At 43.4% G+C, this 253048-nt stretch overlaps 4 protein-coding genes across 7 annotated transcripts in view; 3 read left to right on the forward strand and 1 right to left on the reverse strand.

Annotated features, from left to right (window-relative positions):
- SLC25A30 (solute carrier family 25 member 30) overlaps window positions 1-5491 on the forward strand; it is a 24976-nt gene extending 19485 nt beyond the window's left edge. For all 3 annotated transcript variants that reach the window (XM_080798391.1, XM_080798389.1, XM_080798390.1), the window contains 3 exons: window positions 132-270; window positions 1863-1943; window positions 2855-5491. In XM_080798391.1, coding sequence (XP_080654517.1) covers window positions 132-270; window positions 1863-1943; window positions 2855-2896 — 262 coding nt within the window. In that variant the 3' untranslated portion in view covers window positions 2897-5491. The remainder of the gene's footprint in view (window positions 1-131; window positions 271-1862; window positions 1944-2854) is intronic.
- An 18537-nt stretch (window positions 5492-24028) lies between these two features.
- COG3 (component of oligomeric golgi complex 3) lies at window positions 24029-97495 on the forward strand. Its single transcript, XM_080798181.1, has 23 exons — window positions 24029-24297; window positions 35777-35923; window positions 37646-37707; window positions 38717-38882; window positions 39755-39829; window positions 41094-41186; window positions 41907-42032; window positions 43743-43823; window positions 54022-54065; window positions 54512-54638; window positions 55250-55341; window positions 56432-56571; window positions 58031-58191; window positions 66893-66998; window positions 71074-71198; window positions 74633-74722; window positions 77783-77903; window positions 80705-80793; window positions 80903-81037; window positions 86111-86186; window positions 91008-91135; window positions 92185-92283; window positions 95532-97495. Exons 1-23 carry the CDS (start codon window positions 24124-24126, stop codon window positions 95559-95561), a joined length of 2487 nt encoding a protein of 828 aa, XP_080654307.1. The 5' UTR covers window positions 24029-24123; the 3' UTR covers window positions 95562-97495.
- A 4197-nt stretch (window positions 97496-101692) lies between these two features.
- On the reverse strand, window positions 101693-148410 carry ERICH6B (glutamate rich 6B; the record flags this gene model as incomplete). The annotated part of the gene is made up of 12 exons (XM_080799384.1): window positions 101693-101908; window positions 104395-104620; window positions 106160-106312; window positions 106475-106560; window positions 113880-114058; window positions 118873-118934; window positions 121506-121642; window positions 125236-125324; window positions 128955-128993; window positions 135432-135610; window positions 146654-146738; window positions 148080-148410. 12 exons carry the CDS (start codon window positions 148408-148410, stop codon window positions 101693-101695), a joined length of 1782 nt encoding a protein of 593 aa, XP_080655510.1.
- Window positions 148411-199048: 50638 nt separating this feature from the next.
- On the forward strand, window positions 199049-211449 carry CBY2 (chibby family member 2; the record flags this gene model as incomplete). Of its 2 annotated transcripts, XM_080797877.1 has the most annotated exons (3): window positions 199049-199123; window positions 199424-199504; window positions 210232-211449. In XM_080797877.1, the coding sequence occupies 3 exons, from the start codon at window positions 199049-199051 to the stop codon at window positions 211447-211449; spliced, it is 1374 nt and encodes a 457-aa protein (XP_080654003.1). The 2 variants fall into 2 exon arrangements, with proteins under 2 accessions (XP_080654003.1, XP_080654004.1); XM_080797878.1 differs by lacking the exon at window positions 199424-199504.
- Between the last annotated feature and the right edge of the window lie 41599 nt (window positions 211450-253048).

Raw genomic sequence — 253048 nt, forward strand, 5'->3', positions numbered from 1 at the left:
GGGGACCTTGCCTCTTGTTACATGTCACTTTGGCGTTGTTGGGGAGGAGGCTGTTTCATGCTTCTGCTAGTGATGGTTGCAGCTCAGTGGTGGTGAACTGTTTGTTTTTCCATTGGTATCTTTTTTCACAGCTCAAGTTTCACCTGTGGTTTGGCCGGGGCCCTGGCCTCCAACCCCGTGGATGTTGTGAGAACACGTATGATGAATCAGAGAGTCCTTCGGGATGGCACGTGCTCTGGCTACACAGGTACCCTGGACTGCTTGTTACAGGTGAGAGTGGCTGTGCCCCTGGGCAGGGTCATGTGGTCCTTGCATGGCTTATTAGCTTCCTTGCTCCCCTCTGAAGAGTTTTCTTATCACCATGAAAAAAACAAGGGTTAGAGCAAGACAAACCTGTGGGTTGGTCACTTGTGACTGTCTGACTTTGGTGGAGGTTCAGACTCTACCTCAGTTTCCTCATAAGTGAAATGGGACAATAATAGCACATGTGTCATAAAGTTCTTGTAAAAAATCATTGAGATGATGCCTACAAAACAGGACAGTGCCTGGATTCATGCGTAGTAAGCCTTGTTAGTATAATTAATAATAATAAGGGACACTTATGAAATAAGCTAATCTATTTTACTTACTCTTCACTATTCTAGTGGTTTGTTTCGGTCATCGGAACTGCCCCCCAAATGTGTGTGTGAATATAGACCTACATATTCACACACACACATATTTGTATACATATGTTTAACTGAAGAAGTGACTAAATTTTGAGGGTGTTATAACTAACATGAATGACGCTCCAAAGCCCTGAGATGGTGCCCAGTTTTGGCCACACTGGGGCTGATTTTACAATACATTTTACAAATACAAAATACAGAATCTTTATTTTTTTTTTAAAGGTGTTTTTGAATTTTTTTTAGATTATTTATTTATTTATTTGACAGACAGAGATTACAAGTAGGCAGAGAGGCAGAGAGAGAGAGGAGGAAGCAGGCTCCCCGCTGAGCAGAGAGCCCGATGCGGGGCTCGATCCCAGGACCCTGGGATCATGACCCAAGCCAAAGGCAGAGGCTTTAACCGACTGAGCCACCCAGGCGCCCCTCGATGAATCTTTAGAAATGAAAGTTCATTTCCTTTGTACCGCTGCTCTGCTGTAAAGGGAGAGAAAATAGTCAGATTTTCTGCCATCACAGTAGAACTTTGTCTCCTTCCAAAGTGTATCTCCCTCCTCTCGAGTCCTGCTGGAATGAATATCCTGCATTCAGACATCTCTCAAAAGAACACGTCGCTCTTACTGTACTTCTCAGTGTGAACAGTGGGCCCTCCTGTTCACGAGGGGATGCAGGTTCGCAGCTGTCTCCCAACTAGATTGCCAGCAGCCCAGCGTCCGGGTCTGCTTTGCTGTTCCTTTTTTCTGGCGTGACTCAGGCACAGCCTAGGCTTCCAAGTGCTGCTGCAGCGGAGCAGAGATGCATGTCTTTATCCACCTAGAGATGTGAAGTAGCGATGCTCTGAATTAGGTCTTTACTGCCATCGTTTTGCTTCTTTCTTTCCCACTTGCTCGTGAGCCCCCGTGGCCAGGAGGCAGGAGACTGCAGCTGGGCCTCAGTCTCACTTCTTCCTCCTCCAGCTGCTCTCTGCCTGCTGGGGCGTGGGCGAGTTTGACACGGAGCCTTCGTCTTCTCCGACGCAGAGGCCTTTAAAGAACAAAAAGGGGCAGAGGGCAATGAGGTTTTAAACAGTCTTTTCGAACAGGATTTTATTTTTAAGAAAAATAGATCATTCGGTCTGGCTGCTAATGAATTACTAACACATTTGACCTAATTGGAAAGTTGGAAGTTAACTTGTTTTTCTCTCCCTCCTTGTAACAGACATGGAAGAATGAAGGGTTTTTTGCTCTGTATAAAGGATTTTGGCCAAATTGGTTGAGACTTGGTCCTTGGAATATCATTGTATCCTTTTCTGTCACAGTACATCTGAAGAAAGATGTAGCTCGAAAAAGATTGTATAAACTGTCATGTTATTCATGATAATTTAGAAGTGGCTTCTTTTGAGTTGCTCTGATTCTGAGAGATAATGATTCAGTTTTTATCTCAGCAGGTATAAAATCTCTGGGCTGGGCTATATGAATCTTGATTTAGTGCTGGTATTATTGAAAGGGAATGACATCAATACAAATTTCTATTCAGACTCTGTTTTAGAAACTGAGAATACTTACGAGTACAAGGAGAGTCAGGGATTGATTTGATATCCCAGGCCACCCTGGGGAAGGATGTGGTTTGGCAGCGGTGTTCTAGAATGCTTATTTTAGAGAATGCCTGAGGATAAACAGGAATTAGCTCCTGAGTTATTGGGCCGATTAGCACTGTTTCCGGTATGCCAAGTGGGAGGCAGGTTCATTAGACAGAGAAGGGCAGAATTACAGAGAAGGGAATGTGGTTTTCACCATCCCGTTTCTCTTTATCTGTGCCTCCCCCTGCTGAAGGCCTGCCTCACTGTGACCCTTGAGGAGAGCTTCCCAGGGCTTGCTGTCTCTGTTCCACACAGAATTTACTGTCCTGGAAAGTCTGCCCACCTCAGCGGTTGCCAGAACTAGCCAGGGGGGATGTCATCTACAAAGGGGTGCTGGTGCTAAGGGATTTGGATATCTCCGCTGTGGTAGTTCTGTTCCACGCTGACCTTGGGGAGGCCAGTGGGAAGATCTTATGGGATGGATAAGGATGGAGTCCCTCATGTTCAATCCTGCCCATGGCACATGGTCTGCCCAGGTGTATCTGTTAAAGGTGCTGTCTGTGAGCCTGTTTTTAGGGGTCCAGGTTGTTAAGATGGCATCTTCTCTGTCAGCCTTAACCAGTAACTGCAGTTCTTTGTGACCTATGAGCAGTTGAAGAAATTAGACTTGTGACAAGTCAAGGCTGCATGAGACAGCGCTCTGAAAACACTCCCTTCCGAAACAATAAAGCTTCCTGCGTGTCATGCTGCTTCTCACTGCTTGGTTCACCACAAATTCTGAAGCGTGAGCAACAGTTGAAGATGGGGTTAGTTCAGATTGCTGTGTGTTGGCAGTGGACGCCGCGCATCGACTGTTTCATGCTGGAAACTAACATCCAAACACGAGTCCTTACCATGCAAGTGCCCTTTGACATCAAAGACCGCATGTGGAACATACGTTTCTTGCTAAAGAGAACTTGCGAAAAGATCTGGAACTGTGTGTCATTTTCTTCAGGGAAGAGCTGAGAATTCCAGGCTGCTCTAGAGAAGCTCATCAGAACCATGGAATAGAGCCTCCAAGAGTGTGGTGTTATTCCTGAACTGGGGACTGTCGCTTCTCGTCAGCTGAAGAAACGTCACACGTGGAGACCTGGCCCTTTCAACTCCAGGTGGAAACAGTGCAGGAAACAGAGCCCTGGAACATTGCCCTGCTTTATAATTTCCTATTTTGGCAGGATCCTTCACTTACAATAAGTGATTTTCAGCCTTTGAAGGCTTGACCTTTGTGAGGAATTGTTACGAAGTATTAATCTCTAAATCCATGACGGTGGGATGCGTTGGCTTTTGAACATGGCAGGGTCCACGTTGATGGAACATCTTTGAGGCAGCTGGGGTTCAGTCTTAGGTAATGTTAGCAGTTTGCTCCGATTTTTAGCAAAGTTTATTATTTCTGAAAAATGGGGACAATAACCTATATTGATATGGAGGGTCAAATGAAGACAAGAGTAGCTTCTAGTTGCTTGCCTGGTGGGTAGGCGATGGACCTCAGCCCTGCTGTCGTCCCGCCAGAATCCCGGCATCAACAGGCTGGTGTAAAGAATAGAGAGTGGTTTCATGATGGGACGCTCACTGGAATCCCTAGCAAAGCTCCTCGCCAAGGCCTTGTGAAAAGAGAGAACACGGTCTAAGTTACAGTTTTATTATGTTTTCCATAGCAAGATGTTGCGAGGGAATCAGAGTTGATTTTTCCGGATTTCTCAGTTTTTACTTTAGTTCAGGTTATCTATTAAGGTATGTCCTGTCTCGGACTTCCTGTTCAGTTTGGTTGGAAAACACTTGCTTGAAAATTTAGAAACTATCTTTTTAGTGCTGCACCTGTTTTCCAGTTTGTGAAAAAAATATACAGTATCTTCCTTTCTTCCCCTAAGACAACAAAAATCATTCTCCCTCTTCTTTCTCACCATCATCTTGTTCTTTTTAAACTACAAAGTGACTCTGAGAACCCGAAGAACTTTACACTTCTAGAAGACAGCCCAGGGAAGGAGACATATTTACTTGGGTACCTTCAGTTCTACCGTTCGAGAACATGACACACTGACGGGGGCTCTGGGATGGACCCTCCTAAAGTATTTGCAGGGCAGGTTCTCAGTTTGTTCCTGCCCTGGGTCACCACCTTCCTTGTACCCAGCATTGAAGGCGTGTAGGTCTCTCTTGGGGATGGGACCGTTTTCTGCCAATCACTTTCACGTTGCCTTCTCTATTAACGTTTACTTTGAAAAAGATTTCGTGAGGCAGAATTGTTATTTCCAAACTTGAGACAAAGTCATTAAGAAGAGAAGAAGTGGTGGAGTGGCGTACAGGTGTTAATTGGTTAAACACTTGGTTGAAAGTCCAGATCCCCTCACCCACTCTAGACGTGACTGCAGAGCACGTGCACTGGGGCCCGGCTCCTGGTACTGAACCATTATCTTTAGACAGAGATTTTTTTTCTTCTTACCAAAACATTCCATTGACCTGGTCAGGGCTTTCTCAGAAAGGCTTTCACTTTTGGGTTCCTCTAGTTCAAAGGATTACTTTTTTAAGAACCCCCCCTTTTTTTTAAATGAAGAAAACATTGTATTTTTAAAGTGTACACTAAATTTCTAAAATAGTAGAAGCAAGTTCATTTTGAAGACCTAAGAGTCAACGTCATGCAGTGTTGATTGTATCAATTTATTCAAATTATGTACATGTTCATACCAGGATGAAAAGAAACGGAAACCTCACTATAAAAGTTGAGCACATTTTTTAAGACAAAAATGAAGTATTTCTCCAGGGTAGATTTATAAAACACGTTATATAGAACAGGATCTTCACCTGTTCTGGTTTTTCTGCTTCCTGAAGGAGTTCATGCAATTGTTAAGCTTCTAACCAAGAGAGAACGTAAGGACTTGGAGACTCAGTGCCCTTATTTTCAGGGGTGTGACTACAAGTCCCCCAGACACCTTGGATATTGCTTAAATGTGGCAAAAGGATTTTTAGCTTTTATAACTAAAATGAAGATCATGGATTTTTTTTTGTCTGCTCGTGGATTTGTATAATCATCGATGCTGAATGTTGCCGATCTGTGATATAAAAATGGCTCCTGTTCTCCATATTTATTCATGAGCTAGAAATAGTATGTATTATGTAAAGACTATACATTTTTCATAAGCCTTTATATCTCAAGCTCTTTATTTAAGCATTGTTGGAATATGTGGCATAAGCTTTGTTTCATTGTTTAATAAACTGGAATAATACATAACAATCCAAATGATTTGTGTTTATTTTGGATAAATAGAAACCTTTAAACAAAGACAAGCTCCAAAGAGTCCAGAAGGTTGGAGTAGGAATAAATGGCACTTGTGAAAGTGGCTACAGACATTTCTCCTCATGGAGAAGTTGTTGGGGTCATTTTTTTTTTTTTTAATTTTTAAATAATCTCTGCACCCAATGTGGGGCTTGAACTTACAACGTGAGATCAAGAGTTTCACGCTCTATCACGTGAGCCAGCCAGGTACCCCAGGATCACCCTCTTTATTGCCTGAGCATCTGTGTGACCTCTGATTATATGAAATCCTCTGTAGCCCAGCAGAGGCCAGTGACTTTGATTCACGGGCTGGCTGGGTAAGGTCCCCTGGAGATGCGGAACACCAGGGTGATGGCATGGGTGCCTTGTGCCTTCAGGTTCCCTCAGTCCTCCCAGCGTTTGGCGTTGGCTAGAGACGGGCTGGAATGTTTGATTAACTGTGGATCAGGCAAAGGCACCTGTGTTTGGCTTCTAAGCCAAATATTCTTGGGGCACCTGGCTGGCTCAGTTGGTGGAGCATGTGACTCTTGATCTCAGGGTCGTGAGTTCAGGCCCCACACTGGGCGTAAAGCTTACTTAAACAAAAATAAAAATTAAAAAATAAAAAGAAACCTCTATAAGATTATAAAAAACATAACATGTATTTTTTTTCTAGGTGCCTGTCTCATTAACATTTGAATTAAAGATGGTGGTTTATTGAAAAAAAATAGAGCCGGGAAAAATGGGCACTTTCTTAGTTCTCTTACCTGAAAGATTAAATGACACACACAATTGACTTCATATGAAGGTTAGCGAGAACCACTGGCTGCTAGTGTTTCTCAAAGGCCTGTGGACAGTAGAACCATCATGTGCATTATGGTACCTGTTAAGACATATTTGGCTTTTAGGGGCACCTGGGTGGCTCAGTGGGTTAAAGCCCCTGCCTTCGGCTCAGGTCAGGATCCCAGGGTCCTGAGATCGAGCCCCACATAGGGCTCTCTGCTCAACAGGGAGCCTGCTTCCTCCTCTCTCTCTCTCTCTGCCTGCCTCTCTGCCTACTTGTAATCTCTGTCTGTCAAATAAGTAAATAAAAATCTTTAAAAAAAGTCATATTTGGCTTTTAATCCAAGCTATTTATTTCTAAACTGGAAACTGGGAAAATAAGACACTAAATTTTTGGTAGCGTATAACTAGATCCATTCTGAAGCAAAACAGGAATACAAGACAAGGACAGTGTGTATAAATAGGTTTCTTGAAAGCTTGATGCAAATAATAGAATGAAGAGCAGAAAACCTGGAAACTTCTATGTTTGTATATCCTCTACTTAAATAATAATCCATACAATAGCTTACTGCATTGCTCTTGAGAAGAATGAATTAGATCTGAGCTGGTTGAATTGGAAAGATATCCATGGTACATTATTAAGTAGGAAAAACTTAAAGGTGCAGGCTCCTGTGTATACCATGAACTCACTTAGGGAGAAAGCAAACTTAGGTTTGTAGGGAATGGATTTAAAGGGTATGTATTAGAGATCTCCAGAGAAACAGAACCAATGTGTGTATATATACATGATTTATTTTAAGAGATAGGCTCATGCAACTGTGGGGGATTGCCAAGTCTGAAAGGAGGACAGGCCAGCAGACTGTGGTGATTGCACCATTTTAGTGGCATTTTAGCACAGTCAAGCAGACTGTGGTGATTGTACCATTTTAATGTTCCTACCAGTAGTGCTCAAGGGTTCTAATTTCTCCACATCCTGGCTAACACTTGTTATTTTTTGTGTTTTTGAGAGCAGCCATCCTACTGCGTATGAGGTGATATCTTGTTGTGGTTGTGATGTGTATTTCTCGGCTGATTAGTGACATTGAATATCATGGCTTGATGGCCATTTGCATATCCTCTTTGGAGAAATGTTTATTCAGGTTCTTTATTTTTGAATTATGTTGTTTTTTTGTTGTTGTGTTTTAGGAATTCTTTATATATTCTGAATATTGTTCTCTTACCAGATACATGATTTGTAGATATTTTCTCCCAATCTGTGAGTTGCCTTTTTGCTTTATTGCCAGTGTCTTTTGATACACAAAATTTTTTAATTTTCATGAAATCTAATTTGGCTATTTTTATTGTTACCTGTGCCTTTGCTGTTCTAAGAAATCATTTCTGAATCCAATGTGGTAAAGCTTTTGTACTGTTTCTTTTTTTTTTTTTAATTTTTTGTTTGTTTGTTTATTTATTTGACAGAGATCACAAGTAGGTAGAGAGGCAGGCGGGGGTGGGGTGGGGGGGGAAGCAGGCTCCCCACTGACCCTGAGATCATGACCTGAGCCAAAGGCAGAGGCTTTAACCCACTGAGTCACCCAGGTGCCCCTGTACTTTTTCTTTTAAGAGTCTTATTGTTTTAGTCTTTATTGTGTTAGATTTAGGCCGGTGGTTCATTTTGAATTAATTTTAAAATTTTTATTATTATTATTCTTGTTAAAAGATTTTATTAATTTATTGGACAGAGAGAGAGACAGCAAGAGAGGGAACACAAGCAGGGGGAGTCAGAGAGGGAGAAGCAGGCTTCCCGCAGAGTAGGGAGCCCGACACCAGGTTCAATCCTAAGGTCCTGGGATCATGACCTGAGCCAAAGGCAGTTGCTTAACCAACTGAGCCACCCAGGTGCCCCTTAAATTTTATTTTGAAGCAATCTGTACGCCCAGTGTGGAGCTCAGACTCAACCCTGAGATCAAGAGTCAAATGTTCCAGCAACTAAGCCAGGCTGGTGCCCCATTTTCTAATCTCAATTTCATTGATCTCTGCTGGAGTCTTTATTATTTCCTTCATTTTGCTAGCTTTGAGTTTAGTTCTTTCTTCTTTTTCTAGTTCTCTAAGTTATAAAGTTAGGTTGTGGATCTGAGATTTTTCTTGTTTTTGAATGTGTTTATAGCTATAAATTTCTCCTTTTGCACTGTTTTCACTGCATCCCATATGTTTTGGCAAATTGTATTTTCACTTTCATTTATCTCTAAGTCCTTCCCTTCCCCCGTCCTCCCTTCCTTTCTACTTTTCTCCCTTCCTCCATCCCTTCTACCTTCCTTCCGTCCTTTTGAGAGAAAGAGAGTGAACGTGTGCATGAGCAGAGGGAGAGGAGCAAAAGAGAGGGGCAGAGGGAGAGAGAGAAGCCGAAGCAGGCTCCCTCTCAGCATGGAGCTTGATCCCGTGACCCTGAGATCATGACCTGAGCCGAAATCATGAGTCAGTTGCTTAACCAACTGAACCCTCATTTGTCTCTAAGTATTTCCACTTTCCTTTCTGATTTCTTTGATCCATTGGTTGATTAAAAGTGTGTTGTTTAATTTCTATAATTTTGGGGAATTTTTCTGTTTTCCTTTCTTTCTTTCTTTTTTTAAAAAGATTTTATGTAGTCTCTACACTCAACCTGGGGATTGAATTTGCAACTCTAACGTCAAGAGTTACATGCTCCACTGACTAAAGCAGCCAGGCACCCCTTGTTATTTGTTTCTAATTTTATCCTACTGTGGCCATTTATTTTTTTTTTGATCTATTGAGACTTAATTTGTGACCTAACATGGTTTTCCTAGAAAATGTTTCATGTGCACCTAAATAGAATGTGTGTTCTGTTGTTGGTTAGAGTGTTCTGTATATGCCCGTTAGATCTAGTGCTTTATTGTGTTACGTCCTTTATTTCCTTATTTATCGTCTGTTTAGTTGTTTTATCTATTATTGTGAGTGAGGTATTGAAATCTCCAACTATTACTGGAGAACTGTCTCTTTCTCCCTTCAGTTCTGTCAGTTTTTGCTTCAGAAATTTTGATGGTTTGTCATTAGGTGTGTAAATGTTTATAATTGTTACATATCGTCTCACTAAATTGAACCTTATATTAATATTCAATGTTCTTCTTTCTCTCTTGTAAGCTCTTCTGATGTAAGTCTATTTTGTCTGAGGTAGTACAGCCATTCTTGCTCTCTCGGTTACTATTCCTACGGAATGTCTTCTTCCTTTTATTTTCAGCTTGTTTGGTCTTTGGATCTCAATGAATCTCTTATATATAGCATATATTTGGATCTTGGCTGTGTGGGTTTTTTTTTTTTTTAAAGATTTTATTTATTTATTTGACAGAGCAAGGGGAGCAGCAGGCAGAGGCAGAGGGAGAAGCAGGCTCCCTGCTGACCAGGGAGCCTGATGCAGGACTCAATCCCAGAACCCTGGGATCATGACCTAAGCCAAAGGCAGATAGATGCTTAACTGCCTGAGCCACGCAGGTGCCCTTGATCTTGTGTTTTCAATCCATTCTTCCAATCTTTGTCTTTTTTTTTCCCCTCAAAGATTTATTTATTTATTTATTTGAAAGAGAGAGAATGAGAGAGAGAGCACGAGAAGGGGAGTTTTGGAAGGAGAAGCAGACTCCCCACCAAGCAGGGAGCCCAATTTGAGACTCAATCCTGGAACTCCAGGATCATGACCTGAGCCACAGGCAGTCGCTTAACCAACTGAGCCACCCAGGCGTCCCTCTTCCAATCTTTGTCTTTTGAGTGGAGAGTTTAATCCATTTACATTTAAAGCAATTATTAATAAGGAAGGACTTCTGTCATTATGTTGTTTTCTGTATGCTGTATAATTTTTTGTCTCTCATTTCTCACATGACTGTCTTATGTTTACTTGACTTTTTGCAGTGATATGTTCAAATTCTTTTCTTGTTTCCTTTTCTGTATATTCTATAGAAATTTTCTTTGTGGTTACCATGGGGATTATATTTAACATTCTAAAATTACAACACTTTAATTTGAATTTGTACCAGCTTAAATTCAATAATGTACAAAAACTCTGCTTCTTTACAGCTCTGTCCTCAGCCTTTTGGTTGTTTATGTCACAAATTTCTTTATACATTGTGTGGCTAAAACAAACTAAAGTTTTTTTTTTTAATCTTTTTTTAAAAAGATTTTATTTATGTGTCAGAGAGAGAGAGCACACAAGCAAGGGGAGTAGCAGGCAGAGGGAGAAGCAGACTCCCCACTGAGTGAGGAGCCCGGTGCAGGACTCAATCTCAGGACCCTGAGATCATGAGCTGAGCCAAAGGCAGATGCTTAACTGACTGAGCCATCCAGGTGTCCCAGTAATTGCCATTAAAAAAAAAAAAAAAAAGATTTGTTTATTTACTTGAGGCAGAAGGAGAATGAGTGGGGAGAGAGGCAGAGGGAGGGGGAGAAAGAATCCCAAGTAGATCCCCAGCTGAGTGTGGAGCCCCATATGGGGCTTGATCTAACCACCCTGAGATTATGACCTGAACTGATACCAAAAGTCAGTCGCTCAACCAACTGAGCCACCCAGGCGCCCCTGGAAACCTGATTTAAAGACATTTCTTCAAATACAGCGTGACACAAGGAAATGGAAAAGATCTGGGGGACCAATGAAGACTAAACACCTGGGCTGTGGTTGGGGATTCAAGACCTCCAGGCCTGGTGGTACAGAGGTGCTGTTGGAAGTCTGAGTGGTCGGAAGATTTTCTTCCCCAGTTCTTTTCCAGCAACGCTCCTGACTGGGGCCAACACACGGCAGCTGTTCACTTCTAGCTGGTGCCTGTGTGTGGCTCAAAACTATCCATAAGCAGACCTAGGTCTTTCCTTCCTCTGGCCATAGGGAAATCCCAGTGATGCTGCAGGTGTGGCTTGAGGGCAAGGAAGCCGTGCAGCAGAAGCCCGTGCCGCGGGAGTCTGAGCCACCTCCTCACGCCTCCAGCAAGTGCCCGTGCTCGATCCTATGGAAACCACGGCGCCCCCATGTACCGCGTTCCACTGCCAGGTGCCCCTCTCCTCCTGTCCATTTTACTTCAAGCTCAGTGAAACCTCAAGCCCTGTGGAATTTAACCTAGTATGTCTTCCAGGCATCCACCTTTCTCCACAGACTCTCCCGCATTCAGGCCTTCTAGACAACTGAAACAGTCTTTGCTGCGCCCCACCTCCCGACTGGCCTCCTGCCACTGCATGTGTCCTTCTGTCCCGGACCTTTCCACATGGCCCATCTGGCAATTCCTCCCTGCTCATTCTCTTCAGCATAGAGGCCAGACTCCTTATCAGGACATCCAGGGTTTCATAGATTTGTCTCTATGTACTCCTTGGACTTCATCTCTTGTTACTTTTCTAAACTCAACTCCACTTTCCAGCCATACTGGACAATTTGTGACTTCCTGAAAGTGTTCTATACTCTCGCTTCTGGGCGTGAGCACGTGATGTTTCCTTTGTCTTGAAAGGGTTTCTCCTCTATTTGCCCCCATTGCTCTTCTGATACCAATTCATTCAAAATGCATTTACTGAGCATCTACTGTATGCCAAACACAGTGCTTAGATGTTCTTTCCTGCAGGAAATAAACCTACCTTCCAAGAATGTATTAGATCCTTTTCATCAGTGCCTTATATAATATCATCTCATGTTTACTCCAATGATATATTGGAATAATATATATGATCTATACAATCATATATTGTATTGTACTTCCTGGTACTTCTCTGTTTCTCTCACTAGATTGTAAGGTCCTTGAAGGCAGGGAATGTTCTTAAGTATTGACTACTCAGACTCGCTAGCACAAAACCTGACACATAGTAGGTACACACTAAATGTTTAATAAGTGGTTGAGTTCATGAATGAATTGGTTATGGTTTGAGATCCCTAACACTGTAACACACACCTATAACACACACACACACACACACACACCCCACACACACATATATAGGAGTAAATAATATATGCACAGTGACATTATATACACATTTAACAATATTAAAAAACAGAAAATACAAGTAGAATGGAAGCAATTTAAAATGACTGTCTAGGGGCACCTGGGTGGTTCAGCGGGTTAAGCCTCTGCCTTCGGCCCAGGTCATGATCTCAGGGTCCTGAGATTGAGCCCCGCATCGGGCTCTCTGCTTGGCAGGAAGCCTGCTTCCTCCTCTCTCTCTGTCTGCCTCTCTGCCTACTTGTGATCTCTCTCTCTGTGTCAAATAAATAAATAAATAATCTTTAAAAAAAAATGACTGTCTAATAGACCATTAAACAGGTTTACTGTAGTTCTAACTTAAATTGCTTCCAAATGTTTGTTGGTATCCCATGATGAACATCTTTGTATATAAAGTTTTTTTTTTTAATACTTAAGATTACCAGTTGTTTAAAAAGCCCAGAAGAGGGACATCTGAGTGTCTCAGTCAGTTGGGTAGCCGCCTTTGGCTCAGGTCATGATCTTGGGGTCCTGGGATTGAGTCCCACATCAGGCTCCCTGCTCAGTGGGGAATCTGCTTCTCCCTCCGCCTGCTGCTCCCCTACTTTTGCTCTCTATGACAAATAAATACATAAAATCTTTTTTTTTCAAGATTTTATTTATTTGACAGAGAGAGATCACAAGTAGGCAGAGCAGCGGGCAGAGAGAGAGAGGGAGAAGCAGGCACCCTGCCGAGCAGAGAGCCCGATGTGGGGCTCGATCCCAGGACCCTGAGATCATGACCTGAGCCGAAGGCAGACGCTTAACTGACTGTGCCACCCAGGTGCCCCAATAAATACATAAAATCTTAAAAAAAAAACCCAGAAGAAGTAATTTTAAAGAATTTAGAGACCACTGACAGATGTTTCCAAAGATGTTTTATCAATGTTTATTCTCCTCACCAGCATGTGATGATGATTTTATTGCACTTGTTTTAATTTTATGAATAGTCAAGTTGCAGCTCACAGGTTTTTGAGGTTGAAATATTGGAAGGCAATTATGTGTGTCTTCAAATATGACTTGACTCTAAATATTGATTCTAAATTCTAAGCTGGGGGACCATTTGTCTGGTCCAGGACAGCAATTCTTCTCTTAGCATGAAATAAAGTCTTAGCTATGTTTAGATAAATTGTCAAAGTTTAAGGTGATTTATACAGTTCACTGATGTGTAAAAGAAATTGATAAAGTGAGACAACAAGGAAATAACTTTCAAAAGCAAGCAGATCGTCAAACACTTGATAAAACTACAAATACCATCCCAGGAGAAGTGGTTCTAATAGGCTGAATGGTTATACATGAAGAAATTAAGCAATTCCAAATTAACGTGCTCTGAAAATTCAAGACAGAGTTGCAGGTGTGCATAAGAATATTTTCTTTTTAAATTATTCCATTTTGCAACTTTATGGTAAGTGAAGACGGCAAATGGAGCATGATCCGAGAAGCCTTCTGTTTTATCTTACCTCCTCTACGATGCCATGATTTAGTGTTTTGGGACTTGAACTACTCCTGCCTTATTATAGATAGAACAGAACACACCAAAGCTTCAAGCCCTTTCCTCCTGGAGGCGTTTCTTTGAATTTGTAACAGTCACCCTTAAGATCCATCCTTGCTAGAATGTCCTGTTACAGAAAAGGACTAACTGGTTCCAATGTATGTCCCCGTATCACTCACTTTCATACTGTTAGTGTAGAGCGGAGAGAGAAGGCCTTTTCGGGCATCCCAGTTCTAGTGATAGTTCTGCCCTCTGCTGATCATTAGCTTAAGTAGGTCACAAACCTGCCTGGGGTTCAGTTCTTCATTCATTCACTGGGGATGGATTATATCCACCAACCCTTTCCTAGAGTTAAAGTGGGAAGCAGATGGGAGATACTTTGTAACTATAACATGGGCTAGTTTTGCAATGTTGCTTTATGAGCAGGGTCCTGAAGTGTTCGGATCTTAGTAATTGAGTGGGGTTGACCAAGGTGAATTTTTGCAGTATCCACTTTAAGAAGGTTTTTGGATTCCTATGGTCCTATCTCTTCTGCTTTCCCACCCTTCCCTGACCTGGAACAACCCTGCTGCTTGTCCCTTACACATTTTTCCATCAGCAGTGCGCCATCCTAAGATTCTAATGGATGGAAAGTCTTAAGAAGCAAAGGCATGGTTCTGGAATGTGGAGTTTCAGATTCTTGTAGCAGGTGGCAGGGACTGTCTATGCCTGTGGGACAGCAGGACATGGTGCAGCATTTCTCAAACTAGAGTCTGTGAACAAAGTTTTAAAATGTGTTTTTTTTTCATATATTTAGACAAGTATATACATATTCTGGATCACCAGCATGACTATCTTACAGCTTAGTGTTGCCGCATGATTTCAGCCTGCACCCTCCTTGTTTGTATATATAGATTATTATAGTTAAGCTACTAAAAAACGGGGCACCTAGGTGGCTCCATGTGTTAAGCAGCTGCCTTCAGTTCAGGTCATGATTTCAGGGTCCTGGGATTGAGCCCCATGTTGGGGGGCTCTGCTCAGTGGGGAGTCTACTACTCCCTCTCCCTCGATGTGCACTCTCTCTTTCTCTCTCAAATAAATAAATAAAATCTTAAAAAAAAAAGGCTACTAAAAAAGAACAGGGATTGATTTTGTATGCACATGGTAGATAGAAGCCAGTTAATGGCAATATGGATATTAGGGATCTAGCCTGACTGAAGGCTTCTTGGTGATGCAAATGGCAGGGGAATGGAGCATGCTGCTGGCATGACATAAGCATGGGAACCCCAAAACAGCTGTGTGGCAGCAGTCCACACCATCTTCATGTTGCCAGTGGCAATTCTGTTTCCCAGCAAGACAATAGCCTCCCTCTCATTAGTGTTGTTACATGGACTGTTACCAGTTTTATACTTTTATTGGCATGAGACTGGTAAGTCTATTTTGATGTAAACACACAAAGTTCATGTCAGGTTTTCTTCTTGTGAATACTTAAGAAACATCCTACAACTCTTTTTTTTTAAAGACTTTTTTTTTTACGATTTTATTTATTTATTTATAGACAGAGATCACAAGTAGGCAGAGAGGCAGGCGCGGGGGTGGGGAAGCAGGCGCCCCGCTGAGCAGAGAGCCCGATATGGGGCTCGATCCCAGGACCCTGGGATCATGACCTGAGCCGAAGGCAGAGGCTTTAACCCACTGAGCCACCCAGGCGCCCCCATCCTACAACTCTTTACATCAACCTTGGGAATCTAATTTTCTTTAAAGGGCTTTGCACATTACTTGGAGAAGCTCTGAGGTAGTATGAGACCATTAGCCACACAAGTCAGGTTATCTGAGTTCTAGCTGGCCTTTGACATTAATCACCTGGAGGACTTTGGGCTCATCATCTCACCTCTGTACACCTCAGTCTGCTCCTCTGTGGAACAGAGGGTTTGATGATATCTTTAGACTCTCTTCCAGCTCTAGCTTCTATTCTTTAAGAAGTCAAAGCCCTCATTTGGGAACACAGCCAAGTACTGGCTGGTGCTATTTGTACTCTGAGAATGAAGGCTGAAGTCGCTGTGCATTTAGCCAGAAATTGCGAAGACCACCAGGAGGCTGCTTCGGGCTGCCCTGACCCCTTGGAGGAAGGAAGGCCTCCATCAGTGTTGCCGACTCGGTTGCAAGGCACTCACCTTGGATCACCCTGGTGTATGATGATGACTCCTTATGGGGAGGGGTGGTCGTCAAAATCAGGGCTTCCCTGTCTGGAGCCCTACCCTGCTTGAGAACCAGGTTGAAATAGACCTCTCCTCCCTCCCCACTTTTGCTTTTGGGACTGCATCAGATCTCCCTGGGGTGTGACACAGAAGAATGCCTGGAAAGCAGCTGAGGAATTTATCCTTGGAATGTGCACAGTGCATTTCTGGAAGATGCTCACAGGCAGAGGTACAGCTGTGCCCCTGTCCTGGAGGCTTTGGAGGGTCAGCCTGGAGAATTCCAGAGGGATTAAAATCTAAACAACTAGACAGTTTCTCCTCCCTCCTCTCCTCCCTCTCCTCTTTCTTCTTCCTTTGCCTCTCCCCTCCCTTCTTCAACAGCTGAATCTTACTAAGCACCTCCCATGTTTGATTCTAAGGCTTTCATATATATCTATATATCTATGTCTATATATCTATCTCCATATCCTAATTTCCTAAATTCCTGAGATTACACACACACACACACACACACACACACACACACACACATATATATATATATATATATTTTAAAATTTATTTAGTGCACATTTTCAGAGGTTCAATTTGCCCATATTCGTGTGTAGAAGAGATCCAGGGTTCACCTTTGGGTGGTGGGGCTATGAAGCATGGTGTGAGCACAGAGGCAAGGACAGGCAAAAGCTGGCGAACACCCCGAACTGCAGACCCTGGGGTAGAGCTGGCAGCTCTGAATGATAACGCTCAAGCAGCAATCGGGATAAAGAGACCCGAGGCCTGGGTTCTCTAGCAGGGAGCTGAGCGGTGGCTGCCTCGAATCTGCCAAGAATGGACAGGAGTGTCCCCAAGCAGCCCATTACTGATGGGCAAGGGCTGTCTCGGCGCTCCTCACCCGGAGTTGGCAGGGTTTCCCTGGACCGGAGTCGCAGCCCCGGTCCGGGGAGAGCGCGGGCTCTTTCCCGCGGCTGTCTCCAGTGGAAGGTCGGGCGGGCCGGGGCGCACAAGCCCGGGCGCCCGCGGATCAGCAGCCGCCACCTGGGGGCGCCCCTGAGCGCAACGGCCGCCGTCTCTGCCCGAGCCGCTAACCCCAAGCACGCGGAATTGGGGCCCAGGAGCGGGCGAGGGAAGGGAAGCCGGGACCCAGCACCGCAGACACAGTTGTTCTGCGCCCGAGGGCCACAGCTGTTCTTTAGCAAGCTCACATCCTGGTAAGGAAGTCAAAATAAATACGTAAAAAATTTAGAAAATGTTTTTCTCCTCCTTCCCGTTTAGGGTTGTCAGTTGTTTACAACAAAATGCCAGCCACACGTAATGAAATCTGCAGAAGAAAATGTAAAAATACAGCCTAGAGATGAGGCTGGTCGCGTATCTGCCTGTTATAACATGCTGCAATCATGAAAGTCCTTTCATTCGAAAAAGAACACATATGTTTCTTGCTTTTCTTGTTGTTCTGTTTGTATTCACACACAAAAAATTCACATACCAGGCTGTTTTTAAAACTGAGAGCTCCAAGTCCAATCTCCATCCGTAGAAGGCCTTCACAGATCACCAGGACCTCCCCTCTCCGCCGTCCCTGCCAATAAGGAACAAGGAGGGGACCTGCTTTGGTGTGTGTTGGGGGAGGAGGGCCCCCCATTTCAGACCTTGGACCAGGGCTCATTTGTCTGAGATTTCCCACGGGTGCATGTTAACAGCTTTTACAGATTTTATACCTGTAACCGCTCAGGGTCCTGGCAGTGGAAATGCAAGCTGAGTACTGTGTCCGGGATTAGGAGGAGCAGAGGCCACTGGAGATGGGTTTCCAGCACTGGGTCAGTCCCTCGAAGGCCTAACGTGCCTCCACTTCCCCAGCTGTCGCTGAATTCCCAGGCTGCTGTGATGTCTATGCCAACGTTCTTCATGTCAGAGGGCAGCCGTAGATCTCTTTTCCTCCACCCTTTTCTGAAAGGCTCCTCAAACCACTGAAAAATACATATTTTAATAACCATCAAGTGAACCCTTTCAGTTTCCTTATGATAGTTTTGCAATAATGGTTGCTCACAGGTTGTAGAACATTAGGGATGAACAAGCCCCCAGAACACAAATGAGGTATCCTGAAAAGAGGCCCCAGCAGAGTGGAAAACATGCATTGCCTCGTGCCGTCGATTCAGGTCAGAACAGTTGCTCCCAGCCGGCCAGCTGCAGGTGACTCCTTGTGCTCCCTGTCCCAGAGAAGGCCCCCCTCCTCATGAGCTCGGTGACGGGAGGCACAGGGAGTGGTTGTGTGATTTGGGTGGGTATGAAGAATTGACTCGATGGAGTATTGCTGTGAACAAGTACATGTTGTTTTAGGAAACGAAGATACGGACTCAGAGCTAGTTAGCAGCAGAGCTCAAACTACAATTCACTTTTTCTCATCCCCAGTGTATGTTTATTCTTTAACAATTCTTTTTTTTTTAAAGATTTTATTTATTTATTTGACAGATAGAGATCACAAGTAGGCAGAGAGGCAGGCAGAGGAGGGGGGTGAAGCTGACTCCCTGCTTGAGCAGGGAACCCCATGTGGGGCTCGATCCCAGGACCCTGGGATCCTGACCTGAGCTGAAGGCAGAGGCTTTAACCCACTGAGCCACCGAGACGCCCCTAATAATTCTTTTTCAAAAACAATCTTAAAGGGGCACCTGGTGGCTCAGTGGGTTAAGTGTTTGCCTTTGGCTCAGGTCATGATCTCAGGGTCCTATCGAGACCCTCATTGGGCTTTCTGCTGGGTGGGGAGTCTGCTTCTCCCTCTGTGGTCTCTCTCAAATAAAAAAATATATAAAATCTTAAGAAAAAAATCTTAGAATAATGAAGCCCTGTCCTATACCCTTCTATCTGCTCTGCCAATCCAACTCATAGGGGATAGCTACTACTATACACACACACACACACACACACACATATATATCTACTATATATATATAACATATATAGCTACCATATATATATATATATATATAAAACAAGTTGCTATACTTATCTTTTCAGACCTTTTTTTTCTTCTGTGTTCATGTGTGATTTTTAAACTAAATGTGGGATTATATTTATATTGTTTCGCAGCTTGCTTTCTTGCTTGCTTGGTTTCTTCCTTTTTTAGAGAGGGAGAGAGGAAGTGGATGGGGAGGGGCAGAGGGAGAGAGAGAATCTTAAGTAGGTTCTATGCCCAGGGTAGAGCCCGACTTGGGGCTCGATCTCAGAACCCTGAGATCACAGCCTGAGCTGACATCCAGAGTTGGATGTTTAATCGACTGAGCCACCCAGGTGCTCCGGAAGCTTGGTTCTTCATTCAATAATATATGATGAATCTTCTTCCATGTCATTTCTTACAGATCTGCTTCATTGCCCCTCGCCCCAGTTTTATCGAGGTATAATGAATGCGTCGCATGTGCAAACGTAAACTATTTAACTGCGCAGTTTGACCCGTTCTGACCCATGTGTACAGTTGTGAGACCACGACCACAACAGAGATGGGACATTTAATAGACACAAGATAACATTTGATAAAACCAGGACATTTCCATCACTTTCAGAAGCTTCCTTGTGCCCCTAGGTAATCCATAGGGTTGCACAGAAGCAGAATTGATAAAACATTTCATTCTTTTCAATGGTTACCAAATTCGGCCCCATGTGGTAGATTCAAAATGCTGCCTGTTCTTTGCAACTCCTTCCACTGGGAAGTGGAGTCATTTGCCTCCTAGATCTGGCCTGCCCGTTGAGACTCTCCTGACAGAGTGCAGCGGAAGTGACCCATGACTTTGAAGGGGAGGTCAGAAGCCTCTGGGAACAGTCTCTCCAAGCCTCGAGCCGCTGTAAGTCCAGATACTCTTCATGCTGGAGAAGGCCCATGGAGAGACCCGTGAGGGTGCAGAGACGTGCAGACCCCCGGAGGTCCAGGCTGTAGCCATTCGAGTCACCCCAGCTATGGTTCCAGATGTGGTGGACAGACATGTGTCTTCTCTGCTGTGCCCTATAGACTTTTCTGATGCGTGGAATTATGAAAGAGAACAAAATGGTGGGCTTTTTTACGCCACAAATTTTTGGTTTGGTCGGCTAGGTAGCAGTAGATAACAGGAGCAAGACCTCTTTTATTGAAAAATATTTAGGTTGTGTCCATTTTCTCTCCATGTCTGCTTGGAGGTTCTCCGCCTTTGCTCCCCCCTCCCACCCCCACTCTTGGGCACCCGCACTCACTCTCTCTCTTTCTCTCAAATAAATAAATTTTTAAAAAGAGAGAGAGAGATCTCTCTTCTCTCTCCCCATTTCTTCAGCTTTGATAGGAGTTGGCAAATTTCCCTCTAGACAGAGCGTATAAAAGTGGCCTTTTCCCTTCACGCCCCCAAATGTCGTTGACAACTTTCTTCACCATCTCGTGTGAAGTAAATGAGAGTAACTGCCATGCTGCCTTACTCATAGGATTTTGATCAAGAGATAAAAAGTGAAATCTGAAAAACACAAAATGTCATCTGTTGTGATATGGGACCTTGATCATTTGGGTATGAAGCGCCTCTGACCTCATCTTTGTCACTTTCCCAAGATAGCCTATGCAATCAATCCTGTCTTATTTCCTCTTGCACACCAACGCCCACACATGCACGCAGTATGAACACATATGTGTATCTTATATGTATATATGTGCAGGTTTTTGCAATATGAGCTTTCATTATATCAGTTTGAATGATTTTATGGGAAAGGGTAGCAATTCTTGACTCAAATACATTGTAAATGTATTTACAATACATTTACATACATTTACAATACAAATACATTATAGCAGAGAATTAAAACTAATTGTATTTGTCATGGCCTCTAGAGCTTCTGGGAATAAGTTAATCACCAGCTGAAAACAGGAGATGACTTGTAATACTAAGTATCAAAGCGGATTCATTTTAGGAAATTTGTACTTTTTTTTGGGGGGGGGAACAAGACAATACTTGTCCATACAGAAAAGAGCATTATCGTCTGAAGCAGAAGAATTAGTATACAGTACACCACATTTCTAGTATATCTAGAACAACCTAGAGCAACCCCTGCCTTGTTTGCAGGTGTATATTTCTATGCCAGTGCTCCACAAGATTAAAACACCCCATGCAAACTGCTGTTACTCTGTTTCCTTGTTCTTATCTCCCTCCCATCCTTGCAGGGCCAGCTGGTGACTGCTGGATCTCCCAAGCACTTCTTCCTTAGCTCTCTCAGTTCTTGGATTCGAGAATAGACCAGGCATTATTGTGTTGCCTATCCTCTCCCCTGATTTGATCTCACAGCAGCTGGTTAAACATTCAGCCTTGACCCAAATCTTTGCCATGGGTACCATGACCCACATTGCATCCCTTTATGTCAGCTTGAAGCCTTGGAAATTTCACGGGTGAAATTAGAAACTGGCAGCCACACTTGGAAGGTAATGGAGAGACCAAAGAAGGTAGCAGGCCACTCCAAGACAGAGGCCTTCAGTGGGTTTAGTCATATATTCAGTCCAGATGTTCTCAACAACATATTATTCTCTCAAGGCTGTGTCCTTGAAAATAGCCCCCTCCACCCCGCACCGTGGGAGCAGTGGGCAAAAGTTACATTCTAAGGACAGGGGAAGAGGTAAGGAGGCTTGATGGTCCCAAGTCCAGCTCTCAGATCAACTGACGGAATTGTCTTCTCGATGACCTCCTCCAACACTTTAGCATCACGAATCACTAGTTACTAAAAATATGTTAAGGAATGAAACATAATATTTAGAAGAAAGAGTGATCACAGATTTAGGAGAATCTGCAATAGAAACACATTTGGGAAGGAAAATGCTTATATTTGGATAAATATAAAAGGATGATGTTTGGTGAGGAATTGACATCACAAAACTCAACAGCATTAATTTTATTTCTGAGATTTTTAGAACTAGAGACCAGTCTGGCAAGAAGAGAAAGTGTTTTAAGTATTTGGTGTGTGTAGGTACTTTGACGAATAAATCCACATGTCTCTATGGAACTACAAGAAGACTTTCTTTCTTTTTTTTTTTTTAAGATTTAATTTATTTGACATAGAGAGAGATCACAAGTAGGCAGAGAGGCAGGCAGATGGGGCAGGGGGAGCAGGCTCCCTGCTGAGCAGAGAGCCTGATGTACGGCTCGATCCCAGGACCCTGAGATCATGACCTGAGCCGAGGGCAGAGGCTTAACCCACTGAGCCACCCAGGTGCCCCTACAAGAAGACTTTCTTTAGAAAATAGCTGTGGAGTGGTTTGATGGGGAAACAATGCTCTGAGGCTGGGTTGAATGATTAAAAAAAAAGATACGAAAAGAAAAAAACCCATAATTAGTAATCCCAACCACCTACATTTAGGTAGATAAATGTTTTCTATAGCATGAGAGTGTTAACTCTTGACTTTGACGTAATTTTAGACTTCAGAAAAGTTGCAAAAGTAATACAGAGTTCAGGTGTGCCCTTTGTTCAGCTTCCTCCACTTTATCATCTTACAAAATCATGGACAATAATCAAAATGGAGATTAACATTGGTACAATAGTGTAGTCTAAACTGCAGGCCTTATTCAAATATCTATATTTTATTCTATAGTTTTCCCTTTTTGTGTTCCAGGATCTAATCCTGATTCCTATACTGTATCTAGCTGTAACAGTTCTGTGGTTTTTCCTTGTCTTTTATGATCTTAACACTTTTGAAGAATACTGGTCAGTTGCTTTATAGGATGTCCCTCAATTTGAGTTTGTCTGATGTTTCCTTATAATTAGAATGTAGTTTTGCATTTTTGGCAGGAATACCTGCAGTATCACCAGAGAAGTGATACTGTGTCCTTCTCGACTTATCATGTTGGGAGTTTCATGATGATGACATTGACCTCTGTGGCTTGGTTAAGGTGATACTTGCCAGGTTTCTCCACTGTAAAGTTAATATCCGCCTCCCTCATTGCTATTAATAAATACCTTGGGGAGATCATTTGATTCAATGTGACTTTTTCTCCTCAAACTTTCACCCACTAATTTTAGAATCCATTCTTAGATTTTGTCCGTCAATTATTACTATTTTCCTCACTCTATTTATTTATTTTTTTAAATTTAATTTTATTTTTCAGTGCTCATTCTATATTTATTGATTGGAATTCCTCTGTAGAATTATCCCTTCTCCCCCATTTACTTACTCAATCATTTATTTATATCAGTATGGACTCACAGATATTTATTTATCCTATAAGTTATAGTTATAGAATCTTATTTTACAAATTACCCAATATAATTGTTTTTAATTATTTGTCAAAACTATATGATTAAAAAAACTACAACATGCTTTAAAAGAAGAGTATTTAAAATTTTTTTTTATGTATTTTAGAGAGAGAGAGTGCATGGGAGCAGGGGGGAGGGGTAGAGAGAGAGAGATAGAGAAGCCCAAACCGACTCCTGGGTGAGCATGGAGCCCCACCCCTGGACCCTGAGATCACGACCCCAGCCGAATTCAAGGGTCTGCCGCTTGCCGGGGCTTAACGGACTGAGCCACCCAGGCGCCCCTGGACAGAATAGGACCTTAATTACGTGTCTATGCCATGAATTAATCCAGTTCTTCAATGTTGGACATTTGTTTCCAGTTATTTAATACTATTAAGGATTTTTGATATTCAGTAATCTTTGAAATTTTATGTTTTCATAACTTGGTTTTCTAACAGCAGATTTATGGGACGGTGGAAAAGTTTATACTGGTGGTTGTGATCTAGGCGGTGGAAACTGTCAACATGTCTACACGGAAGTCACACGGTCCACGCACTCCACGCAGACTATTCAGCTGTGAGCGGAGGCAGGAGATCCTGGAGCTCAGGAGGACCTCTGCCGGCATGGTCGGGTAGCTCAATTGTCAATAATCTGAAGAACACGTAAAAATAAAGTTATAGAAGTTGAGAAAGAGGCTTCCGGTAGGGGCATTTCTATTTCCGTCAGGGCCTGTAGTCTTCGCCCTCTTCTTTCTATATCCCAACCGGAAATATTTGTACTCCGTTTAGAGCCACGTCTATCTTGGCCTCGGTCCCGCCCACACACACTGTGGAAGCATTTCCGGGGTCAGGTTATTACGCTCCGCCCCGCCGCCGGTGCCTCGCTGGAAGCCCTGGCTCCCCCGGAAGTGGCCCGGGCTTCTCTGTCGGGTTCCCCACCGCCCCGGTGCTGCTGAGGCCCACAGGGGCGGCGGCAATGGCAGAGGCGGCGCTCCTGGTGCAGTCTGAGGCGGCGGCAGAGCGGGACGCTCGGGAAAAGCTGGCTCTGTGGGATCGGCGACCCGACACGACGGCGCCGCTGACCGAGAGGCAGATGGACTCGGTGTTGGAGCTGAAGGCGGCGGCAGAGAACCTGCCCGTTCCGTTCGAGGTGAGGTGACCTGCTGGAACGGGGCTGGGGCGGCCAGGAGGCGGGGCTGGGATGCTTCTCGGGCGCGCCTGCGGACCGCGGCCTTGCAGACTCCTGCACGGTGTCTTTCCTCGCTCCTCCCCAGCCACGGTGACGGCTCGGGTGGGAGAGGCCCCCTCACCTTCCGGGGCTGTCAGGCCTTGCACTGCCGGCGACCGCCGACTCTATTCTCGCGCGGGGACGGCTGCGGGGGCGTCCAGTGGCTGGTGTTGGCTCGCACCCAGCACTCCGGGACGGTTGGCTCGGAGCCTTGCCCTGAGCGTTTTGCCCCCGGTGTCCCTGCTATCAGCTGAGACCCATTCCTGCTGCCCACCATCTCCCAGGAGAGGGCACCGAACCCGAAGAGCTTTGCTTCAGGACAACCTTCTTCCTACTGGTATTCGTTTACCACCGTGATGAATAACCCAGCTTCCTTTTTCCACGGGAGCACTTGGAGAGACAAAACTTGATCCCGAGTGACGGTTTCATCCATCGCACATTGAGCAATAAGTTCTCCAAGTGCAGGTTATGGGAGATCGGTTTATCTGACCTGTAACAAAGCCATAAAAACGAATTTTCTTTGAAAGCTGGGTCAGTACATTATTAGGTAACGCTGGTTTTCGGTGTTAGTGTCATCGTTTTTAATCTTCATTAAAATATTATGTATATTACCGCTTGTGTGATTCAGTTCAAGTAGTTGTAATACCAAGAAGTACATCTTATGAATTGTCAGATGCTTGACAGACACAGACTTTTTTCTGGTTTCGAGGGCGAGGTTTGGGATTATCATTTTATTAATAATGATGGTTATTTTTTTTTTATGTTGGAAGCACTCCTTGTACACGATTTGGAATTGTGTCCAAAGGCAGATTGTTTTTTAGAGACTTAAAGTTTTTCTTTTTTACCCTCAAATATTAGAGGTTGGGAACTTGGATTTAAAGTTCACTTTCACTGTTATGTGCTGCACGATAAAGTACAGGTGTTCTTTCTTGTATTCCTCTGTCCACCTGTAGGATGCTGTGCTGAAATAAAGGAGGAAACAGGTGGAAATTTCTTTGGCTTGGCTATCAAAGTCTTTTATGCTTTGGATAATAGAAGTTGTTTGCTCTATAAATGTTCCAGTCCGTTTATAATTGATTTGGCTTGTTACAGAAGCAGGATGCTTGGACATCGCCTCACCTGTGGGGAACACAGTCCATAAGAATAGTAACCCAATTTGTTTTTATTATCTTAGCTTATAAACTGTTACTATTGAGCATGAAGGAAGGGGGTTTGGAGGAGGTAAATGGAATCTTTCATTTTCACCTTTTTTTTTTTCATATTTATGCAGTATAATGCCCACATTCTCCTTATGCAGTTGTTTAATATATATTATGTGCCTTCTCTGGGCTAGGAATTGAGGCTAGAAGGGTAGGAAGATCAAGATCCTTAGTCTCATGTAGCTGACGTAATTGTGATCATGAACTTGTAAAAAAGAATAAGGTAAGTTCAGACAGTGATCCATGATACAAGGAAAATAAAACAAGATAGTGTGACACAAAGGGATGAGATATGCTCTGGACAAGGAAGGAAGCCTAAGAAAGAGTCTAAGGTGAGAACTCATGGTGGAAAACAAGATGCCAGCCTTGCAAAGACTAGAGAAATAACCTTCCAGGTGGAGGAAGAAACAATGCAAAGTCATGGGTAGGAGATGAGCTTGAGAAGTCCAGGGGTTCAGTTAAGGTTTTCTTGTACACAAAGCATAGATACCGGATTCCTACGAGAATGAAATGACCTTTATTTACCTGTCTGGGATCCTTCAGAGGGATCTTTGTTTTGCAGCTCTCTACAGTCTTCATTTACCTTTACTAAGTATACGTCTGGTAGGAACATTGGAATTGAATTCTTTATCTGTTACCAGTCTTAACACTGGTGCTGAAAAAGAGTGCCTCCATTTTTATTTCATCTAGTGTTTCTGTAAAGGATTTTCTGTAGTGTTTCACAATTTTCATAAGATTAATTACTTCCTGAACAACTGGAACTAAGCAGGTTAGTTGAACAGCAAAAGACCAGCTAACACTTCAGTAAATATCATAAAGCTGTTAACTTCTTTAGAAAATAGCTCTTTTATGAAGGGGAACTGGTCTTATCTTGGAAAGAAGTTTATCTTTTTTTTTTTTTTTTTTTGGTGTTAGATAAAAGAGTTTGCAGTAGAATATTAGGTAGACTGGTTTCTTGTAGCCAGGGCAAATTTTTTAGTAGTGAGGGCCTTTTTCTTTTTGCTGAACTTAGTAGTTCTTGATAAATGCTACAATAATTGATCCTGAAATGTACCTGAAATGTACTCCAACAGTGTTTTCCTAAAGGCTGTGTGTTCTTATACATTTAACCTGTTTTTTTCTTTATAAAATGGGGATCATAATAGTACCTTACTTGTCTGATGGGGAATTGTGAGAATTCAGTGAAATCATGTATGTAAACTGCACACAGCAAGTGTCCTGGTAGTATTATATTGTATGCTTTTGTCCCCCAAATGATTAATAACTTGAGAGAATAGATTAGAATCTTATGATCCTGAGCTGGTACAGGTGTCATTCAGACCAAAGGTAAAAAAAGAAGAGGTTAAGTGCCTTGAGGAAGGTTCTGGGATTCCATCTATACCTCTTCAGTGATTTGCTCCAAAGAGAGAAAGTAACATCAGGGTTTGTTTAGGGAATGAAGTGTTTAGATTATGAAAGTGATATTGTCTAACCCAGAACTGTGCAAGAAGTAAAGTTTGGGAAAGAAAGGTGTATTTATTTATTTATTTTTCCTGGACCTGCTTAGCTGGTCAGGTAAGGTTGATAGTTTATTGTAATTATTATTTAAGATGTTAATGTACCATTTACTTAAACTATAAGGTAACTCTCCAGGACTGCCAATTAGGAACCTAGATCTGTGTTCTTCTCTCTCTGGTGGTAAATGTCGGTTCTCTCCAGCAGCCAATACAGTGTGAGGGAGCCAGAGGACTCAGGAGTGATTGAGAGCCAGTTTGTTTGTTTGTTTGTTTGTTTATTTATTTTTAAAGTAATTTCTACACCCAGTGTAGGACTCGAACTCACAGCTCCCAGATGCAGCGTAGCATGCCCTACTGACTGAGCCAGCCAGGAGCCAGGAGAGCCAGGAGTGAATGGGAGGTCAGAACAGGAACGTTTGTGACTACCACACCTCTTCTTGATTTTCCTTTCTGTTCCAGGTGCTTTGAGAAGAGAAGACAGCTGAGCAAATGTACCTAATGGGGGCATTTTCTCACACTCTTTAAAAAGCAACTTGTTTTGTTTCTATTAAAGATTACTTCTTAGAAATGGTCAGTGTGGCTTCTCTCTTGCTTGGTTTGAGAGAAATTGGTTTTGTGTTGGTGAGAACAAAGAAACAGGACAGGAAGCCTCCTTCTGCTTCTGGTATTTAAAAGTTCTTTTGCAGGGCACCTGGGTAGCTCAGTTGGCTCCGGTCATGATGTCAAGGTCCTAGGATTGAGCCCCACATGGGGCTCCCTGCTCAGCTGGGAGCCTGCTTCTCCCTCTCCCTCTGCCTGCCACTCCCTCTGCTTGTGCTCTGTCGAATAAATAAATAAAATCTTTAAAAATAAAAGTCCTTATGCGTGAAAAGTAGTTAGTATTTGTACATAAAGTAATCACATAGAATGCTTTTTCATGTATTTAAATTATCATGTTTACTCACAGCATCTAGACTATAGACTATATCTGGAATATCTGCATTACCTTCTCAAGTATCTAGAGTTTTTCATATGATTTTGTTTCTGGAGTAAATTAGAAGATAATTTTTTTTTTTAGATTTTATTTATTTTTTTGACACAGAGAGAGAGATCACAAGTAGTCAGACAGCGGGCAGAGAGAGAGGGGGGAAGCAGACTCCCCGCTGAACAGAGAGCCCGATGCGGGGCTCGATCCCAGGACCCTGAGATCATGACCTGAGGCGATGGCAGAGGCTTAACCCACTGAGCCACCCAGGCACCCCTAGAGGATAAATATTTTTTGATTCAAGATGACAGAGTGACCACATTTGTATGACACCTTTGGTCCTTTTGACATGACAGTAATATTTGTGGCACCCCAAGAAGAAAGACATTATCAATGAACTTGTAGTTCTGGTAAATTTATGGAAGTCAGGAAGTATGTACTACCATTTAAAAAATCTAAAGATTTAATTACAGAACAAAGTATAAATATTATTAATTTTGAAGAGCTAAAAAAGAGATGATATAAATGACAGGATTTGAGATTAAACGTAGAGGAAAATATTAGGGATACTCATTTCTTCATTTTACTTAGTGGGGACCTCAGATTGTTGAATTGAGTGAAGTCTGCTGTAAATCTGTTTAGAGTTATGGGGTAACCATCAAAAATACTGAACATGGTTAAATTGGCTAAAAGTGGAGGTTGAGGGAAGGATCTTACTTTTCTATTGTAATTCTTTTGATGATTTTTATTTATGTATTTATTTATTTATTTTTAAAGATTTTATTTATTTGACAGACATAGCGAGAGAGGGAAGACAAGCAGGGGAAGTGGGAGAAGGAGAAGCAGGCTTCCTGCTGAGTAGGGAGCCAGATGTGGGACTCCATCCCAGGAATCTGGGATCATGACCTGAGCTGAAGGCAGATGCCTAATGACTGAGCCACCCAGGCACCCTCTTTTGATGATTTAGAATAAAATTATGTTTTTGTGTTTTGAATAGTTTCTGTAAGGGAAGATTGATTAAAACTTGTAAATTATCTCTTTCATTCCTTCTTAAGTTCTTCATTCTGCCCTCAAATTCCTTAGCAGAATTTCTCGATTATAAACACTGGTATTACCTGAGAGAAGAACAACTGGAAGGGCAGAGGAGAAGAAGACTTGATTTTTACTTAAATAATCATTCTGTACCCCTGGACTTCTAAAATAATCGGCCTGTTACAGTTTAGTGACAGTTATGAATTTAAAGTGAGAGAGTGAAATCCATACTCTGTTGAGAAACAGTTGAAAATGATGCCTATTAATTGGCAAAGGCAAAGTGTGTATAGCATACTATTATTCAGGTTGCAAAGGTACACTTACCTTGCGTGTACATAGGCTATTGTAGGAGGGAGTCATGAGAAAATCATATCTAATAGCTTCTGAAGAAGGAACTGGATGGTTGGAGGGTGGGTCCACAGGAAGGGGACTTTCACTGAATGTCCTTTAAATTTTGTACCATGTGAATTTATTATCTTTTCAAGTTACTACGTTTAAAAGGACTGCTATGGATATTATAAATGATTCTGGAACAAGTGGAATTTTACTTTTCATTTGCAATTTGTGATATATTGTCAGGTGGTGTCAAAATTATGTGGTTTAAGACCTCATAAACTCTGATAAGAGAATATGATTACATTTTCATTTTGCAAAACCATGTATCGTGTGTTTTCTGGTATCACAGCCAGAATTTTGACATTGATTTCTATGATTTTTAAAGATACATTTAAGATCTTTTTCTCAAAGGGATTGAATTAAAGATGGATATAGGTCTGAGTGGTATTGAAGGACTGAATTTTGCTAGGTCCTCTATGGATTTTCAATATTTCAAATGATTGCCCTAGTGTTTACAACATTTCTTTAATTGGTCACAGTCTACTTTTAAATACTATACTACTTCATGTGCGAATAAGAACCTCATATTAGTATGCTCCCAATTCTTCCTTTTTCTCTTTTGTGCTGTTGTTATGTATTTTACTTTTACATATGTTTTAAACCCATGATACATTGATACTATGTTTGCTTTTGACCTTTATCTTTCTGAGTGATTAAACATTTTAAAAATTGTCATATTTATCTTTGTTTTACCCACTTCTGGAGAGCTTTAGTTTTTTGTTGTTTATTTGATTTTGTTTTTTTTTTTTTAAGATTGAGGTTCTCATCTGGTATTTATGTTCTATCTGCTTTTGGAGAACTGCCTTTAACATTTCTCGTAGTACAGGTCTGCTGGAAATGCATTTTCTTAGCTTTGTTTAAACAGTCTCTATTTCCCTTTCATTTAAAAAAGATATTCTAGATAAAGAACTCTGGATTGAAAGTTTTTTCCTTTTATCACTTAAAAGATTTGCATAATTTCTGATGAGAAGTCTGCTGTAATTCTTATCTTCATTCTTCTGCATGTGAAGTCTTTTCTCCTTGGTCTGCCAAGATTTTCTTTTTAATTTTGTTTTTCAGGAATCTGAATTTCATGTGTCTAGATGTGCGTTTGTGTGTGTGTGTATTCCGTTTGGAATTCTCTGAGTTTAGAACTGAAGTTTGGTGTCTTACTATTTTTGGACAATTCTCAACTAAAAATTTTTTTCTACCCTATTCGCTCTCCTTTTGGGATTCAAATTATGCATATACTAGATAATTTGATGTCATCCCACTGTTCTTGGATAGTGTGTTCAGTTTGTATTTTCTCACTCTGTTTTCCCTCGGGGTGTTTACTGTTTGGTGACTGTATTGACTGTCTTTAATTTCACTGATTCTTTAGCTGTGTGGAGTGCACTGATGAATCCACTGCAGCAGCCCTCTGTCCAGCTTTCTTTTACCTTAGCCTAGTATCCCTGTGTTTTTTAGTATGTTTTTCAAATCTGAGCCCGATCCACATCTCCCTCGGAGCCCTTTTCCCTTTTAGGTATTGTATGTTTGAATTTTTTTTAAAGATTTTATTTATTTGTCAGAGGAAAGAGAGAGAGCACACGAGGGAGCAGCAGACTCTGCACAGATCAGGGAGCCTGATGTGGGACTTGATCCTAGGATTCTGGGATCACGACCAAAGCCGAAGGCAGACGCTTAACCCACTGAGCCACCCAGGCGTCCCATATTTTTGAATTTTGTCACAGTCTGTTTATTTAGAGCTAAGTTTTACTCCTAATGAGATATAATTTTATAAAAATAGCATATGGACTGTTCTGTTCCCAAGAAGCACTCCAGATTCTGATGTATAGATTTATGCTTGATACACCTAGTGTTGTCTCTGGTGGGTCACCTCCCCCTCTCCAAGGAGGCTCTTTGTTGTTGGTAATTGGGCTGGTTCCACAGAGCAGGAGCAGTGTGAATGCACAGCTTCTCTGCCTCCAGACTCAAAACTGGAATTGAAATGAAGCAAAGGCCCTTTACCCTTGGTGGCAGCACACAGTTGCTGGTGACGCTTCAGATTCAAGGTAGATTCTCACTGGGTTTGAGAATCTTAGTGCTTACTGTGTCCTTTTGTACTGAGGTATTATGTCACCATTCAAGAAGTTTCCATGAGTTAGTGATGCTCTTAATAAGATGTATTTACATATACCCACGACCTCCTGGCTCTTGAGTTAGACTCAGTTGTGAGGAGAAGGCAGATCAAGGACCTTCCTGAGCAGTTTTTTTGTTTGTTTGTTTTGATTTGTTTTTTTTTGGCCAGCAGCTTCCCAGGAGTTTAAGAAGCCTGTTTTCCCACACCTGTGTTTTCTTTTTTTCACAATGGCTTCGTGATAGAGATATAAGGATTCTTTTTCTTTTTTTTTTTTTTTTAAGATTTAAAAAAAACATTTTTATTTATTATTAACATATAATGTATTATTAGCCCCAGGGGTACAGGTCTGTGAATTGCCAGGTTTACACACTTCACAGCACTCACCATAGCACACACCCTCCCCAATGTCCATAACCCAACCACCCTCTCCCTGCCTTCCTCCCCCCAGCAACCCTCAGTTTATTTTGTGAGATTAAGAGTCTCTTATGGTTTGTCTCCCTCCCAATCCCATCTTGTTTCATTTTTTCCTTCCCTACCCACCAAACCCCCCACGTTGCCTCTCAAATTCTTCGTATCAGGGAGATCATATGGTAATTGTCTTTCTCTGATTGACTTATTTCGCTCAGCACAATACCCTCTAGTTCCATCCACGCTGTGGCAAGATTTCATTTCTTTTGATGGCTGCATAGTATTCCAGTGTATATATATACCACATTTTCTTTATTCACTCATCTGTTGATGGACATCTCGGTTCTTTCCATAGTTTGGCTATTGTGGACATTGCTGCTATAAACATTCAGGTGCACGTGCCCCTTCAAATCACTACATTTGTATCTTTAGGATAAATACCCAGTAGTGTGATTGCTGGGTTGTAGGGTAGCTCTATTTTCAACTTTTTGAGGAACCTCCATGCTGTTTTCCAGAGTGGCTGCACCAGCTTGCATTCCCACCAGCAGTGCAGGAGGGTTCCCCTTTCTCCGCATCCTCGCCAGCATCTGTCATTTCCTGGCTTGTTAATTTTAGCCATTCTGACTGGTGTGAGGTGGTATCTCATTGTGGTTTTGATTTGTATTTCCCTGATGCCGAGTGATGTGGAGCACTTTTTCATGTGTCTGTTGGCCATCTGGATGTCTTCTTTGCAGAAATGTCTGTCCATGTCCTCTGCCCATTTCTTGATTGGATTATTTGTTCTTTGGGTGTTGAGTTTGATAAGTTCTTTATAGATTTTGGATACTAGCCCTTTATCTGATATGTCGTTTGCAAATATCTTCTCCCATTCTGTCCGTTGTCTTTTGGTTTTGTTGTCTGTTTCCTTTTGCTATGCAAAAGCTTTTGATCTTGATGAAGTCCCAGTAGTTCATATTTGCCCCTGCTTCTCTTGCGTTTGGCAATGTTCCTCGGAAGAAGTTGCTGCGGCTGAGGTCGAGGTGGCTGCCTGTGTTCTCCTCAAGGATTTTGATGGATTCCTTTCTCACATTGAGGTCCTTCATCCATTTGGAGTCTATTTTTGTGTGTGGTATAAGGAAATGGTCCAATTTCATTTTTCTGCATGTGGCTGTCCAATTTTCCCAACACCATTTGTTGAAGAGACTGTCTTTTCTCCATTGGACATTCTTTCCTGCTTTGTTGAAGATTAGTTGACCGTAGAGTTGAAGGTTTATTTCTGGGCTCTCTATTCTGTTCCATTGATCTCTGTGTCTGTTTTTGTGCCAGTACCATACTGTCTTGATGATGACAGCTTTGTAATAGAGCTTGAAGTCTGGAATTGTGATGCCAACAACTTTGGCTTTCTTTTTCAACATTCCTTTGGCTATTTGAGGTATTTCCTGGTTGCATATAAATTTTAGGATTATTTGTTCCATTTCTTTGAAAAAAATGGATGGTATTTTGATAGGGATTGCGTTAAACGTGTAGATTGGTTTAAGTAGCATAGACATTTTCACAATATTTGTTCTTCCAGTCCATGAACATGGAACATTTTTCCATTTCTTTGTATCTTCCTGAATTTCTTTGATGAGTACTTTATGGTTTTCTGAGTACAGATTCTTTGCCTCTTTGGTTAGGTTTATTCTTAGGTATTTTATGGTTTGGGGTGCAGTTGTAAATGGGATTGACTCCTTAATTTCTCTTTCTTCTGTCTTGTTGGTGTTTAGAAATGCAACTGATTTCTGTGCATTGATTTTATATCCTAATACTTTACTGAATTCCTGTACAAGTTCTAGCAGATTTGGAGCGGAGTCTTTTGGGTTTTCCACATAAAGTATCATCTCATCTGCAAAGAGTGAGAGTTTGACTTCTTCTTTGCCGATTTGGATGTCTTTAATTTCTTATTGTTGTCTCATTTCTGAGGCTAGGACTTCTAATACTATGTTAAATAGCAATGGTGATAATGGACATCCCTGCGTGTTCCTGACCTTAGTGGAAAAGCTCTTAGTTTTTCTCCATTGAGAATGATATTTGCTGTGGGTTTTTCATAGATGGCTTTGATGATATTGAGGTATGTACCCTCTATCCCTACACTTTGAAGAGTTTTGATCAAGAAAAGATGCTGTACTTTGTCAAATGCTTTTTCAGCATCAATTAAGAGTATCATATGGTTTTTATTCTTTTTTTAATTAATGTATTGTATCACATTGATTGATTTGTGGATGTTGAACCAACCTTGCAGCCCAGGAATAAATCCCACCTGGTTGTGGTGAATAATCCTTTTAATGTGCTGTTGGATCCTATTGGCTAGTATTTTGGTAGGAATTTTCACATCTGTGTTCATCAAGGATATTGGTCTGTAACTCTCTTTTTTGATGGGGTCTTTGTCTGGTTTTGGGATCAAGGTAGTGCTGGCCTCATAAAATGAGTGTGGAAGCTTTCCTTCCATTTCTATTTCTTGGAACAGTTTCAGGAGAATAGGAATTAATTCTTCTTTAAATGTTTGATAGAATTCCCCTGGGAAGCCATCTGTTTTTTTTTAAAGATTTTATTTGAGAGAGAGAGCATGAGCCAGGGGAAGTGGCGTGGGGGAGGGAGAAGCAGACTCACCACTGAGCCAGGAGCCCCATGTGGGGCTTAATCTCATGATCCTGAGATCATGACCTCAGCCAGAGGCAGACACTTAACTGAGCCACCCAGGTGCCCCGATACTGTAATTTTTATTTTATAGAAAAGAAATTGAGGATTAGAAGCATTAAGTAATTTGCCCATGGTCTCACAGCTTATACAGGATCAGGACAAACCAGGTGTCCTGCTGTAAGATGCTTTACTATACTGGAAGGTATCACTCAACTTGAACTCAGGTACAAAAAAGCCTATTTTTAAAGGGTTGTTTTTCTAAATTAGTGATGGTGCATTGTGCATCTAGCTTTTTTTTTTTTTTAAGCTTTGAAGATCAAAATCCTATCTTCAGATGAAAGTTTTATATCTAGAAAAACAGATGGGGACAATTTCCTAAAGCCCTGGGTCAAGGTTTTATACAGGTGGGCCTTAAATGTTACTCCCTAAGGACTAAAAACTGGAACTGAAATGAAACAGGCCAGTTTACTTTAACTTGCATCCACACTCCATTTATTAGAGGCCTAATAATAGTATGTCTGTGTGACTATAGGAGAACTAGAAACTGCTGTAGGTCTGAGGGCGTCAAAGTGAGGCCTTCTAGGTGGGGCTCTCCTGAAACTGATGGGGAACTCTGAGATTCTTTCTACTCAGTTGAAATTTCAAAATAGTCACTAAGAAGGTGTGTGTTAAGTGTGCCGTGGGTGGACATGGCAGAAGGAGATAACTGATAATTGATAATTTTGACAGTTAATTCTTGGGCATGATTTATTTTCTATTGGTGGATTAATCAGGCCAAGTTCTTTTGTTAGATCTGGGAAAGGCAAGCTACTTTCAACAACACACAGGTTTTTGCCTTTGGTGCCAGTTTACAAGATGTTCAAGTAAGAAAATGTGTATTGGTTGGCATAGATTAATGGCCAATTTTAGAAAGGTAACTCAAAAGTCATACTTTACTAGTGGTGTGATACCAGTATCACGTTTTTACTTTGAGACTAGCATTTACTAGAAAGAGCCTAGTTGTATTATTATATGGCATTTATTAACCTTAAATGATTTAACAGAAAACATTCCTTTCTCTTTCAAAACAGTGAGATGGAATAACTTGAGTTTAGAGAATTTTCAAGTTATTTAAATATTTTGGGGGCTCTTTTTTTTTTTTTTGAAGCTTCCGGTCGAAGATTTGTGTAGCATAACATCCCAGTCGCTGCCCATTGCACAGACTTTGGTAGTACCTGAATCTACAGAAGACATTCTCTCCAAGGGTTTTACTTCCTTAGAAATGGAAGAAGAAAGAATTGAAACTGCGCAGCAGGTGAATGGCAGTGTTGTTTCTAAGGACGTTTGATTATTCTGAATATCTCAAGACAGGGCTAATAAAAATGTCCTAATTAGAAGTTCTGAACATTTGAAACTGTAGTTAACATCAGATCTTTCTAGAACAATCTTGATTTGTTGTTAACTGTGGCTGTTTTGTAAGTGTTTTAAATTAACCTTTTGCCCAATTATACTTGAAATACAGATAAAGATATGATATTCCAAGTTTGGATGTTGATAGCTAGTCATTAGGGTTTTAATATTTCATGCACTTTTGACTTCCCCTAGTGTATGTTTATGTTAATGCCCCCACAACATGCGTGTGTGCATGCGTGCGTGCGCGCACATACTCCCACATGTGCAAACATACCCTCTGCTTGTTGCTGTGTAATTTCTGTTTTTAAGAACTTAAGTATTCTCTTTAGATGAATCCTTATAGTTACTTTTTAGTAATTTACATATGTAATCTTCCCTTGATTTTTATTTATTCCTAATTTTAAACCTAAATGTATAGCAGTTTCTTCTGCTACTGCCTCTGGCTCTTCTTCCACCTTGTAAAAATCAGAGCCTAGTCATTTACCAAGTAAAACAAAAAGGAAGCCTGCTGAATTGCATATGTAGTAAGTAAATCAAGAGGCAGTGCTGCACAGTGAAAAAGAGCTCCACCTCTTAAGTTGGGCCAACCTGGATCTGAAAGTCTCCTCCATGACTTACTTACCATCTTTGTGAGTTTAGCCAAATTACTTATATTTTAGGCTTTTAGTTTTCTAATCTGTAAAACAAGGATGATTATATACCCATCTCATGGGATTTTTCTGAAAATTAAGTAAGATAATGAATACAGTGTATGGCAGGCACACAATGTTCAATAAATGATAGCTAAGGTACTTGACAAGCCTTATATCTTGAGAGCATAAAGCATACCCTTGACTTCAAATCCCACTTGAGAATTATAGAAGATAATCTTGTACCGTGTCAATGAACTTATTTGGGCTGTTTAAAAAAAAAGTCATCTGGGCTAAATTTGTACTTATGTCTCTCTCTTTAAAATAAAAAACTAGTTTATTGAGTTATAATTTATACCCAATAAAAAGTACTTGTTTTAAGTATATCACTTGATGAGTTTTGACAAGTGTAACTACCACTATGATTGAGATATAAAACATTTTCATCATCCTTCATGTTTCCTTAAGGTCAGTCTTCTCCACCTTTTTTTAATAATAGATATTTTTCATGACATAAATGGTAGGGCCAGAACTCAAACCCAGGTTTAGCTGTTACAAAAATCCATGTTCTTAAGCTACTCTATTATATTATTTCAGTTTATATTTTTATGTTTCTTATTAGAAAACATTAATATTAACATTTACCCCCAAACCCTAAGTTACCTACTCAAATTGAGCAAAGTAGCAAATAGGCATTAGCCTCTTAGGAAGGAATATATATTTTTTTACATATTGTATCTTTAATACTCCTCCTTGTTTGACTCTGGATATGGATATGGCCAGTGTTTTTAATATCCTTTGCTTTTCCTAGCATGTAGATAATGACTATGGAATTAAATTGTTATCTTCTGGTTAAAAGTAGTTATTAATATCTGAGCCCCAAACAATAAGACTTAGATAGTGTCTACCCTTTTGACTTGCTGTTTAACATATATCCACTTTGCATTTTGTCTGTTTTAGTTTTGTTGATAATGTAATACTCTTTATTTTTCCAGTTTTTCTCATGGTTTGCAAAGCTACAGACTCAGATGGATCAGGATGAAGGAACTAAATACAGGTATGTGGTTCTTTAGTTTGTTGGCTAACCTGATTTTTAAATCACAGTCATCTGCAGCATTTCATAATCTGTGTCTTCAAACAAAATTAAGGCACAAACAAAATTCCAACAGCAATATTTTCTTTAAAAAGAGCTAGAGAGAAATTTTGTGATTTTAAAAAAATAGTTATAATTAATAGGTGGAGAGGTACAGACATTAGTTTTTAGATAACCCTAGAAAGATTTGGGTTCAAGTGGGAATTTTACAGGCACTATAAGAGATATTTGTTGCTTTCTTTAGAAGTAGAGACCCAAGAGGTTTTAGAAATGCTCACCTAGACTGTATATAACCATGTTGTTCTGTTTGTGTGTATTGATAGCATGGAAGAAATGATGGTGCATAGTTTCTAGCTGATTTGGGGACTGTGGGTTGAATAACTGCATTTATTTAACATTTATTAAGTGACTGTTATTGCTAGGCAACATGTTAGGCTCTTTGATACATGATTCCACTTAATCTTTATAGCAGCTGTGTGAAGAAAGGTATTATTTTTCCCACTTTACAAATGTGCAAACTGAGGCCTAACTTGCCTAATGTCATAGAGACTTGGGCAGAGCTGGGACTTGTACTCAGGTCTTTGAATTCCAAGTCCAAAATTCTTTCCATGGCATCACACCATCATGGGATTTTTGGCATAAGTGACCTGAGGGATTGACCTGCTCCATACCTTGGGATGGCCCTAGTGTCCTAGTTTTTGAAAGTTGAGCCATTGATTTGTTACCTTATATGTGAAAAGCCAGCTTGTGGCTTCAAGGCTGATTCCTTTTGTTGCTTATAGTTGCAATGATTTCCCTCTAAATTATTGAAAAAGGTGTTAACATAGTTTTTGCATATAATAAGCTTTAGTGAGTGGTCAGACTTCTTTCCTGAAATTCAAGCATTTGGGGAAAAATGAGACTTTGTTTTTTATTGACTCTGCTTATTGGGGGAAAATATTATTGCCAATCCCCTTTTGGTTCTGTTTTCTAGACAGATGAGGGATTACTTGTCTGGGTTTCAGGAGCAGTGTGATGCTATATTGAATGATGTAAACAGTGCTCTTCAGCATCTGGAATCATTGCAGAAACAGTATCTCTTTGTGTCCAATAAGACAGGAACCCTCCATGAAGCCTGTGAACAGCTCCTAAAAGAACAGGTAATTTGGAGTATGGGAGAGGATTAGTGGTTATATTTAATATTTTATTTTTAAGTAGATGAATAGAATTTAATTGTAATTTCTTTAATTTCTCTAAGTATATATTGAACTGTGCTGTATGAGGCCTTGTGCTAAATAAGCATGCAAATTGTTACATTGTCAGACTGTTTTGTATTTTAAATAAGCTTTCACGAGGGAACGGGGCAAAGCAAGCTTTCCTATGTTTTTGAGTTGTTATATCAGCACAATTTCAGAGTGAAGAGGGTACATTAGTTTGCTCTGTGTACTCTTTACTAATGACATTTTTCAAACAAGCACAGTGATTGTAGTAATGGTGGGGTTTATGAAAAGATGAACTGATCTAGATTGCAGTTATATTTATGATTTCAAGATAGAACATTTAGGGGCACCTGGATGGCTCAGTGGGTTAAGCCTCTGCCTTCGGCTCAGGTCATGATCCCAGGGTCCTGGAGTCAAGCCCTGCATCGGGCTCTCTGCTCAATGGGGAGCCTGCTTCCCCCCCCCCCGTCTCTCTGCCTGCCTCTGCCTACTTGTGATCTCTCTCTGTCAAATAAATAAATAAAATCTTAAAAAAAAAAAGAACATTGAAGCTATTTTATCTATGTTTTCTCTATGTCTGTTGTGTGTTTTTTTAAAAGGCATTTAATGTTTTATAAAAGATCATATGTAAGTTGCTGTATTAATCATTGCTTATTAGTCCATAATTGCAGAAATCTTTGAGCATTAGTCTGAAATCTTATGTCAAACATAAACCTATCTGTCTGGTATAAATCTATTCAATGTAATTTTGAGACTGGAGCATTGACTCTTATGTTCTTACACTGATTTTTTTCTCTTTTAAAAAATGCAAGTCGGAACTTGTTGATCTGGCTGAAAACATTCAACAAAAGCTTTCCTATTTTAATGAATTGGAAACTATTAACACAGTAAGCATGGTTTTTTACTTTTTGTAAAGCTAATGACCTTATTTTATATTTCCCTTTCTGAATATAATCTTTAGATTTGTAAATTAGACTGAGTGATACTTGAACTTGATAGTTTGCTTGCTGATAGGTATTCCTATTTGTACCTGATGGAGATATCATTACCAGTTCAGATTTTTTCAAATATGATTTAAGTAGTAGTTCTTAAATTATATTATTATTATTAAACTCTCTTTGTCAGTTACCACTCATAGTGTCTTGTTTGTAAGCTGTGAAGATTGTAAGAAGGAATATTAAATTTTAAATCTTGCTGTGGTTGTGCTATTATTAGTAATCTGAAATATTTTTTAAATTAATCTCATGTTTAGTTTGAAGTATAATCCTTATAATAATGCATGCTTGTATCCCAAAGTAATAGTCTCAGTAAAAACTGCTGTGTAAATTATATTCCTATGTCTTTCTGGCTCATAAATTAATCATACTTACTACATATAAGTTATTAAAATCATTAAATTAATCATAATTATTGTGGTTTACTACAAAGATAAAAGCTAGGAGCTAGTTAACAATGGACTATAAGGAAATTGTTCATTGCCAAGCTATCAAGATAAGAAATAATTGACTTTTTTTTTTTTACATTTTAACATAAATTATTTACATTTTTGTATAATTATATTAAAGATATATGTTATGTAGTTTTACATATTCTAATGTGTAATTTTATATATTAAGTATATATATAACATTTATGTTATATATTACTCATATTTGTACTTACATTATTACTTGTATATATTTTTATATGTGTTTACTTATATTTTACTTATATATGTTTTACTTTTGTAATATGACTGCTAAACATGGTATAACTGCTAGTTAATCCTTTAACCTTGAGAAAATCACCAGTGTTTGAAAGTACAAAATTTGTGTATGTTACAAAGTACTAGAAAATGGGAAATCTAGGTAGTTGATGTGTTATTTTAGTATAATGTTGTACAATGGGGTAATATATAAATATAAATACTTGTTAATTTATGAAGAGCCCTCTTAAAGCTAATTAGGAATAAACAATTAAATCAGTATTTTTTTTGGTCCTTTCATTATTAATTCACATGGCCTATATTTGAGGATATTTTGGTGATTCTTAAAATGTAAAGATACTAGTATGACTGTGTTATAGCCTAATGAATATGCTAATTCTAATACACAATTTTCAACTTTTGCCGGTATATTTTTTGTGAATTAAGTTTTTTTTCTTTCCTTAAAGAAATTGAATTCTCCTACGTTGTCTGTTAATAGTGAAGGATTTATACCTATGCTGGCCAAGTTAGATGATTGTATAACATATATCTCATCACATGTAAGTTATGGGATTTCTGTATGTTTTTAAGAAATCTTAACATCCCTATTATATCATTTCTTATGCTATAAAGTAATTATTTCTTCTGAAGGGAAAAATATATCTGTAATATACTTGCAGAAAGACTGTAGTAAATTCTTAGACATTGTCAGTAGTGATGTAAAAAAAGTACTTTAGTTGCTGAGGCAATCCCTGGAGTAGAAAGAGATCCTGGCTGATGCTGTTCTATCCCACCTAAAAATACAAGTGATTTTCAGGCTGTTGACTTCCTATTGTTTTAGATACTTCTTTGACAAACAAAAAGTGTTACTTGGGAGGAGATAAAGGAACAGGCCCTTTGACTTAATCAGCCTCTTTCTGTGCCCCAAGGATTTATAGCTGTTTAGGTTTCCCCCACTATATGAAAGTAGAATGTTCCTATGAAACCTTATGTAAGCCAAAGTGGCATAAAGTGAAGAAGCAGTTACCATTTCAGAAAAGTGAAAATCCTCTGTGGATTTCTTTTGGATAGTGAAAACAGGTACTATTGTAGGTCTTTTGTAAAAGCCATATGGCTTAAAGTAAACTTTTGGTTGGGCGGGTATGAGGGAAGGGGCAGTCTATATTTGTCTTTGCCGAGCTTGCAATCTGTATAAGACCATATAAAGGACAGGTTTGTTTTCATTGTTTACTTTGCCTGTGTTTATTTCCTCTTTGTAAATCTTTCCCTTTCCTTTACAGCCAAATTTTAAAGATTATCCTGTATATTTGCTGAAGTTTAAGCAATGTCTTTCTAAAGCTTTGCACCTTATGAAGACATACACTGTGAACACACTACAAAACCTCACAAATCAGTTATTAAAAAGGGTGAGTTAACTGGTGAAGTGTTTTTTTCTCTTCTTTTTCTTTTTTAATTCATTTATCTTTCATAATCTATGTGTGAGATTAGTACTCAGTACTCTAAAAACATTTTTTTACCTTTTGTTAAATAATAGTATCTGTCAGTTTTATTTATAATAGAAAAAATGGCTGTATTATATCTGTCCATCAGAATCTTATTTTCAAAGAATATTTAATAGTGTGAGAAGTACTCAGTACTGTATGGTAAATAATAAGATTTAAACTATTTGTCACTTAAAACATTTTCTTATCTAATTCATAAAAATATTGGTAGGAAATACACCAAAATGATAAAAAGCGGTTCTGTCTTAGAGGTGGGATTACATATGATGGAGACTTTGAATTTTTTTCTTTATGTATGATAGCTAATTTTCTGTGTTTAGCAAATATATTTTTATTGAGTGACTTCTCAAGGCTTGGCATTGTACTGGGAACCGTATAGTAGCGAGAGGGAGCCAGCGAGGTCCCTGTGTTCATGGAGCTTATATTCAGGAGAAGTAATCAGTGAAGAAGGAAACAAACAAATGAGTCAATTACAGATGGAAGGAGCAAGCTAGGTGAAAATAGAACGGAGTGTTATGTTAGAAAATTAAGAGTAAAGGGGCGTGCAGGTGGCTTGGTGGGTTAAGCCACGCCTTTGGCTCAGGTCATGATCTCAGGGTCCTGGGATCGAGCCCTACATCGGGCTCTCTGCTCAGCGGGGAGCCTGCTCCCCCCACCCCGTCTGCCTACCTCTCTGCCTACTTGTGATCTCTCTCTCTGTCAAATAAATAAAATCTTAAAAAAAAAAAAAGAATTAAGAGTAGAGCTGGCTAAGATGGTCATTAAACACATTTCTTTCATAAGAAAATAAAAACAAAGTTTATGCGTTCTATTTTTTAAGCTCACTTTCTAAAGAACATGGAATCTTTTCTTGAACTTTCAGTTCAAAGCCACTGATTTTGGGGTTGCAGTTTATAGTTCACATTGCTCTTAGCTGGTATGAAGGCCAGACTCTATAATTTTTCTATTTTGTAAAATTTTTAAAAAGTTTAGGAAATTAATACCTAATCAGTACTAGTACCTACTGTGTACTAGTAGCTAGTACTTTACTATTGAGCTGCATAAAACCTTTATGAATACACACACACACACACACTTAAAGATTTTATTTATTTATTTGACAGAGCACAGCAGGGGGAGTGGGAGAGGTAGAAGCAGGCTCCTCACTGAGCTGGGAGCCTGATGCAGGGCTCAATCCCAGGACCCTGGGATTATGACCTGAGCCGAAGGTAGACACTTAACCACCTGAGCCACCCAGTTGCCCTTTATGAGTATATATTATCACCATTTAATGGATGCACTGAATCTCAGAGAGGTCCAGTAATTTGACCAATATCCTACTGTCAGTAAGTAACTGAGCATGAGTCTGAATTCAAGTCTGTTTACTACCAAAAATCATGTAACATCGGGTAAATTTTAATGATAAAGAGGAAGGAGGTGACAGCTCCACATAAGTATTTCTCATTTGTAGCAATAATACTAATATGTAATTTCTCTTTGAGATTTTTCTCTCTAAGCTTTTGGTTGGTATATAGGCCAAGCAGTAGCTGTTTGAAATGTTTGGTATCACATTTTCTGAATAATTATTTGTTTGCTAATTATCTTCCTTCCTTCCCCTCCCCCATGTCTCTTTAGGATCCTGCATCCATACCTAGTGCAGACAATGCCTTCACATTATTTTATGTGAAATTTCGAGCTGCTGCTCCCAAAGTCAGAGTAAGTCTATTGACATAAATAGGATATTGCTATGAAGTTTATTTAGCCAGTCCTTTTGAAGTTCTACTGTATGTTAGACCCTTTGCTTATACCAGGAAATGAACACTAATGAAAAGTAGGCATTGCCCTTCTATAGTGTGATGTCTTAAGGGCACGGAGCAGGAAACACCTAACTCTTCTATGATGCTCAGGGAAGGAGTCTAGATGGATGTGATATTTGAGCTTAAAAAGCTCAGATTTAAAAAAAACAAAAACAAAAACAAAAACTCAGATTTATAGAGGGCTTGATAAGGGTGTTTTATACAGAGAGAACAACGTGTATAGGGACAGTTGTAGACATGTATTTTGAGAGAATTTGTAACTTGTTATGATCAAAACACAGGACATTAATAGCATCCAGTTGGGAAAAAAGACAGGAAAGACTGTAGGCATCATTTCACAAGGGGTATCACATGTCATGCTAATTCAGGAAAAGTGGACAACTAGTGAAGTATTTTATTGTATTTATTTATTTATTTTAAAGATTTATTTATTTAGAGTGAGCAGTCTGGGGGGGAGGGGCAGAGGGTGAGAGACTGTCCATCAGATTCCCTGCTGAGTGTGGAGCTTGATGTGGGGCTCAAATAAGTGAAGTTTTTTAAACAGAATGATTTGGTCACATTTACCATTTCTTTTGATTTAACGATGCGCTATGAAGAGTGGATTATGGTGAAAAGAGTTTTGAGACAGGGAGACCTGATGAACAAGGAAGATTTTTCAGTAGTCCATGGGAAATAGGGGTTGATCAGGCTTTGGTAGTGTGTTCTTGAGGTGGGGAACATGTGCCTTAGCACAGTGCCTGGTACATAAAGGAATACACTAAATATTTATCTTGATTGAGTGATTGGAAATGGAGGGTGCAGAAAGTAGGTATATGTGTTAATATTTATGCATTTAAGATATCCAAGATACAGTTGACTGGAGCTGGCACATTTATCTTTTTTCTACTCATTGTGAAGATACTAGCAAGAGTAGTCTACTTTTGCTGCCTCTGACTCTCTTGCTATTTCTCTCGAGAGTCAGTTGAAGGATTTTTTTTCTTTAATTTAGATTTTAGTTAGTTAACATATAGTGCAGTGTTGGTTTCTGGAGTAAAATTCAGTGATTCATCACTTACATACAACACAGTGCTCATCACAAGTGCCCTTTTTAATATCCATCACCTGCCTAGCTCTTTCTCCATCCACCTCCCTCCCCATCAACTGTCTATTTGTTCTCTATCATTAAGAGTCTGTTTCCCTCTCTCTTTTCTTTTCCCCCTTCCCATATATGCATCTGTTTTCTTTCTTCTATTCCACATATGAGTGAGATTATACAGTATTTGTCTTTCTCTGACTGACTTCGCTTGGCATTATTTCACTCTAGCTCCAATCATGTCATTGTAAATAGCAAGATTTCATTTCTTTTTATGGCTGAGTAGTACTCCATTGTATGTATATACCACATCTTCTTTATCCATTCATCAATCGGTGGACATTTGGGCTCTTTCCATAGTTTGGCTATCGTTGATAATGCTGCTCTAAACATCAGGGTGCATGTATCTCTTTGAATCTGTATTTTTGTATCCTTTGGGTAAATACCCAATAGTGCAATTGCTGAAACGGGGTAGTTCTGTTTTTAATTTTTTGAGGAACCTCCATACTATTCTCCAAGTGGCTGTACCAGTTTGCATTCCCACCAACAGTGTAAGAGGGTTCCTCTTTCTCTACATCTTTGTGTCTATTAGCCATCTGGGTGTCTTCTTTGGAAAAGTGTCTGTTCATGTCTTCTGCCCATTTCTTATCTGGTTTATTGGTTTTTTTGTGTGTGTTGAGTTTGATAAATTCTTTATAGATTTTGGAACTAACCCTTTGTCAGATACGTGGTTTGCAAATGTCTTCTCCCATTCCGTAGGCTGCCTTTTAGTTTTGTTGATTGTTTCCTTCACTGTGCAGAAGCTTTTTAATTTTTTTTTTTAAGATTTTATTTTATATTTATTTGACAGAGAGAGAGTCGGCGAGAGAGGGAACACAGGCAGGGAATACAGGAGAGGGAGAAGCAGGCTCCCCACTGAGCAAGGAGCCAGATGTGGGGCTTGATCCCAGAACCCTGGGATCATGACCTGAGCCGAAACCAGACGCTTGACAACTGAGCCACCTAGGTGCCCCCAGAAGCTTTTTATCTTAATGAAGTCCTATTAATTCATTTTTGCTTTTTTACCCCTTGCCTCCAGAGATGTATCTAGTAGGAAGTTGCTGTGGCCGAGGTCAGGGAGGATTCTTCTGCCTGTGTTCTTCTCTAGGATTTTGATGGTTTCCTGTCTCACATTTAGGTCTTTCATCCATTTTGAATTTATTTTTTTGTGTGATATAAGAAAGTGGTCCGTTTTCATTTTTCTGCATGTTGCTGTCCAGTTTTCCTAGCACCAATTGTTGTAGAGACTGTCTTTTATCCAATGGGTATTCGTTCCTGCTTTTTTGAAGATTAGTTGACCATAATAGTTAGGGATCCAGTTCTGGGTTCTCTATTCTGTTCCATTGATCTATGTGTCTGTTTTTGTGCTGGTCCCATACTGTCTTGGTGACTACAGCTTTGTAATATAGCTTGAAATCCAGAATTGGATGCTTCCAGCTTTGTTTTTCAGAATTGCTTTGGCCGTTTGGGGTCTTTTGTGATTTCATACAAATTTTAGGATTGTTTGTTCTAGCTCTGTGAAAAATGTTGTTGGAATTTTGATAGGGATTGCATTAAATGTGTAGATTCCTTTGGGTAGTAAAGATATTTTAGCAATGTTTTTTTTCTAATCCATGAGAATGGAATGCTTTTCCATTTTTTGGTGTCCTCTTCAGTGTCTTTTGTAAGTGTTCTATAGTTTTCAAAGTACAGATCTTTTACCTCTTTATTTAGGTTTATTCCTAGTTATCTTACTGTTTATGATACAGTTGCAAGTTGGATTGATTCCTTGATTTCTTTTTCTGCTGTTTCATTATTGATGTATAGAAATGCAACAGATTTCTGCACACTGATTTTACATCCTGCAGCTTTGCTGAATTCATGTATACCTAGCAATTTTTTGGCAGTCTTTCGGGTTTTCTACATAGGGTATCATGTCTGCAGATAGTGAAAGTTTGACTTCTTACTTACTGATTTGGATGCCTTTTATTTCTTTTGTTGTCTGATTGCTGAGACTAAGACTTCCTTTACTATGGAAAATAGTAATGGTGAGCGTGGGCATCGTTGTCTTGTTCCTGATTATAGGGGGAAAGGCTCTCAGTTTTTCCCCATTGAGGATGATATTAGCCGTGGGTCTTTCATATGCGGTCTTTATGATGTTGAGGTATGTTCCATCTATCCCTGCTTTGTTGAGTTTTTTATCAGGAAAGGATGCTATATTTTGTCAAATCTTTTCCAGGATCATACGGTTCTTATCCTTTGTTTCATTACTGTGGTGTATCACAATGATTCATTTGTGAATATTGAACCACTGCTGGAGCCCAGGAATAAATCCCACTTAATCGTGGTGAATAGTTCTTTTAATGTACTGTTGAATTTGATTTGCTAGTATGTATTGAAATTTTTTACATCTGTGTTCATCAGGGATATTGGGATCATCAGGGATATTCTCCTTTTTAGTTGGGTATTTGTCTGGTTTAATATCACACTAATGCTGGCTTTGTAGAATGAGTTTGGAACTTTTCTTCCACTTCTATTTTTTGGAACAGTTTGAGAAGAATAGGTAGATACTAGCTCTTCTTCACATGCCTGGTAGGATTCCCCTGGGAAGCCATTTGGCCCAGGACTTTTGTTCGTTGGGAGATTTTTGATTACAGATTAAATTTCTTTGCTGGTTATGGGGTCTGTTCTAATTTTCTACTTCTTCCTATTTCAGTTTACTAGTTTGTAAGTTTCCAGGAATTTACCCATTTCTTCCTGGTTGCCCAGGAAGATACTTTTTCATAGTATTCTCTTATTCTTTGTATTTCTGTGGTGTTGGTTGTGATCTCTTTTCTTTCATTCATGATTTTATCTATTTGGTTTATTTCTGTCTCTCTCTTCTTTCTTTCTTTTTTTTCTTTTTTCTTTTTTTTTTTGATAAGTCTGGCTAGGGATTTATCAGTTTTCTTAATTAGGAACCAGCTCTTAATTTCATTCATCCATTCTACTGTTTTGTTTGTTTGTTTGTTTCTATTGAATTATTTCTGCTCCAGTCTTCTTATTACCCTTCTTCTGCTGGCTTTAGGCTTTATTTGCTGTTCCTTTTCTAGCTCCTTTGGGTGTAAGATTAGGTTGTGTATTTGAGACTTCTCTTGCTTCTTGAGATAGGCTTGTATTGCATTGTACTTCCCTCTTAGGACTGCCTTTGCTGCTTCCCAAAGGTTTTGGACTGTCATGTTTTCATTTTCATTTGCTTCTATGTACTTTTTTACTTCTTCTTTAATTTTCTGGGTAACGCATTCATTCTTTAGTAGGATGTTCTTTAACCTCCATGTATTTGAGGTCTTTCTAAATTTTTCCTTGTGGTTGACTTCATGTTTCATAGCTTTGTGGTCTGAAAATATGCATGGTATAATCTCGATCTTTTTGTACTTGTTGAGGACTGATTTCTGACTGAGTATGTGATCTGTTCTGGAGAATGTTCCATGTGTACTTGACAAGAATGTGTACTCTGCTGCTTTAGGATGAAATGTTCTAAAACTGTCTGTTAAGTCCATCTGTCCATCGTGTCATTCAAAGCCTTTATTTCCTTGTTGATTTTCTGCTTAGATGATTAGTCCAATTCTGTAAGTGGGGTGTTAAGTTCCCTACTGTTATTGTATTATTATCAAAGAGTTTCTTTATATTTATCATTAATTGATTCATATATTTGGGTGCTCCCAAGTTGGGGGCATAAATATTTACAGTTGGTAGATCTTCTCTATGGATAGACCTCTTAATTATGATATAACACCCTTCTTCATCTCTCATCATAGTTTTTATTGTAAAATCTAGTTTGTTTGATACAAGTATGGCTACTCTGGCTTTCTTTTGATGTCCATTAGCATGATAGAAGGTTCTCCATCCCCCTACTTTCAAACTGCAGGTGTCTTTAGGTCTAAAATGAGTCTCTTGGAGACAGCATATAGATAGGTCTTGGTTATTTTTTTTTTTTACCCATTCTGATACCCTGTGTCTTTTGATTGGAGCATTTAGTCCACTTACATTCAGAGTGATCATTTTTTATTTTTTATTTATTTTTAAAGATTTTATTTATTTGAGAGAGAGAGAATAACTGGTAGGGAGGGGCATAGGGAGAGAGAGCAAGAGAGAGAGGCAGACTTCTTGCTAAGCAGGAAGCCTGACACGGGGCTTGATCCTAGGACCTGGAGATCGTGACCCAAGCCAAAGGCAAACACTCAACTGACTGAGCCACCCAGGTGCCCCTAAATTCACAGTTATTATTGAAAGATATGAATTTAATGCCACTGTGTTACTTGTAGAGTTGGTGTTTCTGGTGATGTTCTCTGGTCCTTTATAGAGTTTGTTGCTTTTGGTCTTCCTTTCCTCCACTCAAAGAGTCCCCCTTAAACTTTTTTGCAGGGCTGGTTTATTGGTTATGAACTCCTTTAGTTTTTGTTTGCCTGGGACACTCTTTATGTCTCCTATTGTGAATGACAGCCTTGTTGGATAAAGAATTCTTGGCTGCATATTTTTCCCATTTCAGCACATTGAATATTTTCTGCGACTCTTCTGGTCTGCTAAGTTTCTGTGGACAGATCTGCTATGAACTTGAGCTGTCCTCCCTTGTAGGTTAAGGACTTTTTTCCTGTTGCTGCTTTCAGGATTCTTTCCTTGTCTGTATATTTTGTGAATTTGACTATAATATACCTTGGCAATGGCCAGCTTTTGTTGAATTTAATGGGAGTTTTCTGTGCTGCTTAGATTTTGATGTCTGTGTCCTTCCCCAGATTAGGGAAGTTTTCAGCTATAATTTGTTTGAATAAACATCCTCCTCTTTTTTTTCCCGCTTTGTCTTCTGGGACTCCTAGGATATGAATGTTAATATGTTTTAATAAGTTGCTGAATTTCCTAAGTCTGCCTTTCTTTCCCTCTTCTTTTCAGCTTCATTATTTTTCATAATTTTATCTTCTCTGTCACTGGGTCACTCCTCTGATTCGTCCATCCTTGTTTTTATGGCTTCCATTTGGGTTTGCATCTTTTAATTTTAATTTTGATCTGACTAGATTTTAGTTCTTTTATTTCTGCAGGAAGGGATTCTCTGGCATCTTCTATGCTTTTTTCGAGGGCAGCTGTATTCTTATAATCGTAGTTTTAAATTATAGTTCAAACATCTTACTTATATCTGTGTTGATTAAATCCCTGGCCTTGAGTTCTAATTCCTATTCTTTCTTTTGGGATGGATTTCTCCATCTTGTCATTTTGTCCAGAAAAGAAAAGAAGAAAGAAAAAAAAACCCAAACAAAGGAAAAAAAAACAAACTAGATCCTGTGTGTGTTTTGGTCTGTAAAAGAATCTATGTCCCAAAATATTTTCACTTTCTTTATTTTCTTAAACAAAAAATTAGAAATATACGTGTAAATAAAAATTAAAAAATTTATAATAAAAGATAAGGACTTGAAAAAGAAAATAAATGAAAAATAAATAAATAAAGAATAAAAGTGAAAAAAGAAGCTAGATTCTATTTCCGCAAGAGCTGAAGCTTTGCAGTCCTCTATGATCAGTAGACTTGGGGAATGAGTTTGTGCTTGTCGTCTGGGGGTGGTGGGCCGGGGCCTCCTGCCCTGCTTCTCAAGTGGACTTGTTTCAAAGGAAATGTGCTTCCAGCGTGCAGGAGGGTTGGTGTATGCCGCTCCAGTCTCCTCTAGGTGTGCTGTTTTGCTCCCTGAAGGCACTGACGGAAAGGATGAATACAGTCGTGCCTGGGTCTTGGCTGAAAGTTTGTGCTCTTATTCTTCAGTGAGCCCTCACAGAAGAGCAGTCAGTCACCACTGTTTGTGTGTGGTTTCCCTCTGAACCCTGTGTTCACCATACCTGTGTCTGAGCTTTTTTATCTCGGGGGTGCGACTTAGTTTCAAAACTCCAAAATTTTAGGAACTCTCGTGGTGTAGACCTGTGCTGTTCCTCCTGGGGAGGGTCTTGCCCTGCTTTTGTCATTTGCTGGCAGGTCCCGGGAAAGTAGTCACATGACTCGCAGTTGTTCACAGTTTATGGCAAAACAGAGTGGAGAGCTGATACCAAGACCCACTGCTCTTGCTCCTATTCCTGGAAACAGTGGCGTCACTCCTTCTTCTTGTGACCCAGGCGATCTTCAGACCAAGATGTCACTGCTGGGATTCTGCCCACTTTGCCACCTGAGCACTTTGAAGACAGGCACGTCCCCCATGGTAGAGGACTTCTAAAAGTTCAGATTTCGTGCTGTGCTGCTTCTAATACTTTGCAGTAGGCTCGGTAAACAGGCTCCCTCCTCCTTACTAATAGCTATATCTCTCCCAAGTCAACTCTCTGCACCTCCTGCCTTTCAAGAGGAGGTTGCTTTTCTTCTTGTAGATTTGCAGTGTTTGTTCTTTCAGACCTCCAGTTGATTTCTTGGGTGTTCAGAATGACTTGATGACTATTAAGCTGTGTTTGAGGGTTGAGACAAGCTTAAGGTCTCCCTACTCCTCTGACATCTTAACTCCTCCCTCAGTTTTTTGTTTTTTGAAATAAGAGACACTTGGTCTTATTTATAGAAGATACAGGAGAGTAGTGGTTCATTGATGGTATAAGGTTTAGCTTGTGCCTGATTGGTGCTTTTGCTTAGTAGTCAAATATCAGTGGTAAAAATTTGATTAGAAAAGAAGTGGTATAGATAAGTGTGATATAGCTCAGTGTGGTAGGTGAATATAAAGTTATTATATAATTACCAGTGGCTTTCCTACATGCCATTTACCAGTGGTAGTCAATGAATACATGCAATGGAGTCCTATTTGTATTAGTGACAGCATGAAATACTTACCTAGAAATAACTCTATTGGAAATACAAGGATGAAGAAAATGACAAAACTAGACAGAAAATTATAAGAGATTGAATAAATGATAAGCTTCTCTTGTTCCTGATCAAGGAGACTTAATTTTTTTTTAAAAGGTTTTATTTGTTTATTTGTCAGAGCAAGCGAAAGCAGGCACAAGCAGGGGGAACCGTAGGCAGAGGGAGAAGCAGGCTCCCTACTGATCAAGGAGCCCAATGCGGGGCTCAATCCCAGGACCCTGGGATCATGACCTGAGCTGAAGGCAGAGGCTTAGCTGACTGGACCACCCAGGCATCCCGAGACTTAATTTTTTAAATGTCAGTACCTCCTATTATAATTCATCATCAAATATAATCTTAACAGAAATTCCAGTGGAATTTCTTTTTGGATGATGCTAAAGTTTATCTGGTATACTAAATAAGCAAAACTAATTATACAAGTAAATTTGAAAAATACATTGATACTGATTCAAGAATTCATTGGTGGATTATTGGGGTGAGAAATTCTACAACTTGATGTAAAAAGAAATCAGTCTTAAAGAGGAAGGGTTAGAGTTTTCTACATAGTATTGAGAAGATTTGCTGAGTATTTGGGGGGAAAAAATAAACTCTATAAACTTTATAACATTACCAAAATACATTCTAAGTGAACTAAAGAGTTAAATGTAAAAACAGGCAGAAAAAAAAAAAAAACTAGCAGAAATTACTGGGAAAAAATTACAGAGTAAAAGATTCAGGATATAAAAATTACATTTTCTGAATTTTAGACAGCCAAAGAAAAGCAGAAAGTAGGATGTTTGCAACAGATAAGTGAGAAGGTTAGTATTTTTTAATATACTAAGAGTACTTCTAACTTGGTAAAAAGGATGAATATCTGATATATAAAGACCAGATTATGCAAAGAAAATGCAAATGGTTCATTAAATATGAGTGCATCTGTAGCCTCAGTGGAGAATACGTGCAGTTTAAGGTTAGATGCCTTTTTTTTTTTTTTTTTTTTGGTCAAGACAATGGCAGATTAAGTTGTAGCAGTCAGTCCTTTTGAGGTTTTGGTGAGGGAGACAATACTACTGAGAGGGAGGTAAATCAATTCTTTTTTCAAAAAACATTTTAGGAAAGTGGAGCAAAAGCCCCTATAAGTATTTATCTCTTGTTGGGGATCCCCAGCTGGGAAGTAGGTACTGTTATTATACCTGCTTTATGTGGTAGGAAGTGGAAACTCAGAGAAGTGAGCCCACTCTCCTGGGCTCAGACAGCTCCTGGGGAGCTGACACCCAGACCCTCTAGTTTCACTCCAGGCCCAGAGCTCCTAACCACTGGACTTTTCTTCTCAGGAAACAATCTAGATGTCTAACACAATATTTGACTTATGGTACATTTGCCCAAGGGTATATTATGTAGCCATTTAAAATAATGTTTTAAATAATAATAATAATAATTCATCAAGTGTTTACTAGGTGCCAGGTACTGTGCTAAGGCTTTCCATATGTTTTCATCTGATGTTGAGTAGGATGATGTTTTGGAATGTAATTTTTTTTTTTTTCTTAAATGTATTTGACAGACAGAGATCACAAGTAGGCAGAGACGCAGGTAGAGAGAGAGGGGGGGAAGTAGGCTCCCCGCTGAGCAGGAGAGCCCGATGCGGCGCTCGATCCCAGGACCCTGAGATCATGACCTGAGCTGAAGGCAGAGTCTTAACCCACTGAGCCACCCAGGTGCCCCTGGAATGTAATTTTTTGAAAGCAGATAATCATGTTGAATGTATAATTCCAGGTTTTGTTTGTTTTTTTTTTTTAATATAGTAACTATAGTGTGTATACAAAAAACTGAAAGAATATTCTAAAATATTAGTTGTAAGGTTATTTTATGGTATTATAGGTGACTTTTTTAAAAAAAAAGATTTTATTTATTTATTTGACAGAGATCACAAGTAGGCAGAGAGGCAGGCAGAGAGAGGAGGAAGCAGGCTCCCCGGTGAGCGGAGAGCCCGATGCGGGGCTCGATCCCAGGACCCTGGGATCATGAGCTGAGCTGAAAGCAGAGGCTTTAACCCACTGAGCCACCCAGGTGCCCCTGTATTTACAGGTTTTCTAACATTAGCATGTATTAATTAAAATTAGGAAGTGATTAAAAGTATAACTAAAACATATATTTTAATATACTTTTATTTTGCAGACTCTTATCGAACAAATAGAACAGCGATCTGAAAAAATACCTGAGTGAGTACCTAGAAGTTCTTCAAACTACCTTCTTCTTGATGTGGTCCTGATATTTTCTGAGCAATTACCTTTCATACTATGCAGGCTTTTTCTTGTAGCACATAACTTATTTTGGGGAAAGGTTGTAGACCTGACTTTGAGTTTGCAAGGCATCTTTTTTTCCCATAGCAGTATTTTCTTTTAATTTCAAAGTTGTAAGATCTTTCTGTACTCTTGGGAGATAAATCTTTCTTTAAAAGAATAAAAATTACAGCTTTTGAACCACACTTCATTATGGTTTGCTTTTTCTTTTCATAGATAAATATTTCCAGTATTTAATGTGGGCAAATGAGAGGTGACCTTATTGCTTTAGAAGTTTTGAAATCTTTTCTGGAATTTAAGATTAGATTTAATTTCCATACCTGAAATCAGAAATTTATACTCTCATTTCATTTGCTTTTCATCAGATACCAACAACTGCTAAATGACATCCATCAGTGTTACCTTGACCAGCGGGAGCTCCTTTTGGGCCCTAGCATCACTTGTACTGTAACAGAGTTAACAAGCCAGAATAACAGAGATCATTGTGCCTTGGTAAGCTTCAGCTAGTTTTGATTGATGTTAAACCTTCTTCTAAAATATTTTGGTCTTTGAAGCTTTTTGGATAGATAGCTTTTTGGGTAGATCAGTTTGGATCCCATATCAACAAGCTTTTAGAGAATTTTTCTTTCAGTTATGAGGAATCCAATAATTAGCATTCAGCTTATCAAAATATTCTCATTTTGATCTTGTTTTTGAAGAATGAAGATTCACGAACAAGTATTACTCCTTGAAAGATGAAGTTTCACAGTTTGTGGATTTATACTGATTTAATTTAGCTTTTGCTGAAGAAGTGCTTTTTTTGTTTAGCAATTTTAATTCATACTATAGAAAAATACATAAAATTGTTTTATTAAATACCCCCTCTTCAACTAGAAGAGTATTTTCACTGTCAAAAGTTTAGAAAATAAAAGAAGAAAATAAAAATGAGCCATATTCACATTTTGCCGTAAACAATTGTAAACCAAGCAATTTCTGTTTTTCAGGGGGTTGTTTTATGAATATATGTGCATAATTTCAGTGCAAATAGAGTATTTGTTTTATTCATAAATGCTGGAATCATTGTGTGTCTTTAACTATAGGTAATGTGTGTTTATTTCCTGCAGATTCGCAGTGGCTGTGCCTTTATGGTCCATGTATGCCAGGATGAGCACCAACTTTACAATGAATTTTTCACAAAGCCAACATCAAAATTAGAGTAGGTGGTACACAAACTCTTGTTTTTAAGATTTAGTATGCTAATGATCATTGTGGCTTATTATATTATAGGAGTATTTTAAAATTAACTGCAAAGTGTTTTAATTTTTATGAGTGTGTGAACAGAATATTATTGGATGGAACAGTGATTATTTTAAAATAAATGTGCAATTTAAAGGCCAACATGCTTTTATATTATTTATAATATATCTATGGAGACAATGTGGTATGATAGTAAGAAGCCTATATTGGAAACTAAGTCTTGGCAATGTATATCCCTTTATCTCCACCTAGTATTATAATTCCTTATAGTTAAAAAATTGTGGTTCTAATTAGTGAAAGACACTTAAAAATACAGACGCTATTTAATACCTTTTCCTTATTTTTCTCAAAGTGTCTTTTCAGCTCCTGTGTTAGTCACTTTTGATTTCTTCATGTTGGTGATTTTGACTCTTAGAAAGATTCCAAGATTATAACTTTTATAATGAAGAAGAGTCAAATGTATCTTATAGTTTTGATTAGGTTGATCACTTTTGATGAAATGCTATGTATAGAAGAGTATTATGGACAGTATGAAGAATATAGACGACTTAAGTCTTTCTTTTCAAATGTTTAAAATTGTCAAAAATACTTGTATGTCCAAGTACTTTGAGTTTTATCTAAGTCCAAGTATTAAAGAATTTTCAGTTCATCTTTCCTAGGGACAGTGTTACATTTGATTCACAAATGATGTAGAAGATAAAAGGATAATTATATCAACCAAAATATTTATTATTATGTTTTAAAGGACATATATAAATTATGGCTGAAATAAGTAAAGTTGTAATAAATTGACATAAATTGATATTTGGCCACGGCAGCTGCTTTGGAGTGGCTGCTGAAGACTGCTTATGGATTTTGCGCTTTTAAAGCAAAAAAAAATCTACAGTATTATTTTCACCCTCTGATTTCTCATTAAATAGTGTTCCCATGCATGGTTTTCCAGTAGATTTTTATTTTTATTGGCTAGAAGAAATCAGTGATGCCTTTTAAACCATTAGAAAAATCCTGAAGATTACTACTTATAACCATGTTTTATTCTTTCATTTTAGTGAACTTTTGGAGAAACTGTGTGTGTCGTTGTATGATGTCTTCAGGCCATTGATCATTCATGTTATTCACTTAGAAACTCTGTCAGAACTTTGTGGGATTCTTAAAAATGAGGTGCTTGAAGATCATGTACAGAACAATGGTAAACAATAATTAGAAATGATAATTTCAAAAGTTTTAAAAATTATATCTGTGGCTCAATGAATTTTAAAACCCTCTATTCTTTATCCCATTCACCTATATAAATTTATTATTTTTATAGCCTGGTTTGATGCCTTTTAAAATCAGGATACACCTTATTTTTTGACTAAAGGTTCAAATTAAATGGGAAAAGAATTTTAAGATCTGGGCAAAATTGGTAATAAAATTATAGTTCACTTTTCTTTCTGGCATCTGTCAGAGAGAATTGTCAGTTTTGAGCTAGACTTTTCTAATACATTCTTTTTTTTTTTTTTAAGATTTTATTTATTTATTTGACAGATAGAGATCACAAGTAGGCAGAGAGGCAGGCAGAGAGAGAAGGGGAAGCAGGCTCCCTGCTGAGCAGAGAGCCCGATGCGGGGCTCGATCCCAGGACCCTGGGATCATGACCTGAGCCGAAGGCAGAGGCTTTAACCCACTGAGCCACCCAGGTGCCCCTCTAATACATTCTTACCAAAATACCTGAAGTCATTGACTATATTGCATACTCTTAATTTAAAAACAAGAATTATTTTAGTGTACATATATAATTATGACTTATCTTTTTTGAAATTACAAATGAATTCTCTGGAAAACTCTAACCATCTGATACATTCTTTAATATTGATTCGATTGTCATAGAAAACATGACTTAAGTAACTTTAAAAAAACCCTTCAAGTAATTATTTTACTGGCAGAAATTATTGTTCTCACTGTGACTTTCCTTAGGAGACACTAGGTTTGTTATGCTTCCAGAGTTTCTTATTCTGCTGCATTTAGTTCATTCTAAGATGTGTATTTTCTTACATATTAATGCCTCTGAATTAAATTAATTTGAATATTTATGTTATATCGTGTCTCCAACTCCCCAGCCCTTGAAAGGCTGTTACGGAATTAATGGTTTGTTTTAACATTGATGGCATCTTAGGAATGCAGACATTCTATATGAACTCATACTTTGTCTTAATTTTTTACTCATATTTCCTCATGGAAACCTTAATAAGTCATTTAATATTTGTGGGACTCAATTTATTTGTAAAATTGGAATGATAACCCAATGAATAATCTGCCCTAGCTGTCTCTCAGGATTGGTCTGAAGTTGAATGAGATAACTTTTAACAAGCACGAAACACTTTAAAATTCAGACTTTATTATTCATGTTAATAATAAAAATAATATCACAGAGTGTCAGAAAAAAGGTATAAGGGCATATTTATTTCCCAATTTTAAATTTGAGGAAATTGAAAGACATTTATTAAGTTTTTCTGAGGTCATTGAGTCATACTGAAATAGAATGCAACCACAGTCCCAGAGGCAAAAATGCTTCCTACTACTGCTGGACACTTGAGTAATATTTTTGCTTGTTTAAAGAAAATACTTTCCTAAATATAAAGGAATGGATGATTATACTTTTTTATCAGCTGAACAACTGGGAGCATTTGCAGCTGGAGTAAAGCAGATGTTAGAAGACGTACAAGAGCGCCTTGTCTACAGAACCCACATCTACATTCAGACAGACATCACGGGGTACAAACCTGCTCCTGGAGATCTGGCATATCCTGATAAGTTGGTGATGATGGAGGTAGGGTTCTCTTCTTTGATCTTGATTTCTCCCATACACCTTTTGGATGTTTGGTACTAGTAAAAATAGGATTTTTCTTTTTAATTCTCATTCAAGATATAAAATCAAGATAAACTTGCCATAAAGTCACAGGAAATAAAATTTTAAAAAATTGAACAACATAATCTGTTAGGTTCTTTTTCCTTCAAGTTGTATTTTGTAATTCATTTCCCTCCCTTTTGTAGGAAATATGTGTTCTCAGGTTTTGTTTTGTTTTTTTTTTAAGATTTATTTATTACTTTAGAGAGAGAGTGTGCTTGTCATGAGCATGGGGCAAAAGGGCAGAGGGAGAGGGAAAGGGAGAATCTCAGGCGGACTGCCTCCTGATCATGGAGCACGACATCAGGCTTAATCCCACCACCCTGAGGTCACAACCCGAGCTGAAATCCAGAGATGGACACTTAACTGACTGAGCCACCCAGGTGTCCTGTGTTCTTAGTTTTTAAATTGAATTTGTGCTCCCTGTGATTTCTCTTTTTTAAAATAAATCGCACAGAAGAGGGTCTTGATAACATAGGAGCCACCATAGTTGATTGTCATAGAACCATGTGTCATGCTGTCTCATAAAAACCCTGTGGGCCATCTCCTCAAAATTCTGCAGTACTGATGTCCAATTTATGGTTTGAAGAGCTAGAGTTACCTCACTGACCATTTAGCTCACTGATTCAGTTACATATGAATATTTTCTTTTAGTGCTGGACAGAGTTTAAATAATGCTGAGGGTATTAGTACTAAACCAGAATTAGAACCTAGAACCTTTTTTTCTTTTTAAGTAGGCTCCATGCCCAGTGTGGAGCTCAACATGGGGCTTGAATCAAGATCAAGATGGGCTCACATGAAGGGTCAGACACTTAACCACCTAGTTACCCAGGCACCCTAGAACCTAGAACTTTTTTAATGGAAGTTTCAAATATAAGCGAAAGGGAGAGGGAACTATATAATGACTCTTGCATATTATTATGCCAGCTTCCTCATGGCCAATCTTACTTCACTTAGAGCTCCATTACTCCCTTCCACACCATTAATTATTTTGGAGCAAATTCTAAACATTTCATCAGTAAATACTTTAGCATTTACTTTAGTATCAAAAGGTAAGGCACATTTTATTTTTTGCAGTGAAGTCTTTTTCTAGTTTTATTGAGAAATAATTGACATATATCAGTAAGCTTAAGGCATAGAGCATGATGATTTGATTTACATACATTATAAAATGATTACCACAATAGCTTTAGTTAACACCCATCATCTTATATAGATAACAATCCAAAGAAAGGAAATTTCTCTTTGTGACAAGCTCTTAGGATCTACCTCTGAACAACTTTCCTCTCTGTATACAGTGTTTATTGTTAACTATAGTCATCGTGTATATTACATTCCTAGTGTTTATCTTGTAACTGGAAGTTTGTTGTTTTTTTTTGTTTTGTTTTGTTTTTTAGATTCACATATAAGTGAACTCATACAGTATTTGTCTTTCTCTGACTTATGTCTTTAGCATAATGTCTTTAGGGTCTGTCCATGTTTTTGGACGTGGTAGGATTTCCTTGTTTTTTTTTATGGCCAAATAATATTCCACTGTCTGTATACACCACAACTTCTTTATCCATTCATTCATTGGTGGACACTTAGGTTGTTTTCATGTCTTAGCTATTGTGAGTAATGCTGCAGTGAACGTAAGGGTGCAGATACCCTTTGAGTTAGTGTTTTCATTTCCTTTGGATATATTCCCAGAAGTGGAATTGCTGGATCATATGGTAGTTCTATTTTTAATTTTTTGAAGATCCTCCATTCTGTTTTCCAGAGTGGCTGCATCAATTTACAGTTTTGCCAATAGAGCACAAGGTTTCTTTTTTCTCCACATCCTTGCCAACACTTGTTACCTTTTTTTAAAAAAATATTTTATTTGTCAGAGAGAGTACTTGCATGCATGAGTGGAGGAGAGGTAGAGGGAGAAGCAGGCTTCCTACTGAGCAGGGAGCCTGATGTGGGACTCGATCCTAGGACCCTGGGATCATAACCTGAGCTAAAGGCAGACGCTTAACTGGCTGAGCCACCCAGATGTCCTAACACTTGTTACCTCTTGTCTTTTTGACAATAGCCATTCTAATAGGTGTGAGATGGTATCTCATTATGTGCATTTCCCTGATGATTATTGATGTTGAGCATTTTCATTACCTGTTGGCCATTTGTATATCCTCTTTGGAAAAAATGTTGATTCAGGTCCTTCATCCATTTTAAATTGGGTTAGTTTTTATGCTGTTGAGTTGTATGAGTTCTTTATACCTTTTGTATATGAATTCCTTATCACATACATGGCTTGCAGATATTTTTTCCCATTCCATAAGTCATGTTTTCACTTTGTTGATGGTTTCTTTTGCTGTGCAGAAGCTTTGTAGTTTGATGGTAGTCCTACTTTCTTATTTTGGTGAGGGCACTTTTCATTTTAACACAACCATGATACAGTTATCACATTTAAAAACATTATTATGGTTACTTAATATCACTGAATATTCAATTAAGTCTGGAATTTTTTCAGATTTACTAGTTGTTAGTGTTTTGTCCCACTTACTTTCTTTATGTTTTATTGCTGAACCATTTGAAAGTAAATTATAGATATTGTGATACTTCACTTCTGAATGATTTAGTTCTTACTCTCGTAAGAATAAAACATTCTTCACATAATCACATGCCATTTTTTACATATATAAAAATTAATATTAATTCAACGTGTTATTTATATGTAGTACATATTCAGATTTTTCCACTTGTCCTTCAGCTATCTATAAAACAGGATCAGAAAGTTAAAAAGGGGGATCCAGTCAAGGTTACTGTTTCTCCCCACTAGTTTTTTTTTGTTTGTTTGTTTTTTGTTTTTATCACCTGGCTTTTTTGAAGAGACCAAGCCAGTTTTATTGTAGAATATGCCACATTCTGGATTTGTCTGATTATTTTTCTCACATTTAGATTCAGATTAAAGTTTTTTCTTTTTTCTTTTCTTTTCTTTCTTTCTTTTTTTTTTTGGCAAGAATACTACACAGCTGATGTGTACTTACCTCATCACATCAAAGGCACGTAATGTCAGGATGTTCCACAATTGGTTAAGGTAGTAATTGCTAATTTTCTTCATTATAAAAGTATATTCCCTTCATTGTAATTAGTGAGTACTGATGAAATGATACTTTGGGAGTATGTGAGTTCCCCACCATCTTTTTACCCAGTGGTTATTACAACCATTAATGATCTGTGCCTGAACCAGTTATTATGTTGGGAGTAGCAAATTTCATACCTATCATTTTCATATCTGCCTTTTTTTCTGCATTCATTAGTCGGCATTCTGCTGTAAAGAATTAATTTCTCCTTCTTCCTCCCTTTTGCCTATCTCTGACCTTAGTAGACTAGTAGAATTTTTTTTTTTAAGATTTTATTTATTTATTTGACAGACAGATCACAAGTAGGCAGAGAGGCAGGCAGAGAGAGAAGGGAGGAAGCAGGCTCCCCGCCGAGCAGAGAGCCCGATGCGGGACTCGATCCCAGGACCCCGGGATCATGACCTGAGCCGAAGGCAGCGGCTTTAACCTACTGAGCCACCCAGGCGCCCCGACTAGTGGAATTTTTAAAAAAGTCATTATAATCTGTTGGCATTGCTCTTTTTGAAGCTCAGAATTGTCCCAGATTTGACTAGTGGAAGATGGCTTCTTTGTCCTTTAGATGGCTTCTTTGTCATTTTGACATGTCCCTGCAATCTTTGAGGACTTCTTTCTTTTTTCTTAAATAGTTTTGTTGAGTTATAGTTTACAAACCCCATAATTCACCCATTTAGAGTTTATAATTTAGTGGTTTTTAATATATTCATGGATAGGTTCAGTCATCACCACAGTCGGTTATAGACCATTTTCACCATCTCAGAAAGCAACCCTGTACCTTTAGCTGTCACTCTCTGATCCCAGTCTGAGGGGTCAGAGAACTTATAGAGTTCTGTGAACTCTATAAATGTGTCTATATATATGTCTATATAATATATATGTATGTATGTATGTATATGTCTATAAAATATATATGTGTCTATAAATTGCCCGGTTTTAAACATTTCATATGAATAGAATTATATAACATACAGTTTTTTGTGATGTCTTTCACTTAGCATGTTTTCACAGTTCATCCAAGTTATAGCATGTGTTAGACTTCTTTCCTTTTTATGCTGGATAATATGCCATGGTATGGATATATCACATCTTGTTTATTCATTCTTCTGCTGATGGATACTTGGGTTGCTTCCACCTGTTGGGTGTTATAAAATATAATGCTACAAACATTCATGTACGCACGTGTTTTCATTTCTCTTGTGTATATGCCTAGGAGTGGAATTTTTGCACTGTATAATAACTCTATGTTTAATCATTTGAGGAACGGCCAGATTGTTTCCCAAAGTGGCTGTACCCGTTTACATTCTAACCAGCAGCATATGAGGGTTCTGATTTCTCCACCTACTTGCCAACTCTTGTTAATATTTGACTTTTTGACTTCAGGCATCTGGTGGGTATGGAGTGGTGTCTTGTTGTGGTTTTAATGTGCACATTGTCCTTGCATCATTTGTTATCCCAGCATTCTGTCCAGTTGTCCCAGCATCATTTATTGAAAGGCTATTCTTTCCTGCTGGATGGTCTTGGCACCCTTGTTGAAGTCAGTTGCTAATAAATTTTTGGGTTTCCTCCCTCCCTCCCTCCCTTCCTTCCTTCCTTTCTTCTTTCCTTCCATCCTGTTGATTTATTTGAGAGAGAGAGAACACTAGTGGGGGGAGGAGCCGAGGGAGAGAGAACATCCTTAAGCAGACTCCCTGCTGAGCACAGACCCTCACTCAGGGTTTGATCCCAGGACCCTGAGATCATGACCTGAGCTGAAATCAAGAGTCATATGCTCAACTGACTGAGCCAGCCAGGCACCCCTGGGTTTGTTTCTGAACCCTCAGTTTTATTACATTGATCTTTATGTCTCTTTTTATGTCAATATCAGACTGATTTGATTGTTTTGTAATAAATTTTACAATCAGGAAGTATGAATTCTAATTTCTTCTTTTTTAAGATTGTTTTGTCTATTCTTGGTCCCTTGCAAGTCTATATGAATTTTAGAATCAGCTTGTCACTTTCTACAAAGAAGTCAGCTGGGATTTGTTAGGGATTATATTATATCTCTTGATCAGTTTGGGGATCATTGCCATCTTAACAAATGTTAACTCTTCCAGTTCAAGAACATGGGATATTTTGAAATTACTTAGATCTTTTTCAGTTTCTTTCAGTGATATATTGTAGTTTCCAGAGGATAAATTTTATACTTTCTAAAGTTCTTCCTAAGTATTTTATTCTTTTTGAAGCTAATGTAAATGGAACTATTTTCTTAATTCTGTTTTTTGATTGTTCATTGCAAGTGTATAGAAATATTTTTGATTTTTATATATTGATCTTGTATCCTGTTACCTTGTTGGGCTAGCTTATTCTAATAGATTTTAGTGGATTCCTTAGGATTTTCTATATGCGCAACTGTATATGTATGTATGTATATAAGATCATGTTGTTTGCAAATAGAGATAGTTTTACTTCTTGATTTCCAATCTTTATGCCTTTTATGTGTCTCTCTTGCCTAATTGCTTAGCTAGAACCTCCAATACAGTGTTGAACAGAAATGATGAGACCATATATCCTGTTTTATTCTGATATTAAGGGGAAAGCTTCTAGCCTTTCCTATTTACTATGGTGTTAACTGTGAGTTATTCATACAATGCCCTTTATCAGGTTGAAGAGGTTCCCATCTATTCCTGGTTTGTTGAGTGCTTTTATCATTAAACAGTGTTGGTTTTTATTAGATGCTTTGTTTGCATCTATTGGGAAGATCTAGTGAAATTTTGATTCTAGTGAATTTGAAAATATCCCCTGAAATGATTTTGCTAAGTCATTACATGTTTCTAATGTATTTTCAAAAATGTAGTCTAATTTTTGCAAGGTTTGCAAATTAGGCTTCCTGCAGGAATGCTGACTTAAATTTATTTGTCTATGAAAAATAGGTTTAAAGTCCATTTCTTCATAAGTGTATCCTATATTCATCAACATACCTTTGATACCAAGTGGGAATCGCTTTTGTTAAGTTATAAATGTGGCTCAGATATTACCCAGTTTCTGTTTAGACTGCTTCTCCTGGATGTCACACATCCTGATTTTCTTTTCTTTTTTTTTTTTTTTACTAGATTTTATTTTTTGGAACAGTTTTAGATTTACAGAAAAATTGAGAAGGTCTTACAGAGAGTTCCTTTGTACACCACATCCAGTTTTCTCTGTTATTTAACATCTTATATTATTGTGGTGCAATTGTGGTGGTGAATGAGTATTTAATGATACATTGCTGTTGACTAGAGGCCATAGTTTATTCACATTTCCTTAGTTTTTATGTAATGTCTTTTTCTGTTCCAGGATCCCATTATCCATTTGTAGTTACTACCTTGCATTTTTTTTTTCTTCCATATCTTCTTAGGCTCTTCTTGGCTCTGAGAGTTTCTCAGACTTTCCTTGCTTTTGCTGATTTTAATTTAACATTTTTGAGGAGAATTTGTTAAGTATTTTATAGGGTGCCTCCCTATTGGGATTTGTCTGATGCTTTTCACATGGTTAGACTGGTATTACATGTTTTTTGGAAGGAAACCCAAAAGTACCATATTTATCACATCATACCCAGGGTAGATACTATCAATATGACTTACACTGACATAGATCACTTAGTTGAGGTGGCATTGTTAAGTTTCTTCATTGAAAAGTTGCTCTTTTTCCCCAAGCTATGCTACTTGCTTGAGACAAAGTATTTACATACATTATTTGGAATTTTTCTGCAAGGCAGATATTTTTCCTTCTATATATGTATGTATGTATGTATTTATTCACTTATTGATATCAGTATGAACTCATGGATATTTATTTCATATTTATGGCTATTGTCCACTGTTTAGTGAGCACTTCCTTATCTCTTGGGTTTGTAAGACATTTTAGGCTCATTTTGTCTATTTCCTGTCTTAGCCCTAGAATCAGCCATTTCTCCAAGGAGTCCTGGCTTCTTTTATTGGAGAATGGTATTAGAAAACAAGGTCTAGGTGCTAGGTGTGCTCATAGCTATAGAGTGTTCTTGATTTTGGTCCTCTTAGCTGACAGCAAAGAAATATGTCTATGTATAACCTATTCCTGTTGCTACACCTCCTCACCAGCATTTTAACTTAACCTAACTTATTTTAGTGCCTGGACTGATAAACATGTAATAGGTGTGTTTGTTTTAAAGCTAACAGGCTTGAAATACACCAGGCTGTGTAATTTACTGCCCTTATCCAAGAATGTTTTTCTCAACTTTCGTCCCTTCTTCTGACTTCTATTTAAATTTATATTTTGGGTAGTTATATTAATTATTTGTATAGTACTTTTAAAAAAATAATATGTAAAATCAACCTTGCAGGAATCAGGTATATGGTAGGTAGGGCATATAGTTTGGGGGCTGTTTGTTTATTGCCCTGCTTTCATTATTCTGCAGGCTTATAGTAGGAATGTTGCTAATAATTCCAGGAAACAGATAGATAATCCATTTGCAGGAGTTACCTTGGATTTGAAGGCCACAAAGTGAGTATGATGAAGACGAGATCTATTTCTCAGTCCAGTCTAGGGAATTGTGTTCTCCTTCTTTCTTCCTTTTATTTCTTTGTTTTCTTTATGAATATTGGTTTTATATTAGGTAGAATGCCTGTTTTAATAGTTCTGATAAGATGTTAGGTGATGAAGTTTACTGAAGTCGCTCTCCTAGTATAATTTAGTGATATATTTAGTATGTTTATTTAGTCATCACATAGCCAGTGTCCTGATGCCTTCTTGTGTGGACCTTTTGGTTTAAGGATACCACTTTCAGTAAATATGCTTGCTTTGCTTTTCTTTTGATGAGGGGCACAGGGGCATCAGGTGATCCTGCTGTGACGTCTGTGTGCCGTTTAGGGGTTGGCTATACTTTCTGGTTTCTGCATGCAGAGTTAGGACTGGCCCAAGTGATACGGAGACTGTCTCCCAAACAGTTCTCTGGGCCATTCCTTTTGGCAGTAATTACATGTTTGTTAGTCCTTCATTTTTATTTCTACCTTTATAAAACTATAAATGTAAATTAGTGAGATCTTCATCACTAACTTAGTAGTTAGTGACCTGTGTATATTTGATGTTATTCTTTAGACAGTGAAGAAGGCTTTCAAAAATAGCTTACTGTAGCTATTCTCAGATAAAGAGAAAAGCAGTTGTTTAGATTGGCTGGTTACTTGATAAAAGCATTTCTGATACTCCGAATGTATCCTGTCCAATCTTAAATTTTGTTTCTAAATAGAAGTTGAAAATTAGCTTCCTAGAGGAGCCTTGTGTATTATATGAACCTACAGCAGATACCTGGTAATGGTTCTGAAATTAGTGGTTCACAAAAGACTATGGATGTGTTTATGGGAGTAGGGGCGCTCCATACTAATTTAACTTTTTCATTTCCATGGGTTGTTTTGGTCCATTTATTTATTAACTAGTTTTTTTTTTTAACTTCATGGAAAGAATATGTGTATATTACAAACGCAGCTGAAAACTACACTTTAATCTTTCTTCTGATTTCTTTATAATAGCAAATTGCACAGAGTTTAAAAGATGAACAGAAGAAGGTACCTTCAGAAGCTTCGTTTTCAGATGTTCGGTTAGAGGAAACGGAGTCTAATAATCTAAGAAAATCTGGTATGTTATGATGTTTAATTCCAACTTTATTCATTCATTTAAACTTCTATCGAGGACTTGTCGTGTTCTGAGCATGAGAAAAAACCTTGTGCATTTGAAGAGCCCAAACTTGGGTGGGGGTAGATTGATAAGCCACAGATTTAACTGTGTGGCCCTGTCCTAAAGGTATGGACAGTGCACTCTTGGACCATGGTAGAAGGGCATCAGAATTATGAAGGGAGGTGAGCTTTGAGTGCAGGAAGGTGGGTTCAGTGAGAGATGTGGTGTCTGAAGCTATACTGTTTATAAAGGTAGGAATGAGTGAGTCAGGTGAAGTAAGGTCGTTTAAGATAGAATTGCATGGAGGAGGGCAGGCAGGAATGGAAGACCATGGTTGCTTTGGGGAAGTCAAGTGGTTTGGTATGTTTGGGCATAGGTTATTTGGAGGGAGGAACAGATAAAGCCGGCCGGATAGGTGATAGTCTCAGAGACTTTGAACTTCTTACTAATACAGTGTATTGGAATAATTGTACTACCAGATTTGCATTTTGTAAATATATGGAGTGCCTGCAACTAGGGTAAGATACCGATAAAAATATTTGGGCTGGCTTGGACTAGGGTACATGTTATGCAAGGAGTGAAATTGTCCAAGAAGCATCCTGGATATTGATGAGTTATGTAGACAAAAAGCTAGATGGGAAACAGGGTATCCCCTCCCCTCTCCTTCTAGCTGTAAGGGAGACACTGAAGCTCAGGTTTTCGGGGAGCTGGGATTGGTTGGGAGTTGGGGTAGTGAGAATGGGAGGCTTTAAGTAGCCCCAGTTGTCCCTAAATCCCCATGCTTAGGGCATCTCCAGGTATTGTGTGTTACTTTATGAACAGTTGATACCTCAAACCCAGACTGCCAAGCAAACTGGGTATTCCTTGTCTGGCAAAGCCAATTTTATCACATTTGCTTCATAGGAAGATAGAGCCATAGGGGGTTAAAATTTCCTCCTTTGAAATAGAACCTGTGCCATGTCTTTGTATACCTTTTGTTTCTAGTATATAACTTGGTCCTAATAAATCTCTTCAAGAGTTAGTGGAGAGGGCCGCCTGGGTGGCTCAGTGGGTTGAGGCCACTGCCTTCGGCTCGGGTCATGATCCCGGCGTCCTGGGATCCAGCCCCGCATCGGGCTCTCTGCTCAGCGGGGAGCCTGCTTCCTCCCTTCTTTCTCCGCCTGCCTCTCTGCCTACTTGTGATCTGTCTGTCAAATAAATAAATAAAATCTTTAAAAAAAAAAAAAAGAGTTAGTGGAGAGACTAGAGTACTTTTCTGTCTTACTGACCCTGGTCTTACATTTTCCCTTTGCCCAGTAAAGTCTATTCTTTCACCCTTGCTTGGCCTTAAAATAAATAAGGTATTGTTGGCAGAACTGTAGAGCCTAGTTTTAGGAGATTGTTCTGTTTTCCATTTGAAAGATAAAGGTTTGAGCCAGGGCACTGACAGGGTATGGAGAAAAGTGAATAGATGAGGCATCTGGTGAAAAGCTTGAATCAGTAGAATTTGATGACACACTAGATGTGGGGGCTGAGACAGACTTAACAGCATCCACATGGAACAACTGAGAAGATCTATGTATATCGATCTAGAGCTATGCTGTTCAATATGGTGACCACCTGCCATTGAACTTGTGAAATGTGGCTATCTGAATATGCTGTTAGCATATAAAATACAAATCAAATTTCAAAGACTTAATATGAAATAAAGAATGAAAAAACCTTATTAGTAATTTCTGTCTTGATTACATGTTCAAATGGTGATATTTTAGATATATTGGGTTAAGTACATTAAAATTCATTCCACTTGTTTCTTCTTACTTTTTTTAATGGGGCATTTTAATGTGTTACACTTATGGCTCACATTGTATTTCTTTTGGACAGTACTGTTCTAGAGCTATAAAGTGGACTGATTTAGAGATAAAGATTGTAGAGTAATTGATGCTTTGGGCTTGTGTAGGGTCACCCCAGGACAGAGTACAGTGACAATAGCAGAAATATGGGGGAAAGAACCTCAGCAGATGCTGACATGAAAGAACAATGGAGGTGGAGGAGAGTCAACTTCATATAAAGTAGACATTTTAGTTTAAAGTGAGGCCTTATAGAAGAGCTTTTAAAATTACACAAATATCACATGCTTTTGAAAAGCAAAAAAATAAGCTTACAGAATTATAAAGTGAAAGCACTAACCTGCAATGTTCTCTTCTTTCTTTTTCCCCATAAATCTGTACCATAAACTCTAGGCCTCCTTCTAAGCAGAGGCCGTTCTGGCTTTTTTTTTTTTTTTTTTTTTAAGAATTTTGCTTTGCTTGGCTATCCTTTTATTGTTTTAAGTATTGGCTATTACTTTTTTTTTTTTTTAAAGATTTTATTTATTCATTAAAGAGAGAGAGAGAGATCACAAGTAGGCAGAGAGGCAGGCAGAGAGGTGGGGGGAAGCAGGCTCCCACTGAGCAGAGAGCCTGATGCAGGGCTAGATCCCAGGACCCTGAGATCATGACCTGAGCCGAAGGCAGAGGCTTAGCCCACTAACCCACCCAGGTGCCCCTGTGGAAAAAAGTTTCAAATATAAAGAAAAGTAGAAAGAATGATATGATGAACAGTGAACACCACTACCCACCATATGGATTCAAGACTTAACATTTTATCACATTATATATACATATATTCTTTTGCTAATCATTTTATTTTTATTTTTTTTTAATTTATTTATTAATTAAGTAATCTCTACACCCAATGTGCGGCTCGAACTCACAACCCCAAGATTAAGAGCCACATGTTCCTCTGGTTGAGCCAGCCAGGTGCCCCAATCTTCTGCTAATCATTTTAAAGTAAATTATTGACATCATTGCCAGTTTACTCTTGAGTATTTCATCATCTCTCCAAAATATAAGGACATCTCCTATATAACCCTAAAACCTATTGCACTAAAACATTTAATAGAGTTTCCTAATGTCCTTTAATACCCAGTTCATATTTCATTATCCCCTCTTGTTCCAAAGTATTATCTTAGCTCTGCTGTTGTGGCTTATTTGAACTCTCGTCCATTGAGCTGAAATGATTGTGCTTCCCTCACAGAGATGTCTTTGCTCAACCAAGCTCCTCACTTGCTCCTCCTCACCCTCACCAGAGTGTCTGCCCTGTCTTGGAGAGAGGAGGGACAATTGTCTTCACTTGGGAATTGGATAGACTAAGTAGGCCTATAAGTAATACAGCTAAGAGCATGGAAGGCAGACAGTTAAGCAAACCAGCTTTGATTAATTTTCCTGTTTAGCATAGCTTTATTTTCTTGTCATTTCCTTACCTCCATTGGCTTCCACTAGCTTCCACACGACTACTTACAGATCTACCTCCTTTTTGTATAAGGCGTATATACTATTTATTCATTCCAGAAAGATTGTTTTGTTTTAAAGATTTTATCTATTTATTTATTTATGATTTTATTTATTTGAGAGAGAGGGAGTGAACGAGCAGTGGGGAGGGGCAGAGAGAGAGAGCAGGAGAAGCAGACTCCCCTCTGAGCAGCCTGATATGGGGCTCTATCCCAAGACCTGGAGATCATGACCTGAGCTGAAGGCATATCCTTAACCAACTGAGTGACCCAGGCACCCCAGATTTTATTTATCTGAGAGAGAGAGAGAGACCATGAAGGGGGAGGCAGAGGGAGAGGCGGGAGCAGACTCCCTGCTGAGCAGGGAGCCTGATGCAGGGCTTGATCCCAGGACCCTGGGACCACTGTCTGAGCCACCTAGGTGCTCCCATTCCATAGACATTATTGATCACAGTTTTGGAATAGTTTTTGAATTAAGTATATATATATGAGGGTGGGATGTATGTATGTATTTATGTGTAGTCTCACTAATTGTGTTGAATATCAGCTGTCACAATTCCTGTGGGTTCCTGTGGCATTATTGATTAAAGGTGAAAATACTTGGGAAAAAAATGGATGCCTCTAGCTACTGATAACTAAAAGAACAAAATGGTTTATGTTTACCATGCAAATAAGACAAAGCTCCAGGTATGTGAAATGTGTCTTTTTTTCCATTTGGGTTTTTAGGTTCAACAGAATCCCTCAATCCTAGACCACAGACCACAATTTCTCCAGCAGATCTTCATGGAATGTGGTATCCTACAGTTCGAAGAACTCTTGTGTGTCTCTCCAAATTGTACAGATGTATAGATGTACGTGTATCAATTCTTATATCTTTACTGTAAATTGCTTGCTCTTTCATGTGACATTTTTAAATTTTAAGTTTATTTTAAGATCTTGGTGTAGTATTTTGTTTGGTATTTAATTAGAATCCTATGATTTTTAGATACAGAGGTAAGTTTAAGATCAGTCTAATTTAGGGATTTTTTTTTTTAAGATTTTATTTATTTATTTACTAGAGAGAGTGAAAGCATGAGCAGAGGGGAGGGACAGAGGGAGAAGGAGATGCTGATTCTCTGCTGAGCCGGGAGCCCAATATGGGACTCTTGATCTCAGGACCCTGGGATCATGACCCAAGCCAAAGGCAGCTGCTTAATTGACTGAGCCACTCAAATGCCCTTAATGTAGGGATTCTTAACCTGTGCGTTCTGTAGACCCTTAGAATTCACTAGTGGCCTTTGGGGAGTCTATGAATACCTTGAAATTTTGAGTAAAATTGTGTTTGTATGTTTATATTTGTGTCTTTCTAAGAAGGATTATAGCTTTTATTGCATTTACTATGACCACATAAAAGTTTAAGAACTACTGGTTAATTCATCTGTTTTAGTTTATAGGTAAGGAAAAAGACATGCAGAAAGGTTAAGTGATAATGTCCAGTGTCACATGGCTATAGTACACATTTAGTATAAATTTATTATTAAATGCATTTACTTTAGTTTTTTTAACTTTAGTTTGTTTTTTTTTTTTTAAAGGTTATTTATTTTAGAGAGAGGGTGCATGTATGGGATTGACGGGAGGGCCAGAGGGAGTGGGAGAGGAAGAGAATCTTAAGCAGACTCCCTGCTAAGCCCGACATGGGGCTTGATCTCACAACCCTGAGATCATGACTTAAGGCAAACCTGAGGACATTTAATTGACTGAGCCACCTGGGCACCCCATTAATTTAGTTTTGTACTCCATTTTAATCAACATTTTTTAAAAAGATTTATTTATTTGAGAGTAGAATTGCGGGGCGGGGAGGCAGGGAGAAGGGCAGAGGGAGAGAGAGAATCTCAAGCAGACTCCACACTGAGCACAGAGCTCATCATGGGGCTCTTTCCATCTCACAACCCTGAAATCATGACCTGAGCTGAAATCAAGAGTCAAATACTTAACTGACTGAGCCATCCAGGTGCCCCTAAGTCACTCAGAAACCATGGACTAATTTTAGTTATTGCTGAAATTGTAGTACCTTTTTTTTGGAAGCACGACCTTAATCATAATGCATTGATTTTAGGTCAGAGTTATTGTAAGCATTCAAGAATGTTTAATGATATGATTATCAATCTTGAAAGATTATAGTTGTCTATACTTACTATTAGGAGTTTGCTGCTGATATAGTTTATAAGATTAAATTTAAAAAAAATTTTATTTAAGTAATCTCTACACCCGACATGGGGCTTGAACTTACAACTCCAAGATCAAGAGTGCTCCTCCAACAGAGCCAGCCAGGCGCCCCTGAAATTCAGTGAATGTAATTTAAAATTTGATACAACTTAGATAGCATATAAAATGTGACAAAATAACAACAGCAATGTAATTATCCTGAAGCTGTTGTTTAAGAACAGAGAGCAAAGTGGGTATGTGTATGTTCCCCAGCCCCCTCACCGCCCCCCCCCGCAAGAGATGTTCTGTATCTCAGAGGCTTAGGGGCTGAACAAGGTGGCACAGTTTCATTGGTTCAGTAGAGTGCACAGTACTTTGTGTATCTATTTTAAGCTACATAGTTATTGGAGTTTGTACTTGGAGAGATTTTGAAATTTAACCAGAAAATACCTTTTGGCCTATTCTGGGACTTTCAGGATGCAGCCAGATCACCTGTACAGTTAGATGTCTCAGCCTTTTTGCCCAGCTAATGAGCTGTCTTCTAGAGGGAAGTTTGGACTTTGGAATCTCCTCTTTCCCAGTTTCCCTAGCAGGTGTACTGAATGACAGTATGAGGCTAGGATTAGGAAGCTCCCTAGAGTAGAGCCAGGATCACAGGGGGACACATGGGGGCATATTCCACACAGAACCCATTGTCATCACAGACCCTAGTGAAGCCTTTTCGGTGCTTAAGAGGGATTTGAGCCAAACAGTAGGGTAGACCTGAGGACGCAACTCTACCTGTTTTTATTTTATCTTCTGGGACTGCCTGTTTTTTTTTTTTCTTAACCTAGCTATGTCTGAATCTTATTCCTCTCTCTTTAACCATCTAAGGCGAGGAAAGCCAAGTCTATTGAAAAACGCATTAAGACTGAGCGGGGGAAGAGTGGGTCTTAGTTGAGGCTGCTGATCTTTGGTCTTCCTCAGGCAGGAGCGGTGACCTAGCAAGAGGCATCCCTAATCTTTTCTTACTACAGAAGCTGCATAGGAGACAACTGAGAGGGAAGCAGTACAAAAGGAGAACAGCATCAAGTAGAGATCAGGACCCAGGATTGTGGCCGCATAACAAATTTTTTTTTTTAAGATTTTTTACTTATTTATTCAACAGACAGAGATCATAAGCAGGCAGAGAGGCAGGCAGAGAGAGAGAGGGGAAGGGAAGCAGGCTCCCCGCTGAGCAGAGAGCCCGATGCGGGGCTTGATCCCAGGACCCTGAGATCATGACCTGAGCCAAAGGCAGAGGCTTTAACCCACTGAGCCACCCAGGCGCCCCCATAATAAATGTTTTGCTCACATTCCTCCATGTTAATTCCATCTCAGGTGGAATGGAGGCAGGGAGGGAAGCAAGGGACCGGCAGGTGACCCTGCCCAGACCGACACGCCACACTTCTGACAAGATATAGAAATGACAGAATTAAGAATCATACTTCACATGCTGTTTATAACCCAATTATTTTGTTTTTACCTAATTATATTTTACAAAAATTTTAACACTTCCTTCGGCATTCCTATATTTCATGCACAGTATCCTGTAATTTGGATTTACTAGTATTTTATTGCTTGACTCCCCCATCACTGAACATTTATTTGCTTTTTTTTTTTTTTGCTGTTTTAAATAATGTAGTAAGAGCCATGTGCATGAATTTTATAATGCAATACTGATTATTTGGGATACATTTTTAGAAGTGGGTTTACTGAGGCTTTGTCTTAAAGTTGGTGGGGTCAGACCCACATCTGCCTTGTCCACCCACCACTGGGCATCCAGCATTTAGCACAGAGCCTAGCCTGAAATAGATGGTAACGAAATATTGTTGAAAGGTCACGGGAGAGTTTTGAGAGATGCAAATTACTGTTGATGCAAATTACAGAACTATCTGTTGGTCTAGACGGGTTGCATGGGAATAGGAAACTCTAGGAGGAATATTTGCCAGTAATATAAGTCCATCCAGTGGATGAGGGCAAGCAAGCATTCATTGTTGAATTGCTTATACTCCATTTATATAATTTCTCTGTTCCTGTGTTGTGAAGCACTTCAGGTAATGTTTTTGTTTTATTTCACCAGAGGGCAGTGTTCCAAGGATTATCACAGGAAGCCTTGTCTGCCTGCATTCAGTCGTTACTTGGAGCATCAGAGTCTATCAGCAAAAACAAGGTTTGATGAAGTGTTAGGTGAAATCTTGTTACCTATAATAATATTGTGGAATATAGCATTTATTTGTAGACACAGAAATTTAAAGCCATTTTGGTGGTAGGATTTGTTCAATATGATTTAATTGAGGCCCTTTAAGAGAATCTAAAACAGTTGACCCTTGAACAAGACAGGGGCTCAGATCCTTTCCCCCACAGTTTGAAATCCTTATAGAACTTTTGATTCCTTGAATACTGAACTACTAATAGCCTGCTGTTGACTGAAAGCCTTACTGATAACATAAATAGTCAGTTAACACCTATTTTGTCTGTTATGTGTATTATGTACTATACTCTTACAATAAATAAGCTAGAGAAAAGAAAATGTTATTAAGAAAATCACAGGGAAGAGAAAATACATTTATAGTACGATGCTATAAAAAATTACCATATAAGTGGACCAGTGTAGTTCAAACCATGTTGTTGAAGGCTCAATTGTATTTTATTACAGTGCTAAATAAAGACCACACTGTATGAAGGAGTGCCAGCTTTGCTGAAAAGTACTGAAAATGCCACTTTGGTTCTAAATCCTATAGAGTAAAGGTCTCTTACTATAGCCTTAGCAGCTGGGAAGGTAGTAGACTCCTGTTTCCCTGAAAGACCAAAACAGTGTTTATAAGGGAACATAGCAATTTATAATCATCCCTTCAGTGATGGTTTTAAATAGTTGCATGGCCTCACTTGGAGGAAATCAGCCAAGTCAATTTAGAAGACAGGCAACTGTGGCCCATGGGTTGCATGACTAGAAGTAGTTGCCATGACTTCATGACTTACAGTTTTTAATCAAGAAGCGATCTGGGGCTGAAGGCTGCTCCCGGGAGGCCCTGAGAATTTTTTAATAGCATCGTCAAAAATGTTGCTTCATTTAACTGTCCATTAAAATGCCTGTCGCCTAAAGGGACTAAGTTGTGGGGGCTGTTTCCAGGAAAACTTATTTTTGCTTGTTTGGAGTATTCAAACTTGTGAACCTTTCTGGACTTCCAGATTTATAAACTTGATTTCTTACTTCAAGGCTTTAGATAAATTAGGGTAAGACAAAAGAAAGCAAAAAAAAAAAAGTGACGAAAAAAACTTCCCTCAAACGAATTTGGGTTTCATCTCTAGGAGAGCTGTACCCCTGATTGTGACTGCTGCATTCTCCCAGTCATGGAACAGAAGGTTGCAATGACATTTTTAGATGTTGGAAAGAAGATGGAAAGTTAGCTGTAGACAGACAGATTTAATTTTTAAAAAGTATTTCTAAGCCTGAGCTCTCACATTTCTTATAATACATGAAATCAGGAAACATGTCTAATGTTAGGCAAATGGTTAAGTAAATTCATACTTCATAGAGTAGACTATTACACAGGCATTAATTTTTTTAATGAAGCAGTGACATTTAACTTAAATATGTTAAGGCAAAAAAAAAAAGATACAAACCAGATATACATTATGACTTTATGTAATGAAAACACTCAATAAAACATTAACATTGAAAGCTTTTGGGTGAATATGGATGATTTTCCCTTCTTTTCTCTACACTCTTCTTTATTTTCCAGTTTTCTAGAATGAGCATGTAGTTCTTAGATGATAAGATGGAAAAGAAATGACCTAATTTAAAAATAAGTTTATATGCTTATGTCTTCATACACCACCTCCTTTTTTTAAAGGGAGGAGTGAAGGGCTTTTTGATTATTTCATCCTTACCCTATGAGGCTATCCTGTTTTATGTAACTCTGCTTCCTGCATATTAGAAGGGGTTTAAGTTTGTGTGGGGAAGCCCTCGATTTGGCAAGCATCAGCTCATTTATTTTTGTTGCTGAGTTTGTGTACTTTTGCCTTTCAAGAAAAAAGTGATTAATGAAAATGACCACTTAATGTCTTAGCTTCTTAAGGCAGGAAGTTGTTGCCATACTTAATTGAACACCAAATATGTTTGCTGGATTATAGCAGCTCTAGTACAGTGAATCTATATTATACTGTTTTTTCCCCTTGGAGTTGTTAGTTTTTTAAAAAATAGAGCAAGTATTCAAAATGTGTAGTGCTTCCTACTTATTTAATGCTCTGTGTTTCAGAGTGCAAAGTGAGTTTCCATCAAATAAATCATACTTGCATATTGATTATGTGTTTATTTAGAAGGAGGGAGGAGAGAGAGAGACACTAGAGAGGAGTTAGTTTGTTTAATAACATTACCCTTTAAAATTGTTGCTGTTTACTGAAGGACAATTTTATTCTTTTCCCAATACAGTATGATGTTACTAGAAATATTTTCAAAGTAAGATTCTGTCTTGATTAAGCAGCAAGAATGAGCAGATGCAGCCTTGCTCTTGTTAATATACAGACTTTTTTTGGAAGTGAAAGTTACAGTTATTCACTGTTTTAGGATTGGGTCAGAGCTTTGAGAACTAAACTTAAATCATAAGACTCTTCTAGATGGGTCCTGCCAGGGCAGTTGCAAGTGTCGTGACTCAGGGTATAGACAGTCAGTGCTCTGTTGGTGGCAGGATGATCCAAAATGGTAACCCCAAATCATTTTTGGATTTGGAAGCTCTTTTTGTATAAATATGAATATTTCTGATATTCTGGATATTGAAACCACTTTGGCCAAATAGAGCCATGGTACTTGAAGAGAAACTGGAAAACCAGGAGAGGTCAGAGTTGTGCTTATGCTTTGACCTTTTCTTTATTTCCTGCTCTGTGCCAAGATTAGGTCACTTTATCTCTTCTGTTTCTAAATCAAGTTAAAATAGATTTGATTTCTTTTTCTAAATGTGTTACTTTATAACCTTTAATCTGATTTACTTTCTTGGACTGACGAAGTATGAGTGGGTGACAATGTTAGTAAGAGTTTGCAGCAAGATTTTTCCAGATAATTCTAACATGGGTAACGTGGGGAGAGTTCATTGCACCACAAAAGGAGTATGGTACATACAGTTAGGTTAAGGGCCATACACCTCGGTAGATTAATGTTGATTAATAACACTGTATGTTTTACATGTTTTTATTTAATCTTTGATAATACCCATTTTTCTGTCTTATAATTTAGACTCAGATTGATGGACAACTTTTCTTAATTAAGCATCTTTTGATTCTTCGTGAACAAATTGCTCCATTTCATACTGAATTCACCATTAAGGAAATTTCCCTGGACCTCAAGAAAACTAGAGGTACTTCATTGTCCTGGCTGACACAGTTGGGTGTGTTTGACCTGTCCAAATGTGTCAGCAAAGGTTATAGGTTTATTTTATGTTCATCTGCAATTTTTTTTGCATGCTGTGCTTGCTAAGCATGTTACTTGTTCATACTGAGCTGAGCTTTCAACGTCCTAATTACATCTAACTTGCTGTATTTTCTTTATGAAGGGAACTGTTTCTGAGCATTTCAATTTGTAATATAGCATTACTTCTCTTAGACTGTGCCACATATTACCATAACCAGTTAAAAAATGAAAAATCACTGTAACAGCTACTTACAGTGTCAGCCAATTGGGGTGATTTTAAACATTGAGTAGAGTTTGTCAGTTCATGAAAATTCAGGAAGCCAGCTGGGTAAAATGGTAAAATCGGAGTACTTAGATATCTAAGAGTGAAAGATTTGGGTTCTGTTCCTGGCCTATCATTTCCTGGCTCTTGTGTGATCTTGGGTGGGTGTTTTAGTTTTCCTATCCCAGGTGAAATGAGCAGAATCAACATGTGACGATAACTTCTCAATAACCAGGTTATTGAGATCATTAAGCATGAAAATGTATGTTGAAGAGCTTTGTGAGCATTAGGTGCTCAAGTAAGCCTAATGGATATTATTAAATCAGCTGGTTGTTAAGTAATCATGTGGCTAGGATCTTTGAGTTCTTAATAGACACTGAATCATATCCGTCCTAATGATTTGCCTCTGACTGAATTAATAGATGATTTCTAAAATATCTTTCTAAGATGTTGATTGTAAGCAGTTAAGGATACACCATGAATATCCCTAGTTTCCCTTACTTACTTACAAATTTATCTAAACTTTATCTTTTCTTAACCATTTCTGAGGGAATTAAGCTCTAACGCCTTAAGCCATTGTTTATATAATGGAACTTCTCTCTTAGGTATTGGGGGAATTGAGAAAATAGTCACTCAAATTATTTCCTGTACTCTGGTTCAGAGGAACTCCAAATACGGTATTTCCAAGGGTAGCTGGTTATTAGTTCCCTAGTGACTGTGTTTATAAAATAGTGGGCTTGACTTAACTCACCTGAGAACCATCATGAATCATATTAGAACAGTTTACTCTTTCTTTTCCTAATGCTCTCTCCTTTCTGCCATGGAGAATACCTTTTGGTTCTGTTGGAATTTGAATAGTAAACCTGCATGTTACTCATATTTTGTGATTTAAAAAAAAAAAGATTTTGTTTTATTTTAGAGGGTGGGGGGGGGAGCAGAGTGGGAGTGAGAGGGATAAGGAGACTCCTTGCTGAGTGTGGAGCCTGAGAATGAGGGGCTAGGTTTGATCTCAGGACCCAGAGATCATGACCTGAGCTGAAACCAAGAGTCAGATGCTCAGCTGAGTGTGCCTCCCAGGCGCCCTGTGATTTTTTTTTAAACAGCAGCCACATATCCTGGTTTTTGCATTTATAAAAATGCATATTTTTTTAAAGATTTTATTTATTTATTTGACAGACAGAGATCACAAGTAGGCAGAGAGGCAGGCAGAGAGAGAGGAGGAAGCAGACTCCCTGCTGAGCAGAGAGCCCGATGCGGGGCTCGATCCCAGGACCCTGGGATCATGACCTGAGCTGAAAGCAGAGGCTTTAACCCACTGAACCACCCAGGTGCCCCCGCATATTTTTTTTTAGAGCTTATTCTTATCAGAGGCTTCCATTCCCCAACCAGTCTAGTTGATTTCCTTCTGTCCTTTTGGTGTGAGGTGTGGGAGTAGTGCCCTAACCTTGAAGAGTGCCAGGGGGCTGATAGTCCTTAACTTTATTTACGTGATGGGACAAAGTAAGGCTGATCTACTTTCTTCCATTTTTTTCTAATTCACAATTTGTTGCTGCTTACTTAATTCTCATATAGATCCATCAAAGTGTGAGAAAATGAAATGCCCTAAAATTTTGGCAAATACTGGTTTAAAGTCTGTTTTCCCTAAAACATCATAAAGCCTATATAATCCTACCGTATGCTGTCGCAGACAGTCTTTTAGGTTATCTTGTAGAAAAGACAGCAGAAACAAAGCTTTACTCTCAGTACTGAGTCTGATAGGTCTTTTACAGTAAGATCAGGGTCAAGGTAGTTAAGTACTGTTGTGGTGTGTACTTGTAAAAAGCAGGGTTGGAAGCATTTCATACTTGGCTTCTGCGGTGTGGCAAAGCAAAGAAATGTTCTTTTGTGACTATCACTTAAGAATACTTGCTCTCTTTACTTTTAAACCTCTAACCTCTCATAACTAACATTATATCTTAATTGCATTTGAACATCAATGAGACCTCAGTTAGTACTTTGTGTGGATTCTAGTTAGTCTGGAGGTTAAGGGGTAAATACGTCCTTTTGGTGTTTTCTTTCTGGCTGACACAGTAGTTTATTCATTCTGCTTCCAATGAATAAGTTTCTGTGCCAGCCAGGGACTCAACAAACGAAGCTGGGTAAGTATATGGATGTTTTCCGGAAAATCTATTTAGCAGCATAAAAATAAGGCAGTGAAATTTTCAGGTATCAGTTACCATTTATCTTTTTTTTTTCTGTAAGTGGATAATTGAGATTAATAGTCATTTCTCAAGTATGACTTCTAGAAAATAATTATGTGTGGGTACTACAGCGATGGTTGGCACTAATCCCACCCTCTTCCATTCATGGAGGTGAGTTGGTAGAAATGAAACTGCTTTTGCTTTTGTGGTAACAGATAACTAGTGTACGTTAACACACTGAAACGGTAACTCGTCTTTTCTTTTAAAACTGTACCTGTTCACTGGATGAGTAATTTTGTTTCACAGATGCAGCATTTAAAATCCTGAACCCTATGACTGTTCCAAGATTTTTTAGGCTGAATAGCAACAATGCCTTGATAGAGTTCTTGTTGGAGGTGAGAAGGAGTCTGTTTCATTGGTGGTGGGAGATAAACGGCATTCTTTACATGTCTGGTAATTTCTAGGCACATAAAAACAGGAGGAAATTGTCATCTTCTTTTTAAGGGTACTCCTGAGATAAGAGAACATTATCTTGACTCTAAAAAAGATGTAGACCGTCATCTGAAATCGGCCTGTGAGCAGTTTATTCAGCAGCAGACCAAGCTGTTTGTAGAGCAGCTGGAGGAGTTCCTGACAAAGGTATAGACCTTGGTGCATATTTGGTAAAGTAATTTTGAATTTTTCCTTAGATTTCCTTTTGAACGAACCTCTTGTGAAAACTCTGGCAGGAGACAGTAAATAGTAAGCCTAAATCTTAATGATTCCATCTAGGAAATCACTGTGTTTCCTATAATGGAAGCTTTTTGATTTGGACTTTTAGATATGCGTGCACAGTTTTCAGTTTTTAAGAGAAAAAGTACAGATATTGTCTCCTTGCTAAAATCCATCCAACTGGCTAATGCCAGCTATGCAAAAATGAGATCATGGCTATTTTGACTTTTCCGTTTCAACCTAATCTTTTTTTTTTTTTTTTTTTTTAATGCTTAAGTACCATTACTAAGGATTTTACTTCATAAAAATGTTTAAAAAGTCTTGAAATTAAAAAAAAAATCCTTGAAATTAGCTTTCATTTATTTAGCCTCTACTGTCTGTCCAGAATTAGAGTACATTATAAAAAGAGTAAAAATATGACAGCCCTTTCTCTCAAATTTACTTACCTAAGTCCTAACTGAGGAGACAAGCTATATCTCTGAAATGACCAGGAGACAGCTAAGCAGATTATCTGTTAGTAATTTTTTGCTGGGGCCATCGATGCTGGTATGCCTGAAGCCTGTGATATTTGTTCAAAAGATAAAAGGTACTTGTTTCTGAAAATAGTAATAAATGCCCCAAAAAGCGGATATAGAAATGTTAAAGCAGTCAAACTACTCTTTTGTTTATCATTGGCATATAGTACTTGTTTACTGGGTTGTATTTGGAGTGTGTGTGTTTTTTTCCTCTGCCACATCAATTTAAAAGGGGGAAGTGGTAGAAAGGTTTCTACTGGGTTTTGATTTTAAAAAATGGTGCAACTATTGATACTTTGTAATTTACAGATAAGACCATTACAGTTTTTACTGAAATTTTCCTTATGGGAAGCCAGTCTGTAGATTGTAGTATGTATTTTTGGGAGAGCATCCACATTAGTACTGGTAGGAAATATTGTAGATGAGTATTCTGCAATAGCAGAGCTGCAGAATGAATCTTCTGACATAAGCAAGTTGATTATAATGAAATCTAGGATTAAAGGCTTTTTCTGGAAAAGCACAGTCTTTGTAAAAGTCAAGAGAATGAAAATTCACTGATGTAGCTATCTAAATTGATGATAGTGTTAGTTTGGTAAATCTGGTATAACTCTGTAATTGTGCATTTTGGAAGGCTCTGGACACTATGAGCATTAGAGATACATGTAGGAAACATGTATTCCAAGTCTGAATTATATAGTGGTTTTCCATGGAATGCTACACATCTGCACCGGAGACTCCTGTATACCCAGTCATGCATCTCTCTTTCTACACTCCTCCTTGAGGGATCGGAGAGGGAAAGGCCCTGCCTCTTGACGTCATTGAGAAGTCAGTCCTGTCCTCCCTGCTTAGTCTGTGTAGTCTTTGCTCAGGTCATTCACTGGTGCCTCGTTTTCTTTTTCCAACCTTGGTCCCTAAGTGCTCTCCAGAGTCTGTTCAAAATATTTAGTAGATAGTACAGCTTAGAGGACTGAGCATCCCTTTTACATTATCTTACTCCAAATTCAGTCCCTTCCCCCATCCCGTTGGAGTGGAGTGAGTCAGAGACAAAGACGCATGCATGCACAGGGCATACAGCATAAGCACTAGAGTTCACACAGATACATGTGATCGTTTAAGACATTGCTTGTTAGACTTTGTGGACCAGACATTTTTCACTTTTTATCTGGTGGATGTTACTAGTATTCTGAATAGCAGACACAGAATAAATGATTTTAAAACTTTAAAATTATTTTCTTTAAAGGTAAATCTGCAAGTGCAGAATCTTGTGCCTCTTTTATTATCATTGGCGTCTTATAAGGCAGCCCGTGATTGTACCTTGATAAATGATTGCAAGAGAAGCAGCATCCATAGGTGCAGAAAGGGAACAGTATTTCATCTTCAATTTGGACGTATGCTTGTAGGTCTCAGTATTTTACCATTTGGATGTAAGCCTCATCAACAAATGTTCTCAGCTGAGAACAGTTTGGGCTGATTTTTAGAATACATGTGGGTTTGCATAATAAAACAAACTGTGTGAGTTTAGAGAACATTCTTAGGCTCTTTGAAGACTTGTTTTTGAACATAAAGATTCGGGGTGTGATTCTAGTCCTTTTTTTACTTGCTGTGAATTGGTCTTTTTGGTTATGTAGCTCCTTCCTTGACTCTCCTTGTTGAGATGCTTTGTTTTCATTAATTCTCATTACATCTCTGGCACCTAGAGTAAGTAAAACATCTTCATTTCACAGAATGAGAAACTGAAGTTATCCAGAGTGACCCAATATACATAAGACAATCATTTCTACAAACTTAATCTGACTAGTATAAACATCTTCCCTAATATTTTGGTACAACTAATGAAGTTTCTTAAGAAAAAGAAATAAATTCTAAAAGAACATATCCTATTTCCTGCTCCTTGAAAAATAATCTTTTCTCTAAGTATTTGGTGGCCCTAGGGAGTATAATACTGTTCTAAGTGTTGGGGGTAGAAATTCATATGAAAATAATTTGGGTCAAATATCTTCTGTTAAACACAAAAACTGTTGATACTTTCTTTTTCTTTCCTTTCTTTTTTTCCCCAAAGTTTTTATTTATTTATTTGACAGAGAGAGCGGCACAAACTGGGGGTGGGGGGAGAGGGGGGAGAGGGAGAAGCAGACTCCCCGCCGAGCAAGAAGGCCGAGTTAGGACTTGATCCCAGGACCCTGGGATCATGACCTGAGCCAAAGGCAGACACTTAATTCACTGAGTCACCCAGACACACCAAAAAACTGTTGATACTTTTTGTTGTCTTAGAATTTCATTATACTGAATATTGCATGAAACGAACCCTCAAGTAGGGGTTGGACTGGTCATGGGTGTGGTAGAAAGAGCATAGAGTTTTGACTCTAGAAAGCTGAGCTCTAGCCCCCCTTTGTCACCTCCTGAGTAAAATGGTAGCAAGGTAGATTCTCCAAGCCCTGCTTTTCTAATCTCTTCAGCAGAGATAGCTACTATATCCCTCTTCCCAACTTAAGGTTATTATAAGGACCAAAAGAAGATCATATATGTAATAGTACTTTAAATGCTGCAGAAATGTTACAGGAAAATATGACAAATTTGAAGTGCAGGTTTTGCTTCAGCAAAAATTCTAAATAAACGCATTTTAAAGGAAGTACATTTCAAGTTCATAACTAAGCTCAAAGTGTTTCCCCCTAGTGGGACCCGTTTATGCTGAAAAACTCAAGACTTGTATTTAGCAATATTCATTTTTTCCCCAAGCAATTTATTGAAGTATTTCGACTTTATTTGGGGGGAGGGGGTGGTGGGACAGAGGGGAGAGAGGATCTCAAGCAGTCTCAGTGCTTAGTCTCACAACCCTGACATGACATGAGCCGAAAACCAAGAGTCAGACATTTAACCATCTGAGCCACTCAGGTGCCCTACAGGTTTATTCTTAATATTCCCTCTGAAGTGTCATTAATTCCTCAGCAACACTGCAAATGTAAATTTTTTTCTTGATTGTAGTGCATGTAATAGAATTTGACCTATAAATTTAATTTTTGTTCTCAAGGACTTAATAACCTAATGGGAAATCAAGATAGAAAATATGTAAACATTATGAAGTGTAAAGCAGTGTCATCATGAGACTATGGGTCTATGAAAAAGTTAGGGCTAGTTGGGGAAAACTTTTCAAGAAAATACTCCCTGCAGTTTGACTTAAAGGTAAGTATGTTACCTAGATAGTAAATAGAGATGGATATATTGTTTGTCTTTGTCCTTAATATAAAAATAATTAATCCAGTCTTAACAGACAGCATATATATCATTATGAACTTGGTTAAATTCTGGAACAATCAGTGGAATAATAGGCAGCCATTACTAATAAAACATAACTGTTGGACACAGAAATATGTCCAGAATTTAGAGTTAGGTGGGGAAAAAAGATGTCAGAGCACTATGTTCCTGTTTTGTAAATGTAGACACGTTAGGATGTTTATTTATGTTGGAGAAGATTTCGGATAATACATACTAAACGAACATGTTTTTCTTTTAGCATTGTCTTATCTATAATATGTATGATTTGTTTTTTGAAAGCTGCGTCTCACAATAAAAAAGTAAAGATATCAAGAGGGATAGATAGTAGTAAAGGGGTGATTTTATACACATGTGCAGCATGAGCAAAGGCCTGTGAGCTTACTTAACATTGTATTCTGTCTGTGCCTGTCTTCTGCCTAAATATTTTTCTGGCCTTCTTTAATCGAAAGTGTTGGTTCTCAGATTTTTCTAATGAGACTCTCTGGTGAGGCCAACGTCACAGCCTGCACCTTTGACACCTAACAATCCATTTAAAAAAATGTTTTATGTGGTTTCTGTCCTTCATCTTCCCCAATTACACCTTAGTTACCAATTACCCCACCATGGTTTTCCATCTTGAGAACATCTTAAGAGCAGACTTGTCTAAGCAGCCAAATGTACATTTTTTCATTTGCTGCTCTGTAATGATGGCTGAGGAATAAAAGGGGCATGAACAAAGGGTGGGCATCCGAGTCTGCCTGTAGCACTGGTTGGTCTGCCTCTAGCACTTTGATGCTATTTGAAAATCTTGTTTTCGTAACATTCTCTCTGCCTGAGACAGAATAAAGAAAAGGAATCTCTAGGTATGTAAAGGAGATTTTGTCCTGCTGGGGTGACATTTTCCTAACAGCATACAATAATAATTAAATGTTGACGTAACAGTTCACTTGAAAAGGGACCTGTTTTGTCCTCAGTTTTGTCTTCCTTCTCTAAAATGTTTCAGGCAGAATACCTCAGGACATCGGTGGTGTTTTTTTGCAAGACAGCAGATGCCTTGAAATCACAAAAGTTTTCTAAAATATGTTATTAGTTGGAAGGATTATGAGTTATGACGCAGTTTTTTAGGATTACTCATTTGACTATCATTATGTTTTAATACGTCCAGATGGTGTTGTATGTCCTCGGAGAGCTGTGAAATGAAAAGAAACGTTTTTCTTTTTGTCTTGTCTCACAGGTTTCAGCATTAAAGACGATGGCCAGTCAGGGAGGACCCAAGTATAGGCTTTCACAGCAGCCTTGGGCACAGCCAGGTACTCACGTTTTACTCCTGGGGATTTCTTTTTTTAGCTGTTGATTAATTTGCATTTATATAGTCTCTGACAGCTAGGAGTTGGTTTCCTACTTCTGCTGTGGTTTGTGTTGATGCTAGGTGCAGTTTGGAGCTGACAGGTCTTAATGGGCCAGCACTACTTGCATTTCAAAAAGCATTTTTCAAGGAAAGAAGAATTAAAAAGAAAAAATACACACAGAGTTAAAAATAAAATGTGGCTTAGATGGAAACCCTTTGTTCTGTACATCTGCTTTTTGTTGTATTAGAGCTTTGATGAAAGTACTATGTTTGATAGTCTGAAATTAGGGAGGGAATGCTACTGTTCTCAAGTATTGAATGAAGGATGTTGGTCATTACTTTGTTTCACATTTTATGCAAGTTATATCCTCTGTTAACATCTTTAGAGTGTTAAAAAAAAATTACAAAAATTGTGGTGTCATTGGGGAGTTGGCAGACAGTATCCTTGTCTGATTGGCGGATGTGCTTGAGATGCTCCTAGTTTTACTCTTTCCTAAATGTAAATTTTTCTGTGCCAAAGGGTTTTTTTCTTCTATTTATTTATTTATTTATTTGACAGACAGAGATCACAAGCAGGCAGAGAGGCAGGCAGAGAAAGAGGAAGGGAAGCAGGCTCCCTGCTGAGCAGAGAGCCTGATGCGGGGCTCTGTCCCAGGACCCCGGGATCATGACCTGGGATCATGACCTGAGCCGAAAGCAGAGGCTTTAACCCACTGAGCCACCCAGGCGCCCCTTCTTTTTTTTAATCTTTAGCATTAGACCTCAGACATTTAGAATCAGAACTTTGTGGGTTACTTTTGGTTCATTTTGTGGCATTTTAAGTTGCTGTTAAGCCAGAATAAATCATTTTAGAGCATTAATATTTCTGGCTGGTCCCTGGCCTACATCAGGATAGAGATCTTTTGAAACCAGAAAGGGCAAAATGGTAAAAGAATTCGTGTTTTAATTATGGATAAGCTGTATTAAGTTGGTAGGGCACCTTTTTGCTGAAAGGGAGAGAGATCCAAATTCAGGTTTAGCATCCATAAGAAATCGACTGCCTACAGGCACCCAATCTAGTACTAGTTTTTGTTCTTGTTTTTTTTTTTTTTTTTTTTTTTTTAAAGATTGTATTTATTTATTTGAGAGTGAGAGAGAGAATGAGAGAGAGACACCATGAGAGGGGAGAGGTCAGAGGGAAAAGCAGACTCCCCGCCGAGCAGGGAGCCTGATGTGGGACTTGATTCTGGGATTCCAGGTTCATGACCTGAGCCAAAGGCTCTTGCTTAACCAACTGAGCCACCCAGGTACCTCTAGTGTTAGGATTTTAATATGATTGGTTTTCCTTATTGACAGAATGATATGTTTGTCAGGTACTTATTTCTTTTGGGGAAAAGAATTGAGGCCATTCTAAAAATTTTTGGTTATTCTTAATAATGGCTCAGGGTAATTTGAAGTTGAGCTAGAACTGAGAAGCTAAAAGAGTAGCTGTGCATCTCGGAGGAGGATTTGTAAATGTACTGAATTATCAGTTGTATTTGAATGGAAGAGAGGATTTTATTTCAACAATTTGTCATAAGAACTTTGATGATGTCAATATGGGTTTGCTCTATTGCATATGAACTTTGTCACTGCTTTAGGTCTTTTGTTTACCTGTGATGGAGACAGTAACTGTTTTATTGTTTACAAGGGTTACTAAACCTTTGTATCATGTGAGATTGAAATATCATCTTACCAAACTGAGATCATACTTGATACAGTAGTACATTCTGTCAGAAGAAAGAAAACCAGTTTACTTTATTGATAACACTGGAAGTTCTTTTTAAAATGGATTTTATTTATTTTTAGAGAAAGAGTGCAAAAGCATGCGGGTAGGGAGGGGTGGTGGGGAGGGAGGGAGAGAGAGAATCTTGAGCAGGCTCCTCACAGAGCCAGACTGGCCTTGACCTCATGGCTCTGAGCCACCCAGGTGCCTCCACCCTGGAAACGCTAATCATAGTTGGCTGTGGTAGTAGCCGCTGTTCTGACCTCTCACAGTCAGGAGCACACTTGTCACTCCATAACGCAGCACAATTCTAGAAGGAATTCTGACCACCTTTGGATTAATTGGGACTTTGGCTCAAGGTTTCAGTCTTTGATAGAACTTATGTAGAAATAGGAGCTGACTTTATTTTGAATGTTTATGTAAATGAAACTCTTGGGTGCAATAAATCTTTCTTAAAATAGGTAGAAACCAACAAACGGGCCTAGGTGTACTTAATACAGCTAAGCCCAGGGGCTTGATGCATTATTAATGTATTTTTCTTTCCTCTTTGGAAAGATTCCCTTTCACTCAAAACAGGGGCTGTCATTTTCTCAAGTGGGATCCGAGTGGAGCTCCCAGTGTTAGGTGTATTGTGCTCTCCAGCATTACAAGTGCAGTCAAGCAGGAGTGGATGAGAGGAAGCTGACGACAGGACAGATTGCAGCAGGGCTTGCTGCTTTGTCATTAACCCCTTCCCTGTCTTTCTAAGGGAGGAGGGCTTGGCAGAGAGCAGTGGCACTCCAGTTCACTCCATTCTTGTATCTTCTGTCCCGTGTAGCCGCGATTAGCTGTGGAGTTGCTTTTTCTTTATCTCTAGGACAAGACGCCCACACTGCAATGTCAGGGATGTTTGGGCCTTTGGGTGGGAGCATCAGGAACAACCTAGGGTCTTGTCTAGGGCCCTAGAAACCCAAGGTGACTGGTTCATGCAGTCTTGATCAGGTTCCTGGGGGATCATTTCATGATAAACTCAGAGGAGATTGAGTTGTAAGTTAGGGTGCTGATTTGTTAATTTACTCTGAGAAATGTATCTTCATTAAGAGCCCTCAGAGGGCTGTGTTTGCTAGGCTTCACACCCACCATTTGGTGATCAAGGCCTCTGGAAACTGACTTAGGGATTCTTGAAGTGTGTTAGTGAGGATGGAACGAGAGCCCATGGAATTAAGTGCCCTAAAGGAGCTTTCATCTATTTTATGAAAAATAAACAATTCCTGGATTGTTTGTTCTTTCTTGAGAGCCTTGGTATTTTCTTACCCTGCTGTACCACAACCCTTCTTAATTAAAAAAAAAAAAAAAAGTTTTTACTATAGTATAAAATTTGGGCTATGAAAAATTACAAAATTAAAAGTAATTCTATTTTCCATCGCCAAACCAGCCCTCTCAAAGGTAGCCACTATTAATAGTGTCTTTTCCCGAATTGTTATATATGTACTGGCATATCTGGACTTTAAAAATTTTGTACAAATAAGATTAGACCATATTCCTTGTTGTCTTTTTTTTTTTTTTTTAAGATTTTATTTATTTATTTGACAGAGAGAGATCCCAAGTAGGCAGAGAGGCAGGCAGAGTGAGAGGGGGGAAGCAGGCTCGCCGCCGAGCAGAGAGCCGGATGTGGGGCTCGATCCCAGGACCCTGGGATCACGACCTGAGCTGAAGGCAGAGGCTTTATTTAACCCACTGAGCCACCCAGGTGCCCCTGTTGTCGTTTTTTTAAACTTGGTGTCTTGGAGCCCTTTCTGTACTGGCATATCTGGCTCTCTGCATTCTCTTTAATGCTGCATGGCATGCATCACTCTAGCATAATTTCTTTAATAATTCTGTTAACGTTAAAGTATTTTTAGTTTTTTCCCCACATTATTTAATAGATGACCCTTTTTACCTATATCTTGGTATTTGTAAGTATATCTATAAGGTAAATTTCTAGCAGCGGCAGTGTTAAGTGATAGAATATATGTGTAGTTTCAGTTTTGCTAAACGTTGCCCAGTTTATACTCCAAGCAGCAGTGAGTGAGAAGGCCTGTTTCTGCACACCCTTACCAAACGCGGGTACTCACAGTCTTAGTGATTTTTACCAATCTGAAAATACCTCAGTTGTTTTAATATACATTTCTTTAATTATGAGTGAAGTTGAAGGTCTTTGTAATTATGAATCAGTCTTTTTCTTCATAGCTTTCTAGGTAGTTTCCTTTTTTAAATGACCTCATAATGATAACTACTCTTCTTTTCCATTTGTACTTCTTTTCAGACACTACACTTAGTTACAGTTTTCTGGAATTCTGTCCCCTTTCTGATAATACAGTGTAAGATTGTAACAGATGGGGGCACCTGGGTGGCTCAGTCAGTTAGTTGAGTGTGTGATCTTGGTTTTGGCCCAGGTCATGATCTCAGGGTCCTGGGATAGAGCCCTATGTTAGGCTCCACACTTAGCAGAGTCTCCTTGTCCCTCTCCCTCTCCTCCTCCCCTTACTCATGTGCAAGTGTGCGTGCTAGGTCTCTCAAATAAATAAATAAAATCTGGGAAAAAAAAAAAAAAGAATGTAACAGATGGATTTTTAGTTACCATTTATGTGTGGATGTTTCCAGAATCATCCCACAAGACAAGAGAACATCTCTTGCTGTGAGTCAGTTCTGTAAATGAATAAGCTCATTCATAATGAAGTGATTCTTACTAGTGTCTCTCTGCAAATAATTTTTTATTTTATCTTAACTATCTCTGAATTCCAAAGGCTCCATAGTATAGCCCCTATGAATGTCCTGAAGGGTGTTGGAGGAGTCCTTTTCCTGCCTTACCCGTGGGGAGTAGAGTTTTGTATGTAGAAGATAATGAATGTTTATAGGGCTTGTGATTAAACTTGGTAAACAGGAAAAATGAAAGAAATTTTTGGGAGAAATTGAGTCCTTTCTTCTGCCGATTTTCTCTCCCTTTATTCCCCTCTTAATGAAAATGGAAGTGTTTCTTCTCTTTTTCTTTGTAACACTAATGAGGTTAATTCTTTCCAGCAAAGGTCAGTGACCTTGTAGCAAATGCCTACAAGACAATAAAAACGAAGCTGCCTCTGACTTTGAGAAGTATGTCATTGTACCTATCCAATAAAGACACAGAGTTCATCTTGTTTAAACCTGTGAGGGTGAGTATTGTGGTATTTTACTTGAATGTTGTCCAGTCTCTTCAAGTTTTCTTTTCTTGCCTTGTCTACCATTTTCCTCTTCCTGTAGACATTTAAAAGTGTTAGTATACTCTTCTAGTAAAGTTGATTAATAATCACTATAATTCCTGAGAGGCTTACAAAGCCAGCACTGGCCTGATCATATCTACCCCAGCCTTTGTCTTAAGTTCTTTATGTTGTTACCTTTGGCGACAAGGTAATTTTGACCTTAAAGTACAAATTAGTAAATAAATAAGTCATCAGACCCTAACATTGAATGTGGCCCAATACTTGAGAAAGCAGCATTTCAGGAATTATGCTTCATTTTACTGGTGAGTAGTGGAAATAAATGGCTTGCAGTGGCTGCCAAGGGAGTAAATGTCAGAGCAAATTTAGTGCTCATAACTTCCAGCTCTGTGTTGAGCTCACATCTTTACCGAAGGCATTGGTTGGTTTTTAAAGTAGTGTCTGGGAACTTTATTATCTTTTGTGTAAGAAATTGCTGCTGAAGGCTCTTATTATTCTCTGGGGGGCCAGGGCTTACTAGAGTTTAGCTTTTCCAGGAAGTATTATCTGATAAGGCTTAGTTGGGTTGTGCTAGCATGTGCATTATTAAGTGTGAATTATATGTCTTTGGTAATCCAATGAAAGATACATTTCCTCCACTTGTTTGGCAAATACCATTAAGATACAACATTCTTAGAGAGAGAGAGAGAGAGGCAAACCAAGAAACAGACTCTTAACTATAGAGAATAAACTGATGATTACCAGAGGGGAGGTGGTAGGTGGGGAGATGGATGAAATTGGTGATGGGGTTTAAAGAGGGCACTTGTGGTGAGCACCCACTAATGTATGAAAGTGCTAAATTACCATATTGTACACCTGAAACTAATATAACACTGTATGTTAACTAACTGGAATTTAAATGAAAACTTAAAAAAAGATTTAACAATCTTAGTGCTTTATGTTTAAGATGACCACATATGTTTCTAGTAACTCATTTAATGGGATTGCCTCTTCTTCTTTCTAAGAATAATGTTCAGCAAGTGTTCCAGAAGTTCCATGTTTTGTTAAAGGAAGAGTTTAGCCCTGAAGATGTCCACATCATTGCTTGTCCTTCTATGGAACAGGTAATCCATCACCTGAAGATCCTTGTTACTTTTTATTCTTGGTTATTTGGTTATTTTACTTGAGTAGGTAATGTCTTTGTGTAACCATGTTTTTAATTTTAATTTTAAAATTGTACCTTATTTTATTCTGATGAGCAAGAATTCAGACTTTGAATTGCTCTCTCAAATTTTTAGTGATGACTTTATAAATTTTGATTGCTTTTTTTAAATCCTTTCTGATACTGAAAATTGCTGTGTTTAACATGAGTGAACTATTTGTGAAAAGTTCAAATAATGGTGTTTAGGATGCTGAATAATTTTATTTACAGTATGCATGATAGGAGGCCCACATTTCACATGAAAAAAAAGTAACTTCAGGGATTTGATGTTAGAAGTGTTTCTGTTTTCTCTCTTCTTCCTAAATTTGAAAAACTGAATATAGAGCTTAGTCTGTATTTATCATTCAGTATAGCCAGCAAGTTTTTTTGAGCATGTATTATGTATTAGGAGTAGGCTGGTGCTATGGAGGCTATTTTATTTCCGGTTTTAAGTTTGGTATAGCTTAGGAGTTTTATGTATGTCAGGACTAGAGGGTGTGGGAGAGAGTAGTAAGGTATGGGAGCCTGAGCAGAGTGGGTGGAGAGTTGGGGAAGGGACTAGAGGCAGTGAGGGTGAGTCTTTGAGGGTTTTACCACTTTGGGAGAGGAAAGGTGTAACTGGAAGGGAAATGGAGTCTTTTTTTAATTGATGTAGAACTCATATGCCATAAAATTTCATTGGTTTTTAGTATATTCACTAAGTTGTGCAACATCACCACTATTTAATTCCAGAACATTTTCTTGCCCCACTCAAAGAAACCTCATACTCTTTAGCAGGTTCCCCATTCCTCCATCTTCTATAATTTTCTTTTTGTCTCTATGGATTTGTTCACTGTGGACATTTCATTAAATGGAATCATATAATACATGGCCTTTTATGACTGGCTTCTTTCTCTTATCAGACTGTTTTTAAGGCTCTTCCATATTGTAGCATGTATCAGAATTTTATTCTTTTTTATGGCTTTATATATTCCTTTGTACGGATAGATGGTTCATACTTTAAAAAGATGTGTTTGTGGTTCCAGGATCGTAGTTAAAATACTTTATTTATTTATTTATTACAGAGAGGGGTAGCGAGAGGGGGAACACAAGCACAGGGGAGCTGGAGAGGGAGAAACAGGCTCCTCGCTGAGCAGCGAGCCCAGTATGGGATTTGATCCCAGGATGCTGGGATCATGACTTGAGCCCAAGGTAGACGCTTAACAACCGAGCCACCCAGATGCCCCTAAAATGCTTTTTTAAAGAGTCACTTGAAGTCATTGTATTCTCTGTGATTATACCACTAACTTGATATATAGTTAGGTTTGTTTCAGTGTTTAGAGATTTTTTCCCCACCATTTTGATTTAGTTTTTTTTTTATATAAAGTATTAACATGCTTCCCAAGTCAGCATTCTAGAACAAGACAGAATTGGAGGTGTTTTGCTCTCCTTTCGGACCCCTCCAGCCTTTTCCTTCCTTTGTTATATAAATAACTATTACTTTTATTTGTTATTGGATTATCTTTCTTTTTTTTTCTTTTAAAGATAGGAGAAAATACATGTTTTTTTTATTCATTAGGAGGATCCAGAGAGAGGGAAAAATTATGCTGGAAAATGTTCTTGAGTAGCAAAGGGGGGATGGAATCTCAAGGACAGTCGGAAGGAGGATGGAGCCTTTGTTAGGTGCACATGTTCAGCTGCAAAAGGAAAGAAGGCCCAGTGTTTGGGCACATGTGTGGGGAGGCGGTGAACACGATAGGCTAATAGAAGCTCTTATCTGATTGCTTCATGTCTGTGAGTGAAACAGGAAGAGGTCATCAGAAAAACAGGGGGGGGTACTAAAGATTTGGGGAGCAAGGCTCAGTTGAGTTCAGTGGTTATGAATCCAAGAGAGGCCAGTCAGCATGGTTATCTGTTTTCTCCAGTTATATATAGTCAGTTGCAGGAGTGTAGACGTTGGGTAGCCAGGCAGGGCTTCCCAAGAACATGCAGAGTTCCTGGGCCCTGCTGGACTCCTGCCAGCAAGATACATGTTTTATGTATGTGTGTGTGTTTGTAACTTAAAAGTTTGACAGTAATCGGTCACATTGCGTATAACTCAGATTGCTCTGCTCTGCCTCTCTTCTGTTCACTTGATGAGTCAGTACCTTGTTCTCATGACGCACCAGTGGGTTGCAGCCTGTAGCTTGAAAACCAGTGACAGAGCCCGTCATTCTGTGCAGCTTGGTGTTTGTTTTGTCATGATTAGATTGAGGTTTTGTATTTTGGGCAGGAAAAACACGGAGGTGATGGTGTGTCCCTCTCATTGGGGATACAATTTTATAGAAGAGATGAGGGGGCGATTATTTTGATTACCAAAATAGTTTGTGCTGTGTCAAAGGGTTCCCTGCCAGGTTCATTTGGCTGCACGTCTTCTAGGGTTTGGGTTCCACATTGGCCATGGGCAGACTGCAGTTCCCCTGCTCTCTGCCAGGTGGGTTTCTCTGCTTCTCCTGGGGGCTGGCTCCATGTCCCGCCCTCCTTCACAAGTGAGCGGGGTGCTCTAGGGCTCAGAGTTTGCGTTTGTGCTGAAATTCACTCTTCACGCCTGTTTTTATGCATCTAAAATGAACATTCAAGGAATTCAGCTTACACACGATTCTTCCCACAACACACACTGCACAGAAGAAGGTGAAATTGATAATTGAGATCTATTTCTATCCCTTCTCAGGGTTGGTATGTAGTTTTTTTTTTTTTTCTCCTGTCGTTTTCATTGGATTCTAAATAAGTTGAGGGCGTCAGTTCAGTGATAGAGTGTGGCATCCTCCCCGCTCCACAGACCACCACAAAGCCCACTGCCCAGTGGCCATGTGGTGACTCAGACCAGCATTGCGGGTCCAGCTGTGTTCATTTGGCTTCTTAAAAAATCTTAGACTTTGGGACACCTGGATGGCTCATTAGGTTGGGCCACTGCCTTTGGCTCAGGTCATGATCCTGGAGTCCTGGGATCGAGTCCCATATCGGGCTTCCCCTGCTTTGTGGGGAGCCTGCTTTTCCCTCCCCTCTCCTACTCCCCCTGCTTGTGCTCTCTCTCTCTGTCAAATAAATAAATAAAATCTTAAAAAAAAAAATCTTAGACTTTTTCTGTTCTTCTGTGTTTGAGGATTGGTATTCCACGGTAGAACTAACATAGCCCTTCACTTTGCTTTTCAGCTGAACCTCCTACTGTCCGTTTCTAAATAACCAGGCTGGCCGGGCTGTGCACGTCAGCGTCTGTGCAATCGGAGTGGGCTGGGAGGTCCGGCAGCCTGCAGGACGCCAAGGAACCGTATGTGGGAGTGTCCTCGAGAGCCACCCTGGCGTGCTGCTCGGTGCTGACTGCAGAATGAAATACAAGCAAAGTGTTTGGAAGATTGGTGTTTCCCTTTTAAAAACATCAAAATGCCAAAGATTAATCTAGGAGTGTGAGAACTGCCTTCTTGAAAAGGTCACAAGAAATGTGAATTTTTTAGAGGTAGCTATGGTGGGCATACAGGGAGATGGTTCTTAGCAAAAGATGTGCAATGAAACTAGGTTACAAGAAGTAGTGCAAAGAAGAGCTTTACACAGAAGCGCTGTTAATTAGAAAGCTTCTACGAGTATGGTTTGTTAAAGTGCGAAACACTGCAACACTTTGAGCCACAGAGATTCCACGGGGGCTATTTTTTACTTCTAGAAATCTTACTCCTACACTCTATTTAATGTAATGTTTCTCCTAGCACTTTGAAGTTTCGTTTGGAGTAGATTGGGTGCATCTGAGAACACATTCTGCTTTCCTGGGAATATGGAGTGTTCTCTTTCTATGTGTTTGATGATGTGAGGTAGTTTCAAGATGCAAGGACCCCGTGTTAAGGTTCCAGCCTCTGTACTCCCTGAATTGCTTAGGTGCAGAATGTTCAAACGCAGGGCCTAGAGCCTCCTCATAATAGATACATGCGATATGTTTAATGAGCATCTTCATGGTACAATAGTCTGTGTTTGTGAGTGGGAAGCACCAACTAGGTTGTTTTAAATCTGGCACGTAAGAGAGAGGAGGCAGCCTGCTGAATCGTGTATCTCACGCATGAAGGCGAGGGTTACCAGCTTTCTGTACACTGCCTTTGGTATTAATAGTTCTTTCAACAGTGAACACTTCCATGTCCCATGTATTCGTTCATTGGCTGTGCTATGTACCAGCGTCATGGGGGTGCAGCCCTGTCACGGCAGGATACATTTTACCAGCAAAGGTGAGGAGGTTGAAGATGGCCCACCCCTTAAAATCTACTGTATTATTCAGGGATCATCAGATAAATTATGCACATCTATGAGTTTTCCTACAAACAACTATTTCCTGAGCGGATTGGTTTCGCCTCACATAAGCTGCTTTTTTGGTTCAGAAGGAATTTTCAGTTACTCAAACACTATCCAGAGATGGAACACTGGAGACGGTTCTGGAATGTAGCCAGCAGACCTCCTTCTACAGGACTTGTCCCGTTGCAGCAGACTCTTGTAATGTGTAGATAGGTTACATATCCTGATGTCTGTCATTTTAAACAGGTCACTTGTTTTTCAACTCCATTTAAATTGGTGATGAATGTGGCTTGAGAGAGCTTGATAGTCTATTTTGGGAAGGTAGAAGGGAAAGAGGGTCCATATTCATTCTTTGACATGAAATGAATGAATCAGGAAGATTGTATTTACTTCCACTTACTATTTTAAATACATGTTTAATGAAATAAACTGTAAAATATCCTGTTTTCTGTATTATATGTACATTTGATTTTTTTAATAGCCTTTCCAAAGAAATGAGGGCATGATTATTGTACAGTACTGTGACTGATTTAATTTGATGTACAGAGCAGGCTGCATTCTTAAGGATAAAAATATTTGATGGCACTCATTCTTGTGTTTTGAATCTTTTCTTTCTGAAACACTCAAACATCTTACAAAGTGCTGAGTAGGTGATAGTGATCCAACTTGTTGGCTAAATGAATATTTGTTTAAATCTGTACAGTTTCAGGTGTTTACGTATACAAAACATGTACATACTTTCAAATAATTAATTTAAAATGCTTTATATTATTTGGCTAGAAATTGCAGTTTTTAATAAATGTGAATTTTTTAAAAAATAAAGATTTTTGCTTCCTACTTTGTCCTCACATGTCTGTTGTATGGATTCTTTTTATAAAAATAACTTTTTAATTGAAATTTTTATTGAGCTAGCTTGTGATTCACATGCGGTTGTCTAAGATGTAATACAGGGAGACTCTGTGTACCTTTCCCTGGATTTCTCCCAGTGGTAACATCTTGTGAAAGTAGAACAGGTTATCACAAGCAGGAGATGGACAAAAGTACACCCCACCAGTCTGTTCACATTTCCCCTGTTTTACCTGTACCATGTGGATTTTTTTTTTTTTTTTGGTAAGATAATTATTGTGGGGAGACTTTTTGAAGCCTCTTAATGCTTCATTAGTTGAAAGTTAATTTTTTCTTTGTTTGCAAAAACTGCCAATTTCCTGTGTACCTTCAGCACACAGTCGTGTTGAAATTAAATATTATGTAAGTAGCAATAAAAATGAGTTTGTATTTTCCCCCTGGTTTAACAATCCCATATCTTTAAATTCTCTTCCGCAATTTATTACCTTACAAGAAAGAATAGTCAACCTTCGTTTTTAAAAAGGGGCCATTTGTACTGGAAACCGTGGTGTGTTGGTGAGAGAATGGTGCTTCTCAGAAAGGAGAGGAGGAACTTCATTGTTTCCTCTCCGGAGCACTTTTCTCCAGGTGGTGGCTCGTCTCCCCACTTGTCCACCTTATCTGATGGCAGGTGAGTCTCCTTGGCTCCTCCCTGCTCATCCTCCCGGCGGGTCTGGGTGCGTGAGCGCATGCACCAGGTGACGTCACAGTCTCACGTGGGCAGGAAAGGGCTTTATCCGAAGGAAATGGGGTGCTGGCCGGGGACATACCAGAGGCTCCAGGAGCAGAGGGATAAGGGCAGAAAATGCCACTGATGTAGCTATTCCCTTCAATGCGGAAGGAGTGGGTGTGGACTCCGTTGCTGTGGTCCTGGACTGAGCGTCCCCACAACCGCGTTCATCTCGGGCAGGCTCGGAAGACAGTCTCTGTGCCAGGTACCGATTTATGGCCTCTCGGCTCCAAATCCACCTTTTTGGGCCCTCCTTGGACACTCTGGAGCTGGGCCCTGAGAATATCCCTCCTCCCCCAGCAGGTGCAAGGTTAGGCTTTGTGGGGTGCTGGAGGTACACTGCAAGGCACAGGGGAAGGGGCCTCCTGTTGCCCGCCGGTCTGTTTTTCCTTCTACGTGGTCGCCGTGGCAGCGTGGGGGGTTCTGGGGGTTTCTCGCTCTATAGTGAGTTCTCCTGGTATCCGAGTGAAAGCTGGCAGCTCCCTAGCACTTCAGTGAAGTCCCCCCACCCCCCAAGCCAGTGGGCTGTGCTTCCATCCCTAGCTTTGGTGCTGGTGGGGGCTCTTCGAGGTTCTTCGTTCCCTCCTGAGCATGCCCAGCATGCGCCTTCACCCCCATGCTTCATTCCACAACCCCTTCCCTCTCACACAGGGTCCTTGCTGTGCTGGGCTCCTCCCCAAAGCCACAGTTGCATTGTTTTGCTGTTGCTTGCTTCGCTGATCCTCAGTCTGTAACCCGCCCCTCCCCATGCCGGGGGGCGGGCAACCTGTTCCTTTCTCTTCAGACCTTGAGCACATGGTGGAAGCTCAGTGTGTATTTGTTGCATGGCTTATTAGTTTACTGAATTTGTTAGTAATTTTGTGGGCACTGCACGAGGCCCCATGTGCCTTGGGGCAGTCACTGATTGTTACTCTTCAGGGGACCCTTGTGTGTAACTGAAGAGGTTGGTATTCATCAACAGCCCAGCCAAGTCACTGAAGAGAGAATGGAGGTCAGGCAGGATTTGTCCGCTCAGGTAGGTGAGGGTCTGGCAAGGGCCCAGGGTGTGAGGCAGAGAGTGTTATAGGTTGAATTAGGCGCCCCAGTCTCCGCCCCACATTCCTGTGTTGGAGTCCTAACCCCCAGTGCCTAGAAATGTGACCTGGTTTGGAAATAGGCTGTTGGAGATGCAGTTAGTCCAGATGAGGCCATACCGGCATAGATCAGCTCCCATCCAATGTGACTGGTGTCCATATAGAAACGGGGACTGTGACTCAGAGACACACACCCACAGAGAAGGCCGGGTGAGGCCTGGAGTGTGTTATCTCAAGCCCAGGACCCAGAAGTCGGTCGGGGCTGGAACACACACTCCCCTCGGGCCTTTGGAGGGAAGCCCTTGATCTCGGCCTTCCAGGCTCCAGAAGTGTGGACAGTAAGTTTCTGCGGTGGACGGCACCCAGTGCCGGTTTCAGGGGGGAGGGGTCCTCGATCTCTGCAGTTCCTGGCCATCTATTTGGTTGGCGACTTTACTTCTTTACCAGTCTGTGAGGTGATTCACCTTCCCTCATGAGGACAGTCCCTGAGTCCAATCTCTGGTGACCGTGGCACCGAGCCACGGTTCCCAGAGGACCAGGAACCCGTGCTGCTAGGTGAGATTTCTGGTCTTTTGAAAGATTGGCCAATGGGGCGGGACTGACTGGGCAGAACACCGCGGTGAGGCCACCTGTTCACAAGCTCTGCGTGAGTAGCAGGATGATTGCGGGTTGGTGGGGAGAGGACAAGCAGGGACGGAGGGGAGTTGGTTGATGATGGTGGGAACCCACTCGGGAAGCAGGTGGGGCAGTGTCTTCTCCACGCCACTGCCTCTGACCCCTGGCGTGTGGCTCTGTGAGGTGAGCTCCAGGACTGCCCCGCTATTCCAGGTGAGGGAACGGGGGCTCCCCTGCTCTGGGGGGGGACTTGCTTGTTGCTGAAACCCACTCAGAAGCTTCTGCCTCTCGTGGGGGTAAGGAAAAGGGCTTCTGTGCGCTCAGCATGAGTGTGGAGCCCACAGGGCGCACTGAAGCTCTGCCGTGGGCTTGTGAGGATGGGCTGCTGCGGTGGTCATCTGTCATTTATGGCTCATGGCCTTGCCCCACAGTGACTGTTGTTCTAGCTGAGGACAGCAAGGTGTGGCAAACAGTGGGGGTGACTGTGGACGCCCACCCACCCCCACTCCCTGCCTTCATCTCCAGGGCTCCCCCAGCTGCTGGGTTGTCATGGTTCGGGGTCATGATGACTTCCAGTGAGGGTTGGTCGCAGGCAGTGTGAGATCAGCAAGAGGGCAGGGCCACGAAGGTGGGACTCTGGTGTCATTGTTGCAGCAAGTAATGGCCAGCTGCCAGGCTGGGCTGGCCGGGAGGAAGGGGTTTCCTATCCCATCTCAGTTTAGGCTGCAGTGGAGGTCATCCCGGGAAGTTGCCATGCCCCGGGGTATATAAAAGGCACACTGGAGGGGGCTGCCCAGCTCCTGAGTCCTCCTTTTCTAGAAACTCCTGCCCCTCCCTGTGCATAGGCATCAAGACATAGCTCCACCCTCCTTACCATGTGGGGCTGCACCAAGAGTAGCCTCCTGATTAAGCCAGGCCAATCAGACACCTCTGGTGTCCTTTGAGACATGGGGAGGCAAAGCCACATGAAGTGAGGGGCATAGACCACATGTCTTCAGGACATGAAGAATGTCACAGAGATGGGAACAGAAGTCATCTAGCTTCTGGGGACTTGCCATGCTCTGATCCTTTTCTGAGACCCACTGCACCTTCTGTCCATATGACTCATTTCCCTTTTTGCTTTACCTACTTTAATTAGTGACTGTTACCAGAAGTGTCCCAGCTAGTGGAGGGGGTTTGAGTGTGAGTGCTTCCGGGCTCCCGATGGGCTCCTGGGTTAGGGGACCTGCAGCAGTCTGGCGTTGGGTCACTGTCTGGGTCTCCCTGTGTCTTGGCAGGCATGGGAGATGGGTGTTTGTGATGATGTTAGGGTTAGTGAGAACTTCCCGGGTATCTAGACCCACTTTGCTGGCAAGGAAACTGAGGCATAAAGCGACTTGCCCCAGGTCACACAGCCAACGACGAGCAGAGGTATGCTTTGAGACCGTCTCCGTACTGAGTCAGCCCACGTACACAGGAAGGCTACAGAAGGCCAGCATTCAGGTGACCAGTGAGGGCACATGGGACAGGGGTCGACGGGTATTGCCTACTGAAACAACTTGCTCCTCGTGCTGTTGGGTGAGGGTTTTTCTGTGCCCAGCTACAGATTCTTTTTTCAAACCAAGGAGCTGTGGTAAGTCCCAAATGACAAAACAACTCTCAAGGGACATCCACAGGGCTCTGGGGTTTTCCTCGCTCCTGGTAACTTTCCCGAGACAGTCCTCGGTGGCAGGAGAAGGCCCAGGCACGACGTGGTGACCGCCCTATTCTGGGAGGTGAGAGTTCTCCTTCGGTTCCACGTTGTCGATTGGCAAGATCCTGGCATTATCGATGAAGTTTTCCAAATCAGGGATGGTCAGGAAATTCAGGATCCTACTCATTTTCCCCAGGAGGACCTGCATCTTCCGAGCTGTTGAAATAATTTCTACCTCCAGGATGGCCTTCTGCTTCATTTCACTCAGCGCCTCCGGGGTTACGCACTGTGGGAATCCACAGAGAGCTCGGTGAGGATGAATGCTGCCCACTGTGCTTTCCACCCCAGGATTAAGCCCCTTGGACCAGGACCGAGTTTTCTCTGGAGATTCGCTCCAGGGCGAATTTGTGCTCCCAGCCTTGCCACTGGCAACATGTCCCTTTTTTGGCCCAGGCCTGTGACCACACAGCCACAGGGACGCAGGCTGAGACTACACTCAAGCCTGACCCCAATCCAATGGGTTACCAGCTCTGGGGCCCTCGTGCATCCTGCCTGGATGTCTTCCTTGGGCTGTCTAGCTCCTCCCCATGGATTCCCACCATGGAAGCAGGGTAGGGGAGACAAGCTCTACTGCAGGCGGGAAACTGTCCACAGTGTCTCCCTGTCAGTCCCACTTCTGGCTCCGGCTCTCCTGGAGCAGGTCTGGTTTTGCTGGGAGACGAGGCACTGCCCCACGGAAGCCAGCTCTAGGCCAGCTTCTGCCTTGGTTTGTAGCCTACAGAGGCTGAGCAAAGGGTCTCCTGGAGGGGGAAATAAAGGAGCATAGCAGTATGTTCTTTTTCTGTGAGGTGTCCAGCTTATGAAATGTTCTCACACTAGTACCTTGTTTAAGCCTTACAACAATGTGGTGTCCCTTTTGCAGGCAATAACGGACACAGAAAGTACATGAGGCCTGCCTGGTGTCTCATGGCAAGTGGAGGGGCTAGTATGTTCTTCCTAGGGTGCCCTGGCTGCTGGCCTCGGTGGACCTGCTGACTAGTCACATGTGTGCTGATTTGCTTCATTTGCCCCCGACCCCCTGCCCCTGCACTGGCCCAGCTACTGGGGCTGCCAGGCCTTCTGGGTTTTCTGCCTGCACCAGCCCTCACCTGCCCTTCCTGGGCACTGGCTCCCTTTCCTGGCCCCCTCCGTCAGTGGGACCCTACTGTCATCCAAAGTCCAGGGGCCCAGGTCCTCATACCCTCTCCACCCCAGCTGCTCCCTTAGCTCATCACCATGGTGCAGGGGGAGGCTAGTGGATCACTGGGGATGGTGCTGTGTACGTACATTCCTCCTCTCTACTGGGTTGGCTGCTCTGGGGGATCCGGGGTAGATAAGGAGGTTGGGATGCGGTTACTTGGGATATAAAATGGCAGGCCTTGCTGGGCCAGGGGACCAGCTGTCCAGATCTGTTTGGAACTTTCCCAGTTTGAGCACTCAGAGTCATATGTCCAGGAAAACACCTCAGTCCTGGGCAGGCTAAACCTTCCACGTTCCCTACTTTCCTTCCCAGAATTTCATATGGCTTAATTTTGGCAGAGTCTGCTGTTTGGTTCTTCCCTCCATCAACCCACTTCTCCATCTGCTCACCTCCCAGGAAACGTGTCTGTCTGTCTGTCTCCCAGACAGGCCATCCTACTTGCAGAGATCTTGAATACTTCTCTGGTGGGTCTGTAAACAGAGCCTTCCATGAACGGGAAAGGGGAGCCAGAGCAGGAGCAGGGTCTTGTGTGGGTCTCAGAGGGGGGCCAAGGACACCCTATTCCTCTCCTGAACTCTGGAGAGGGAAGGGTCTCAGAAGCCCACCTTCTTTCCCACTCACAGTCAGAAATCCAGGGTGCAGACTCCCCATTTGTAGGGGGTTGAACTGTGGCCTCCAAAAGATATGTCTGATTCCCAATATCTAGGACTTGTGACGGTCACTGTATTTGGAGAGAGGGTTTTAGCTGATATAATTAAGTGAGCAATCTCAGGATGAGGTCATCCTGGACTTAGGGTGGGCCCTGAATCTGCTGTCTTGTGTCCTTACAAGAGAAGGGAGAGGGAGATTGGATACAGAGAAGAAGGCTGCGTGAAGGTAGAAGGTTGGAGGGATGCCACCCCAAGCCAGGGAACACCCAGGGCCCCCAGAAGCTGGGAGAGGCAAGGAAGGATTCTCCCCCGAGCTCTTTGGAGGGAATGTGGCCTTCCTGACACCTGGATTTCAGACTTCTAGCCTCCAGAGCTGTGAGATCTGAAGTTTCTGTTTTACGCCAACCAGTTTGTGGTCATTTGTCATGGCAGCCGTAGGACGTGAACACACCTTTGCTACTTTCTTGCCTGGCCCAGGCTGAGCCCCCTGAACCTCTAGGTGCTCCTTTGCTCGGAGATGAGTGATTTGGGGGAGAAGAGGACACCAAGGGCAGGCGTGGGAACACAGATTTCCCCATGGTTTCTGTCCCTGCCAACTGACAAGGCTGATGTGTCAGGTGAGAAGATGGATGTTGACATCTTCGCTTTATTGTCTGGGTTGCGTCTGGGCTCTTTGAGGCTGTCTGGTTCCTCAGCTGGGAATCTCTGGGTGCCGGGAGTCTCGAGGGGCTCGGAAGGTAAATGAACACCTCTGTCAAGCATCAGGTCAACAAAGGTGGCCAGGTTTCTCTCTGGGTTGCGGTGATGTAGAACATGGCCCAGAGAGAGGCCCGTGGCATAGCCCAGTGGGCACCTGCCTGGCGGAGGGAGTTGAGACCTTACCTTGTACTTGGTGCCCAGGTTTAAGCAGATTTGCTTCTTTTGGTGGCTGAAGCAGAAGATGATCTTATCCTGGCTCCTTATTTGTACCTTGATGTACTGGTTGATTTTCAAGGAGATGGACTGGAAAGGGGGCGCATGGACGTGGAGGCTCAGGTCCCACCAGTTCCAGGCCTTCTGGTGTTTGCCTTTGGGGAAGTAGTAGCCCAGGGTTTGGCTCAGGCTCACCCTAGACCGAGAAGGGATCAGGCAATGCTTTTTAAAAAGATTTACTTATTTACTTATTCATTTGAGAGAGAGAGCACAAGCAGGGGGAGGGCAGACTCCCCGCTGAGCAGGGAGCCCAATGCGGGGACTTGATCCCAGGATCCTGGGATCATGACCTGAGCCCAAGATGATTAACTGACAGAGCCACCCAGGAGCCCCCTTTGCCCGTAACTTTATGTATAACTTTGGGTAAGTCACTTATATTCTCTTAGTTTCTTTGTCAAGAAAATAAAAGTAGTTCCCAGATTTCCCTAAGGTCTCTTCTGGCCCTAAAAGGAAGTGTCATTATGGAGAAGAGGCCCTATAGAATGTAGCCAGACTATTTGAAATAATTGGCTGAGTTTCTTGCCCACTGGCCACCTGGTACTTCTTGCACCTTTCAGACATCAGTTTCTATACAAAAGGCCCTCAGAACTTTGTTCTGAGAACAAAGTTGTCAATTAGGAAATAGCATTTTAAAAACTCAAAGAAAAAAAAAAGAAAAATTAAAGAAAAAAGCAAAAAACACACAAAATTTAAAAACTCAAAGAATATTTAAGAAACTGTTCTTAAGGGGTGCCTGGGTGGCACAGCTGGTTAAGTGTCTGACTCTTGGATCCAGCTCAGGTCATGATTTCAGGGTTGTGGGATCAAGCCCTACAGCTTTAGACTCTTTTTTCCTCTGTCTTGCCCAGCCCTTCCTGCTGCTCTCAAAAAAATAAATCTTAAAAAAAGAAAGAAAGAAAGAAAGAAAGAATATAGTCTTAAAAACCAAGACTGGCAGAGTAAAAACATTTTTGGGGGATTAAAAGCCAAAGTCTGATTTTGACTACCAAGAAGAAAGGAAGTAGAAAGTTGATATAAGATGGTAGGCCTTTCCTACTCCATGACCACTTAGCGGGGAAGGGAAGAGGGAAATCCTGAAAAAAAACAAAAACCAAAAAATGGAGTACTTGTCCCCAAAAAGATGGAGAAAGGTTCTGAAGTTTGATTTGGTAAGATAAAGTTTCCCACCGTGGCCAGAAATGGGAACTTAAGAACTAAGTTCGAGTGATCATGAAATACTTAGAAGTTTTTTTTTGGGCATGATACATGTGTCTCCAAAGCCCTCACCACACCGTCCTCTCTGAGGCACCTGGGACAGAGGGGCCCTGGGTCCTTCTAAGATAATTCTCACTGGGCTCGACTCTCAGGAAGTGTAGAGGACACGAAACCAAGAGAAGTAGTCACTGTGAGTCTCTGATGGCTATTTTACCCTTGGGGAAGCTATGGCGACAAGCACAGAGTGCCTTCCCGCAGGTCAGGGACCTGTCTTGCTGCCACCATGATACCCATCTCACCGTTTGCAACATGTGTGGGTCAGAGAAACAAATTCACGAGCGAATGAGGGAGAGAGAGGGAGAGTGAGACCGAGACCTAAGCCGGTGAGGGAGGACGGCTATGTGGACTGGGAATCAACCCTTAACCACACTCACTGCCTCTCTGTGGGGAGGTGTGTTTGGGACTCCTGACCCAAACTTACCAGATTTCTCTGTTTTCATCATAGAAGGTGGCATGGCCAGAGTTGTCGATAAGGGCCTGGACACACCTTTCTTCACTGTCTTCCAGAATGATGTATGTTAACTCCCTCTGTTTTGTACTGAGAATGAGCAGAGCCAGCTTTCCTGATGGATAGCTGCAAGACAGTTAAGGCACACGCAGCCCCTTGTGGTCCCCTGGGAAAGGCAGAGCCCTGCGGAGGACGTGGGCCTCAGGAAGATCACGCCCCAGCCCTGACCCACACATTTCTCAGGTGCCATGTGTGTCAATGTGAGTGGCCCTGGGCTTCGGTGGATACTGTATCTGGCCTGATCCATCAGGAAAGAGGATTTGGAAGACCGCCTCACTGGGGTAGCGGGTTAATTTTACATCATGGTGAGGCACCTGGGAAGAAGAGATGAGCTTATTATAAAAAGTGCGCAGGGGTTGATTGTCCCCAATTCAGAGTCTGGTGTTGTCACTAGAGTGCTCGGGATTGGTTTGCTCTCCGAATGCCCACGTTGCCACTCCACCATCACTACCCAACCCATCACTACCGCCCCCTTGCTGAGGATTCTGGGTAGGAAACCTCTCAGGGCCTCCTTGGTTTACTCATCTGTGTGACCAGGAGCCAGAGAGGGACCACTTTGTATGTTTGTACGTGCGCGTGCAGATTTTACTGTCATTTCAATTCTCTAATGGTTATTGGTTGTTTTTCTTTCTTTTTTCTTTAAGAGACTTTATTTATCTGAGAGGGAGAGATAACACAAACTGGGGGGAGAGGCGGGGAGAGGAGCAGAGGGACAAGCAGACTCCCTGTTGACAGGGACACGAGACTTGATTCCAGGACTCTGAGATCATACCTGAGCCAAAGTCCAGACACTTAACCAATTGAGCCACCCAGGGGCCCTGGTTATTGGTTGTTTTAGTTTTCTAGGGCTGCTGTAACAAAATAAACCAAGGATGCATTTTGAAACTACAGAAATTTATTTTCTTACAGAGGTGGAGGCCAGAAGTCTGAAATCAAGGTATCTGCAGGGTTAGCTCTTTCTGGAGGCTCCAGGAAGAATTTCTTCTGTGCCTCTCTCCTGGGTTGTGATGACGACCTGCAATTCTTGTTCTGTGGCCTGTCTGTGCATGGCAGCAATGTCCACCTCCATCACCATGTGCCATCCTCCCTGGGCCTCTGTGTCTTCACATGGCCATCTTCTTGAAAGAACACCCATCACAATGGATTAGGGGCCCGCCTTGCTTCAGCATGACCTCCTCTTAACCACATCCTTAAAGACTAATTTTCCAAAGGAGGTTCTGTTCTGAGGCACCGGGGCTTAGGACTTAAATATATCTCTTTAGGAGGATGCAATTCAACCCATAACACTGGCATTATTCAGGGTTTTTAAAGTTTCTTCTTGATTCAGTTTTAGTGAATTATATTTTTCTAGGACATTGTTCACTTTATTTATTTATTATTTATTATTTTTTATTTTTTTAAAGATTTTACCTATTTATTTGACACAGAGAGAGAGATCACAAGTAGGCAGAGAGGCAGGCAGAGAGAGAGGGGGAAGCAGGCTCCCCGCCTGGCAGAGAGCCCGATGTGGGGCTCGAACCCAGGATCCTGAGATCATGAATTGAGCTGAAGGCAGAGGCTCAAACCACCGAGCCACCCAGGCACCCCTAGGACATTGTTCAATTTAGGTAAATTTTGAGATTTATTGTCCTAAAACTATTGTCATATGGTAATTAAAAAAAAAAAAACCCTCTACTATCTCCGTAGTTAAGACTTTGTCTTCATTCTTTTTATCATGACTATCTTCTCTCTCTCTCTCTCTTTTTTTTCCTGGATAAACCTCACCTGAAGATTTGCCTATTTTACTAGTATTTTCAGAGAGCTTGCTTTTGGTTTGTTTATTCTATTTGTTTCCCATTGTATCAATTTTTAGTCTTAATGTTATCATTTATATACTTGTACCTTCTGTAGTTTTTTATATTATTCTATTTTATAATTCCTTGAATTGAATATTGAGCTCATTGGTTTTCATCTTTCTTCTCGATCCTCCTACTCTTTTTTTTTTTTTTAAAGATTTTATTTCTTTCTTTGACAGAGAGAAATCACAAGTAGGCAGAGAGGCAGGCAAGAGAGAGAGAGAGAGAGAGGAGGAAGCAGGCTCCCTGCTGCGCAGAGAGCCCGATGCGGGACTCGATTCTAGGACCCTGGGATCATGACCTGAGCTGAAGGCAGAGGCTTACCCCACTGAGCCATCCAGGCGCCCAATCCTTCTTAATATATATTTTTATTATGTTTTGTTAGTCACCGTACAGTACATTATTAGTTTTTGATGTAGTGTTCCACGATTCAAGAGCACGTATTACATGGAACACCCAGTGGTTCATGCAATATATGCTCTCCTTAATACCCATCACCAGGCTTCATCAAGATCAAAAGCTTCTGCACAGCAAAGGAAACAGTCAACAAAACAAGAGACAACCCACAGATTGGGAGAAGATATTCACAAATGACACTACAGATAAAGGGCTAGTATCCAAGATCTATGAAGAACTTCTCAAACTCAGCACCCAAAAAACAAGTCAAAAAACGGGCAGAAGATATGAAAAGACACTTCTCCAAAGAAGACATACAAATGGCTAACAGACACATGAAAAAATGTTCAACATCATTAGCCATCAGGGAAATTTGAATCAATACTCCTTCTTAATATCAGCATTAAAAGTTATAGCACTGCTCTCAACATACCATTTTAGCTATTTCCCACGCAAATAGAAATGTTTACCTTTCATTCCATTCTAAATATTTCTGAATTTCCAGTGTGATCTCTTCTTTGACACACAATTTATTTGCAAGTGGGTTTTTAAATTTGCAAATGCATGGTGTGCATTTGGGTGATGTTATTATGACTAATTAAAACTCACTGGGGTGGGCGCCTGGGTGGCTTAGTCGCTAGGCATCTGCCTTCAGCTCAGGTCATAATCCCAGAGTCCTGGGATCAAGTCCCACATCAGGCTCCCCGCTCAGTGGGAGGCCTGCTTCTCCCTCTCCCATTCCTCCTGCTTATGTTCCCTCTCTCGCTGTGTCTGTCAAAAAAGTGAGATCTTTAAAAAACAAAACAAAACAAAAAACCCCACTGGGGTAAGAGGACATAGTCTATGTGATATCAGCTGTTGAGCATCTGCTGAGGCTTGTTTTGTGGCCCAGTATGTCCTCAGTTATTGGAGCTGTTTCACATGTGGCTATTTCCTTGTGAAGGACACATGTCCTTGTCTTGTGTTTCTATGTGGGCACGAACACCCAAGCCCCTGGATTATTCGGATGCGCTCTTCTCCTGCCTCTCACCTTCCGCTCCCAGCACACCGCGCCACCTCAACACCCCTGCTCACACGCTCACTCCTCCCATGTCTCAGTTTCTCTCTCCTGGTGTTGACTCTGCCTCTTGCTTTCTTACACACTCTGCTCTGTATTTCTGACACTTTTTATGTGTCATCTATATTTCCCAGGTGTTTGCAGTAGGAAAGCTTTTTGGGTCATCTAGTGTCCCACATTGCTCTAAATGGGTCAGTGGTTCTCTAGCTATTATTTTTAACTGTTGAAGCTGCTTTGTTCAAGAAAGCTTACAGCAGAATGCCCAGATCTGAGATGATCAAAGACAAAGCTGCAGCTCTCTGAAAAGCTTCGGGCATGCCTTGGAATGCCATAATCTGGGCATCCGGGTGAGAACCACTTGAGGTGACAAAGGTCTGCAATCCGACTCCATCCCTACACCCTGCACTGTGCTGACCACTTTCTTCCACAACACAAGGACCCTACTAGGTAGACATGATCATTGGCTCCCCTGAAGATAAGAGTGGATGACATACACAAAGCTGTCCAGTGAGGGGAGAGCTAGAGGCCCACGACTTGCACCTTGCCTACAGGCTCGTCCATGGAACGCGCTGTCTCCAACCATTCAGCTCCCGGCTACTTCCCACATTCAGTCTACACATCACTGCCCCTTTCTTTTTAACCTAAAAAAGTGCATTTTAAAGACACCCAGGAGGGGACCTGGGTGGCTCAGTGGGTTAAAGCCTCTGCCTTCAGCTCAGGTCATGATTCCAGGGTCTTGGGTTCGAGCCCCGCATCGGGCTCTCTGCTCGGCAGGGAGTCTGCTTCCTCCTCTCTCTGTGCCTGCCTCTCTGCCTACTTGGGATCTCTGTCTGTCAAATAAATAAATAAAATCTTAAAAAAAAAAAAAAAAGACACCCAGGGTTGGTTTGTTCCTGATGGCCCGGAAGGAGCTTCTAGTTGTTGCTCATGGGAGAGGATATTTGTATTTTAGGTCTTATTTTCACACACCCCCTGAAAGCCTGACTTCTTCGAGATGCTGTCTGCCTGTCAAATTCAATTGTCGTGGAATGATGTTTTCCTGCAAGGAAAACTGCACGGGCAAGGCAAAATCTCTGACCTGGAGGTGGACTTGTCACATTTTCTCTCACTGGGAATTATGTAATGTATAAGTGGCTTCTCCAAAAGCTGATGCCTCATCACCATTTGCGTGGGGACAGAGTCTGAGACTCTGTCTAGTCTTACCTAGTCTTACCTACCTAAGAGAGGAGGGATTACATCTCTGGCCCTTCCATCATTTCTGCTAGAGTGCAAACTCCCTCTGAGGCCGGGCCCTGTGCTGTGAGAGATGTCTGTCTGGCCCTGAGCTCTCCCTGCCGGCTGGGTGGCTGCTGGCTCCTGGGCCGGCCAGGCTGCTCTCTGCTGGAAGGCCAGCACACACTTAGAAACAGGGCTGCCTGGAATTTAGTGCCCATTTGTAGAAACAAAAAACCACCCAATGTCCCACTCCTCCTGGGCCTTTTGGTCAGCCCGAAGTGTGTGGTGGGTTAGGAAGGAACCCCAGCTTACGAGGTCTTGGTGAGAACCTTCCCTTGGCTATAGGGAAGGTATTTAAGATTGGTCTGGGGACAGACGCGCCGCAGGAGCAAAAGCTCTGAGGCAGGCCAGGCCAGGGATTATGGGAACCCTGGAGTCCACCAGCCCAGCTGGAGTAAGAAACCAAATAAGGTTTTACTGATATATTGGAGGTGGGGAAGCTGAAGGCCTCCGAGGGCTTCCCACACCCTCACCATTCCATGTCTGGTACAACCGAGAGAGTCCCCTGGCTTTCCCTTTATTTCTCCGACTGCAGGAGTTCTGGCTGGTCCACTGAATTCCCTTCTTCGTGCGGGCCCTAGAGATGAAGCGATATCGAACTTTCCATTCCTTTCTGGAGTGTAAAAGACTCATACCTTGGTTGAGAGTGTTGGTTTCCGGTTCTGTCCTACTTTTGCCACAGGGTGAGGCCTCGTCCCTTTAGATGTTTGGTTATTTTTCTGCTTAGTGCAGACAGTTTTCATTTTCCTCTGGACACACAACAGAAATCCATTTCCCAGCTCTCTTGCATCTAGGTGGCATCATGTGACTTTTTTTTGGTTGATAGAATTTAAGCCTAGACCATGGCTTCACTTCCTGTCCATGCAGTGGGACACAAAGGACTCCAAGATGGCAGAGACCCGTAATGAAAGAGCCCAGATCCCCAGGAGCCAGCCTCAAGGAGAGCCACTCCAGAGAGCCAAGAGACTCAAATCAGATGTGACATGAGCAAGAAACATACATCTGGTTATTAAGCCCCTTAGCTTTGGGAACTGTTTCAGAAGGAGGCTCTGTGTCTGTGTGGCAGTCATTTTTAAGATTTTTTGGGTCTCACTAGTAGAGATGGCAATATCATACTTATCCCATAAAATTGTTGGGAAAAGCTCAGCTTACGTGACACGGAGAAGTGCTTTATTACTTGCACGGTGTTACACAAATGTGGGGTTCCATGAGGCTTCTTGTGTTCTCCAGTTTAATAAATAGTGATGTAGCATTTACTCAGCTGCCCAAGCCAGAAGTCTTAGATTTGTCCTTTCATCTTTTTCTCTCACATGTATTCAGGGTAACAGGAAACCTTTTTGATTCTTCCTTCAAAAAATATCCCAAATCAGACTGCTTTCCACCACCTCTCCTGCCCTCGTCCTAGTTGAGATGTCCATCATCTTTTACCTCGATGCCCTGGCTCTCAGCTGAACTTCTCGCCTCCATTCTTGCCTCATTAAATCTATTCTCCGTACATAGCCAGAAACATTCTTCTAGCGCATTAATCAGATGATGTTCCTCCCTTGCTCCAGATCCTCGTGACTTCGTCTCATCCTTAGGATAAAATCTGAAGTCTTCCTATGACCCACGAGGCTCTACCTGACCAGGGCAACTCAGCTCATTCCCTATCCTTCTCTCACTTGCCCACAGCTGTCCTTGAGCTCTTTGCTCCGGCCCTCATTTCATATGTGCCTAGACTCAAAGGGCACTTCCGCACCTGCCCTGTGGGTATGAAAGCAACTCACACCCTCCCGGGCCAATAACTTGCGAGCCCCTCGTGCTGCCTTATCCATGGTTCCTAAAAATACCTGACGTGGCACTCAACAGTTTGTTACACGTTGGCTGTCTCCTCACCTGGAACATAAATTCCATGGGCACAGGGGATTTTTTTGTTTGCCCTTGTATCTCCAGCCCCTAGATGAGGCCCTGGGGCATAGTCGGTTCTTACTTGATGTGTTCAGAAGGCATAGAGCCCATCACACCTTCCTCATTCCCACTTCAGTGACTCTTTTTTGAGCTTCAGACCTGGTTGTTCGCTCACTCTGAATGACTCTCCTTTGAGAGGTTTTTACTTATGGATAGTATCCAAATACTATAACAAACATTTTTTAAATGTACCATGTGTTTTTTTAAGTAGGCGTTATTTTTTAGAGTAGATGGCAGCAAAATTGAGCAGACACTACAGGGATTTCCATACCTCCTTTGTCCCTACACCCATGCACAGCCTCCCCCACATTCTACACCCTGCACCACAGTGTCCATTACACTCAAGGAGCCTACACTGGCACATCATTATTGCCCAGAGTCCATAGGTTACATTAAGGTCCCCTCTTGGTGTTACATATCTTATGGGTTTGGAAAATATATAATGGCATGTGTCCACCATTACTGTATCATAGAGACTATTTTCACTGCCCTAAAAATTCTCCATGCTCAACCTATTCATTCCTCCTTTACATTGTTTCTGTAATTTTGTCTTATAGTTGGAGTGACTCTATAGTAGTCATATAGTAGTGACTCTATAGTAGTGACTCTATAGTAGTCATATAGTGACTCATATAGTAGGAACCCTACAGTATGTAGACTTTTCAGATTAGCCTCCTTGACTTAGTGATATGAAGGTAATCTCCTCCATGTCTTTCTATGGCTTGATAGTTCATTTCCTTTTAGCACTGGGTAATATTCTATTGGATGTACCAGTTTATTTACCCATTTACTATGTGATTGATTTTTGATACAGATTTTTAATTTATTACGGGATGGAATTTATGTATTATAATATATATTTCCCTTATTCTCCTCCCAATCCCATCCAGTTGCCTAAGTCAGGCCCTGCAGGGAGAGGAGTCTCAATGAACCCAAGCGAAAGCCCCAGTTAATCTGCCCATAACCCACACACTCAAGTGTGCCTCTCTATGTGGAGCACAGTTTTCTTGTTTGATTTCACATTGCATGTTAGTTCTGATGGCTCCCTGATGGTGTGTGTGTATGTCTCATCTGAGCAAAAACCCCACACAAAGCGAAAACCCCAAGGCACTACCCTACCTACCTCAATCTTGCTCTGTACCCATTCTGTATCTATTTCTAATTTCTTCTTAGGAGGAACAACACGACGGGGTTTTTTGACTTCTGTCACAGACTCCTGGACTTCTGGTGGCTGATTCCATAATTGAAATGTGAAAGTAGAAATATCTGGGCCTGCTGCAGCAGTTCTGGGGTTGAGTAAGTCTGAGAGAGAAGAGAAAGAAAGTTTAGCCCAATCTTTCTCAGGGCACCAAAGAGAGGGCGAGGGTTTAAGATATTGACCCTATCCGCCCAAGTAACGAAGGCTGCCCGGTAAGTAGAAAGAGTAAACCTTTGGAGAGAAAGGTAGGCGTTGAATTTCCAGCTTTCTCATTTTCTGCATTCATTCATTCAACATATTTATCAAGACCTACCGTGTGCCAATCCAGGGCTAGCTTCCAGACACCGTGCTGAAGACCAACCAGGCCAGACTTGGGGATGCTGGGGGTGATATGCCAATCCCATGCCACTAACCGGACTGGCTGCTAAACTGTTCATTTAAAAAATAGGTGAAAGTGGGGCATCATTAAAAAAAAAAAAAAGGAAACATACTCTAAACATGCTATTTTACTTTAAAACCTAAATGTGTATTAGCTCGCCATTTTGAAATGAGGGAAGGTCTTTCCTTTGTGGGTGGATCTGATGATGGGCTCTGTGGTCATTTTTGCTCAAAGCACGTTCATAATTTATTATCTATAATTTTCAGTTTTGGTAGTTTCTAAATAGTCTGAATGCAGAATCATGGACTTTAAAAAGTTCTTTCTATTCTTCAATCTTTTTTTTGTTGTTAAATCTTCATGCTTAGACATTTCCGAACTTTTTTTTTTTTTAAAGATTTTATCTATTTATTTTGACAGAGAGAGATCACAAGTAGGCAGAGAGGCAGGCAGAGAGAGAGGGGGAAGCAGGCTCCCTGCTGAGCAGAGAGCCCGATGTGGGGCTTGATCCCGGGACCCTGAGATCATGACCTGAGCCACCAGGCACCCCTTTTTTTCAATCTTTAATGTATGTTTTGTCCACATCTAATTTAAAGCAGGTTTTTAAAAAAGCTATTTTCCTATTGAGTTTTTTTTAAGCATTCAGCTTTTTTTTCACAGCATAAAGTTTCCTTTTATCATCATTTCTGTCCATTTTGATAACCATTGAAGTTTGGAACTAAATGAGGAGGGCAACTGAGGAACAACCCCGCGCCCAGTGACTGTCCACAGGCATCAGACAAACAGCCAGAACCGAGGGGCCAGAGCGGCCCGGTTCCCTTGGCAGCTAACTGGGCCAGGGGGAGTGGGGGGGGGGTGTCAGTTAAGAGAGCTTCCTTGTCCCACCACTGGGTTCAGCACTGTTGGAGGAGGTCAGTGGGAGCCCGTGATCACCGGTTGACCTCTGACCCAGAGCCAGGCAATCAGAAGCTCCTCACCTGCTCCCCATCCTTGGAATGCGCCTTCTGCCCACTGGCCCTTCCCACAGCCGGAGCCATTTTCAAGGACGCTGCCTTGAGAGAGCCGCGTGGAGTTGAGACCTGGGACTGAACCCAGTGCAGGCCTCTAGGTCAACTTGCAAGATCCTGGTGGGCGGGTGTGGACATCTACTTGTGTCTCGGCTGCCCGAGATGAGCCTCAGAATTAAGTTCTCTTCCTTATTGGGACGGCCACCGACCAGTCTGGAGAGGGCTTTCTTGAGTCTCTCCTTGGCCTCCAGTTTCTAATTTCACCCGGAGCCCTGCCAAGGTGTCCCCCAGAGGCCAGGAGAGCTCCCAGGAGGGGACCCAAGGAGGCCTGGAGGCTGAGGATACAGCCAGGGAAGTAAGCTTCTGACAGGTGAGGGGAATTCACAGTATAAGCACAGTGCCATGGAAGGCCACAGTGGGACAGTTAAAGGTGACCGGCGACTCCAGGGAGTCAGGCAGGGCATTCCCTTGATCACTCATTTAGTAAAGATCTGTGTACCTGGGGCCCAGAACTGTCCTCGGTATCTTGGATTGCTGTAGTCCCTGCTTTCCATTCTAGTAGAGGAGGTTGATGCTAAACAAGTGAGCGGATATAGCTTAACATGCCAAATGGCTGGGAGCGCTTTGAAGAAAAGTCAGGCGGGGTGAGAAGGGTGGAAAATGTGTGTGTGTGTGTGTGTGTGTGTGTGTGTGTGTGTGTGTGTATGCACGCATGTAGGTGTATGTGCATTGGCTTATAAAGGGTAGCCATGGAAATGATTTCTGAGAAGATGACAGTTAAGCAGAGACCTGAATAAAGTGAGGGAGCAAGGCACAGGGATATTGGAGCCAAGAGTGCTCTAGACAGAGGAACAGCAAGTACAAAGGCCCTGTGGCAGGGGATGCCTGGCCAATTCCATGAAGAACAAAAAAACCAATGTGTCTGGATAGGAAGAACGCAGGGCTTTCTAAGCCATATGAGGAAGGTGGGCATTTTCCTGGAGGCAATGGAGGGCCAATGAGGAGTTTTAAAAAGATTATTCAGAAAACAGTGCAAAGGAAGGACTGAGAGAGGAGAAGAAGGGAGTCAGGGAGACTAGGGAGAGCTCCTTCCCGGGAGAGGTGAAGGTTCTTGAGGTAGAGTCAGTGAGAATGGGGAGGGGTGGCTGGGGTATGGGAGGAGAATCTAGAACCATGGCACGTCTGAGGAACTAAAGCGGCCGCCAAGTAGAGCTCAGAGAGGCAGAAACAGAGGTGGCAGGGCAGGGTCATTTGGAGACCTGTGTAGGAAGTTTGGAAGCAGGTCTTAGTCTCCCTGTGAGGGGCACCTTCCTGCTCTAGTACCTGCTTACAAATGATGATGATTTGTCAGAGGGGAAAAGCAACGTGAGCCCAGCCATGGTTCCTGAGTGTCCATTAGAAATGAATAGAAAACATTTCAGAAAAAGGTGAAGATAAAAGAAGACATTTATATGTTCTTTTTGTTTCCCTGTCAGAATGCTAAAATCATGGACACTCTGGTCTGAGCTGTACTCTAGCTCTGCCATGATGAGGGTGAGGCTTTAGACCACCCTTCTGAGCCTCGCTTTCCTTAAAATAGGATGATGCTGTCTATAGAGACCTATGGAGTTACTGTGAATATTGCCTGCTGGGCGCCGGCTGCCCAGGGATCATCCATAGATCTGTGGCCTTCACACAGGGAGTTTTGAATTTTGACAGTTCATGATTCAGGCTGTGTAGTACTCTCCCACCTCTTTTCCCAGACGAGATGGTTCTGAACAGGAAAGGGTACATAATTTGAGAGGCTCCATGCAAAATGAAAACGCAGGGGTCCTTGTTCTAAAATTATTAAGAATTTCAAGACAGTGACAGCAGCAGACATTAAACCAAGCACAGGGCCTCTCTAAGTATGGGGCCGCAAGGGACTGATCACAGGTCCCACACCCATGCGCCCAGCCTGGGCTCAGAAATCGGTGTGTGCAGAGACTTGAGGCTGTGTGCCTAGAATGGGAATGGTCTGCCTACCAGAAGTAAATGAGTTTGTATCTCAAAGAGGCTGGGAGGTTTCTTTGGGACTGGTTACAACAAGAGCACGAAGGGGTTGCCTTTTATCTGTTTGAAATGTTGCTCTTTTTTTTTTGTCTAAAAAGCTCAAACCTTCTAGGCTTCAGCTGTCCAGAGGAGCAGGGAGTGGGCAGGAGTGGTGGTGAGGCACTATGGGAATCCGGCTGTATCAAATCTCATTTGCTAGTTGGAAGTCCTACCCTGGCCATGTGACAGTGGAGTATCCTGGTAGGCCTTAATTTCCCATAGGAACAAACAAACAAAATCATGCATGCCTACACCATCAAACAAAACACTTATTGAGTGCCTACTGTGTGCTTTGCTTGAAGGTGCCAAGGGATGAAAGACACAGGTGTCTACAGCCCAGAGGGAACAGAACTATGAGCAGTAGACAAGTATAGCATTGGAAGTGGAAGAGATTTTTGTTGTGTTTTGGCAGCTGAGCATCTGAACCCCCCTCCTTGTTTTGGGGGCACCCCACTGTGTGAGTCTTGGTGAAAGGCAGGGCCTTCTTACTATGGAAATTGAAGGTAGCCATTCTTCTCCTTGCCTCCTAACCCCAATGAGGACACGAGAGCTAGGCTTAGAAGGCCCCCACTTTTTCTTCTCCAGACACACTGGCCTTTTGTTGTTCATTGAACATGCCAAGGGGATGAGCCCCAGGTTTGGCCTGAGAGGTCTTGGGCAGAATGTGGCTTGTGCCCACCCAATGGCTGGATGATCTCAGGTTAAGTCTCCTCCTCGCCTCCCTGAGCCTTAGCTGCTTTATTCTGCTTCACGTGGTTAGGAAGATTCGTTCGAATCATATGGAATATGTGAGAGAACCTAGTCTACAGCAGTTACTCCTGAAGAGTGAGGTCAGGGGCATAAATTGGTGTTGGGGGACGGGAACACGGTCTTGGGAAGGAATCTGAGGCCCAGCGAGAAACTGGTTAGGACTGGTTAGCTATGTCTGTCATGCATATTCTTGCCATTTCTATATTAGTTGTGTCTAGTCATCTGAAAGGTAAGTGCTGGCTTTGAGCTTCTGAATGAAGTAGGCTCACAGCTTAGGCTCTTGGCCCAAGTTTCCACAATGAGACTTAAAGACATTGGCAACCTCCATGATTGGCAAATCTTAACAGCTGGACGTAGATGCGTTCAGTATCTGATCTAGGTAGCCCCTCAAATCTAGGTTAAATCCTTTCCTATGGGGCTGCATAGGCTTCTCTTCCCACTTTAGCACTTAACCCTTGCATATGTGAATGCCCTTCCTTTATCTATCCTCATCCATGCCCCCAACCCACCCCAAAAAGGATAAGCTAGCCCCAGACTGTGTCCATCTTGCTTGATGTTTTATCCCTGGCAGCTAGGACCTTACAAACCCAGTAGGTGCTCAAGCTAGGCAAGGAGCATTTCTGCCTCCTTTAGGATACATGGCAGAAGGTGAGAGGCAGCCAGATGCCCACAGGAGAGCTGATCACAGGATGGAAAATGGGAGAGTGGTCCTTACTTTCACGTTTCTTCATAATCCAGAGGATCGTTGTTCTGTATTTTTCAAAATTTTTCTTCAACCTAAAAGGAATGTGAATTACCTTTAAAAGCTGGGACTGTCGGGCTCTCTGCTCAGCAGGGAGCCTGCTTCCCTTCCTCTCTCTCTGCCTGCCTCTCTGCCTACTTGTGATCTCTGTCCGTCAAATGAATACATAAAATCTTAAAAAAAAAAAAAAGCTGGGACTAAACTCACGTGTACATGTCATGCTATGCATTGTAGACAGTGCTAGAGCCTCCCAGGTGTTTCTCATCGTTGAAAAATCGGGCCCATGGCTCTGCTTTCAGACTCTGTTTTTCTTCCAGTCGGGACTCAGGAATAAAGGGACAGCACATGGTATAGACTCAGTGCTTGCCTCCTGGACTCTAAGCTGACCCCCAAACCATTCAAAATGAATTTAACAAGGGTCCTCAGGAGCTGGGACAGGGCTGGGAAGTCCAAATGCAAGGCTGGCTCTATAAGTTAAGTTTGTGTAGTCTGATCTTTCAATGGCTTGTGCATATCCCAGGGAAGGTTATATTTGCAAATAGAGGGGAGGAACAGCACTGCACAGTCACTCGAGACCCCTTTACATGGAGTGGAAACATTTCTTTTTTTTTTTTTTTTTTTTTAGAGAGAGAGCGAGCGAGCACAGGCAGACAGAGTGGTAGGCAGAGGGAGAAGCAGGCTCCCCGCCGAGCAAGGAGCCCGATGTGGGACTCGATCCCAGGACGCTGAGATCATGACCTGAGCCGAAGGCAGCTGCTTAACCAACTGAGCCACCCAGGCGTCCCGGAGTGGAAACATTTCTAATGATCTTATTCAAAATGACTTTTCATGAAAGCCACACTGAGGTACAGCTCTTCAGGGTGATCAAGCCCTTACCCACCTCGCACGTCCATATACAAAGCAAGTCATCTTGGGACTACAATGGCTGGGGCTGTTTTCCTTCTAAATAAGGGTAGTCTCCAGGATGCTTCCTGGTTCTCAGATCACAGCTCCTTTGAAAGGGAATGTGTTGGAAGGAGTGAACTTCCCAGGCTTAACTGGATTTGAGAAAGAAGAAGACTTTTGACCGGACAGATTGTAAGTTCTCAGTTTGGATTCCTCGAGGGGAGAGAAATAATTTAACCCCAAGTAACTCCAGGAAGCAAATGCCTTTTGCTGGGAAGGGCTGAGCTGTTTTCCCTGGCAGGGAGCAGGTTTCCTGTCTGTACTTTGGAAGCAACGGTGGAACCCGAGAACGAGCTCTTCATGGCCCACTTTTATCGAACATTCTTTGTTTTATCTATGAGCACTTTGAGTGGAATTAAAGCAGTTATCTAGCCCGCCATCCTCTGTGAAAGAATAAGGACGGAACTGGGGGTGGGGTGAAGCCTGACCTACAGGCTGAGAGCACGAGGCCAAAGGTATGCAAGAGTAAACTCCAGTGAGGGGACCCAGCCAGAGGCACCCAAGGCCCTCCGGGAGATGTTGCTCCCTTGGCTCCTCGCCCACCTTTCCAAGCTGGTGGAATTCTTGCCAGCTAGCTCCTCAACAGCGGAGACTCTGAGATACACGCTGCTCTATCGATCAGCACCCAGTAGATCGGCACATAGTAGGTGCTCAGGAAATACGTGTTGAGTGCAGTCAGATTAGAATGAACCTTGGTTATGGACTTCAAAGGGATGGAACGGGTGGGGGAAATGTCACATAGGAGGCAGGATAACTTACATGGAGGTTACTTTGCATTTGTTTTTGTAGCTGTGTAAGGATCTGAAAGCTTGGATGGTCCTTGTGTTTTGCTTCCTAGAGAAGCCTCGGGGTCTCTGCCTCCAGGAGTCTACTGAACCCAAAGCAGAAGTTTTGGTCTTTGTGAAAGCTTCAGCTCCTCAAGGAGGTTATATGGGGCACCCTGTGTCCCTACAGCCTGTTACTTGGTACCATTGCCAGAGTCTGCAATAGATGTACAGGAGGCCTGAACATTCTTCTTGCTTTCTAAGGTTTCTGATAGTTGAATAAATGAAAATTCAGGTTTCCACACATCACAGACTGGAAGTACAAACAGAGTTTGGGAGCATTTTGTGACCTGGGACCGTGAAAACTAGGAAGACTTGGTGCCAGGAAGTGTGGAGTAACCTTATTTTTCCCCACTCCAGTTGGAGATTCTGGCCATGACTCCCAGGTCGGTGCAGCTCATGGCTTTTCCCACTCCAGGGAGCACGGAAGAACATTGGCTAACCTACGATGCAGATGCCTAGGATCTTGATCCTGCATTGTCCCCTCTCTTCCAAGGCCAGGTCTCTGAGCCTTGCTCGCTAGACTTCTGTATAAACTCATAGGCAGACTCCAAGACTTTTCTTACCCTGGATTTCCATCCCCTGTCACGGCCAGCCTTTGATACTATCCTGAACCTTCCACACTTGTAAATTTCCTTGTTCTTGGCTTTTGGCAGCGAGATCATTCTCTTCCCCTGCCTGCTGAGCTTGCCCTGGCTCTTGCGCCTGCTCTTTGACTCAGGGGACCCGCCTGGCCCTGCTCTTTTCTCTATGCTGGCCCAGTTTAGACTTTCCCTGCTGCTGCTGCCAGCCTGCCTAAACCCACTGACCCATAGCTTGATCCCTCCTGTCACTTACAGAATTCCCAGTTTCCTTCTGGTTTCACTCTCCAGAAGTCCGGTCAGGGGGACGTCAATATCCTCTTCCTGTTCTTTGCGAGCCGCCATTTCTTTGAGCATGGTCCTAAACACTGCCTGATAGGAGGTGCTGTGACGCTACAAAAGGCACAGAATGAAAGACCCAGAAAAGGGGAATTAACGACTTACTGGTGAAGCCCTTTTCCGACTCCCAAAGGTGCCATGTGAGATTTCAACGTGCTACTAGAAAAACGCGAACAGTGGGAACAGTAGGGTGGCTGGTAAGATTTGTTTTAAAGAATATTTCCGTTATCCTCTGACTCCTCACTCCCCAATTCACTCAAGGTTGGTTGGTTTGTTTTTTAACAACAGCATGCCAAGAAATCTTTTCAGAGCATAAAACTACCCTTTATCCGAATGTGGAGATGGTTATAGAGCATAAAAACACCTCCACGATTTAACAGTGTAACAGGCTTTCTGAGTTGCAGGAAAGGCCTGGCAGGAACGGTTGCTTCCCTGTGAAGGGTGGCAGTCTCAGGAAGGCGGGGTAGTATCTAGCACGTTATAGAAGTGGACAATTCTGTATTTAGAGAGTCTTCCAAAGCAATGACGTTGCCAGCTGCCTTTTGATTTTGTAAATTGGAGCATTCTATCCCAAGTCTGTGAAGCTAACGACCATAATTGACCCGTAGGTGGGTCCTCACCGGAGTTTCTTTTCTGGATCCCTTTGGACAGAGGGGAAATCCAGCTTGCTGTCGAAGAAAACCAGGGTGCTTTCATGTTGCCCTGCTCGCCTACAGGCGGAGGCTTTATGGTGGTTGGTTAACACTTGATCATGTATAGCAGACCATTAACTTACCAGCCTCCGGTCGGAAGCGGAAGGCAGACAGAGCCAAGGTTGCGTGTGGGCTGGGACAAAGATAAGAAAGTAGCCTGTGGCTGACCAGATTTTCTAGGTTTGGGGAAAAGCCGAGGTGCCTCCGGTCTGGCTTGCCCAATTCCCAGCCTCTGTGTGCGCCTCTCCCATCGCTGGTGTTAATTAAATTAGCAGGCTATTTATTCCACGGAGGTGGCTCAAATGCGGCAGGGCCTAGGTGAGCAAACCAAAATCTTAGCCTACAGACGCCTCAATGTTATGAATCAAAACCTCAGGACAACCAATTCCAAGCAGCCAATTAGGTCTTAAGCGATGGCCAATCAAAAACGTCGTCGCTCCACTTCTGCCTCTTCTTGATAAACACTTCTCCCCCCCAGCGCCTACCAGTGGAGCACTCCTAACCACTTCCAGTCTGGGGATGCACAGTTCTGATCAAGATATGCTCAATAAAAATGTTTTATATGCCTCAGTTTATCTTTTAACACTGGAGTCAGTGCTTCAGAGCAGGGCGAGGTTAAGGCCCAGGGTGCCAGTATGTCTGCCTCTAAACTCCTCATGGTTGACAACTCAGCCCGTGGGATGGAAAGACTCTCTGTTTGCCTAGACCTGCGACCTCTCACCATCTCCTTCGGATTCAAAGTTTGAAAATATGATGAGAAAACATGATGCCCACCATGATCCAGCAGGCAACAGACCCATTGGATGGGCCTCGTTGAAGTTCTCGTCCCATGTAGGCGGTGCCACCCCACTCAGTTTAGCCAGCACACATGGCATCTTAGAGGTTTGCCCCATTTGCGTCCCCGGCCTGTAAAATAGAACTGTCCTCCTCATCATGGTAGGTGTATCGAGTACCCCAGTGATGAGTTCTCCAGGCCCAGAGACTCCTCCAGGGGGAATCTCTGGTTCTTACAACAAAAAGCATTTGCACAACAAGGTTTGTGAGACATGGGCATGTCATAGAACTAAAACAAACATGTATAGTGAACTAAAAGGTGTTGAACTGTCAGAATAACCCAAGTATAGGTTGATAGCCTCTATCCAACTAGAAGGGCTTCAGCTCCCTCTCTTTAGTTTGTACCTCCGTGGTTTCTGGTATTCCTCCAAAAGGGGCCTCAAAAGGCCACACAAACAGGTCGTTGAGCAGCAGGGACCACGCGGCATTTATTCCGATCTTTCTGTCCTGCTCTGGGCCCACCTGTCCACATCTGCCACCTATGATGTTTCTTAAAGTACTGCTTTCCAAGCTGGACAGCTGCCTATTATAAGAACGCCAGCATCTGGGCAGGGGGCTGTGTAGCCCAGTGGTCACTGAGCCCTCCCAGGGCACCGTGTACAAGCACACAGGCCATGTCTCCCCTCTGCCTGGGACTGCAGCTCCGGCCGCCACAGCGAACCTCTGCTGACAGGCATGCTGACAGGTTCTGAATAATTTAAATTTCTAATTAAAACAATTCCTTGAGATTTCAGCTCTTGCTGAACAATATTTCGAAAATGCCTGAGCTTACTTTCCTATCTTAGTAAATCCAGTGAGGTGAACTTGAGTTCCAGAAATTGTTTTTTCTCCCTTTAATGTGGTTTTCCAGTATTTGAAAAGCAATTCTTACTAATATGATGCATACAGAAGCAGCTTGGACAAGAAATTTAGGGCTAAATACAAACTGAGACCAGAAATTTTCCTAATTAAAAAAAAAACCCAAATACCTACCTTTTCTTTTCTTTTTTTTTTAACCTTTTCTATTATAAATTTAGAAAAATAGATCTTCTCAATTTTGAGTTCCAGGGACACAAGATTTTACTCTTGTGATTGTAGTTAATACCGGGAATCCCGAGAAAGTTTCTTAGCCGTAATGGAAAGGATGCATACTAATGTTTCCGTCTGCATCAACATGCATTGTAAGTCTTAGAAGTAAGTTGATACAGGAAGTTAGAGCCACCAGGCTGTACCAGCAGATAAAATATTCATGCAGGAAAGACAGTGTAGCATGCTGTAGACATAAGGCTTATTTAAATTATTATGACTTCCCATCTCCTGTCTGGTTATGGGCTCCAGCTGGGGAAAGGACGTCCCTTGACGCTCGGGGATGGTTCTGCACCCCTCTGCAGCTGATAGCGGCAGGTGACAGATCTGGGGTGGGTCATCTGCTGCTAGTTACCGTGGTGTCCACTTGGGTGGCAGCGGCTGTTGTCTCCAGCATCTGTCTTGCCAGGCTGCCCCATTCCTGGCTCTTTGGTCAGAGATAGCAGGTGTTCCTTGGGGCTTTTGTTGTCTGTGCTTGTTGGGGTTTCCGAGTTGCTGTCTTTCAGCACTTCATTGCCAGGGAGAGATGAAGCAGAACGAAAACCCAGGGAACTCACTGCCATGTCATCCCTTGGGTCCTGCAGTTCCTAGCCAGTCCGACTTCTGTTCACCTTCCAGAAGCTTCTTCTGTTTGTTTTATAGGTAATGTCTAGGGTTTTAAGCTGTGCTAAGTGGGAAAAGTACATCTACTCCCTCTTTCTGGAATTGAACTTCATTTTTACTGAGGGTTTCTACAAAGACGAATTTGCCTTGATAGCTAGATAAATTAAATGTTTTGTTTTGTGCTTTGCCACATTCAGATGTGATCTGGAGTGTGTTTCTGTTATCAGTGGGGCTCTGGAAGTAGGGCTGTGGAATGCTCCATTTGGTTTTCCTCTGACCCACTTTGATGTAATATGTGTCATTTAAACTTACTTTTGTTTTAAGAAAAGCTCTCTTGGGCTGTGCTAACAACGGAGAGAAGCTAGGAATCCCTGCGCTCTTGGGGCAGCTCCCGGCGGGGCTCAGGCCACCCTGCCCCATTTGGAGGATGGTGGTCTTGAGTTTTTGACTTACCTTCTCACCTGGGCCCTCAGCTTCCAATGAGTCAACGGGCTCATTTAATAAATCGTTCAAAAAGTTCTCTTGAGTAACAAAATCCAAGACTTCCGATTTTGGAAGGCATAGCAGAAAGAAAGGCATTTGGAAAAAGAATCACAACAAGAAACAGACAAAAACAAAACCAAAAGGTAACAGAGTTATGGCATTTATCCTTGCCTGTTTAAATAAAAATGCATGCATCATTGTTAAGACTTGAAGTAAATTGGCCAAATAACCCAAAATTTAATGGGGGGAGAGGTGTTAGTAAAATAGGAACAAAAGGGTCAGTTTCTGTGGCTGACTTTAGAAAGTGTGTGTTCCTGATGGACGGCAAAGGTTCACCTGAGGAAGTAACATTTGAGTGGGCCCCGAATGAAGGAAAGCAATGAGCAAGGAGGCAGATAGCTGGGAAAGAATATTTCTGGTAGGGGGCTAGGAGGTGCAAAGTCCCAGTGGTGACAGTGGGTGGGAGTGTGGTTGACGTAATTGACAAACTGTAAGAGGCAGAGTATTCCTGGAGAGGAGGGAGTGTGGAGGGTAGCAGGAGTGGAAATGGGATGAGGTATAGGGCCATCTGTTGTGTGGCGAAATCCCACCTTATACCTGCAGAGGACCCTGCAGACTATGGGAAGGATTTTAGTTTTATTATGGAAGAGGTCTATTCTGAGTGTGATTTTCTCTTGGAAATCCTGAGAAATTTTCCCATCTCTTGCCAGTTTTGTAAAAAATTGCCCATTTCTACACTCGCATATGGGTTCATAATTGTGAATTAAAGCATATCTCATATTCTCAACCCAGTGAGCTCATAAAGAGCCCTCCAGAGAGTAAATGCCTTTGTTCTCAAGGTCAGCTACAGCTTGCTGTCTCTGGGCCAGGAGAGGGGCTTAGAGCCTCCAGTGTTGATGGGGTGCAAATTGAATCAAGGAATTGGTAATTACAACTTGGACCCCATCTCCTGCTCCTGGGAAGGTGTGGCTCCTGAGGCGGGAGCTCGAGGACTGGCTCTCATGCGGTAATGGGGTCCCTGGGGAAATTTCAGCTTTAGGATGACAGCAGCCCCTTCAAGCTGGCCTGTCCAGAGAGCCCTGAAAATCCACCAGGCTGGTGCAGGGCGGATGTATTCTGTCTGATTTTGTGTGTCCATGACACCTTTGGAGGCGGAGAAGAGACATTCTTCAGGATCCCTCTACACGTGAACTTTGCATTTGTCCGCAGTTTTGGTTCAGTAATAAAAACTCTGTTGGGATAGAGAACGCCACTTGGCTGGATCTGCATGCAGCCCCCCTACCCCAGCTTTGGTATGTCTCTGACAGACACCTGACACGTCTGTGATAGACCCTGTGCGGGGAGAACACTTCTGGCGATTCCTTCTGTTAGTTCTCGTGCGCACTCTGGGGTCCTCCGAGCTGGCCAGGCGCCGGGGCCCTTTCAGCTAGATTCCAAGAACACCCTGCGTCCCCAGACTGCCTGCCCTGGAAACAGCGGAGAAGAGTTTGGAAAAGACATCCGGGAAAACCTGACAAGAATCCATGGGAATTCCAGTGAGCTCTGAGGAGGAAGGAGGGGAGGAGAGGGGGAGAAACTGGGAGAACGGGTCTGGATAGGCTGAGGGGCAGCACCTCCCATGTGAGATTTTTTCGAGTAGTGCCTGTCCTCGATTGGGAGCAAGAGTCTGGCTCTGGATCTAGTAGCTCAGCAGACCCCCATCATTTGTGATTGCCTGTTTTAATAGGCTTTATTGAATAATACATAGTTAATTGGAGGGAACCCAGACTAGGTGTTTTTCAACGGAAGAAGGTGGCCCGGCAGTCCTGGATACTGAAGAGCACCGTTGAGAAGTGTTCGATTCAACATCATAATTAACCTTATTAACATCAGTGGGCACTGTCTACGTGTCAAGACAAGCACAGTAAATATGCAGTAATTGTCATAACTGGGGCTGAACAAAAAGGAAAAGCTTTCTGCCTAATTAATTTTTCCTTGGTGATTTCTCTCAACCTCTCCTGTTGTTCTAGTGAGATCGTTATCTTCCCATGAAGTGACTCTACAGGCAGGGAAAGTGACAGGCCCTTGAGTGGTGTCCCCCAGCCCCTTGGCACTCTGGGCCCCTCGTCTGTGTCATGGGAACAGTCAGGCTCGTCTTCAGGGTGGCGCGCCAGAGCACTACCGTAGGTGAACGCCAGGCGTCCCCCATTCCCTCATGTATGGTGCATCATCTCTGCATCTGATCAAGAACAAATCTTAAATTTTTCTCCATCCAATCAGTGCCTCTCTACTAACGGTTCTTCCTGGCAGAACCGTAGTTCCCGAATTTGGGAGAGGTGTTTGAGCGGTGTGTGTCAGCCCTGTGGGACCCATAAGGAAAGGGCGGGGAGAGGGAGTATTGGACTGGCCTCGGGGCCAGCTCTGAAGAACGAGCAAGCCAGCGCCATTGACAAATAAGCACACAGAGGCGACTGTCCCGTTTCACCTTCTCCACCTTTCCTGTAGTAAATTCCTTTTTAGCCTCCACAGGTGGGCAGAGGGCTTGGCTGGTCTGGTGCTTGTTACGGGCACAGATCTATTAAGCTGTTCTCAAATCTTACTACTCAAAGTGTGGTTCATGGTTCAGCAACAGTAGCAGCTGCTGCTGGGAGCTTGTGGGAAATACAGACCTACTGAGTTAGAATCTGCATTTCAACAAGATCCCCAGGTGGTCATTCTTTTTTTTTTTTTTTTTTTTTTTTAAGATTTTATTTATTTGTTTGAGAGAGAGAGCACAAGCAGAGCGAGCTGCAGGCAGGGGGAGAAGCAGAGAGCCCATTGCGGGATTCGATCCCAGGACCTTTGGCTCATGACCTGAGCCAAAGGCAGATGCTTAACCCACTGAGCTACCCAGGTGTCCCCCTAGGTGATCATTCTATACATTAAAGTTTGAGCAGCATGGCTCTAAACTCTCCCTGGGAATGGGATAAGATGAAGAAAATTCTCTTGATCAGTTCCCATCTGGAGGTGGTGGGCACTGGGTGGGATGCATTATCTAGAATCTGAGAGCTCATTTGTTAAGCCACCTGTGTGTGTGAGACTTGATTCTCCCCTCGGCTCCCACCATGCTGAAAGACAAGAGATTATAGTCCCTAAGTTGTCTTCTAATAAGATGGGCCTGGTTTATTGTGGTGCTATATTGGTTTATGAAATGATAGGTGTAAGATGGGATTTTGCCACCATAAGGATTCTCTCTTTTCTTTTCATAGGATTCAGTTAGGCCCTCCTTAATAAAGAATTAAAAGTCTCTAAAGTGCTAGTTGTAGGGGTGCCAATTTATTCCCTTCCAAGGTGCCATTGGATAAGTCTGTTTGGAGGGGCCCTTGCATCCCAGTCAAGCCCTGTTGCCTAGACCTTAGGTAGCCCAGACTCTCTTCAAATGTGGGGCTCCCTAGACCAGAGATCTTGAATATAGAGATGGATTTCTGCCCCAGGTCATTCCGTCTTGCTCCAGAGACCCTCTCTCTTTCTTATTCTATCCCTCTTCTTCAGGAAAGGACAGCGAAGCTAATCCAAGTTCAGAGGCTATGTGTCCAGCATGTCCCTAATTCCTCTCTAGGACTCCGTGCAAGCTGGACCAGCAAGAGACCCACCCACCTGGGGCACTATCCCCAGCCCAGGACACTCTGCAGGGAACAGGGATCTTTGGATATATTATGTTGGGTGCTTACCATTTTCTTCCCTGTGAGACACGTCAGGGATAACATGCACTGAAAAATAATAAGAGCAATTATTAATAGGATATGGTATGGTGAAATTATGGGGGCTTTTAAGAGTTTATTTATTTATTTGTCAGAGAGAAAGAGCAGAAGTGGCTGGGGCGGAGGGCGGGGCGAGGGGCAGAGGGAGAGGGAGACACAGGTTCCCTGCTGAGCAGGGAGCTCGATGTGGGACTCAATCCCAGGACCCTGGGGTTCATGACCGGAGCAGAAGGCAGACGCTCAACTGACTGAGCCACCCAGGCGCCCCTTATCTCAACCTTTTGGTGCCCAAGGGAACCAATTTAAAAAGGATGTCCTAAATAGTGGGGAGACAAGGTGGAGATCATGTGCTTTGGGATAAGTAGCTTCCATAATCTTCAGCAGTCTGAGGCTTGTTGCTTAACACTCAACAAATATTGATTTCCCTCCCTTTGTTCATATTTCATCTTGCGCATTAGAATTTAAGTTCTGAGTACAACATAGGACTCTGTATGTTCTGCTCTGCTCACTACAAGCATGGCTACCCTCTGTCAGAGGGTGTGATGGTTTTGTCCATCTTATGTCCTGCCCTGTATGCAGTAGGTGTACAATAAAAGTAAGTATACCTTGGAATAAACTGAGTATGGGTAACCTATTATCTTTCCTTCTATGATTCCAGTGGTGAATACTTCCTCCTTCTTCAAAATTCAATTTTAATTCACATTTGAAAGCCCTTTGACCCTTTGGCTCAGTTTCTTCCCTGAGCCCTAAGCCCTGCGTGAAGCCCTGGAAATAATACCTTAACCACAGGCCTTAGTTAAGATGGCTTTAATCTAAAATGGTCAAAAGGAGGTCTCTCTCTGGCTGGGAGCAGGCTGATTCTGTTTTGCTTACCTTCTCGTGGTTAGATCGGCAAATTTCACAAGTCATTTAAAATCATCATCAAATTATAAAATGTAAATACCTTCTGAACTGGACTTTAAAGAGGGGAACGTGGTTATTGGCATTTCTTGTCCAGTTTTCGTTTTTGGTTTTACAGGTGCTGTTAGAAGACAAAAGAAGGCGACCACTTAGCGATTTTAACCTCCCCCTTTCCAGGGGGTTCATAGCAGACATTTTGGACCTGAGCGTCTTCCTTGGTGCCCAAGGCTGATCAACAGAGGCGAGGAGCGCCTCGGAGGTCACCGAGGCCAAGTACTGGGTGGGTCCTCTGGCTCTCCTCTTTAGTTTTGTTAACTTACTGGAATTTTGTAGTCCCTGTTCCTTTCTGCACCTCCCCCCACCTCCCCTGTTCCTAAATGCATGTGTGCACACACCTTAGGGACACCAGTCTTTAGAGCAGAGAGTGGCAGACCAGTGGTGAAAAAGCAGAGGCAAATCATGCCATCCTTTCCTGGGGGTGGCAGGATTTGAGCCTGGCCTGAGGTGCCCGGATGAGAATTTTCCAGCACATGAGCTGTGTCATGGCTTGCTGGTTCCTCAGCTGGGGCTGAGCCCCATGCAGACAAGGAGCTCTCTGGCTTTTAAGAAGACTTATCCCAGGGACGCCTGGGTGGCTCAGTTGGTTAAGTGGCTGCCTTTGGCTCAGGTCATGATCCCAGCGTCCTGGGATCGAGTCCCACATCGGGCTCCTGACTCGCCAGGGAGTCTGCTTCTCCCTCTGCCTTTGCCTGCCACTCCGTCTGCTTGGGCTCACTCTTGCTCCTCTCTCTCTCTCTGACAAATAAATAAAATCTTTAAAAAAAAATTACTTAAAAAAAAAAAAAAAAGAAGACGACTCATCCCACTGTGGCAGTAGGAACCATTTCATTTTCTTAACATAGTTCCCTGAAGGTGGTGGTCCTAGTCTAACCGTTCAGGGCACAACGCGGAAAGTCAGGTCTCATTTTCATGTGGCAGATCGTCAGCTAGGTGAAGGCCGTCCTGCCCCGGAGCCATGGGTCTTCCAGGCTTATCATAGCCCCCCCCCCCCTCCAACTTCAACAGTGCCTGACATAGTCTTCAGGTCCGCCTCCTGCCACTCTCTCCCCTGAGCCCGCTCCCAACTCTCTGGAGCGCAGCAGCCCCCACACGGACAGGTGTCCTGGGGCAGGCCCTCCAGTGTAGGCTAAAGCATGGATAGAACCTGTGAATTGTATCTGCTTATGTTAACTTTTCTGGCACTCAGCTCAGTGATGCCACTGAGCTGTTGAACTTGTAAATGGGTAAAGTATCTACAACAAACAAGGCTTCCCCACCCTGTTCTTTTCTATCCTATTATTTTTGTGAGCCCAAGAACAGGATCTAATAGAGGTTGGCCTTGTCTTGTATATAGCTAGTTCCTGTTCAGTGTTTCCGCCTGTCAAGATCTTTTGGGATCTGATGACATTATTCCCATCAACCAACAGCTTCAGGTCATCTGCAAATATAAATACTCCTCCTACATCTGTGTCCAGGTCTTTGATAAAATGTGCTGGACAGAGCCCTGGGTCTCCCCACTGGAAACGGGGTTGACTCTGATCTTTCAGCAGCGTCTCTGGGTGGTTATTCAACAGTTATCCTTCTAGCATCTTCCACAAGCATCCACCTAATATTTCCCTATCTTGTCCACAGCAACATCAGGAAGGCTTTGAAAATGAAACCCATTGTGGAATTTGGGTCTACTGGGTTATCACTATTCCCTTATCTACGAACTTTGTCCAAAAAAGTGACCTAAAGCCAGCATGACTTGATTTATTCTTATTGATCTTACACTGGTTTCTTGTGGTCCTTCTGCTCTCAGTATCTGCCCCGAATTGGCCCCAGACTAATTTCCCAATTCCCCAGAAACCATAAACGTGGTTAAGCTGCTCTCGCTCTCTGGATACTCTGGTGGGTATTTTAACTAAGGCAGGAAACAGCAGTTAACCATTCCCTTCTATCTTCTCACCAGTCTTTGGTTTTGGCTATTTCTTGCCTAATTCAGTTGCAGCCATTTTAGTCTGGAGATTATTTTCCTTCACAGTAAAGTCAAAATTAAATAGCAACCAAAGAACCTGACTTTCTCTGAATCATTCCTCTGCACTTTAAGATTTTATTTATTTATTTAGAGAACGTGCACGAGCAGGGGGAGGGGCAGAAGGAGAGGGAGGCAGAGAATCCCGAGCTGACTCCTGGCTGAGCACGGACCCTGCCTTGGGACCCCATCTCACAGCCCTGAGATCACGACCTGAGCCAAAATCAAGAGTCAGATGCTTAACAGACTGAGCCACCCAGGCGCCCCTCTCCTGGCACTTTTCTTAAGGTTTGAACCACTGTCCTACCTTTATCACAGGTAACTTTATCATTTTTTTCTTAACCTCTGTGTGTGATCTTTTAAAATCCAAGTCCGTGGCAGGAAACTGCACGAACGTCAGTTTGCACTGTTGGGAGTCCTCCAACACTCTCCGCCATCTGGCCAGGTGACTGGAAGCAAACTGTGCCCCCGACAGCACTTCCTCCCTCTGTCTATCCTCACCAGATTTCTAGACATGTAGTGTCTCTTCGTGGGTGTATTTCTATACGCAGCCCTCTTCCCAACCAGACTTGGGAGTAGGATACGCCCTCTCATCCCCATGCCTGATCTCGAATCCGATGAGGGTTCAACAACAATTTCGGAAGTATTTAATAAATATTTATAGGCGCTTCTATGTGCCCGGCACTGAGTCTTGAGGATTTTTACAGCCATGGGTAGAATGCTCTGTGTTAGAACTTCTGTAGTTCTTTATGACCCTGCTCTGTGCCTGGATAGGTAGACCCCTGAGGCCATAAATAGTCTTTCTGGTTTTCCTTCGGAACACTTCTTATGTAGGTCACGAGGCATTTCTGGTGCCTTTAGCATTTCTTCCGTATCAGAGCTGCCACTCTGTGTAGTAATAGATTTCAAGGATTTATCTGGGTGTTTTTCCTCCAGGTTCAATTCAAGGTCTTATTGGTTGAGGAGGACCCTGCCATGTAAAATGCTGTTTCCGGTCCCCTGGGGTTGAACAATCCCATAATTAACAAATGCTTTAAAAATAAGGCACCTAGGACCCATGAAATTCATCCTACACTCGAGGTCCTCTGGTTCTCCGATGTTCCTGTGCCTAGGAGTCCTCTGGGGATGGTATTAAGCATGTAGGCAGGAGCCCTGGTAAGGCTGGAAACCTGCATCCTTACAGGCAATGAGGGTGCACGGCAATATCTATGCCTGCTCTCATCTCTGCTATTCTCACGGGCCCTTAACCCCCCACAGCCAGCGTCTTGGATTGCTTTTGCCTTGATTGTCTGTGTTTCTCCACCAAGTGGATGGGTTGCTTCTGCCCTGGGCTGAAAGCAGATTCCTTTTCGCATCTGTCCTGCTGGGAAATCTTCAGGGTTTGGTACTCCAGCTGCAGAAGGACTGGCTTTCCTCCATCCCCACCCCCCTTCATATCGCTTTCCCCACGTCACCTTCCTCTCTCGCCTCTGGATGTGGTTTTGAGACCTTCTACTTTCCCGGAGCTCCACCCTTCCTGGGTTTTTCTCTTACAGCTCTTTAACACTCAGAAGTATCTTTGTCATCTGTTTGCCCCATTCTGTTACCCAGACACAATCATGTATATGTCAGAGGCAAGGTTTGCCCGACTATTACCAATGCCCTCCAAAGGACAGACTGCAAACCAAAGGCAGAAAGGGAAAGAAAAACCTCCATGAATTTTAGAGAATTGCTTGTTTTTCCTTGTGTTTCAATCTCTTCTCTACCCACCATCCCCTCACATAACTGCAGGACCCTGGGGTGTGACGGTAGCCCAGAGGCTCTGACAGAGCACACCCTCGGTCCAGGCCACCCCTGTCGCGATATTTGATCAGTAGGCATTTTCTTCAGGTGGCTAGACTTTTACTAAGCACTAACATGTGTTGGCTCCAAGGAACTCAGGCCTAGAAAGACACTTAGCTGCAAAACACGCCCCTCCAGACCAAATATGCAGAGTGCTTAAAACCCCAGTGAGCTGCAGACATGACCTGCTTTGGAAATTAAGCTTAGGGACCAAAAGGATCGTGAACAAACAGGTCAAATAAAACTGACCGCTGGAGGCTGCCTCTCTGGAGGTGGGCCCACAGTGGGATAAATGGGCTCCGGGGCCCCCCATTCCCTCACTCCAGCCTTCTTCTCTCTATCCCTTCCCCTCCCACATCCTTTCAAGCTTAGCACCAGCACTTTACAGGCTATTACCCGCTAAATGACTTTTAGAATCCTGCTTATGAATATTTAGATAAATGCTCGGATTTTTCCCAGCTGTCATGCTTATTGACTTTGAAATGGTTCCAGTTCTCAGGGCCCCACCGGAATGCACATGCTGACAAAAGTCCCACACGAACTGATTTCGCCTGTTAAGTCCTTCTCCTGGGCTGCCCATGCAGCTGAGCTCCGGGCTTGTGCGGGCCTGCCCTCTGCCTTTGCACCCTCCCTCATTGGGTTTCTGGCACCTAATTCCATGGAACCACATTCCAGCTACAAAATAGAGCAGGCACGGGTGTGGGCAGGGAAGTGAATTGGGGGGGGGGGATCTAATTTACTGCTGCCATGACTACAGCTGTGAAATGAATCCGTGTACCCGTGATGGATCAATCTTACGAAGGCAGGATTTAAATTATTAATAATGGTAAGCAATGCTGCTCCGTCTTGCATCCCAGGATCTGAGGGTGAGGGGACTTTGGGCTTAATTGGGTAGAGGATTAAGATTCTCAATGCAATCTTGCCACACTCTCTCTTGAGTGCCTCCCAGTTGTGGCTCCAAAAGTTCAAGCTACAGATGGTTTTGGCCCGTTCAGAATTGGGGCCAGCTTTGACTGCCTGCTGAGACACAGTCCCGCTTGCCATCATTCACGTGACCATCTGGATATAGCCCATCACCCCAAGGAACCCGTCTGTAATCTGGGAAGGTAATGGCCTGTGTCCCTGAGGGAAATGGGGCCCATGTTCCCATAGAGCAGGAACGAGAAGACTAATGAAAAGAGAAGGAAAGACTGGAAAAGGTATTTGTTTCAGCCCTTTGCTGATGTTTCCCTGAGGGGGGCTCTGGGGTGGAGGAAGGGGGAAGCAGGGCTAGGAGAGGAGCTTAACTTCTTTTTTTTTTTTTTTTTTTAAAGATTATTTATTTTTTTATTTGACAGAGAGAGAAATCACAAGTAGGCAGAGAGGCAAGCAGATAGGAAGGGAGAAGCAGGCTCCCTGCTGAGCAGAGAGCCCGATGTGGGGCTCGATCCCAGGACCCTGGGATCATGACCCGAGCCGAAGGCAGAGGCTTAACCCACTGAGCCACCCAGGTGCCCCAGGAGCTTAACTTCTTACCTAAAATACCACTTCGAATGGCACAGGAAGTCGTTGTATAGCATTAGCATGAGAGGCAATAGACACGCTGTGATATTTCACACCCATGGATGCATTCCCCCCGCTCCAGCCCCGTCGTGTGATGGCCCGCAGGGTGTAGTTCCCCATCCCCCACTTACTCGCATAGATCCATTCTGTCTGCGTGCTCTGGTCTTGCCAGGCCAGAAGTTCTCTGTCTTGCTGCATGTACGAGGTAGAAGGCCTTATGTCATCGTACGGAATCTCATGGGGAAGTTCAGAGATGGAAGGTGGGACAGAGAAGAGCATGGTCTCCTCGTAAGGGCTGGTTGCTGAGCTCCTGTCAGAGGTGAGCACATGGGTAGCTCAGCTTCCAGGCAGGGACCAGGTTAGGCACTGGGGTGATGGGCTGTGGGGACGGTGGGGTGGCTACTCTCCAGCTCCTGAAGACTCTGCCTGCCCCCGATGGTGGATATAACAGGTGAGAAGGGACCAGCAAGTCAGTGATGGTGAATAGGCCCCTGTGCCACTTCGGGCAGGAGAACCCCACATTGCCAACTGCCACTTCGTTTACTGAAAAAGGCTCTCTGGATGCCTTCAAAGGCCCAGGCTTCCATAACTGACAGTCTAATGTTCTGGAACATTCTCCATCCTTTGTGGTACACGACCCTGCCCATCCCAGTGGGCCTTCCTACCTTACCGCTGTCTCAGGTAGAGTGGGAAAAATACCAGAGTAGATGCTACAGCAGCTTAAAATCAAGCACGAGGTCTTTCCCCTCTAGTCTGCCCACTACAAATACCACCATTATTGAGAAAGGTTTCCACAGGGCCCCATGACAGAGCATTGGCTCTGAGGCAGACACCCTGCCATCTGGTAGCTTAAGATCCAAAGGGACGACCCCAACACACAGACCCGAACTGTGTTCTTCTTCAGGAATTTCTGGCTTTTAGCTGGGGGCAAAAACCTGTCATTCAAAGGGATGAGAGCAGTCTTTGGGGTGTTTCAGCCCTGAAGTCCTCTCATGTAAACTGGCTGAAATGGCAGAGACAAGGGTAAGGGAAAATGCCCACCATATAAATGGGCCCTGACTATGTTTGGTAGAAAAAACACAGACTTTGGTGTCAAGTGACACCAGCTGAAATCATGGCTCCTGCACTGTAGAGGAGTAACTTTGGGTAACTGTTGAACGTTTCTGCACCTTTTTGATAATCCTATCTCCCTTACAGGTCCCTGCCAGGGAGGACAAAGTGAGAGCGGGCAAGTGCATTCTTAGCTGCTGCTGTTCTTACTGGTGAGGGGAGCAGTGCAGTGGTCCTTCAGAGATGGGCCTGTTCCCTGCATGGGTCAGTGTCCCCGCATGCCCAGAGGGACAGGGAGCGGGTGAGGGGTTGCAGTCTGAAGCTGAAGGCAAAGAGATTGAGGAAGAGAAGAAGTGGCTGCTCGCTCTCCCTGGGAGGCTCAGCATCTATGGGACTTACAGGTATTTCTTGTGCCACTTCCAAGGGACACATGGGAAGGCCTGGGTCTGTGCCAATGTGTGGCAAGGGCATGGCAGCTGTGTTCTCAGGATGTACCATGGAAAAGGGGTAATGGGGCCAAGTGGGTAAGATGGCAGATCCTAGATCAGGGAATCATAGGGATCAAGAACTAGTAGACACAGGTATGCTCTTTGGACAACTTCAACTCTTGCCCTCTTCCAGGCCTCAAGGTCAGATCAGGAGACTCTCCTGAGCTCTGTCCTTTTAAGGGGATAATGCAAGTTCTACCTCATTTACCAGGTACTCTCTGGGCCCCAAAGAGGTCATGCAAGTCTCCATGAAAGGACTTTGAGAAGTTAGAGCTGCCAAACACACTGAGAGATCACATTTAAGGTAATGGTGGGCCTATCTGGTCATTGCCATCTTCATGCACATTTACTCAGCATCCTCCCTGCCATACCTGCCCTGGGCTGGGACATGGCGGGGTTTTCTGGGGGCACCTATGAAAACAGGACTGGGGTTCTGGTCTACCTGGGCCAGGTGCCAACTCCCTGCCCCATCTGCAATGGAAGGGTGTGGGATCCTGGGGAGATTGGATGGTTCCAGGCCTGCTTCTTCAGCTGTTTCGTAGAGGGGAAGGGGTCTGGTGTGTGCCGGGGGACCTTCGTGCATGTGTGTGAGAGTGGGAGAGGGAGCCTTCCTGTTTATAAGGGACCCATGAAACGTTTGGCCTGAACCTGTTCCCTTTTCCCGCTCCCTGCCTAACAAACAAATAGGAGTGTACACTTCTTGCCTAAAGTGGTTTGTAGGTTCAGTCTCTCAGCAACCTGGTGTAAGGAAAATCCAGGGCCTCTCTGATCCCCATGAACTCCTCCGTGACAGGAAAGCCACTCAGCTGGAATGTGGATAAAGGATTGGATGGGGGCCTATGTTTGGAATGAAGCCGACCCGGAATCACGACTCCTATTCTCTGCCTGCTAAGTTTCCATGTGGTGGCTTGCGGGGAGCAGGAGTGGGACTAACAGTGACCCATAGCACATCCTGAACCCCTGCTCTCAGGGAGCCCCATGAGCTAATACTCATCGAGTCCCCACCACAGCCTCATGAGGCTGAAACTCTTCCTGTCCCCGTTTCACCAATGAAGAACCCGGGGCACAGAGAGTGTGTGTGGCTTCCCAAGGGCATGCCGCTGGCTGAGATTCAAACCTGAGGCGTCTGGCTCCCGAGCCCCTGTTCTCAGTCACGGACATTCCTGCGCTCACGGCCGTGTTGCTTCCTGTGCTATGGGTGTCCGTGACTGAGGTGAAGGGGCCTCCAGGGAGCCATTGCCTCTTATGTGTTGGCTCAGTGGGGGCAATGCCATCTGATCCATGTTGCTGAGCCCCCAGGAGTGTGAAGCATGGAGCTCAGGGGCCAGTGGAGAGCAGCAATGGGGGGTGGCCTCACCGGGCGGAGGGGTGGCCCTCAAGTAGTAGCCTGTCATTTGCCTATGCAGCAGAGCAGGGATCTCATCCCAGCTTCTCACCATAACCAAACTGGCCTTGTGCTTTCTTCGTATCCAGGGCCAACCTCACCAGTGGATACAAATGCTCCACAGTCACTCTCGGGGGAGGGACTGTAGGGGATGAGACACAAGGATGAGGTCTGTGAGTTGGAAGTCTGGGGTACCCCTCACCTTGGTTTCTACAGAGCTGAGCGCATAGGAGGCACTGACTCATTTATTCCATAGGTTTGTTAGTGACTGTCTTGCATGCGCCAAACCCTGTATGAGTGCTCACTGAAGGGTGACTGAGACCTTGGGAACATGCCTGAGTAAGGAAGATGGCAAATCTTGTTTGGGCATTCATCCCTCTGTTCACCGCGAGCATGGCCACAAGCCCCTTGCTCTCTTTCCCTGGTTGAGACCTTCTCTGCAGACTCAGATAGTTCTTATTCTTTCGTCTCTGTAGTTCTGGGTGCCCCAGAGTTGGGTCTTGGGACCTGTCCCTCACCCTGTGAGTAGCTGAGTGGCGGAGAGGACAATGGCAGGAGGTCCTTTCTGTGTGACTCCTGGAGATACTCCAACCTGAATCCCTCCTTCCTCAGAGAGCCTGAACCCTATACCTCCACACCACCCATCCCCCTATTCCCGTCCTGGGACTGCAAAGGCTCCTGCAGCATCATCCTCAAGCATGGATTTCCACCTGATTTGTCCAAAAAGGAAACCATTACCTTGAGATAAGATGAGGCAGGGTTTGATACGAAGAAGTAATCTTGAATTCTATTGGAAAAAGAACAGAAAGACAATATTGGGGAAAAAAAGAAGATCTCTTTTTTTTTTCCTATTTAAAAATGTGTTGTTAAGTATGTGATACTGGAGTTGGGGTAGAGAGGCCCCAGTTTATAGAATTCCTCTATTTTTATTATTCTCTCTTAATGGTTTCCCTTAGAAATTACAAGGTTAAGTCTTATAAAGTCAATGAGAACTCAAGAAGGTAATTTTCATAAAATCATGGATTTTGGAAATTCAAGTTTGCTTTGTTAATCTTTGGGTTATCACAGAAGCCTTGCTGTGTCATGAGATGAAGGATATCTGTACAGAAGAGGTAACAGGGGTTCAGAGGATCTAAATATTTTAAAATGAGTTTTAATTTCAAAAACTCTGTTTGTGTCATTTAATCATCTATTTGCCTTGAATGATACATCAAGAATTTAATGTACACTTGGGAGAGAATAAGACATCAATTCTAATAACAGAGCCCAGCCCAGTGGAAGTAGCCAAGAAATGAGAACCAGAAATTGAAATTTGGAACTTAAACGTTCAACACTTATACTTATCCACAGTTTACCCATGACACAGAATATTATTGAGGAATATTACTTGGCTTTTAAAATGATATCTACAAAGGTTAACCAATATGGGCAAATATTGAAGTTACAATTCTGTTATAAAGGTAAAATACAGAAGATGGTGGAGGAGTAGGAGACCTAAATTTCTTCTGGTCCCAGGAGTTCAGCTAGATAGTTAACCAAACCATTCTGAACACCTACGAACTCAATAGGAGATCAAAGAAAAGAATAGCAGCCATTCTATGAACAAAAGTGACCACTCTCTGGAAGGTAGGATGCACGGAGATGTGAATCTGAGGTGATATACCAGAAGATAGACTACAGGGGGTAGAGACTCCATGAGCCAGCTCCTGGCAATGGCTAGAGCAGTGGAGCACAAAATCAGAACTTTTAGAAGTCTTCTCCATGGAGGGACATTGCTCCAGGGCTAAGTGGAGGGTGGAACCCTTGCTGGGACAGTGTGGTCTCAGGACCCTCGGAGTCACACACACACACAAAAAAAACCAAAAAAAACCTCTGCCTGAGTACAGCAGAGCTGCCACGTTTTGGAGCGGGGAAGCTGGCTGCAGAGACGGAGCTGAGGAGTGGGCTCTCAGCTCAGGGTTACCATAAACTGTGATCTGAGGCACAGTCAGCCACTGCTCTTTGATCCGGGACCCCACAACTGGCAACTCTGGGGAGACACCCTTCCTCTTTCACCAGAAGGAGTGGTGCAGGAGCATGCGGCAGGAATCTACTGGGTTTGGAGACTCCAAACCAGGCCATGCGTCAGAGATAGAAATGCTTGGTCACAGGCTGGGTGAGCTGGGAGTGTGGCTGGAGACGAGGGAGACAGGAGTGATTGACTGCTTTTCTCTGAGGGCATGTTGAGGTGTGGGGCCCTGAGCTCTTGGCTCATATGGGCCAGAGATTGGGAGGCCACCATCTTCATTCCTGTCCTCCAAAGCTCTATGGAAAGCATTCAGGGAACAAAAGCTTCTGAGAGCAAACTGAGTAGATTACTTAGCCTGGCCCTTGGCAAGGGTGGTGCAATTCCGCCTCAGGCAAAGGCGTTTGAGAATCACAGGAAGAGGCCCCTCCCTGCAGAAGATCAGCAAGGACATCCAGCCAAGACCAAGTTCACTGATCAATGAGAACTGCGGAATTCCAGAGCTAGAGGAATACAGTACATAGAATTCTTGCTTTTTCCCCATGATTCTTTAGTTTTTCAAAGTTAAATTTTTGAATTGTCTTTATGTTTTTCTATTTTTTTGAGGTTTTCCTCTTTCCTATTTTAACCAATATCGTATCTTATCAATACCTTTTAAAATCTTTTTAATTTTCATTTTTATAGTCATATTCTATCCCTTCATTGTATTTAACCTTATGTTTTGTATATCTGTAAGTTTTTCTTTCTTTAAAATTTTGGGATACAGTTTCTTCTAACAGACCAAAATATACCTAAGTCTAGCATATGGCTCTGTTCTAGTCTCCTGCCTGGTCACATTCTGTTTTTGTAGTTGTTGTTGTTTGTTTATTTGCCATTTCTTCTAACAGATCAAAATACACCCAAAATCTAGTGTGTGGCTCTGTCCTATTCATCAGCTTGATCATACTCTTTTTTTCCCCCTTTCTTTTCCCTCGGTTTCAAGTCTCTTCTGATTGGTTTAGTGTATTTTTTCTGGGGTTGTTGTTACCCTTTTAACATTTTGTTCTCTCATTCCTCTATTCTTCTCTGACAAAATGACAAAATGGAAAAACTCACCTCAAAAAAAGAACAAGAAGCAGTACCGACTGCCAGGAACCTAGTCAATATGGACATTAGTAAGATGTCAGAACTAGAGTTCAGAATGACGATTATAAAGATAAGAGCTGGGCTTGAAAAAAGCATAGAAGACACTAGAGAATCCCTTTCTGGAGAAGTAAAATCTAACCAAGTCGACATCAGAAAGGCTATTAATAAGGTGCAATAAAAAATGGGAGGCTCTAAATGCTAGGATAAATGAGGCAGAAGAGAGAATTAGTGATATAGAAGACCAAATGATGGAGAATAAAGAAGCTGAGCAAAAGATAAACAACTACTGGATCATGAGGGGAGAATTTGAGAGATAAGTGATACTATAAGATGATACAATGTTAGAATAATTGAGATCCCAGAAGAAGAAGAAAGAGAGGGGGGCAGAACGTATAATGGGGCAAATTATAGTAGAGAACTTCCTTAATTTGGGGAAGGAAACAGGCATCAAAATCCAGGAGGCACAGAGAAACCCCCTCAAAATCAATAAAAATAGGTCCACACCCTGTCATCTAATAGTAAAACTTACAAGTCTCAAAGACAAAGAGAAAATCCTGAAAGCAGCTCAGGACAAGAGGTCTGTAACACAATGGTAGAAGTGTTAGATTGACAGCAGACTTGTCCACAGAGACCTGGCCAGCCAGAAAGGACTGGCATGATATATTCAACACTAACTGTGAAAAATATGCAGCCAAGAATACTATATCCAGCTAGGCTGTCATTGAAAATAGAAGGAGAGATAAAAAGTTTCCAGGACAAACAAAAACTAAAAGAATTTCCAAACACCAAACCAGCCCTACAGGAAATATTGAAAGGGGTCCTCTAAGCAAAGAGAGAGACTAAAAGTAACATAGACCAGAAAGGAACAGAGACAATATACACTAATAGTCACCTTATAGGCAATATAATGGCACTAAATTCATATCTTTTAATAGTTACCCTGAATGTAAATGAGCTAATACTCCAATCAAAAGACACAGGGTAACAGATTCGATAAAAAACAAGAACCATTGATATGTTGTCTGCAAGAGACTCATTTTAGACCCAAAGACACCTCCAGATTTAAAGTAAGGGGGTGGAAGACCATTTACCATGCTAATGGACATCAAAAGAAAGCTGGGCTGGCAATCTTTATATCAGATAAATTAGATTTTAAGCCGGTCTACAATAAGAGATGAGGAAGGACACTATATCATACTTAAAGGATCTGTCCAACAAGAAGATATAACAATTTTAAATGTTTATGCCCCTAACATGGGAGCAGCCAATTATATAAACCAATAAATAACAAAATCAAAGAAACACATAGACAATAATACAATAATAGTAGGGGACTTTAACACCCACCTCATTGAAATGGACAGATCATCTAAGCAAAAGATCAGCAAGGAAATAGGGCTTTAAATGACACACAGGACCAGATGGACATCACAGATATATTCAGAACATTCCATCCCAAAACAACAGAATACACATTCTTCTCTAGTGCATGTGGAACATTCTGCAGAATAGATCATATCCTGGGTCACAGATCAGGTCTCAACCAGTACCAAAAGACTGGGATCATTTCCTACATATTTTCAGACCACAGTACTTTGAAACTAGGACTCAACCACAAGAGGAAAGTTGGAAAGAGCTCAAATACATGGAGGCTAAAGAACATCCTACTAAAGAATGAATGGTCAACCAGGAAATTAAAGAAGAATTTAAAAAATTCATGGAAACAAATGAAAATGAAAACACAACTGTTCAAAATCTTTGGTATGCAGCAAAGGCAGTCCTGAGAGGAAAGTATATAGCAATACAAGCCTTTCTCAAATAACAAGAAGGGTCTCAAATATACAACCTAACCTTATATCTAAAGGAGCTGGAGAAAGAACAGCAAAGAAAGCCTAAACCCAGCAGGAGAAGAGAAATGATAAAATTCGAAGCAGAAATCAATGAAATAGAAACCAAAAGAACAGTAGAACAGATCAATGAAACTAGGCGATGGTTCTTTGAAAGAATTAACAAGATTGATAAACCCCTGGCCAGACTTATCAAAAAGAACAGAGAAAGGACCCTAATTAATAAAATCATGAGTGAAAGAGGAGAGATCACAACCAACACCAAAGAAATACAATTTAAGAACATACTATGAGCAACTATACACCAGCAATTTGGCAGTCTGGAAGAAATGGATGCATTCCTAGAGACCTATAAACTACCAAAACTGAACCAGGAAGAAATAGAAAACCTGAACAGACCCATAACCAGTAAGGAGATTGAAGCAGTCATCAAAAAAATCTCCCAACAAACAAGAGCCCAGGGCCAGACAGCTTCCCAGGGGAATTCTACCAAACATTTAAAGAAGAATTAATACCTATTCTCCTGAAACTGTTCCAAAAAAATAGAAGTGGAAGGAAAACTTCCAAACTCATTTTATGAGGCCAGCATTACCTTGATCCCCAAACCAGAGACTCCAGCAAAAAGGAGAATTACAGACCAATAACCCTGATGAACATGGATGCAAAAATTCTCACAAAAAAAAAAAAAAATTCTCACCAAAATACTAGCCAATAGGATCCAATAGCACATTGAAAGGATTATTCACCACAACCAAGTGGGATTTATTCTTGGGCTGCAAGGTTGGTTCAACACCCAAAAATCAATTGATATGATATAATACATTAATAAAAGAAAGAACAAGAACCATATGATACTCTCAATAATGCTGAAAAAACATTTGAGAAAGTACAGCATCCCTTTTTGATCAAAACTCTTCACAGTGTAGGGATAGAGAGTACATACCTCAAAATCATCAAAGGCATCTATGAAAAACCCACAGCGAATATCATTCTCAATGGGGAAAATTGAGAGCCTTTCTCCTAAGGTCAGGAACTCTCCTTAGGCAGGGCTGCCCACTATCACCACTGCTATTCAACATAGTACTAGAAGTCCTAGCTTCAGCAATCAGACAACAAAAAGAAATAAAAGGCATCTGAATCGGCAAAGAAGTAGTCAAACTTTCTCTTTGTAGATGATATGATATGATACTTTATGTGGAAAAGCCAAAAGACTCCACTCCAAAACTGCTAGAACTCATACAGGAATTCAATAAAGTGTCAGGATATAAAATAAATATTTTATATTTATATTTACTTATATTAAATAAATTTATATTGAATAATTAAATAATATTAAATATTAAATATTATATTAAATAAGTATTTATAAAATAAATTAAAAAACCAACAACAAGACAGAAGAAAGAGAAATTAAGGAGTCAATCCCATTTACAATCCACCCAAAACTATAAAATACCTCAGAATAAATCTAACCAAAGAGGCAAAGAATCTGTACTCAGAAAACTATAAAATACTCATGAACGAAATTGAAGAAGACACAAAGAAATGGAAAAATGTTCCATGCCTATGGATTGAAAGAACAAATAATGTGAAAATGTATATGTTACCTAGAGCAATCTACACATTTAATGCAATCCCTATCCAAATACCATCAACTTTTTCCAAAGAAATGGAAAAAATAATCCTAAAATTTATATGGAACCAGAAAAGACCCCAAATAGCCAGAAGAATGTTGAAAAAGAAAACCAAAGTTGGCAGCATCATAACTCTAGACTTCAGGCTCTATTACAAAGCCGTAATCCTCAAGACAGTATGCTACTGGCACAAAAACAGACACATAGATTAATGGAATAGAAGAGAGAACCCAGAAATGGACCCTCAACTCTATGGTCAACTAATCTTCAACAAAGCAGGAAAGAATCTCCAATGATAAAAACAGTCTCTTCAACAAATGGTGTTGGGAAAACTGGACAGCCACATGCAGAAGAATGAAACTGGATCATTTCCTTATACTATACACAAAAATAGACTCAAAATGGATAAAAGACCTCAGTGTAAGACAGGAATTCATCAAAATCCTTGAGGAGAACACAGGCAGCAACCTCTTCAACCTCAACTTCTTCCTAGAAACATCGCCAGAGGCAAGGGAAACAAGGGCAAAAATGAACTATTGGGACTTCATCAAGATCAAAAGTTTTGCACAACAAAGGAAACAGTCAACAAAACCAGAAGACAATAGACAGAATGGAAGAAGATATTTCCAAATGACATATCAGATAAAGGGCTAGTATCCAAAAATCTATAAAGAACTTCTCAAACTCAACACCCAAAGAACAAATAATCCAATCAAGAATTGGGCAGAAGACATGAACAGACATTTCCCTGATAGTTAAGAAAACCATGCGGGGCGGGGGGGTGGGGGTGGGGGGTTGGTTAAGTGACTTGCCCAAGATCGTGCCCTAAGAAGTGGGAGAGAATTGACCCTCAAACTCAGGTAGGTAAGCTCCTGAGAGGGGAAGGAAAGAGTGTTCTTTGTGATATAATCACATCTACCTCCAAACAGACAAATACATGGCATTCCCGCTCCTCAGTCCCCATCTGATCCTGTGGCAGGCATCACTAGTTGCTCATGGCTCTCTTTCTTGCTGAGCCGAAATTGGCCCTCACAATCTTCCTTGACATAGTGCTCCCCCACTAGTCTCTATCAATTAATCCATCAACCCAAGCAATGAAAGCCCATTTTGTCATTTCTAGGGCCCATTTCCAATTAGTTTCTAAAAGATGTTTCTAAAAATAAGTGCAGGTGCATGCATGCATGTGTGCATGTGTGCCTGACTTTATGAAATGAATGAAATTGAACTTGACTCCGTTGGCATGTCCTGAGCATTTGCTAGGGGTCAGGAAGGCACTCCTGTGTGCAGGGCTCAACAAATTTCTATCTTAAAGGTATTGGCAAAATGTTCCACATTAAGAAATCTTGATGTAAATTCTTTTAAAAAGTTCTGAATCCTGTTGTAGACCCCTTCTTAATTTAATGCTTAATTTAATGTTTTGTGAAGTGTGGCTTGGTACCCTGAGTTTTCACACACCCAGACATTCTTCTGTGTGCCTTTAAGGGCATTTTAGCATTCCTCTACAGTTTTCTCAGTGCCTTTCCAAATTTTGCTAGCAGGGCATTTATTTTCAAAGCTTTTGCTTTATACACAGTTCCATTCACTTGACAGCATTGTATTTGTCCCACTGTCGTGGGTAATATATTTACAAAGGCCCAGTGCATTCAGGGGACATGTTAAGAATGCTTGATTCATACTGTGCAAAAGAAATGGCCCGAATGCTATTTTTCAGAATTAGAATTACACTTGGTATTTCAACAGCAGGGATACTAGGATTCTGAGAGGGAGCTTTATGGCAGAGGCACATACCAAAGAGAGTTTCCCAGCAGTAGAGGCATTACCTCTCCAGTGCCCCAGCGAAACTTCCACAAGGGTAGGAAGAACCTGGACTGATGCATCTGGTTTGAGGAAGAGGGGCGTAAATGCCTGTGTCGAGTGCGAAGAACAGCCAGCTCTCAGGATGTAAGCGGTATGTAATCAGACTGGGATTTAAAAATTCAAGCTGCCTGAGGGGCTTGTAGGTGGTAACGGAATCAGATCCAGAAAAATAATGTTGTCCCATTACTAGGTCAATGTCGTGATGATGCAGATAACCGGCATTTTTAACTTTCTGAACCAAGTTGGATATGGGCCTGCAGTCGTGACAGCAAGGGAAGACACCGCACGGACCTCAGAGAACATGAGAATCGGCCACCTCTAACGACGGCACAAGGAGGCCATAGTCAAATAATAAAACCCAACTTCAGGAAAAGGTGGCAATCGCAGGAATGGTATTGGAAAAATGTCAGCCCTAGGGTGAGAGAAATCACTCCAAATACTCACAGCCAGGGTAAGACGAGGCCTGCCAGGGGCCCGGTGGGCACTGGGAGAAGCACACTAGTGTCTCTTGACCTAGCAACAGATTGCGGGATGGATTCTGGGAAATAATTAGAGGTCACTGATGAAATTGAGCCCTAAGGATGTTTAGCAAAGTGCTGTTTGAAAAAGTAACAAAAACCACATCAGAAACAATGAATGATTAATAATAATCAGGAATTGATTAACAATATTAGGGCTTGCAAATACAATACAGAGTGATGTAGCTATTAAAATGATTTGTAGAAAATTTAATAACATGAAATGTATTCCTGTAAGTATGAATTCTTACATGTGTTCATGTAAGAATGTAATATATGTATTATATGTCAACTGCTTTTTAAGATATATTTATTTATAATTTTATGTATATATATTATATGTAAAGCATAATATACCTTAAAAAGCAGGTGACTTTAAAGCCTGGGGAGGGTATATATATATATATCTCCCCACATCTATAAAGTGTGAAAGTGAATCCCCCTCTGGGTGGTAGTGATGGTTACTGTCTTCATTTTTCTTACATACAGTTTCTCAAACATCCACGATAAACATGTATTACTTGTGCAGTAAGGAAAAGACACAAATTATAGGGTCTGTTTGGTTTGTTTTGTGCATGAGTAGGGGCTTTCTGTTCAGTGGGCCTCTCTGCTCTGTGGGTGCGCTGCTTGGGGGCACGGCCATTGAGGCTGGGCGGAGAGCTAGGTCAGTCCTGAGTGGGCCTACACACCGCAGGGGGTTTGGCAGACTGAGCTGCGGCTTTATCCCAAGTTAGATCTTTGTTCCTGGGCATTGTGGTGAACTAGAGTTGCTATCTTTTAGGGCCCTCACCTCCCCAAGTCCCCTCCCTGACACTTCCTTCATACACATCGTCTTTTCCTTTCAGATACTCTCCCTCATCTAGACACTCACCATCTTCCAGATACTCTTCCAACGGATACTCTGTTTCTTCCAGATGCTTTTTCTTCCGCATATGCTTTCTCTCCCTCAGAAACCCCGGAGTCTCATACAGATAGGGGTTCTCTTTCAGAAACCTTTCCTCCTCTAGGTACGTCTCTTCCTCGGAATAGATTTCCTCTCCCAGATACTCACTGTCTTCGGGAGATAGATACTCTCTCTCTGAATTCTCATCCTCCTCGTTACCTCCTTCCTCGGAACATAAGGTCTGGGTGGAGTACTGGGAGGTTGTGGGAAGGGAAAGAGGGGATGTTCCTCCCGAGGACTGATTACTTCCAGCAGACATTGGGGCAGCATTAAGCAGAGGAGACCCTTCAGCAAACAGCAGCAGGCAGTCGCTTTACCGTCCTGGTAACCAAGAAAGGAATAGCATCCCATTAGTCAGTAATTCCCACCGCACATCGCTTTAAGTCCATTTTTGTTCACTCATTTCAGCCAGTAGTCGTTGGATGGCCCTTTGAGTGTGCAGATCAGCAGATGGCGGCCCATGAGAAGGCACATACAAGGAGGAACAGGGTTTTACCCTCAAGGAGCTGGTAGGAGAGATCACACCCTAAGGCAACACCTTTGCAATTACTGCACAATATGAAACGAAGGAGTGATTCTGTGTCTGGTGGTAATGTCATCAGGGAAGACTTTAAGTGATCCTTCAAGAACGATTTATTGCCACAGTAAGCAAGACAGAGGATGTCTTGCAGGAGCTTGAAATCTGGTGTGCAAACAGGTTTCTAGCCACAAAGTACCAGGCGCAGTGCGAGAGGTACCAGTGGGTGGTACAGGCACGGGGACCGGGCCCTCAGCCAGTGGTCAGCGAAGGGCTGCGTCGCTGGAGGTCTGCCAGGTGCATGCTCGAGGCCCTGTGGGCAGCCCCCCCCCCCCACCTCGCCAGAAGCCCCACCCACCGTTCTTTCCCTCCGCAAACGCTTATTTTTACTTCCCAGCTCGGATACAGCTGGGACTGCCTAGGCTTCCCCAGGAAGTCTTCTGTGCTCTACCCTAAGCTCCCTCTACACTCTCTATATTTTCAGGGAAGTTACTGTTTTGCGATATGATGTGGTTTGCTTGCACAGCTGTCTTTCCAACAGAGTGTGAATGTTCTGAGGGCCAGAAGGATGGATTCTTGTTTAAAAATATACTTGAATCTTTCTACTCTTCTCCACCGCCACTGACTACTCGCAGTGAGCCGTGTCATCGGCCAGCGGGATTCCTGCAGCCCTTTCCAGGCTGGCCTTCCTGTGACTGTGGCTACCATGCCCCTAAGGTTGTCCATGGGGAGTGTTCATGGGAACTAGAAACCAGATCACGATCTCCCGTGCTTCAGCTTCCTCCAGTGGTTTTCCCTTGTACTTGGAATACACTGTAAACACCATTCCATGCCCCCATAGGCCCTGTGAGATCTGGTACCTGCCCAGGCTCTCTGACTTTATCTCCTGTCATCCCTCCCCTGTTCTTCCACCCCCTGAGTTTCCCTTTTAGCACTTACACTATTCCTGATTATGTTTTTTTGCTTACTCGTCCAGTCTTTCTTTTCTACAAGACTATCAGTGTCTCAGTGACCGTGCCTCATGCTTAATAAATGTCCAATAAATTTATGATTGGTGACTGAGCGAAGGGCAGAAGGAGATGGCTCTAGAGCACTGGGTCCCAAAGTTTTAAAAAGGATGATACTTATTCTGCACAAGGGGATAGGTTGAAGAGGCTGCTCATTGTGGAGGCCAACGGTCCAGAATCTTCTTGTTTGCTCCAAGGACTTCATGGGTCAATATCTTGGCCTGCCTTTTCTTTCAGAACTTAGGCCAGAAAGCTCTGTTTTAGGGAACCGGCCGGATGAGATCATAGGCTCTCCTGCCGTCATGTGGGCAACATGATGCCCAACATGAGAAGTGTGAGGTGTGAAAACACTCACAGTGGGTCGGTGGGCTTATCTGTCCACCTGCAGCGCTGCTAGAACCCTTGGATTATCGGATTCTGATAGGATTAGCCTGGGGCAGTGTGGTGAACCAAAGGGGTGCTGCCCAGCTGTGGAGACTGTGGTCTTCAGACAGCCTCCAGCCACCAGTTCCTTCGGGAACTACCCTGGCTGCAGAGCCACCTTCCAGAAGTTGTGCCCTTCTCAGGGCAGGCCTCATCTGGTGACTGAGCAAGTGGGGCCGGGGGAGGGGTGGTGGGGGCTTTGGAGAGTGACAGTCTGGCAGATTCAAGCAGGTCAGCTTTGGCAGGTGGGCCTGCGGACCCTTCTCTCTGCCGGTCCTTCCCCGCCTTTCTCAGGCTTTGGTCCCGCATCCACATCTGATATTACCACTGATGGCTCGTCAGAGGTCTGCATCTTTGAGTCCATTTCCAGGCCACCCACCCTGTGACAGGCAGCGTCACAAAGCGTAAACGGACTGTGGGATTGGGGAAAGTGAAGGGGAAAGGCCTCAGAGGTAGTTTGGGGTTTTAGAAGGTGGGAGGCTGGGGAGTAAGCTGAGCTGCCTGGGGTAGGGAAGAGTGTCCTGGCAGAGAGAGGACTGGGTAGGAAAAGTCAAGGCAGAGTCAGTGAGTGGAGCGCTTTAGAACCCATCATGAAACATTTTGTGCCGGGGGCTGACTGGGAAGGTGAGAGGATTAAAAACTCCCCAGGAGGGGACTCTTGTAGCCATCCACCAGAAACAGCAGGGACCTCTGTCACCCTGTCACTCTGTTACTCTGTCACTCACAGCTCTGGGGTCTGCGCATGTGTTTTCGGTAGGCTACTTCAAACGGAGCACTGTGAGCTGTAAATCCCACACGTGAAGGGGAGGAGATCACCGGCGAGGCAAAGGGTGAGCTATGGGCAAGTGTGGGGGCCTACAGCTCTGTCTACAGGAGGCTCCTCTGCTTTAAAGGGGCCCCTCCAGGCTTATTTTTTTTTTCTTTTCTTTTTTATTTTTTTTTAAAGATTTTATTTATTTATTTGACAGAGAGAGGGACACAGTGAGAGAGGGAACACAAGCAGGGAGAGTGGGAGAAGGAGAGCAGGCCTCCCACTGAGCAGGGAGCCCGATGCGGGGCTCGATCCCAGGACCCTGGGATCATGACCTGCACCGAAGGCAGACGCCCAACGACTGAGCCACCCAGGTGCCCCCCTCCAGGCTTATTTTGACTTAAAATCTGAACGTGCCTGTTACTATAGCTGTCTACTTCTTTTTTTTTTTTTTAAGATTTTATTTATTTATTTGACAGACAGAGATCACAAGCAGGCAGAGAGGCAGGCAGAGAGAGAGGAGGAAGCAAGCTCCCCGCTGAGCAGTGAGCCCGATGTGGGGCTCGATCCCAGAACCCTGGGATCATGACCTGAGCCGAAGTCAGAGGCCTTAACCCACTGAGCCTCCCAGGTGCCCCTATAGCTGTCTACTTCTGACCCCCCAGTCACTCCTGAGCCTGGCTCCCTAAGCCAGTGGGAGAAGGAAGGAGCTGGGGAAGATGAGAGCAATCAGAGATGGGGTCTGTCCAGCCCTACCCCGGGAGTGGTGACAGCAGGGTTGGGCACAAGTCACGCCATCAAAGGCATGCTTACAGTTTAGGGTTCTCCTGTCTTTCATATTTTCTAGTTGCATGAGATAAAAGGTCAGAATCCCTTGGTCCCTGGATGGCCCTGAATGCATTTACCAACAGCGTGCTGTCATTCAGGGATAGGGACCTTTTTTTACCCCCGGTTTCTCACCAGACCTTGTAAAAAGGCTCGGTCCGCTGCATTCTCATTTCAAAGATCAGAAAAGAAACTGCACTCTTGATATTCTCCCTTTAATTCTGCTAGAAACTTGTGAGAAAAACCATCGGGCGGAAATAAATAAATATCAAGGCAACTTGATACCCAGTGTCTGGAGGCAAACATCCAGGTTTTGACTTGTGATTCGGACCACGACTCGTTTTGACCCTGCTTTCTGACACATTGCGGCTTAATTTCTGTGGTCACAACAGGAAACACCCACTCTATAACGGCCGATTATAGGTCATTACGTTTTAGACTGACTTCACAAAATGGCTGCGTCAATCAAAGCCGGCTGGCAGTTTCTACTCAGCTTAAGTCATTTAAAAAAAATTTAGAGTGAGTATTTAGAATTGGCAGAATTCACAAAAAAACCCAAAGAATTCCACTTCTCCTGGAGACAGGACTCTCGGGCAACCTGGCACTGGCTTTCCCACGTGGAGACGTTGCTGCTGAGGCGAGGCTGCCTTCCTCCAGCGGGGCTGAATGTTCCATTTCTGCTTCCATCCCCACCACTACCTGTCATCTGCTCAGACACCCAGGCAGCCTCCTCCTCACGTAGGTCCTGTTGTTTTGTTTAGAGTAGAGCCATGGCTCTCTGTCTCTAGCAAAAGTTGGAAACTGGGGCACCTGGGTAGCTCAGTGGGTTAAAGCCTCTGCCTTCGGCTCAGGTCATGATCTCAGGGTCGTGGGATCAAGCCCCGCATCGGGCTCTCTGATCAGCAGGCAGCCTGCTTCCCACCTGCCTGCCTCTCTGCCTACTTGTGTGCTCTCTGTCAACTAAATAAAATAAAATCTTGAAAAAAACCAAAACGAAACGCAGAGTTTGGACTACATGAAGGTTTAACTGTAGCGTTGCCACCTTAAAAAAAAAAAAAGTTGGAAACCAAAAGATATACTAAAAGGACAGATGTTTCTCCCACTTTGCCTACTCATGCACTGGCTTTATCTTTCTGGCCCCAGAGAGAGATGGGGTCTTTGCTCCACGCTCTTTGGTGCCATCATTACACAGGTCAGCACTGAACACTCTGCCAACCATGACTGGCACGTAATAGGCACTTGGTAATACTTGAGTGAAGAATGTCCTTTCATTAAAGGACAGAGCAAAGTCTCAATAATAGACTACGTGCTTTGCCAAGTATACTTACTGATTATGTGCATACGCTCGTTTAATGAAGAGGGGTAGAACTTTATATCCGAGGTCACTGTAGGACCATAGTCTCGGAGACTTTGATCATTGTAACCCTTTCCACACTGCACTGTAAGTAAGAGGCCAGCTGATTTCTCTATAGTGATTTTTTTGGGATCTCAGTTTTCATTCTGAGAGGTTGAGGCCAGGATCCCCAAACATTCTTGGTTTGAAATATATGAGGAAGACATAACTGGCTGATCTCATGAAAAATAACCACCACCTCTGGCTTCCAAGTGAGTGACCCAAAGAAAGGCTCCGTTTTCTAAGAGGGGAGGGTTGTGTTGCTCCTAAGTTGTTTTTTGTCCCTCTGCCAGGGGCCGTGGCCCTACAGATTTGCTGCTGGGCTTCATGCTTTGGAAATCAAGTGCAAGCAAAGGAACTTGCCATTGGGTGGGAACAAAGTCCTTGGGGCAGGAAAATGGGCTGCTCCGTGAGAATGAGCATATTTGCTTTGTACAGCTCTTGAGGCCAGATGTGATGGCCCTGGGCAGTGAGAGGATGGAAGGATATACTTGGACATGATTTCCCAGTTTGACCAGCACATGTCTCCTCCCCTCACGCCTCCTTCCGGTCCTCCTCCGCTCTTGGGACATCAGTACTGCAATGTTTCTGGGGAAGCCACCCAAGGACCTCAATGGACCCTTGGTCTGCTAGCAGCAAATGGCGGTTCTTTGTCATCACTATCCTCCCCTTTGTGTTCTCAAAATAAAGGAAGGCTCTGGCTTCTCTGACAGGGAAGGCAAGTTGGAGGTCCAAGCGCCCTCTGGTCCCTGCACAGGGTCCCTAGAGGGGCCTTGGTCCCGGTGTCCAGCTCCCTACCTCAGCCAGGTCTCCCTTGCCAGACCTCCCCTCCCCCAGGGTCCTGTGCACACCTGTGGATGGACCCTTCCAGGTCCAGCCCTGCCAGCCCCCCTGTACTCCAGCATGGGGTGCAGCTTTATAGACTGTCCATTTCCTGGTCAAAGACTCAATACTGTTGCCCACAGAACTACAGAGGGGTCTGAGTGGAAATGGAAAGGGAGAATTGAAGTGGGAATGAGAAACTTCTAGAAGAGCAGAAGGGCATGGTGGTCAGGATCTGGGGCCAGGTTTCCTGGGGTCAAATCCAGCCTGGCCACTTAGATGTGACTTCAGGTGAGTTTCTGAACTCTCTCCTCTGACATAATTTCCTAACCAGCACTGAATATAAGTGTGTGTGTGTGTGGTGTTCGTGCCTTATTTAGTTTGTGGTATGGGGAGAGAGTAACGAGACTGCTTTCCGCTCCCCTACTTCCTGGTAGTGACTGCAGCCTAGTGAGAGGATGGGGGATTAGAGTCTGTCTGTCGTTCAGCCCAGGTCTTGGCGGCTGGGCCCTGGAGGAAAGATGGCCGTTCGCATTGCCAGAAGCACCCTTACCCTCTGGAGGCTGGAACCCTCCCTGGAAGACTGCCTGGCCCATGGGAATTTTATGGTGATGTCTTTCTTGGCCAGAACACAACTTTGTGCATTGTGCGTCAGTCCGCTTCCTGACTCTCAGCCCTGATCTCAGGAAGCTGTTACCTAGAAACAGGAGATGGCCCGGCGGAGGCTGCTCATCCAGCCTTCACACGGGCTGTGATTCAGCAGGGCTCGGACTTCGTTGGGGCCTTTCCCGCTCTGACTTCCACTCTGTCGTTCATCCTTTTCATCCCTGGGGGAGCCACAATGAAGGGTTCTCACTCCTCTTCCCCCTTGACGGCCTTTGAAGTGTATGGAGGTAGCAGGCAGACCTTTCTCCATTACCCCGGTCTCAGATCTCCCACTCCTTCTCGACATCTCTGCTTGGACGACAACCAGACCACCCAGACTTGCTGTGCCCAAACTGCAGTCCTGCTCTTCCTCCCTGAGCCCCTCAACTGCTGACAGAGTCCTGGAGTCATCCCTTCTCTCCTCCTCACCCTGCAGCCGGGCCACCAAGAAGTGAGGCTGGCTCCTCCTTCAAAGGGTCTCCCACTTCTCACCCACCCCTGGTCTAATCAGCGCCCCATCTTGCCTCAACTGCCGTAGTCCTCTGCTAGCGGCTGATTCTTCGCAGGTAAAACCAAGGTCCCCTCACCTCACCCCTCCGCATAAAACCCTGCAACTGCTCACATCTTGCACTGAAAGGCAAAGCTCTTTCAGGCCTGCAGGTCCTTCCCGCCTGGCCCCCATCACCTCTCCCACCTGTCTCCTCCTGCCCTCTCCCTCCTTCCATTCCTGCCACCGTCGTCTCAGTGTTGTCCCAAACATTGCCAGGCACTGTTCTACCCGAGGCCTTCGCTCTACTGTCCCCTGAGCCCCGTTCCCCGGGAACCCTGGCCCTTCTGCTCCTTCCTTACTTGCTCTAATTTTTCCTTTTTCTTCCAGAGCATTTATCACTTTCTAACATACTGAGAACTTGATTCATTAATATGCATATTGCCTGTCTCCTCTCACTGAAATGTGAATTTCCTGAGGACAGGGATCTTTGTTTTTGTCACTGATTTGCCCAAGTGCCTTGAACTGTGCCCCACACGGAGTAGGAAATAATAAACATTGAATGAATGTGTGAAGCCTGATCGCTCCCAGTCCAGAGCCCAGGCCCAGTGTGAGCGTAGGCATCTCCCTGACACCATGGGCCGTGCCTGAGGACACTTAGCCTGTGGCTCTGTTAGCGTGTTCAGAGCTCTGACTCCAATAGGATGATGGGGCCCTTTCCTCTCTCACTGGGACTTAACATCTTCTTCAGCTCCTCCCCCCTATTTTTTTTTGGACTGCAGTTCATTTCTGAACTCTCCCAGCGTCCTAGTATGTGTGTCTTCATGAAATCATTGATACAAATGTCAAACCAGAGAGCCCCAAGGACACCAGCCAAATCTGTCCTGCCATCTTCATCCATCAGTCAGGAGAGGTTGGGGGAAGGGAATGAACATCTCCACGTCAGCCACTGCGCTGGCCCCCTTAGTCTTCATAACAACCCCTAACGTAGGCACAGTCATCTCCTCTTTATAGATGGGTGAATGGGGCTCTGCGTTTAAGGGAAACACAAGGGCTTACAATCTTTAGAGGGTCACAGTGCCAAAAAATAGTTTACGGAAAGAAATTGTTTTTTTTCCTGAGCATCAAAAATGAGCCAAAGTGGGGAGAAAGATCTTACTACATTGCTTGCTGAAAAAAAAGGAGAGCGAAAAAGAGGGCCTTTTTAAGGAATAAGGCAGCTTTCTCTAGGCAGCTGGCAGGACCTAGTCTTTGAGGCTCCTCCCCCTCCGCCCTGGGAGCCCACCTGCCTGAGGCTCCTCCCCTTGGCTCTCTGAGCCCCGCCCAGTGACTCCCCCCCTCACCCCCGTGTTCCCTGAGGCTTACCCCCTCCTTCCTCTCTCTCTGATGCCCCTTTTCTCTCTACTTTCTTGGGGGGGGGTCCTCTTCTTTGGCTCCCTGGGACTTGGCCTCCCTCAAGTTTTCCCTACTTCTCTAAGGCATGGTCAGAGAAATCCAGTTCCATGTGACTTGCTCTTTAGGGATCCGTGCTACCTATCGCCTCTCCCAAATGCTCCCAAACTCTTACAGGAAATGTTCTAGAATTGTGCCCAGCATCAATATCAGACTCACTGGGACTTAATTTGCCTCATCTGCCTTCTCTTCTCCTTTTGTCTAAATCAGGACAATGTTCTCCTGTTTCTAGATTTGGGGTTCTACTCCCATTCTCTAAGCTCCAACTATTTGTGTAATCCTTTGAGTTGTAACACCAGTAAATGGGCCTGATTGAATTTGTTCATTATGGCATCCTTGAGAGACAAACACGATTATCACCATTTTACAGACAATAGTCAGGTTCTGAGAAATCAAATGATTTGGTTGGTTAAGGTCAGACAAGTAAAAAGTGACCAAATTAACATCTGGACAAAGGTGTGCCATTGTGGAGTGGTGCCCCCCCCCCAACTATCCTGTGGGTTGAGGGACTGTGTTCTTGGGAGGGCAGCACTTCCTGGGGCACTGGCTTCAGTTCTCAGCACCCTCCTACCACCCCAGGTTAAACAATCAAATTCTGTGATTAAAGTATACAGGATGAGATGAGGAGGGGCAGGGGAAATGAGGTTTATGTCATTACTGAGAATTTCCTACGTGCCTGAACAGAATAAGGTACTTTACTTTTTTTTTTAATTTAAAGATTCATAAAAATCAGGTAAAGTGTTACTATCCTATTTTTTCAACTTAGAAAACCAGAACTCACATATTTGGGATTCCACCCTGTCCAATTCCAAGTCAAAACCATGCTGCAAAGAGGCGAGAATGATATGTCATCTTTCCAGTCTTGACAACTTCTTAGCGATTCCCTTAAATGGAGAGGCCCTAATGGCAATTATTTAGAAGACCCGAAAAATATTATTTAGGGTTTCTATTTGCTAAAGGAAAATTCATTTAGATGGGAAGACATCACCAGTTAAAAGTTTACTGGACTAATCTTGAAGAGTGTTATAGAATGCCTTTTAATTGACTTCCCTCAGATCTTCAAAATTAAACGAAATGAAGTGGGATTATTGAGAACTGTTTTAATAGATGACATGTTCATTTTCAGGTAGTTCAATTTAGGCTCTCAGTAGAAGTGTATTTTGGGTGTGCCCTGTGGACACTAGCTGTGTACTGAGGTATTATGTTCTTAGCTCATGGGAGTACACGTGGAGGTGCCTGATGGGGCCATGGGCAGCATATGACAGGAGACATGTCACTGTCTTGGTTGAGCTTCAAGCTCAATGTGGGATTTTGAGTATGTTCCCTGTGCCTCCCCCTTGTGTCTAGGCTTCTTGTCTCATTTGTAATCTCAGTGGGTTGACCTAGAAGGGCTCTGGGTTCCTTCTGGGCCTACAAATCTAAGGACTGTCTCTTATTCAAAACCCTTAGGGCAAGTTGGGTTGTGGCATTCAGGTTTGTTTCTGACTTAGGCTGTCCTTATGGTGATTGTGGCCTAAATACATGTCAACCCTAGAGGGGTCTGGGGCACCACCCTGTGGTAAATCTTACTAGTATTTCTATAGCCAAACATGTACGTTTTCACAGTAAGTGGGATAAAGAGAAACTTTAAATGGCTCCACATCAGTGTCGGTTGGATTTTGCTTTGAACCGAGTTCTAGCAGTTCAGGTTTTGTGGCCAAATGGGTTGGCCACAAACTTACCAAGAAGACTCTCAGTTGTCAGAAATTTTTTTGGATTTCAAAATTGGTGGACATTTGACTCTTGCATTTATATTTCTTATTGGTGGTCACATCTGGGAATTACCTAATGTAGTGTTCTTGATGGGAAATGCAAGGAGCTTAAAAATTACTAGAGGAAAATAAAATCCACTTTGTGGAGCTCCATTGCTATTTCTGGGATTACAGGGTGTCTAACAGGGAGGACAGTGTGAATTATTTGCAATCATGACCATGCAGCCTTCAAGACCTGGGAATAACAGGGGTTATGACCAATTACGCTCTTGGCTCCATACTTACGATGTCAGGGAGTGAACTGAGTCCAAGCCAAGAGATTTTTCAGTGATAACAGCTGGAAGAAAAACGTTTTCTGGTTAGCTCCTAGTTATCTGAAAAATTAGCCAGAGAATACCTTAATCTCTAAGAATATTAGAAAATGGATATTTTTCCTATGCTAATTTGGAATGGTTTACTTTTGTGCTATAGTGCATTTCTTCATTAACCTTTCTTGGTCAGTAGCTCTCCTTGAATGTTCACCATGGAAATCAAACCTAAGCAGCCCTCACTTACAGAACCTCCCTTTCCATCTCCCTCCTCCTCCCCATCTCTAAATGGTTTGACCCATCTGAGCACTGATGCTCCCTGGGCACTGCAGAGAACTCACAGGATGCTGTAGTAGATTTTAAATTTTTGAAGAAAATAGCAATACTCAACATCTGTTGGATAGTGTATGAAAACCTAATTTTTGATTATGCTGTCTTCCTTTTAATGATGGCATATTTTGCAAAGCTGGGTTTTTGGCAGTTGTTGAGATAAAAAGCAAGTAACATGCAAAAATCAGTGTGGAGTAGAAAATGAGGGTGGCCATGTGCAATCAGCTTCCAAGATCGGAGAAATCACGCAATGCCCAATAATGAGCACACACGTTCTGTTAAAAGGTCATCATGGCTATTCAAGAATGAAATTAAAGCATAATTTATTCTTTCAGTTTCTGTAGTAAGTTGTGACATAAAGATGCAACACAATATTTATTATTTGGATATAACTAATAAATGAAAACTGTACAGATTCCTTTGGGTGTAGGGGGGTGCCATGAAAAATTCACTGAGCCACTAAGGGTGCCATGAGCTGAGAAAATTTGGGAACCTCTTATATAATTCATATACTTGCTCAGATAAAGAAATTCGGAGTCATCCTTGATTCCTCCTTTTTTTGTCCTCCCAAATCTACTAACCAATCATTAAGTCTTCCTGGCACTATCTTCCAAAAAATGTTCTGAATCCTTCCTTTGGTCCACTACTGCTGTGCTCATCCTTGTCTAGCCCACCACTTCCACATCTACTTCTGTGCTTTGGTTCTTGCTCTCCGATAATCCATTCTTCAGAGGCAAGCTTATTATTATTATTATTATTATTTTGAAAAGATTTATTTATTTTAGGGGGAGAGAATGTGTTGCGTGTGTGCAAGCAAGCACTCATGGGGAAGGGGCAGAGGGAGAGAGAGAGAGAATCCCAAGCAGACACCCTGCTGAGTGTGAAGCCTGACACGGGGGTCGATCTCATGACCCTGAGATCATGACCTGAGCTGAAGTCAAGAGTTGGACATTTAACTGACTGAGTCACCCAGGTGCCATTCTACTCCTGCCACCTAGAATGGTGCCTGGCGCATAGGAGGAGGTTAATAAATATTTGTTTAAGTGAATAAATGGGTGATTATTTCACATAGTTGTAACTTTGGATCATTCACTGATGACTCTTAATGGAAGAGATCCAGAATTTGTGTCCAGAGGGAGGAAGACAGTAATTTCTGATTTACTGATTTGTTTGTATGTAATTTACTGATATGTTTGTCTGTAAAAATACATTTATATACAAAATATATTTTACAAACCAGGTAATCTAATCAAGAATTTTCTATATTTTCCAGAAAGAGACAACTGATTGTTATCCTATATGAACTCCATTTTTCTTAGCGGTACTGATGGTTTATCATAAATTTATATGGAATTGGATAATTAATGAAACTCCATCATTTCATTTGTTATCTTTTGTAATAGGCAAGCTCCTCCTACCCCTTCTTTTTCTTTCCTCTTTTCAAATTAGGAAAATGAGATAGAGATGTATAAGGGAACATTTCTACAACGACTGCATTTAAAAAAAAATTATTTGAGAGAGAGTGAGCAAGAGCACACATGCAAGGGGGAGAGGCAGAGGGAGAGGGAGAAGCATGCTCCCTGATGAGCAGGGAGCCCGATGTAGGACTCGATCCCAGGACCCTGGGATCTTGACCTGGGAATGACATGATCCAGCCTACACCCACCGATGTGTTTTCTTAGACAACACCAAATCCAGGAAGGGGGCACAGGCAGAGACAGCAGGATCAGGTGTGGAATTATTCAACATCTCTGGCAAACAGCAGTGGGATTAAACCGAGATTTCTTTAATGAGATTAATTCTGAAATACTAAGAGCAGTTTGGCATATCCCCCAAGGCACAAAGCATTTGTATCTATATAAGATTAAAGGAGCTTTCACACAAAGCAATTTTCTTTTTCAACATCAAAGCGATGCTTCGGAGGGGTTGCTTGAAGGAGGCACACTGCAAGAAATGTGTTTCTTTATAAAAAAGATGGTTGGCTCAGCCAGGAATTGTATCTGAGGCTTTCGCTACTCAGGACAGACAGAGCATTGTTCTTCAAATCACAGGATTATGGAGAAAAGGAGACCAGGGGTTAGGAATCAGGTTGACAAACATCCCAGACAGGTGGTTACCCAGTGATAACCTTGGATTTCCAGGGATGGGAGCTCAGTGCTTCCCAGAGTTGGACAGCTCTTATAAATAATAAATAATGGCGATGATGCTGGTAATAATGATAAGAAAGATCACAGCCACCATTTCTGTGTGAGACGGTGTATTTAGCACATAACGCATTACACAGACTTCTGTTAAATCTTCCTCCCTTGGGCTTTCAACCAGCCTTCCCGGGTCTGTTCTCTGGAGCTACTCATAACAGATTTGCTCTACAGAGAGCTACAAATATTCAAAGGTAGCTCTTATGTACTGTACCTTTTGTTTTTTGGGGGGTTTTGTTGTTGTTTGTTTTGTTTTGCTAAACTTAATTTTATTTTTGAAACTGATAACCACTATTCATGTGGGTCAGTATTAAATTTCATCTTGCTGGCCCCTGCCTCACCCTTCCAGGCTGCTCAAATATTTGTGAATCTGAGTCTATCATTCAGTGTATACTAATCAGACCTCATAAAATGTGCCAGTGAAAATGATAAGCTTGCAAGGATCCCTCCTATCCCTTTTTCCTTTCTTCTTTCTCTCTTTCTTGCCACAAACAATCGACTTTGTACGTGCCAGATACTGTCAGGCATTGGGACTGCAAGATTGCATAAGGTGTATCTGCAGACCTCAAGATCTTGCTTAAGCAGGGAAACAGAAAAATAAATTAAAGTACAGTATAGTATGATTATGTCATGAATGAAAACAGAGGAGGAGCATGTCAGCTGGACAAGTGTCTGTAAAGGGAGAGAATAGGGAGCGAGAAGGCCAGCACTATGCCTGGCTTCTGGGGTGTTAGGCCCTCGAGGGAAACAGGCAGTCCCCACTTAATTCGAAGTGAGCCAAAGGATGTTCTGGGGTTGGGAGGGCAGGGGGTAGGCTTTAGCCACCATAAAGACATGGAAAGAGGATTCTTTGTAGAGGGAGAAGGTGAGGGGAGCTTATTTATGAAGCGGCTATGCCACTACTGCTCAGCGTTACAGATCCTTCTCTCTCCTACCTGCCTGACCAGGGCGTCTCCACCCTTCCCCCGGGTGGACCTCCCTACAAAATTAAGTTCAGCTGGCTTGGCTAGTGGGTCTAAGTTTTCACACAGTAGACTGGAGAAGCATCTAGAAGGGAGCATTCTAGATTTCAATGAGAGACCAGGGAGAGACAATGTGAGAGAGGAAGAGGGTCATTTGTGACCTGAAAATGCCGTTAGGCACGGGAAAAGCTGGTAAGACCAAGACTGAAGGGACTTTTTATTATGATTGCTTGTGGGGTTCTAACAAGCGTAATTACCCATTTAGAATGTGACTATGAAGACCAAAATCCTCAAGAATCAAGGCAGAATGGCTTGTCTGCTCATGTTCAGAGTCCAGGATGGTGCTGGGAGCCTGCAAGCGCCCAGGTGTTAGGAATTTTGTAGGATGGAGAACAGGTGCCCTTGGCAGACCTATTATCCCATGTTGGCCCCACGGCCTGTTCGAAGAGGAATACCTCTGAGACAGTGAGCCCTTTATAAGGAGAGAAACTTCAGTAGCCAAGAGGCGACGAGGTCCCATGAATTAGTGAGTTCTGGCCATTGTTAGGTGCTGAATCTCTCCTCAGTGCCTCCTGGAATTCCTGCAACTGTAGACGGTTGGTGGCCCAGATGGGTTTGATTAGGGCTGAGGAGCTCCACCTGTTGTCAGTTCAGAAAATTATGGCCTGGGTGAAGAGTGCCCGTACTGTTAATTACCCGAGACAGTATCTGTTAACACGGTTTGGTGTAGCTCTCCCAGCACTGAGTGCAAGGCTGTAGGCGCACGCACTAGACCTGAGCTCTAAAAGCATGGCTCGAAACTGGGGGCAGACAGAGTTGAAGTTTATCACAGTCATGCCTGAAAACAGGACTCGGGGGCTTCAGTGGATTTGGAGCCAAGAAGGAAGTTCAGGACCTGGGGTGTGCTGCTTAAGCATCCTTTTGTTCTAAAAAGGTAAAGGCAGGGGTGCCTGGGTGGCTCAGTGGGTTAAAGCCTCTGCTTTCGGCTCAGGTCATAATCCCAGGGTCCTGGGACCGAGCCCCGCATGGGGGGAGGGGGGGGTCTCTGCTCAGCAGGGAGCCTGCTTCCTCCTCTCTCTCTCTGCCTGCTTCTCTGCCTACTTGTGATCTCCCTCTGTCAAATAAATAAATAAAATCTTAAAAAAAAAAAAAGGTAAAGGCATCAGTCAAGAAGGGGGAGGATCTTTGGAGTTGGGAGGGATGAAGAACCAAAAGGAAACAAATTCTTTGTTATTAGGCCTGCATGCCCTGGTTTTGGTGGGACGGGAAGAACAGAGGTAGGTTGTCCACTAGGAGATTCTAAGCCACACAACCTGAAGTGAAGAGGCCAGGTAAACCCTTAAGATCCCAAGAGAGGGCCAGCAAGTGCTAGATGAGGACTCATGGCTGCCAAGGCCTTGCCTAAATGTGTATTTCAGTCCAGCAGAGCAGAGGAGGGAGAGCAGGGCTTCACTCGTCTTACAGGGCAAGAGAAGCCTCGGGCTTTGGTAGACAGTTGTATGTGTTCCTTTCAAGAAGATAATGAAGAGAGATTTGGTTTTAGAACAGTCCGGCTTATTCCAAGCACTCCCTGAAGGCTCGTGCATTTCCTGTCAATCCTCCATGTTCCTAGCAGGCGGCCCTGTTAACAGTGTTTTATTACTGAACATGAAGAATCAATTCTGGAGAAGGCCAGGGGTTTGGCTGGTCACGGGTGCCCCTAGTCGCAGTGGGAGTGGCCAATATCTCCGGAGCTGCGGCTGAGGGATCAGTCTAGTGACCCGTCCTCCTGGGCGGGGCGTCCTCCTGGGCGGGGCGTCCTCCTGGGCGGGGCGTCCTCCTGGGCGGGGCGTCCTCCTGGGCGGGGCGTCCTCCTGGGCGGGGCGTCCTCCTGGGCGGGGCGTCCTCCTGGGCGGGGCGTCCTCCTGGGCGGGGCGTCCTCCTGGGCGGGGCGTCCTCCTGGGCGGGGCGTCCTCCTGGGCGGGGCGTCCTCCTGGGCGGGGCTTCTGTCTCCTCTTGGTTTTGTATTTCAGTGCATTCATAGTCCCACTTTCTTTTCTGGAGGACGCGGTACACATTGACGCCAACTCTTCCAGAGCGGGATTTCTTTTGGGGGGTCCTTGTTGACTTTTGCATTTCCTAAAGCAGGTTGAAGTCTGTTCATCCTCCAAAACCCAACTCCTTAAAGTCACCTCCTCTATGAAGATGAGCAAACTCCTCTGTAAGGACTGTAACACCCCTCTTCCGCGCCCCCCCCCCAACCCGCCAAGTTCTCTCATGCCCTTTCCTTCCCGCACTGTTGGCGTTTGTGTGCAGGTCTGCCTCAGCCACGGGGTTGGCAGCCTCGCACAACTCCTGGCACGTGGCAGGATTTCCACAGAAGTCCATGGTTGGGATAGATGCTCCCTAGGAAGAAAAAGCACACAGCAGCCTGGGGGCACATGCAGTTTCTGGTTTGCAACCTGGAGCTGGGCTGGGGGGGTGGTGGTGCTCAGACAGCAAAACCGCCGCTGTGGGAGAGAATGGAGTGGGTCACGGGAGCTTGGGTATGACTGGGGTGCTGCCAGCAGAGGCTTGGGAACTCTGGCTGCCCCCAGCAGAGAAGCCTCGTTTCTATGAAGGAATCGGGCAAATGCAAGCCCTTTTGTTGCCGTGGCCGTTTCTAACCTCTCTAACTGGCAGGATTCTTGGCTGAAGGCAACTGCCTTCCCCCTTGGGGGAACAACTAGATGGCCCGCTTTGGTGAGTTCCATGATGCCATGCCCAGACTGATCTGGATCCACATTTGAACATGCCAGGGGACCGGCACAGAAGTCAAACAAGTCTTTTGACCTCCCTTCGACCAATCAGTGCAGTTTTTAGCAGTATAGACACCCCAGTGTACTCATTAAAACATCATTTCCTGAGGCCCTTTTTATAAATAGAATTTCAAATATATTCAGGTTTGAACTTGCAAGGAGGGTGGCCTGGAGCAGGCATTGGACCGAGAACACCTGCGGGACACCAGTCGGGGGCCGCGCCTCACCGTCTCCCTGCAAGGTTAGGACCACTGTTTCTCTCCCATTTTAGAGGTGAGGGAAGGGGACGCAGGGAAACTAAATGAATGGTTTGCTTTGGGCCACAGGAACAGGTTTGTGGGCAAGGCTGGAGTTTTCCATCTCAGGAATTCTTTTTCTGCTTAGCTGGCTGGGCTATGCTGGCAGGAAAGGAAGAAGTCATACCATCCACAGCCATAGTTTTTCCTTAAAACGCAAAGCCAGAAGGCTTCCCGGAGTGGCAGGGGCCCAGTCCTCCTCTGTTTGTAGTAATATCAGGAGCCAACACCGCCCTTTACAGAGGGAGGAAAAGCGGAGTAGGGACGGAAAGGCCAACGGAGGGAGGGGCAGAAAAAGGGGAGACACAAAGAAGGTTGCCTGTGGATGCTTCTTTGTTTTCCGGACCCCCTCCCCCCTCCACACTGCTCCGGGTCCCCACCGGGCGGGGGCTGGAGGAGGGAGTCCGGGCTCCTACACACGCGTTGGCTAAGATGCGAAGCCTTACCCAAGCCAGACAGCCGTGCAGATCCCCACAAAGTCCCGGGGCTGCTCGCGTTTGTTTTAGCTCCCGGTTACCATGGGAACGGTGCCCCCACACCTGCCGGCGTCCCGGTGGGGGGGAGGTGGTGGCGGGTTGGTTCCCAGCCTCCGTGCCCTCTCTCGGCTTCCCTCCTCCAGCCTCTCTGCCCCTGGGGAGGTGCCTAGGCCTCGGGGCCGTGGCTGGCCAGAAAGTTGTGCTCGTTATTTGCGCCACGGCCCACTGCGTCAGGTGTCCCCTTAATGGAACATGCAGCCCCTTAACGTTTGCGGGAGGCTGGCGGCCGCCCTATTGCCAATCCACCCTGGGCTCCTGGGCAGGAGGGGGCCAGCAAGCACTGGGTGCAGTTTTCTTTTGTTGTGTTATTTATTTAATGGTATGTAACTTTTATAGCTTTGTTTCCCTAATTACAAAATCGTGCTGCATGGTTAACTTTCCTGAATCCTGGGGCCCAGGGCTGGGCTTGGTGGGCTGCTGTTTAGATGGAAGGACAGAGGGGGCGGGGGAGTGGGAGTGGGAGTGGGAGGGTGGTCTGGGGCTCCTGGAGCTGACAGCTTTGAATTCAGTCAGGTCTGCCTATAGGCTGCAGGGTGGGTTGGAGGGGTGGGCAGGTGGTTGTATTCCCAGGAGACACCCTGAGTAGATTCATCTGAGCTGGTCCCCAAGCCAAAGACCTCCAAGAGGCCTTGAGGACAGCAGCTCCTCTGCTCTCTCTGGGGTACTTTTGGGGGGTCTGGGGAGGTTGGTCACTACCTGAAAAGGACAGAGTCTGTAAGAGGAAGCCAGTGACGTTCACATGTTCTGGCCACTCTGAGTGGATTTGTGGGGAGTTGCAGAGTGGCCCAGTGGGGCAAGGAGGCCTGGTCAGTTGTCACAGACAGTTTGGAAGAAAAGGTCCTGGATCTTCGAAATGTTGGTTATTTTCTGTGATTTCTTTTCCCATTCTAAACAAATAATCACATTTGCGCCTACATTTATAATGTTAACTTCTTTTTCTCGAAGAGGGTTCATCATATCGTGTAAGTTCAGGTATCCACAAACCCCGAAGAATCATGAGCACCCCGTGCATACCAGCTGTGTTGTGGGTTTCTTCATGTGTTCTCCCAGGGGCCTGTGTCAGGCTCTTGGGAAGGAGGTGGGAATGACAGAAAAGGAGATTCCAGTGTGAGGGCTTGGTGGTTCTTGGTGGTTCCACCTCTGCTTGGTGGTCACATAGGAGATAAACCTGTGAAAGGTGACCAGCTAATTATTTATGCCTCTCCTCTTCCGTGGTGGAGAAAGTTGGAGAAAAGCAGAGGAGAGGTCAAGTCCATACCAGTATTATGGGGTGACAGCAGGAGCCTCAGGGAGTTGGGGAAAAGTGTAGGAGAAACAGGAAGACAGAGGATGTTACCAGGTGTCCAAAGAGCTCTTTGGATCTTCTGTTCCCAAGGATCTCTTGAAGCACAGAGGAAGAATTTGAGCCTAGGTTATTACAACAGTTTTTAGTGAGGGAAGACTGGTCAAAGACTACTTCGGAGAGCTACACCTCTCAGTTTTCTCAGGACCAGTGTCAAAGGCTGGCTTGGGGGAACTTTTGTAGACCCCTATAATGTCTACCTAGCTCACCTGAATCTAAGTAAAGAGCATACTTGGTTTTCAAACACAGCTTCAAGGCATTTTCCTAGCCCACTATTCCCAATAGTCCATAGCCCCTCCTGTTCTGTCACAGGGAAATTTCAGTGTCCATTCCCCTGCCCAGGGACTATAATCTTGGTGTCATGGTAAGGCCTTCCACAAGATGGCGCTCATAGGCTTGTTTTAATTTTTTGATGTTGACTGATTCATTACTTTGTCAGTATCTTAGGAATGCCTACTATGTGCTGGTTTTGTTCTAGGAGTTATTGGGAATACGGACTGAATAAGGCAAACTAAGTCTCTGGTTTCAAGGAATTTAAAAAGGCTGTAATTTTTATACTTTAAGAGGTAAACCCAACTGTGATATAGGTTTCCCATTTATGTTGCTGATAAGTGCTTTTGAAAGTTCTGCTACATTTCTGACAGTTGCACAACTTTTTTTTCCTCCAGACTACTGTGGCTTGGGGGAATTATAGACACTTTTATTATTTGGCTGGGGAAAGGATTAACTGATACCTGTCTGTGTAAGCTACTGTCTGAGATCTATCCTTTTGCCAGGAAAAACAGTACATCTTAACTTGGACAATACCAAATTGTTGCGAAGCACCAGCTTCTCATTCTGAGGTCTCAGCTTGGGATTTGTCTGCCCATTTGAGTAAATATACAGCTCCTTTAAAAGAAAATTTTGAGTAGGTCTTTCAGGTATTCCTATGACCTGCCTACAAGTAAGAATGAGACAGGCTTTGATCTGGTAGGAATTTACCAGACTCCTTTTTTGCTTTTCATAGCAAAATGTCAACCCTACCACTTAACCATCTACCCAAGAGAATAAGTAAAATCAAAGAGCTCACTCTTTCCAAAGGCAAATCTGAAACACAGTTGAGAGAAAACATATAGCGGTCCATGTAAACTTTCCATTCCAACAGCGTCAGTAAAGCTGTATCCTTGTTCTGAGATTCCCAAAGGCAACATGTTTTAGGACATTTACTATACTAATTTGGCTGTTTCCAGAAATACTTTCACTTAGCTATGATTGAAGAGTATGACCTTGATTTTTATCTCAGACTGAAAGAAAATGGTCATAAGACAAGTGTTTCTGTATTTCAGCAAAAAATAATTGTTAAAGACCTTGTTCATTTTACCATTCCATATCCTTTATGTGAGGATTCATGAGGATCCCAGACTCATATCTGACCACCTGCCTGACTTGACATTTCTACCTGGGTGTCCAGTAGGCGTATCTTATTTAACAGAGCCCAAATCAAACTCCCAGTCTTCCTCTACCATCTGCTCTACCGTCAGTCATCTCAGTAAACAGCAACTCCACTGCTTGGACGAGCATCTTAGAACCTTCTTGTCCTTTCTCTTTCTCTCACTCACCTCACATGTAACCAGTTATCAAATTCTGTTGCCTTTACCTTTAACACACACCCAGAATCTGGTCACTTCTCACTGCCCTCTCTTGTCTAGAAAATTCCACAGACTTTTTCACTGGCCTCTGTACTTCTGCATATTGTTCCTCTACATCTATACTTGATATAGCATCCAGAATGATCCTTTAAAATATGTCAGGTCATGACCCTTCTCTGCTCAACACCATCCCATGACTTTCTGTCTTATTGGGAGGAAAAACGCAAGATTCCCCCCTTCCGGTCCCCCTCCCACCTTCCTGTCTCTGACTTGATATTCTCATAATCTATTCCTGAATCACCTCATGTGCTCCTGTAGTGAGGCTTCTGTCTGGAGGGCTCCTTGCCAGAGAGCCGCACGATCCCTCCCTCTTCCCCTAATGTCTCATCTTTCCTTGGATGTTACCTTATGCAGGGAAGAGGGGCGAGTGTTTCCTCTTAGAACTGCAGGCCCCTCCCTGACCTCTCTTTATTCTCTGTTCTGGATTCATTTCTCTCTATAGCACTTACTATTGTCTGATGCACTGTATATTTTATTTATTGTCTGTTTTGCTCTTGGGAATGGAAGCTCCTTGAGGCAGAGATTTTTGTCTCTTTGTTCTGTTTTATTCACTTCTGTATCTCACCACCTAGAACACTGCCTGGGACAAAGTAAGTACTCAATAGCTATTCACTGAATGAATGATTAAATTCTATAAGAATTAGTGTCAGAAGAAAAAGCATCTTTTTTTTTGGTCAAAGTTGTACTTCCTTAGGCGATATGATTGATATTATATATAGTAATTTACTTTTTGGTTTTACTACTGGGAAGCTCAAAGTCAAATACAGAAGGAATTACAAATACTGTTTCCCCCATAGTCTCTAACGCAGTAACCTCCTCCTCCGTATGTTTTTCATTGCCTTCACTTTTAACTTTTATCTGAACAACTTTGTGCATATCTATCCCTTCGGGTAGTGTTCGTGGGACTTCAGGCTTCCACAAAATGTTTGCCAAGTGAATGCATTGTATTCTGTTTTAATCCTTTTTGGAAGTAAGTGGGATATCCGTAATAAATTATTCATGATATCTGAGATGACTAAAAGGTAATGAGCTAGAGAGAGAAAGAGGTGATGATGAGGAGAGAGAAAAGGAGAGGACAAGAGAGGAGAGGCACTGCCCATGTCACCCTCTGGCTGGGGCAAGCACATGATTGGTCATCCATGCTGGGACCCTCTGTCAGTGAGAAGGGAGAGATGAGTAATTTTGCCAGCACAACAGACATGAACTCAGGCTGTCTGGGCAAATGAGGACAAATGGCCACTTTAGCAATGGTTAATATTTATTAAATAGTAAATATTTAATTTAGGTTCAGGTTCAGAAAAGTGAGCATCAGGAAAATTGACTCCTTTGCCAGGATCCACAAAAGCCACCGGAAGTGTCACCAGCACCTAATGAAGACATGTTCCCGTGTGTTTGAAAAGAGTTAAATAAGCAGGTTGAGTCTTGTTGCTACTTCTCAACATGGGCTCTGACAGAGCAGTTCGAAACCCTGGAAAGGAGGAAGCAGTGAGTCCGTTAGGATCAAGGGGGACCATCCAGACGATACCAAAGAGAGTAGCTTACAGGGGCCCAGAGATATCCTGCTGCTGTTTGCCTACCCCTGAAGCAGGGACAGAGGTGAATGGGCCTCTCTTGCGCCTGGGAGGGAGTCCCCTGCCTTGTGTCCCCTCCTCATCCCCAAAGCTGGGATTTCTGTCCTCTCCAGTTCCCAAGATCACCTATTCAAAGACCAGTTGCTTAGGTTGCTGGTGGCAATAAGAGCTCCCCGAGCCTAACTGAAGTTTCTGGAAATAACATCTACTGCTTTCTGGCATCTGCCTGTCACTCTACCGTGGAGCCACATAAAGGCTGCTCATATGCTTTTCACAAACCCATGCTGGTGGTTTCTCTTTACCTCCCATTGTTCTACGTGACTGTAGACGGACTCACAGAGAATCCATTTTAACATCTTTCCAGATAGTACAGTTGGATAGAACACTTCACAATTGCCAAGGGCAGCTGTCCGTTATAAAGCCAGACACCACCTTTATCCTCTTTTAGAATCCAGGCACCCTGGAGCTTTGTTTCAACCCCCATCAGGGTCTTCACTTATTACCAGGTTCCAGGTATCATATCCTAGTTATTGGTACGTAGTTGTCTTTGATTCTTCCTCTCATTTGGATTTCTACCTTCTTGTTCTAAGAGTAACTGGCCTGACAGTTGAAACTCAGAGAGCTTTTTTTTTTTTTTTTTTTTTTCCCCAGTAAAGGACAGCAATGAAAAATATTTTGAAAATCCTGCTTCTTTATGTATAATCGGCGTTTCTTCTCCTGGAGGTGTGCTTCCCTGGTATTGTCTCTGCCTGAAGACTGGAAGAACATCCTGCAGGTACGACAGCTCTATTATGTATCTCCGTACGCATTCTAGCCATACGAACTGTGCCCCAGGGGAACAGAGGTTAGGGAAAGGTCTCTGGGCCCGGAAATACAGGAAGAACAGATGAACCAGCACATGGCTAACTTGGCTGTACTGTACAGAGCCCTGAGCCACTTTGAGGACGTCACAAGAAAGAAGTCATTGCTGAAGAATAGCTAAAAACAAGGGAAAGAAAAAAGAAAAAGAAATTAAACACCATGTGAGGGTCTCTCATTAGGGCCTATATTTGTTGTTGTATGGCAGGTCTAATTGTACCGTAGACAGTGGCCCATTTGGAAGATTTTTCTTCTTCTTGTGTTATGTTGTGTTATATCCTACCTAGGAAAATTCAAATCTCTTAATAAACTAGAAGGTAAAGAAGTATGCTCTAAACTCCTTTACCTTGTTTCTAGCAGGCAACCAGCTTACATTTGAAATACTCCTAAGTGGGTGGGGGGGTGCTCAGCAGGGAGCCAACAACATGTGTTCCTTGTAGATTATGTGGACAAGGCCTCAGTCAAATACCCTACTGTGGATGTCAGTGACCCAGAACCCTGTGAATAGGACAGACAGATGTCAACTTCAAGAACTCTAGCTCTCTGTAGACATATTCATAGAGGGCCAAGCTTGGCCATTGTCCCAGCCTACCAGCTCTCTGCCACCACCCTGGATGGGCCAAGCCCCTTCTAGATGACACCATGGTTGCCAAGGAAAGTCCTGAGCTGCCCCACTGATGGGTGGCAGTTGGTAGTGAGACTTCCCCACAGTTCTTCCTGGATCTCTTTGGAAAAATCTCCCTGGAAACTGTTAGGAGAACCCTCTTCTTGCTGCACCTGTTTGCTATAGGGCTTCTGGTTCTCTGTAGTGATTTGGGCTGGGACTAGGCCTCCTAGCATCTACATTAACAGCACAACTGATATAACTGCCTTCAGAAATTGAGAGACATTTTCAGAGATTTCCTTCCCTGGCAAAGCAGAGAAGACAGAATATTGTTCTTTAGGGATCAAGAAATATTTGTACTTTGAAAGCAAAGCTTTGGTGTCAGGAAAGGACAAGGTGGGCTTCCTGTAAAAATATATCCTCACTTTGGATTCAGTGTCAAGGGCATCTTTAGATGTAAGGATCACATCCTTCTATTTTGTGTTATCCTTGGATATAAGGTGTGTTGAGCCTAAAGCAGAGCTCTGTTAAATTGAGGACACATCCATGGCCGGGTGCAGGCCCAGATCTGAGGTTCGGTCTTCTTGAGGTAGAGGTAAATGGAAGTCCCAGTGGAACCCAGTAGCTCCATTTGTCGATGTGCACGCTTGGTTCACCTGGCTGGGTAGTGAGCCACAGGTAAAACAAAGAGTCTTTGAATTATTATCTCAACACGCGAACAGTTTTTATAACCTGTTCTAGGGGATGATGAACTCATCAAGGTGAGAAACCTGCCTGCTTTGAGAGAGCCGGGCTGTGATTGGGTGCTGTGTTCCAGTGATTTATAGTCCCTTTTAATGCAGTTGGGATTGGGGGCGAAGGTCAGAGTGGGTCTTTTAGCAGATGTATGAGAGTGGATTTTAGATATAAATTATGCAACACTTGAAGTTCAACACAGATACAAATTGAGCAGCTCCTTCATGGTGTTTGGGGAGTTATGACTGATTTGTGGTCTGCTTATGAATGAGAGTAGGTCACCCTTCAGTTATGAAAGTATTTTTCACATTAGGATACCCATAATTAATTAGGGGTTCATGTGGTGAGGTCATGGATGGAAATGCTTAGTGTTTTGACCCCCTAAATCTGTGTTCCTGCCCACAAGGCCTCAATGATAGATTTCCTTCATAGTTCACAAAGGAATTATGAGATCGTGTCTCCTAGTACAGCAGGAAACATTTTCATGGCACCATTAAATCGGAGCTCATTTAGGTTGCCGCTAGGAAGCTGATTTTTCATAAGACAAATCATATGGAATATTTTATTTCAGTCCAAGATTTCACTTTGAGACTCCTCAATCTTGATTTTACTTTCTAGATACTTTGGCTGAAATTGGTTTACTCTTCCATGAGAGGCTAAAAAAGAGTTCTAAACAACCCAGACTTCATCTTATTAATCAAATAATGGGAAACTTGAAGCTATACAGCAGCCAGAAATAATTTACCTCCCAGTTTAACTAATCCATGTCCCCTTTTGATGGTAGCATGCATGCCTGGAGCTTTGCTTTGAGTTGTTTCTGAAATACTCAAGGAAGCCCCAGGAGCCAAGCTTGTTATTTTTGCATGAAGTATTTGATGTTAAACCTATACACCCTCAGTGCTGGGCTCCTGAGAAGGCCGAGACTTTATTCTGAAGTCCCAGGGTGGGCCCTCTACATTTCATTAAGAAGAAACCACACCAGAGGACACTATCCACCCTCACTTTCAGCTCCAAGCCTGTAGGTTGGGGTGCTGTCCTACCTTAGAGAATTGCTCTTTCTAGATCTCGGAGTGGCGGTGCCCACTGGTTCTGCTCGTTAGTTCCTATAATGTGAGATGTTGTACTTAAGTGTCCCAGAGTGGACCAATATACAGAAGGGCACGATGATCTAGTAACATGGGATCACGTGATTTTTTTGGAGTCTACTACAAAGGTTTGCAAGTTCAGGGAGATCTAAAGCTTTTAAATCAAGATGGCATCATCCATGTGGTTGTCCATGTTGTCTCTCAGGAAATGCTGTGGGATGTTTTTTCCTCCCCAGGAGAGGATTTTCTCTGTTTCTTCTCTCTAGCCCACCCCATACTCTGGCTCTCTCCTTTTCTTGTCTCCTTGTTCCTCTTCACTGAATTCACAATTCTTGTGAGCACTTGATCCTATCTCTTCTACGCAGTAGACATGGGCCACCTACTTACACATATTCCATCTCAGCTTTGCTGAACTGCTAAATGAACACCAGATCCTGTTTGCCTCCATATTGCTGGTGCAATCTACAATCAGGTTTTCTGCTACTTTCAGCCAAAGGTCTTCCTGACTTAATCAGAAGCAAGGGACCTAAAAATGACGAAGAGCAGGTGTCAAAAACCAACAGCAAATATTAGTATGAATAATAAAGCAAAAAATAATTTCTATTAAAATTAAGAACTGCACAGAGATGTCTCCTTCCTGCTATTATTATTCAATAATTTTCTTGAAGGCTCTAGAATGCCTCAAGGAATGCCATAAGGCCAATTAAAAACAAAACAAGACAAAACACTGCAAGACAAAAACAGTAATACTAGTGCAACAAATGATGTCCTGAAAATTCAACTGTGCAGAGTTCTATATTGTATTTTGTATTTTGTACACTGTGGCGTTGGCTTTCTGTGTGTTAATCCATGAGATCAGTTGTATAGCTGACTGAGAATTTGGGGGTTAAGCTGTGCTCTCTAAATAAATGATTTCCCAGTTGTAGTTTGATGCTACTTGATAGAACTTGAGTGTTTCCACTTAAATATCTTTGGGCTGGACTTCCCAGGATATTGGTAATTATCCAGAAATTTCTCAGATATTTGGTTCCTGTTTCATTGAGTAAATTGGTCCAAGAGAATAATGGGGATATGGATACCCACTGTTCACCTTCCCCATATATCCTCCTCATCCCAGATAAAAAGTTATCTTCCTCCTATTTGAGCTCGATTGTTTATTGTCTTATAGCAGCATTTCCATTATTACAGGCTATATTGTTATTTTTATAATCAGTATAAGCAATGAGAAAAAAGAGAGAACTCTTTTTGCATATGATATGACTATTTTCTCTGAAAATCTACCAGAATAGAGAATTTGTTAAAGTGTTTGAATACCAATTAAGTGTACAAAATCAATAATTCTTCTCCATTTTAGCAACACCCAGGTAAAACCTAAAAATGTCATTAACACTGGTTACAAAATTCATAACATCCAATAGAAAAAAATATATAAAGTATAAGAAAAGAAGTGTTATTTGAACAAATGAAAAGTCACACTATATTCTTGGAAGAGAAGACATAATTATTCTAAAAATGTCAGTTCCCCCAAATTATCATAAATATAATGCAATTTCAGTTAGAAACCCAGCAGTGTTATCTTTATATGTTTGCTTGGTTTCAAATTGAATAATGTGATCTTAAAGTTTATTTGGGAGAATAGTTATATCTGAGGTTGCTAAAAAAATAGGAAAATAATAGTAAGGTGGTCTTTCCCATACCTGATTTCAGAAAACACGCCAAAGCCACTGTAATAAAACCAACCTGATATAAGTATGATGACAAAGAGAAAGTGACACAAAGTAGAGAATCCAGAATGGATTCTACTCAGTGAAGAGCTTGATTTATTTAATCAAAGATGTTGGCCCAACTAGTTCTTCATCTGGAAGAAAATCAACTTGGTATCCTAGCTCCTATCATAATCTAGAATAAAATTCTGAATGGATTAACAAATTAATATATAAAGAGAACAATAAATGGGAGCCTAGGTGGCTCAGTCAGTTCAGCATCTGACTCTAGATTTTGGCGTGGGTCATGATCTCAAGGTCATGAGATCAAGCTCTGCATTGAGCTCTGGGCTGAGTGTGGAGCCTGCTTAAGATTTTCTCTCCCTCTCTGCCCTTCCCCACTGCATACGTGAGCATGCCCCTCTCTCTCTCTTCTAAAAAAAAAAAAAAAAAAAAAGAGAGAGAACAATAAAAATTACAAAAAAAAAAAAAAAAAACGAAACACAAAAAAACCCTGAGTTGGGTGCCTGGGTGGCTTAGTCAGGTGGGCATCTGCCTTCAGTCAGGTCATGATCCCGGAGTCCTGGGATTGAGCCCCATAGCAGATTCTCTGCTCGGTAGGGAGTCCATTTCTCCCTCTACTGCTCCCTCAGCTTGTGCTCTTTCTCTCTCTTTCTCTGTCAAACAAATAAATAAACAAATAAAACTTATAAAAAGTCTGGGAAAATGCAAATACACTCCAAGATTTGGGGAAACATTTGTCATTAAGACTGAAAACAGTATCTATAAAAGAAAGGAACTTGCTTGACTGTATGATATAGAGAACGTACAGATTGAAAGTGTCTTTGATAGACAATGTATTAAAATCTATATATAGTGTAAATACAGTGATCCCTTACAGGTTTACCAGACCTTAAAGCAAAACAAAAAACTCAGGAGAAAAATGTGTAAATATGAGTGGACACTATGGATGCAAGCAGAGGCTTGTATGTGCACTGGGCTCGCCCTCTTGGAATGCTGCCACCATGTGAAGGAATCTGGACACACGTTGGCAAGCTGATAGCCAGCAGCAGCTGCCGACATGTGAGTGAAGCCCTTTGAACTATTTAGATGCTAAACAACTGTAGTCACGTGAGTGACCCTAGGGCAGAAGGGCAGTTGAACTGTCAGGCTGAGCCCCGTCCTGATTGTTAAGTTAGAGAATCATGTGGAAATAAATGGTTGCTGTTTTAAGACAGGGGTTGGCAAAAAGTTTTTGGTGGTTTTTTTTTTAAGATTTTTTTTTTTTTTTTAATTTGATAGAGTGAGTGAGAGTGAGAGAGAGCGAGAGAGAGAGGGCATGAGCAGGGGTAAAGGGAGAAGCAGACTCCTCACCTAGCAGGGAGACTAACACAGGCACCCCTGTTGGCAATAAGTTTTTTAAAGGATCAGATTGTCCATACTTTAGGCTTGTGGGCTATAGGATCATTATTACAATTAATTACCTCTTATGTTGTGGGACACAAGTGGCCGCAGACAAGAGGGAAGTGAAAGGGTGCGCTGGGCTGCCATAAAACTTGTATTTGCAAAGACAGGTGTTTGCCTTACTGGCTGTAGTTTGGTAACCCTCACGAAACCAGTCAGTTACGCCGCAATGACTAACTGACAAAGAGGGGCGGCCACGGTTGTTGAGGGAAAAATCAAGTTGCCGAATAATGTGTGCGATGTGATTTTTTAAAATTTTGGCCAAAAATCTCTATAAGCAAAAGCCAGAAAACCTCCGCTGTATGTGCATGTCTGCCTGAGTACCTGTGCATGAGGGCAGAGAACACACCCTTCACTCCGGATTCCTCAGAGGAGCGGGTTATTGGGTGCACATGTGGTGGAGGAGGGGCCTGTGGCGATGAACGTTGTTTTCAGAACCTTTTATGTCATTTCATGTATCACAATGAGCATATGACTTCTGAACTTTGAAAAACATTAAATAAGGGAAAAATGGAAAATAATTAAATGTCTCAAAATTTCTGTTGTATTCCGCTGAAGAACACATAAAGCCAGTGATGTTACCCAAAGGCGCCACCGGATCCATCCACAGTCATCACGAGAGGGGGCTGAGCATTTGCCAAGTGGCAGAAATGAGGTGGTTGGCAGTGGTGACAGGAAGACGGCCTACTGAGCAAGAGGAGCAAATTTTCTGTTTGAGTTGTTTTTGGGGGCTTGGATTTTCTGAAGGCAGACAGAAGCCTGAAAGTCATGCTCATTGCCTAGTGGGCTCAAGATCGAAGGACTGATAGAGGCCAGCAACCGCGATTCCTTGGACTTTGTGTGGAGCCCCAGCTGTTGGCCCGTCGTCCTTAGCGCCTTGCCGCAGAGCACCCCACTATACCCACTGGGCCTTCCGATGAGCCCTGGTTACTGTTCTTCCTGAGCTGTGGGAACCTCTGCTACAATTTGTGACAACCTGTCCTCATTGGAATGTGAAATTTCTTCTTTTCTCTGCAGAAAATCTCTCTTGATTGATCATTCCAATTGTTGTGAGGAGGAAATCATTTACAAGAAAGATCACAGGATAGCATAGCAATTAAAAAAGAAAAGTGCTTAATAGGTTCTGTCAGCAGTTCCCAGGCCTGTCAGTGAGTCCACTGATGGTGAACGTGGGATAAGTCCAAGTGGCAGGGGCTGGTGAACCGTCTGGCCCTTTGATACTCAGCCATTGCCTCACAAAAAGGCCAGTAGAACCAACCAGAAAGAAATTGTTTTCAGGCCCAGACCACTGAGAATTTGAACATAGGTGAAAAATATGACCAATATATGGGTAGAAAAGATTTTTCTTGTGGGAGAGTTAAAAAAATTTTTTTTGACCAGTTCTAATAGTCCATCACCTAAATATACATAATACACAGGCATATATATGTACACATGTGTATATGGATCATACATGTATCTCATAACACACATAGCTCAGACTTGTGCACAGTATTTTAGCTTTATCAAAGGAATTTAATATCTGTGATCGTTTTCAAATCCTCATATAGGCTTACCAATAACTATGTAAGTCACATTTTGGTTTCGTTTAAGTTTATATGTGAAAATAATTTCATCAATTGATAATGCCATGTTGACGGGACAGTACATTTTGAAGAAGTTAATTTGGTCTCTGATTCCTGATTCCTAGATTTCTCAGTGGCCCAGCAAGAAGGGACAGAGGGACAGAGTTTGCCAGGGGCCAGGCTGTGGGGGAGCCACAGACGTGTGAGCTTTCCAGATGCCTGAGTGGCCGCCATGGTGGCTGGGGGGCAGGGCGCCACCCTCCCTTCTGCCCTCTGGGACCTGAACTGAAGCTAAGAAGTGGGAATGAAATCCATGGAGGGGGCTGACTCTGTCAAATGCAGTCTCATTTTAAGGACATGGAGGAGTACTCCCTTTGAGGATTTACCTATTTGTAATTTTTTATCACAAAAGATTTATTTATTTATTTAGAGGGCACAGTGGGGATGAGCAGAGGGAGAGGGGGAGGGAGAGAATCTCAAGCAGTCACTGCACCCAGCATGGAGCCTGATGTGGGGCTCAATCCCATGACCCAGGAGATCATGACCTGAGCAGAAACCAAGAGTCGGATGCTCAACGCACTGAGCCACTCAGGCGCCACTGGTTTTTGATTTTAGAGGAAAAAAAAAAAAAAAAAAGAATACCACCACAACCAAAGAGGATTTGACACAACAAAACTAAACTTTGAGAATTGGTTTGGAAAAATTATCTCACTATGTGGCAGGGGTTTGGAACAAATGGCCTTAAGCCCTTTTCCATGGTTTCTTTAATCAGTCACTGGTTGATGTGGCCTCTGTGTCAACAGAGCACTGTTTACCTGATGTCAGTCAAGCACCAGGACCCCTAGTTTCTGTGCGGGGTGGCCTTGGTACTATATCTCCACTGAGCTGCGGCTCGGCTGTAAGACTGGATTATGTATTCCTCGGTGATCCAGGAGGAACTTCAGTTCTGGAAATTGGACATGGAAGCACATTAGGGTGCATCCTCCTTCTCAGTGCTTTGCTAGGACAGGTGACAAAAACAGCAGCAAGGATGGGAGAAATGCTCACCCTGTTGTGGGAGCATGTGTACAGTTGTGTTGTACAGGGGGTGTGGAAAGGGAGGGAGAAAGGTGCCCATTTGGTACAGGAAGACGGGTTTTCTAGGGTACTTGGTCTATTCCTTGGTCTTCACTCCCCTTTGCCAGCATGTGATGGAGGACAGCCCAAGAGAGGGCAGAAAGGAGGTTGTGATGAGCTCATAAAATTTCTATTGTATGCACTTCCTACGGAACCTCAGTGTCGCCATCTGCCTCTGGATGTCGCTGGCTCTGGGGAGTCAGGGCCAGGAGGGGAGGCCCTTATTTCCACATGGGAGCAGTGCAGGGCAAAGAGCCACGAGCGTGGACCCAGACTCTCACTAGCTGCATGACCCTGGGCAAGTCCCTTCCCGTGATTCGGTTTCTTCCTCTGTTAACAGGAGGCTAGTGAGATGCTCCTAGGGTTAGTGTGGTGATTCAGGGCTATCTTCAGATGAAATAGAACAATAGAGGCATGTCATAATCTACGTATTTGATAAATCACTTCATACATTTATTGCTTCTCATTGCACATTTATTGAGCTCCTTTTGGGCTGCTGGTGTCAGATCAGGGCTAAGAGCCACCTCCCAAGAGGTCATGACCAGTGGTTCCGGTTTTTCTTTTCTTTTTTTCCCTCCTCCCCCTCTCCCTCCTCTTCCTCCTCCTCCTCCTCCTCCTCCTCCTCCTCCTTCTAAGATTTATTTATTTGAGAGAGAGAGAAAGAGAGGAAGAGAGCAGGAGCAGGGGTGGGTATAGAGCAGGGATCCTGATGCGGGACTCGATTCCAGGACCCCTGGGATCGTGATCTGAGTCAAAGGCAGATGCTTAACCGACTGAACTACCCAGGCGCCCTCATTCCAATTTCTCTGGAAGTATCTGGGAGAGCATTCACTGGAGCATTCACTGGCTCCCAACTTAAGTAACTGGTTGTACTGGAATAAACCAGAGCATCTGTGACAAGGAGGTGACAGTCCCTGAGGACAGGTCAAGGGATGGAAGCAACTAAGAGCCACGTCTTATTAGCCGACTGGTGCTCTAGAGGGGCCTTCAATCACCGAGCCAGTTCTCTTTGTTAGCGAGACTCGTACTTTCCACGCGAAGGTGCCGCTCGTCCATAACATTTATTCTGCCATTACCCATCACAGAGCCCTGGTGACAGTCCTTCATTAGTCCCCAGAGAGGGCTCTTCTTTGCCTCTAACCGCATCGCAGAGAACAGGAACTGGGCTGCTGATTGGGGAAGGCAGACACACAATCACTCAGCTTGTATTTGCACAGAGTGGGGAAAAGTGACAAGGCTGCAGTTCATGTTCTTACAGAGATGATGATCTGTCTCAAACCAGCAATTTGGCTAAAAAGGAGTCTGCACGACTCCAAGTAAATTTGTCACTTTATGTTCCCTTCCTTTCTCCTAAGTGTTAATGCAAGTTTGCAGTTGAATTTCAGATATTCTGAAATTGCATTTCCTGGCATTCATTGATGCTACAGTGAAAGCAGAATGATAAGTACAGTGTATTTTTCTTTTCCACCCAACTGAATCTTGGAACTGCACACATACGCATACATATATATGGTTTTTCCCTCCAATTCTTTTTGCTTTAGCTTTATAGTCTCTAGACCCAGACACCATCTCATTTCTTTCAGTTCTAGAAGTTTTTGTTCAACCATTGCTACTGCACAGACATTACTAGGTGAGTTGTACCCATATTTTTAAAATAGCAGGCAATCCTACATTTTCAGGAACCAAGTAAATGATGTCTGATGTTAGGATGTATCCTGATATTTTTTAGGGTCAGCAAAGACCTGGAAGGAAATATTCAAAACAGAGGGTCTTGAGAAAAAGAATCAGAAGACACATTTAAAAATATCGTCTGACAAACCATAAAAGACTCTTAATCTCACAAAACAAACTGAGGGTTGCAGGGGGCGGGGGGGAAGGGAGTTGGGAGGGGGGGTGCGGTTATGGACATTGGGGAGGGTATGTGCTATGGTGAGTGCTGTGAAGTGTGTAAATCTGGTGATTTCACAGACCTATACCCCTGGGGCTAATAATACATTATATGTTTATTAAAAAAATAAAATAAAATAAAATTAGATAAATCAAAAAAAATCGTCTGAGAATTGCTTTGGCTGCAAAGTTCAGATTAGGAATTGGAGATGTCCGAAGCAGGGATGTGCCCATGGAATTATTGCAGAGCTGAGAACGATGTCCAGGGGCAGTGGTCAGATGAGAGAAAGGAGAGCAGTCATAGTCAGGAGGCAGGTGACAAAGTTATAGACTCGAGTCCTGGTGCCTCCTTGAGAGAGAGAATACAGGCTTCCAGGAGAAGTAGTCTTAAAAGGGTCATAAAAAGCCTCGACAGCTTGATGGATATGGACATCATCCACTTTTTTTTTTTCAGTGTAAGGAATGGGAGCCTATAAAAGCGTTCCCTAACCAGGAAAAGGATTACCTTTGTGTAGACTAACTGAACTCATCCGGGCCCCGTGCCACCTGCTGCGGGCTGTCCTCATCACACACCCATTTACGCTCACGTACTGCTGGGTGTTTTGAGCTTCCTTTGAAGGGCAGCGGTGGTGATGTGTTGTTTTCAGCCTTCTTGGAACCTTTCTGCATTTTGAGATCTCTTTTATATCAGTTATTGGAGATGGCGGTAAGCATGCCCCCTAGCAGCAGGCAAACTTGGTCTGTGCCCCAGCCTGCCTGCAGCTCCAGGAAAAGACGAGGCGGGTGCCCGAGCTGCGGCCGTTCCTTGCAAAGCCTACAGCAGTTCCTCGCTGCTGTCAATAATGGTAATTATAGTTATAGAGCGCCGTCCCCCGAGGAGCTCAGAGCACTTTATAGCCTCTGCAGCATTGATCCTCATAACATGAGTGTAACAGGGAGAAGGAGCAAGCATTGTTATCACTTTATAGATGGGGAAACTTAACAGAGATCGGCAGAGATGACTTTCTGTTCGTGTGGAGCAGGTAATGCCGTGGAAGTTTCATGAATTCTGATGCGTGTGCTAATCACCTTGCGAAATCGCCACTGCAGATCAGCCTTTCTTAATAAGGATGTCAACTCAGGCGTATCGCAAAGACGGCACTCCATAATGAAAAGTCATTTAAAGATAATTCAGTTCTTCTTTTATTTGTATTTTCACCAATCCCCCCCCCAAAACAAAACAAAACGAAAAACCCCAAAAACTGTAGGGTAGCTTATTGTAGAAGTTATTTCCAAGTAAGGATAAAAGAACAAAGGCCAAATATCATGCACATGAACAGGGAGGAGGGGCTGTGGTGGGGCAGGGGTGAGGCATGGTGGTGGGAAGTGTGTGCTAAAGTCAGTTACCGCAACTGAGCATAGCATTCAGCTTTGAGATTCCTGGCAATCAGGGCGAAAAGGAAAGCTAGATGACTTATGAAGGTCTCTACCCATTAAAATACAGTATGTTGGGAAATAAGAGGAATTTAGGTGTGTGAGCTCAAGTAGACAAATTAGCCTAGGAGCAAAGGTTTGATTTTGCATCTTCTGAAGGAGCATCCTAAGGCCACATGTCAGAGCGGCTGGGTGCTCATCTCAAAACACCACACACACACACTCCCACCCGTTCATCCTCATGTTCCAGTACTTCAAAGTTGAAGGTGAAATGTAATTAGCATCGAGGGCAGACCTAAAGGGCACCATGGGAATCGAAAACTGTAGGTGGGCCCTTGGTGACTGACAGGTGGAAGGCAGTGGAGGGGACGTTTTTTCCAGGTATCAGCCTCTTCTGGCAATATATGATTCTTATCCCAGTGATTTCTACGTGACTTACAGTATTGATTGGGTGTTTAGAATCTTCAACTGTGAATGAACCTGGGGGGTTATCTTGACTTTTACCTCAGGGGCAAGCTGGGATCTCCAGATGAATACCAAATTCCAGAAAGAGCTCTTTGCTCCCTGTTGCTGCAAAATAACAGGTCTCCAAGCTCCCTGCAAACTGGGGGCTCTTTAAATGGTGTTTGAGATAAGAGGCAACTGGCCAGATCGGTCTTTCTTGCTTATGCTTTTTACTCTAAACCATCTGAGAATAACCTCAAGGGCTATGTTTTTAGAGGCTTGGCTTTTTTGGTTCTAGAAAATGGATTGAGGTTGTCACCAACTGCCCTAAACTTAAGCGTTGCCCAAGACAAAATGTTGGCATTCCAAAAGTGTTCAGGGATCGAGAACATTCTCTCATACACCATCTTTATGAGCAATGCCCACTTCAGCTAAATCCTGCCCAACCTTATTTTCCTCCATGGCGTGTGTGTGTGTGTGTGTGTGTGTGTGTGTGTGTAGGAAATTCGAACAGTTAGGCATGAGGCAGAAAAGAAAAGATTAGCAAATGTTGCCTTAGATAAATAGTGCCTCTCAAGCCACTTGCCGCCTTTTTAACCAGGGGTAAAATACAACTTGATTTCAGTATTATTGATATTATTTCTGGCTCTTGAAGACCTATGAAATGAAAAGGAAGCTTTAAAAGCTTTGCAGTTAATTGCTGCTGAGTTAAGTGTTTTCTCTTTTTTTTTTTTTTAACACCTTTGTGCTGACACATAATTTAGAAAATCAATCAGAGAGATGAGGAATAAAAATATGGGCCTAAAATACTCCTGGCTAATTAGAAAATGCTGTAATAAACTCTGAATGGCCCAGAGCACCACAGAGGGCCTGAGGCTCGTGTTGGGGACTACTGGACAGCTGGGTGTCACATGGCAGGGGGGAGAACAGAGGGAGAGAATGAGGGTGGGTAGAGGAAAGGTCTGGAGCAGCTCGGAAGAAGGTGTTCCTTGTTAGTCAAAATCGGCCCTGGTATGGAACCTTTCTGTAGAGCCTGCCAAATTGCGGGGAAAAGCAGTCGTTGTAGAAATCAGAGGTGATATTTATGCTTTCATAAATGGACGCTTTTCGTAAATGCACCAGTAAATAGGCTTAATTTCAAATCCAGCCCTTGACACTGTTAGAAAGGATATAAACGAGTTTCGGGTCGCCCTGCTCTGTCTCTATCCTTTCCACCTGAGTGGCTCCTTCTTCCATCTAGCAGGCTCCCGGTTTTCTCTGTTCAACAGGGCATGCTCGTAAACCATCACACCTATAAATGTACACAAAGGCCTCCATTCTCCCTCCTTGTGGTGGGGGCAGTGATCATGGTCCCATGAGAACAAAAGTTTATTCTTGGGAGGCAAAAAAAAAAAAAAAAATCTTTTTTTTTTTTTTAATGTATAAAGTACAGAGAAACATACAATGCACACACAGATACACAGAATCTATGTATCTGTGGTATTAAAATTTCATAGGTGGGGAGCAATTAGGAAAAAGATGTCTGAGGACCCAGTGTGGTGGTGGGGGCACTAGGAAGAATGCACGTGGGAAACCCTCCCATAGATTGAAGGGTTTTGGCCCAAGTTAAAGGAGCGCAGAAGGCCAGATCTGCAGCAGGACTCTTTGCCAGCACCTCTTTTGCGGGTGAAGAGTTTGAAGGCACCAGCGCCTTGTCCCAGTTACCCATGGGTTAGGAATAAGGTGAAGATTTGAATTTATAGTGCCATGAGTCATTCCAGCCCAGGAAAGGAGAGTTTTCAGAATATGCAAAAGGCATTAGGAAAAAAACAAAGAAAGAGGAGTGGGGGGGAAGAGGGGGAGAATGGGAGGACAAGGAAGAAGGAGGAGGAGGGATTCTTTATCCCTGTTTCTTGGCTTGTTTTGGTGGTGTACATCTGACTGATGATGCTTCAAGCTGAACTTGAACACCGGCTTGGGATCCGAACCCGGGGAGGGAAATACTCATCTCATGTGGTCTCCCTTGCAGGATTTCAGTCCTGTCCTTCCCCACTGCTGGGCAAAATCCAGCTCTGTGATGCTTCAGAGAATGTCCAGCTTCCTGTCCTTGCCTTTGGCATTTTCTGTCTGCTTGGGTCTTTTATTTGTTCTTAGTCCTTTCTTGTGGCGGAACGAGCTTTTGGTGTTTGAACTTGTGTCTGACATCAGCCAGGGACATATGGGCCACCAGTGAGTTTTGCTAAGTCTTGCAGATAAATAACAACCAGCCAGCCATCGGGGCATCCCAGCAGCACGGCATTCTTACAAGGATTAAATTAGCACCAAACTTCCCAAAGTGAAGCAAAAAGCACACAGGAAATTGCTAACCCATAACTCTAATTCCCTACCTGGTAAATTGCTGAAGCAATCAATAGCACAGACAGTCTGGAGGTCCCCTTGGGAAGTAAAGGTGATAAATGTGTTGTAGTCCCATAATGGAGGGGATGGGGTCTGCAAATGGAGGCCCTTCTCAAGGGGGACATTGGGGGGCTGCCATGGTAACCTTGGCCATGTGCTCCTTGTGTCTCACAAGTAGGTCTGGAATGTACGGGGCTAATTGGTCGAAACCAGCAAAAGGAAGGGTTCATTGCAGGGTTGTCCGAGGCTTTGCTGCAGTGGGTCACATGATCAGAAATCTATATGTATTGGGGCACATGAATTTTTCATTGATTATAATAGTCAGTTGGGAGAGTCCCTGCAGGGCAAACGAGTATCAGACCTGTTTCGAACATGAATCAGGTGCATTTAAGGCCTTATTCATATCTCCACTTTGGTCATTAATCCTCTAGCGTCCCAAGGTTATGGTATGCTTTTAGTAATACTGGATATGAAGGACTCAAGTTTGCATGATTGATTACATTGAACTTGTTTTATACCAGCTAATTAATCCATGCCGGCTGGCATGGCACCTGGCAGTGGTCAGGCACACAAGGATAATGGTGGACAGATGGTCAGGCCCCGTGGCCCATGCATTCATCATGTGGATCAAACAATTTGTAGAAAACATTTTAATTTTTTTTTCTCAGAATCTCAAGTAGGATGTCCTTAGAGACAGGTAGGTTACAATGAGTCATGCTCATATCTTACGTCGCATGGCTGGGCCCTTGGGGCTAGCAGTTGAACGAGAGTTGGAGATCCCTTTGGGCACCCTGTCCATTGAGGAAGCAGTAGAGTAGTGTCACCATCCCTGCATTCAAAGCCAGAAAACCTGGCCTCAAACCTCAGCATGGCTGTATTCAATGTGAATGACCTTGGGCAAGTCCTTCGCGTGTCTTTGACCCGAGTTTCCCCCTCTGTTAAATGCAGATAATACTACCCCTCTTAAAAATGAGAGATTTGGGGGCACCTGGGTGGCTCAGTGGGTTAAAGCCTCTGCCTTTGGCTCGGGTTGTAATCCCGGCGTCCTGGGATCGAGCCCCGCATTGGGCTCTCTGCTCGGCAGAGAGCCTGCGGTTCCCTTCCTCTCCCTCTGCTGCCTCTCTGCCTACTTGTGATCTCTGTCTGTCAAATAAATAAATAAAATCTTAAAAAAAAATCTTTAAAAAAAATGAGAGATTTTGTGTTTCTATGTGGGAGATCTTGGCGTATCATAGGCACTGAGTAGATGCTTAGTCGGATTTCTACAGAGGCGCGTGGTTGGTCCTGGCTAAGGAGTCAGCTACATGGGTCCTCAGGGAAGTATGGGACCCTGAAGGACTCACAAAAAAGGTCTGTTGCCTATTTTCTTGACTTAAACTGACTCGAGGAATTTCGCTACTGAATGAGGCATCCTATTCAGTTCCTTGTCTTTCTAGAGACTGTGCAGAGGTGGTCCCAAGCAGCATGTGTCATTTCTACCCACATTCTTTTGGGCAGAACTCAATGGCACGGCCTCAGCCTAGCTCATGGGGGCTTCGGGATACAGGCCCTCCCAGAGATACCTAGACTCTCTGCAGGGGAAGGAGCGCAACTCTTTGGTGATCGGTAAGCTGTCATGGACCTAGTAGTAAATGTAGAAGGTCCTAGCATGTGGAGAAGAAGGGGCACAAGTTAATAGGAATTAAGGGGATGGGGAAAATGTTGGTTAATCTACCAAAAACAGTTTCTTGCTACATTAAGAAAACAGCTATCTGTCTCTGGCACCTGGCCTCTTAGCCATTCCTGTAGATGAGTGCTTTTAAAGTCAACTCCCGAAGAGAATCCAAAAATTACCACTTGACAACCATTTGATTTCTCATTCATTGTAAGCATTTCACTGCTATTTGGAACATCTCTCCTGGGTAGAGTAGGACATACCTGTAGAAAAAGAAGTTAGACCCTGATAGGATTTCTAAGGAAGGCTTATTTTTATTTGCATTTATTCTGGTGGGAAATTGATAAGAGACCTTTAAGAGCCTTGGTTCAAGGTTATACGGCAGATTAATAGACTGTCAGGGAACAGGACCCAGGAGCCCAGCTATCCCAACCACAGCCCTTGGGACCCATTCACCACATGGATGTAAACCTAAGCTTTGCTTTCAGGCTCCCACTTCTGCAGGTCGATGAAGTCCTTTTGTTGCACTGGTCATGTTAGTCGATAAATGTCCCTCCACCTGCCCGTGAAACTTATTTCAATGGCGGGCATGTTCATGGTGAAACTACCTTATGGAAAACCACTTGCCATTTAACAATGCTGTGTGATTGGAAATTATGAGCGACTTCCTTCACTTAATGCCCTAGAGAAATGAGCATCTGCTAGACCCAGAACTTGCAGTTTGAGGTGAGGGTGAGGTCTGGGTTGGGTGTCTACCCTGTCTCTCTTTCCTCCAGGCCACGCGCTCCTCACATTCTGTATTCCTGGACTTAATAGTTTCCTTCATGACCTCCCTATTAAGAGTTGAGTTAAAATGGAATTTTCTTTAATGATAGTAGGTGAAAGCAGTTTCACAGAATCAATTTCAATTTTAAGAGCACCTTGAGGATTACTGGAAGTTTGTAAGTTTTATTAAATTGAATTGTGTTGTATTAATAGGCATTTCTGAAGCCAAGATTCTAGAGTTCAGAATGCCAAATTTTTTCCCTCTTGGCTTCACTTCAATGATTATAATGGAAAAAATGATCTTTAAGTGAGACTTCTGAGCAGCGTGCCTTGCCAATGATGGTCCTCATGGAAATACAATCCCTTTAGCCCACTCAAGCCTGCTACCGTTTAAAGTTGAGAGTCTGTATTTGTATGAAGAGTTTTCAAGGATTCAGGTCTTTCTTGTGGAGATACTACTTGTACTTTCTACTCAGGGGGTAAAAAGACAATAAAGTTCAAGTGTACAAATTGTAGCCTTAGGCACAGCTATCCTCAGGATTAGTACTTGAGGGTGGAGAGTAAGACAGTTCTCCCTTTTTGACTGGTTAAGGGGGATATAGGTCAAAACGCAGTCCCTTTATAGACCATTCTTAAGGTGATTTACCCCTGTTGGTTTGGTCTGGTGGTGAGAAGGCACTATGTGACCTCTTTTGAAATCTTCGAGGTCATTTGTATGTCTTATAACATTAGGGTTTCCAAACTTAACTGTGCACTGGAATCACTTAAGGAATTTGGGAGGGGAAAAATGTATTTAGGCTCTACCCCAGACATATTAACTCTGAATTTTTTGGTGGGGGGGCGTTGCTGGGGAATTCATATATTTTTTAAAAATGTGCCTCACGTAGATTTGGATGCAGTCAGTTCCTCCCATTTGGGAATTGTGCTGATTATTTTGTTTGTTTTGAACGTGTAGTCTTCGCCCTTCTCTTTGCTCTGAGATCCTGGCTGCACTGGGGAGCGCTCTTGTGCTCCGGCTTCTTGGACTTGATCAGAGGGAACCCAGGGCAGGAGGTAAGAGTGAGGAAGGTGGTGCAGTCAGGCAACATTCTCCTGACTCCACGCACCTCCCGGGGCCTGCCTTGCCTCCTTGGGCGGGCTGTGGCCCTTAGACTTTAGACATTGCTTCTCTCCAAGTGGTACCATCTTCTTTTTATTGAGGTAAAATTGGCGCATAGCATTTTATGTTTCAGGTGTGACAGCATCATACTCTGACATCTGTGTCCACAATGGAGTGATCGCCCCCAAGTCTGGTCACCATCCATCACCTCACCATGACCCCCTTCCCCTCTGGGGAATCATAGTCAGGCTCTTGCTGCAAAGCCAGAAGTGTTCAGCGAGCTAGAAGAGATTATGGATGCAATTAATCTGATTTTAACAAGTGAGAAAGTTGTATAAAATGCCAGGACTCTTTTTACAGTTGTCTCTTTTTGCAGTTGTCTCTTCTTACAAATAAACCAAGTGGTCCAAATTTGCTGACTCTTCCTTGGGTGATAATGACTGTTAATAGTGTGCTGTCCAGGGGCGCCTGGGTGGCTCAGTGGGTTAAAGCCAATGTCTTCGACTCAGGTCATGATCTCAGGGTCCTGGGATCAAGCCCCGCATTGGGCTCTCTGCTCAGCAGGGAGCCTGCTTCCCTCTCTCTCTCTGTATGCCTGCCTCTCTGCCTACTTATGATCTCTGCCTGTCAAATAAATAAATAAAATCTTAAAAAAAAATAGTGTGCTGTCCAGGAGCTATTTTAAAAAGGAAGAAAAACCACAGATATTTTTTGTCTTCATGGAAAGGATGATGTTTTAACAATGAGTGAGAGAGTTTAGAGTTTTTTTTTCCTTATTTATGAGTGAGAGAGTTTAGAGTGTTTTTTTTCCTTATTTATTTATTTATTTATTTAATTTCTTTTCAGTGTAACAGATTTCATTGTTTATGCACCACACCCAAAAACAACAACAACAAAGCCAAACTTATTCAATGAAGAAAACGTCTTGAAAATGAATGCAAATTTTAGTAAAAAAAAATTTGTATTATTTGGGGATAAGGCTGAATACTAAGTATTGGAAAATGCAGTCACTAATGTATTTTACCATTTGGATCTATGATCTTTGTGAAGTACCCTTCCCAGTGAGGCCAGCCATTAATTTTAAAATTCTGAGCCAACTGAGTGCAGAACTTGACTTTGGGCTCACTGTGTTAAACTGAGATTTTGAGAAACAAGGGACCATATTTAGTTACACTGTGCTTACTGAAAACATTATTGAGAATTTTTTGTGGGAGGAAAATATTTTTTGTATTATTGATGAGCCAGGTACAACAGTATTATTACAAAACAATCACTTTATCTTCATTTATCTTGGAAAAATTTCAATTTGGGTATGTTTTAGAATGTGCATACCCTAATCACACGTTAAAAAAAGCATCGCATTTGTAAATTAGGAAATACACCTGTGAGGGGTGGCACTCAGAGTAATTGGTAGGATTTACTAGGAAAAGACTTTGTAGCTCGCTGACTGTAGATTACCGATGATCGGGTGTAATTCTATGATACAGAGATTGAAATGGTGTGGATCAACTTTATGAGAGTCTGAAGCATATTTAGAGTTTAGGTTTTATCTAGGGGATGCAAGGTGTCTTTAACTGATAGAAACTCTGGTTTATAAGCAGTGATAGCAATGTAGAATCAGGTGTACCTGAACTTTTATTAGATAACTACTGCATGCCAGACACAATGCAGAACTCTCCTCCTCATCTTATTTCGTGATCACAACCAGCCATGCCTTGGGGACTGTTAACTCATTTTACGGATGAGGAGATCCTGGCTCTGAGGCTACAAAGATAGTATGGAAAATGCAAACTGGGGACGTCCAAGTCCAGGATCCTCCCTTGTTCCCCAATATACAGGCAATGTTAAGGGTGCAGAATTGGAGCTCTAGCCCAGCTCTGGTGCTTGCTGAGTGATGAGAGGCAAATCACTTAGCTTTTCGGTGCCTTGCTTTCCTTACCCGTAAAATGGGGATAAAATTAATAGGCACCTCTCTTCCCGAATTGTTGAGAAGATTAAATGGTATATAAAGGGCTCATAATAGTGCCTGGAATATAGTAAGGACTCAGTAAATATTAGCTGTTATCCTCCTAGTTCCGGTTTCCCCCAATGCTGCTCTCTCATTCGATTACAGTCCTTTTGGGAGCAACGGATGGCCTCTGAATTCTTCTCCCCTTCTCCTTCCTTAGCTCCACTACCAAGTCACTGTCTTGCTCAGAGATGATGCTCAAGCATTCGTTAATAAGGATTTCAGTGTTTCCCAACTTTCCAATCAATAAATGTTTATTGAGTGACAGTGTGGGCGAAGCCCGTGCACCACTGTTTTGAAGTTCTTCTGTCCTGTGTGGTCTCATTTAATCCTCATCATCTCCTTAAAGTGTGAGAATGATCACGGTCATTCTCTCTGCAAAGCAACTGAGACTCAGCAAAAGACAGCGGCAGGGGTCACACAGCTAGCTGGGGCTGGAAACAGGATTCCAACACAGGTAATCTGACTCAGAGTCTGCGCGCCTGTCCAGTGCCCAGTGTGGAGGCAAATGTCTCCTCCGACGCTCTCACCTTAAGAGGTGATCCTTCTTCACAGTGATGCAAGCCCAATCTGAGACCCACTTTTTGGAGACTAGCACATTAAAACGCACTGAGCAGGGGCGTCTGGATGGCTCAGTCATTTAAGCACCTGCCTTTGGCTCAGGTTATGATCTGAGGGTCCTAGGATCAAGCCCCGTGTCGGGTTCCCTGCTCAGCAGAGTCAGCTTCTCTCTCTGCCTCTGCCTCTCCCTGTGCTGGTTTTCTCTCTCTCATGCTCTCTCCCTCTCTCTCAAATACATGAGTAAAATCTTTAAAAAAAAAAAAAAAAACCTCACTAAGCAAACTGAACAAACGGAATTCTTGTTACTTCTTGAAAAAATACTAAATCAATTTTTTTGAGCACTATTCAGAGATCACATACTATTTGATAAGCATTCCATTATCATTAAGGAGTGACTAATGGATAATTAGTTGAAGAGATTACACACAGAAGTAATTTGATGATTTTTAAATTTTGGTTAGATTGAAATATACAGAACCACATAAATCATAATTAGAGTTGTGTTAATAAACAAGACTCAGCTTTGCCCCCGTTGGTCAAAAGCAGAGACCACCTGCCTCTTGGTTCAGAAGCATCCGCTCCCATGGCTTCTGACCACCTGCGATGACAAGGCCAATTATTGTCTCTGACTGGGGCCAGAGCTCACATAGTCACCGATTTTTGTTTTTTTTTTTTTGTTTGTTTGTTTTGTTTTGTTTTTGAGAGAGTGCATTCGTGAGCAGGTGTTGGGGAGGGGAAGAGAGTGAGAGAGAGAATAAGCATCAGGCAGAGCCTGACACCAAACACCATCTCACCACCCTGAGATCATGACCTGAGCCAAAACCAAGAGTTGGTCGCTTAACTGACTGAGTCACTCAGGCGCCCACACCTATTTTTTTTTTAAACAATTGAAGTATAATCGACGTACAATTTACATTAGTTTTCGATGTGACTTTTTCCAAGCTAAAGGAGAATTTCTTAGAGACTGAAAATCTTTGCCATAGGATTTCTTTTGATAGAGCTTCTCTCTTGGATCAAGTGAACAAATGGACTCATACCAGGAAAACGTCAGAACTTTTGGGGAATTTCTTGCAGCTTCTGGGTTCAGAAGGAGAGCCTGGTTGTAAAGATGGCACACACTCTGGAGACCCCCAAGTTTTGACCTTACTTATGAGGATCAGTCTGGCACATGATCTCCTTTCTGACTTCAAGAAGGATTTACTTATCCTGATTCTGTTTGGAACTTTGGAATGCCAACTATCTTATTTTCTAGGGCATTGTACCTCTGTTGTTTCCTTTAGTATTCCCACACATGAGTGATTCTTCTAGCAATAACAGCCATTCACTTCAGCCAGCTGCCCCTGATAGCTGCCATTTTGTTTTTATACTTCCTTCCCTCTTAGATTTTTCCAGCTGTTGACCTTTATTTGTTGCCTGATAGACTGACCAGCAGCCTTTCTTACACTTCCCGGCTACAGCCTTTTGCTTCCTCAAAAGGTGAGGGCCCCCAGCTGTCCCTACAAGAGCTTGGCCTAAAGCCTTGCTACACTCAGGCTGCATTTCCCGTACCAAAGTTGAGCTACCCTGCCCTATGTAGCAAGAATAACACACTTGCAACCACGTCATGCAATTGGGAGATGACAGGCATCATGATAATTTACTACACACATCCAACTTTCTATCGCCTTCTCCACCAATGAGGAGAGAAAAGTCAGAAAGTACCTTCCCCCCCGCCCCCACCTCTGACTCCTGAACCAACAGCTGCAGTTTCTATGACTCTTCAGAGAAGGGCGAGGGGCCCTGTGTTCTCTAATGGACCCTCCTGCTTGCTGAATTTTTCTCTGTGATTCATCATCTGACAGTTGCAGGTGAGGAAAGAAAGTCTGTAGAGTCTCAGATGCATGCTTACCCTTTCCTTTGTCTCCACTCTACCTGTCTGTTTAGATTAGAAACCCATGAGGCATGTCTACCTCCATGTTCTGCGTAGCGTCCACCAACTGTGGTGCTCACGGGACGCGGATGATTGATGACGGTGCTAATCTGGGTAATAATAGGCATTTTGGGTGCAATCTCAAGGAAGCGTCTCAGTACCGGGTCACAGATACATGTATTCTGCTGAGGAAGAGGGAACCCAGCTAATGGGCAACTGTGGATGCAGGTACCAGGATGGCCCTGTTGGAAATGCTCCTCCCTTAAAAATGAAAACCAACCAACCAACCTACCAGCCAATCAATCAATCAGGCAAACATAAAACCTTCACGTAAGCTGTAGTATCAAGACTTTTTAACTGTAACACCAGTTGTGTGTCAGCTGCTTGAGATTGTAAGTCAAAGGGAGCAAGACGATTTGGTAGGAGGGCTCCCAGGCAGTGAGGATTTATTGAGAACTTGTTAATGTCAGTTTCTTTATGTGTGTTATCTCAAATTACATATGATTTCCTCCTTTTGGAAATGAGGAAACTGAGCTTCTGAGAGGTGGGGTGACTTGCCCAACTCACGTAGAGATAGAATGTTTGTGTCCCTCCAGAAGTCATGTTGAAGCCCTAATCCCCAGTGTGATGTATTTGGAGGTTTGGTCTTTGGGAGGCCATTAGGTTTAGTGAAGTCTTGAGGGCGGGCTTACTGTCCTTATACGAGAGGAAGAGAGACCAGAACACATACACTCTCTCTCGCTGCCATGTGAGGACACAGTGAGAAGGTGGCTGATTGCAAGCCAGGAAGCAGGTCTCGCCAGGAACCAAATCTGCTAACACCTTGATCTTGGACTTCCCAACACCCAGGACTATGAGAAATAAGTATTTGTTGTTCAAGTCACCCAGTTTGTGGCATAAGCTAAGACATAGAGCAGCTATTTCTTTGCCTCCAGATTTGCACACGGTCTGCTGAAGCCAGTGTCCGTGACTTTGCTATTTGCATCCTCGTATCTTCTTCTTCTCCTCCTCTTCCTCCCTTCCCCTCCTCCCCCACCCTCTCCCTTCTCCCCCTTCTCCTCCTCTTTCTTCTTTTAAGACTTATTTACTTATTTTAGAGGGAACGAATGAGTCCTGGGGTGAGGAAGGGCAGAGGGAGAGGGAGAGAGAATCCCAAGCAGACTCTGTGCTGAATACCGAGCCTGACCGTGGGGCTTGATCTCACCACTGTGGGATCACAACCTGAGCCAAAACCAAGAGCCAGATGCTTACCCAACTGTGCTACCCAGGTGCCCCATCATCCTCATTTATTCTTATCCGTGTCCTTCCTTTGGGTTCAATAAAAGAAGTTCTTTTTACACTGATGTGGTAGGACAGTCCACGTGTCCATTGGTTTTCTTCCCTTCCCCGGAGCACACCCCCTCCCGGGATGGGAGAGAGGGTCTGTGATCAGATAACAGTGGGTAATGAGTCGCTGTCCTGCCGTGAGGGCCACCACTGTCAGCCACAGATCTGGTGGCTGTCCCTTCACTTGGAGCCAGGGCTCTGACCAGAGAAAGGCAAAGGACTAAGGCAGAAGTGAGGAGGGAGGGAGTCCACAGACAGAAGGGTCCCCAGACACCCATCAGAGGAGGACTCTGCTGGATCACTTGGCACTGAAATGGAAAAAGGAAAGATTTACACCATCATCTGGACCCTGGGAGTTTTTGTGATCATCCAATAGTAAGACTTCCTTTCTACGAATGAGCTATTCCTTAAGTTTCCCCTGAAATCATGGGTATAATTTTCGGCTGGTTGTCACAGTAGAAAGCCAAGAGGAACTAAATAGGGTTGGGTGTTTCATTCTGCAGATGTGGCCTTAGGACAGGGCTGGGGTAAGGATTTTACCTCACTGCATGGAACTAGGTGCCAGATGGCCAAAAGTGTGGAGAAGGCAGAGAGAATGAGAGCAGGCAAAAGTCACACAATGAAAATAATAACCAATATAAATAATATGTAGTATGTACAATAGTAATAGAATCCATCGGGCTTACTAGCAGATTCCTTTGTCCATGAGGAGCCTTGCAGGGAAGAGCTGTGCTTTTTGGCACTAGAATTATCTTCTGTGGGAGGAAGGAGTTCGACTGAACCTGTTGGAGATGGGCCAGGGCGATGGGCTTAGGGACCCCAACGGTGGGTTCTCACTCTGGGAGGACTTGCATACGTCCCAGTGACTCTGATTAAATAGCACATATGAAGTATGTGGCACTGCTGGTGCTCATCTCCTTAATGTTAGCTTCTGTTATGGGCTGGGTTGTATCCTGCAATCCCCAAAAGATACATTGACGTAAAAACCCCCAAGTACTTCAGAATATGACCTTATTTGGAAATAGCGTCATTGCAGATGTGATTAAGATGAGGTTATACTGGAGTAGGGTGGACCCTTAATCCGGTGTGACTGGCGTCTCTGGAAGGAGGGAGGACAGCTGTAGACACATGATGGGAGAAGGCCATGTGATGGCGGAAGCAGAGAGGTAAGTGGGGCAGGTGCAAATTGAGGAGGGACAGGGATTGTGAACAACTCTCAGAAGCCAGGGGTGAGGCAAGGGAGGGTTCTCTCCTATGAATTTAAGAGGAATCGTGGGCCTGCCAATGATTTTGACTTCTGGCCTCCAGAACTGGAAGACCAAAATTGCTGTTTTTTAAAGCCATTCATTTCATGGTCCTTTGTTGGGGCAGCCCTCAGAAATGAACACAGCGAGCTCCCTCTTTGTTTAGACTTCCCAGATCAGCCCTGAAGGGTGACATGCAGGTGCTTCTGTGAGGTGCATCTATAAGGGAAAACCGAACTGAGTTTTCCAACAGTATGAGATTGAACCTCTAGAGACCCATGGAGAGAGCACCGAATCCTAACCGCTAGACCACCAGACAGATTTAGAGACCTGTGGAGAAACAGAAAACAAGTGTTGACAAAGATGAGGAAAACCTGGAACCCTTGTGAGCTGTTGGTGGGGATGTAAAAGGATGGCATGGGAGCTATAGGAAAACAGTATGGAGGTTCTTCAAAAAATTAAAAATAAAACTGTATATAATCCAGCAATCCTACTTCTGGGTATATATCCAAAAGAATTTAAAGCAGGATCTTGAAGAGATATTTGCATACCCACTGTAACATTATTTGCAATAGCCAAGAGGTAGGGAACGACCCAAATGTTCATTAGTAGGTGAATGGGTAAAGAAAATATATCAATACAAAAGAATATAATGCAGCCTTAAAAAAGGAGAGCCTGTCACAACATGGAGGAGCTTTGAGGACATTATGCTAAGTAAAATAAACTAGTCATGAAAAGACGAATACTGTGTGATTCTACTCCTTCGAGGTATTTAACTTGGTCAAAATTACAGAGATAGAAAGTAGAAAGGTGGTTGCCAAGGGCTGGGGGGAGTTGGGAGGGGGAATTAGAGTTTCAATTTTGCAAGATGAAAAACTTCCAGAGATCTGTTTGCAAAGTGATGTGAATATAGTTAACACTACTGAATTGTATACTTAATAATGCTTAAGATCATAAATTTAATGTTACATGTTTATGAACACAATTTTAAAAAATGAAATGAAATAAAAGAAACACTTGGAGAAGTTCCCCTTAAAATGAAAGTAATAACAAATATGAATGATTTATTTTATTTATATATATATGTACATGTATGTGTGTGTGTGTGTGTGTGTATATATATATATATATATATATAATACTAATAAAACATATCAGGCTTACTGGCAGAACCTTGCTTTGCGGAGCAGAGCTCATGCTCCTTGGCCCTAGAAGCATCTTCTGTGGGAGGAAGGGTCTCAACTGAACCTGCCGGAGGTGACCAATCCATTCTTTGATGATGTGATTAATTACCTTCTTGGTTTTGCCATGCATGTGTCTCTGCATTCTGTACACTGGATTTTCTTAAAGCAAGGCTTGCTTGCCATTTGGGTGTGGAAGATTGCAGGGCAGTTATGGTATCCCTGTATCTGCTGAGCCTGATCCAGGATGGCATAATAATGTGGATTTGGAGCTCTCTGACTAATGAGAGGCTTAGGAAACAGAAGGTGGCTCCCACTTACAGTCTGTAGAGGCAAGTGGTTGGACAGAATTGAGGCCAGGAGGCTGGGCTGCCCCTTTCACAAAGCCCAGACGTCAGGACTGTGGTCTTGATATTATACCCACTGTGGTCTTGATATTATACCCACTGTGGAATATAATAAAAACACATGTTTGGTTTTTGTTCCTAGTTCCTGGCATGGAGGTCCTCAAACCCCTGGAATTTCTTTTCCTTTTTTTTTTTTGTAAATTTTATTAAATTTTGTAAATTTTTTTTGTAAATTTTAATTTTCAAATAAAATTTATTTGAAAGAGAAAGAGAGAGAGAGAAGGAGAGATCATGGGGTGGGGGAGGGGTAGAGGGAGAAGCAGACTCCCCAATGAGCAGGGAACCCGATGCAGGACTCAATCCTGGAACTCCAGGATCATGACCTGAGCGGAAGGCAGTTGCCTAACCAACTGAGCTACCCAGGTCCCCTGGAATTTCCTGAGTGATCTAAGTGCCTTTTTTTATTTGTAAGGAGCCTGGCTGGAACACACCTGAGTTCATGCTCAAGCACTGACTCTTGGTGGCCTGTAGATGGCTTTAGGGTGAGCACTGGTTGCGGGAGGAATCACCATGTGATTAGAGGGTTGGAACTTTCAGCATCCCACCTGTCCACTTCTGGGAAGGGAAAGGGTTGTGCTGGAAATTTTCCATCACCAGTGGCCAATGATTTAATCAGTCACGACCAGGTAATGAAACCTCCATAAAAACCCTCGAGTGATAGGGTTAGGAGAGCTTCTGTGTTGGTGAACACATGGAGAAGCTGGGAGGGGGGGGTATGACCTGTGAGGATGTGGAAGCTCCATATTCTTCTCTCCCCATTCCTTGCCCTAAGTGTCTTCCATTGGGCTGTTTCTGAGTTGTGTCTGTTATAATAAGACTAATTGTAAGTAAGGTGTTTTCCTGTGTTCTGTTAGCTATCCTAGCAAGTTATTAAAGCTGAGGACAGGTTTGGGGGAATCCCTAATTCATAGCTGGTCAGTCAGAAACACTGGTGGCCTGGGAGTTGTGACTAGTGTCTGAAGTGGGGACAGTCTTGAGGGACTGAGCCCTTAAACTTAGCTGACCTGACACCAACTCCAGATAGATTGTGTCAGAATTGGATGAGGCTGTCCAGTTGGCCTCAGAGAACTGGAGGATTGGTTGGTGTCAGAAAATATCTCAGACTCCATATCTTCTCTTGGTTTGGAATGAGTTCAGTTTGGGTTTCTTCCTTCTTGAGTGATACAATTCCAAGTAGAAGATGCTAGCTCTAGAGAGAGGACAGGGATCTCAGGCTGGCCAGCAGTGAGGATGGGAATAGCAGCAAGGATGACCAAATAGGGGCTAATGTTTGGGTTATTGTGTGTCACACTGACCATGACCGGCCAGGTAGACACAACCAGGGTGAACTCTTCCTAATGGTCAGATGCCTCATTCCCACCTGTGATGCTCAAAGAGACCATGAGCCCTGAAAAACACCGTATTGTTTTGTGATGTCACCTCTGGAATGTTCTGAGTGTTTTGGTGACCAACTCCTGCATAGGACCTACACCTGGCACCTAACACTGGTATGGCTTTTTCCTTGAGCTAAAAGTAACAATCTTAGATAAAATAGTCGGTATGGGTATCTCTGTTCCAAGGACTTTCTAGAAGGTTTTTACACCAACTATAATAGATGTCTAAATTTCTGTCCAGAGAGAAGCATCTTGTCACACGCCATCTTCACATTCTCAGACTCAGATTTTCATAACGTACATAGTTGACAAGAGGGGTTAAGTGAGTCGAAATTATTTTTTTTCAGGTTGAGTAGTTGAGGCTCAGAGGACAGGCTGGGAAGCAGAAATCGTCTTATATTCTCTTTTCCACAGCACTCGAGGCCAAATATTACAAGAAAAAGAGATACCAGATCTGAAAGCCTAGAAATCCCAATCAATGTGGTTCTGCCTCAGGTACGGAAAATCACAGAAGAGGTTAGCTTCCTTATAGCCCAAATAACCCTCCTCTTTTAAAACTGTGAGATACTGTAGAATGAGCAGAGTTCACTTAGCCACCGTGGGTCTTGGGTTTGTCGTCCTACAAAGCAGGAAGGTGGGTCTGGTGACCTGGTAAGACCTTCCGGCCCTCATACCACTTAAAGTTTCTATGACGCTCTGAAATAAACCACTCTTCCCAGACTTCGATCTTTTGGTTCTTGCTGTTGGACAACCACTCCAGATTTCTGGGGGAGAATTAGAACTGGGACCTGGAACCAAGTGCAGATGGCTGAATCCATGAGTAGAAAGCCAAAGATCTGTACCAAAAGATACCAGGTGACTTGGAGGTGCCAAGAGAATTGAGACCAGCTGTTTACCAAAGATAAGGGTGCAAAGGGGACTTGGAAGGGAGTCCAGTGAACGGATGAGGTCTGGATAGGCTGCAGAATGTCAGGTCTTCTCAGGTCTCCTAAGCAGCCGTTTCCTTGGTGGGGTTCTCCTGACTGGATTGTTCCTCCTGCGGTTATGTCACAAAGGAGGCAGCCTTGCTTCTCCAGAGGCACCTGAGGCCCTGTTGGAAGATCATGGCCGTGCAGCCAGAGGGGCTGAAATGTAGGCTGGAGGAATCCAATGCAGAGGTAACTACCTGAAAGCTAGATATGAGGTTGTGTAGGAACAGGATGGAGTGCCCGTGGGCCTCCTTTGTATACATATTCATTTATGCTAACATGTATATTTAAATATATTTCCATATATAGTATATAACTACATAATGGTATAGAATACATATAATCAAATTATTCATGTGTTTTCTAAAGTCTGCTCTTAAGGATTTTCCGAAGAACAAGATTACAAAGAAGACCTTCAGCATTCTTTTGATAGGTGGAGATAAGTGTAACAATCTCGGCAAGTATGTTCAACAGGAGGGAAAAACAGGACCCCAGAACATTCTGGCTCTTTCTTTTCGCATCATCCTTGTACCTTTGTAACAAGCAGCCACTTCATCTGTTTCAGCTCCCGAAGCCTAGCACATAAGATGACTTTGTCCTGATGGTTAGACAGGAGGGCTTGCCTACAGGGATCCTACAGCTCTAGGAACCTTCTTTTTAGGTCTGATTCTTGCCTCTGAAATGCCGTGTCATTCTGCGGGCCACTACTCCCCTGAGGGGGGGTGTTCCTCCTACGGTTTGTTCACAGCCCACAAAGATCAATCTTGGCATCACTAAGGGACAAGAAGAAGGTGACAGCCTGGGGATGGGTTAGGGAACAGGATTAGAAATAGTGGTCCTGTGAGAGAGAGATCGGAAAAAGTCTTCTGTCTACACCTGACACGGCTCTCCCTGCGGAGCTCCCAGAAGGAGGCCAGCACGGAGGAGGAGAGAAGGGGAGCAGAACTGGGGAATGCTTTAAGAAGGCTCCAGCTGGCTCTGTCCCCCGGCCCCCCGCAGTTCCTGCACGGAAGGACCTGGTGATGCTAGTGTGAGGTAGGGACTGTAGAGGCATGGGAACAGGGACGCCCAGCAGCCCCTCTAGTAAGGGCAGAGCTGGAGGGAGGGCCTGTGCCCGCTCTCTCCTCTACACCCCCTGCTGGGGCTGGGTCACATCCCTGCTCCCTCTGTTCTCTTGCCTTTAGGAAATAGTGCCTCCTCTCTCCGAATCCTTGCATGTATTTGCATGTGCTGCTTTTTCTGGCACTGAGCCCATCCGTGCCTATGTGTCCTGAAAGTGCCTCTGGCTCCCCAGCCCCCCGTCACGCCGAGCTTGGGCTTCTCAACGACCCGGCACATGCCTGTGCTTCACTATGTGTTAACATCCTCAGGTCTTCTCAGGTCTTACTGATTTTCAGTTTTTCTTCTCACATTAAACATGTGTGCTTTCTGATCTATTTCCCAACAGTGCATTCACCTGCCAGCCCTCGAGGTTAGCTGCTGCCCCAGCTCGCTGACCTGGTTCCTTCTGTTCTCCCAGGATCCCTTCACTCCCCAGTGAGTGCTCTCAGTGAGTCTCACGGAGGCACTGTTACTGGCAGGATCCTTAGCAAAGGGTCCAGATCAGAACAAGCTCCCACAGCACCCTCCAGGGTCCCTCTTGGGCCTCCCCTTCTCAGTCTCCTTGGTTCAGGCTTGTTCTTCAAGAATGAGAAGCTATGGGATCTGCTGACACTCCCTGCCTCTCTTGCAGTTGGAGTAACTTCTAGGAGGAGGATGTCAGGAGATCCGGTTGCACAGTTACCCGAAACTATCACATATGGTGACATTTTTTTTTTTAAAGATTTTATTTATTTATTTGACAGAGAGAGATTACAAGTAGGCAGAGAGGCAGGCAGAGAGGGGGAAGCAGGCTCCCTGCTGAGCAGAGAGCCTGATGTGGGGCTCGATCCCAGGACCCTGGGATCATGACCTGAGCTGAAAGCAGAGGCCCCAACCCACTGAGCCACCCAGGCGCCCCTATGGTGACATTTTTATCATTATTGCTATTCATTTTATAATTCTCTCGGAATCAATCACACTGACCTGCCAATTATCCTCTTACCTGTTAGCCTTTATTAAAGCCAACGTTGGCTGTATCATGGTACTAAGCAGCTGAGTAATTTAACAGTGGGCTGGTGAGACTCAGCCTTGTCCCCTCATCTGAAATTTAGTAGCATACCCAGTTCTTCCTGCCAGTTTCACCTGTCTGGACAGTACCTCAGACGGCTAATGTTCTCTGATTGTATCCTTCCATAATGTTGGGAAAGGAGGTGTTTAAAAAACTTGGTTCAAGAGGTTTGGAGTCTACTGGGGCATTTGGACATCTCTGGTCTGTGTAGCCCTAGTTTTCCTGGTGTGGAGAGAACTTTCGAGCATGTCAGCTAAGCCTGTGTATCTAGTGTCCAGTTCTTCCCAAATGCTTTAGATGGCAGCCCACCAACCTCAGAACTCCATCCAGCCTCAGAGCTCCACCCCTGAAGGTCCAGCTCAGAGTCCTGTTCCTTAGAAACTCCACAGCACCCGTAAGAGATCTTGGTCTTATCACCTCCCCTTTGTTCTTTGTCCTGTCCCCCCTCCCCCCATTGACCATTCTTCCTCCATGCTCTCCATTTGCCACAAGGACAATGGGCAAAGGCACTCAGTAGTTGGTGATTTCAAGCATTTTCCTTGCAAGACCACTTATACTTAAAAAGGAGATGCTGGGGAGAGGGCCATGCCTGATGCTAAGGAGGGATTCCACGGGTGGGATTCAGGCTCTGCAAGGGAAATGTCTATGCCCCTTTCTGGATCCCTGACACCAAGGCATCTTAGGTTACAACAGTGAGCACGGTGCTCCTGAGGGCAGAGGCTCTTGGTTGTCTTCCTAACAAGATGATGGAAAGGTGTGATGGCCAGTGGTATTCCCCTTCCCACATCTATTCTCACAGGCATCCATCCTTTCATGAAGAAGCCAGGATTTCCCTCTTTCCTCTACTGGGTCTCTATCCACGTAGGAGGGCATTTCCCACAGATCAGGGTAGAGACAGTCTTTCCTCTATGGGAAATGGGGGCCATGCCTGTTCTGGGGGCTTGGATCATGTTGCCATAGGCTCTACCTCCCAGGCTTAGAAGAACCTTTCAGAGCGCTCCTGAAAGGCCCAGACGTCATAACAGGCCTCAAGGACATCAAGGACAGATTTGTTTAGCCCAGGAAGTGATACCACGAGCTGAAGAGGCCTACTGAGAAGGGGCTGGCTTCAAACACGGGCTGAGAAGTCCTGGGGTTTTGGACCTCATGTGTTTACCTACCTCACATGCTCTCTCCTTGGAAAGCCCTTTGGTAAATAACTGTATTTAGCATTTGCCATAGCGCTTTAGGCCAGGAACATTGGTGTCTTACCAGCAGAACTGGTCATCTATTTGGTCTTTATGACTGCTTGCTTACCACTTTCTTGGCCTTTTGTCCCAACCCCAGGAAGTAGAGTGGCTATATGTTTAGTTAGGTTCATTTCAGAGGTGACATTTAGAGAATTGAAGTGACTCAAGGGTGACCAAAAATGGGACTTACAAGCCCAAAGCTGTGGGGAATTTGGGGCCTCTACCCTCACTGGGTTATAGGTTCCAGATGGGGACATGAAAACCAGCATGCTCGGGCACAGGGGGCAACCTCGCTTAAGGATTACATAGACCTAGGGTTTTGTGGATTTCTCATGGGAAAGCCCACTGCTCTAGACTTTCCACCACATAGTCACAGCTGTGCAGTTTAAAAATATGAATTGAAATGAAGCTATAACTTCACGAAATCCACAAAATATATTAAGACATATGAAATCACCGCTTTTGTAGGCCACAGACGGTACAGCCTCAATGGTTTCGCACCGTTTGATTGAATATCTCTTCCTTACCTTTCTGTGTGTTTGGGTTGATTAGTTCACTGGCAAGGACTCGTTATACCTCTACTGTATGTGAAGCGTGCTAGGCATGTCATAACTAACTCACTAACTAACTAAGGGACAGTTCACTTCCTTAGAGAACTGTAATTTACCATTTGGGGAGAAGATGGGACAGGGCAAAAGAGAACTACCGTGAAGGAATGATATCAACACATGCAAAATAAACTCTCTGGGCGTTGTGAAGAGCACGAGTGAACGTGTGATTGGAGGCAGAGATCCTGTTTTAAATCCTTGTTCTTCCCCCTTGCTGGCTATGCGATCTTAGCTAAAACCTGATAGTTCTTCTCTGTAAGATATTGCATGTGAATATGGAAATCAGTTAGCATATTATCACATAATAGTCATTACTCATCATGTTAGTTCCCTTTTCTTGTTCTATAAATCTTCCTCTAAGAAAATCTAAGCACATTCTCCTCTGAATCTGCAGTAATCATCTTTGTAGCTCTCTATAAACAAAGAAGATGTCACACATTCTCCTTTCATTTTTGAATTCTACAACAAACTCCCTGAAAGAAAGAGGGCAGATGTTAGTAAGGTTGTGGTGGATAGTTGCACAAGTTGTGTACTGCAACAGTAGCTGTGACTGGCACCCTCTAAATTCAGTCATTGTACAAACATATGGGGTGGCTCTGAGTCATGTTTGCATCTCCATTTTCTAGACCTGGAAATGGAGGCACAGAAAGAAATGATTCTGTAAAGTTCATGCCCTCATACAGTGTAGAGCCAGGACTCTTTTTGGATTTTGTGATGCCTGATCCCCTGATCCCCATATTTTAGAACCTACATTAATGCCTGCTGCTCTTTGACCTCCCTCATTTGCACCACACAATAATTGGTGCTGTTCACTGAATTTTCAAATTGACTGAAAGTTCCCTGGAGGTAGGGTCTGAGACCAGATGCCACATTAATGTTAGTTGATTCTTCAACATAAATGTGAAGGAAGAATTGGTCCAAGAACATTCAGAGTGGAAATAGACTTAGGGTGGGGAGTTTTCACAAGGCCAAGAAGGAGCCTTTCTTTCTTTCTCTTTTTAAATCCTTATTAAATCTTATTTTTTAAAGATTTTATTTATTTTGAGAGAGAGAGAGAGCATAAGTGGGGATGGGGGTGAAGGGACAGAGGGAGAGGGAGAAGCAGGCTCCCCGCTGAGCATGGAGCCTGATGCAGGACCTGTGCCAAAGGCAGAGGCTGAATCAACTGAGCCACCCAGGCACGCCCAAGAAGGAGCCTTTCTTGAAGGATTAAGTCCAGCTCGGTCTGATTCGCATTGGGGAAAGAAAGAATTTGTCTTAACATTTTGTTTTGTCTTAGAGTTTAATCATGATTCCTGGCATCTCTGAAATGCCTAATATTTGACATTTTTCCTTAAATCTCAGTTTCAGAAGAAGGTACTGATTTACTTTAGCCTCTTGATACTATCCGTAAGATTGTGGGTTTGATGAAACAAACCCTTATATTCTTTAAGCTTCAAAAAAATTTTTAAAGATTTTATTTATTTGAAACAGAGAATGAAAGAGAGAGAGAGAATGAGAGGCAAAAGGCCAGAGGGAGAAGAAGACTCCCTACTGAGCAGGGAGCCTGATGCAGGACTAGATCCTGGGACTCCAGGATCATGACCTGAGCTGAAGGCAGTTGCTTAACCAACTGAGCCACCCAGGTGCCCCAAAATGTTTTTGTGTTCTATGAGGCAACACTGGAGTTGACCTCCTCCTTGAACCTGTCTGGGAACCAGAGGGAAGATATAGGACTAGTTACGAGAGGAGCACTGGGTTCTGGGGAAGGAATTAAAGTGGTCCTATTAGCCCGTCAGTATTTTCTGGATCAAGTGCTGTGGGCATGTGACTGGGAAGGTACAGAGTCTGTGTGGGAAGCAGTGGCCATTTAAAGGAGGGGACAGGATGTTAACATTAGTAAAGAGGGTTGCTAGGGCCATAGAAGTGCCCACTTATAAACATAGATCCATTAGACCAGAGAAAGTTAGACCAAGAGAACATTTGGAGATCGTGTCACTAACCCCTCATTATACAGATGTGGAAACCAAGGTCAGAGGGTGAGAGGACATGACCAAAGTCACCTGATGGCATGCATAAGGATAAGGGCCCAAGTACTCAGATTATTCATGGCTAGGGATCTGTCACCCACCGGTAAGATTTTATTTAGTGCATTTCTGCTGAGGGGACAGTCAAAAGGTCCTTGGGTAACCAAGGCAGAATCAAAGCAGCTGGATATGGTGATTTAAAGACCATAATGGATACTCTGAACAGTAATAAACAGTGGAAAGCGCTAGTTTTTCTTTGGATGTTTAGCTAGATCAAGTTGCATATCTCTGATTGAAATGAAATAATCACAAGGGCACCTGGGTGGCTCAGTGGGTTAAAGCCTCTGCCTTCAGCTTGGATCATGATCCCAGGGTCCCGGGGTCAAGCCCCACATCGGGTTCTCTGCTCCACGGGGAGCCTGCTTCCTCCTCTCTCTCTGCCTGCCTCTCTGCCTACTTGTGATCTCTGTCTGTCTGTCAAATTAAAAAAAAATCTTAAAAAAATGAAATAGTCATAAAATAGAAAAGATAACTGGGGAAATTTGAACACTGATTTAGTATTTGCCAATATGAAGTGATCATTGTTAATGGTATTGACGCTTTGTTGAGAAGATATGCATCAATGTATTTATGGGTAAAATAACATGATGTCTACACTTTGCTTTAAAAGAACGTGGTGGCGGGGGCGTGGTGGTGGCGTTGGGTGGCCGTGCAGCTGAAAGGCACGTGGGTAGCCTAGACTTGGTAACTGCTAAAGCTGGGTGAGGGGTACATGGACGTTGACTGGGCTCTTCTCTCTCTCTTTGTGTATGTTTGACATTTTCCATAATACAAAGTTAACACAAAACTATTTCACCCCCTCACTATTGCAAGTCTTTTGTTAACTACACGATGATTTCCTGGGTGTGTGCTTCACCCATGTAAGTTCAGGCAGCTGGGACTGGGTTGTTGACTTTAACAGGTGCAACTCACACTGGTTACTTAACTTCGACTCTGAGTTTGCTTCTCCATCTGTAAAATGGGAATAATGATAATAACACTTCATGAAATCAGGGTTGCAAGGGTTAAATTAATTCAGTCCACAGGCCTGGTACAAAATGGGAGCTCAATATTTGTTTCCTTCTTCCTTTTTCTTCTCAAGATTGGGATCCACACTGTTGACTAAAGCCACCATTTCCATAGTAATGTTTTCTAGAGCGAGACCTTGCTGTGATCAAGGCCCGCATAGGAGCTAGAGGACCTCTCACGACGTGCTCCTTAGTGATTGTGGCTAGTCTCCCCAGAAAATTGCGACCAAGGGACCTTAAGTAGGCTGGGCTGTCCACGGTGAAGTTCATTCTGGTCATAGGTTCAGCCACAAGAGCAAAGGGACTCTCCCAATTGAGAAAGGTGAAAACCACGGAGGCTGGATTTATTTAAAGTAAATAAGGTTCTGATTGCCCAATGCCCCTGGACCCTCACTATCTAGAAGATTAAGGACATCTTTATAAAGTTAATGACATGTGCTTATTGCAAAGTTAATAGCATAGAACTGAACCTCCTATTTATCTAGCTCTTTGGGTCTTAAAGAATTCACGCCAACATGATAGACCGTGCAAATTATATTTTCTCTCCATGCCCATATATATAATGCAGATAACCTGACTTGTTTTCTATCTTCTCTCTCTGTAAAATTGTGAAAATAACCTAAGAAATGAGGAATTGATATTTGGAGAGCATTGCAATGTACTTAAGATGAAATGCTTTTGCTGTATTTAGGAGTAGCTATCATGATCCTTATTTTTATTTAAATTCATCGCTGCAACTGTTGTCTTTTCTCTAGGACACTTTCCACCTGTTCACTACTTTCTGAATACACCTCAGAATTCTTCCATTAGTGAAACCTACTTTTCTTTTCTTACATTTCGATGGCACTTGGCAGTTTTAAGAACGCATTTGCAGTCGTTATATCATTCAGTCCTCACAATGGTGTGGTGTACCACACAAGGCATATGTTTTTATTTCCATTTTACAGGTACATTTCACTGACTTTAAATGTTGGGAGGTGTCTTTTTCTTTTTAAAAAATGATTTACGTATGTATTGTAGACAGAGACAGTGTGTGTGAGCGCGGGCAGAGAGAGAGAGAGTTTTCAAACAGATTCCGGCTGACTTGCGGAGCCTGACATGGGGCTTAATCCCATGAGCCATGAGATCACAACCTGAGTGGAAACCAAGAGTTGGATGCTCAACCAACTGAGACACCCAGGCCCCCCCTTGAAGGAGCCTTTAAGATCGGGGAGTCTGGCTCTCTCTTTTTCACTAGCAAAAAACCGGGGTCTCAGACAGAGTGAAAATTTCCAGTTTCACACTGTCCATCAGCGACAGAACCAGGATGAGAATTCTTGTGACCTCCAGTCTCGACACCTTGGCTTTTAACCGTGCTGTAAGCTCCAACTGGGCAAACTGCACATTCTAGCTGATTCAGAGCTGTCCTAACCACCAGCAGCCAGAATCACTGAGGGAACTGGTTGGAAATGCAGGTTTCTGGACCATGACCCCTACTGAGTAAATCAAGTCTTACAAGCAGGGATCTCAGAAATCTGAATTTAAGGGGCACGTGTGTGGTTCAGTTGGTTAAGTGTCTGCCTTTGGCTCAGGTCATAATCCCAGCCTCTCATCCAGTTCCCTGCTCAGTGGGGAGTCTGCATCTCCCTCCCCTCTCACCCTCCCTCCCCATTCATACTCTCTCCCTCTCTCTCAAATAAATAAATAAAATCTTAAAAAAAATCTGCATTTAAAGCACACTCAGCTGATTATTCTACAATGGAAAGTGTAAAAGCTACTGGCTTATTGGATTTAAGCTCTGTGGCTCTGATCTCCTTTTGCATGTGATGGTCTTGAAATGTATGGGTCACCATCATGAATTCCTCTTTGTGAAGTCCTTGGTGTCCTTTGCTGTCTTCATTACCACATGTTGACCTCTCGCTGCTCATGATATGTCTGTGATGGTGCCCTTCTTTTCCAAAATTACATGCTGGATTCTGCTTTGAGTCTAACACTCTGTTGGCAGATGTGAAAGGGGCTGCGGGCAGGACAGACCCAGGGTGGCTAAGAGTGAAGGACAGACTGAAGGGGGCTGGGGAGCGGACTAGGTTGATGGACAGCACCACCATTTTGGACACAGTGATTTGGGTGTCTGTTGGGGTGATTCCTGCTGCCCGTGCCCATTGTGGGTACATATCTGCAGTGGGGGTCAATTGAGAAGTGTGTTTGTTCCTCCTCTAAGGTGACAGAAGTGTGCCAGAGCCCACGTTTCATGCCTTCATACATCATCTCTTTTCATCCAAAAAAATAGTTCTGTGAAGAAAGGCAGTAGATAGAGTTATCCCAAGTTGAAAACGTGGAAACTGAAATGCAAATAACTTGCCATATTCTTGTAACCGACAAAATAGTGGGGCTGGGAATCATGATATTTGTTGACTCCAAGTCAATGCCTTCAACCTGCATGATATGTATGTGATGGCCAGTATTCTTGAATTCCCTATTTTTGTGTTTGCCCACTCATTGAAATCCATAACCACCCAATCAACCCCTGTGGCACTTTGTTGGCCATTCACAGATGTGCACAAGGTTTTTGTAAAAAAACTTAAGCCCCCTGATGCACACATTCTAGATAAGGACACTTATTTCTGCTCTCACGTTGTAAAATGATGTCCTATGCACAGTTTATGGAGTGCCACATTTTTTACTTTTTTTTTGCTTTTTTGGTGATTTCATGGTTTTAGATGGCCCCCCAGTATACCGAAGTGCTGTCTAGCATTCCTAAATGAAAGAAGGCGTGAAGAGCCTTATGGAGAAAACACGGGTTAGATATGCTCTGCTCAGGCACGAGAGACCACACTGTTGGCTGAAAGTTCAATGTTAACGAATCAATAATCCACGCTAAACATGTCTTTCAACAGAAACACATATAATACAAGGTTATGTATTGACGGGTTCACAGAACCATGGGCTGGCAGGAACCTAGCCCTCCATTTCTTCTAGGAGCAATGCTTTGGTATTCGTGACTTCGGTGTTTGCAGTAACTTTATGGAACAGAACTACTGCAAATAATGAGGATCAGTTGTATTTCCTTGAGAGGACTCCCCGAGGCCCAATGCAGAAGTGTCCTCTGTGGCCAACCAGGATTATCAGACTAAGCTAATTGTGGGGTACCGTGTGAGGCAGCCTTGGGGTGTCCGCTCCTTCACTAACTCTGGGCTTCCCCGTTCTCTCCCACAGAGGGGCACCGCTGAGCCTTTCCTGAGGCTCCACAACTTGTACCCCACCCCGCGCTGCAACCGGCAGGCCGCCCTGCCCCGGCTGAGCCGCCGAGTGGTCAGCCAGCACTCCTACCCACTGAATCGCTTCTCCTCGGTGCCCTTGGACCCCATGGAGCGCCCCACCTCCCAGGCGGACCTCGAGCTGGATTACAACCCGCCGCGGGTACAGCTCAGTGATGAGATGTTTGTCTTCCAGGACGGGCGGTGGGTAAACGAGAACTGCCGCCTCCAGTCCCCCTATTTCTCTCCATCCTCCTCTTTCCACCACAAGCTGCACCACAAGAGGCTGGCCAAGGAGTACCTGCTGCAGGAGGAGAACAAGGCGCTGCGGGAGGAGAACAAGGCGCTGCGGGAGGAGAACAAGACGCTGCGCAAGGAGAACAAGATCCTGCAGGTCTTCTGGGAGGAGCACAAGGCCACGCTGGGTCGGGATGAGAGCAGGGCCTCCTCGCCGCTGCTGCACAAGGACACCGTGGCCCTGGAAGTGGTGAAGAAGGACACAGCCTTGCAAATGCACCGCAGCAAGGAGAACAGCACCCTTCAGCTGCTCAGGGAGGAGAACAGGGCCCTGCAGCTCCTGCTGGAGCAGAGGAAGGCCTACTGGGTCCAGACGGAGGAGAAGGCGGGCCCCGGGGAGGAGGCCAAGCCCATCGCCTCGCCCCACGAGGAGCCGCACGTGCCCGGGCTGCTGCCAGACCAGAGCACAGGCCTCTCCTCCCCTTTCGAGGAGTCCAAGGGGCCCCCGACCCCCCAGGAGGACTCCAAGACACTCCGGGTCCTGCGCCAGATGGTCAGCAACCTGTCTGGCTCTTCCGGGGATGAGGAGGTTAAGGCGGCCTCCGGCCTGCCCGACGGGGGCCAGTCCCTGGAGCTGCTGAGAGAGATGAACCAGGCCCTGCAGGCCCTGCGGGAGGAGAACCAGAGCCTGCAGATCCTCCGCGAGGAGAACCGGCTCCTGCAGGAGGAGAACAGGGCCCTGCACGTGCTGCGTGAGGAGCACAGGATCTTCCAGGAGGAGAACAAGGCCCTGTGGGAGAACAACAAGCTGAAGCTGCAGCAGAAGCTGGTCATCGACACGGTGACCGAGGTCACCGCCCGGATGGAGATGCTCATTGAGGAGCTCTATGCTTTCATGCCCACCAAGAGCAAGGACCCCAAGAAGCCCAGCAGGGTCTGAGGCCTCCGAGGAGCACGGGGCACGGAGCGCTCGGCCAAAGAAGAAGACCTGCCTTTTGTCCATCTCCCTCGCCATCAGCCGCCAGCTCGTGTCCACTGAGGAGCAGAACCCCCACCTTTCTGAAACTCGCAGAAGTAATAAAGGCGGGAGGAGGCTGGGGCCAGTTAACATCATCAGTGTGCTGCTCTGGCTTCTTTTTTTTCCCTTTTCCAGCAGTTTTGGGTTCACAGTGAAATGGAACCAGCAGTACAGATTGTTCCCATAGATGCCCGTCCCCATGCGTGCACGGTCTCCCCAGCGATCCCCACCAGAGTGGGACAGTGTCACCGCCGAGGAGCCTACAGTGGCACGCCTTATCACCCAGGGTTCTCGGTTTCAGCTAGGGTTCCCGCTCAGTATTGTGCCTTCCACGGGTTTTCACAAATGTTTCATGACACGTGTCCACCATTATAGCAGAAGTGTATTTTCACTGCCCTAAAAATACTCTGTGCTCTGCCTCTTCTCCCCTCCCTCCAAGCCCCTGGCAACCACAGAGATTCCTACAGTGTCCACAGTTTTGCCTTCTCCAGACATCATCTACTGGAAACACACAGTATGGAGCCTTTTCAGGTTGGCTTCTTTCACTTAGCGACATGCTCGTAGGTTTCTTCTGTGTCTTTTCATGGCCTGATAGCTCATTTCTTTTTAGTGTATTCTTTATTCATATTCTTTTTAGTGTATTCCATTGTCTGGCTGTGCCACTGTTTATCCATTCCCCAGCTGAAGGACAACTTGGTCTCTTCTGAGTTTTGGCAGTTAATGAATCTGCCTTCTTTCGTTCCCCAACCCCCGCCCCCCAACCCCAGTCTCTTCTTTCATTCTTGTCTGTTTTTTCTCTCCCATTTTGTCCTATTTTTCCTTCTTTTTTCTCCTACTCCTGTGCTCTCTCTCTTGTCTTTTTCTTTCATCATCTTCCATTTCTGAAGCTATGGCATGGATGGTGGCCTGTGGGAGAAGAAGTTCCTCTAGGCTAGGGCTTTTCAATTACAGTGCTAGTGACACTTGGGGTGGGTAAATGTAGGTTGTGGGGGGGCTCTCCTGCATGTTGGATGTTTATTAGCACCCCTGGCCTTTGTCCACTGGATGCCAGTAACAGCTACCCAACCCCCAGCTGTGATGACCAAGGGTGTCTCCAGGTATTGCCAAATGTCCCCTACCCCCAGCATTGCTCTAAGTTTCTCTAAGTATATTCTTTGAAACACCAGTCCTTGACATGCTCTGAGAAAATGAAGGTTTCCATGGGGAGAAATGCTGTTAAAATCAGTCCTCTCTGGCAGATTCAGAATCATACTCCAAGTTGAAGGATCTGAGAAGTCCTGCAATAAAGAAATCCGCTTAACTTTGGGGAACTCAGAATAGCTCAATTTTATTTGATCTCGAAATCTCTTTTTATGTTATCTTGCTGTTCACCCAGTGTGGGAAGTGGTGCCTGTGCTCTCCCCAGCTCTCGGCTCACATCCCTGTTCCCAGGTGCCTGCCCTCTGCTTACCCATGGTTCACATTTCCCAGTTGGATATAAGTGGTGGGGCAGATGACTGCCAGGCCTACTGGAGGGAGGCACAGAGGCTCAAAATTCTGGGCTTTGATTCCCATTTCAAAAGTTGGACAGAGTGTAGAACCAAGAGGTTGAAAGGAACCCCTGGGTGACTATAGAGGGAGTTGGACTGAGGTTCCCAAACCTTGCTGTATAGCGGAACCACCAGAGGGGCTTTGAAAAATGCTGCTGTTGCTGCTGCTGGAAACCGCGTTCTTTCTGATGAATGGGATTTTGAGCCCCTGGGCTGTTTGCAGCGCAAAGGATGTTGGTCTATGGAGCTGCCCACCCCTTTCCTCATTCACGTGCAGGTCTTCTCCAGCTTGAGCTGTGATCAGTTTCTCTAGGTAAATAGTTGTTTCCAAATTCCTTACTTTTCTTGTTTAAAAGCTCCCCAGGTGTTCCAGTCTGCAACAAAGTTGAGGAACCAGGGTGGTGGTCCTTGAGCTAAGTGGACTGATTCTCAGTATCCTGCTCTACTCGCTGGCTACGGGTCTCTACCAGGAGAGATGTGTGAGGGAAAGGAGGAGTTTACCCACTTTGAGGTTGGGACAGACAGGAGTTGGAGACTCCTCTAACATCACTCCTAACCCGCTGTTCATGCTAGCTAGATTTCCGAGCCTTGAGTAAGCTCCAGAAGGTGAGTCAAGGGCAGTTACCCAGCACTTGCCACTTAATGTGACCCCCGTGATCCTTGGTCCATGGGAGGCAAGCGGTACTGTTTCTTCTCCAGCTAGAGAAACTGGGGTGCCAAGAATTGTGAGAGGTTAGCCAGCTAGTAAGAGCCAAACTGGGACTTCAACACAGACTCCGTGACTGCAAATCTCAAACTCCTTTTAGATCACATTGCCAAGTAAAGCTGGTGTCCAAAAGTTAAGTTTAAAAATGGTTTTTGGGCCTATTTTCCAGATTCAGAAAGTTGTTGAGTCCTACCCAGAATAGCATCAGAGATCCCAAATGAGGGAGAACGATGATAGGAGTATTTTTTCTTACCAGGTGGTGACTACACTTCTAGTCTATACATAGGAACAGAGGGGATGGATGTCCACACAGAGGCTCAGTAATTCATTCCCCTGTTGCCACCCAAATCTGAGAAATAGAAAGTTGTTGCTAATGGACCTCAGGCCCTTGGCAGTTGGTTGTTTTTTTTTTTCCTCCATTTGGCAAATGCGTCATGCAGGATGTCGTGGTACACCATACTCCATTTAAGTCAATGTGATAACCCCAGGGGGTAGGATTTTTTCTTCTTCATTTTTTTGATGAAACCAAATTGATTTCTGTGATTCCAGACAACTAGAAGACAAAAGGCAGGCTCTCCCCATGTTTGTGTTACAAATATTTAACTTGGATTAATCTACGTATCAGCAGTTGGGAGCTTTCTAGCCAGCTGAGGGAGCTCAGAGGACTTAGTACTACTTAACAATGTCAACTTTCTCTTTCAAGCCAAATCTAAGTGAGTGAAAAATTAGCAAGACAAGCCATAAAATGTCATTTTTTATGGAGTGGGAAAGATTTACTTCAAAACAACATTTCATTGTGTAGTGCAATCCGTGACAGATTAGCTAACTTCTTGTGGAACAAAGTGAATTTCACTCTTCAAGGAGCACTTCCTGTAAACACCCCTGCTCCCTAGTTAGTTTGCCTCCTTGAGTCCCTCACTAATGGCCGACCGAGGCTGTTTTCTCTTTGCGGGGAAGGTTTGCCCTCAGAGAGCTAAGCATTCTCCCTATGCCATTCGGCCCTTGGCCTGACCAACTGGCGCCCTTGGTAGCTGGGGTCAACTGACCATTCCTACTGAACTGGCCGAATCCTGTCCTTAGGACTATGCAGAGCCCATTAATTAAGGGTCAGGTCAAATGGAGAATATTCACAACCTACAACAACTGGCTAGTTAATGGAAACTGAAGTTCCCCAGAATTAGCCCAGGGAAGAAATTCCAATGGGAAAATCCCCTATGTGAGGACAGTCATTCTGAGGTTAGCAGAGAGAGCCAATGTGAAGAACCAAAATCAAAACAACTCTGAAGAAAATCTTGCCGGCTTTGAATGCTCAGATTCTATTCTTGAACTCTCCCCTTTTCTAAGGACTTTTCATAAAACGGAGTGACCTCAGTCTGCCTGTGGTGAATGCTTGCTGGAGTCCAGTGTGACTTCAGGGAGGCAGCTGGGAGGAGGGCACGTGAGGGCGAGGTGTCTGATGGAGGAACGTGGACACCCGAAGTCCTCAATCACCATCAGCTTATTGTCCATGGAGTTGAATTTCTGATTCATCAGATGGGAGATGGCTCTTCCTGAAAGGCCAGATCATTTTCAGAATATTCTGGATCTGCCAACACAGCTGGTGGAAACCATGTTCCTTCCAATGAATGCGATTTTGAGCCCCTGAGCCGTTTGCCGGCCACAGAATGTTTGTGTTTGGAGCTGCCCACCCCCTTCCTCATTCACATGCAAGTCTCCTCCAGCCTGAGCTCTTATCAGTTTCTCTGGGTAAGTAGTTCTTTCCAAATTCCTTCCCCTCTTTGTTCACTCACACAATGGCCTTTGTAACCAAGAACAAAGTTAGGAGCAGGTGACAGATTATTTTTAATGCTGCCAAGATAAGTGGCTGTTTAATTTTTGACATTTTCTCTCTCTTAAGCCTGCCTTTATTCTTTGCAGATGGGGTGACTCAGAGCTCTCCATCAGAAATCCTCACACCATGGCAAGATTCAGTCCAAATCTTTTTCAGACACCGGTCAGTCCTCACGCGGGAACAGTGTGTGGAGTAGAGTAGAATTGCTGGGTTGTAAGTTACTTGTTGCGGCCGATGACTGGGCTGTCCTTGCCTTATCCCTCTCCCCCACTCGTTTAATCCTTCACCAGATCCTGTGGATCCTACCTCCTACACAGCCCTCAGATCCTTCTACTTCTCTGGATTCCCATGACCGTGACCCTAGTCCTGGCCACCGTCATCCTCTGGGCGACTGCTCCAGCTCTGCAGTCATTTCTGGATCTTCAGCGTTTCTTTCAGCCCATTTTCCATGTACCAGTCAGACTGATTTTCTTATATTATGTGGAGATATTCTCCCACTGTTTCCTTACTTAAAATACATCACTACCTTTCCATGGTGGGTCTTTTTTTTTTTTTTTTTTTTAAGATTTTATTTATGGGACACCTGGGTGGCTCAGTTGTTAAGCGTCTGCCTTTGGCTCAGGTCACGATCCCAGGGTTCTGGGATCGAGCCCCGCATCGGGCTCCCTGCTCGGCCGGAAGTCTGCTTCTCCCTCTCCCACTCCCCCTGCCTGTGTTCTCTCTCTCGCTGTCTCTCTCTCTCTCACTGCCAAATGAATAAAATCTTTTTGTCAAATAATCTTTTTAAAAGATTTTATTTATTTGTCAGAGAGAAAGAAGAGCACAAGCAGGGGGAGTGGCAGGCAGAAGGAGAAGCGGGCTCCCTGCTGAGCAGAGAGCCCGATATGAGACTCCATCCCTAGACTCTGGGATCATGACCTCAGCCAAAGGGAGATATTTAACCAACTCACCCAAGTGTCCCTCCATGGTCTTTAGTATAAAATAAAACTTTATTATGGGTCTCTGACTTGAGTGTGTGGCTGTTACTTTATATTCTAGCTTTCTCAGTTCTGTTACACATCACTGTTTCCCACGGTCCACACTAGGCTCCTTCAGAATTCAATATAATTTAACCAAATGATCTCCTTGTCTCTTGGAGATTGCATCTAGAGAGGAGAGATCCCCCCTCCTGGGAAGAGTAGGCAGAGGGCTAGAGAAGATGTACTTGGCCCGGTGAAAAAGGATGGGGACACCTGTGCTGCCAGGTGGTTGGAAGGAACCTTCTGTGGTCATGATCAAGCTGTTGGGTGTCAGAACCCAACAGCTTCCCACCTTGCCTTGTCTTTCGTGGAGATCTCCAATCTGAACAGCTTTGCACCAGCAGTGTGGAATTCAGAGGCAGACCTCTGGGTACCTCGCTAAGCTCCACCACTCACTGTGAGACTTTGGGCAAGCCAACTCTCTCTGCCATGGTTTCCTTTTCTAGTGAAAACAAATGGCATCTTCTTACCTCAGTTAGCTCTTCTTGCATCATAAACCTGTTCTAAAACATAATGGCTTCCGAACTACTCATTTAGTTGGGTTGGATTCGACAGGGCATTTCTGGTCATGGCAGGACCCGCTCCACCTGTGGTCAGCTGGCGGGTTGCACGGCGGCTCTGATTCCAGTGGTTCACTGGCAGCTAGGGCCCATCAGCTCTCCTCCATGAGGTCTCTCATCCTCCAGCCAGCTGCCCCAAGCATAGTCCCATGGCAGAGGCAAGGGTGCAAGAGAGAGAAAGAACAGTAAGCAAGGTCTCTTGAAATCTAGGCTGGAACTGGTCTGTCCTTTTACTGACCACCTAGAGGCAAAAACAAGTCACGAGGCCAGTTCAGATTTCAAGGGATGTGAAATGCACTCCACTGCCTCCTGGGTATAGAGCAGCCATTGATTAGGACCATCAATGCACTTAATCCATCATAGGATCTATGGGTTGTTGGTGAGGATTAGGTGAGAAAGTACGTGGGAAGTGCTTAGAACTGAGACTAGCACTTTGTAAGCACTCAAGAAGTTTTACTCGTTTTTATTATAGTAATCCTTTTTTTAGGTGCATCTTTAAGAAAAATGATAGAAATTAGAACAATTCACAGAAAACTGCTTCAAAGATTTTTGAAAAATTTTTGGTGTATTTAGCTACAATAATCTTTTTTCGTGGTACTGGAAGGTTGTCTAAAGTTGGCATCTGAGCTCCTCATTATGCTCTTAAATGCAGATTTATTGTGAGGATTGAATAAATTAATGTACGCAAAATGATTAACTCAGCATCTGGAATGTAATAAGCACTAACAAATGGTGGCTATGATTATTCTATTATTGCAACAGGGTCAGTGACTTGGAGAAATCTGCCTTTTACCCAGGCTCACTTTGTCGCCCAAAACTAATACAGATCGACTTCAAATGATGCTGAGAACTCAGATCTAACAGGTGGTTCATGCACAAAGTAGAAGAAGAACAAAGCTTTGGGATGGAAATTTTCTCACATACACGTAAGTATAATGAGCCTCAATACCTTCATTATGCAGCTTCCCAAGATCAGTCCATGGCCAGTCTTCTTTTATTCTCCCCTACTTCCTTTCTTTTGTAGTTTTTAGAAGCAAATCCCAGATGTCACATAAATACTTCATTTTGTTTCATTTTAAGGAAACATAACCACCATATTATTGTCATGCCTGTATCCAAATTAACCCAATTCTTAAATACTATCTAATACCCAGTTCACAATAAAACTTCTCCCATTGTTCATCTGAGTCAAACTAGATGCATATATTGTGTGGAAAACCCAAGTGTGTTTTACAGGAGGAGAATTTTGTGCAATTTCTGGGGCAGCCAGAATGGGTTAGTATTATGCGAAGTCCGGCCTGCCAAGGACATGAAATGGGCTGGATATACTCTATAGGTGCAAACCAATGTGGTTTCCTGAGCCTTTTCTGCATCTTCCAGGGAATGTTAACGGTACCATTTGGTGTGTCCAAAGCCCCATTGATTTAGAACTATTCAGAAAGGTGCTCACTAGAGTTGTGATGTGATGTCCCAATATTGGCCAATGGTTAGCTTCATCAATCTTAAGGTCATTTGAAAGAATTGAGACCCACAGCGTTATCTTGACACCTGAAATCTTGGAAAGAATAGAAGCAAAGAAGCTGCTTGTGCTGAGGAAGGCCCCCTGTGTGTTCTCAGATGGGCAGATGGTGAGCGGCCCCAGGCTAAGGAGAATTTAATGTCAGGCTGTCACACCGAAAATCAGATTTATTTCTTAACATTTTAAAATTGTGTCTCTGTAAGGGTTTGGCTCTGGTAGTCAGGACTGGGGAAAAGAAGAGAGGATACCAAACACCCTTCGTGTGTGTTTGTCTGAAGGAGAGAATCTTAAAAACACAAACAAATCTTAAAAACACAATCTCTACTTCTGTATGTGTGGTGTGATTAATGGGGAAAGATCTTGATCTTTGGATAAAATAGATGTATGTATTTATACATTCATTCAACACCTAGGCTAGAGACCAGACAGCTATGCTGACTCCATTCTCTACCCCTCCCCACCCCCCGCATGTAATAAATCACCAAATTTGGCCAGTTTGATCTCCTCAAAGTTTCCTGAACTTGTCTGTTTTTCTTGATCTATACAGCCAACGACCCACTTCGGGCTCTCAGCTCTTGCCTCATCTACTGTGGTCTAATCCTAGGTAAATCTATTTACCAGACTGCAGCCAGAGTGAGCCATTTAGAACACAACTCAGACTATGTTACAACTCTCCTTTAAAGCTTTCATTGGCTTCTTCCTTCTTTTGCAGACCTTCCCTACTAGTATGCTGGGTTGGGTTGTAGGTGTCAGAAGTATCGATCCCTTTAGTTCAAAGGGTTGGGAGCAGCCTCATTTATTCCCCCCGTACTCCCCACATTCCATGCCATGATGGGAATATTCCCTATATCTCCCCCCCCCCCCATATTCTGTGCCATGATGGGAAAAGGCTTATGGAATAAAATCCAAGCTGCTCAATCCTCTCCCCTCTCACCGACTCCGCCTCCCACGACTCCCGGCCTTGTGCGATCACAATATGGAGCTGTCTTCAGCCTTCTGGGAGTCATTCTTTGCTCATGTGGTTCTTTGCATCTGAAACATGTCTTGACCCCTTTTGTGTCTTGCAACGGTTACTCATCCTCCAAGATTCAATTTAAGAATCATTTATTTTGGGAGGTGTTCCTAACCTTCAAGGTTAGGTCAGGGGTCCCTCTTTTGCACCTTCCCTATTCCTAACTATGGCATATTCTTTTACCAGATCAACTCGCCATATTTGCCAAGAGGTGGTTTGTTTTTATGTCTGTCCCTCCTCCCTCTCTTACAGTTCCTTGAGGGCAAGGTTCATCACCTAGAAATTCTTACTGCCTGCCTGGCACAGTTGCCTGGCCCCCAGTAGGTGCTCAGTAGATAAGAAACACCAGGGACTCTATGGAGGACAGCTATGATAGTCCTCTGCTGGCAGTTTAGCTAAAAATCCTGTGCTTTCCTGCCCTTTGCTAATGGGGTCTGATCTAAATTGTCCACCAGCACTGGCTCATGAGGTCCAAAATATCAGATCCTGAAGTCAGGATCATTAAAAACATATTTAAGAAATAAAAAATAAAGAATGTTGCGATGTAGTAGAGAAATATAAAAATAAAATTGCCTAACAAATACAAATGAATTAAAGTTGTCATTCTGACTAAAAAACAAAACAAAACAAAACAAAAACCCAAAAACCTACAGTTGAACACTGCTCTCTCAGCAGTCTTACTGTTTTTAACAGCAGCAGATGAGAAGAAACACGACATCCCAAGCAGGGAGACAGAGAAGGGAGAATTGCTGCGTTAGAAAGGAAATGGTCCAACACCAGTGCACACTGTGGTTTACATCACCACCGCTGCCGCCCTGAGGATTTAGTGTTATTTCAGTGGTTAGAGTTTGTAGGCTATTGGCTGGTAGAAAACTACCATTTCCAAGATTATATATGTATGTAAAGAGACTGGTACAGAGTCAAGATTAGAGAGCGATGCCATCATTTGTAAAGACCAAAGGTTTGTAAAAATCTCACATCTTGATCTTGCAAACACACACATACATACACACTCACATGAGTTTGGGGGCCATGCTCCCTTTAGAACCATGGTTTGTTGGAGACCAACGGCTGTAGAAATGTTCACCCAAGATTCTGTGTTTACAGGTCACTAAGATGGAAATGTCTTCCTTCGGTAACTCTAATAGGACACCATGGTTAGGTCACAATGGCCTGTTTACTTCACTGATCATCGTTGGTGGAAGGGAGAGAAGCAGTGATGCCTCTGGATATTTGAGTGAGAAAGAGGACAGAGAAGTTACAGCAGTGATTTTGATAATGGGCCCTCTTGGTCGGGAAGAGTTAGCTTTGACTTGACGTGTGTTGTATACTGTGGGAAGGTGGAATCAGAGAGCGTGTCTGTACGCCATCTGCTATGTACAACAGATCCTTACGGTGTTAGCAAGGGAAGACGTGATCATCACAGCCTAACTCATTTGTTTGATTTCAGGGGCTCAAGGGGTTTGCTAATGTTGGAACTAGCTAGGCTTTCTTCAAAATTAACTAATTCCAGTATCCAAGAACTGAAATGCTACAATACACTGGAAAAAAAATCCGTCTTAAATAGAGCAAGTGGATGATGGCACTACAAAAAAAATATTATGGATATGATGGGTCATCTGACCCCAAACCTTATTCTAACCCTAAATCTTACTCCACGCTACAAAACTCTGCTTTCTCCACAACTGGGTACCTGATAGAGACTGCCCAATGACTGTGCCTGACATCTTTCAAGATGGAAGAGTTTTGATGGTGTGTGTGTGTGTGTGTGTGTGTGTGTGTGTGTGCATGCTTAGCTATATTATCATTCATCACAAAGAGCTAGAGTATAGCTAGAGTACAGTGTGTATGTAAATACACATATTGCCTATCCGTCTACCTAACATGTACACATACTTTACATATATATGTATATATACACATAATCTTATTTTTAAAGATTTTTAAAATTTATTTGACAGAGAGAGATAGAGAGCGAGCACAAGCAAGGCGAGCAACAGGCAGAGGGAGAGGGAGAAGCAAGGAGCCCAATGTGGGGCTCGATCTCAGGACCCTGGGATCATGACCTAAGCTGAAGGCAGATAGTTAACCAACTGAGCCACCCAGGAGTCCCTATATATACATAATCTTAAGAAGATCCAAAACAAAGATGAGTAATGCATCAAAACATATATCATGAAGTCATGAGTGAGAAAGGCATGCTAATGAGGCATATGCTAATGGGCTCCTCAGTCATTTACCATGTATTTTTTTAACACCTAACTGTGTTCCAGTCTTTGTTCTAGACACTGGGGTTCATTGAGGTTCAGGGCAGACATGGAGTTTACATTCTAGTAGGAGAGACAAACAATAACCAAGTAATCCTATCACAAGATGATCTTAGGTAATGCTAGATGCTATGAAGAAATAGGAAATGAGCCGCTAGACTGGAAAGTGTGTACGGTGGTTTCATACAGGACTGTCAGGAAAGGCCTCTTGGAGACTTCTGAAATAAGACCCAAGATGTGCAGTTCTTTAATTATATTCCCCTGTTATTATACAAGATCCCCACTCATGTGACGGGAAGGTGTGGGATAGGAGAGTGTTGTGTAGTCTTAGTCCTTTGGTGAGCCTGTGGCTGTGACCTTCACAGGTACCCCTTAGGTTTTCCTCACTTAGGTGGGGTAGATTGGTCAGAGGGGGCTGGAGTTGAGTATCTTCCTTCACTAAGGTGGGGTGGGCTCTGATAAAACCCCAGCAGGTTAGGCTCTGATGAAATCATTTCTCTTGAGACTGGCCTTGTTAGGAAGAACAGGGTGTTCTGAGGCCTTTCAAAATGGCTACTGCTTCCCCTCCCACTGCAGGAAGCATGGGGGGATTTTTCTCTGTTCTTCATTTTATGTTTGTATGTATGTATGCATTTATTTTTAAAGATTTTATTTATTTATTTGAGAGAGAGAGCAGAGTGAGAGCACAAGCAGGGAGAGTGGCGGGTAGAGGAAGAAGCAGGCTCCCCCCTGAGCAGGGGGCCCAATGGGGGACCTGATCCCAGGACCCCAGAATCATGATCTCAGCCAAAGGCAGACACCTAACTGACTGAGCCGCCCAGGTGTCCCAAGGTTTTACATTTTAAATGGAAATAAGTTATTTACGTTGGGGACAAAGACAAGATTAAACGGCATGCTCCTGATAACTTTGTACATACTACAGAGACAGAAAATTTCTGGTAAAAATTCTCCACATGTCACTGCCTTTTTGTATGTGGCTCTCAGCATGGTAACACGGGATCAGAATAAGCACGCTAGAAGAGGACCCTTATTTGCTGATGGGGATCACTGCTCATGGGGAGCTTGTGCAAAGCCTCCCTGATTTGTGAGGCAGGTGAAGTGTGTTCCCTGGCTAAGCTTTATCTATGAGGGCAGCGGGTCCTGAGTGCTGGGAGCATGGAGGACACCTCATCCTGCCTCCTTCTGCAGACGGCTCACCGTGGCCGTCGCAAGCTGGTTAGGTGGCCCCCAGTGATGGGTTAATTCAAGCAACCACATGGTTGCCCTCAGAATAATCTGCCCTCTTGTGGGTTCTTAGAAGTCAGATCTTGGAGTCTGCTGAAATCATCTTTATGGTAATTTGGTTGTCCTACCGGTAGAGGATGTTTTCCTTACCTGACTAGGTATTCCTAGGAAAGTTGAAGTCATTGAAAAACCTGCGTTTGTACAAAGATGCAGACAAGCAATTGCCAGGTAAATTTGATTTGCACAAAGATCAAGTGCAGATTTCCAGATGAGAGCTCTGTTTTATCTCAGAGAATAGTTTTCTTTTTCTTTTTGAGTTCTGTGAACATGGCCCCAGTGATGCATTTCACTTCTCTGTTTGTATCCTGCAGACTGATTTAGCTTTAACTGTTCCGAGTGACAAGTATTCCATCATCTACCTATAGAAGTCATTTTGCAGACTAATTTTAGTTCCTGCAGTCACGCATTTGTCTAAGTATGTCTTTTCTCATTTTAATTCCATTATTTCTTTATTCTATTATTCTCCTTTGTTATGTTAAACCTTCCTGTAACATTTTAGGAAATTATAATGTTCTCTCTTCAGCATGTTCTGGCATTATAGATTTTCTTCCTCTGAGTTCTGTTCATGATCCACCGCCCCAATTTGCAGTCTGGTGAACGTAGGCATTGACTCTACATCTTCTTTCCAATGTAAGCACATAATAGGGCTGGAAGGGACCCATGCCACACAGAATGTGGGGCTGCAACCTGGCAGAGAGTCAGCTTCCATGATCACGACTAAACTCTGAAGTCTCAAGGGAAGAATCCCTCCTGGCTTCTTTAAGCTTCTGGTGGCTCCAGGCATTTCTTGCATTGTGGTTATACCATTCCATTCTCGGCCTCCATCTTTGCATCCTGTGTTTGTGTCTTCCCTTTCCTCCCCTCCTTCCTTCCTTCCTGTATCCTCTCTCCCTCCTTTCCTCCCCTTCCCTCCTTCCTTTTTCCTTCCTCCCTCCCTCCCTTCCTTTTTTTTTTTTAAACTAGGCTCATGCCCAGCATGGAGTCCAACGCAGGGCTTGAACTCATGACACCGAGATCAAGACCTGAGCTGAGATCAAGAGTCAGATGCCTAACCAACTGAGCTACCAGGTGCCCTGTGTCTTTTGTTTTTTATAAGGACACTTATCATTGGATTTAGGTCTCATTTGAGTAATTCAGGATGATTTCATTCTGAGATCCTAACTTAATTAGATCTATGAAAATGTAGAAGGCCACCAAATAAGGTCACCTTTTTCTAAATAAGGTCACGTTCACAATTTCTGGGGGTTAGACATGGACATATCTTTTGGGAGGCCATGATTTAACACATTACAGTGGTCATCTCTCTCCCAACTTGCAGTCTTGGCCCCAAACTGCTACCATTTAGAAACATAACTGAAATTTAATCACTGTACCTCTAGCAGGCCCCTATTAAAAAGTCAGATATCTCTGAGAAAGGTCATTTGAACATTTAGTGCCCATTAGTACAGGGTAGAGTGCAGGATCCTGGGGGAAGGGGACAGACAAGGCCAGTATCAGTAAAGCGATACAAGGCAAGGATGGGCTGGTACATTGGGTATTATGGGGTAAAGGACAAGACTGTGTTCAGTTGAAGACCTTGTACCCCAGCAGAATGAACCCATGAAAGTGCACCCCCATTGGGAGGCAAAGGCAGAGTTCGACCCTTCCTAATTTTGCATCACAAATATATTTTTTGAAGTAGGCTCCATGCTGGCCCTAATTCAGGCCCCAATATGGGGCTTGAATTCACAATCCAAAGATCAAGACCTGAGCTGAGATCGAGAGTCAGATGCTCAACCGACTGAGCCACTCAGGTGTCTCCTAATTTTGTGTCATATTTATGCTGTGCTCCCCTGCCCAGACTGACCACCTGACCAGGGAGACTGACCACATTTCTGCCCTCGTGGCTTGGCTCCTGGAGCATCCCAGAGCAAGTGGGAAGTCTGCAATGGTATTGAATTGGGTCTTTAAGCATGAACAGGATGTCGATAGCCATTTATCCCATCATGAAACATAGGTCTGTGAGTTGAGAGTCCAGTGCCTAACTAGTGGAAGAGTCTTTGGGCTTCTAACTCCCAGGTGAATGTTTCTCCTACTACCTTCGGTTATCCTAATGATCTCAGTGAATTTTAGGAATAGGTTTCATGTTTACAAACCTTTCAGTCAGAATTGGACTTTCTTTCAACAAACAGTTGACATCACAAAATCCCACATTTGTAGATATTCCGGTGGCGTACACTACTGCTTGCCCCCCCAGGGGGTATGGCTTTGACCTCTCTATTATATTTCAACCATGCCTTACAAGACATTTCGTAGTGGATACATGAATGAAGGAACAAATAAATAATTTACGCCAACCTTATCTTTCAGGATTTAATGTGTTTGCCCCATGTAAGATCCGATGTTAGCAAACAGCCCTGAGGAAGGGATGCCTCACTTAAGCCTCTTCTTACTGAGAAGTGGGAACCTCAGGTCTCCTAAGAGAATTGTCCATGCAGTTTGCTCCATGAGACTGCGTAGAGCAGAGTGGGTAAGTTGTGTTCTGGAGCCAGACAGCCTGGGTTCCCATTCTGATTATTCCATTAATTCACTGGGGGGGCTTGGGGGCTAATTATTTAATTTCTTTAGAACTCAGTTTTCTTATCTGTAAAAGGAGAGGGGAATAATAGTGCCATCTCTTAAGGCTGTCGAGGGAGTTCAAGAAAACTTGGAGAGTGAGTTTCCAGGAAGTGTTTGTTGTTACAACTTCTGTCAGAAGCAATGCTTTTCGTAGAGAGTTGGTCAAGATCAGATGGGTTGGAAAGACAGGAAGTATGTGGTCAATACCCTGCCTTCTGGGCTAGGGTAGGGATAAGGAGATGACAATTCTTTATTAAGGGTCCAATTTTGCGAACCTGGCTCTCCCCCTAAACATTTACTCCCTGTACCTCTCCAGGCTCTGAACCTGCCTCGCCGAAGATCTGCTCTCCGTTGGAGCCCTGCTCTATGTGCACAGGTATTACAATGAAATTCATCATTAGAAAGATTTCCTCCAGGCTCCCCAAGCACATGGTGTGGCAAGTTGGTAATTATGTGTGTTGCTTGGAGTCTGAGGTATTCTAAAATGAGAAATGTTGTCAACTTTTTAGAAGTGAGGGCTCGTGTGGAGATTACCCATGACTGTAATGGTTTCCAAATGCAAATTGAACATCTTTCTTTTGATCCTGAATGATGGCAAGAAGTGAACACGGATCTTTGATCCCATGCCAGTGTCTAGAGAAATTATGAGGTCTCCGGGATAACAGACCCTCATCAAGACTTCTAGCTTTAGGAAATTGTTTAATCTCTATTCTCAATGGCTACAGCGTTGAGGCAGCTGTGACTGCAAGGTCCCAAGTGCTATAGAAAACAGCTCATCAGTTCAGAACAAAGCTGATTATGCAAATTGTGCATTAAGATGCGGCTCCAATTTAATTTTACTCTGTAAATAAATATCCCATTAACATCCATCTGTTGAAAGTCAGGTAAGACACTCTCCAAGACTGTATGGCTAGAGTCCCAGCGAATGCCCGGTAAAAACTGACGGGGGCAGGGGGAGGAATTAAGACATACAAATTCACTATGTAGAACTTCAATTTTTTTTTCTTTCAATGGCAAGTCAGCTATAAAATCAATTTAGAGCAAGAAGAAACTCTGATTGGCCAAGAAAGACACTGCATCTATTTCTGGTCCTGCTCTTCTGAGGGCACACGAAAGCTTTCTCTGATTGCTGTCACAGAGATCAATAATAATTATGGCTCACCAATTCCCTCCCAAAATAAAAACATTTCAGCTGATGAGAAGCGAACACTAAATTAGCACCAGCTCTTTTTGCTGCAGGGCAATTTACCCAGCCAGAAACGCCACTTGTAAGAGTTGTCTTTGCTGAATGGGTGCAGCTGGCCTCTTAGACTCTGGAGTGGTAGAAAACCCACCCAGCCTCTGGACGGAACCGGAACCGGAACTGGAACCGGAACCGCCAGTGGGATTGCAGGGAACGAGGCAGGCTGCCTCCCGAGTGCTGCTCTCTTCTCTCGGGTCAGACCGGTAACGAGCCATGGCCCAGCAGCTTTTTGTACTTCTACAGCAGCCTTTTAATATCAGGTGCTCCTAGGGGGCATAATGCTTGGGTATTATTTGTTAAGATTTTGGTGGGGATGAATTGCCAGTCCGCTGCCCTGAGGTAAGAACCTGTTGTATTTTTGGGCGGTGCTGTTTGGTGGGGGTGATGGTATGGGAAAGAGGCAAGGGGTGGGATTGGCAGGAGGTTAGGGACAGTCCAGGGACTGACCCATCATGGCTTATACACTGTGATCCTAAGGTGCCATTTTCTAAACTATTGGTCACGTTTCCTGTAGAAATAACCATTGCATGTGGCTGAGGGGGTCTCTGGAAGGATGTGAAGCAGAGGCCCTTCAAGCAAGGCTACTAAGCCCCAGGCCACCAGCATATATGGTGCTTTGCACATATTGCAAAAAGAACCTCTGAGTAGAAAAATTTCACAAAGGGGTCCCTTCTTTCCAGCCCATGAAGCCCTGAGTCAAGGCCCATAGATTCAGGAGAATAAAGTACATCTCTCCTGTACCTGTTTGTCTAAAATATGCCTCTTCCCCCAAGTAAGAGACCTGGGCATCTGCTCCATAATTTGTACCACAGGGATGGGACCAAGGCTAGCTCTTCCCCTTTTCTTCTTACTGTCTTTGAAGGTGGACATGATACTGGAGCTAACCAGCCATCTTGTAACCATGAGGCAATAACATTTTAACCTGCTTAGGAAGGTGGAAGGAAAGATGGGTGGAGCCTGGGTTCCTCATGACTTTGTTGAATTGCTACACTAGCTCTAGACTAACTACTTCTGAATTCCTTGTTATATGAGAAAGATAAATCCTTATGTTAAACTACTGTTAACTAAATGTTCCGTTATTGCCAAAATAACCATAATGGAAGAAAGGAATGGGGGAGCTAGCAGATAGGTGAATGGTGGAGGAGTCTGGATTTCTGATTCTTGGTGAACTCGTCTTCAGAGATCCCACTCAAGTGAATGAGGCATTATGGTGACTGTCAGCCCTAGAAGTAAAATATCAGAGGTGGTTCTGTGGGCAGGAGTGAGGTGAAAACTTGTCAGCATGCATGGGAACTATATAGCCAAGCAAACAGCTCCAGCATTGACCATGTCTGCAAGCCATGGTCCTTATGAGACCTGTGGTCTGAAGTGTCAGAAAGGCAAATAAGAACTTCGTATCCTGGCTTCTTCTCTTCCACAGAAACACACACACACATACACATACACAAAAATGGTTATAGACAAGGTCATGATACAGGAACATTTATTCCTCTGTGTTCCCTTCCTACTATATGACTTGTCTCACCTTCACCCAGACTGGCTCCTGGTGTCTTCATCCTTCTTTGTTTCTATTAGAATAGACTAGGTCATGCTGTGGTTATTGGTTGCTTACACTAATAAAAGGTTTTCTCTTGCTTATGCAGCAGTGCCTTTGAGAGGAGCTGTGGGGCTGTCTCCACATCATTGTCATTCTTACCCTAGGCCCTTGACCATCAGAAGTAGCCTTGTCTGGCACATTCCCAATTGCTACAGCAGAGGGGGGGAAAAGCTCTAGGCCAGCACTGTCCAGTAGAAATATGATACAAGCTACTTATGTAAGTTCACATTTTCTACTAGCCACATTAAAAACATAAAAGGAAGGTGATTATGGTGAAGTTAATTTTAATAATGAATTTTATTGACCCCAGCATTATAATTTCAACATATAATTAATGTAAGATATATTAGTGCTTTTTAATATATACTTTCCTTTTTGGATACCAGCTCTTTGGGATCCAGTGTGAGTGTTTCACACTTCCCGCACCTCTCAGTTTGGACCAGCCCCACTATAAGTGTTCAGGAAGCATCTGTTGTGATTGGCTACCACCCTGGGCAGCAAGCTCTCGGGGTCCCTTTCGACAATTACTTCCTTGATCTAGAAGTGACTAACACACATCTCTTCTGCTCACACCTCACTGGATAAAACTGGTCATGTGGCTCCATCCAACCACAGGGAGCCAGCAAGGGGTGATCCTTGTTTGTGCCTTAACACGGAGATGTGGGAATGGTTGACAAAAAGCAGGCATGACCAGTAAACCCTTCTTACAGCCCCTCACTAGGACACCGTGCTGGCTGGTGCCTCTTCTGCTGTTTTGACTTGACTCCATTCCTTGCTTTGTCAAGAAACGGAGGCAGATAGGCCAAATATCACAGGATAGGACCCAGAAGGAGTGCCATATTATTTTTAGAAACAGAAACTTCTTGGAAGTGTGAGGTAAAATACTGATGAATTTGGATGACTGGGAAGGCCAGAGGCTGAGGTGCGGGAGCAGAGGAAAGGCCCTCATGGAACAGAAGACGTTTTTGTTCATCCTTTTCATTTGCCAATACTGTTAGCTTCCTTTCTGGCTGCCTTGTTGCTGGCGTCCCTGAGCTCCCCCCCTCCCCTGCCTCCCAAGACCTCATAGCTGGGAGCCCAGGAACAGGATGACTGCTCATTATGTTCTATAGAATATAAGGTGATATTTAGTTGCTAATGTTTTTTATACTGGAAGCTCTTGGAGGTCTGGACAACAATGTATTTTTTCCTGAATTTCTGTTACTATCTGGTTTATAGTAGATGTTGAGTAAATATCTGAATGAATTTTGGGTTAACTTTGACAGAACTCTGTCGTGCACTGTTTATCTTGTTAATGGCACTGCGACGGAGAGCGGAGCTGGCCCACATGCCAACTGGATGCTACTGTTGACGGGCACTGGGAAGTCATCACCATGCCTCCTGAGAAGAACCCTTCAGGTAGTCAGTAGAACATGTACTTTGTAAAATGTCCATAACGTGTGGATTTATATTGTTTTAAAATGTACATTTTATTAATATTTGGGTATGGGGAGGCCAGGAGATAAGGAGATGACCGCCATTGAAAAGATAGCTTATGACTATCTTTTCACGGTTCCAAAGAGGAGGGAGGTGTGCCATGTTATATAGGGAGGGCCACCGGGGAGAACACCAGAGTGGGTCAGGCGACAAGAGGGCATGCAGGGAAGATGTGGGCAAAGCATTTTTATCGTGGTTCCTGCAGAGAATGCAAGGCTTAGGATTGGCTAGTTTGAATAATTCCAGCTCATTCTGGGGTACGGGTGCCATCCTTAGTCGTCTGGTATATGGTCGTGTCGTGATTGGGACAAGGGGATAGTAGCTCTGTGGAGAGAGTCTGAGAGAGGAGGCGGTGGGGGTATGGGCTTAGGATTGGTTGGTTTGCAGATAAAAGACACACTTGCAGAGGAGTCCTTTCCTGCCTCCGAGAATTGGCTAGCCGTGGGAGGGACAGTTCCTCTGGGGTCAGCAAAGCCCCAGATGTCAGAGCAACAGAAATACAGAAAATAAAAAGGCATTATTAATTCATATATAAATGGCTCTACTGAGTTCAAAGGTGGCATTTCAGTCTCTCAGGGCCTAATAAAAAACTGAAATTATATGCCCTTTTAAGTTTTCTAAAGTGGTTCTTATCACTTGTCTGGATATTTGAAGGGCAAAAATGCAAGTGCAGAAGTTAGAGACCTGAGCTTTATTGTGGTTCTAATGGATCCCCTGGCATTTCCATCCTTGGAGAAGAAGTTTCTGAATTTTTGAATTAAAAACAACAGAGCTGTGTATGCCCCCAAAGCATAAATTTTTTTAAAAAGATTTTTATTTATTTATTTGAGAGAGAGAGCAAGAGAGTGAGCATGAGTGGGGTAAGGAGCCGAGAAGGAAGCAGACTCCTTGCCGAGCAGAGAGCCCAACACAGAGCTTGATCCCAGGACCCTGGGATCGTGATCTGAGACAAAGGCAGATGCTTAACCCACTGAGCCACCCAGGCGCCCCTCAAAAGCATAAATGTTTCTTGGAAAAGTTATACCTCAATCCATGTGACTTAAATATATGTAGGTAAGCAGAACTGTCTTAAATTTTCCAGGGATGAAATTAGAGTTAATATACTTTCTTCCTTTTTCACTCTAACCCATAGAGTAGACTCACATTAGAGTGAGGGAACACAACTGGAGGAGCTGAGTGGGACAGAGGACACAGGGACGATTAGCTGCCAGAACTTTCCAGCATGGATCAGGCTGCCAGTGCTCCACACTTTGAGTGTCATATGATGGGTCCCTAGCACCTCGGAGAGAAGTTGGAGGGCTAGCAAGGGAAGAGTGGTACTCACGAAGCCTATGGTGTTCGTGAGCACACTGAGCTCCGGGAGTTCCTCCAAAGTGTGTTATAGGCTTTGGTGACATTTACTTGGAAAGTCAACGTGGACTGAGTGTCACCTGAAAAATGTTGATTTGCCATTTGGTGTGCCTTGAGCTTCCCTATTGAGCTCAAACCCATGGTCATTTGATGGAATGGAGCGCTGAGTCCAATCAGAAGTTAAAAATTGTCTCCATTTCAAAATGTCTGAGTGTCTCAATATGTCCTATTGAATTGGGGGCCTTGTATGCTATCCAGCAAGGAGAACTCTTAAAATGATGGTGTCTAGGCCAAGAATGATGATAGCCATTCATGGCCAATAACCAATAGCTGATACTGGCTTTGTGAATCAGCAAGCACCAGGCAGATGCGTGTGTGCAGCTAGTGGTGACACAGTGCTTTATAGTGAGGTCCTGCCAAGGCATTTTCATCTGAATGATTACAGCAGAAATGCTAGCAAGTTCTTTGGGGCTGGGAAAAAAGTGTATCTAAAATCTGTATTTTCATTTAAAAATATATATTTTTTACAGTTAGGAAAATCTTTTAAGTGCTAACTCAGACTCACTTATCTAATAAAGAAGATGTTCACTAATAGCTGGAAAAAGGCATTAATAATAATACTAACCCTACATTGCTGATATGAATAACTGATACTTCCTATGTGCCAGGCATTGGTCCATGGGACTTACACTGATTTGTTAATTTCTTACAACACCGCTAGGAGACATAGTATATCATATCCTCTTCACAGAGGAAAGCAACTGAGATTAAACAATTTGCCCATAGGTCATGCAGCTAGTAAATGGTGGAACCCATGTGGTCTAGCCCAACTGTGTGCTCATAATCCTAGGACTGTCTTAAAGTGGGGAGCACAGTTGAGAGGACAGCACTATCCTTGCCCCAGCTACTTACTTTTCAGACTACATTGAGGTCTACTAAGCACTCCTAAAGCAGATTTATTTATTTATTTATTTATTTATTTATTTGAGAGCGAGCTGGGGGAGGGGCAGAGAGGGAGAGGAAGACAAGGAGACTCCTCACTGAGCAGGGAGCCCGGTACAGGTTTGGATCCCAGGACCCCAAGATCATGACCCGAGTAAAAGGCAGATGCTTAACTGACTGAGCCACCAAGGTTCCCCAGACCTAGTGCTCTGTAATTTCCTCTTAATTCCTGCAAAGCCTTCCTACAATTTCAAAGCTTCATTTCCTTGATTGTTCCTGGTTTAAAAGCTTTGTTTCTGAATCAGTCAGGATAGGCTAGCGTGTGTTTCATAACAAACATACTATGTTGTATAGCATAACATTTTATAACAAAGGCTTTTCACACATGATACTTGCCCCTAGGTCCTGGGTGTGTAGAGAGATGCTTGCATGTTACATGCCTATCCCAGGTTCCCAAGCGGTCTCTGCTCATAAAAATCCTTCAAGGACCCAGGATGACAGAGCAGCCGCCATCTTAAAGATGGCAGTGGCTATGCCATAGGAAAGAATGCCCTGAAAGCTCTTACACCTGCAATTAAAGGTTCTGCCTGGAAGAAACACATAATTCATGGGCCAAAACTGGTCTCGTGGCCTCATCCAACCATAGGAGATCTGGAAGTGCAGTCCTTACATGTGCCCAAAGAGGGGAGAACAAGCCATAGTTGGCAAACAGCATTAATGACCTCCACATGGCTCAGTGTGCACAACTATGAGAAAGAGAATTTTGGAAAGCTTGCAAGGTACTAATCAGAATCCGTGGAGATCTTGGTAGCACGCTGAACTGGGATCAGTGCCAAGCTTCATCGAGTCTGACTTAAATGCATTAGATTAGAGAGCACTCAATGGAGCTGGTTGTTTTCCTGATTTCAGAGACTGCTCCATCCATTTTCTCCTGCACGCCTCCTCCTCTCATCCCCCATCTACCTGCCAGTTCCCAGGACTGTAATAATGATGCTGTTCAGTTGGCACGAGGCAAGGCTTCAGGACAGCTTTCATTCGTTGTGATTTCAAAGGTTGAATGAAAGTGGAATTACAAAGGGTGAAGAATAAGAATATATTTGTAAACACTTTATGCACCTCCCACTGATTTTGTGTTCACAGATGGGGCTCCAGGAGACTCCCTCCCCACCCCTCATGCAATAGAATCCTTTAGTTCTGTCTCTACTGTTTTTTGTGTGTGTACAATACAGGTTTTCACCCTGTACGGCCTCACCATCAGATTTGACTCTGGACTGACCTAGAGCAGAGGAGGTTTGAGACCTGTCGCTGTGTCTCGGTTTGACTGATTGTGGGGAAAAGGCTGAACTGCAAACGTGGTAGATCTTGGTGGGTTTTCCACAGGGAAAAAGAGGAAAGGGAATTGATTCTGAAGTCCTACCAACTGAGTTCAGATGTTAGCAGCACTGAGTATTAGTCTGTGATCTTGGACAGATCTGTTTCTTCATCCTTTGTAAACTATCAAAACTCAGTGCCAACAGCTGCTTCAGAAGTTTGTCTCTTTAAACAGACATAAAATAAGGAAAGCAGTAGGCTGCCATGACCTCGTCTCTCATTCTCACATGTTAGGAACTGTAGTAGCATTATCATGGCAATGAACCCACGGGGCTCTTCTTAGGTCCCATACAAGAAGCCCAGAAGACACACGTCTACATGAACTTGTCACCCTCTCTCCTTCCAAGAAACATGGTTAAATATTTCAGTGTGTGTTTCACATTGAGGGGATCAATAAGTAGAGATTTTTTTATACTAGTAAGAAGACCTTTCAAGAAGAGATATATCAAAATAGCCCAGGGTGGGGGGAGGGGCGCTGATATTGTCATGTTATTGACTAGAAGTAGCCTGACCTTTAAAATTACAACATCCAAATACATCAAAAGCAAGAAGGGAGAGAATCCAAGTAAAGGGGTTACTTTTATTGCTTCGTTATCAAAGAGAAGAATGCAGCAGTGTTGGGTGAATATTCTCTATTGTGTTTTCCAGAAAATAGATTTAAACCATATTTCTTGTTTTCTGTTTCATTAGAGTGAGAGGTAGGACGATGATATGTGGTCAAAACAGAGACTCATGAGTTCTGCAGTAAATCAGTAAATCACAGAGAATCACATACTTTTACCAAAACAAAGGCCCCTTACGTTCTGCTGACGGCCCTCTCCCCAAGTCTAATTCTGGGGGAACTGCCAGGTTTCCCTCTCATTCCCCTTGTGGCTGCAGTGATGGATGACTAAAGCCTAGAAGCCCCTGACTGAAATTAACTTACTGAATCAAAATCCCTAGGGATGCAGTCCAGGACTCTTCATTTTTACAAGTTCTCAAAACACCAATGTTTGAAAACCACTGGCTGAATGTCCATGTACGAAATGATTCCTGAACTCCATCATCAGCTCAGAGGAGCCTCACACCTTTTAAGGATTATAAAAACTGGGGAAAGAGTGTTCTAGAGCCTAACCATGGGCAGAGAGCTTCTTGAAACCTGAGTAGTTATCGGCTTCCCCCAATTTTATACTCAAATCCCCAGTAAGCATGCTGAGTAGAATGCCATTTGCTGGGGATTTTCCTACTTTTATTTTACATTAGTGACTTTCTTAAGATTTCTCCTTAAGTTTCCACAGTTTATGTCTTGCCCCTTTGACTACAGATGACTCTCTTGGTTGTGTCTTGGCACTTTTTGTTTCCTTTGCACCCAGCACTATATGTTCATTGATTTGGTGCAGCTCAATCAGTTCAAAGTTGAAAGACATCTTGAAAGAAACCTCTGTGTCTGAGGCTCCTGCTCCTGCTCCATCCCTCGTGCCTGGAACAATGTTGTCACGTGGCTAGGGCCCAGAAAGTGCCTGCTAATTGACTGAGTGACCTTAGATTTGCTCTCCGTTTTGACCAATGCCTTCATATCTTTAGGAAAATCTGCTCCTGCTGGCAGTCCCCTGTGAACATCCAGCGATCATGCCAGAAATGGCCGCTTCTCAGGTGGTTCCTCCAGAAGTTAATGCTAACACGCACTACCTGCCTACTTGACATCTCCTCTTGGCTGTCTGGCGGACATCTCTAACTTCACACACCTCTCTCCATTCTCATTCTTCACCATCTTGTGCAATGGCCACCCCATGCTTCCTTCCAGATGTTCAGGTCCAGAACTCTGGAGACACCTTTCATTCCACTCTTCCTCTTGCATCCCATATCCCGTCTGCAGTAAATTCCGTTCATGCTATCTTCAAAATAGATCCAGAATATGACCGCATCTCAGCACCTGCACTGCCCCCTCCCTGCACTTAGCCACCATCCTCTATCTCCTGCAGTCTTCTCCCCCTGTAATGGTCTCCTTGGTTCCCTCCTCATCCTCCTCTAGTTTATTTTCAATACAGCAGCCGGGGTAACCTCTGGAAAGTTAGATTATGTGACTCTGCTGCTAAAACCCCTCTAATTCCTTCTCCTTCCATTTCGCCAAGAATAAAAGCCCAAATCCATAACTGGACCCTCTCATATCTCTGTGACCTCATTTGTGACTCCATCTTGCTCAGTCAGCTTCAGGGACATTGCGTGTCCCAGTCATGCCAGGCACCCCCGCCCCTCCCCAGGAGGCGGCCATTCTCTCTGAAAGGGCCCCACAGAGAACTACCCCCTGCTTCATCCTCATCTTTGCTCAAGTGTCATCTTCACAGTGATTCCACACCCGCCCCCGACCACTGAATTTAAAACTCTACCATCTCATGCCACACATAATTATTTTGCCCAGCCCTAATTTTCTCGTAGCGTTTACCACACTTTCTCACAAGGTATACGTTACTTGTTGATTGTGCTTACTGGTCATATATTTTCCCAACCAGAATGGAACCTAGGCAGAGGCTTTGGTCTGTTCACTTCACTGATGTTTTCCCAGGGCCTAGACTGTCTAGTAAGCTGTTAAGGAAGGAAGAAGAGAGGGAAGGAAGGAAAGAAAGATAAGAGGGAGGGAGGGAAGAAAGAAGGAAGGACTCCATTTTGTTGGAAGCCCTCAATATTACAACCAAAGTTATTACGGCAAAAGCAACATAAATCCACACCGAGTGGAGAGAAGAGCACCACATTTGTGAGAACCAGTAAAGGAGGCATTTCTCACATGTCAATTGTTTCTGACTGAACTCTGTATGAGTGGTCTGCCGCACCTGCTCAGATTGATTAAATGGCTTCCTGTCTAATCAACTCTGCATCAGTTATCTCTGGCGCTCACCCGTCAGTCATACTGAATGGTGAATGGCTCCCTCTGGCTCCTGGTCAGGCTTTCACAGCTGGGGGGTTTGTGACAAAAGGTTCGGAGGAGGATGGAAGAAGACCCGCATCTAAGTAGAGGTGGACAGAGTCTCCCTGTTGGTAGCCAAAGGTCCCTTCTGTAAGTGTCCCTTGGAAACCAAGGCTTTTGTGGGTATTCCGACTTATGCGAGCCTGAAGTGAAGCTTTTATCCCCTTGCACCTCATCTAGGAGCCACTGCTGCCTGCGATGAGGAGGCGGATCCAAGAAAGTTGTGGATAGGTCGAAAGCTATTTCTGCGTCAGCAGTATCCTCCGCATTAGCATTCGAAGCAGCACTGGGTGTTCATGGGGGTGGATCTGAGATCATATCAATTCCGTGGTTCCCTACACATGTGGTCCTTAGGGCGTTCCCACAGGGTGGACTGAAGGTAAGCTCATCCTCTGATATCTCCTAGCCACTCAGGAACTCACCCTTCTGGGTGTGGACCCGGTATACCTGCGTTGTACTGGTTGAGGTCCTGGTGGGTTGGGTCATTGAATGGTTTCTCTGTGCTTCCCAAAGGCCAGGACTACACATGCGGCTGGTCCTTTGGGGTAAGAGTGATTGTGGTGGTTTTAAAATGTGCTCCCCAGTTCTTTGACACATCTTGCATGGAGAGGTTGGGGTCTACGTCCCTCCTTCGGTCTGGGTGGGTTCTGTGATTACCATGCACCAAGAGAGGAAGGGGAAGCGATGTGAGGTATGTGACTTCCAAGGTTAGGTCATTGATTGTCATGTAGCTTCTGTGTTGTTTGTGGAAACCCTCTCCCAGAGTCCTGATCCACCAGGTACAGAGTCTGATGATCTGAGACCGCCATGCTGGAGAGGCCCCAGGAAGGTTCTCCAAGGGAAAGTCCCATCTGACCAAACTCAACCTTAAGTCCTTCTGACCCAGGAGTAAAGGAGCCCCTTTAAGAGGGGATCCTTTAGGCACTGTGGAGCCGTGACACCCTTTCCACATTTCTGACCTATAGAAGCTTTGAGCATAGTCAGATGGGTATTGTTTTATGCCACTAAGTTTTGGGGTACTTTCACAGCAACACATAACTGGACCAGCGGGATATGGGGAAATACCAGTTTTGGAGTCAGTTATAGGTCAGTTTGAATGTTAGCTCCTACTTGGCTAGCTCGGTGACATGGGACAGGGTCTGATAGAGCTTTCAAGTAGGGAAGATATCATGTGTGTTTCAGGTTGATGTAAAGGGTCCATGAGGTAGTAGATGTACAAGGCTTAATCACGTATTCGGGATTTGAAAAAAAAAAATCTTAGTCTCCCTTGTCTTCCCTTCCCTTCTACCATAGGAAAAAAGAAAACAGTAGCCTGGCCATGGCCATTCTGGAATTGTGAGTATGGCTGGTGCCTCTTGTGATCTCAGGGTGGCCTACTCTGTATTTGAGCTATATTTGAATTCTTGCAGTGCTCCCACCCCCCACTGCCTCCCCTGCTCCTTTAGGCAGGCTGTCTACAAGCTTAGAGCTTAATAACAGATCTGGTCCATGATAGTTACTCCATAAATGTTGTCAAATAAATGTGTTAAGATATGTATGCAAGCAGAGATCTGAACCTGCAGGTGTGGGTTCATGGTGGGTTAGGGGTATATAGGGAACTCTATTTCTAAGAATTAAACCTGATTTTTTAGAAGTCAGCTGTTAAAGAGATCCAGACTCTGGCATTTAACCGCCAAAGGTAAAATCCTGGCTCTATTCCTTATTGGCTGTATGACCTTAGGCAAGGTGCATAACCTCTCTGTGCCCACATTTCTCCACCTACAAAAGGAGAGAAAAATAATGGCACGTAAGGAAGTGGTTTGTTGGAACAAGCAAACACTAGGCAGAAAACACATATCACAGTGCCTAGCTCGTGATAACCTTTAGTGTCATTTCTCCAGATAGGGTGTATGGGACCAGGAACATTCATGTCACCTTTGAACTTGGTATCTCTGCAGGACTCTCAGGCCACACCCCAGGCCAATCAGATCAGAATCTGCATTTTACCAAGATCCACAGGTGATGCATATGCCTGTTAAAACTTGAGAAAGACTGCTTTCATAAGCTTTAGCGATAATTATGGTATAGAGGAGAATTGTCTTATGTTTGGAAAAACTTCTAAAAATTTTGTGCAGCCCCAACATGCAAGGGTTTACAGAATGGGATGGCCTTGGGATTAGGCCCAATGACGGACAGTGCTGAGGTCTGCCATACACCTGCAGGCAGCAGCCTCCTCTTCTCCTCCCGCAATGCTCTGTCCCCAGTATTTCCTCTCTTCTCACCTGTAGGCTAATGCACGCCTTGCCAGGGGGCTCCTACTTTTTTCCTGGACTTGAGCATTCTCTGGGGTTCAAGTACAGCTTATTGTCCAGTGCTTGCTCTGGGTGAAGCGAAACGGTGTTATCTGCGGTTTCCCATGCCCTGGAAATTGGCTCGACATTTGTGAAAGGCTTCCTCTTTTGTTATGTGTGTAAGTGCACCTGTAATTTTATCTCAGATGAAGGAAACATTAAAAAAATGTATTCCTTTGTGTAAAGCCTTAGACAGCCTCTCAGTTAACACCCTCCACCACTCTTATGCAAAAATAACCATTGTGGCCTATTTGTGGCCTGGTTTTGTTAGTAATAGATACCTCTCTAACTCCGTGCATCACTGTGGAGATGGTCACTCAAAATGGTTTTTGGAATGAAGATAATCATTACTTTTAAAATTACTGCAATCTGACTTCTCATTAAAATTTCATTAATGCCTTTCCCGAGTGTGTCAAATGGGATACTTTTAAAAGCGTATTGCTCTATTATATTTCCATTAATACTGTCCACTATTTTAATAGCCCTGGAAGGTTTTAATACCTTTGTGCACTTAATGCAAGAAAAAAGCCTTGAAGAATGGCTGAACTAAAGTAAACATCCTGACGCCGTGTTCCACACAGCCCTGTCCCATTCCCGTAGCTCTCTAGGACAACCTCTGTAGAACTCAGCAATAAAGGTGGCAGTTCTCTTGGGGGGAGCCTGGGTGGCTCAGTCGGTTAAGTGTCTGCCTTCAGCTCAGGTCATGATCCAGCGAGCCCCAAGTCAGGCTCCCTGGGCAGAGGGGAGTCTGCTTCTCCTTCTGTCCCACCCCACATGCTCTAATAAATAAAATATGGAAAAAAAAAAAAGAGTAGCCATTCTGGGACACTATCAGGAAATCAGTGGGTTCTGCTTTAGGAGTCTTTGGACCGCTGTGTTGTCATTTGACCGATAAGAGCCACCCAGGGCTAGGAAGGCAGTGTTTTCAATGGCGTGCTGGCGACAGCTCGGGTCTCCTTTGGGTGCAGCAGGCAGGCTGCGGCCACCACTCAGCTCTCTGGACCATGTGACCAGGTCGGGGGGCATCTTCCACTCCTGCTTGGAGGGGCTCCAATGCCTCCCCACTCCATGGAGTCCCCCTTGCCCCCTCTGCCTCACATGGCCATAGCCTCCTAAGACACTGCAGATGCCAGAGATGAAATGGTTTGGAACAAAAAAGGAAAGGAAGAATCCACCGCCTCACTGCCTCACCCGGGCGCCCATGTTCATGCTGCATCCTCCTCCTGCTGTGGTTTAATGATTCAGTTGTGGGCAAAGAAAGCTGCATGTCTTTATGTCCCCAAAGGGAGTCATTCACATTTGCAAAGCCTCCTTCCCAGCCTGCAGGAGTCCGAAGGTTTTCTGGACCAAATGATCTCTCCCAGTACAGATGTTATTGTTTTAGTATAATGAAAAATGCAATGACATCAAGGGCTCACAATAGCCCCCATCATTCATCCTTCCAAGCCATGCAAGTGTATTTAGTAAACGGATAGAGTAATCAGGGAGCACAAGGCAGGCTGATCTATTATTCAGGTTATTACAGAATTGGCAATGTTTACTTTCTTATTATAGTTTTCCAATTAGTGGTAGAGCAATGACAATAACCCAGCTTGGGGTCTCCAGGGAGCTGCCTGAAATTTTACATGCAACTTAAAGGGATAGAAGAAGTTATCAGGGCTGGGACACAGGCTAATCTTCCCTTTTCACCAAGGGATTAGGCAGAGAGTTATGGGTTTGCAGTTTTCATCAGAGGAGCTGCTGCAACTTTCATCATGGCCTCTGAATGATGCCAGTGGCTCCTTCCATCTCTGATGGGGCAGGTCACTGGATCCTTTGTGTGCAGGATCTAGGATTATTAGGGTTTTTTGGAATTGGCAGCTGTGTGGTCAGCTCTTTCCTCTTCTGAGCACAACGAACCTTCCCTCCACTCCTGGCTCTGTGCTCCCGTGTCCCTTGGCCATGAGTGTGGTTGAGGATGCCATACTTTGCTGGGCATTTCTCCTGCTCCAGCCAGACTGGCCATTTGTACTGCCTGTGCCCATGGCCTTTGCTGGAATGCTCTCCTCCCTTCTCATGGGCCACCATTCTTGACTGGCTTTTTCAGCCCTGAGGACAGCATTCCCTGCTCATCTCTTTCCTCTCAGAGCTCTACTGGTCTGTAAATAAGCCCTTGTTTCTTAAAAAAATATATATACTATGCTAAGATCTAAGAGCAATTCATTTTAGAAAATAGTGGTAATAAAGAGTATAATGTAAACTAGCATATAATCCCACTGCCCCTCAAGGTAATCATGTTTAGCTCTTTAGCGATGTTTTATACGTACATATTCAGTTACTTTCGTCACTTGACCGTATGCCAGGAGCTTGTTCTCACATCATTAACCATTTTTCTAACAGCATCATTTTAAAGGGCAGAATGGTATTTTATTATACAGGGATCTTGTTATTGTTTTAAAATCAATTCCTTATTTTGGGGCCATTTAAGTGGCTTCGAAAATTTCTCTCATGCAAACGGGGCAATGATGAATGTCTTTGTGCACATCTGTTATTATTGCCTCCAGATAAATTCCTAGAAGTGGAATTGCTGATTTAAAGTGCCTGCCTATTTGAAGGGTTTGACCGATGTTGACATTTTATTCTCCATAATTATTGTGCCAACTTCTGTCAGCCCAGCAAGCAACTGTGTTGTTAACAACTCCTTCCTTGTTTCAGCAGGGCAAACGGGTGAGTTCCTGAAGGGTAGGAATCCTTTTTCCTCATTTTGTCTCATACCAAATATGGGGAACTAGGTCTCTTATCCATGTGCAGCTAATCAAGACTGGATCCGGTGAGTAGCTTGCATTCAGCATTGTGCAAAGTGCAAGGTCAGAGCTGGTGTCTATAATTCTGATTTTTTTCATGGATTTTTTTTAGCATCAATTTTTTAAAAATACTGCATTACAGTATTTATTCATTATTGATTTGGGGACACCTTCTTAAATTTGGCACCTGAAGTGAACACCTCACAGTCCTCACCTTATTCCTGGCCCTGTGCCAGCTTGAGAGGTCTTCTCTAACCCACTGCTACCTGCCTTGCAGGGCCTGGTCCCTGTGGTCCGGCCTCGGCTGACCAGCTGCTGGGCACTCGGGCCTCAGCCGTGTCTCTCTGGTTCTCTTCCACAACAGTAAATGCATCCCAGTCCTTGCTGATGCTTGGGAGGACAACAGTGGCCCTGAGGTTGAGGTGAACCTTTGCCCATGTGTTCCTTTCGCTGGGGGATCTGATGCTGGAAGAGGAGGAATAAGAGATTCAGGGCAAGAGAATGGGGCTGGGGGCAATGGGTCTCGGGACTTTGCGTGAACAGAGATTTAATTCTGGCCAGATCCTCCCTCCCTCCCTCCCACTTTCTAAATCTCATGGGTTTCCTGCCTCGTGGTCTTAACACTTTAATGGTCATAATAATAGACCCTGTTATCAGGTCCTTACTGGATGCTCAGGAGAACACAGCCAGGAGGAGATAGAGTCCTACTTAAACTCACGCCACCCAGCCATAGCAAAGTAGTCACAGACCGTGGCTCTGCGTTCAGCCCTACTGCATTCAAAATCTAATTTGGCCGTTTTCAAACTGGGTGACTGGGCCCGTAACTTCAGCCTCCTTAAGGAAGCCTGGGTTTCTTCAGCTGTGACGTGGGACTGACAGGAATGCGTATTTTATAGCGAGTGCTCTGCTACCTCGTGCTTTGTACGTAGAAAGTGGGAAGCCCAGTGTTCAGCACGTGCCAAGTGATGCTTCCGTGTTTGTGTGGCAGAGACAGTAGCTTTTCCTGCAGAAGCTGTCCTCTCCTTCTCATGTGGCACCTGGAGCTCCCGGTTTTTCTGGGCATGTGGCCATATGAGCAAGGACTCTTCTTCCCAGCGTCCACGAGTGAGTGTGGTGACCCTGGGTCCCACCCCTCAGAGAATCACAGGCTCAGTCCCAGCACTGAGGGGGCTCGGAAATCATCTCATTCATTACATAGTTTGTGAGCCGAGGCCCAGCAGCACGGGTGTCCCTCGGGGGGCTTGTCTGAAATGCCGAACCGGAGACACTTCCCAGCCCTATGGAATCAGAGCCTGGGTGTTTACAAGATTGTCCAGGTGATTCCCAGGGACCCTAATGTTTGAGAAGCGTGCATCTGGTCTGATTCTCAATTCTGGCTCTCTTTCTCCAGGTCACCACATCCCACATCTCTGCTCTTATACCCTCACCCCCTTTGAGTGTTAACGGTGGGTACTTTCTCCCTCTCCTTTCTCGCTGATGCCCCTTTTCCCCATGGGGGAGAGAAATAGGACAACCTGATGTCATATTCTTGAAAAGCTACTCACCTTCTAATCTAGGCTCTCAAGATGCTCCTTCTTGGCCTCCCGTTCTGGACTCCCCCAGTCCATCAGGCTCGGCTCTGACTTATATAGGAATGGTGAGAGCTCATGTGGAGCCCACACTTAAACCAGCTTCTGTGGTGACTGCAGTATTCCCAGACCTGTGTGAGTAGGGAGCATATCCCTGATCAGCCCCAGAGGAGGTTAATGTCGACATGGGTGGTGGATCTGGGGTTAGGCGTGGAGAGGGAGCACAGTGAACCAAAGAGCTAGGATGGTTGAATTGTACCAAGGTAAACACCTGCCAGTCCTCAAATCCGCCGACAGGGACCCAGTGTCAGAAAGGCCAGGAGGTGAGTCATGTGGAATTCTCTTTGCAGCGTTTGCTAAAGTCACATTGCTTTTTGCTTTCTGTATTTCTCTGGACTTACCTTTTGGCACACGAGCCTTGAAATTCAGCTTTTTTGAAAGTAGCAAACGCTAATTGAGCTCCTACTAGATGGTGGGCCACGTGCAAGGGCTGAAGAAGTGGTGGTCCTTGCCTTGCTGTTAACAAGTGCTGGAGACAGAGATATCTGTGAATGACTGGAAAGGAAGAGCAGCGGGATGGAGCTGTGATGCGATGTGGGGGTGACAGGAGAGGAGCCCGGCGTTGGGGGAGGGGCAGACACCTGGGCTCTCCACCAAAAGGCCATCAGTCTTACTTCCTCCCAGCTACAATCGCCCTCATCTTGTGATTCCCCCATATTGGGTGATCATGGGCGTCAAGGGAATTAGATCTTATGTAACTTTGAGGTTAATGAAGAAAGGGAGGAGTATAACTTTTTCAAAAATGTCACTGGTGGAAGTAATCATATTCCATTTGCATCTGTTTCTCTCTTAACATCCATCTCCTTCCACTGTAATATAAGGCCCTTGTCAACAGGGATTCTGCCATCTTGTTCACCCTGTTCAGGGCTGTTTTCCAACACTTTGGGAACCATGTCAGGCATGTGGCAGATACTCAAGGAAATATGCAGACTCACCGAGGCAGGCAACTCATTTCAGTTCATCAAAGAGTTATGTTGCTTTTTCTCTTGTGTGCCAGACCCTGTGTCGGGCCCTGGGATACTACGGTGAACAGACAGATCTGGGAAGAGACACAAGACGGTACTGGCAGAGTGATGAGTGTTACGTGGCTGGAGGATTTAAAGCAGTGTGAGCCCGGAGGGTGCCTGGGTGGCTCAGTCAGTCAAGGGTCTCGGTTTCAGCTCAGGTCATGATCTCAGGGTCGTGAGATCAAGCGCCATGCTGGGTGGGGAGTCCGAGAATCTCCCTCTCCCTCTGTCCCTCTCCCCCATGTGCTCTCTCTCTAAAATAAATCTTAAACAAAACAAACAAAACAACTGTGTGAGTTGTATGTTAAAACAGAGATGTCAGGTATAACCCCCCACCCCCGGGGGCACGAGAAGGAGTGAGAGTTATTCAGATAAATGTAGCTGCGTGGGCAGGTGGGTGTGAGGGGTGCAGGAGGGAGAGCATTCCAGACAGAGGCAACAGTGTGAGGGCCCTGAAGGTAGAGTATGTCATACACGTTCAAGGGCCCAAAGACTGTGGGAGAACAGAGTGAGGGAAGGCAGATAAATGGGGCTGGTGGAGAGAGCTGGATCAGCATGGGTCAGGTGGACAGAGAGGGCAGACAGAAGGGAGGGTAGACTGGGGACCCGCACTGGGAAGGATTCAGGTGGGGGTCAGGTGACCGTGGGTGGAGGCACACAGGTGCATGGCAGTGTGCATCATTACTGGTTAGAACTGACTGTGGGAAGCATTTTCCCCATGGGCACTGGCCTGAAGCCCACTGCTGAATGACTTCAGTGGACCCCACTTGTAGCCAGAAGAACATTGGCAGTAGAGTCCCCCGGACTCTGACAGTATCCCTGGGAGGGACGTCCAGGGCAGAAATGGGGGTGGTGGGGGGTTGCTCTGAAGCCAAGCTCTGGAAGTCGAATTGGCATTACAATATGGCCTCTGAGGAGAGTGCTGCATTTTTTTCTCCCTCGTTTTATTGACATGTGCTTTTAATTTCTGTTAAAATAACAGGATAGAAATGTCTGAGGCCTTTCCTGGGGGAACTCTAAGCCCTGAATTTAGCTCCATTAATAGGGCTATCAAGACTTCCCTTCCCTCAGGCTCGCCCAACTGGTCTTTCTCCAGAATTATTTTGAGCACAGCAGGGTTGGCTGTTTCAACTCAACTCAGAAAGCATTTCTTGAGCAGGAACTATGTCAAAGTGCTAGGCACAGAGGGAGACCCAGAAATGAATGGGACCGTCTTGGCTCACTCTGAAGACACACCCGTTAGGGGAGAGGTATGTAAACAACTCAACTGTGGTACAAGGAGGGATGAAGTGGGCCCTCGAATGGGCCTTAAGTAAAGCATTCAAGGAAGAGTAGGGGATCTGGGGGCAGGGAGGCATCACTGAGGGGTGACTGTCATCTGGAAGTTTAGACACTTGATAGGAGAGAAGGGGAGTTCAAGGGGAGGGAGCAGCATAAGCAAAGGTCTAGAGGAGTAAGATCATCCCGGGTATTAATGGGTAGCGCGTGGTGGGACGCAGCCTGAAAGGTAGCAGGGACCCATCGTGATGGCTAAACATGCCACACTCGAGAGTTAGAGTCACCTCAGAACAGTGGGATGCCAGGACAGGCACCAAAGGAGCGACGTGGTCTGATAGGCACCAGGTAAAGATCATCTTTCTGGCAGCGTAAAGGGCAGACTGGAGACACCAGCAGCTGGACACACAGGGAACAGGGTAGGGGACGGATGATAGTATTAGGATCCACAGGTGCATGGCAGTGTGCATCATTTCCAGGAAGAACCTGGAAAGAAGTGGTGGGCCTGGGAGGGAAACATCAAATAGGAGCTGTAAGCCACAGTATTTATCAACCCCATCTGAAATGAAGTTCATGGATAACATAACCAACCGACCCTCGTAACTTCAGAAAGTTTCATGCACTAAGTGTAATATAAAGGCGAAACAGCAAGGAAGTTATTTACAGTCAATTAACATGCATTTCCACATGAACTAGTCAGATCTTTTCACCCATACTAAGATCGCTGTGAAGGTGCCGCCTTGCAAATCTAACATGATATCCCGTGGGACGTCTTAGGTGGGGATTTGCATACCTTGAGTGATACCACCATTTTTGATGGAATTTTCTGAGGTGTGGGACCAGACTTGGGGAGCCAGTGGGGTAAGAGAAGGATCAAGAGGATGATCCTTGATCCTTCATCCTTGGAGAAGCCTGCAGAGGAAAAGGGAAGAGTTTTAAGATGCCTCCAGGGCTTCTAGTCCAGGCGACTGAGAGGAGAGTGCAGCCTTTCCCAGGGCAGGGAACTCAAGAAGGACGCAACGTTTGCTGGGGATGCCCCCCACGGCAGGTAGAGGAGGCAGGTCCGTGCTGACCTGGGTAAACTGTGTTTGAGGTGTCTAGAGGAGCTCCGTGTGTGCTGTTTAGGAATTTCCTAGAAATCATGAATATCCTCGGCGTCCAATGTGGCAGAGAGTTTGGGTACAATGAAGTTGGAAAGAGGCGACTGTATTTGGCAGGAAAGTGGTAGCTTGTGACTTGGAAGCCGAGAACTGTAGTTGTGAGGGATGACATTGGAACGCAGAAAGGAAGATATTGGAAGTTAATGAAGTAGAAGTGACAGATTTTAAGAGTCTGGATCCTTGGAAAGAGTGAGGAGTGGGAAAGGAGCGCGCGAACAGAATGTGTGCGTTCTCACGCTACTGCGCAGGCGCACATATTGGGGGGAGCGGAGCTAGGAATAGAAAGTGACAATTCATGTGACTTGATTTCTATTTAGAACTTGTTGAATTAAAAAAAAAAGGATTTTTTTTTCCTTAAGAAATTGAAAAGGCATCTAGCCCAGTGTTCTTGGTCCACAGCATTGACGCTTTATTATTGTCCATTAAATCTAGCGGTTGGTTGGCCTTGCAGTTAAATGGTGATAATCTAGTTAAAGGATTCAGTGGCAATTTAACTATTGTTTTCCAGTGACTAGGCCAAAGGGTCTCTTGGTGGCTGAGGAGGCCTCTCTTGGGCTGAAGGCTTCTCAAGGAGGCAGTGGACAGATGATAGAAATCATCTCTCCATTTGAATATGGACAAAGAAAAATATGTATGGTTTTGTTTTTTTGTTTAAGAAAATGGTCCATCACAGAGTACCAGCATTGAAATCCGTGAGGGGCTGAGCCCTGAAATTAGAATACTTGTAGGTTCAGGTTGAGAGCTCATCCCCCACCCTGGCAGCACAGTCCCTCAGTCCCTCAGTCCCTTCCTCCAAGCCCACACAGGCCAGGGTGGGGAAGGTGGGGATTCGTCTGATTCCATTTTACATCTCTGACCTGCTGGGCTTATATTCCCTTGCCTTTCTCCCATTCAGCCAATTGGTTTGTACAACTGAATCAAGCTGACATTTTGATCGTAAGCTCCAAGATGGGGCAAGTTTTCAAATTTGGTGTCTTTTCCCCTAATATGGTTTTCATTGATTCAGAGAGTTACTCTCTTACAATTCCCAGGCAGGGGCAGGGACAGAGCCATTCTTCCCCGAGAGCAGGCGTGGAGAACACTCTCTTTGTACAAAGATGGCTTAGATTTAAGCATAAATGGGTTGGGGGGATGGGACGTGTGTCGAAGGTAACTGTAATTTCAAAGCAACCAAACAAAATAGATCCTTCAGAATGATTTCATTTTCTGTGGAGACATAGTTGTGGGCACAAAATCTCCTCCTCTTCTTTAACTTGCGTCTGTAGCCTTTTGCATTACCTCGTCACTAGCAGAAAATAGGATTTCTCACCTACAGATGGTGAAGAGAGAAGAGGCTAGCCTGAACATTAGGTAGAAATTACTTGTCAAGTTTGATCAATTCAGAGAAAATCCAAATCCCCTTTGAAAAGGCACAGTTGATATTCCGAGATTAGGGGGGATGTCCTTATAGATCCATTGTTTGGCTAAATTGTCTGCATATGCAGCGTGTTTGCTAAATGAATGATACATTTGCATCTAAATGGTCCATAAATAATTTGATTCTGCTCCAGACAGGGTAATAAACAAGCCCCCTCCCACCGTTGGACTTGTGAGTTGTGTGTGAGTGTGGACTCTTCTCTCATTGCTTTGACTGTGCTATTATTTGACAAGGCACTGGGGAAAGGAGTACATGAATCTATTAACGAGAACCAATCTCCATTATGAGCTGAGGTCTGAGTGAGCTGGCAGAGAAATCTTTCATAATGCACCGCTTTTGGCCTCCAGCTCTCTGGGCAGAAATTTTTAAAAGGAAATCAGAGATCCGGGTTGCTGCCACTATAGAAATTCTGCTTTGTGTGTTGGGGACAGGGGAGGCATTAATTACCATCAGCACGCTCCTTTTTATGAAAGCATTAAGTATCACTGTCTCCCATCCAGCACGTTGGTATTTATGGCACACACGTGGGGCCCGAGATCTGCATGTGAGTTGGTACTCCCAAGGATTTTAGCTGCTGAGTGGACACGGCCAGGTATTAGAGTCACGCAGAGCTTTCCTTCCATGTCCAAGCTGATGAGTTCCAGCTCTTAATTTGGAAGGCAGGGAGCTGATGATGGCATTGACAGTTGCCAGTTTCCATCTGCAGTTATGTCATGCCTGTTATGTCAAAACTGTGACTTTTTATGGCCTCCTTTCATGAGATTTGTGATGTTCCGTTCTTTTAAAGGCTCCAAGGGGATGGTATACCTTGATTTAAGAAAGCTCAATATATTCAATCTCACTTCATGTGAAAGAAATATAGAAGTGTGGTTATTCACTTTGCAAAAGGATTCACAATGGGATTCTTTCAGTAATAAATATTATATGTGGCACTTAGAATGTGATTTTGTTCATTGTTTCAGGAATAGATCTATTGGCAAAATGCAGCCTACTTAAAGGGTTTTGGTGCTTCTCAGGGCAGATTATAAATCCCTTGTTCCCCAGGACCCCACCAGCATGGGAACTGTCCAGAACTCAGATGACCATTCCAGTGGTAGCTGCTGCATATCACCAGTTTTGTTCCTGAAGCTCTGTCCTTCTTTACTGTACAATCTTTGGCTGATTTGCTTAGTGCAGACACCAGTCCCCTTTCAGTTTGCCTTCTTGACCAAAGCTAAGACCTCTCCTTTGTAGTTTTCCAGGCATTTAGGGCTCTTCATATAATTTAGGGATTTGATCTTTAAGCAGGCATGGAGGAAGGGACATCTGGCTCTTGCAGGGGGAGGAGGAATCATTTTCCCTCTACCCATCTGAGTTCTTAGCCGAGACCCTTGGAATAAAAGATGAACGAGAGAAAAGCAGTTCATTAATATGTACACCTCATGTCTCCGTGGGAGATACTCAGGAGGTATGAGTAAGCTGAAGAGGCGGCTTTAGAATTCAGGGTTAAATACCATCTTCATAGGGAAAGGAAAGGAGGGACTTAGGCCTCTTAGGAAAAGGGAATGATTTTTCATAAAGATGAATGGGCCTTTAGATAAGTAGTAGGGAGGAGGGGCTCCTGGGTGGTACAGTCAGTTAAGAGTCCAACCCTTGGTTTTGGCTCAGGTTGTGATGTCAGTCAGGGTCATCAGATTGAGCGACGCCTCTGGCTCTGCCCTCAGCTGGGAATCTGCTTACGACTGTCTCCCCCCCACCTTCGTGCCCTCCCCCGCCTGTGTTCTCTCCCTCTCTCTCTCTCAACTAATAAATAAATCTTTTTTTTAACATTTTATTTATTTATTTGATAGACAGAGATCACAAGTAGGCAGAGAGGCAGGCAGAGAGAGAGGAGGAAGCAGGCTCCCCGCTGAGCAGAGAGCTCGACGCGGGGGCTCTATCCCAGGACTCTGGGATCATGACCCGAGCTGAAGGCAGAGGCTTTAACCCACTGAGCCACCCAGGTGCCCCTCAACTAATAAATAAATCTTAAAAAAATAGTAGGGAGTTATGATAGTTTATGACGAAGTTTGTCTGAGTGCGATGTTAACTTGAAGTCTTCTCTCCATGGTAAGAGTCAGTCTTCTCCCATTGTTGAAACTCTCGGGGAGGACATTTATGACAACTGAGTAGGTTTTGGAGGACCTGTAAGGGAGTTCAGAGAACACCGCTCCCTGCATTTCATTTCATGTTTTTTAACCACCCACAGCTCAAAATATCAATATACGAAGGTAATATTTTAGGGTGGCACATCCTCAGCTCCTACAGGCATATTTTGGAGTGGCTTGTTCTGCTCCTCTTCCCTCTTCTGGGGCAGCTGTGACAGAGTTTCTGAGTCTAGTATTTGGTCCCTAGCACCAAGGTGTCAAGCAGCAGAAGGCAACAACAGTGGTATTTCTGTTAGAAGAATTCTGTACTGTAGCCAAGAGTTTTCTCTGGCTCTGTTTCTGACTGTGTGACTCCCTCTGAACCTTCTGTGAATTTCCTGCTTATTCTTCCTGCTTAAACTAGCTAAACTAGATTCTACTGTCTGCAGCTTGGCTGATATACCCTCCCCTTTGTGTGTCCTGCATGGTTCACTCTCAAGGCTACTGTGTATAGCTGTTGAGATTGTACACTGCACAACTATGAAGGACACCATTCAAATAGGTTGAACGTTTCCTTACAAATTGCTGTCTTCTTGAAAGCCTCTTGGCTATCACTCAGCTCTGCTGCTCCTACTACCTTGTTTGGGTCTCACTCCTCAATCTGTGCATGAACCACCCATGTGTGAACGGAGAATTTTCTACAAAGATTACAACTCTTTCAGCCCACATGACCTTCTCCAAGAGATTACAGCTCTTTTAGGATGTACTTTCTTCTCTACAGACCCTTAGAAGAAAATTGTCCAGGGCCTGGGCATATTAATCATGTTTTTATTTTTTGCAGCTTAGGATGCTTTGATACCTTGAGGTCTTGAGCACCTGGGGAGATGAATGCCCCTCCCAAAGTCAGCTAATTCCTAGAGATAGCAAACAACTTGCCAATGAGCATGCCCTCAACATGAAAACCAACCAATCCTGAATCCATATCCCAACCCTATTTCTTTTATCAGGCTTTTCAGGTCTGAGACTATCCCCCTCTCCTAAATCACCCCAGTACCAAATACCAGATAAATTCTAGAGACCGTTTTCCTAGAACTCACTGAAACAATTGAAACTACCTAATCCTAAACCTGCTCAGATGTTTACTTTGCCACATCCATTCCTTCCTATAAAAAAACCCACATTCAAAACTCTTGTTCATGCTTTTCCATCACTCCTGTGTTCCAGTCAGCCCTGGGGCTACCTTTGTATGGCCCTGCATGGCATGGTGTGCCTCCTTCTCTTGGGAATTATAAGCAGTACATTTTTCTTTCAAAGGCAGTTGTCTCCAAGTCTGTCATTTCACCACACATGATTAAAACAAATCCTGGTACCTCTTTAAAAATTGGGAAAGGAGGTATTTGAGCAGTATTACATACGGTGATATTCCAAAGCCTTTATGAGGAACTGGATTTCCCACGAGAGGACCTTTGTATCTTGACTGGTTTCTGCCTCAGGGAAGTTACTTGCAGAATTATCCATCAACGTATTTCCCCTTATTGTTAGGATGAAGCTTAATCTCAGTGTTAGGGACAGGCCACTGACCATCAGATTCGAAGTCCCCTTCATCACTTATTTCAGGAAACCCAGTAGCTATCATATGAGCAAGGCTGCCTGAGGCCTTCTAGAATCTTCTGGTTCTTCTAGAATCTTGGAGATGAATACATAAAGATTCTAATTAACACTCTAACTTCATCTTTACATTTGAGAGAAAGCTCACTATGCCTATATAGTCTGTAGTTATTCTACCAAATCCCTAAACAGTTATGGAACTTCAGAGCGATAAAGAACTCCCGGAAGTCACCTAGTCTGGGTATTTCCTCTATTACTCTTTTCCTTATTCAGTGTTTTATCCAACTCTCTTCCCCTTGAATGAATCCCTTCCACCATTTCTAACAACTGATCATCCACTGCATCTGTTTGAATGTTCATTGTGTGTTCTAGTTTAGAAGTAGACAAACTATAGCCCATGGGACAAAGTCATTCTGCTGTGCGTGTTTTTGTAAATAAAGCTTTATTGGAACACAGCCACATTTATTTAGGTACTGTCTGCAGCTGCTTTCACATCACAATGACAGAATTGAATAGTTGTAATATAGGGTATATGGCCCGTAAAACCTGGAATATATATTGTCTGGCTCTTTATAGAAAGAGTTTGCCAACCATTTTTCTAATGGATGAAAGAGGCTTGCAGTCTTGGATATTATCTATAAGTTCTTCAAGGACAATTTCAAGTTCCTCTTTTTCCATGAAGCATTCCTTTTTTTTTCCCCCCTTAAGGTTTTATTTATTTATCTGAGAGAGAGAGCAAGCGAGAGAGAACGAGAGAGAGCGAGCACATACGACTCATGGGAGGGGCAGAGGGGGAAGGAGAGACTCCCAAGCAAGCTCTGTACTGAGTGCAGAGCCTGATGCAGGCCTTGAGATCATAACCTGAGCCGAAACCGAGAGTTGGATGCTTAACCAACAGAGCCACCCAAGCACCACTTTTTTTTTTTTGAAGTGTTTTTTTTTTTTTTTTTTTTTTTTTTTTAA

The sequence above is a fragment of the Martes martes genome (genome assembly GCF_963455335.1).
Source record: "Martes martes genome assembly, chromosome: 3".
Taxonomy (NCBI): Eukaryota; Metazoa; Chordata; class Mammalia; order Carnivora; family Mustelidae; genus Martes; species Martes martes.

Coding starts and splice junctions, on each gene's coding strand:
- COG3 (XM_080798181.1), top strand. CDS start 24,124: ATGGCAGAGGCGGCGCTCCTGGTGCAGTCTGAGGCGGCGGCAGAGCGG. Junction 55,342..56,431: donor AAGCCAACATCAAAATTAGA/GTAGGTGGTACA, acceptor CTTTCATTTTAG/TGAACTTTTGGAGAAACTGT. Junction 80,794..80,902: donor TGATAGAGTTCTTGTTGGAG/GTGAGAAGGAGT, acceptor CTTCTTTTTAAG/GGTACTCCTGAGATAAGAGA.